Below are 278,674 nucleotides of genomic sequence, written 5' to 3'. Positions count from 1 at the left end.
AGCGCAGGGACACTGAGGGGGGAGTTACAGGGCAGGTGAGTGCAGGGGACACTTAGGGGAAGTTACAGGGAGGCTGAGCGCAGGGACACTGAGGGGGGAGTTACAGGGAGGCTGAGTGCAGAGACACTGAGGGGGGAGTTACAGGGGAAGGTGAGTGCAGGGACACTGAGGGGAAGTTACAGGGAGGCTGAGCGCAGGGACACTGAGGGGGGGAGTTACAGAGAAGGTGAGTGCAGGGGACACTGAGGGGAAGTTTACAGGGAGGCTGAGCGCAGGGACACTGAGGGGGGAGTTACAGGGCAGGTGAGTGCAGGGACACTGAGGGGAAGTTACAGGGAGGCTGAGCGCAGGGACACTGAGGGGGGAGTTACAGGGCAGGTGAGTGCAGGGACACTTAGGGGAAGTTACAGGGAGGCTGAGCGCAGGGACAACTGAGGGGGGAGGTTTCAGGGAGGCTGAGCGCAGGGACACTGAGGGGGGAGTTACAGGGAAGGTGAGTGCAGGGACACTGAGGGGAAGTTACAGGGAGGCTGAGCGCAGGGACACTGAGGGGGGAGTTAAAGGGCAGGTGAGTGCAGGGACACTGAGGGGAAGTTACAGGGAGGCTGAGCGCAGGGACACTGAGGGGGGAGTTACAGGGCAGGTGAGTGCAGGGACACTTAGGGGAAGTTACAGGGAGGCTGAGCGCAGGGACACTGAGGGGGGAGTTACAGGGAGGCTGAGTGCAGAGACACTGAGGGGGGAGTTACAGGGAAGGTGAGTGCAGGGACACTGAGGGGAAGTTACAGGGAGGCTGAGCGCAGGGACACTGAGGGGGGAGTTACAGAGAAGGTGAGTGCAGGGACACTGAGGGGAAGTTACAGGGAGGCTGAGCGCAGGGACACTGAGGGGGGGAGTTACAGGGCAGGTGAGTGCAGGGACACTGAGGGGAAGTTACAGGGAGGCTGAGCGCAGGGACACTGAGGGGGGAGTTACAGGGCAGGTGAGTGCAGGGACACTTAGGGGAAGTTACAGGGAGGCTGAGCGCAGGGACACTGAGGGGGGAGTTTCAGGGAGGCTGAGTGCAGAGACACTGAGGGGGGAGTTACAGGGAAGGTGAGTGCAGGGACACTGAGGGGAAGTTACAGGGAGGCTGAGCGCAGGGACACTGAGGAGGGAGTTACAGGGAAGGTGAGTGCAGGGACACTGAGGGGAAGTTACAGGGAGGCGTTACAGGGCAGGTGAGTGCAGGGACACTGAGGGGGGAGTTACAGGGAGGCTGAGCGCAGGGACACTGAGGGGGGAGTTACAGGGAAGGTGAGTGCAGGGACACTGAGGGGAGAGTTACAGGGAGGCTGAGCGCAGGGACACTGAGGGGGGAGTTACAGGGAAGGTGAGTGAAGGGACACTGAGGGGGGAGTTACAGGGAGGGTGAGTGCAGAGACACTGAGGGGAAGTTACAGGGAGAGTGAGGGCAGAGACACTGAGGGGGGAGTTACAGGGAGGGTGAGCGCAGGGACACTGAGGGGAAGTTACAGGGAGGGTGAGGGCAGGGACACTGAGGGGAAGTTACAGGGAGGGTGAGGGCAGGGACACTGAGGGGGGAGTTACAGGGAGGGTGAGGGCAGGGACACTGAGGGGGGAGTTACAGGGAGGGCAGGGACACTGAGGGGGGAGTTACAGGGAGGGTGAGGGCAGGGACACTGAGGGGGGAGTTACAGGGAGGGTGAGTGCAGGGACACTGAGGGGGGAGTTACAGGGAGGGTGAGGGCAGGGACACTGAGGGGGGAGTTACAGGGAGAGTGAGGGCAGGGACACTGAGGGGGGAGTTACAGGGAGGGTGAGTGCAGAGACACTGAGGGGGGAGTTACAGGGAGGGTGAGTGCAGAGACACTGAGGGGGGAGTTACAGGGAAGGTGAGTGCAGAGACACTGAGGGGGAGTTATAGGGAGGGTGAGTGCAGAGACACTGAGGGGGGAGTTACAGGGAGTGTGAGTGCAGAGACACTGAAGGGAAGTTATAGGGAGGGTGAGTGCAGAGACACTGAGGGGGGAGTTACAGGGAGGGTGAGTGCAGAGACACTGACGGGGAGTTACAGGGAGGGTAAGGGTAGGGACACTGAGGGTAGGGACACTGAGGGGGAGTTACAGGGAGGGTGAGGGTAGGGACACTGAGGGGGAGTTACAGGGAGGGTGAGGGTAGGGACACTGAGAGGGAGTTACAGGGAGTATACCCAATCCATATATCTATATATAGTATCCAAAATGGTGTGGCACACTCATTTATTCCCAGCAGGTACTGGTGCTATTTCCCACTGTAACATACTCCACTATAGCGCAAATGAAAGGCATGTCTTGATAAAGGAGGTCTACCCTCTGAAACGTTGCCTTTGCAACAGACAGTATCTGTGTTCTAATTTTATTATTGAAGTGTCCGTGAGTACCTTTCATTTGTGCTATAGTGGTGTATATCTATATATAATGAGAAAGCGTTGTCCCACTGGGACCTTACCTACTCTGCCAACCTTGACGAATACAGAAGGGTACCCTCTGCGCCAGCCCTTGCACGCAGGGGTCAGCTGTACTTCTCAGCGTGCCACTTGTCTCTTGGCGGTAGCTTAACTTCTCCGGCTACTTGACTTCCGATGATCTTGAACAGTAAAGAAGCCATTATAAAATCTCTCTCTACACACACACGCATTTACTCATCATACAAATGTAAAAAATATGAGATATGGTAAGAACTTACCTTTGTTATCTCTATTTCTACGAAGTCCATAGGGTTCCACAGGATACCTTGGGGGTATAGGTGATGACGTCAGGCATCGGGCACCACAGAGTTAAAGTTTTCAGCCTCCCAGGATGCACTAGGGTCCCCCTCCTATACCCCGCCCCCGAGCCAAGGCATCTCAGTTACGTACCAAGCCATAGGCCGGAGGAGGAGAAGAAAGAGAGAGAAAAAAGATCTGGACACACACAAGAATCACATTCTCACCAGAGGGAGACGGAAAAACCGGTGACCAGAGCAAAGCCCATCTGCAGCACAGGTGCGACAGGGCGGGAGTCCTGTGGAACCCTATGGACTTCGTAGAAATAGAGATAACAAAGGTAAGTTCTTACCATATCTCATATTTTTTACATCAGGGTTCATAGGGTATCCACAGGATACCTTGGGGATGTCCCAAAGCAGTATCCTTTAAGGGTGGGGACGCAACTGTGCTGAAAGGAGAATCCGCCGCCCGAAGGAAGCATCCTGAGAGGCAAAGGTGTCAAACACGTAATACCTCACAAAGGTATGGACCGAGGACCATGTGGCAGCCTTGCAGATATGGACTGCAGAGGCACCACGTCGAGCAGCCCACGAAGGACCCACAGACCTAGTGGAATGAGCCCTTACAGAGGAAGGAACCGGAAGGCCTTCATGAAGATAAGCTTCTGAAATGGCCATACGAATCCATGGCCGCCAAAGTTTGCTTTGAAGCAGGCCAACCCTTTTTACGGAAGCCATAGAGGACAAACAAGGCGTCCGACTTCCTAAACGAAGAAGTGCGGTCAACATAGATCCTTAAGGCCCGCACAACGTCCAAAGTGGCCTCACACACTGAAAGATCGGGTGAGTTAAAAGCCGGCACAACGATTTCTTCGTTGATGTGAAAGCTGGAAACAACTTTAGGAAGGAAATCAGGACGAGTGCACAGCACCGCCCTGTTCCTATGAAAAATCAGAAAAGGGGGTCTACAGGAGAGAGCCACTAAGTCAGAAACACGTCTGGCCGAAGCAATGGCCAGAAGGAAAATTGTCTTAGCTGTCAGCCACTTGAGGTCCACTGAGCCCAGTGGTTCAAACGGCGGTCCCTGGAGAGCCCTCAGGACCACAGCTAAATCCCAAGGCGCCACCAGTGGAACAAAAGGTGGCTGAATTCTGAGAACACCTTGCATAAAGGTGCGCACATCAGGGATTGCAGTAATCCTACAATGGAACCAGACGGACAGGGCAGACACCTGCACCTTCAGAGAAGCAAGGCGAAGCCCATGGTCCAGTCTCGCCTGCAGGAAGGCTAACACTCTAGACAGACGGAACTCCCGAGGGGCATAACCTCTCGGTCAACACCACTGGAAGAACGTATGCCACACTCGATGGTATATCCTTGCAGAGGATGGTTTCCGAGCCCTTAGCATTGTTTGCACTACAGAGCTGGAAAACCCCCTGGACCTTAACATGGCCGTCTCAACAGCCACGCCGTCAAAGACAGCCGAGTCAGGTCCGGGTGAAGACAAGGACCCTGTGACAGGAAGTCTGGTCGTAATGGCAACCGCAGAGGAATGTCCACGGACAGTCCCTGGAGGTCTGAGAACCAGTGCCTCCGGAGCCACGCGGGAGCTATCAACAGGAGCGTCCCTCCTTCCTGTTTGAATTTCCGGATTACCGTGGAAGAAGGGAAAACAGAGGAAACAGATAAGCAAACCGGAACGTCCACTGGATGGACAGAGCATCCACCAGGGACGCCTTTTTCTTGCGAGACCTGTACACCGGCAACTTGTTGTTGTGCCGTGACGCCATGAGGTCGATCTCTGGAGACCCCACCTGTCCACCAGAAGTTGAAAGATGTCCTGGTGCAGAGACCATTCCCCCGGATGAACGTCCTGGCGACTGAGAAAGTCCGCCTCCCAGTTTAGGACTCCCGGGATGAAGACTGCTGATATGGCTGGGAGATTGCGCTCCGCCCAAACCAGGATCCGGGACATCTCTACGAGAGCCGCCCAACTTCGGGTTCCTCCTTGCCGATTTATGTAGGCCACGGTTGTAGCGTTGTCCGACTGGACCTGCACTGGGTGACCTCGAAGAACCCCGATGTGCCTGCTGGAGAGCATTGAAAACCGCGCAGAGCTCCAAGATATTTATTGGAAGCTCCGCTTCAGCCCGAGTCCACCTGCCCTGGAACAAGTGTGGACCCGAGACTGCTCCCCAGCCCCGAAAACTGGCGTCCGTTGTCAAGAGGACCCAATTCGCCACCCAGAATGGACGACCCTTGTTGAGATGGGTCGTCTGCAACCACCAGGCTAGAGACAGGCGAACCTTTGGATTGAGCACCATCGTCTGGGATTTTAGACTCTGAGCCAGTCTATTCCATTTGGACAGGATCAATTGCTGCAGAGATCTGGAGTGAAACTGGGCATATTCCACCATGTCGAATACTGACACCATGGAGCCCAGTAACCTCATCGCCGAGTGCAGAGACACACGGCGATTCTGCAGACAACTGCGCACCCTCAACTGTAAGGCAGAGATCTTTTCCCCCGTCACAAAGATCCTTTGCTGTCCAGAGTCCAATAAGGCTCCGAGGTGCAGAATCCCCTGAGACGGGATCAGGGTGGACTTCTGCCAGTTTATTAACCAGCCGTGCCGTTGCAGTACCGCAATGGTCAGGTCCAAGTGGCGGAGAAGGAGCTCTGGAGATCCTGCCACCAACAGAAGGTCGTACAAGTACGGTAACATGCGGACTCCCTGCAGCCGCAGAGAGGCCGCCATGACCGCCATCACCTTGGTGAATACCCGTGGTGCTGTCGCCAGCCCAAAAGGTAACGCCTGGAACTGAAAGTGGTCGCTGCAGATTGCAAACCTGAGGAACTGTTGATGGCGTAAAAGAATAGGGACATGCAGGTAAGCGTCCCGTATGTCCAACGACACCATGTAATCCCCAGGTTCCAGCGCCAGAATGATGGACCGCAGGGTCTCCAACCGAAACCTCGGCACCCGCAAAGACTTGTTGAGTGCTTTGAGGTTGAGGATCGGACGAAACGACCCACTGGGTTTCTGCACCAAAAACAGATTGGAATAGAAACCCTGGCCCTTCTGGGAGAATGGAACAGGCACTATAACTCCAGCCTGGAGCATAGTGTGCAAAACCTTACGCAGTTCCAAGGCTTTGCTACGGTCTGATGGAAGACCCGTGGTGAAGAATCGAGACGGGGGCCTGTGCCGAAAGGAGAGAACCCAAGTGTCTGTCGTGGTAACCGACCAACACTGGGCGAACTGCAGCAGGCGGCCTCCCACTCTGGGATCCCCCAAAGGGAGGCCCGGACCGTCAGGCCGCAGGCTTGTCATCTGGCTTAGGGGCCGGACGTCTGGTACTCCAGGCCTGCTTCCGGGGATTGGACGATTTTTTGGGGCCAGCCTGTCAAGGAAAGGACTGTGCTTTAGGCCTAAACTGGGCCCTATAAGGCCGAAAGGATGACGTACCGGAACCGGAAGGAACTGCAGCAGACAGGAGACATGCAGATTTGGCTGCCGCCAGCGTGGCTACAATTTTGTCCAGGTCCGGACCAAACAGGACTTCTCCATTAAAAGGCAAAGCTTCCAAACCCTTTTTGGAATCAGCGTCCGCCTTCCAAGATCGTAACCATAAGGTGCGACGAGCAGCTACAGCTGCCGAAGAAATCCGAGACGCCAGGGTACTGATATCCAAGGCCGCCTCATTGATATAAGTGGCCGAGTCCCGGAGATTGCCTATCAACTCGGTCCGCTCAGCCGAACAGTCGGAATCGAAAGATGCCTCCAAAGTATCAGCCCAGCGCTCCATGGCTCTGGCTACCCAACAAATGGCCATAGCCGGCCTAGCTGCCCCCCCCACAAGGGAATAAACGGACTTTAGGCAGATCTCCACCTTACGGTCCGTAGCATCCTTCAGGGAAGACATGGAGGGCATGGGCAATGTGGCACTACGGACTAGGCGTGTCACATGAGAATCCACCTGTGGAGGGGATTCCCACTTAGAAAATTAATTATACGCAAACGGATAAGCCACCGCCAAGCGTCTCTGCGGCTGATATCGTTTGCCAGGCTGTTTCCACGCCTCCTCTAAATGGTCCACTAACTGACCCGAAAGAGGAAACACTGTGGCATCACCCTTAATATCCTTAAAAAAGGCATATTTAGATTTGGACACCGGAGGATCTTCGTCCTCAATCACTAAAGCTGTGCGGACTGCCCGAATGAGTCCAGGAATATATACCTTGGACCTAGCGTCCGACTCTTTAGTACGGAGAGGTTCCTGGTCCGAAAGATCCAGAATCTCCCCATCATCAGACATCATGTCGTCATCCTCATAAGGAGCGGACAGAGACGCCACCGGCCGCTTATGTGGCCGCAACACAGACTCCCCTTGTAAAACGTCTGACAAGTGCTGTACAGAACTTGTCAGCGAATTAACCCACGCAGGCTCCTGAGATACCTGGGGAGGAGAAATAGGGAGACTGTGGGGTACCATCAATTGTCTCGGGAAACCCTGCATGTGTGATGACACCACTGACTGCTGGGACAATCCCATCTGTGAGAACGCAGGCTGCGGAGCTAACTGGCCCACCAGGGTTGTAAGCGCTTTGGCTAAACAAGCCCAGGGCGGCTCCTTTACCGGTGCCGTGACAGTAATTGGCCGCGCCAATAAATAACACTGCTGACAAAGCCCCTCCGCGCTACCCTCCCCCTCCGCTATCGGTACCTTGCTCGTAGTACACAGAAGCTGGAGAGGAAAGTCACTCTCAGACATGATGGTAAGTATGTGACCCCTCTCACTGATACTTGTTAGTATAGTGTGAGACCACCCTGCAATCACCGCACCGCAAGAGCTTTAGCAGAAAAGATCAGGGACAGTTGAAATGGCTGACATAAGAAAATGAAAGTACAGGCAGCAGTGCTAGCAGAAGTCACATACAATGCAAAGAAAATCAGCGCTGATAATCAACTACGCAGACACAGAGCCTGGTAGGACACAGCACTGCATACACAGACCTGAACCACACGGAGGAGAGGTATGCCGGGGGACCCAGACCGCGATGCCACCGCTTCCAAGCTTCCAGCAGCGTTCACCATGCGCTTGTAAAGATGGCCACCGAGGAGCATAGAGGAGGCTGGCCTGGGGGAGGAGCGCTGAGACAGGGAAGGCGCGCTCCCCTGGCATGCATTTAACCCCTGGGACGCCGCAGCGCTACCGCTCTGCCGCGGTCCGCTGTCCCAGGGGGGTAGTGGAAGCGCAGGTTAGTACCTGGCTGCAGCCAGTCCCCAGGGAGCCCCCTGCCTGGGGACTCTGGACCATGTTCAGCAGGGTCCCAACCGCGGGACCCCGTTGCTTACCTTACTGTCCCCCTTAGATCTGGCCATGGTCCCAAACATATGGGGTCACCGCTAGCTGTGACCCCAGATGCTTACCAGCATCCCCGGATCGGTACCGGCGTTCTGGTACCGGCGGGAGTGTAGGGAAGACAGCATGGACGTCAGAAATGACTGTCCATGCTGTACTTCCAGATGTGCAGCCACAGCTGCATTGTAGAAAAACTTCAGGGGCTCTTCTTAGCCCCCCTCTAACAGGTGCATCCGACTCCGGCCGGGCACCAAACAAAACTGGGATGCCTTGGCTCGGGGGCGGGGTATAGGAGGGGAACCCTAGTGCATCCTGGGAGGCTGAAAACTTTCCTCATCTCACCCACACTGTACCCGTATGCCACCCACACTGTGCCCCCCTTCCCTCATCATACCCACACTGTGCCCCCCCTTCCCTCATTTCACCCACAATGTGCTCCCTCCAACACTTACCTGCAACAACACTGGCCACAAAGGGAAAGTCGTCCAGGGCTATCTTCATTTTTGTATTTCTTCTGCTCTTCTAAGCCTGCTGTACTGTCATGGCTGCCAGGGTCCCTGGAGAAGCTGAACACTGCACTGACTGGGGTGGGGGCGGAGCTTCCTGATGACTCATCGCTTCTTTCAGCCAGTAATCAGAGGAGACTGATGCAAATACCTCAGCTCACTTCAGACTCCTCAGGACACTGGCTTATACAGCTGAGGAGTCATCAGGCAGCTGGGAGGTGGAGCTGCTGGTGGAAAGGTCCTACCAGTCAGGCGCGGAGGTAACGCGTTCCTGACCGGGCGTCCACATACATAAAAATTTCAAATAGCCAGTGAAGGCTAATGGGTGGTCCGGTGCACCCCCGGACCACCCCTCAGTTTCGCCTATGCACAGAAGAGCTGGAAGATGTCAAGTTTTCAGGTGGAGCCTGACACGCCATGGAAGGTGAGCTCTCGGGGGCACGCAGGGATTGAGGGGGGCGGATGGTGCATACAGGGGAAGGGCACTGTGGTGTCAATATAATTGGAGGAGGCCCCCACAATGTAGTTTCCCCGAAGCCCCCACAAGCTCTTGTCTGGCCCTGTGCTTTAGTACCCTGAGGAAAATGCTAATAAAGTAGTGAGTTGTTGGTTAATATATTGGCAGTTTGGGCTTTATTCACAGGCAATCCACATGCAGTGCCGCTATTCACGTAGTTGAGCGATTATTTGCAACTGCACATGTATGAAAATTTCTGAAAACCTCTATGTCACGTGTTACACAGAGAGTACACACAAACCCCTACGTCACGTGTTACACAGAGAGTACACACAACCCCTACGTCACATGTTACACAGAGAGTACACACAAACCCCTACGTCACGTGTTACACAGAGAGTACACACAAACCCCTACATCACGTGTTACACAGAGAGTACACACAAACCCCTACGTCACGTGTTACAAAGAGAGTACACACAAACCCCTATGTCACATATTACACAGAGTACACACAAACCCCTATGTCACATATTACACAGAGAGTACATACAAACCCCTATGTCACGTGTTACACAGAGCGTACACACAAACCCCTACATCACGTGTTACACAGAGAGTACACACAAACCCCTATGTCACGTGTTACACAGAGCGTACACACAAACCCCTATGTCACATATTACACAGAGAGTACATACAAACCCCTATGTCACGTGTTACACAGAGAGTACACACAAAGCCCTACGTCAGGTGTTGCACAGGGAGCACACACAAACCCCTATGTCACATGTTACACAGAGAGTACACACAAACCCCTATGTCACGTGTTACACAGAGTACACACAAACCCCTATGTCATGTATTACACAGAGAGTACACACAAACCCCTATGTCACATGTTACACAGAGAGTACACACAAACCCCTATGTCACGTGTTACACAGAGAGTACACACAAACCCCTGCATCACGTGTTACACAAAGATTACACACAAACACCTATGTCATGTGTTACACAGAGAGCACACACAAACCCCTAAATCACGTGTTACACAGAGAGTACACACAAAGCTCTACGTCAGGTATTACACAGAGAGCACACACAAACCCCTATGTCATGTTACACAGAGAGTACACACAAACCCCTACATAACGTGTTACAGAGAGTACACACAAAGCCCTACGTCAGGTGTTACACAGAGAGCACACACAAACCCCTAAATCACGTTACACAGAGAGTACACACAAACCCCTATGTCATGTGTTACACAGAGAGTACACTCAAACCCCTACGTCACGTGTTACACAGAGTACACACAAACCCCTATGTCACATATTACACAGAGAGTACACACAAACCCCTACGTCAGGTGTTACACAGAAAGCACACACAAACCCCTACTTCACGTGTTACACAGAGAGTACACACAAACCCCTACGTCACGTGTTACATAGAGAGCACACACAAACCCCTTGTCACGACCAGGGTTTCTCGGAATGGTGTCGGCGGGTGATACCTGTGAGGATGCTGTGGCGGGGGGCGTCTGTCGGGGAGCATTGGCTGTGTGTTGTTCTGTTTGGGCATATTGTCACTCCATGCTGGGTAGGCTTGACGGTGCTTCCGTTCGGCTCTGGCATGGGCGCCGCCATCTTGCTTTCGGACATGTGACCTAGACGGCCAATCCTGACGTGTCACATGCTCACTCTCTGACCAGTCACGGCTTAGCACTGGGTATTCAGGGGAGTTCAGAGCTCCCTTGCATTGCCAGTGCAACGTGTTTCTCAGCGCAAGCTGAGAGAGAGTTCCTGAGCTTGTCCGCCTGCCTGTTGGATTTTTGCCTTAGCCTGCTTACCTGACCAGCTCCATACCCTGCTGGAATCCCCTGCCTCCTCCTATTGCCTCTCCCTTGCCTGAGTACCTGTGTCAGCTGTTACCCTGCACCCTGCCTCCACTTGCAAATCCTCTGGATATTATTATTCACTTCAACCTGCCATTCACTTCAGCCTGCCATTCACTTCAGCCTGTAATTCACTTCAGCCTGCAATTCACTTCAGCCTCACAAAGCCTGTAATTCTGGACTGCCTTCTGTTTCACTACCTGGACTTTTTCCCATTGCATCACTACAGTTCCCAAGTGCACTTTAGTGCTAAACCTGGACTTTCTGTTTTGCCATATGTCTGTTAAGCCACTCATTAAAAACTCCACGTTTATTTTTAAATCTGCTTCAGTATCTGCTTCTATTGCCACCCCGGGTCCACAACAAAACCAGAACCTCACAGTTTGCACTGGCCCAATGGACTCGGCCACTGGACAGGAGTCTGGAGCGGATTTATTCCGGTGCATCGCAGGCCGTTTGGAAAACCTGGAAGCTATGCATCACTAAATGGCCCAGTTCCTGCAAGATATTAATAAATGACAGGATAACTTACAAACCTCTCTGTCTACCCCTAGTGTAACAGTAGTTACTCCCGCTCCTGTGTCTGAAAATATGGGGTACAGGGTATCCCCCCGGTTACACCTTCCTATGCCAAGTAAATTTGATGGTAACCCCAAGTTGTGTCGGGAGTTCCTGAATCAGTGTGATATACATTTCACCTTACAGCCTGATAATTTTCCCACTGCAAGAACTAAAGTGGCCTACATTTTGTCACTGTTGTCTGGCTCAGCCTTGGATTGGGCTTCCCCACTCTGGGAGCATTCAAATTCTTTGCTGGATAACTATACCAACTTTGTGTCATCATTCAGGAGGATTTTTGATGAGCCTGGGCGTACCGTATCGGCCTCATCTTGTATTATGTCACTGAAACAAGGAACCCGTCCTGTCAGCCAGTATGCCGTACAGTTTCAGATTTTAGCATCAGAGCTCAAGTGGAATACGGAATCCCTCACCTCAGCTTTTTGGCATGGGCTTTCTGAAGGGTGATCTAGTCACCTGTGAGCTACCCACTAATCTGGACGATATGATCTCTCTCTGTAATAAGATCGATCTACGCTTCAGAAACTGTCAAGCTGAAAAGCATAGAACTGATCGGCAAAGGTCATTTACTCCTCTCTCTACTACCTGTCCATCTCCTCCTTCTACAGATGAAGAGCCTATGCAGGTGAATCACACCCATCTCTCCAAAGAGGAACGACAGAGAAGAATATTAAAAAACCTCTGCCTATATTGTGGAGACCTGGTGGCCTCCTGTTCCCGTAAATCGGGAAATGCCCGTTCCTAGCTGACCCTGGGGACATCAAGTTAGGAGTAATGAGTCTGTCCCCAACCTGTAAAGATTTCGTATTAAACCTAGCCTTAGAATTCAAGTCGAAGAATGTCTTTGTTGCTGCCTGTTAGATTCTGGAGCAGCTGGAAATTTCATGACTTCCAGTCTAGTTGACAAACTACGGATTCCTTGTTCTTCTCTCAAGCATTCGATTTCCTTGACCGCTGTAGATGGGCAGCCCCTGACTAAAGGAGTTGTCACCAAAGAAACTCTGCCAGTACTGGTCTGTATTGGAGCATTGCATTCTGAGTCTCTGAGATTCCTAGTAATTCCTGAAGCCTCTCAAGACATCATTTTAAGGCTACCTTGGTTACGCCAGCACAATCCCAGGATAGATTGGAGCTCAATGCAAATCCTTTCATGGGGGGCTGACTGTCGAAAATCCTGTCTTCCCAAGATACGACCTGTAAGGAAAACAGTCTCATTAACACCACCAGCAATTCCCAAAGAGTATCAAATGTATACTGATGTTTTTTTTGAACAGCAGGCAAATATCTTACCCCCTCACAGAGAATGGGATTGTCCAATCGATTTATTGCCAGACAAGATGTCTCCTCGTGGTCATACCTATCCTCTATCCTTACCAGAGACCAAAGCTATGTCCGAATACATCCAGGAGAATTTGGAGAAGGGGTTCATCCGTCCTTCCACCTCTCCTGCCGGAGCGGGGTTCTTTTTTGTTTCCAAAAAGGATGGAGGCCTAAGACCATGTATAGACTATCGGGGTCTTAATGATATAACGGTCAAGAATCGGTACCCACTTCCTTTACTCATAGAGTTATTCGACAGAGTCAAAGGATCTGTCATATTATCAAAACTAGATTTGCGAGGGGCCTATAATCTCATTCGTATCCGCTGCAGGCGATGAATGGAAAACCACCTTTAATACCAGGGATGGTCATTTAGAATACCTTGTGATGCCCTTCGGATTATGTAATGCCCCTGCTGTCTTTCAGGGATTTGTAAATGAAATTTTTTGGGATTTACTATATATCTCAGTAGTTGTCTATTTGGACGATATCTTGATTTTCTCGTCTTCTCCTGAAGAACATCATAAACATGTGAAGGAAGTGTTATCTCGATTAAGAAAGAATCATCTTTACTCCAAACTGGAGAAATGTGTCTTTAGCGTACCCAGTGTGCCATTCCTTGGCTATGTCATCTCTGGTTCCAGTCTAGAAATGGAGCCCAAGAAGGTTCAGGCAATCCTGGATTGGTCCCGACCTCAAACTCTGAAAGCCATTCAGAGATTGCTTGGATTTGCCAACTATTACAGATGTTTTATCAAGTCATTTTCCTCTTTGTTGGCTCCCATCATGGCCCTGACTCGTAAAGGCGCTAGCCCTGCTCTATGGTCACCTGAGGCAGAGACAGCCTTCCAGCTGTTGAAGCAAGTGTTTATTACAGCCCCAGTTCTAAGACAACCAGATCTGGATAGACCCTTCTTGTTGGAGGTCGATGCATCATCAGAGGCAGTGGGTGCTGTCCTATCCCAGCGCTACGAAGACAACCGAGTTCACCCTTGTGGATTCTTCTCCAAATAATTTTCTCCTGCAGAGAAAAACTATGCCATAGGAGAATAAGATCTCTTGGCAGTAAAGCTGGCACTAAAGGAATGGAGATACCTGTTAGAAGGAACTAAGTTTCCCTTTACTGTCTTCACCGACCATAGGAACCTCTTCTTCCTCAAAAATATCCAGTGTGTAAGTCCTCGCTTGGCCCGGTGGGCAATATTCTTTGCTCGCTTCCAGTTTACTCTGACCTTCCATTCTGGAGCTCTCAATCAAAAAGCAGATGCTTTATCAAGGTCTCTCTCCTGCAATAATAACTCAGAATTTCTGCGCAGTACTCCCGTGCTGGAGTCGAGGGTGTTTGCCACCATACAAGTGCAACCACCTAGTGGGAAAACCTTCGTGGCCCTGGAGTTAAGGAAGCAGCTTCTCACCTGGGCTCACTCCTCACGCTTTGCTGGCCATTCTGGTACTTGGAAGACTCTGGAGCTCTTGAAGAAAGCCTATTGGTGGCCATCGATGAAAGCTGATGTCTTGGAATTCATCTCGTCATGTACCTCATGTGCCCAGCACAAATCCTTGCATCAAGCCCCAGCTGGTGAGTTATTGCCCCTGCCTATCCCATTGCGTCCATGGACGCATCTCTCCATGGACTTTGTGACTGATTTGCCAAGTTCCCAGGGTTATACTACCATCTGGGTTGTGGTAGACCGATTTTAGAGGATGGTCCATTACGTTCCCCTAAAGAAACTTCCTACTGCTTCGGATTTGGCTCATCTGTTCATCCAACATATATTTAGTCTCCACGGACTTCCTACAGAAATAGTCTCTGATCATGGAGCTCAATTTGTGGCAAGATTTTGGAGGGCTCTGTGGACCTCATTCAGAGCTGTTCGTAAGCGGCTGCTCGTTCGCTCCGAGCGATGTTCGCACATCTGCGCATGCGTACAGGTTTTAGTATGCATGCGCAAACCAGTCAGTGCGGTCGAAAATCATGTGCTCGCAAAATAGCGAATGCCTGCTAATTTGAGTGACAGAGTGAGGCGTTTGTGGGTGGTAACAGGGGAAGGTGCTAGAAAACGGGGAGTGGAGATCAGAACGCAGGCATGCCAAACGGTCAAAACAGGCATTTAATGGGAGTGCATAATTAACAAAGCAGCGTCATCGACCACGTCAGTTGGGTGTCTTTTAGCCAGAACTGCTCGCATGATTGCGGTAGGAAAATGCAACCACAAGAATAGCGAGCAGTTCATTCGCCTTTCGATGTACTCGATTAATCTAATAAATAGCGGAGATGACGTATGACGCTCATTCAAACATAGAGGCGTCAACAGACCGCAAAGAGCGAACGGTCAATTTAAATAGCCAGCCCCTTTTTCTGAACGAGCGAGCGCAAATAGCGTCCGGCTCTGAATCAGGCCCTGTGTTCCGTTCTGCAAGTAAAATTAAACTTCTCTACAGCTTACCATCCACAAAGTAATGGATCCACAGAGGGTTAACCAAGACCTTGAAACCTTCCTAAGGATCTTCATGTCATCCTCTCAAGACAATTGGTCTGAGTTATTGCCCTGGGCTGAATTTGCACATAATGCTTCGTATCATTCCTCCACAAATCAAACCCTGTTCCAGACTGTATATGGTCTCCATCCCCAAGTTCCCGAGTTCCAAAGCCTTCCTGCCTTTGATGTTCCAGCTGTGGACGATACTGTACGGAGGTTTGTGTCAAATTGGGCTCAGGTACGTGCTGATTTGGAGAAGGCGTCCTCTCGCTACAAACTTCAGGCAGATAAGAAACGGAGAAAGGTGCCCTGCATGCAAGTTGGAGATCAGGTTTGGTTGTCTATTCGGAACCTACGGCTCAGAGTACCCTCAATGAAGTTTGTTCCACTTTTTATCGGACCCTTCTCCATCATCGAAATAATTAATACTGTGGCATATCGCCTTCAGCTACCTTCATATTTGAAAGTCCCAAACTCCTTCCACATTTCCTTACTCAAACCTCTGATCCTGAACAAATGCTGCAAGGTTCTTCCTGTTCCTCCTCGTGTTCAGACAGAAAGAGGCGTGGAATTTGAAGTCTCCCAGGTCCTGGATTCCCATGTCCGCAGGGGTCGTTTACAGTATCTCCTGGATTGGAGGGGTTACGGCCCGGAAGAACGCTGCTGGACCAATGCCCGAGACATCCATGCTCCCGCATTCATCAGGAAGTTTCATACTGCCCATCTTGAAAAGGCTGGTGAGGGTCCTGAGGCCACATCTGGCGGTGGTGCTGGTGCCTGGCAGGGAGCATTGGCTGTGCGTGGACCTGTTTGGGCATATTGTCACTCCATGCTGAGTATGCCTGGCGGTGCTTCCATTCCACTTCAGCATGGCGCCGCCATCTTGCTTTCGGCCATGTGACATAGTCGGCCAATCCTGACGTGTCACATGCTCACTCTCTGACCAGTCACGGCTTAGCACTGGGTATTCAGGGGAGTTCAGAGCTCCCTTGCATTGCCAATGCAACGTGTTTCTCAGCGCAAGCTGAGAGAGAGTTTCTGAGCTTGTCCACCTGCCTGTTGGATCTTTGCCTTAGCCTGCTTACCTGACCAGCTCCATACCCTGCTGGAATCCCCTGCCTCCTCCTATTGCCTCTCCCTTGCCTGAGTACCTGTGTCAGCTGTTACCCTGCACTACCTGGACTTTTTCCCATTGCATCACTACAGTTCCCAAGTGCACTTTAGTGCTAAACCCAGACTTTCTGTTTTGCCACATTCATGTCTGTTAGGCCACTCATTAAAAACTCTATGTTTATTTTTAAATCTGCTTCAGTGTCTGCTCCTGTTACCACCCCGGGTCCACAACAAGACCAGAACCTCACACCCCTACGTCACGTGTTAGACAGAGAACACACACAAACTTGCTGTTACCAGCAGGACAGACATTATCAGAATGGTGGTGGAAAAGTGATGAGCGGTGACTGGGAGGTGACTAGTAGTGCACACAGAAATGGTCCGTACAGTGGGAATATTATGAGAGTGTCGTAGGCGTGTCAACTGTGAATATAAGCGGCTGCATTCACAGATGCACAGCCACAAACATAGGAAACCATAGTCAGAGAGAGACAGTGCACCTGCCATTGAGCTGGTACAAATTTCAATGGTGCGACTGATCACAGTGTATAAGGACTCACCAATCGGTTATACAGCGTGTGTGGGTGCAAAAAGTGGGCGTCTCAGTCTTTGCACATTCTGCCACACGGATGCACATAAGGGCAGGGGTCTGTAGGTCATTTTCATAAACTCTCAGATGGACTATTGCCAATACACGCTGCTGCGTGCGCTTTTACATGTGACTCAGAAACATTATGTCTTGTCCTTTATCCGAGTGTCACCGCTGATACTTATTTATATGTGTGGGAATTAGTTAGAGTCATGTGTATGGGCAAGAGATGTCTGTTTCTGATGGTTCTCTGATGGCTGGTTCAAGTACTGATACTAATGATGACGGTTGCGGTCAGTGGGCGACACGGCTTCCCGCTTGCAGACCAATGGATTCTCGCATTGACTGAACAGAATCTCATATAGCATAAGGTAGTAAATCGGCTTTAGCTGCTCGCAAATGCAGCCAATGTATTAATCAATGTATCAGGACCAATGTATACATGCAGAAAAATAAATATTTAATAAAAGAAACATTTGAAACAAGTTGGTTGGATGTCTGGTTCATGTAAATATTTATGTTTTTATTAGGGGTGTGCACCGGCCACTTTTCGTGTTTTGTGTTTTGGTTTTGGATCTGGATCTTTCTTCGTGTTTTGGATCTGGATTGGTTTTGCCAAAACCACCCTTCCGTGTTTTGGGTTCTGGGTTTTGTGTTTTGGATCTGTATTTTTTTTAAAAAAAGCATAAAAACAGCTAAAATCACAGAATGTGTTGGTATTTCTGCTCCTATGCTATTATTAACCTCAATAACCTTAATTTCCACTCATTTCCAGTCTATTCTGAACACCTCACACCTCACAATAGTGTTTTTATGTCCAAAAGGTTGCACCGAGGTAGCTGGATGACTATGCTAAGTGACCCGAGTGGGCGGCACAAACACGTGACCCATCTAGGAGTGATACTGCAGTGGCAGACAGGATGGCAGTTTGAAAAACTAGGCCCCAAACTGTACATAATGCAAAGAAAAAAAAGAGGTGCAAGATGGAATTGTCCTTGGGCCCTCCCACCCACCCTTATGTTGTATAAACAGGACATGCACACTTTAACAAAGCAATCATTTCAGCGCCAGGGTCTGCCACACAACTGTGGCTGAAATGATTGGTTCGTTTGGGCCCCCACAAAACAAGCTGGCAATTAATCTGTCCCTGCACAAACTGGCTCTACGGAGTCAAGATGTCGTCCTCATCCTCCTCATCCACCGATTCCTCACCCTCTTCAGTGTTGTGTACATCCTCATCCTCACAGAGTATTAACTCGTCCCCACTGGAATCCACCACCACAGGTCCCTCTGTACATTCTGGAGGCTGGTCTCCCTGGAAGAGTTGATAATTCATTTTTATGAACATCATCTCCACATTTTGTGGAAGCAACCTCCTACGCCTTTCGCTTACAAGGTTCCCGGCTGCACTAAACACTCTTTCGGAGTACACACTGGAGGGGGGGCAACTCAGGTAAAATAGAGCCAGTTTGTACAGGGGCCTCCAAATTGCCTCTTTTTCCTGCCAGTACAGGTATGGACTGTCTGACATGCCTACTTGGATGCTGTCACCGATGTAATCCTCCACCATTCTGTCAATGGTGACAGTATCATATGTAGTGACAGTAGACATGTCAGAAATTGTTGCCAGGTCCTTCAGTCCGGACCAGATGTCCAAACTTGGTCCTGCCTGCCCTGCATCACTGCCAGCGGGTTGCTTAGGATAGCTAAGTTTTTTCCTGGCAGCCCCAGTTGCCGGAGAAAATGAAGAAGGAGCTGTTGACGTGTCACGTTCCGCATCAGCTGACAGTGTGTTCACCAGCAGGTCTTTGCACCTCTGCAGGCTTGTGTCGGCCGGAAAGAGAGACACCACATAGGCTTTAAACCTAGGATCGAGCACGGTGGCCAAAATGTAGTGGTCTGATTTCAACAGATTGACCACCCTGGAATCCTGGCAAAGCGAATGAAGGGCTTCATCCACAAGTCCCACATGCCGAGCGGAATCTCTCCATCTTAGCTCCTCCTTCACTTTCTCCAGCTGCTTCTGCAAAAGCCTGATGAGGGGAATGACCTGACTCAAGCTGGCAGTGTCTGAACTGACTTCACGTGTGGCAAGTTCGAAGGGCTGGAGAACCTTGCACAACACGGAAATCATTCTCCACTGCGCTTGAGTCAGGTGCATACCCCCTCCTTTGCCTATGTCATAGGTGGATGTATAGGCTTGAATGGCCTTTTGCTGCTCCTCCATCCTCTGAAGCATATAGAGGGTTGAGTTCCACCGCGTCACAACCTCTTGCTTCAGGTGATGGCGGGGCAGGTTCAAGAGTGTTTGCTGGCGCTCCAGTCTTCGGCACGCAGTCGCTGAATGGCGAAAGTGGCCAGAAATTTTTCGGGCCACCCAAAGCGTCTCCTGCACGCCACTGTCGCTTTTCAGAAAATTCTGCACCTCCAAGTTTATTGTGTGAGCAAAACATGGGACGTGCTGGAATTTGCCCAGATGTAATGCCCGCACAATATTGGTGGCGTTGTCAGATATCACAAATTCCCAGGAGAGTCTAAGTGGGGTAAGCCACTGGGTGATGATTTCCCTCAGTTTCTCTAAGAGGTTGTCGGCGGTGTGCCTCTTACTGAAACCGGTGATACACAGCGTAGCCTGCCTTGGAACGAGCTGGCATTTCTGAGATGCTGCTACTGGTGACGATGCTGCTGTTGCTGCGTAAGGTGATACATCTACCCAGTGGGCTGTCACAGTCATATAGTCCTTAGTCTGCCCTGTTCCACTTGTCCACATGTCCGTGGTTAAGTGGACATTGGGTACAACGGCATTTTTCAGGACACTGAGGACACTTTTTCTGACGTTTCTGTACAGTCTCGGTATCGCCTGCCTAGTGAAGTGGAATCTAGACGGGATTTGGAACCGGGGACACACTACCTCCATCAATTGTCTAAATCCCACTGCACTAATGGCGGATACCGGACGCACGTCTAACACCAACATAGCAGTCAAGGCCTCAGTTATACGTTTTGCTTCAGGATGACTGCTGTCGTACTTCATCCTCCTCGCTAAGGACTGTTGGAGGGTCAATTGTTTAGTAAAAGTAGTGGTGTTCCTACTTCCTCTCTGGGATGATGAACGACTCCCAGCAGCAGCAACAGCAGCAGCGGCAGCAGTAGGCGTAGCAATGCAGGATCCTCCGGAGGAATCCCGGATAGGAGAGTCAGTCATGCCAGTGACATGGCCTGCAGGACTACTTCCGATCCTGACTAAGGAGGAAATTGATGAGGAGGGAGTTGACGGTGTGGTTTGCAGGCGCTTGGATAAAACAGGACAACGGGATTTAGGTGTCCCTGGACTGCTTACGGTCTTAGCCAAAGTTTCTGAACTTGACAGTAACTTTTTATGAACGTGCTGCAGGTGCCGTATAAGGGAGGATGTTCCTAGGTGGTTAACGTCCCTACCCCTACTTATTCCACCTTTACATATGGTACATATGGCAAGACAGTTGTTGTCTGGATTTGGATAGAAATATTGCCAGACCAAAGTGGTGGAATGTTTGGTCTTCTGCCCAGGCATGACCGTGATGGGCTTTTTCATCCCATGGACAACAACTGTCTCCCCCGGAGCCTGATTTAAACAAACCACATCACCATCAGAATTCTCCTCGCCAACTTCCTCCTCAGCGCCAGCTACACCAGTATCCTCATCCTGTTGTACTTCAACAGTGACATCTTCAATTTGCATATCAGCAACTGGACTGTGGGTGCTCCTTTCAGCACTTGCAGGGGGCGTGCAAATGGTGGAAAGAGCCACCTCTTCCCATCCAGTGCTGGGAAGGTCAGGCATCGCAACCACCACCACACTTGTACTCTCCTTGGGGATTTGTGATATCTTCTTAGAACGCACAGTTCTTCGCTGTGCTTTTGCCAGCTTAACTCGTTTGATTTTTTTAGTGGGAGGAGGGCTTCCATTGTCATGTGAAGCTGAACCACTAGTCATGAACATAGGGAAAGACCTTAGCCATTCCTTGCCACTCCGTGTCGTAAATGGCATATTGGCAAGTTTATGTTTCTCTTCAGATGATTTAAATGTTTTTTTCAAGGTCATTTTCCTGAACTTTGTCATTTGGGATTGTATGTGCCCTCTACTATGACATTGGGCATCGGCCTTGGCAGACGATGTTGATGGCATGTTATCGTCTATGTCATGACTAGTGGCAGCAGCTTCAGCACTAGGAGGAAGTGGTTCTTGATCTTTCCCTATTTTATTTTTATCGGAGAAAGTTTGGTCCTCCATTTAAGTTATATTGATATATACGTGTGCCTAAGGCGCACACAAACACAGAAAATAATTGTTTATTTTTGTTGGAGACTAGTGCACTTTGTGGGTTACACCACCCTTTAAGAAATGAGCCAGCCGGCCCTTTACTTATGGGACACAGGCGCACGCTTGGCGCTGCTCCTTTGTTGATGCACGTGCAGCCACAGTGCACACAATTCACAAACACAGAAAATATTTTTTTATTTTGTTTAGAGTGTACTTTGGGGGTTACAGCACCCTTTAACGGACAAGCCAGCCGGCCCTTTACTTATGACACAGGCACACGCTTGGCACTACTTTGTTGATGCATGTGTGGCTACTGCGCACACAATTCACAAACAAAAAAATATATTTTTTTATTTTGTTTGGAGTGCCCTTTGGGGGTTACAGCACCCTTTAATGGACAAGCCTGCCGGCCATTTACTTATGGGACACAGGCACACGCTTGGCACTACTTTGTTGATGCACGTGCGGCTACTGTGCACACAATTCACAAACACAAAAAAATATATTTTTTTATTTTGTTTGGAGTGCCCTTTGGGGGTTACAGCACCCTTTAGCGGTCAATCCAGCCGGCCCTTTATTTATGGGACACAGGCGCACGCTTGGCACTACTTTGTTGATGCACGTGCGGCTACTGCGCACACAATTCACAAACACGAAAAAATATATTTTTTTATTTTGTTTGGAGTGCCCTTTGGGGGTTACAGCACCCTTTAATGGACAAGCCAACCGGCCTTTTACTTATGGGACACAGGCGCACGCTTGGCACTACTTTGTTGATGCACGTGCGGCTACTGCGCACACAATTCACAAACACAGAAAATATTTTTTTATTTTGTTTGGAGTGTACTTTGGGGGTTACAGCACCCTTTAACGGACAAGCCAGCCGGCCCTTTACTTATGACACAGGCGCACGCTTGGCACTACTTTGTTGATGCACGTGCGGCTACTGCAGTGCGCACACAATTCACAAACACAGAAAATATTTTTTTATTTTGTTTGGAGTGTACTTTGGGGGTTACAGCACCCTTTAGCGGTCAATCCAGCTGGCCCTTTATTTATGGGACACAGACGCACGCTAGGCTCTAATTTGTTGATGCACATGCGGCTACTGCGCACACAATTCACAAACACAAAAAAATATATTTTTTTATTTTGTTTGGAGTGCCCTTTGGGGGTTACAGCACCCTTTAGCGGTCAATCCAGCCGGCCCTTTATTTATGGGACACAGGCGCACGCTTGGCACTACTTTGTTGATGCACGTGCGGCTACTGCGCACACAATTCACAAACACGAAAAAATATATTTTTTTATTTTGTTTGGAGTGCCCTTTGGGGGTTACAGCACCCTTTAATGGACAAGCCAACCGGCCTTTTACTTATGGGACACAGGCGCACGCTTGGCACTACTTTGTTGATGCACGTGCGGCTACTGCGCACACAATTCACAAACACAGAAAATATTTTTTTATTTTGTTTGGAGTGTACTTTGGGGGTTACAGCACCCTTTAACGGACAAGCCAGCCGGCCCTTTACTTATGACACAGGCGCACGCTTGGCACTACTTTGTTGATGCACGTGCGGCTACTGTAGTGCGCACACAATTCACAAACACAGAAAATATTTTTTTATTTTGTTTGGAGTGTACTTTGGGGGTTACAGCACCCTTTAGCGGTCAATCCAGCCGGCCCTTTATTTATGGGACACAGACGCACGCTAGGCTCTAATTTGTTGATGCACATGCGGCTACTGCGCACACAATTCACAAACACAAAAAAATATATATTTTTATTTTGTTTGGAGTGCCCTTTGGGGGTTACAGCACCCTTTAATGGACAAGCCAGCCGGCCTTTTACTTATGGGACACAGGCGCACGCTTGGCGCTGCTCCTTTGTTGATGCACGTGCAGCCAAAGTGCACACAATTCACAAACACAGAAAAAGTATTTTTTTTTTAGCACTTGGGGGGAGCACCCCTGACGGACAGAGCACCCCCTGGACAACACTACAGCACCCCTTTAGGACTGGGACACTGCACAGGACTTTGGAGTGGACACAGCCCCTATGGACAACTGACTTCACAACACAGTCCAGCCAGTCCCTATGGACTTTGAAGTAGTGGACACAGCCCCTATGGACAACAGCAGCACAGCACAGCACAACACTACACTGCACTACACTACAACACTACACAGCCCAGCCAGCCCTAACTCCCACCCTCCCTCTTCACTGTCCACAGCCGAGTGAGAAAATGGCGCCGACGCGGATACCTTATATAGGATCCAAAACCCGCGAGACCCGGAAGGCGGGTTGATGATGTTTTGCCTCGATTTCAGATCCGAGTCAGGCGGGAAAAGTCGAGCCTGACTCGGATCGGCCTCGGATCGGGGGGTTCTGGGGGGTTCGGATTTCAGAAATCCGAACCCGCTCACCCCTAGTTTTTATAGATTCTTTCTTTTTTTCTTTTCCTAGTTATCTGTGTGTGTAGTTGTTGCAATTCCTGTTTATGTTTGTAATATAACAAGTGTGTATACTACTGCACCAAAATAGCGTAGAGATGTGGCTTTACAGTGTTAGCAATAAATGCCAACATTATCTATACACAACATAATAATGTAAAAATATATGTAATTGTATCAAACTCAAATTAACTTATATACATACTGTTGTTTTCCAGTTAAAATCATTTTTAAAATATCAAATGCAATTAAATGTGATTAAACAGTTTATTATAATATTGTTGCAATTCTAATTATTAAAGTAATATTAATTGGAGATTTTCAACCAGCCAATCAGAAGTGGCTGGACAGAACAGTTTACAGTCATCATTGTCAATGTGTATCATTGCAACAGTACTTTGCCACACCTCCTAAAAGTCACACTTACTGATGAATCTATGTGTAACTGTGTCTCAGTTATGTGATCACACCCTTTCTGTATTCAGCCTATGCTTGCCTGCCCCCTTTTCCACAGTGGTAAGGACAGTCAAGTCAATGTTACACATGTGCCATACGGAATTGCACATCTTACACAACAAATAGCAATGTTGTGGGGTTGAGACCAATTTGAAATAGTAAAATGTTGTCAGTACTACTATTAATACCAACTATTATAGTAAATGTCTTTTTTGAAATTCAAAAAAATTGTAACTTATGTTTGGCGGTTCAACAATGAGTAGGGTATTGACCTACATAAAAGGAATGGTCTACAGATGTAGACCAAAAACTGAACTCCTTGTTTAGTGCACTCTTATATGTAAGAACAATTCAAGTATAACTTTTAAGAGAATTTAAAACTAAAATCATAGCTAGGACACATGCGCACAAAAAAAACAACATGTAATTTATATCAATATATGTGAGTGTTTCTGATATTTATTAAATCATAATCCCTGGAGCAAATATAAATATCTTGTGTACAGTACATACACAAGTTAAATCCAATGGATTTTGCTGGAAGAAATTATAAAAACAAATACATCCAAATTAGGGATGAGCGAGTTCGATCCGAGCTGGGAACCGAGTCCGGCTCGGGTTTTTCCTCCTGACTTGGATCTGAAATCGAGGCAAAACGTCATCATCCCACTGTCGGATCTCGTGGGTTTTGGATTCTATAAAAGGTCTGTCAAAGCCGGATAATTGGCAGAATCGGTTTAAAATTAAATCTTCACAACGCCATTTTGCGAATGGCAATGAGACGCCATTTTGCGACTGGCCGCCCAGCGCCATTTTAGTGAATCTCACCCATTATAAGTACATACAACGAGGCTATTATTTAGTGTCGTGCAATTCCCACGCAATAGAAAGATGTTAAAAGTCCTCATTAAATAAATACAGACCGTCACTAAAACATATAAAATGATCAACAAGGCAAAAAACGTACCATGGTGTACTCCACAAACACGTAGTCGCACAACGGTTTATAGCGTCTTTTCTCAATACCCCAATACTTACACACTGCACACTTACATAAAAAGATTCCCTAGCATTAAAGTGTAATATTCAAGGTTTATTCAGTATTAGTAATGTGAAATAAATGTTATTTGATATCTAAGGTTTAGTACATGGTAATCAGACCATTTTTGGTGTCGTTCTGATCCACTGTGTCTTTGCAGATTTCCGGTACCATTGGTGAGAAGATTGCAACATGTGTTTGCAAACTATGGACCATAGAGAGTTAAACATTAAAATGTACTCTGTAATGTAGCCAGCTTAGATTTATTATGCAGCGGGAAAATGGACACAAAGGGCTGTTGGAGGCTGGATTGTGTCCATACGAACTGACCTATGAACTATACTGTAACAGAAGAACCAGGAATAAGAACCAATGGAATCATGCCAAACTGTTCTATTGTATTGCCTATCTCTGCTAGAGTATATATGCATGCTCTCTGAACCTGGATGCTAGTCTTCTTGCGTTGCTGTTGACGGAGGTTTCTTCTTTGATGCTGGGATCTGGGTCCAGAGCGCATGCGTATGTAATGACTGTACCTTGGGTCTGTATTTTTATTTGCTAATTGTATTTAGATCACCGCTTGTAACTATTTGTTTTTTGTATTGAATAATAACTTTTTGTGCTTTGGAACCACAATCAAAATCTGAAAGTAATTATTTCTTGTGCGACTCATAACGCTAAACAGCGACAATTATTTTAGAGTGTATAGGTAGGTAGGAATCGATAGGTCCCCGCGTCGGTGCCATTTTTCACTCCGGCTGTGGACAGTGAAGAGGGAGGGTGGGAGTTAGGGCTGGCTGGGCTGTGTTATGCTGCTGTTGTCCATAGGGGCTGTGTCCATTCCAAAATCCATAGGGACTAGCTGGGCTGTGTTGTGCTGCTGTTGTCCATAGGTGCTGGCTGGGCTGTGTTGTGCTGCTGTTGTCCATAGGGGCTGGCTGGGCTGTGTTGTGCAGTGTCCCATAAAGGCTGTAGTCCTAAAGGGGTGCTGTAGTGTTGTCCAGGGGGTGATCTTTTCATCAGGGGTGCTCCCCCCAAGTGCAAAAAAAACAATTATTTTTTTCTGTGTTTGTGAATTGTGTGCGCAGTAGCCCCACGTGCATCAACAAAGTAGCAGCTCCAAGCGTGCGCCTGTGTCATAAGTAAAGGGCCGGCTGGCTCATCTGTTGAAGTGTGGTGTGACCCCCAAAGTGCGCTCCAAAAAAAATAAAAAAATATTTTTTTATAAGTTTGTGAATGTTGTGCGCAGCAGGCGCACATGCATCAACAAAGTAGCAGCACCAAGCGTTCGCCTGTGTCATAAATCAAGGGCCAGCTGGCTCATCTGTTGAAGGGTGGTGTAACCCCCAAAGTGCACTCCATCACCCAAAAAATAAAAAAATATTTTTCTGTGTTTGTGTGCACCATAGCCGCACGTATATATCAATATCACATAATGGAGGAGAAAAATGTGTCCGATAAAAATAAAATAGGGAAAGATCAAGAACCACTTCCTCCTAGTGCTGAAGCTGCTCCCACTAGTCATGACATAGATGATAAAATGCCATCAATGTCGTCTGCCAAGGCCAATGCCCAATGTCATAGTAGAGGGCATATAAAATCCCAAATGACAAAGTTCATGAAAATTAACTTAAAAAATACTTTTAAATAATCTGAGGAGAAACATAAACTTGCAAAAAAAAAGGGGTTCACGTCTGAGGAGCAAGGCACCCCAAAATTTTTTTTACGACCAAGGGCCATCCCCAGGGCATCACATGAAAAAGGGGAAAAAGGTGATAGAGAAGTATAAAGAAAAGATGTGTAAAGATAAATCAATAAGTGTTAATGAGATGATAAAGAATTAAAATGACATAAATAATGTACAAACAAAATAGAGAAGTGATGAAAGTATTCTATGTGAATTAAGTGGTGATGCCATGAGAAAGGCCTAGTCAGAACCCCCCCGGGGGCCCCACTCCCAAACGCTCACCCCAAAATAATTATTGCTACATAATGGTAGCACCCACTCTGGGTCATATAATTACAATTGATGTACTGCATGATAACAGTACATATATAAGCTGAGAGCTAACTTACCTTGGAGGTACCCCAAAAAACCTCCACATGGCACTAGAAGCATCAGCACCTCCTCCTAATGCTGACTGCCTTCATGCCTCTCCAAACTTGCAAAAAAAAAAATGGTAGTTGCTCAGATCAGCTTAATTGCATAACACAGGTGCTTGTAAAGGGCGTGGTTTACACTGAACACAGAAAAAAAGAGAGATTTGCCCCCCAGCACACTGCAGCAAAAACAATACTTAAATCCTACATGATAATAGAGATTTAGAGGTATTAGTTACACACATTTGCAAATATATGAATAAGCGCCAGGCCAATCGTCAAGGCTCCTCTATACTGGCGTCCCTAGCATTAAGGGGTTCACGTCCGAGAAGCAAGGCACCCCAAAAAAATTCCAACCAAGGGCCATCCCCAGTGCATCACATGAAAAAGGGGAAAAAGGTGATAGTGAAGTATAAAGAAAAGATGTGTAAAGATAAATCAATAAGTGTTAATGAGATGATAAAGAATTAAAATGACATAAATAATGTACAAACAAAATAGAGAAGTGATGAAAGTATTCTATGTGAATTAAGTGGTGATGCCATGAGAAAGGCCCAGTCAGAACTCCCCCAGGGTCCCACTCCCAAATGCTCACCCCAAAATAATTATTGCTACATAATGGTAGCACCCACTCTGGGTCATATAATTACAATTGATGTACTGCATGATAACAGTATATATATAAGCTGAGAGCTAACTTACCTTGGAGGTACCCCCAAAAACCTCCACATGGCACTAGAAGCGTCAGCACCTCCTCCTAATGCTCACTGCCTTCATGCCTCTCCAAACTTGCAAAAAAAAAAATGGTTGTTGCTCAGATCAGCTTAATTGCATAACACAGGTGCTGTGCAGTGTCCCATAAAGGCTGTAATCTTAAAGGGGTGCTGTAGTGTTGTCCAGAGGGTGATCTTTTCATCAGGGGTGCTCCCCCCAAGTGCAAAAAAACAATTATTTTTTTCTGTGTTTGTGAATTGTGTGCGCAGTAGCCCCACGTGCATCAACAAAGTAGCAGCTCCAAGCATGCGCCTGTGTCATAAGTAAAGGGCCGGTTGGCTCGTCTGTTGAAGTGTGGTGTAACCCCCAAAGTGCGTTCCAAAAGAAATAAAAAATTATTTTTTTCTGTGTTTGTGAATTGTGTGCACATTAGCTGCACATGCATCAACAAAGTAGCAGCGCCAAGCATGTGACTGTGTCATAAGTAAAGGGCCGGCTGGCTCACCTGTTGACTGGTAGTGTAACCCCAAAGTACGCTCCAAAAAAAATAAAAAATAATTTTTTTCTGTTTGTGAATTGTGTGCGCAGTAGCCGCACGTGCATCAACAAAGTTGCAGCGCCAAGCGTGCACCTGTGTCATAAATCAAGGGCCGGCTGGCTCATCTGTTGAAGCGTGGTGTAACCCCCAAAGTGCACTCCATCACCCAAAAAAAAAAAAAATATTTTTCTGTGTTTGTGTGCGCCATAGCCGCACGTATATATCAATATCACATAATGGAGGAGAAAAATGTGTCTGATAAAAATAAAATAGGGAAAGATCAAGAACCACTTCCTCCTAGTGCTGAAGCTGCTGCCACTAGTCATGACATAGATGATAAAATGCCATCAACGTCGTCTGCCAAGGCCAATGCCCAATGTCATAGTAGAGGGCATATAAAATCCCAAATGACAAAGTTCATGAAAATTACCTTAAAAAATACTTTTAAATCATCTGAGGAGAAATGTAAACTTACCAATATTCCATTTACGACACGGAGTGGCAAGGAACGGCTAAGGTCTTTCCCTATGTTCATGACTAGTGGTTCAGCTTCACATGACGATGGAAGCCCTCCTCCCGCTACAAAAATCAAACGAGTTAAGCTGGCAAAAGCATAGCGAAGAACTGTGCGTTCTAAGAAGATATCACAAATCTCCAAGGAGAGTCCAAGTGTGCCGGCGGTTGCGATGCCTGACCTTCCCAACACTGGACGGGAAGAGGTGGCTCTTTCCACCATTTGCACACCCTCTGCACGTGCTGGAAGGAGCACCCACAGTCCAGTTGCTTATATGCAAATTGAAGATGTCACTGTTGAAGTACAACAGGATGAGGATACTGGTGTAGCTGGAGCTGAGGAGGAAGTTGACGAGGAGGATTCTGGTGGTGATGTGGTTTGTTTAAATCAGGTACCGGGGGAGACAGTTGTTGTCCATGGGATGAAAAAGCCCATCACGGTCATGCCTGGGCAGAAGACCAAACATTCCCCCTCTTTCTATCCAAATCCGGACAACAACTGTCTTGCCATATGTACCATATGTAAAGGTGGAATAAGTAGGGGTAGGGACGTTAACCACCTAGGAACATCCTCTCTTATACATCACCTGCAGTGCATTCATAAGTTACTATCAAGTTCAGAAACTTTGGCTAAGACCGTCAGCAGTCCAGGGACACCTAAATCCCTTTGTCCTGTTGTATCCAAGCGCCTGCAAACCACACCATCAACTCCCTCCTCATCAACTTCCTCCTCAGTCAGGATCGGAAGTAGTCCTGCAGGCCATGTCACTGGCATGACAGACTCCTCTCCTATCCGGGATTCCTCTGGAGGATCCTGCATTGCTACGCCTACTGCTGCCACTGCTGCTGTTGCTGCTGCTGGGAGTCGTTCATCATCCCAGAGAGGAAGTAGGAAAACCACTACTTCTTTTACTAAGCAATTGACCCTCCAACAGTCCTTAGCGAGGAGGATGAAGTACGACAGCAGTCATCCTGAAGCAAAGCAAATAACAGGCCTTGACTGCAATGTTGCTGTTAGACGTGCATTCGGTAACCGCCATTAGTGCAGTGGGATTTAGACAATTGATGGAGGTAGTGTGTCCCTGGTACCAAATCCCGTCTAGATTCCACTTCACTAGGCAGGCGATACCGAGAATGTACAGATTCATCAGAAAAAGTGTCCTCAGTGTCCTAAAAAATGCAGTTGTACCCAATGGCCACTTAACCACGGACATGTGGACAAGTGGAACAGGGCAGACTAAGGACTATATGACTGTGACAGCCCACTGGGTAGATATATCGCCTTACACAGCAACAACAGCAGCGTCACCAGTAGCAGCAGCTCAGAAACGCCAGCTCGTTCCAAGGCAGGCTACACTGTGTATCACTGGTTTCAGTAAGAGGCACACCGCCGACAATCTCTTAGAGAAACTGAGGGAAATCATCGCCCAGTGGCTTACCCCACTTAGATTCTCCCGGGGATTTGTGATATCTGACAGCGCCACCAATATTGTGCGAGCATTACATCTGGGTAAATTCCAGCACGTCCCATGTTTTGCTCACACAATAAATTTGGTGGTGCAGATTTTTCTGAAACCCAACAAGGACGTGCAGGAGACACTTTGGGTGAGCCGAAAAATTTCTGCCCACTTTTGCCATTCAGTGACTGCGTGCTGAAGACTGGAGCACGAGCAAACAGTCACGAACCTTCCCTGCCATCACCTGAAACAAGAGGTTGTGATGCAGTGGAACTCAACCCTCTATATGCTTCAGAGGATGGAGGAGCAGCAAAAGGCCATTCAAGCCTATACATCCACCTATGACATAGGCAAAGGAGGGGTATGCACCTGACTAAAGTGCAGTGGAGAATGATTTCCGTGTTGTGCAAGGTTCTCCAACCCTTCGAACTTGCCACACGTGAAGTCAGTTCAGACACTGCCAGCTTGAGTCAGGTCATTCCCCTCATCAGGCTTTTACAGAAGCAGCTGGAGAAAGTGAAGGAGGAGCTAAGACGGAGTGATTACACTTGGCATGTGGGACTTGTGGATGAAGCCCTTCATTTGCTTTGCCAGGATTCGAGGGTGGTCAATCTGTTGAAATCAGACCACTACACTTTGGCCACCGTGCTCGATCTTAGGTTTAAAGTCTATGTGGTGTCTCTCCAGCTGACACAAGCCTGCAGAGGTGCAAAGACCTGCTGGTGAACACACTGTCAGCTGAAGCGGAATGTTACACGTCAACAGCTCCTTCTCCATTTTCTCCCACAACTGGGGCTGCCAGGAAAAAACTTGGGTATCCTAAGCAATCCGCTGGCGGTGATGCAGGGCAGGCAGGACCAAGTTTGGACATCTGGTCCAGACTGAAGGACCTGGCAACAATTTCTGACATGTCTACTGTCACTGCATATGATACTGTCACCATTGACAGAATGGTGGAGGATTACATCGGTGACAGCATCCAAGTAGGCATGTCAGACAGTCCATACCTGTACTGGCAGGAAAAAGAGGCAATTTGGAGGCCCCTGTACAAACTGGCTCTATTTTACCTGAGTTGCCCCCCATCCAATGTGTACCCCGAAAGAGTGTTTAGTGCAGCCGGGAACCTTATCATCAAAAAGCGTAGGAGGTTGCTTCCACAAAATGTGGAGAAGATGATGTTCATCAAAATGAATTATCAATTCTTCCAGGGAGACCAGCCTCCAGAATGTACAGAGGGACCTGTGATGGTGGATTCCAGTGGGGACGAATTAATACTCTGTGAAGATGAGGATGTACACAATACTGAAGAGGGTGAGGAATCAGTGGATGAGGACAACATCTTGGCTCCATAGAGCCAGTTTGTGCAGGGATAGATTAATTGCCAGCTTGTTTTGTGGGGGCCCAAACGAACCAATCATTTCAGCCACAGTTGTGTGGCAGACCCTGGCACTGAAATGATTGGTTTGTTAAAGTGTGCAAACTTTTTCAAACTGCCATCCTGTCTGCCACTGCAGTGTCACTCCTAGATGGGCCACGTGTTTGTGCCGCCCGCTTAGCATAGTCATCCAGCTACTTCGGTGCAACCTTTTGGCCTAAAAACAATATTGTGAGATGTGAGGTGTTCAGAATAGACTGGAAATGAGTGGAAATTAATGATATTGAGGTTAATAATAGCATAGGAGCAGAAAAACCCACCAATTCTGTGATTTTAGCTGTTTTTATGCTTTTTTCCAAAAAAATACAGATCCAAAACACAAAATCCAGAACCCAAAACACGGAAGGGTGATTTTGGCAAAACCAATCCAGATCCAAAACACGAAGAAAGATCCACATCCAAAACCAAAACTCAAAATACGAAAAGTGGCCGGTGCACACGCCTAATCCAAATCCACCATAGACATTGATATTTTACAACATGAAAATGTTACTTGATTGTCCACCTTCCACCGTTCTTACGATTGTACACCAAAACAAGGGCCACCTCTCTGGGTGTGCATTATTACACTCATTTCAGAAAGCATTCTGTGTATCACGCTCCTCTTCATGTAATTATTCACCATTTTTTTGTTTGATCTACACTGCTGCATACATTCTTTTACCTTTGCCCTACCACCTATACTGCAAGGAAGGGCTTGCTGGTGTGAGTAGTTACACAACTTGCTGGGGTGTGTAGTAATACATATGAGAATGGACACAAGCATACATCCTTTACAGTACCTTAAAACCTTTACCCGCCATATACTGTATACTCCATATTGGCATGAACTGAACCAGGGCTTTATGGCATGTCGCAGCCCAACATCACCTTGATATAATTTGCCATCTATTTACCTGTAAAAAAAAAAAAGCACCAGTTTTGTCCTGTGACAAGAATCACATAGAACGGAGTAACATCCAGCAGAAGTTAATTTTTTCACCACATGCAGATATACAGGTCAGTGCAGTGTTCACAGGCAAAATGTTACAGGAGGTACACAGAATCTTCCGTAGAGTAACACATTTCTTTTAGTGGACCCTCAGGTCCAGGATCCGTAACACTAGTCACCCCTGGGCCTATAACCTGGGCGACTATTTCACCATCAGGATTATTGTGGATTTGAACTGACACAATTTTAAAGACAGATAACTGGATCTCATTACCATGCTGTTTATTGCTCCATCTCTGAACAAACCTGCTGCTCCACATTAACTTCATGTAAAAGCATGCTGTCCCTGTCACAGTCCAAACAAACTTTTTATTTCTATTAAGGAATAATACACAACATTTGCAAACATAGTACTCCAAGTATGATTCTGCAAACATGTAGTGGTGTGTGTTGGTCATGCGGGCCCGTGGTAGCAGGGTATCACATGTCAACATCCTGGCTTGTTTCCATTTGATGCGTCGATACCATGGTCCCATATGTCTGACATATAGTAGTATATGTTTGTAGGCCCAGAGATTTGCACTTTAAAGCAGCAGGTGCATAAACTTAATTTTACAGAGAAATTATATAAAACTCACACCCCAAGAACCCTGCCCAAATAACCATAAAGCAAACATATTACACTACTCTGAACACATATCAAAAAAGTCCTACACCATAAAAAAACATTTATTCAGACATAGCCCTTGTCACGAAACCCTTGCAATATTTTGTCGTAAAGATAATATGCATGTTTAAAGTATTTGTCTATTTTAATATTTTTTTGTAAAAGAAGTGTCATTTTTTTTCCTAAATGTTTAAGGTGCTCTTGAAACTGAGCCATTTTCTCCTCCATGTTGCTTTCGTCACTGGAACTGTCAGGTGAGTAAACGTCTGTCTTCTTGTTCCCTTCTACACTTTCATCAGAGATTACTATGGTATCTAATTGGAATTATAAAATTAATATTAGCAATATACAATACTAATGACACTTTCTAGCTTCCACTTGACTGACGGCCTCTTATGCTCACCTGGGACACTTCTGGTAATCACTTTGCGTTCATTGCCCCCTGAGGTGTTGTCTTCTGTGGTGTGGGTGATATCACCTATAATGGAAAGTAGAATTGATATATGCACCTTAATAATACAGTATATGTTATAATAAATGAGTATTGTGCTTTTCTGTATTTACCTTCTTGTGGTTCTTGTTTTAGCTCTTCGAAAGGTACTGGAATATGGGTTGATGCTTGTTCCAGAATATTCGTTGAGTTTTTCGTGAATTTTACGCTCTGAAATGATAGTGAAATCATCAACCAGTGAAGTCACCAAAAACAGAAAAACATACCAGCTTTTGTAAACTCAAAGGATCATATACTAACTTCTTTTCATGTTAGCATGAATTCTATGGGGTTTAGGCTGCTCCTTGTGCTTCAGGTCTGACCACCTTTTCTGTATCTGGTATTTACTTCTTTTACTTTTACTATGTACAGTACTTCTTTTTTCCCCCAAATTTTTCTTTAATCCTTTCAATGAGTAGACGCATTATTAATTTTCATGTAATTGGTGCGTGGGTAATTTCTTCTAATACAGTCATAATCCTGCTTGTCGAGTATTTTGACCATTAGCTCCATTTCACTGGAAGACATTACCTTTGCTCGTGTTATTTTTCTTCTCATTTGTTCACACCCCTCCTCCACCTCCATTGCACAGGTGACAGATTTATTAAATTCCTTTCCCCTCCTTCCATGTTCTCTTGCCCCTCACCAGACATCATGGCTCCTCAATGTCTTGTTGTTGCTTAACATCGATGACGAGCATAGACCTTGAGCGGAGCTTCTCTTGAAGCGGACCAATCACGGGGCACATGGAGATGTCAACAACGAACGAACATTCAGTCACTATTCCGATCCTAAGACTGGATAATTATTCCAGTTTTCAGCGAGAATTCAGATATTTTACATAGTCTCTTATACTCCATTTTCTACTATTGATTTCTGTGGTGAGTATATATATTAACTTTTGCTTCAATAACCCCCATCATTTATATTTTTCTGTCTATAGGTACATCCATGTATTTTGATATACATCGATTTATATATATATATATATATATTGTGACACAGTTGGGATAGGGGTCCCTCTCCTGGGGTAGATGGACTCCCTCTTTACACACCCAGCAGCCGGAGAAATAGGACACAAGTCTGGGGTTCTTGTACAAACTGGTTGGCGCCAGTATTTACTGTACCAAATGCATAAAAAAAATAAAACATAAACAAAATCCTAGCCCATCTGGGCTCTAACTAGACAGTAGGTTCCCTCACTACCAGAACACTAAAAAACAAGTTCACGTCCACAGCACTTACAGGTTTGTATTAGCAGTGTCTCAGAGCAAGCTATCCTGCAGGCCTGCTCTCCCAGGTGTGAGACACTCAGCCACAAACAAACCCAGCTTATATTAGCCATTTCCAGGTGCAAGCCCTTAGGAGCCTGCGGTCAGGCTGAAAGACCCAACACCTGGAGTGGCCTGTGGATGGAGCCCTCCCTCTCCTCACATCCACACCCCGAGGACCCATTCTGGCTTTTCTCTAAAGCCGACATTTCTAGTCAATGTTTCCCAAACAGACTTCTCCTGGGGGTTTCAGGACACATATGATAGGAACCTAGGACATATATAGCCTTTCCACACTTCTCCAGTGCTTCTATGACAATATATATATATATATAATTCCACAGATGGGCAGCACTCCCTCTCTCCTGTATCTCAGCGCCGGGTGCCTTCCTAAGTAGCCCGATAACACAGGTACAATGTATACAATGGAATAGATGGCACTCCGTTCAATAAAACGCTCCACACACGGCTGTAATATTCAACGTTTCGAGGGTACTTTATTCCCTCATCATCAGGATCTTGATGACGAGGGAATAAAGTACCCTCGAAACGTTGAATATTACAGCTGTGTGTGGAGCGTTTTATTGACCGGAGTGCCGCCTATTCCATTGTATATATATATATATATATATATCAAAACTGGTCCCAACATAAAATATGGAACCAGACCAGCACACTGTTTTAAATATGTTCAATCACCAAAATTTGTATTAAATGTCTAGAAGATACAGGGTTCAAAACAAGCTTCAACCATAAAAATGGGATGGTACTTAGGTGTTAGATGCATAGGTGTATGATGGTAATAACCAGGGAGCCATGCTCAGAACCTGGACAGCCCCGACAGCTATTTCGCATTCCTTCTTCAGGGGACTGACAAATATTATATGCAAGCCGTTTATATGCATACCCAAATACATAAGTGACAAGTATACTCACCTGGACCGGACTACAGACAGCGCCATCAAGCCGGAAGGGGATCCCGCATCCATGGCCACGAGCGGTGCACCCACGTCACCACCGTTGTGCCAGAAGTGATGTAATGGAGGTATCCAGGGCAATGCCGGACGCCTCTCCATGGCAACCATGGTCCTCAGCACACAATAGATGATGCTGCGTGAGCACAGGACAGGTCACTAACCTTAGACATATATACATAAATACATATAATAACAAACAAGTGGCATCCGTAACAACTGCCCATATAAAAATATTACTAATATCGCAAATACAAAAAACAAGATATAATCTGTGTCAAACATATACAAAACATCATCAATAATGCATATCATTATTAGCAGCATTAATATAAACACCAAGCAGTATTACTGAGCAAACATCAATATATCCAATAGAAACAATTATAAATGCATAAATGCTATTGAGCCAATTGAGACAAGTATCTTAATGCAGTCACAACTAGATTTATTAACCCCCAAATGGAGTAAACGTGAATTCTTCGTTCAGTCTATGGGGAACCATGGTCCCAAGCATGTAGATCAACTGACACTCTTGCCTAAGCAGCATCTTGTGTCTATCACCACCTCTGCTAAGGGGAGGCACATGATCAAAGGGCATATAACTGCAGTCATTGATTGAATGTCCAGCTAGAACAAAATGCTTAGCCATAGGAGGTGAATTGCTTTCTATCTGTTTAGAGGCCTTTTTGATGGAAGACCTATGCATTGACATACGTTCTTTTAACATGCAAATTGTCTTCCCAACATATATTTTGTTGAAGGACATCTGATAATGTAAGTCACAAATTTCGTGTCACAACACATCCTGTATTTAAGATTATATACAGTTCCTTGAGTGGGATGGATAAACGTATTCCCCGTCCTCATGTATCTGCAATTCACACAACCTGTGCACAAGGCCGGTTCTAGACATTGTGGAGCTCAGGGCGAAAGTCCACAGTTGCACCCCCCCAAAGAAAAACAAAAAAAACCACTTTTTTTAGATGAGTTCCTCTTCGCACTCGCTTCCGGAAAGGGGGTGTGTCCTTGCGGAACACCCCCAATTCATCATGCTGTGTGGCATGCCCAGTACTTATGAAGGTGCTGGGCTTCCCCCAAGCTTTCCTGTCGTGGCGAATAATTGCCATGTGCAGTAATGCGCCTTACACAGTAATGCCCTTTATAAACACATTATGCCACATGTAGTAATGCCCTGTATAACACATGCCACATGCAGTAATGCCCTGTATAACACATAATGCTACACACAGTTTGCCCTATATAACACATTATGCCAAACGCAGTAATGGCCTTTATAACACATTATGCCACATGCAGTAATGGCCTTTATAACACATTATGCCGCATGCAGTAATGCCCTGTATAACACATTATGCCACATGCAGTAACGGCCTGTATAACACATTATGCCACATGCAGTAATGCCCTGTATAACACACTATGCCATACGCAGTAAGAACCTGTATAACACATTATGCCACACGAAGTAATGCCCTGTATAATACATTATGCCACACGCAGTAATGCCCTGTATAATACATTGTGTCACACACAGTAATTCCCTTTATAATACAGTATCCCCAATTCAAATTATGCCACACATTAGTCCCTTATTCATGTTATGACACACGATGGTGCCCCTTTTACACAATGCCCAAATTAGTGCCCCTTATACACAAGGCCCACTGTAGTAGTGCCCCTAATACAATGCTCACAGTAGTAGTGCCCCTAATACAATGCCCACAGTAGTGGTGCCCCTTATAGAATGCTCACAGCAGTGATGCCCCTTACACAATGGCCCGGTACTGGTGCCCCCCATGCAGTGCCCTCATTAGTAGTGCCTGCAGTGGTAATGTCCCCATTGGTAATGCCCACAGTGTTAATGCCCCCATTGGTAAAGTCCCCTATAGTAGTGCCCCCATTGGTAATTCCCCCAATAGTAGTGCCCACAGTAGTAGTGCCCCCTATAGTAGTGTCCCCAGTAATAATGCCCCCTATAGTAGTGCCCACAGTAGGAATGCCCCCTATAGTAGTGCCCAAAGTAGTACTGCCCCCTATAGTAGTGCCCACAGTTGTAATGCCCCCATTAGTAGTGCCCCCTATAGCAGTGCCTCCAGTAGTAATGCCCACTATAGTAATGCCCCCAGTAGTAATTCCACCTTATAGTCATGCCTTATAGCCATGAACCCTATAGTAATCCACCCTATAGCCATGCCCCCAGTAGTAATGCCCCCCTACAGCCATGCCCCAGTAGTAACACCCCCCTATAGCCATGCCTCCTTACAGCCATGCCCCCAGTAGTAATACCCCCAATAGTAATGCCCCCCTATAGCCATGCCCCCACTAGTAATGCCCCCTATAGCCATGCCACCAGTAGTAATGTCCCCCTATAGCCATGTCCCCATGCCTCCCTTCTGAAAAAAAAGAAATACAAACACAATACATACCTTAGGCCCCGGTCCTGCATCTGCTGCCGTCCGGTCCGACCGCGGCTCCACCATGGGTCTATGGGAGAGACGTCAAGACGTATTGATGTCCCTCCCATAGTGCTCTCTGTGGGAGCCGGAGCTCTGGAGTAAGCTCCGGCTCCATGGATCTATGGGAGATATGTCATGACATCCCTCCCATAGTGCTCTCTGCTGGAGCCAGAGCTCAGGAGTGAGCTCTGGCTCCATGGATCTATGGGAGATATGTCATGACATCCCTCCCATAGTGCTCTCTGCTGGAGCCAGAGCTCAGGAGTGAGCTCTGGCTCCATGGATCTATGGGAGAGATGTCATGTTGTCCCTTCCATAGTGCTCTCTGCGGGAGCCAGACCTCAGGAGTGAGCTTTGGCTGCCGCTGCAGGGAGGGAGCTGGGTGCCCGTTGATAACAAATATCAGCAGGTGCCCGGCAATGCAGGGGGTACCGGCACTGTTTTTTTTTTTTCTTATGGGATTTTTTTTTCCTTCTGGGGACTCAGTGGCACCCTCTAGGGGCCGGCGCTCCAGACGATGGCCCTGTTAGCCCGCCCCTAGAACCGTCACTGTCTGTTCATTTGAAAGCCCCCCTCTGGGTTGTCAGCCAATTCATTACACCACTCGGTCGGGAACCAATATCTGCACATGATATTTTTTCTTTAAGATTTTTGCTTCTTTGATAACAAAAGAGAGGCCTTTGTCTGCAAACATCCTTAAGAATTGGATCGGTCTGTAGTATGTGCCAATGTTTAAGTATGGCTTGTTTGTTTAACCCTAAGGTAATTGAATATGTACTGGCAAATACCATCCTCATGTCCTGTTTTTATGCTGTTCATGATGTAAGAAGATCTTATCTGTTTAACTGTAAGCATCTTTGTACTGCATGTTCAACTTCCTTTCTAGAATAACCTCTTTGAGTGAATTTGAGCCCCATAGTGTCAAGCTCCCCTTGAAGATCTTGTCTATCCGAGGTGATACAAATCACTCTCATGAGCTGCGAAAATGGTAGTCCCTTTTTAAGGGGTAATGGGTGGAAACTTAAAGCTGCAAGTAAAGTGTTCTTGTCTGTGGGTTTGGTTTAGATCATTGGTGTCAAACTCAGGCTCTCCAGCTGCTGTGGGACTACATAGCCCAGCATGCCCTGCCACAGTTTTAGCATGCCCTAATACGTAAACTCTGCAGTGATGCTGGGATGTGTAGTTCCACTGCAGCTGAAAGGCCTGAGTTTGGCACCACTGGTGTAGATGGATGTTGAGAACATACATTTATTAATCTTCACACATACATCAAGATAATCAATCTTGTCTACACTATAGTTATACGTGAATCTAATCGAGCCAGGCAATTGGTTCATGTCCTCCACAAACTCTTTGAGGGCAGTCTCTCCTCCAGTCCACAAAAAAAAATCATCAATAAACCTCACATAAAATGAAACATACTGTGAAAAATGTGAATCTTGCATGATATATCTTTTAAAAAAAAAGTAATATATAAATTTATATAAGATGGGGCCATGTTTGACCCCATTGCAGTCCCTTTAAATGCAAATAAAAAGCATTGTTAAACAAAAAATAAATTTTATGTAAGATAACCTCCATCAAAAGTAAAATGAAATCAGTTGGAGGACCTGAATATTGTGGACTGGAGGAGAGAATTTCCCTCACTATGTTCATACCATTAACATGTTCAATGTTGGTATAAAGACTGGTGATGTCTAGCATCACCAGGAGACAATTGCTGGGTGGCTGACCAAAACCACTCAACTTATTCAAGAAATCTGAGGTGTCCTTTAAGGAAAAAGGAGTACTTTGTATGACAGTCTGAAGGAAATAATCCACATATTGTGACAAAATTTGGCATAGCAAACCTCTGGAGTTAATTATGTGCCTGCCTGGGGGCCGAGTAAGAGATTTGTGCACCTTAGGCAATATATGGAACAATGGTATGTGGGGAAAATCCTGGGTTAAAAACCATACTGTATGGTCATCTATCCATCCATTCACATAACCCATGATGGAGTCAATCTTATCTTTAAACCTATTGGTGGGATCAATGTTTAGCTGTTTGTAGTAAGTGGAATCTCTCAATTGGCTCATGATCTCACTGACATAGTCATCATGGTTCATAGCAACCACACTGCCACCCTTATCGGCAGGTCATATGACAATGGCAGCGTTGTCATTTAACTGTTTGATCACCAAATTATCTTCCTTGGAGAGAAAATGATTGAAAGATCTTGGCCTTGCATATGGAGGGGAGTGTGTCTGCCTTCACCAGCCTCATGAAGGTTTCAATCTAAGCATTCGATGAGGGTGGATCAAAAGTACTTGCTATTTTGAAGGGGCTGGCTACGGCATCAACACTCTCCTTCTTGGCAAAAAAAGCTTTGAGCCTCAAAGATCTATGGAAACTATATAATTCTCTCTCATAGTCAAGATCTCTTTGTTTAAAGGTTTGGACAAAGGATAAATCCCTTGACAAAACAGACATCTCATCCTCAGTTAAATTGTGTCTAGATACATTAAAGACAGTTCTTTTTGGACCTTTGTAGCCCCTGGCTCATCTTTTTGTGCCTGTGTCCCCCTCTCCTGCAAGGTCTCCTCCAACTAGGCCACCTCTCGATACACCCTGTGTTGAACTCCTCTCTCTTAAAAAAACTCTTATTTTGAATAGAGCTGTCTGAGTCACTATGCGAAGTAGGAGACTCAATGTCAGTTTACTGTATCTCAGTTCTTCCGTGTACTCCTGAACCAGTTCTCCAGTTCTCTGTTGGCCAGTAGGATGAGGTGTGCCCTTTGGGCCAGTAGTGGCCTTGAGGGGCTGGAGGTGACTGGTTGGCTGTGGTCTGTGGGCCAGTAGAATGTAGTGCGGCCTTTTGGCCGGTAGCAGCCTTGAGGGCTGGAGATGACTGGTAGGCTTTGGCCTGTAGGCCAGTAGGATGAGGTGCGGCCTGTGGGCCGGTAACAGCCCAGGCTGATTGTGGCCACCGGGATGACACCAGCGGTTGTACACAAGATTGCATACTCTGGATGCTGAGGTGTACTTATTGCCAACGGGATGACACCAGCGGTTGTACACAAGATTGCATACTCTGGACGCTGAGGTGCACTTAGTCCCGCCAGGATGACACCAGCGGTTGTACACAAGACTGCATACTCAGGACGCTGATGTGCGCTTAGTGGTGCTGGGAAGACACCAGAGATTGTACACAAGACTGCGTACTCAGGACGCTGAGGTGCGCAGTCTATGCCGCTTGGATGGCACAAATGGCTGGAGACAGGAATGCAGACCATGCCACCTAGATAACACAAGCGGCAGGAACAGTGAGACTGACTAGACACAGGTAACTCAACTGGAAACAGGAGACCACACTGGAACCGGAAACACGTGGAATGCTCTCACTGGCATCTGGGCAGCGTTCCCAGGAGAAGGTCATGAATGTAGGAGCCAATCCGGGCTGATCCCAGAATGATAGACAGGAGGTAGGTGGAGATTCAGCTGATGCTGGCTCTTCATTCACCCCACACAGAACCAGCAGTGTGGCAGCTTGCAACAGTACCCCCCTTGATAAGGGGTTATGGAACTGTAAACCCTGGTTTGCCAGGAAAGTTCTCTTCAGGGCAGGAGCATGCAAAGAGTTTTCCAAGACCCAGGAATGCTTCTCTGGTCCATACCCCTTCCAGTGGACCAGAAACCGAATAGATCACTGGGAAATTCTGGAGTCTAGAATCTTCTCCACAACAAATTCCTGGCGCCCCTGGATGAACACAGGTGGAGGTCTGACCAAACATCTAGGAGAAAACTTGGAGGAAAGAAACACCGGTTTCAGGAGAGAGCAATGAAAGGTATTATTGATCTTAAGAGTCCTTGGTAGTCTCAGTCGAAAGGCCACATGATTCACCTGAGCAATAATACGAAATGGGCCAATGAATTTGGGCTCCAACTTTTGTGACCTCTGGCGTAGATTAATATTCCTACTTGACAGCCAGACCAAGTCTCCTATCTTGAAGTTACAGGGCCTTCGACGCTTGTCAGCCCACACTTTGGACCGACCTGATGCCTGAAGAAGAGACTGATGCACCTTCCTCCAAACTTACGCAGTCTAGAAATGGATGAAGAAGAAGGCGTTCTGGTTACTGAAGGCTCAAAAGAATTGCTCCTAGGATGGGTCCCAGAGTTGCAGTAGATGGAGCAAGCAGAATGGCAGGAGTTGTTGTAGGCAAATTCCGCAAAGGGCAACTGTGAAACCCAATTGTCTTGGCACTCAGAGATGAAACAGTGGAGGTACTGTTCTAGGGACTGATTGGCCCGCTCCGAATGCCCATTAGACTGTGGGTGGTAACCTGATGACAGGCTGACATTGATGCAGAGATCCGTACAAAATCACCTCCAGAACAGGGCAACAAATTGCATCCCTCGATCTGAGACAATATCCACTGGGAGCCCATGGAGCCTAAAGACATGCTGTAAGAACAGTGTAGACAACTCATTGTCAGATGGTAACTTGATCAGAGGGATGCAATGCACCATTTTGTAAAAACAGTCTACGATGGTCCAAATGACAGTACAATGAGAAGACACCGGAAGATCCACAACAAAGTCCATCGCAATGTGGAGCCATGGTTTAGAGGGCATTGGAAGAGGACACAACAGACCTTGTGGAGCAGTCCTGAGGGTCTTATTTCTAGTAAAAAGAAAGTATGTGCAAACACTTCTGCGCTCCTATTTTCACATGTAAGTCACAGTAGATAAATGCACTGGTAGAGCCAAAAGATAAATGACATACACAATGCAACAAATAACAACAATTAAAAAGATAGTACAGTATTAGTCCTTCTTTATAAGATCAGTCCACCTTAGAAGATGTTCCAAAGATGTAGCAATCCTTAACCTGAAAAAACAGGTGTATCTCCCATATATGCAACATGTGCAATGGGTAGATACAAGAAAAGAAAGATAAAATAGTGCAAAACCTTAAGGTGAAAGATATGTTTTAATAATAAAACACGCTTACAAGATCAAGGTAAATAAACAGCATATAACACAGGTCTTAGTGGTAAAGTGGCACCAACTCCAATGTCCTCCTTGGATCCCTCGGATGGAATAAGGGCAGAAGATACTGGATACAGGTCCAGACTGTGTATCTCCAATTCCAAAGATGGAAAAGAACAATATCCACAGATACCACAATAAGCAAACAAAGCCAATGCTTAACGTGTTTCCGACCTCAACAGGTCCTTCATCAGAAGCATGGATGACACTGATATTTTCTATCCTTAAATACCCCCTAAGTAATTACAAATCAGACTCACGCAGCGTTTTGAAAACCCGCCTCATTCCTCTGCTGTCGCAGTAGGAACACCATCACGCGGGCGTCTCGGGATGACCCGACCATCCACGTTCCATATCATGCGTGCCACCTTCAGCTCATTATGACACTAACCACCGCTGCCATCGTGGCGGAAGTGACATCACATAGGTGCCGCGGGTCACGCAGTCTTTAGACATGCTCCAGATCCAAATAACACTAACCACTGCTGCCGTCGCAGTGGAAGTGACGTCACATAGGTGCCGAGGGTCACGCAGTCTTTATATGCGTTTCAGATCCTGAGTTCCCCGATCTTACTCAGGAACACAGAGCTGGTGCAAATAAACACTTCCGCATTCCAGCAATAGGGAGTTTAAGATTTAAATAATGTCACATACGTGCCGCAGGTCACACAATCTTTATGTGCGTTCCACGTCCTGAGTTCCCCGATCTTGCTCGGGAACACAGAGCTGGTACAAATAAACACTTCCGCATTCCAGCAATAGGAAATTGACATTTAAATAAGACATAAAATCATCACAAAAATATTAAATAATGATAAATTCAAACATTAAAAGGTCAGTACTGCGGGTAAAAAAGAGAGAAATCTTAAAAAATTCCACATCATAAAACATCATAAAATACATAAGAAAACAATAATATAAAGTACAAATTTCATCAAGTTAAAAAACATTTTAGTTCAAACTCACTATTCAAACCTTTTGGCATTAAGGTTTTAAATTCATAAATCCATCGCATTTCATTTCTAGAGAGCCTCCGTTCTCGGTCTCTGGTCCTATTTTTGGGTAAAATTATTTGGATACCCCAAAATTTTTTAATAAAACATTCTTTACATTTATGGACCTTTTTAAAATGGGCTGATACAGTATGTGTTTCTAGACCTTTTCTAATGTTATATATGTGTTATGCTAACCGAATTTTCATACACCTAGTTGTTTTACCTACATAAATGAGGCCACATGCACATTCCAATGTATATACCACATTTCTTGAATTGCAGGTAATAAATTGATTAATGGTGTAATTTTTCCCATTTACAGTGAATTCTTTCAGTTTATTAGTTTCACTTTTAACAGTCCTACATATTAAACACAGACCACATCTGTGGAAGCCTTTAGTTCGAATACTCTGTCTAATTTCCATATCAAGACTGCTTTGTACCAGATGGTTTTTTTAAAGATGGGGCTCTCTTATAAATAAAAACAGGATTAGAAGGTAATTCTTTAGACAAAATGGGGTCCTATAACAGGAGTTTCCAATTGGCTTTAAAAATCTTTTCCATATCTTTATGGTTATTACTGTATTGGCTAATAAAGGCCCACTGGAATTTCTCACAAGCATTTGAATTTTTTTCTTTTCCTTCAGAAGCTCCATTCTATCTATTTTGTCTATTTTCTGTCTTGCTTTCTCTAATAATGAAGGTTTGTAACCCTTCCTCAGAAATCGTTTAGAAACCTCCTCCAATTGTTCATTACAAGTAATTGCTTCAGTGCAGATCCTCTTAACCCTAGTGAACTGTCCATAGGGAATCCCATCTAACCAGTTAGCATGATGCAAGCTGGAATGTTCAATAAAACTGTTGGAATCTATTGACTTCCTGTAATTTTTGGTTTTAAAAGACCTATCTGACACATAAAAACATAAATCCAAAAAATTAATTTCAGTTTTACTATAATTGAAGGTCAACTTGATGGACATATTATTATTTAAAAAGTTAAAAAACTGGAGGAGGGAGTCCTCATCTCCTCTCCATACAAATAAAATATTGTCGATAAATCTCTGCCAGGATACAAGGTTCGCCCAATGACCAGCCTCTTGCCAAATCTGGTGGTCCTCCCAGTATGCCATAAATAAATTTGCGTATCTACCCATTGTTATTGCACATGTTGCATATATGGGAGATACACCTGTTGTTTCAGGTTAAGGATTGCTACATCTATGGAACATCTTCTAACTAAGGTGGACTGATCTTATAAAGAAGGACTAATACTGGACTATCTTTTTAATTGTTGTTATTTGTTGCATGGTGTATGTCATTTATCTTTTGGCTCTACCAGTGCACTTATCTACTGTGACTTACATGTGAAAATAGGAGCACAGAAGTGTTTGCACATACTTTCTTTTTACTGCTATTTCTTGGGTTTGTGGATGTACATCCCATTGTGCAAATTGTCAGCAGCATACCTATTTCTTTACAGCGCACTGTTTATTAGCATTTTTTATTCATCTTATTTCTAGATCAAACATCACAGACCAGGACAAACTCATGAGTGTCTCTTGACATTGACTGCCAACACACAGACCAAGACAAAAGTTCAAGAGTCTTAAAAATGCTAGGATGACCCCCTGCCTTGGCTGAATGAAGGTCCTTCAACACCACTTTACGAAGTCTCTCAGGGACAAACAATAGACCTGATGGCATACTAGAAGGAGCTTCAGCTTGACAGGCCCTGAGAAACTGCCAGGGTCCGGGTGACCACACAATGAATCCTGGAAACAAGAATGATGGACTTCTGAGGCTCTGGGAGGTTGGCATACTGAGAAACTCTGAGATGGGGCATCCGCTTTAATGTTCTTGGATCCAGGTCATAACGAGTTCACATAATTGAAGCGGGTGAAGAACAGGGCCCATCATGCCTGCCTCACATTCAACCTTTTCATCATCTCAATATAGGCCAGATTTTTGTGCCTACATCATAGTTCTTCTCCACTGAACCGAATTTCCTGGATAAGAAGGCACATGGATGCAGCTTACTGTCCTTGACATCTTTCTGAGAAAGGATAGTGCCCACTCCAATCTCAGATGCGTCAACCTCTACAATGAATGGAGGTTCTAGGTTCGGATGCCGGAGGACAGAAGCTGACACAAAAGCCGCCTTCAAGGTGTTGAAGGCTCGAATGGCCCTGGGTGACCAATTCGCAACCTCAGCTCCTTTTTTAGTTAACTCCACAATGGGGGCGACTATGGCAGAAAAGGACTTGATAAACCTGTGGTAGTAATTCGCAAAGCCAAGAAATCGTTGAATAGCCTTCAACGTAACAGGTTGCTCCCAGTCCAGGATGGCCTTCACCTTTCCAGGGTCCATCGAGAAAACCTGCGAAGAAATACTGTAGCCCAAGAATGACACCTCCTTCACCTCAAACTTGCATTTCTATAGTTTGGCATACAGATGATTACTGAATGGAGTAGCAGCCTTTGGGCTAAAGGACTTGGCAAAGAGACGATGAGGTGCGCTTAGTGCCACTGGGATGACACCAGCGATTGTACATAAGATTGCGTACTCTGGATGCTGAGGTGCACTTAGTGCCACTGGGATGACACCAGTGGTTGTACACAAGATTTCATACTCTGGACGCTGAGGTGCGCTTAGTGCCGCCGGGATGACACCAGCGGTTGTACATAAGATTGCGTACTCTGGACACTGAGGTACGCTTAGTGGTGCTGGGATGACACCAGAGATTGTACACAAGACTGCGTACTCAGGACGCTGAGGTGCACAGTCTATGCCACCTGGATGGCACAAATGGCTGGAGACAGGAATGCAGACCGTGCCACCTAGATAACACAAGCAGCAGGTAGTAAAAGTGCTGACCGTGCCGCCTAGATGATACAAATAGCAGGAACAATGAGGCTGACTAGACAGAGGTAACTCGATTGGAAACAGGAGACCACACTGGAACCGGAAACACGTGGAATGCTATCGCCGGCGTCTAGGCAGCATTCCCAGGAGAAGGTCATGGACGTATGAGCCAATCCGGGCTGATCCCAGTATGATAGACAGGAGGTAGGTGGAGCTTCAGCTGATGCTGACTCAGCGTTCACCCCACACAGAACTAGCAGTGCGGTGGCTTGTGACAAGAATTGAAAAAGATGGAGGCTTCCAAAAAATCAGAAGCAGGAGCTGGGGACATGTTCCAGCCCAAACTCTGGTATTTCAATATGGTGCAAATATTTGTGCATTATACAGCACGCCATTACCACCTTTTCTATTTTGTCTAGCTGAAGGTTAATGGTTGTATGGAAAAAGCGAAACCTGTTGTTCTGGATTCCAAAGGAATTTTCTACCACTCGCCTAGCTCGTGACAATCCGTAATTAAAAATCCTTGTCTCTCTAGTGAGTGCTCTTTGCAGGTAAGGTTATAATACATGAGGATGTAGAGAAAAGGCTTCATCTGTAACAAATACATAATTAAGGGCAAATGTTGTTTTCTCTCATGTGGGCAAGTTCAGGGTATTGTTCTTCAGCTTGTCATGAAACAGAGTGTGCTCCATGGTACCACCATCAGAAACTACCATTTTTGAAAAAATTCATAATTGACATTAACAATGGCCAATCGGACAATGCTAAATAATCCCTTATAGTTGTAGTAAAAGGATCCACTATTAGCAGGCGGCATGATGCGAAAATGTTTCCAGTTGATGGCTCTAGGGAAAGTCCATAGCTCTTCAAAGTCTTTCAAAACATCTAACCATTCTTCCACCATATTAGGAAACAAACAAAAAGAAAAATCAAATTTCAAATGACATATAAAGTTACTAACATCAACTATTTTTTTAAACAGCCATCTCTTTTTGGGGAAGAAGGAAGATCAACACCAATTGAGGACCATGCAAGTGCTCCATCACCAATCCTATGTTCAACCCCAATTCCCAGCAACCATCCCAGCTATCAATGCAGCCTCCAAGCTCAAGCACCTCCACCAGCTGCCAACAACCAACACAGCAGGTGGATGTCAGCATGAGACAGGGACGCAAGAGGCCGTGGCAAGGAGCAGATAACTCAGAGGTCATGATTCGCGAAATCCTGGAGTCCATATACAGGCTCATGGCATTGGATGAGTATGAGCATGACCATCTGGAAAACTAATATGCCAGAAGACTGAGAAACCTGGACCATGCGATCCATTATGATGACTGACTGACAGATGACCCCCCAATGCCCCATCCCACTGGGTTCAGATGAATCTACCCTGCCCCGCTGCCCCCTCCACATGCATCTGGTGAGGTACCCCGGGCCTGTCCCCAGCATGGAAACTATGACATGCAGCAGACATCACCATCTCTGCTACTGCAACCTCAACCCCCTACAGTACTGTGGCAACAAGAAGTGCACAATTCCACCAGTATGGTAAGACCCCCATCTCTGTCCCAGCCCTCATTCCATGGTTTATTTCACTATCAAAATATTCAGAGTTAATTATTTCTCTCTCTCTCTCTCTCTCTCTCTCTCTCTCTCTCTCTCTCTCTCTCTATAGGTTTGGCAGTTCTTTAATTTGCACTTTTATACTTTTCTTAATTTTACATAGTTTTTATATTTTAAAAGAAATAACTAATACAGTTTATATATAGATTTTTCTTATTTATGGTTTTTCATTATGTGTTCATTTTTTTTTACTCAGGGTCAGTGGTATTTGTGATATTGAGAAAGTAGTCACATGGAGAATTTGGTTTCAGCTGAGTTATTGTATAATGCTGAACATGATCAGCTGATTCTAACTGATTAGGATGCTGAACGTGTCCTATTTGGAGAATGACTTTAGTCCAGGGGTTCTCAAACTCAGTCATCAGGACCCCACACAGTTCATATTTTCCATGTCGCTTGGTAGGTGCACAGGTGTAATCATTACTCACTGACCCATTTTAAAAGATCCACAGGTGGAGCTAATTATTTCACTTGTGTTTCTGTGAGGAGACCTGGAAAATATGCACTGTTTGGGGTCCTGAGGACCGAGTTTAAGAACCTGTGCTTTAGTCAAATACCTGCTGAGAGTGCTCTTGATCTTTATCATAAAATTTAGCACCTAGAAAAGAGGGAGATGGCTCTATTACTCCATGGGCAGTTTGTCCGATTATTATCGGAAAAGGCAAATACCAAGGGGCTTTAGAATAAAAAATATTCCAACTATTGGGAGAAATAACACCACCTTTTGCAGTAGGTGGTGTTCAGTTCTTAACTAATGTTCATTTGATTTACTTTTATTAGTGATTGAGGAGGTTAGAACAGATCTTAAAAAAGTTAGAACTGAAATTTCAAATGTTAAACCTTAGGTGGTGACAGTACTACAAAGAGACAGTACTGAATAGTGGCTTGAAAAATTAAAAGCACAAGTTGATCGATATCAGAAAGATTTGGTAGCTTTTAAAAGGGCCAAGCTTGAAAAGGTAAACCGAGATTACCAAGGGCATCAGGTGTACCGATGACTAAGTAGGACTGATAATCCACTACTAGATTCAGAAATACCAGACAAAGGAATACACAATATCAGCTAGATAGCTGTACATCATCTGATAGGGATTCCTCATATACTCAGACTAGTAGTAAACCACCTTTACCACGAGTTAATACTCGCTCCCAATTTGACATCCCTTTAAATGCAGAAGGCCCCACCCGCGGCGGGGCAAATACAAGGGGAGGGAAAAAATTAAAGGGACAGAAGAATCGGTTATAAATTTATCATCTCATAATTTGAGTATGGCTGAGATGAGTCTCTTGTCAAATGGTTTGACTTTTGTTCCCACCACCTACCATAATGACTTTAGGTGGTGTGTAGATAACTGTAAACTCAACCGAAAATTAAGATTGAAAGAAAGATTCAGTGATGGATCTAATATACAAACTAACCTATTCAAGAAAAAGAGCTCTTTTGCTCCACCCTCTCAAAATCCTAGCATTAAAACATTCTCTAGATTGCTAGATCAAAGCATACATGATTCTCTTAAGACACAATAAAATAGTAGATGTAACTTAACTCCTTTAGAAAAAATAGCCTTAAGAGACCTTAGAATGGCCGATAAGGGCGGTGCTGTGGTGGTGCTGAACACCATAGACTATGACAGAGAAGCCATGAGACAACTATCAGATACTGGGACATATAGATTGTTATCTGGAGATCCTGTAATGGGTTTTAAAAACAGGCTGGATCTGGTTTTGGATGGGGCTTTGAAGAGTGGTTGGATGAGGTTTTTTGTTTTCTAACCACTGAACACCCAATTTGTCAGATTTTGTATCTGTTGCCCAAAATCCACAAAACCCTAGACCAACCACCTGGGTGGCCAATGATATCGGCACGTAATTCCCTTTTTGCCCCTGTGGCCCAGTATCTAGATAGTTTTCTGCAGAAAGGTGTTAGCAGGATTGACAGCTACCTCAGGGACACACAGGATCTGATAGACAAATTGAGGTCCTTGCCTTTGGTCTTAAATGGTATTCTAGTTACCTTAGATGTATCATCTTTATATACTGTGATCCCCCATTCAGAGGGTATGACAGCTGTTATGAGGGCTCTTCTAGATACACATGTGGAATCTCCACCCATTGAATTTTTAATGGAACTGTTGGAGATGACTCTAACTTGCAATTATTCTAGATACGGTGACCGATACTATCTCCAGACGGCTGGGACAGCGATGGGTAGTAACATCGCACCAGCGTACGCTAATATCTATATGGATGCCTATATAAGGACAGAAACAGACAAATTTCAGGTGCACAACTCCAGATTATTGATAATATATAAATGCAATAAAATTTTGCAATCAATAGAGGTTTTTAGCATAATCATGGCCAAGGTTATGGGCCTACCCACCATATCCAGGTAACCTCTTTAGGGTAGATCCCTAACATACTTGGGTTCAAATCCAGAGTGCAGGATCCCCCCTGATTGATTGCAAAATTTTATTGCATTTATATATTATCAATAATTTGGAGTTGTGCACCTGAGATATGTCTGTTTCTGTGCCTGCAATTAGTCTCATCAAGTAGCACCTCCCATTATATATATTCAGGTTGTGCAGTCCAGGAATCTTTCCCATATACTGCCTATATAAGGAACCACTTGGCCCCGCTGTTTGGAGATAGTATCGGTTTTTACTGTCGATACATTGATGACATCATCTTGATTTGGAAGAGTTCTGAGGATGCTTTGCTAAAGATGCTTGAATATTTAAATCAGGTGGACTCCCCAATTAGATTTACCATGACATATGATAGTGCCCAGATTGATTTTCTGGACAGTACCATATATGCCACTGACTCTGGGTATGGCTACAGACCTGACAGGAAACTGACCAACCGCAATACACTTTTAAACCTGAGGAGTTATCATCCAGGTTCTTTAAAGAACAATTTACCTATTTCTCAATTTTTGCGAGCCTTTCAAAATAATTCTGATCCTGAAATGGCCAATACGCAACTTTGTGAGATGCAACAGCATTTCCTTGAAAGAGGATATAGTTTGAAAATTACCAACAAATGTTTGGAAAAAGCAAGAAAGATTTTCATGGACGGTAACAGCAATAGACAGTGCCCTGATGTCACCAATCCTTTTGTTATTACTACAACCTTTGACACTGCTGGCACGATTGTTCGTAATGCAGTGCGTGAACACTGGCATATAGTTGCTACAGATCCTGCCTTGAAAGGACGTATACATGAAAGTCATTTGATGAGCTTCAAACGTGGTCAGAATTTGAAGGATATTTTTATGCGACCTGATATAAAAAGATCACAAAGCAGCCATGGGTGGCTCAATCAACCTAAACCTCATTGCTTTCGGTTGTGTGTTGACTGTACCACATGCTGGAGCATGATGGTTGGACAGTTTTTTCACCATCCACATACAGGACACAAGATTCAAATCCGACATTGTGTCACCTGTACATCTGACCATGTAGTATATATTGACATGGGCAAAACCATCCGTCCTTTTCGTGAGAGGATGGCTAACCACAGATCCTCCATCAGAGCTGCGTTATCCAATGGATCATCCGATAATCCCATGGCAAGACACTTCTATGAAGCACATCACGCCTTATCATCATTAAAATGCATGATCATTGATTTGGTGCCTTTACCAAGGAGAGGTGGAGATCGGGCAAAACTATTGCTGCAAAAAGAAGCTATGTGGACACACAAGTTGGACACGATCTACCCTCGTGGCCTTAATGAAGCCATGCATTTGGGTATGTTTCTGGACTAGTAGATTCTGGATATGTATTGGGGGTACACCACCAGTACTCAATATACTATTCAGCATAAATTTTTTTTAAGGATTTTTTTGCCTATTTTTGATATTATTTTTCTAGCGGCTGGCTTTTTCCTGTGGAGTTTGTAGTCTTGACATAATGTATATTTGAATGTTCATATGTGTTAATATTTTGTGTTGATTCATTTTTCATCTTTGATCGCTCTCCCGCATTATGTAGATCAGGTATGATTGTATATTGTAGTGTGAGGCATTTAAGCTTTTGATATTAGATCTTGATATGGCAATTGTATTTAGTTAATATTATGCCTATAAATATACTGGAGTTAATGAGATCTCAATAGAGTTAATTTTGCTGGCAGTGAATATGAACACAGTTGACACAGCTAATGCATAACAGGAATTTGTTCACTGGTTGCCATGACTACCTGACTCAGTGCAGCCGTGATCAAGGTATTTACTAGGTAACGTGGCCACTGTACATTAGTTCCTTGATTGTTTTATGACAGTGGTGACCGTGTAGATTCTTTTGCTACATGTGACTGAGATTAGTCACACTGTTGAAATTGTTTATCATGCATAATCCTTAGGCTCCTGATAAGGAGAGCATCTCTATCACTGACTCGTAGGGCTGGTATGGGGGAAGTTGTGCTTTGGCTACCTTGACAACCAGATACAGGGTATGGATTCCTACCTATCTATACACTCTAAAATTGTTGCTGTTTAGCGTTATGAGTCGCACAAGAAATAATTGCTTTCAGACTTTGATTGTGGTTCCAAAGCACAAAAGTTATTATTCACCATAAAAACAGATAGTTACACGCTGTGATCTAAATACAATTAGTGCAAACAAATTATACAGACACAAGGTACAGTCGTAACATACGCACGTGCTCTGAATCCAGATCCCGGCATCAAAGACGAAACCTCCGTCAACAGCAAAACAAGAAGACTAGCATCTAGTTTCAGAGAGCCTGCATATATACTCTTACAGGGATAGGTAATACAATAGAACAGTTTGGCATGATTCCATTGGTTCTTCTTCCTGGTTCTTCTGTTACAGTACAGTTCATAGGTCAATTCGTATGGTCACATTCCAGCCTCCAACAGCTCTTTGTGTCCATTTTCCCGCTGCATAACAAATTAGACTGGCTGCATTACAGGATACATTTTAATGCCTAACTCTCTATGATCCATAACTTGCAGACACATGTTGTGATTTATTCCCGGATGGAATTGGAAATCTGCAAAGACACAGTGGTTTAGAATGACACCAAGCACGGTCTGCTTATCATGCACTAAACCTTAGATATCAAATAACATGTATTTCACAACATTACTGATAATGAATAAAACCTTAAATATTAACCTTAATGCTAGGAAACCTTTATATGTAAGTGTGCAGTGTGGAGCCCAGACCACTACACAAGCCACCAGCCACCTTTCATCAATAGAGCCAGAGGCCAGAAAGATTGCCGGAGGCACAGCGGAGATCGCTGCATGCTGAGCTGCAACCCCCGCTAACAGACTGGGTACAGTCCGCTGACAGCAGAGTGGGAGCGAGTACAGCATCAAGCGGCACATGTTCACCAGCAACAAAGGACAAACGCCGCTTTTAGGGTAAGATAGGGACAGTTACCCGTTTGCACTGCACCAAAGCAGCGGGCACCTATCATTCCCACAAAAGGAGTGTAAACATTTATGCTTAAATATCACTGGTAATTTATCAATTTCATTTAATTTTGCACTAGCCACATTTCGTTTTTGTTGTTTGATTTTATTTTTATTTTATTTTATCTTCATTTCTATTCAAAGTAACTCATCCTCTTTTCTTCTTTTTAATTTTATTTAAGTATTTACATACCTCCTTTTTATTTGTTCGTTTGGTTTGCAGTTTGATTATTTATTTATTCATCTTTCTGTGGACCAGCAGGTATCAATAGTAATTAGTACATACGAATCCAAAAAAAAAAAAAAAAAAGCACTTCTTGCATTGACCACTTTTTACACTTTTTCGAGTAGTGACAACAGAAGCAGCTATAAATTTCACAGGTGCGCTACTAGATTATCAACCAGGACAAGAAAAGAAAAAATAGTAGATACGCTAAATCCATTTGTAATTCCGTACCTGATCTGTAGAGGGCGAATGCCATGCAAAAATTGTGTTTTTTCATTAATTAAAAATTTGCAGTAAACATTTTTTTTAGTTGCCTCCGCCATGTTTTAATACGCTTGTATGTAAAATTTCACGATCGTGGCTTATATACTGTGGATTTGTATGGAAAGACAGAAGGACACATTTTTGCTTTTATATAGTATATATATATATATATATATATATATTTACAGTATATATATATATTGTGACACAGTCGGAATAGGGGTCCCTCTCCTGGGGTAGATGGACTCGCTACACACACAGCAGCCATAGAAACAGGACACAAGTCTGGGGTTCTCGTACAAACTGGTTGGCGCCAGTCTTTATTGTACCAAACGCATAAACAAAATAAAACATAAACAAAATCCTAGCCCATCTGGGCTCTAACTAGACAGTAGGTTCCCTTACTACCAGAATACTAAAACAAATTCACGTCCATAGTACTTACGGGTTTGTAACAAACAGTGTCTCAGAGCAAGCAATCCTGCAGGCAGGCTCTCCCAGGTGTGAGACCCTCAGCCAAAACCAAACCCAGCTTATATCAGCTACACTCAGATGTAATCCCTAATGAGCCTGTCTGAAAAGCCCAATCCCTGGAGTGGCCTATGGATGAGCTCTCCCTCTCCTCACATCCACACCTCCAGGACCCATTCCGGCTTTTCTCCAAAGCCGACATTTCTAGTCTGTTTTTACAAACAGACTTCTCCTGGGGGTCTTAAAACACATAGGACAGGAATCTGGGACACACATAGAAGCCATTCAACACTTCCCCAGTGCTTCTATCACATATCCTGCCCCTTTGTTTTGACCTGTGGGGCGGAACAACTGCGTGAACAATGAACACGTGACAAAGCGTCTGCATTGGCCAGCTGGCTTCCTGGCATGTGTTCTACCAAAAACGTAAAGTTTTGCAATGCCAAGAACCACCTCGTTATTCTCCCATTGCTCTCTTTGTTTTCTGACATCCACTTCAAAGGGGCATGGTCAGTGATCAGCCTGAATTTCCTTCCCACTAAATAGTACCTGAGAGTTTCTAATGCCCATTTGATGGCCAACGCTTCCTTCTCAACTGTAGCATAGTTTCTCTCATGTACATTTAATTTCCTGCTTAGGTAAAAAATAGGGTGTTCCTCACCGTCCTTGCTCTGGGACAGGACCGCTCCTATACCTACTTCTGATGCATCAGTTTGCACAACAAACTCCCTGTCAAAATCAGGAGTCATCAGAACCGGTTGGGAACACAATGTTATTTTTAACTCCTGAAAAGCCTTCTCTGCTTCAGGACTCCATTCCACCGTGACTTTCTGTTTGCCTTTGGTAAGGTCAGTCAGTGGGACTGCAATGGTGGCAAAATTGGGGATAAACCTCCTATAATACCCAGCAATCCTTAAGAAGGCTCTCACCTGCTTCTTATTCAGTGGTTGTGGCCAGTTTTGTATTGCCTCAATTTTATTAATCTTTGGCTTTATCAAACCTCTGCCAATGGTGTATCCCAGATACTTTACTTCTTCAATCCCTAGACAACAGAAATTCCTTAACTTCCTGCTGTTGAACTGCTGACAGGGTTTTTGCTACTGTCACTTCGGGAACCAACGGCCCTTGGTTTACTGGAGGGGCTCGGACGGCTGACAGAGCTGCTCTATGCTTCCAGGGTTTTATAAGATTTACATGATATATCTGTTCTGGCTTTCTTTTCCCCGGCTGGTAAACTTTATAATTAACCTTCTCCACTTTTTCTAAAATTTCAAACGGTCCTTGCCACTTAGCGAAGAGTTTACTTTCTACTGTGGGAACCAACACCAACACTCTCTCCCCAGGAGTAAAGATGCTTAACCGAGCATTGCGGTTGTATACCCTCTGCTGTGCCTGTTCCAAGTGCTCTCTCACTATCGGCACCACAGCAGCAATTCTTTCTTGCATTTGAGAAATATGCTCAATAATAGTTTTATACGGACTGGACTGCCCCTCCCATGTCTCTTTGGCAACGTCTAGTAACCCCCTTGGGTGTCTCCCATATAACAAATCGAAAGGTGAAAACCCGGTGGAGGATTTGGGAACCTCTCTTATGGCCAACAACAAATAAGGAAACAAGTAATCCCAATTTCTACCATCTTTGTTGACTACTTTTCTTAGCATATGTTTTAACATCTTGTTAAATCTCTCCACTAACCCATCGTTTTGGATGTGATAGACCGAAGTTCCTAACTGTTCAATTTTAAACAGGCGGCATAATTCTTTCATGACTTTTGACATAAATGGGGTACATTGGTCAGTCAGTATTTCCTTAGGTATTCCCAACCTGCTAAAGACAAGGACTAACTCTATAGAAAAAGTCTTTGTAGATGTATTGCGCAACGGTATCGCTTCCGGGTACCTGGTAGCGTAATCCATTATCACCAGAATATATTGATGGCCCTGGGTAGACTTCATTAAGGGTCCAACCAAATCCATAGCTATTCTTTCAAATGGGACCTCAATAATGAGTAATGGGACTAGTGGACTTTTAAAATGTGGTCTTGGAGCATGATAGTGACATTTAGGACAGGATGCACAATATGTTATGTTCGGTTGAGGGACAAGGGAGAAGTCAGGGAAGATGGGGAAAAAAGGGAAAATAGGTAAGGGGTAAGACACCGCACAGAGAGATGGTATATTATTATTAGAAAAAAGCAATTAATGTATAGCCGATGTTCTGAAAGAGGGTGCTCCCTAGGAGCTGTTAATCATAGAAAAAAAGGGGGAAAGAAGAAAGTACTCCTCTTTTGTGGGGCACACCTCTTATATTAATATTTAACTTTTATTGTATTTCATTTAAAAGTATATGATATAATCACAGTATTGTGAAAGCATACAAGTTCAGTAAACAAAATATCATTTGGTGAGATAGTGTTGGTATTCAATGTATGTATTATTGATATCTCACATTGAATATAATCAAAACACCTCAAAAAAACATAAGACAAAAATGAATTAATTAAATAAAAATTATAATGCCTAGAAAAATAATTAACAACTCATATATATATATTAGAGATATTGAATATTGACAAATTGACTATATTTAGACGTTAGAACAAATATCCTCCAGTGATGTACCAGAGAAATGAGATATAGTAAATTGACAGTGAGATATAATTTCTGTCCAATGAAAGACGTTATAACAGTTAGTAAATCTAAACTTGATCTATTGAGTGAAATCTGTCAATTATTGATATACACGTCCTCAACTGTATAAGGGACATGAAAAGGCATATATCAAATAGGAAAAACAGTACTTAATTGAAAAAAGAAAAAACATGTTGGTAGGTGATTTATATATGCCAAAAAAAGGGGCATATATCGGCGAACATATAGGTGTAAATAGGAAAATATATAAGTGAAAAAAACACACAATTTAAAAATTAGCACCTTGAACCAGACCTGTTGTCCTAAATTCATTCATTGGGTGAGGCGTCCCTCGTTAGACTGGGAGCTTGGTTTTTCAGGTAAGTATTGCTGTAATAATGTGTCTAATACAGAGTGAAAAGCAGTGTCCGTGCATTTAGATACACTAGGATCTGCTTTCTCCAGTCTTATGAAAATATCAGACTGGAGATGAGAGTCCCTGTGCAATGGCACAGTTAAGAAACATAAGACTGCTTCTGCTGAATGAATTTAGGACAACAGGTCTGGTTCAAGGTGCTAATTTTTAAATTGTGTGTTTTTTTCACTTATATATTTTCCTATTTACACCTATATGTTCGCCGATATATGCCCCTTTTTTTGGCATATATAAATCACCTACCAACATGTTTTTTCTTTTTTCAATTAAGTACTGTTTTTCCTATTTGATATATGCCTTTTCATGTCCCTTATACAGTTGAGGACGTGTATATCAATAATTGACAGATTTCACTCAATAGATCAAGTTTAGATTTACTAACTGTTATAACATCTTTCTTTGGACAGAAATTATATCTCACTGTCAATTTACTATATCTCATTTCTCTGGTACATCACTGGAGGATATTTGTTCTAACGTCTAAATATAGTCAATTTGTCAATATTCAATATCTCTAATATATATATATGAGTTATTAATTATTTTTCTAGGCATTATAATTTTTATTTAATTAATTCATTTTTGTCTTATGTTTTTTTGAGGTGTTTTGATTATATTCAATGTGAGATATCAATAATACATACATTGAATACCAACACTATCTCACCAAATGATATTTTGTTTACTGAACTTGTATGCTTTCACAATACTGTGATTATATCATATACTTTTAAATGAAATACAATAAAAGTTAAATATTAATATAACAGGATGCACAATAGTCAGATACCTCTTTATAGACCCCGGGCCAGAAAAACCTCTGCAAAATTCACTTAGTGGTTTTCTCTACCCCTAGGTGACCTGCCGTTATATGCCTATGAGCCAGATCTAACACTGTTCTTCTGTATGCTTTGGGAACTATTAATTGTTCCACAATATCTTCCCCTTTCTTAGTCACCTGATACATCAGTGATCATATAGAGACATGTTTGTAACTTTAGTTATTAGTGCTCACTAAGGCTGCAAAGACGTAGGCTGCATTAGATTCAAAGTGTTAGATTATAAGTGTAATTACAATTTGATAACTGAGTCGGAGTTACGCCAAAGTTAAACTGGAGGAAAACTGAGGGAAAACAACCTCAAAACCAGAACACTTTCTGAATGACAACAAGCAACATATTTATGTGAAGTACCAAATTCACCATCTTCTGCTTTATGAATATCCAGGAAACTACTTACTGCACTCACTGCTTGGACATTTCAAATACTTCCCTATCTGCATGCTGCTCTTGTTGATTGATTTTTGTTGATCATAACACTTCGGACTGGATCGGCCCTGTACATTGTAATTTTGCCTTCATACTACATAAAATCTTGTTTGTATTGCCTTTTCCCATTGCGTCACATCTATCCACTTTAATCATTTGTTTAATAACTAATTCCTGCACCCACTACTCACACACATCTCTTTATATATCACTTTTGGAGCTACACTCATACATTAGCAGCACTGTTCTTTTATCTCTATTTTTGAACATTTAACAACTTTAATCCACACTGTCTCTATATCACACAGCCTCTACTCCAGTTTTCATCTCACTTATTACCTCGTCCACAGCATGAATACTCTTACTTCAAACACCCCCCTTATCCTCCCCCTCTTGTCTCCTCCGCTTGCTGTTCCTTCTTTTTTTTCTCATCAGTCTGCTTTCCAACCCTCTGCTTCTTTCCCCCGCCTTTCCTGTTCCTCCACTCTCAACCACCTCCCTCCCTCCATGGCCTTGCCACCCCACCACTATGCCCACCTACTTCTGCCTGTCTCCTCCAGGGCTGCCAAGAGAAATTCTGGGCCCGGGTACTGCAACATCCTGTGGGACCACAACATGTTGGGCACGGCTGTACCCATTTGTGGGTGGGTCTAGTATGTGAGATGCACCCTTTCACAGGAGCATGGCATAGCACCCAGCAGCTGGTATTAAAGTAGTCACTACTGTATTAGTATGGCGGTACAGTCCCATAATATATGCATTTTTTATCAGGATGCATTTAGATGCTAAAATGTAACACATAATGATTAAAGTGCTACAACTTTATTTTGTACATCTCTCATGTAAATAACACATAATCAAAATCTATTTTCTGTCATAGAGATAGGTGAATGAAGGACTTAATTTTGACATAACATCAGGTCATCTTAAACACACACACTCCGCAGCACATATCCTGACCCACTGCTCCATGCTCCTTCCTCACTATCTACCCCATCTGTGTTGCCCCTGTCTGTCTGCCCCTCCCCTTTAGAATGTAAGCTCTCACGGTCAGGGCCATCGTCCCTCACGTGCTTCTCTTCCCCCTACTTATAGTATAATGTACTCCTAACTTCCCACAACGGCACATAACACCTGGTTGCTCATGTCCTGCTGCTTGTGTTATGCAGCTATGTTTATAAACCATGTCCTTGTCCTACATTGTTTTGTATTACTATTAACTGTTTTTCTTGTGTGCTCATTTATGTACTGTGTAAGGCTCTGCGGAACCTTTGTGTCGCCATATTAATAAAGGATGATAATAATAATAATAATAATACAAGAAATCCTGACATACTGCCATGTGAGGATATGACAACGGACTATCGGGGTCTATGGGTTTACCATCGATCACTTTGACATTCTCCCTGGCTACCAGAGTAGAGTCATTTAAGTGCTCCACGGCAAAGACCTCTCTTCTGTTCTCTAAATCAGGCAGACGATCAACTGGCTCAATAACACTTCCCACCTCAGTATGAGTTACATCACTTGGTGAACCACCATCACGCTCCGCATTCTCTAGTTCGCCAATCATACTAGAAAAAGGGAACATCTCCGACCCTGAAAAAACGTCCTCTGCTACTACATCAGTAACCTTCTCACATGGGTCAGGGTGATTTATCTCTGTAAAAAATTGGCTTTCCCACAACATCCAAAAGTGATCAAAATCTCTCCCCAATATTGCATCATACATTAAACCATGTACCAAACCCACAGAGACTATCGCGGAACCACATGGTGTTTCTATGTTCACTTCTGCAGTAATATAATACCGGGTATCCCCATGTATGCAGGTCACACCAACAGTTTTCCCCTTACACTTCAAGGGGTTCACCAGTTCAGCTTTCATAAGTGTAACCAGGCTACCAGAATCTAACAGAGCCTCTACTTGGCTGCTTTCTACATTGAGTATACACATGTGCTTATCTGTCTCAGCCTGCTAGTCAGCAGTACAGGCTGGCTGTGCAAAGAAATACCTTCTGCGATTGAGGTAAGCAGTATCACATTGCATAGGTTCAGAGGTAAGTGAACAATTAGCTGTAATATGGCCGAAACCACCACATCGGAAACACTGAACCATATTATTATCTAGTCTTTTATGGAGTAGGAACCTTCCTGGCCTGAGTGACCTATCTACAGGTTCCAAACCCTCAGTCTTAAGTACATTCCACCGCCCAGCAGCCTTCTCCCCTGGAACAGTCTTACCAGTGTCGATGGGAGTTTGCCGATGCGAAATCGGGGCTCAGTGGGGCAGACTCATCAGCTCCTCAGCTGCCTCGTACGTCTCCACCAGTTCAACTAACTGGTCTGCAGACTTAGAGTCTGCATGGCTCACCCACTTGCGCAGAGTTGCAGGTAGTGATCGCAGATACCGGTCCATCACTACTCCTTCCACGATCTGTGGTCCTGTCAGTGTCTCGGGCTGTAGCCATTTTGTGGTTAGATGGATGTGGTCATGCATCTGTGAGCATGGAGGCTTTTCCATTTGAAACTCCTAGCAGTGGATTTGTTGGGCAGGAACAAATGTGGTGACTCCCAAGTGAGTTAGGATCTCCTCTTTTAGTTTATCATAGTCTTTCACATCCGTCAGGCACAAGTCATAGAATGCTTTTTGTGGTTCTCCAGACAGGAAGGGTGCCACAGGACTTGCCCACTGCTCTTTAGCCCACGTCTCTCTTTCGGCGGTTCTTTCAAAGGCCATAAGATACGCTTCCACATCATCACTCTGGGTCATCTTTTGCAGAAAGTGACTGGCCCATATGGTGTGAGTGTTAGTTAGAAGAGCAGAGGAAGCATCTCCAGACCAGACTACTAGCTGTTGAACCAGCTCTTTTAAGGTCAGGCCGGTTTCCTCTATGGCAACCTGCTGAATTTTGTTAGTTTCCTGCTGAGCTGCCGTAGCTTGGAGAAAGGCCTTAACAATGTCCTCCATGTTGTCTTTAGGGGTAGGCTGAAAGCAGAACCTGGCCTCTCTGAGCATCTGCTGATGCCACCTTCATGGATTCCACAACTTCATGTCTGTCCCTTTAAAACTTTTTCTTGCTGCAATTTCAGTGTGTGATTGCCCGCATTCTCCACCAAATGTGACACAGTCGGGATAGGGGTCCCTCTCCTAGGGTAGATGGACTCCCTCTTTACACACACAGCAGCCGTAGAAACAGGAAACAAGTCTGGGGTTCTCGTACAAATTGGTCGGTGCCAGTCTTTATTGTACCAAATGCATAAACAATATAAAACATGAACAAAATCCTAGCCCGTCTGAGCTCTAACTAGACAGTAGGTTTCCTTACTACCAGAACAATAAAACAAGTTCACGTCCATAGTACTTACAGGTTTGTCTCAGAGCAAGCTATCCTGCAGACCTGCTCTTCCAGGTGTGAGACCCTCAGCCAAAACCAAACCCAGCTTACATCAGCCACGCCCAGGTGTAAACACTAATAAGCCTGCTACCTGGCTGAAAGGTTCAATACCTGTAGTGGCCTGTGGATGGAGCCCTCCCTCTCCTCACATCCATACCCCCAGGACCCATTCCGACTTTTCTCCAAAGCCAACATTTCTAGTCTGTTTTTACAAACAGACTTCTCCTGGGGGTCTTAAAACACATAGGACAGGAATCTTGGACACACATAGAAGCCATTCAACACTTCCCCAGTGCTTCTATCACAATATTTATATAGGTTTGGCAGTTTTTCAATTTGCACTTTTATACTTTTCTTAATTTCACATAGTTTTTATATTTTAAACGAAATAACTAATACAGTTTATACATAGATTTTTCTTCTTTATGGTTTATAAAGGTTATTTAATATTTCAATACAGTAAAAAATGTTCAACTACTGTGTTGGTCATTTATATTTACTGTACCTTAATATATTCATCATGCAGGACTTCAAATATGGCCAGGTGTCTGGTATGATCTGCCCACGGGACGGTGCTGTACCACAGATCAGCCAGTGACCTCCCTGTAGCAAGATAGCGCAGTGTAGCCACCAATCTTTGCTCCGGAGAAATGGCCTTCCTCATATAGTTGTCCTCCTGCTCTATGAGCTGGGTTACCAGTCGGAGAAGCTCCATGAAGGATGCATCATCCATACATAAGAAAATCCTGAAGTCATTAGGGTTGTTCTCACGTATCTCATGAATCAGGCATGTGGGAGATGTTGTCTCGCCTCTGCAGCCAATCCCTGGTCCAGCAACTCAGATTTTGGCTCCTGTTTTTCCTCCTGATAGCTTGAATTGTGTTGCCATAGCAGCAAGAAAACAAGCTCGAGCCTTCATTTTTCTCAAAATCAAACTCATGCTGGAGAATGACAAAAACAAACAAACGTTCTGTACTAAAACTGTAGCTAGTTCAGAAATGAACATATGTAATAGCACTGAAAATAAGCATGCAGGCTTGTTTTGGTCTCGTAATCACACCCCCTCCCTACCGATTATGCTAATTTTAAGTACACCTGCTGCCAACCCAGCCTGAAATCTGGAAAGTATGTACACTGGTACAATCATTTACTTGTGATATTTCCGCAGCACGGGATCTAAGGTACTGTAGCATGTTGGATTGTACTGTATATGTGTGTAAATGCGTATCGGCACTGTGATCGGGACTTCCGAACTGGAGCATGGTCGATCGAGCCATTGCATCGAATGTGTGATTGCATAGGTGTGTACCTAGCTTTAGCCTGATTTATAGGAACATTCTGTAATATAAACACAGGAACTGCCTCTTGTAACAGTAAAGAATGAAACAAGTAGTCTTTTTTGTAACCACTTTGCAACAGTTTTGAAAAAGTATCCAAAAATAAAGCAAAGAGAAACTTATCCTATATTGCCTGAATTAGTCAAAGTGCCAGCATACACATGATGATCCCAATGGTTATATCAATTCAAACATAATATCTCCTCATACAAAGGAACTGTACATTTCAGCATGTATGCATATGCAATAGGTTGTAGAGAGGGGTTGTGTGTGAGATGTTTGAGCCTGAGTGGCACCCCACTTCTGCTTTCAGCCCGTATGCCAAGCAGTGAATGGGTTAATGAGAGAGTGTAATACCTTCATGTCATAAACAGAAGGAAGAGAAAATAGTGTGTGCCTCTGCTGTCTAGCCCATTAAGGCGATCCTTTCATTGATACTATAGCATTGCATTGACAGTAGCAGGTCATTGGTAGAAGAGAGAGCCCACTGAAAAGTAGCTGAAAAGGAGATCAAAGTTCTCCACTGGCAGACTCGTGTGTGTAGTGTATGATGTGCAGTAGGAAAGTAAGTCGTATAGGCTGCTGAGGCGGCTAGTATTCCTGGAGCTGCGTCCTCAATGAGGCTGGGTCTCGTGAGCGCTAACACAGACCTGGAAATGCTTGTCAGATGACATAAGTTTCACAGAGAGCTTGTTCACATTTAAGCTGGGTGTGACTACACAAGACATCTCCTTTATAGGGATGAAAACAGGTGAGGCTTGCTTGATACATGTCAAGCACAATTTTAGCCTTTGTGGGAGGCATGACAAAGATCATCCAAATTCACAAGTACACACAGACTGGTAGTACAGGGTTTAGCATTGTAGATTCAATCATTAATTAGGTGGGAAGTCCAGCAGCAGAGCATTTTGTACCGGGTGGAAGGGGTCATGTTGGAGGGTTGGTAGGTATATGTATATATATAAATATATAAATCACTACAGACCAGCAGCACTCGGAAAATAAATGCAGTACACTGGCAGGTAAAGTACCAACGTTTCGATGACTTTATTTCATCGTCATCAGGGCAGCAAAAAATACAAACACTCACCTTATACCCTTCCCAACACCACGTGTTAACCAGTGGCATCCGGGACAGAAGCCTGATGCATCAATATGTATAGTAAAAATAAAAAAGGAGAAACAAAGTATTCCTATTGAGGGGCACTCACTGACTAATATCGAATAATTAAGTCATCTAGTGAACCTCACTAATTACTAAAACATAGCCTAAGCTCTAATAGCGAAACACACGTCAGGGCGCCACGAGACACGTGCTACATGGCGTGTCCTGTCTGTTTAGATAGTATTTTCACTTCACTGTTTTTGTTGCAAGTTGAAAATGAAAAGCTGTGACTCTGTCTGTTAGTCGGGAGCGGGTTTTCTGCTGTACTTGATCCACATCACCCAACAGGAGAGAGGGAATATTAATATCCCCATGTGATGTATAGCAGTATTCATTACGTATATGTTAAGCTAACTAGCTCTGGACAATCAATGAGTCACAGTACGCAAAAACGTTACACTTATTACAATGTGTCTCAATAAAATGTATCGCTTCTGCAAATAACACAGTATTGCTGTAGTGACAGCCTAATGATATGAAGCTGAGGGCTGCTATGGGGTCCAGGCTGGCGAGGGACAGTGGACGGGAGATCCCCGGCGCCCACAGTCAGCTGTTCTCTCTCTCCCCGCGGCTGTTCTCTCCCTCTCGCCGCTGCCTGCATGCAGCCGGCAGAAGGTAAGCGTGCGACGATCTGCTGAACATTTAGAGACATGTGCAGGATTAGGGAATTGCTGATTGGGGCTGGGTTGAACCATGCCCTATATAAGGAAGTTTGCTTCCGGCTTCCATAGGGATGCGTGCGCCGATCTGCTGAACATTTAGAGACATGTGCAGGATTAGGGAATTGCTGATTGTGGGCTCGGTTGAACCATGCCCTATATAAGGAAGTTTGCTTCTGGCTTCCATAGGGATGCGTGCGCCGATCTGCTGAACATTTAGAGACAGGTGCAGGATTAGGGAATTGCTGATTGGGGCTGGGTTGAAAACTGACCTATATAAGAAAGTTTCTGGGAGCACTTTATTTGCCAGAGTCTAGGCTCCATTGCCATACTCCTGCGTTCTTGTGCATATTCTGATTATTGGTCCTGACCTTGGCTTTGTTCGTGACTCAAATTCTGTCTGACCCCTGGCTCTGTATTGATATCTGGTTCTGACCTCGGCTACCCCCTGTGACCCGTTTACGCCTGCTCCCTGGTACCATCTCGTCTGTTTGGTTTTGACCCGGCTCGTCGACTACGCTAAAGTCTCCTGCACTCCAACTAACGTTCACCAGCACCTGTATAGGGGAACCTAACCTGAGGGTCGTGACCTGTGTGTCGGATGCAACCAAGTCCATACCTTCTTGCGAGGGTCCCTGGTGAATACCGCCAGCACATTAGACTCCGCGACTCAGGTCAAGCCAATCCCTGAATACGGGTCGCATCCACGATTACCATGAGAGTTTGTGACAGAATACTCTTGCCCAAAATATGGATGCTGCTGGTAATCCCTCGCCACGTGACTTACTGGAGAATTTGCTTGGTCGAGAGGAAAAGCAAGAACGGGATCAGGCCCAAATCATGCAGTGTCTGTATATGTTAATGCAACAAGTGGGCAGTTTGCATCCCCCTCCTGTACAGTCAGCAGCACCATCTACAGTGTCCGTTTCTGTGGCTGGGGCATCCGCACCATTGTGAATTCCAAACCCCTCCAAATATGATGGTGAGCCCAAAACTTATCAAAAGTTTCTTAAATCAGTGCTCGATCCAATTCGAAATTCAAGCGGCAAATTTTTCCTTAGAGAGAACCAAGGTGACCTACGTTATTTCCTTGCTGTCCGGACAGACCCTTGCCTGGGCTTCTCCACTGTGGGAGTGGAATGATCCTGTGGTTGATGACGACAGCTCTAGATATCTAGAAGCCTTCAGAAAAGTATTCGATGAGCCCGGCAGGGTATTGTCTGATTCATCAGCTATTCTGCAACTAAAACAAGGAAACCAGACTGCAGGACAATACACAGTACAAAGTAAGGCTTTCCTGGATTCAAGTGCCGATGGTATTTTCATCACTGTTAAAAAGGTTCAGGAGTTAGGGATCTGTAGTTTGCCTCTACAAAGTCCAATCAGTGTCATTGGGGTAGACAGGAACAAACTTCCTATGGTCATGTCAGGATCTGCAATTCAGCAGATCATATTGTTTACAGCTTCCAGCCTGAGGCACTGCATTAATTACTGCCTATCTGTGTGCAGTGTCAGGTGCACGCTATTTGATTCTCCTATCTGTGCACACTGGTCTATCGTTAAGAGAGGCTTGCTCTGGTTGGGCCCTGTTTCTGTTAAATTCCAGCCAGCCCTTCACTCCATGACGGTGATAGAGTTTTTCATACTTCCGGTTTCCAGTCTCCTGCTTGACAGTCGAGTTCCTGAGCCAGTCTAGCTGTGTTCTGTTGGTGCCATTTATTCCATCCAGGTGGCTCCACCTGCATCTCATCCACATGTGCTTCCTACCTCAGAAGCATCTGTCGCCATCCGGCGGCTTGTGTCAACACGGCGGCACCAGTTGCAATTTAGTGTTCCAGGTGCGCAATCTAGCACACTGCTGCCAGTGTCATCCCGGTGGCACTGGAAGCTACTCTGCATTCCAGGTGCACATCTAGCACACCATCCCTAGTGTCATCTCGCCGGCACTGGTAGCTACTCTGCATTCCACTTGCGCAATTTAGCACACTGTCGCCAGTGTCATCCCGGCGACACTAGTAGCAACTCTGCATTCCAAATGTGCAATTTAGCACATCGTTGCCAGTGTCATCCCGGCGGCACTGGTAGCAACTCACTGTTCCAGGTGCGCTATTAAGCACACCGTCACCAGTGTCATCTCGGCGGCACCGGTAGCAGCCCCACATTCTTGTTGCATACCTCACCGGAGTCTCATCAGCCCAAAGGCTGCAACGGTCCTGGGGCCCCAGGTCACTATCAGCCCTCAAGGCTGCTGCAACAGCCCAAAGGCTGCTTCACATCATCAGTCCCTTGGCCATGACTATAAAGGCTACAGTCAGCCCCCAAGGCTGCCCCAACAGCCCAAAGGTTGCTCCTCATCATCAGTCCCTTGGCCATGACTATAAAGGCCACAATCAGCCCTCAAGGCTGCTCCTACAGCCCACAGGCTGCATCACACCTCCTTACTCGGCTACGACTAGTCAAAACAAATCAGCCCTCAAGGCGGCATTGACAGCCCAACGGCTGCAATCAAATCCTTAACCCTTGGCCACGACTAGTACTATACAGTCCAGCCCTCAAGGCTGTCATCAGTTGGCTCTACATTTATACAGTCAATTCCCTCCATGAATCATAACAGGTCACCATCAGCTCCAGAACTCCAGAAATTACCATGCAAGTTGGCGGTCTTCACAAAGAGTGAATTTCTTTTTACATAATTTCATCAGCCGACAGTCTGATTATCCTGGGTCTTCCATGGTTACGCAAGCACGCTCCTATGATAGACTGGAATGAACCTCAAATTTTGTCTTGGGGAACTCAGTGTTCTCAAAATTGTTTGCCATTAATCCGACCACCACATTGAGTTATCCGGAATATGAACATCATCTCAAATGATTCTCTACCTGCTCCATACCAGTCCTTCAAGGATGCTTTCAGTAAGAATGCTGCTGAGACTCTTCCTGCCTATCGGGAGTAGGACTGTGCCATAGAGTTATTGTCAGGAAAGATGACTCCCCATGGAAGAGTGTTTTCCCTGTCGCTTCCAGAGACCCAGGCAGTAACTGATTACATCAAAGAGAATCTTGAACACGGGTTTGTCCAAGAATCCAAGTTGCCTGCAGGTGCCGGTCTTTTCTTCATCAAGAAGAAAGATGGAGGCTTGAGACCATGTATTGACTACTGGGGTTTGAACGCTATTACTATCAAAGACCGGTATCCTCTGCCATTAATATCTGAACATATTGATCGAATAAAAGGTGCAAAGATCTTTACCAAATTAGATCTTCATGGGGCATACAATCTGATTAGAATCCAAGCAGGGGACGAGTGGAAGACTGCCTTTAACACTCGAGATGGGCACTACGAGTACATGGTCATGCCTTTTGGTTTAAGTAATGCACCTGCAGTTTTTCAGAAATACATGAACCATATTTTTTGAGATCTATTGTACCAGTATGCAGTTGTATATCTTGATGATATCTTGATATTTTCCATAGATTTGGCAAGTCATCGCAAGCATGTCTGTGCAGTTTTATTCCGACTTCGTACTAATCAGCTCTACTGCAAATTAGAAAAATGCTCTTTGAACCAAACAGAGTTAAAGTTCTTGGGGTATATAATATCAGGTTCAAGTCTCCAGATGGACCCAGAGAAAATTTCCGCCATCATTAGCTTGCCTCGTCCGACAAGACTAAAGGCAATACAACGTTTCCTTGGTTTCTGCAATTTCTACCATCAGTTTATCAGGAACTATTCATCCATTGCAGCCCCTATCACTGCATGCCAGGATACCAGGGTTTGGCCACAGGACGCAGAGAAAGCATTTGTCAACTTAAAGCACAACCCAATTGTGATCAACCATTCTTTCTAGAAGTGGACACTTCTACAGTTGGTGTTGGGGCAGTCTTGTCCCAAAAGGACAAAGTGGGCAAATGGTACGCTTGTGGTTTCTTTCCCCGTAAATTCTCAGCACCGGAGAAGAACTATGCAGTTGAGGATAAGGAATTGTTAGCCATCAAACTGGCTTTGCAAGAGTGGAGATATCTGCTGGAGGGAGCAAAATTTCTGGTTACGGTTTTTACTGATCACAAGAATCTCACCTATCTCAAAACTGCTCATTGTCTCCATTATCGCAAATCCAGGTGGTCGCTGTTTTTCAATCATTTTAATTTAATTATCACTTATCATCCAGATTGTAAAAACATGAAAGCTGACGCTCTGTCTCAAGCATTTACTTCTGCCGAGGAGAATGAAGTACAGGAAGACAAGTTTATTCTGAACCCTGTGTGTTTTGTTGCAGTTTCTAAGGTCAAGATTCCATCGGAGAAAACGTTTATAGCACCTGAACTGTGAACCAAATTACTTCAATGGGCTCATTCTTCACGCTTCTCTGGTCATGCAGGAGTGGGAAAATAATTGGAGTTGATCCTCAGGAAGTACCGGTGGCCGACGGTATGTCGTGATGTTAAAGACTTTGTGGCAGCCTGCATCACCTATGCTCAGCACAAGGTGCTTCCTCAATTTCCCTCGCGTTCCTTATGTCCTCTTTCGGTACCTAATCATCCTTGGTCTCATATTTCTATGGACTTCATAACGGACCTACCTTCCTGCCAGGATTTCAATACAATTTGGATAGTAGTGGACAGGTTCTCCAAAGTTACTCACTTTGTTCCATTAAAAGGGTTACCGTCTGCTCCATAATTGGCCGATATATTTATAAAATAAATCTTCAAGCTACATGGATTTCCCAAAGACATTGTCTCAGACCGTGGAGTGCAATTTACTTCTAGGTTCTGGAGATCCTTGTGCAAGAGTTTCGATATCAACCTGAGTTTCTCCTCTTCATACCATCCTCAGACCAATGGTCAAATGGAGTGTGTAAACCAAGATCTAGAGAAATTCATTTGGATGTATGTTTCAGCCAATCAAGATGATTGGGTTTCCTTGTTGCCATGGGCTGAAATTGCTCACAATAATTTGCACCATGAGACAACGGGGTACCCTCCGTTTTTCATTCAATATGGGTTACATCCTGTGATACCTGAATTGCAGACTCTTCAGTCAGTATCCCTTCCAGCTGTGGGTGGCACAGATTTGGAAAGAGGTGAAGAATAAACTGTGTAAAACCTCTGCCAAGTACAAACAGGTGATGGACAAGAAGAGATGGAAGGGTCCTGTATTGTACCATGGTGATAAAGTTTGGTTATCTACTAGACATTTGCTATTGAAAGTTCCCACCATGAAATTTGCTCCCAGGTTCATTGGTCCTTTTCAGATTCTTCAGATAATCAATCCAGTGGCTGTTCATTTAAAACTTTTCTCAAAATTCCCAACGTATTTCATATCTCTCTTTCTTTCAAACCTCTGGTGCTCAATCGATATTCGAGACATTTCAATCCTCCTTCTGTGATTCCAGTGAACCACCAAGAGGAGTATGAGGTTGAACAGATTTTGGATTCCAGAATGTCCCGGGGTTCAGTTCAATTTCTGGTGGATTGGAAAGGATATGGTCTGGAAGAACGTTGTTGGGTTAAAGCTTCATATATTCATGCACTCAGTCCCCACCCTTAGAAGGGGGGGTAATGTCACAGCATGGCCGAACCCGGGGTTCTCTTACTGGGTCTGGCGACACTGGGGTCCAGGCTGGCGAGGGACAGCGGATGGGAGATGCCCGGGGCCCGCTGTCAGCTGTACTCTCTCTCCCCCGACGGTTGTGTGCAGGCAGCCGCAGCTTCCATAGGGACGCGTGCGCCGATCTGCGGAACATTTAGAGACAGGTGCAGGATTAGGGAATTGATGACTGGGGCTGGGTTGAAAACTGACCTATATAAGAAAGTTCCTGGGAGCACTTCAGTGCCATAGTATAGGCTCCATTACCATACTCCAGCGTTCTTGTGCATATCCTGATTATTGGTTCTGACCTTGGCTTTGTTTGTGACTCCGATTCTGTCTGATCCCTGGCTCTGTGTTGATATCTGGTTCTGACCTCGGCTACCCCCTGTGACCCATTTACGCCTGCTCCCTGGTACCATCTCGTCTGTTTGGTTTTGATCCGGACTTGTCGACTACGCTAAAGTCTCCTGCACTCCAAAGAAAATTCACCAGCACCTGTATAGGGAAACCTAACCTGAGGGTCGTGACCTGTGTGTCGGATGCAGCCAAGTCCATACCTTCTTGCGAGGGTCCCTGGTGAATACCGCCGGCACATTAGATTCCGCGCCTCAGGTATACGTCAAGCCAATTCCCTGAATACGGGTCACATCCACAATCCGTCTGAGAGTTTGTGACTATTATTGTGACAATTTAACTGGAGGTAGTGGAGGATCATATATTATAAGAGAGGACTCTCTGGTCTAACTAAGCATGTTGAACATTACAACATGGGAATTTGATCTTTAAATCCCCTGTTGAATTAGCTAACAGTGAACCAGTAGTCCCGTTGTATGACAGAGACAATTGAGTGGTTAGTTGTATAGATGTAGATACTTTCAATCATCTTTATACAAAACCATGTGGTGTAATCAATATTTGATATAAATTGTCAGATATATGTAATTTTACTTGGAGCTTACATCACAAGAGATGCTAAACTGTGAATAATTAATAACGCATGAATAATTATGATTAGAGATCAATGTTAATTGGGACACGCAACCTATGTGTGGTGAACACTGATTATTAAATCACTTGCACACTTGTGTTATAAAAAATAATTAAAATTGATTAAAAATATTTTGCTGACCTTATTTTAGATCAGTGGTTCTGAAACTCGGTCCTCAGGACCCCACACAGGTCACGTTTTCCAGGTCACTCAGCAGGTGAACAGGTGTAATCATTACTCACTGACATTTTAAAAGATCCACAGGTGGTTATAATTATTTCTCTTTTGATTCTGTGAAGAGACCTGGAAAACATGCTCTGTGTGGGGTCCTGAGGACCGAGTTTGAGAACCTGTGTTTTAGATAATTATTAAAGGTTATGTTTTAGTAATTAGTGAGGTTAACTAGATGAGTTAATAATTCGATATTAGTTCGTGAGTGCCCCTCAATAGGAATACTTTGTTTCGTCTTTTTTTTTTGTTTTACTATACTTATTCTATTCCTGGGTGCACCTCCCCTTTGTATTTGAGACTAGTAATTCATCTGAACTGGATTATAGGGGAAGGTTGATAATCATTTAAGATCCGTGCTGACATTCTTTTGTTCTATTAAGCATCAATATGAAGTCAATGATCCGTGCCCGTTGCCATATTAAACCATATAACAATAACAAAATGCAATACAGAACATAAAGGAGGATGGTCCAGATGACCACAAGTATAAATAATACATGCACATAAGTATCAAATATATTATCACAATAATATTGAGTATAATAACAATAGTATGCAATATAAGGCAACAATAACAACAATAATATCCAATATAATAGAATAGAACCTCAGCAATTGTATAGCAAACAGTGTAAACCTAGATTCTCATTAAGCACCTTTGGGGCCAAGGTACCCAACCGGTAAATCCACCGGGTCTCACATCTCAAAAGATTTAAAGATCTATCTCAACCTCTAATGCATTCAGGGATATGATCGATAATCATATACCAAAGGTTAGACAGGTTATGACCAGCCTGGGCAAAATGGCGTGCCACAGGATGGTCACTCTTCCCCATTTCAATTGCAGGTCTAATTGATGAGCGGTGAACTGCCATGTGCTCCCGCTGAGTACTGTCAGTTTTTCCTACATAACCTAAGCCACAAGGACAAAGGATAAAATACACAATAAACTTAGTGGTACAACTTACTACATGTCTAATAAAGAATCTTTTCCCACTATAGGATGACAAAAAGTAGTGCCAACCATCAGGTAACGGCACGTTAAACAATTAAGACATTTGTAGCAACCACTTTTCTTAGTCAAAAAATTCCCACAAGTAGTCTTATTAAGACCTGTCACATCAGTTTGTTTTCATGACCCAATCCCTGACATTTCTGCCCTTGGTATAACATGGCAAAATGTCAGGTCATTATGAGATGTTACAATAGACCATCTCCGTTTGACTGCACCCCATACCAAATCATTCGCCCCACTGAAGTGATTGACCCAGGGCATGCGCTTCCTAGATGATTTTGCTCTTTTACTAGCCAGCAAATTCTCCCTGGAAAACGATAATGCTTTCTCTTTAGCTTTCAAAAGCATTTGTAAGCTATACCCTCGCTCCAAAAAATGTGTTATATTGTCGATGGGGGTCACTGCATCATCAGTATTATTACAAATCTGTGGTACGCTGATGAATTGCGAGAAGGGCAAGCCAAATTTCTGGGTTGGGGCTACCTACGAAAGGCTTTGGTAACCTTGTCTTATGTACAATGAGTGTGCCGCCCAGGGCCGAAACTAGGATATCTGTCACCCAGTGCAAGGCAGCAATTTTGCGCCCCCTCCCTTCCCGTACCTGGATTTTGTCCTTGCTCCGCGATAAGGCAGTGCACTACTCAGACATCCCTGGTATAGTGACTTACATTATTCCACACATCATAATGCCCTTTACACATTATGCCACACACTGCAATGCCTATTACCAAAGTGCCACTTACATATTTGCCCAACACCATTTTATGCCCCACAGTAATGCTTCTAATTATTTTAAAATTACCTGCTCGTTGCCAGGGGGTTTATGCTCGTTGCCAGGGGTTACATGCTCGTTGCCATGGGGTTTCATGCCTGTTGCCAGGGGTTACATGCTCGTTGCCATGGGGTTTCATGCTCGTTGCCAGGAGTTACATGCTCGTTGCCATGGGGTTTATGCTCGTTGCCAGGGGGTTTCATGCTTGTTGTCAGGGGATTTCATGCTTGTTACCAGGGGTTCCATGCTCGTTGCCAGGGGTTTCATGCTCGTTGCCAGGAGTTACATGCTCGTTGCCATGGGGTTTATGCTCGTTTCCAGGGGGGTTTGAAGGGAGAAGATGCAGCTCTCGGCATCCTCTCCCTGCAGCGCCAGCGTTCCCGGCACTTCCGGGAACGCTGTGGGCATTGCGCTCTGCTAACAGACACTAGAGGTCCAGTAGGACCTCTAGCATCTGTCTCTTCTTTGGCGGCGGCCATTTTTGGATGGCCGTTTTCAGCAGAGTCCATGCGGACGGCTAGTCCGCATGGAATCTGCTGAAAACGGCCATCCAAAAATGGCCGCCGCCAAGGAGGAGACAGACACTAGAGGTCCAGTAAGGACCTCTAGCATTTGTCTCCTCTTTGGCGGCGGCCATTTTCAGATGGCCGAGCCAGATTTTTCACCCCCTCGCAATACCCACCCGGTGCACGTGCACCTCTAGCCCCCCCCTAGTTGCGGCCCTGGTGCCGCCTATCAAGATAAATATATATAGCAGGGGCTCTGCACTCACCGTAATAAGTTGATAACTAACAATAATAAACAGTGGGGTTGAATGAATGAATGAATGAATGAATGAATTGATCAATGCATGTAAGCTTGCAGCCACCGTCGAGGGACCCAATTTTACTGCAAGTCCTACTCTATTGCTCAGAATTATAATATGAAAATAGCTATCACATTAGTGTTACACTCAAGGTATGCCATCTGGTTTAAAGCTCACAACAGCTTTGCTTTTAAAGGTGAGACAGTCACCAAGCACACCTGTTGTAAAGAACCTAGGAAAACAGCAGGGGTGTATCTAGGGGTCCGAACCCCCTTGGCAAACCAAGGGACTGGCGGCTCCCTCCAATGACTGTTTCTACTGGTACAAAATAAACTAAGACACACTGGGGGTAGTTTAATTCACACACCTGTAGAAATAGGGAGAATATATATATCTTTTATAGAACTTACTCTATTGCAACCCACTATTTATTAATTTATTTATGCAAAAATCACGCAGGAAAAGATTGAAAACATTGCGTCAAAAACAAACAAAATGCATTATGGGTAAAGTAATTTACATATATTCAAATACAGTTGTCTATACTGCATTATGCTATTTAACAACTCCACCTTATAACTCACTAGGATGACAGCCAACAATGGTCCTTTTCTAAAACCCACATAAGATTAAAAACTGTCCATAAGGATCTTATCCTATTCCCCAACATGAAACTATCCATTTACTATACTTACACTGGGGGTAGTTCAATTTACACGCCTGCAGAAATAGGGAGACAATATATATATATATATATATATATATATATATATATATTTATATTTTTTTCAGTTATAACACTACATGCAATGCACTGTTTATTAATTTCTATATGTCAATTACACAGGAAAAGAGGGCATCAATAACAAACTAGATGCATTGTGGGCAAGATAATTTGCATATATGCAAATTACCTTGCGAATAGAGCCTTGTGATTGATATGGCACTCTTCTCCTGCATGATTGACATATGGGAATCAGTGAGTGGTGATTGGTATATGGTGGGTATTGTGGGGGAAGAGATATATTAGGTAAAAAAAAAAAATGTAGTCTCTCTAATTTTAAATGTTTCTGATATGAAGGGACATATAAGAAGCCTGATACACATTAGTAGTCAATGGAGGACAGAGCTGAGCAGAGCAGAGCATAGGAGACAAAAGGAGACCAGGGATAGAGATCATTAATGTTGGCAACGGCGCCCCTGGCGGCCAATAGGAAGATACGCCCCTGGAAAACACAAGCCAGGTTAAATTCGTGCATGAGAAAATGTAATGATAAATGAAAAAATATTAATCAAATAAACAAAAAGCACGAATCCACAGCACTCACCATTCCTACTTTTTTTACTTAATCATTTTGCGGCAAGCTTAAATGCAATGATCAATTCATGAACCAAAACCCGTTTATTATTATTGCTAGTTATTATGGTGAGTACAGAGCTGTTGTGATTTCTATTTAAACAATTTGGTCACATACCATGTTGCACCCCAAATCTAGGAATGGTGAGTGCCGTGGAATAGTGCTTTAAAAAAAAAAATATATATATATATATATATATTGCATAAATCCTGCACTCACACCATTAATAGCTTGTCGCCAGTAGGGGTGCCACTAGGATTGTTCAGATCCAAATAATATAACATATGCCCATATATATTTTGATTGGTATATTTATTATATATTATTTTGAGTAGTTGTGTATTGTTTTTGAGCTGCCTACATATGTCCGTTTGTTTATGGTACGTGAAGCCTGAGAGACTTAGTTTGTTTATTTGTGTTGTTTCTTATACTCCACAGACACTGTTGTGCTTTATGATATTTGTCTATCATTTTGTGATTGAAAATCTAAGTCCTGAAGAAGGTCCACTGAGGACTGAAATGTTGACACATTTCTTGATGACATATTTCTCTTATGTATAATGAGGATGGCCATTTGAAGCCTAAATGAAACATTAATCTAATAAGACTTTGGAGAGTGCACTTGTCCATGAATCCATGAATATTGTGACAATTTGCTATATATATATATATATGTATATGGAGCTGAAAGTGCGGCACTCCCCTCAAAATAAACCGCACAGAGTCCATTTATTGGACTCCATGTGGTTTATTTTGAGAGGAGTGCCGCACTTTCAGCTCCTTATCTACCCCTTTGTGAGGGCACCCCTGCTGGATCTTTTTCATTATCTGGTGAGCCGGACCTGGATATACTATATATATATATATATATATATATAGTGGCCGCTGCAGGAGGCACACGCTGTAACACTGGCTTAAGAGCTGGTGCCCGGGGGTTGATTTGGGCACACACCAAACACTGTTGGGTAACATTTTCTGCTGTTTTCAACATTCCTGACCAGTATAATTTGCTCTTTAACAGAAGAGAAAAGTTTATCCCAGCCAGGATGTCCAAGTAACTGATGATTGAGCTTTGTCAGTTCTACTTGAAGTTGTGAGGGTACTGCAGGGAGAGGTTCTAATCCTTCTCCTGGTGAGTGGCACAGTATACCCTGTCTGATAGACCAGGTATCTTGTGGCGAAATTCTGTGAGTCATAAGAACAGAGTCTTTTGCCTGTTCCTTTTCAAATGACACCGGTCCTTCTTCAAGGACTTTTCTATGTACTGCCACCTGGACTGAGGGCAAAGTTTCAGCATCCAGATCATGAAAGATCCCAGATACTGCTGACATTTTTGCCACTTGATCCGCTGCATTGTTACCCAAGATTAGGGGATCGCTCCCTTTTTGGTGTGAAGGCACTTTGATGATTGCTGCATCATCAGGATGGGTCTTACCCCATTCCCAAAGTTCCTTTAAAACTGAAACATGCATCAGAGGTTTATACTGGCTGTCCACGAATCCACGTTTTGTGCCAAGTCTCGAGATGTAATGTGAGAGACCGCACTACATATGAGCTGTCACTATATATAGTGCATCTCCCTGGGGGGTGGATGAAGAGTGCTTCCTTCACTGCCTCCAATTCAGCACATTGGGCTGACAGGTGACCTGGGAGTCTTACCAGACTCTTGAGTTCCTGTGGTCTCAACCAAGACCTCATATCCTGTCACATATAACCCATCCAGTTGAAAGCATGACCCATCAACAAAGATGATTCTGTCATCAGGGTGCACTACCTGTCTAAAGTATGGTGTTGTGAAGGAATGTATTACCTGACCACAATCATGCTCTGTTCCAGTTGTTTAACAACTGGGAAAGGACATACTTAGCCTTGTGACAGATTTTGATATTCCGTCCACTGAGGTCCATTATCCCAATCGTCTGTTGAGAGACTCCAGAAAGTGTGTCTTGGAGTAGGAGGGTTAATGGAGAGTGTGGTGTTTGCACATTGAGCTGCCTGAACCCTACAATATGCTTAGTCACTTTGACAGCATAATGAAAGGCTGCAAGTTGCTTTGCACACTCATCAAAACCTCTTTCAACTGGTGAAAGGAGTCTTGAGAAATACCCTAGTGGTCTACTCACAGATTCTACTTGTTGTAGCAGGACCGCTGATATAGACTCTGGGCCAGCATGGGCCTGAATGGCCATGTCACCTTCCTGGTGTGGAGTGGCTAGCACTGGGGCAGAGGAAAGATCTCTTTTCAGTGTAGAAAATTCCACTTCCTGTGTTTTTGCCCAGTCTTTTAATGAAGGTTCCTCACCTCTTAGCAGTTCAGAAAGGGGCTTTGCTTTTGTTGCAAAATCCTCTATGAACTCCCTCATGAAGTTAGCAACCCCCTAGAACTTGCATAAGTCTTGTAGAGTGCCAGGCCTGGGATACTTGATCATTGCTTCAATACAGACAGCCATTCATTATGCTGTCAAAGTGACTGAATGAGTTCTCCTATAACACCTCCATATTTTGTATATTCCTGCCCAATACTTACATCTGTAAAATGAGGATTGCTTCAAAGTGCCAGAAATTCGCTTGTAAATCCTATTGAAAAAATATTGTGTGGGGCTACAGATATATTGAAAAAGACATTGTGGTGCAATTCTGTGAGTATTTAATTGTCTATTGTTCGATTTCCTATAAGAAATTTCTTTCCTGTCTAGTAATCAATTGCTTATTATCAGCTACTGCCTATTAGGGTTTATATGCATCGCCCTTATATGGCATTTCCTTCCTGGCTAGTTAGCTACTACTTAAAAGGGAGCCTGGGAGGCTAAGTCAGTGTACCTATTGACTGTATGCTGTGCTGATGCCTTTTTGGACTGTCTTGACAATGACCCTCAGGGGTCGAAACGACGACTTGTGATACTTACTCTCTTGAATTAATAAAGTCTTCATTTTACTTATACTGGTGAGTGCCCTCTTTTGACCCAAGTGACCATAACTATATATATATATATATATATATATATATATATATATATTATAATGTATATCTTAGTAATATGCTTATCCATTCTAGGAGGAAGCAATAGCTTAGTTCTAATTATTTGTATAGATCTCTTTCTCTCTCTCATCCTGTTTGTTGGTACAGAGATGTAATTTTATAGGATACAGTGGTGTTCCTGCACTAGTCAATCACTTGTCTATAATTATTTAAGTAGTGTTGCAGGGATATTTACCATTATAATGAATTGGTTATTATCTATTACACCTTCAAACGGATCCTGTTGTCATACAGGTGTGCTACTAATGCCCCTTTATATAGTTTCTTCAGACACTTATCCCCTAATAACATACAAGTATATATCTGTCCAATGTATTGATGTATTATAAATAAAACATAACTTTTATTAAATTGTCTCTTAAAATGATAGCTAAATATTAAATGATAGTTGCGCAAATAGATATAAACAGTGTTTAAAATCTTCCACTTAGTAGGAGTGCCCTCATGTTCCCAATAATTGATTTTCCTTATGAGAGTTATTCTACAATCAATTTACTTATGAGATATTTCATTATTTCTCTTCATCTAATTCATAAGGGGTTAAATATTATTCCTTGTATACTTCTTTCATATCCGTGTTTAATATTTATTTTACTGATGTTTAGTTACCACTGACTTTAGGTTCGAATCATTAACATAAAGTTTATTTCTGGCTCTCTGCTTTGAGCAAAGGGTTTGTGGTTATTTACTTAGTATCTTAGATACCATGTATCTCTGTTCTCCCTGACACAACAGAAGTTTCTATAGCGATCAATTTACAGCTATCACAGACACGCAGTCAGTTGTACACCTTCAAAAACTAAATAGCGAGTGCTATATACCTTTGAATGTCTATGGTGTAACTTGAGCAGAGATAGGTGTGTATAGTGATGATTGGCTTGTTTGATTATAGGCTATATATTATTATATATTATTGGCTGTGTATATATTACACAGTAATCAATTCTGCTGCATATAGTTCACTGTCCATGCCTTGCTATGATAGTGTTTTTCTTCATGCACTTTAAATATTGATCTGAAAATATTGCTATATTGCGTATTGATTAATAATCATTCCCATACTGTATGTATGGCAAGTGACACCAATATAGATTGATAATTTATTATTTAAAGCTGGGAATTTCTGCAGAGAAATAGGTGCCCCCAGTAGTAGACCCCAGTAGTAGACCCCCCTATGCAGTGCCCCAGTAGTGGTCCCCCCAATGCAGTCCCTTTTATATAGTGCACCCAGTAGCAGTCCCCCCTATCCAGTGCCCCCTGTAGTGGTCCTCTCTATTCAGTGCCCCCAGTAGTGGTTCCCCCAGTGCAGTGTCCCTTGTTCCCCAAGTTGTAAGCCCCTTATATAGTGCCCCCAGTAGTAGACCCCCTATGCAGTGCCCCAGTAGTGGTCCCCCCTATGCAGTGCTCTTTATATAGTGCCCCCAGTAGAAGCCTCCCTATGCAGTGCCATTTATATAGTGCCCCCAGTAGTAGTCCCTCCTATGCAATGCCCTTTATGTAGTGCCCCCAGTAGTAGTACCCCCTGTGCAGTGGTCCCAGTAGTTGTCCCCCAATGCAGTGCCCCCAATAGTGGTCCCCCCAGTAGAGGTCTCCCCCAGTGGTCCCCCCAGTAGAGGTCTCCCCCAGTGGTGCCCCCAGTATAGGTCCCCCCCAGTATAGGTCCCCCCCAGTAGAGGTCCCCCCAGTGGTGCCCCCAGTAGAGGTCCCCCACAGTAGAGGTCCCCCACAGTAGTGCCCCCTGTAGAGGTCCCACCCAGTGGTGCTCCCAGTAGAGGTCACCCCCAGTGGTGCCCCCAGTGGTAGTCCACCCCCCCAATGCAGTGCCCCCAGTATTAGCCCCCTAGTGGTGCCCCCAGTAGTAGTCCAACTCCCTCCCCCCCGTAAATAAACACCGTAAATAAAACACAGTAAATAAAAGAAGAAAAATACACTTACCTGACTCCATGCTTCGGCTCCGGCTCAGGCTACTGCTTCCGCCGCCGTCCGCACGTCAGTCCTCCCAGGCTGGCGCACTCTGCATTATGGGAGAGACGTCAAGACATCATGACATCTCTCCCATTACCCACTGCAGGAGCCGGAAGACGGAGCTCATGAGTGAGCTCCAGCCCGGCTCTTGCAGTGGGCGTAGCAGCAGCCCAATGAGAGTCTGTCTGACGCGCTAGCGGCAATGTGTGTGTAAATGCACAAGCTTGAGCCCGCCCCCCACCCTCCGCCTGGTGCTATTGGGTTAGCGCTCAGGGGGAGGGAAGGGGCTTGGCAGTGCAGCACAGGACCAGTGCTGGGCACAGGGAAGCCTAGCGCCAGTCCTGTGTAAATGTGTAGCGCTGACCGCACTCACTGTAGTTGGCACTACACTGGCTAACTAGGATGGGCCAGTACCGAAGCCAGCGGCGCTCCCCGTACCACTGGTTCCACGGCGCCCAGGGCACATGCCCCGGTGACCCTGCCCTAGTTACGCCACTGTTCATAACAGAATGTAAGCTTATTTTATAACAATCAACATTTCAAAGACTGAGTAACAACATATTATTCCAATTTAAGTAGACCAGGGACACAGCATCTTTCTGCTGCTGCACCGTCTAAGGGTTAACAGCATTCATTATACATAGGGGTACTTTTCAATGGATGTTTAACCACAGCTTCTTTAGATGAAAACAAATTTTATATAAAATTTATATAAAGTTGATATCGCATTAATATGAAATTCATATAAAATTTATATCAAAATGACATAAAGTTAATATTAATTTGATATCAAATGGATATCAAGCACTATCAAAAGGGGAGGAAAAGTGGGAGTGCCAGGGGGAGGGGTTATTGGCATGGTTGGGGGGTGGTATCTGTCAAATTAAGTTTGATAAAAAGAGGTTCTCTCTCTACTGCAGTTTAATAAACTATAATAATGTCAGTTGGCAATGCCTAAATTGTGCAAAAGGTAAAGAAAAGAGGTGCAATATGGAATTGTCCCTCTCACCCAGTCTTATGTGGGATATTAAAAAGGACATGCACAGTTTAACAAACCAAGCACTTTAGCAACTAGGACTGACACTTTTGTGGCTGAACTCCTTGGTTTGTATGGGCCCCCACAAAACATTTTTTGGAAGGATTACCTTCAATTATTAAGGAGGAGGTTGCTGATGAGGGTGTTGGTGGTGGAGATTGCATGTGCTGGTCTAAACTGCTGGTAGCTGATACTGGACTGCTTGTTATTAATTTAAAAATTATTAGAATTTTGTTAAACAAATTGCATGAACTCGTTGCAAATGACATAACAGGGAGGAGGTGCCTAGATGGTTAACGTCCCTTCCTCTGCTATCTTTGGCCTTACAAATGGAACAGATGACTTCACAACTGTTGTCAGAATTTAGATTAAAATAATTCCACACCCAAGATGTGGCTTTTATGGCTATCTTTTTATCATAAACAAGAACTGCTAGCCCTGGTGGCTGATTTACACAAACTACATCCTCATCGTCAACATCCTCATTAGCATTAGATAGGGCACAAATTTCCCCCTCATCCTGCTTTTGCATTTCCTCCACACTATCATCCTCATTTTCTATTATTTCACCATCTAATACTAGCACAGCCGTCATGGCATCAGTGATCCGCTGTGAAACTGGGTGACAGCTGTTATACTTACTTCCTCTATCAAAGGACTGTTTAATAGTCAATTGTTTATTCAAATTACTACTAGTTGTAGTCTTCTTGGTCCCTTTCTGGGATGAAGATCCACCCCCAGCAGCAACAACAGGTGTAGCCCTCAAGGATCCTTCTGAGGAATTATGGATAGGTGAGGAGTCAGTCATGCTTATGAAATTGGATGCAGGACTACTTCCGATCATGAATGAGGATGTTGATGATGATGTAAGTGTTGGTGGTGGAGATTGCAGGCACTTGGATCCAGATAGAAGGGGGCAGCTAGGTGACACTGGACTGATTTGTCAGTTTTTTGTCCCCAAAGTTTCAGAATTTGACATACCCTTTCCAATTTGAAGAATGCCCTGTAAGTGACGTAACAGAGAGGAGGTTCCTAGATGGTTAAGGTTGCTGTTACATGGCAATTGTTACAAATGGCTTGGCAAAGGTTGTCTGGATTTTGGTGGAAATAATTCCACGCATGAGAAGTGGAATTTTTGGTATTTTGCCCATGCATGGCAGCAATGGGATTTTCTCACCATGGGCAACAACTGTTGCCTGATTTACAGCTTTTACACAAATATCATCGGCATCAACATACTCATCATCAACATCCTCATCATCCTTGTTTTCGCCAACTACATAAATATCCTCCTCATCCTCCTGGTGCAATTCCACAGAAGCATCCTCAGTTTCTATGTCAGCATGTTGACTTGTGCTGCTCATCCCCACATTTGCAGAGGGCACACAAATGATGGAAGGAGGATCCTCTTCAAGTACAGTATTAGAAAGGTCAGGCTCACACATGGCAACCGCGTATACACTTGGACTCTCCTCGGGGATCTGTGACTTTTCAGAGACAATTAAAAATTTTTTTGTAACTCTCCTGCAAGCAGAAGGGTTTAAATCATCACAACTAGAACCACCAGTCATAAACAAAGGCCAAGGCCTTTCCTTGCCACTTCGTGTAGTGAATGGCATATTGCCAATTTTTTGTTTCTCTAAAGCTGACATTGCTTTAGATGTGACTGTCCTCCATACTCACTGCGGTCTTACAGCAGTGTTACCAAGCAAATTATAGCACAGCTAAGTTGCAGCTAATGCACACAACCATACAAAAAATATATATATATTTAAAACTGGGGAAGAGCACCCTTGAACAAGGCAGCAGCCCCTTGATAAACAACAAATGCAGCAATCCTGTGCAGCGACATTGCTGATAATTGTGACTTAATGCGCACTCACACACACAATTTTTTTTTTTTGCAATTCGGGGGGGTTAGAGCAGCCCTAAACGACGCAGCAGTCCCTTGATAAACGACAGATGCAGCAATCCTGCACAGCTACATTGCTGATAAGTGTGGGTAACATGTGCACACACACTGGGGGTGAAGAGCCCCCCTGATGGACAGAGCACCCTTTTGACAACACAGCAGCAACCCTTATGGACTGCAGTGACACAGGAGCCACTGGACTGAAGCCCCCCTCTTCTGTTTGCAGCACAGCTCCTAGTATACTAGAGTAACACAGCCCTTATGGACAACAGGCACAGCACAGCCCAGCACAGTAGCCAGCCTTAGTATGGAGTATGGACTAGTGGACAACAGCCAGCCAGCCCCTATGACAAGTGACAGCAGCCAGCCAACCCCTATGACAAGTGACAACAGCCAGCCAGCCCCTATGCAGTATGGACATTAAGCAGTCAGCGCCTGACAAGTGACAACAGTAGCCAGCCCCTATGCACACACAGCAACAGCACAGTGATCATAGCCCCCTCCTTCCTCTTCACTCTCCACAGCCAGAATGAAAATGGCGGCGATTGCGGGACCTTTTATACAATCTAATGCTCTTTCTGGTACAGGGCACCAAAAAGTCTAGTTACGGCTCTGCTGCTTCGTAAGTATACACCCATGTTTTGTTTTATGCCTGTTTGTCCCAAATAATTGTAAAGCAACAGAGCATGCTGGCACTATATAAATCTTGATAATAATCTATTTTTGTTTATTAAAGTTTCATGTAGGAAATGGCTTCTGTCAATCAGAGTGAAGATGGCGAGGATAATGTTGATTTAATTAATTTTAAAGAGCCTGATCCTGTAGAGACTATAAATAATCTTTTAACCTTTTTCTCTGGTTTTGGATTTCCCACTAATAATCACAAAAGTCATGTCGCTATACGTCAACAACTGGGGACGAGTTACAATTTTGAAATGAGATGTGAGGTCAGGAGATTGAGATCTTTCCATTCACATGACAAATTGTCAAGTTGGTGTCCAAAAGAGATGGCCAGTGCTGGGCTATATTTCACTGGTATCAGCGTCCAGTGCTTCTGCTGTGGGATTGTTTTCAACTGCAAATCTTTAAGAACCCCACCAAGCAAATATCATGGAAATCACAACCCAACCTGTAGTTTCTTAAAAGGAGAAGACATTGGCAATATTTCTAAATACGAGGTAAAGGTTCAGCATTCACAGACTGACCAGGAATCTCTGCAGGGATATATAACAGAGGAATCCAGATTAAACTCTTTCACAAATTGGCCTTTCTATGCCAGGATTCAACCTGCACAACTTGCCATTGCGGGGTTCTTCTTTACTGGTGAGCTCACATATGTGTTATTTATGTAAAGAGAAATGGCAGGTTCACATGTTCTTTGGTTATTTAACAATCTAAAACAAATGTTAAGTAAATAAAGTATTATGCGCTAATCATCAAGCAGTCATTTTATCCCATCTAGAGTAGTCAGCTTAATAACATACAAGGAAAAATGAACTGTTGGGTAGACAGCACCCCACAAAAAAGGCATACCCCACCCAAAAGTTTATGTAACTGGGATAGGGCAGCCATGTTAGAGCATGCAGGAGCCAGGATCTCAGTGTTATGGGCATGTAGGACATAATGAATCCATCTAGCTTCTTCACCATGGGACATAAGTGATTAACCTTGATGGTCAGGGAGGATTCATCTTAAACAACCAGCTAAGAGGTGCTGTATGATCAACACAGAAAGGTGAGTGGTTCCAAGGAGCCTGGTCTTGGCGGTATTTACCTTACTTACTGTAGTTGACATTCATGCACTAGTAGGGGTGCTGAAAACCAGTAAAAGTCTAAATAGTATGGTATATCAGGGTGGCATATTAAACCTAGGGGCACCGGGAGGGATGGGGAGCAGGTGCTAATTACACAGGCTTGGCCTTGTAGGGTCCTGGTGAGCCTTGTGGTAGGCTGCATTATATTTTCCATTCAGCTTTTTTTCAATGAGGGCATGGCCACACCTCCCAGATTTGGTCATGTCCCTTTATATCAACTGGGCTGACTGAATGTTTTGACGACCCATTCTGGAATTCAGTGCTATATTTCCAGAAAAATAGGTTCAGGAATGTATGGGGTAGAGGTGGGGGAGCCGTGGGTGATGTGGGAGGAGCTACAGCAGGGCAGGGGCATCAATTGATGTGTAAACTAAATTTTTACAAACAAATTGTCAAAATTTGGGCTTTTGGAGGTGGGTGATATTATAACATGTCAATCTATCAAATAATATATAAAACCAGGGGCGGATTTGGATGGAAAACCAGCTCGGGAAATTTCTGGAAGCAGCACCTGTGGGGGTGGATCTGTTGAAGGGGTGGGTCTGTTGAAGGGATGCGGTATGTGGCGGGGAGGCAGGATACTCCCTCCTCTTAGGGCCTGGAGGGGCTTTTCCAAGCCACTGAAGTGAGCAGGGTCAGCAACAGAAATCTTGGTGAATGATACTCTCTTTTTGGGATCCCCCATCCCTCTGCACTAGGTACAGGCCAGTCAGTTTGGAAGTCTTTTTGCTTACCTACAGTATATGGCAGTTTCTCTGCAATGGGGAACCTCTGAAGAATATGAGCCTCACTGGGCAGCGTCTTTGTGCAGGGAAATATGTGAATTTCCCTGATCAAACAATTTCTGTGTCTCTCCAGCCCCCCGTGTTACTCCAGACATTCTTACATCTCTCCATCCCTGGACCCCCCTGTAGTTCAACAGACTCCCTGTGTCTCTATCTCCAGGCCTCCATGTCCCTCTCCAAGACCCCATGTGTCTCTCCAGGACCCCCTCCATCTCTCCATACCTAGGCCCACCTGTAGATCTGAGCCTCATTCCCCCAGCCCCAGTATGTCTCTCAACCCCATTCCCTCAGACCCAGTGTGTCTCTCAGACCCATTTCTCCCAGCCCCAGTCTGTGTCCCAACCCCATTCCCCAACCCCAGTGTGTGTCTGCCTCATTTCCCCCAGCCCCAGTGTGTGTCTAAACCCCATTCCCCAGCCCCAGTGTGTGTCTCAATCTCATTCGTCAGCCTCATGACCCCCCAGCCTCAGTGTTTCTCAACCCCATTTCCCAGCCCCAGTGTGTGTATAAGCCTCATTCCTTCCAGCCCCAGTGTGTCTCAACCCCATTCCCCAGCCCCAGTGTGTGCCTAAGCCCCAGTGTGTGTCTCAATCTCATTCCCCAGCCCCAGTGTGTGTCTCAATCTCATTTGCCAGCCCCATTGTGTGTCTCAGCCCCAGTGTGTGTCGGCCTCATTATCCCTAACCCCAGTGTGTGTCTCATCCGCATTCCCCAACCCCAGGGTGTGTCTCAGCCCCAGTGTATGTCAGCCTCATTCCCCCCAGCCCCAGTGTGTGTCAGCCTCATTCCCCCAGCCCCAGTGTGTGTCTCAACCCCAGTGTGTGTCAGCCTCATTTCCCCCAGCCCCAGTGTGTGACTCAACCACATTCCCCAGTCCCTGTGTGCCTCAGCCCCAGTGTGTGTCTCAGCCACATCCCCCCCAGCCCCAGTGTGTTTCTCAGCCCATGTGTCTCAGCCCCAGTGTGTGTCAGCCTCATTGCCCCCAGCCCCAGTGTGTGTCTAAGCCCCAGTGTGTGTCTCAACCCCCAGTGTGTGTCTCAGCCCCAGTGTGTGTCAGCCTCATTTCCTCCAGCCCCAGTGTGTGTCTCAACCACATTCCCCAGCCCCTGTGTGCCTCAGCCCAGTGTGTGTCTCAGCCATATTCCCACCCAGCCCCAGTGTGTGTCTCAGCCCATGTGTCTCAGCCCCAGTGTGTGTCAGCCTCATTGCCCCCAGCCCCAGTGTGTGTCGCAGCCACTGTACCCTAGCCAGAATGTGTGCTTGCCTCATTCCCACCAGCCCATGTACCCCAGCCCCAATGTGTTTCAGCTTAATTTCCTTCAGCCCCAGTGTGTGTCTCAACCCCATTCCTCAGCCAGTTTGTGTCTCAGCCCCATTCCCACCAGACCCTGTGTGTGTCAGCAGCCCCTCTGTCCCCTTGTCCCAATATGTGTCAGCCTCATTCCCCCCAGTCCCTGTGTTTGTCTCAACCTTGCCCCCCCATCCCACCCCGTGCAGCCGCTGCCGCCACTTACTTGCAGATCCTCAGTTTTGTCTGGCCATTGCTTGTCTCTCTAGGCCGCAGCGTCACTGTGCAGGCTGGCTGCTGTCCTGGAGGTGGGGAGTTGGACCGAGCTGCAGAGGGGCTGGACAGAGGCGGAGTGAAGGTGGTGACGGACAGGCTCCGCAAAGGCTTGTGGGAGGAGCTGCTGCAGCTACGCAGCAGCTCCCCCCATCTGCCTTTTTTTTTTCATTAGCAGCATTTGCATCTGAAGATGTAGAGCTGCCTGATCGGAGCTGAGTAGCGGGGGTGGGAAAGTACTGGGCGGCCGCCGGCCACTGAGGGGACCAGCCCAGCAGGAACCGGCCCGGTGTCCCGGTGGCCCAATCCGCCCCTGTATAAAACTATGCAAATACAAAAATATAGGAGAGAAGATTTCTGTAAATTCACGCATGCACACACCCACCCGCACACCCACAGGAAACCAGAACCCATACACATTAATTCTACATACAGCATATAAGAAAAGCAGGATCTATATTTATATTGAAAAAGCCAGATCCACACAAAATATATTAAAAAAGCTAGAACCACATAACATTTTTTGAAAAAGCCAGAACCACATAAAATACATTGAAATAGCCAGATCCACATAAAATACATTGAAAAAAAGCCAGATCCACATAAAATACATTGAAAAAGCCTGAATCACGTAAAAAGAAAACATTGAAAAAACCAGATCCATATAAAATACATTGGAAAAGCTAGATCCACATAGAAATCCATTGAAAAAAGCCAGATCCACACAAAATACATTAAAAAAGCTAGAACCACATAAAAAACTTTGAAAAAGCCAGAACCACATAAAAAACTTTGAAAAAGCCAGAACCACATAAAATACATTGAAAACTTTCTCTTAACACTATCTAAAAATCCTTTTATTATATATTTCCAACTCATACAGGTAGAAGAGACACTGTGAAGTGCTTCTCTTGTGCCGGCTGCCTAGGACACTGGGAGGAAACGGATGACCCATGGAAAGAACATGCCAAATGGTTTCCTGAGTGAGTAACAGAACATCTACTGCTTACCTGCTTACCTTTCTCTTGTGGAATGTTCACTGTCCATTCCACAAGAGAAAGGTAAGCAGGAGATATCTGTGATATCGCCTGCTTTACCTCCTTGAAGAATGGCTGATAACTTAATTTCTACAATTGCATCCCGGCCCCCGCCATCCCGAAAATAAGGTTTAGAGTGCGGGAATGGGGGGTTATGCACCCCCCCAGGGAGGTTAGGGTTAGGCACCACCAAGGGAGGGCTGAGGTTAGGGGGGGGGTTAGGGTACTTAATGCCTCTGTTGGGATTTCACTCCATCAGGCTTCCGGCGTTGGGATTTGAACCGGTGGCTTTTCAGTCACCAGCATATCATTCCCAACCCATATGAAACATAAATTAATTTCATGTATGTACGCAAACTTTGTTTAAGCCACAGAATTATTGAAAATGTTGTAGAAAATTACCTGCAGGCCGCACCCGTGTGTCACCAGCCGAGGGGTGACACCAAAGTGCTGGCTCCTCCTCAGTGACAGGAGCTGGGTGCTGCATTACGTGCAGCACTCAGCTCCTAGCACAGCGAGGTAGCTGGCACTTCAAACAGGCTGGTCCCCGGGGGCAGCCTGCACCTCCAGAACCCCAGGTGTGACAAAAAATGGGGTCCGGGCCACGAGGTCTGAATTGCGGCACCACCGTGCTCAGTCAGCTCCCCGCCGCTGCCCGCACCAGGTGCAAAGAGAGGTAGGGACGCCATTGCCTGCAGGCTGGGTGTATAAGGTGTATATGAAACATAAATGCATTCTGTGTTTAGATTTGAGTCCTATTCCCAAGACATCTCATTATGATATGCAATTATTCCAAAATACCGAATATTCCGATATCCAAAATACCCCTGATCTCAAGCATTTTGGATATGAGACTCAAGCTGAGATGATTACGTTTAATTGATTGCTAAAATTGTACTTCAGTTTAATGTGCCGCTGATGAATACTTGTGGCAGGGGCGGAACTAGCGGCAGTGCAGCCGATGCTCTGCACCGGGGCCCGCTGTGATGCAGGGGCCATGGCCGCCTGCATCCGACAGCGCCGCTGCCCGCCGACCCGGTCCCCATTAAATAAATGATTGAAGCTGGAGCGGGCTCCAGAGAATGAATCTGACACACTGGGGGGGGAGAATGAGTGTGACACACTGGGGCTAGATGGGGGGGAGAATGAGTCTGACACACTGGGGCTGACTGGGAGAATGAGGCTGAAGCTGGGGCTGGGGGGGAGAATTAGGCTGACATGCTGGGGCTGGGGGGGAGAATGTGGCTAATGTTGGGGCTGGGTTGAGAATGAGTCTGACACACTGGGGCTGGGGGGGGGGGAAGAATGAGTCTGACTCACGGGGACTGGGGGGGAGAATGAGTTTGAAACACTGGGGCTGTGGGGGGGAATGAGTCTGATGAATCTGCATTAACCCCCATGCACCAGCAGCTGTATAGGCAATGTATGTGATATTCCTTGCTGAGTACTACAAGTGCCAGCATCTGCATTAACCCCCATGCACCAGCAGCTGTATAGGCAATGTATGTGATATTCCTTGCTGAGTACTACAAGTGCCAGAATCTGCATTAACCCCCATGCACCAGCAGCTGTATAGGCAATGTATGTGATATTCCTTGCTGAGTAGTACAAGTGCCAGAATCTGCATTAACCCCCAAGCACCAGCAGCTGTATAGGCAATGTATGTGATATTCCTTGCTGAGTACTACAAGTGCCAGAATCTGCATTAACCCCCATGCACCAGCAGCTGTATAGGCAATGTATGTGATATTCCTTGCCATCCTGCAAACCACAACTCCTGATCTATATTTGCACTAATGCAAAATTAGCTGGGCATTTAAAGTATGTGTATAATCTTGTACATGTCTGTAATTGGTTTTGTTTAAATATATGGGAATCTTTTATGACTTGCTAGCAATAGTAATTACCTGTGTTTGGATGGGGATCACTGAAGCACAGTTTATAGTGTCATACTGCCTGTTTTCTTAAACTTAGAGCAATGTATGTCCACTGATCAATTTGCATTTCAATCAACTGACCAATTGGCTCAGATGAGGCTAGTGTCTTAATCAGCCATACTATTTCTGAACATTCAGTTCTAGGGCAGCTTGGTGCGGTTATGCATTAAGTGTGGTTAAAATCAAGTGTGCTTTCTGAACAGTTAAAAAAACAGTTGAACAACATCTAATACCAGGTAATTACAAACCCATTACTTAACAATTTTGATTGGAATAATATAAAAAACATAATGTATCAAAAACTTCTATTTCTTATCTCACTACATGGAATCATCTCTAAGGCTACTACATACTTTACTCTCCCTGCACCTCATCCTTCTGTACATATTGCTGCCTCATTAATCCATTCTCCTCTTACAAACACACATGAGCTTTTATCTTATCTATACACATTGACAATGACATCCACAACCTGTCACCATAAACATCTATCATACAAATCCCACCAATATATTTATATCTCTCTCCTATTGCTTCTATTAGCTGGTGACATATCACCAAATCCAGGCCCAACACACATGCCACACCCACAACGAGCTATAAATCCAGCTAACCGCATAAACATTGCGTGCCTCCCCTCACTCTCTAAGTCACTAAAATGTGCCTTTTGGAATGCACGCTCTGTCTGCAATAAGCTAACATCCATCCACGACCTCTTTATTTCAACTAACCTCAACTTTCTTGCGATAACAGAAACATGGCTCACACAATCAGACACTGCCTCCCTTGCTGCACTTTCATATGGTAACCTACACTTCTCACACACCTCCAGGCCTGGTAATTGTAATGGAGGTGGGGTAGGAATATTCCTGTCCCAATCTTTTACATACGCAGTTCTCCCACAGGTACCTTCACTCACATTTACATAATTTGAAGTACATTCTATCAGGACTTTCACCCCTTTCTCTCTGTGAGTTGCTGTTATCTATTGCCCACCTGGGCCACCTCAACAATTTCTGGAACATTTTTCTGCCTGGCTCCCTCACTTCCTATCTTCTGAGATCTCCACCATCATTATAGGTGATTTCAAGATTCCCATTGACAGTCCACAATCTCCTCATGCCTCCAAACTACTCTCTTTAACCTCCTCTCTTGGCCTCTCCCAATGGACTGACTCCGCTACTCATAAGGAGGGCCACTGCCTTGATCTTGTATTCACCCGACTATGCTCAGTCTCTGATTTCACTAATGCTCCTTTCCCTCTCTCAGATCACAACCTGATCACCTGCACACTCTCCTCTATTACATCAACCTCAACGTCGGTGAAATCAACCAAACCTCCTAAAACCCGCAGAAATATTAATGCTATTAACTTTCATCAACTATCCACATCTCTACAACAAACAACTCTCACCAATTTCTACATTCACTTCTCCTGAGACTGCTGCATCACACTTAAACCAGATTCTAGAAAAAGCCCTTGATGAAGTAGCTCCAGCCACCCATCACACACCACGTAGACTTAGACGTCAACCATGGCATTCTAACTTTACAAGGCATCTACAAAAACTCTCACGTAAAGTAAAACGTCAGTGGCGAAAGTCTCATACTCCAAGTGACTTCCTCACATATAAGACTATCTACAACTCTTATCGTACTGCTCTGGACACTGCCAAACAAACATATTTCCAATCTCTTATCTCTGCTCAAGCCTCTAACCCCAAGCGACTTTTTAATACATTTAAACTGCTTCTTACCCCTCCCTCACCCAAACCACCTGCTACTATCAATGCGCAAGATTTTGCTTCCTATTTTATGGACAAGATTAATGAGATCCGAAATGAAATGGTATGCTCTTCCTCAGCTAGTGACCTGCTCAATTCGCTACCTGTATCCTCTGGCACATTCTCTTCATTTGATCTCACAAACAAAGATGAAGTATCTTCCCTCTTCTCATCCTCCTACTCTATTACCTGTCCTCTAGATCCTATACCCTCACAAATCAGTAAAGCTCTGTCTCCTGTGCTTATCCCAACCCTAACTAAAATCTGTAATCTCTCTCTCTCTACTGGCAACTTTCCATCACTGTTCAAGCATGCAGTGATTACTCCTATTCTGAAAAAACAAAACTCTGACCCCAACACTCTCTCAAATTACCGTCCTATCTCCCAGCTCCCATGCCCCTCCAAGCTACTTGAGAGACTTGTCTACACCCGCCTCACACACTTTCTTAACTCACACAACTTATTGGACCCACTTCAGTCCGGCTTCCATTCCCAACACTCCACAGAGACAGCACTGACTAAGGTAGTAAATGATCTGGTCACTGCCAAGGCTAAAGGCCATTACTCACTCCTAATTCTTCTAGATCTCTCTGCTGCTTTTGACACTGTTGACCACTCTCTTCTCATACAAACACTACAATCCCTGGGTTTTAAGGACATGGCTCTTTCTTGGTTCTCTTCCTACCTATCTGATCGCTCTTTCACTGTTCGTTTTTCTGATTCTGCCTCCTCTTCGCTACCTCTATCAGTTGGAGTACCGCAAGGCTCTGTGTTAGGGCCTCTGTTATTCTCAATCTATACCTCCTCTCTTGGCAAACTAATCAGCTCTTTTGGATTTCAGTACCATCTGTATGCGGATGATACTCAAATGTACCTATCTTCCCCAGATTTATCACCAACTGTACTGGTCCGTGTCACTGAATGTCTTTCTGCAATTTCATCTTGGATGTCATCTCGCCACCTGAAACTTAATATTTCTAAAACAGAATTAATTATATTTCCACCAGCCAACAACAGTTACCAACCTGATCTCTCTATCACTGTTGATACCTCGACCATCCACCCTGCCCCACAAGCTCGCTGCCTTGGTGTCATCCTTGACTCTGAACTGTCCTTTGTTCCCCACATTCAATCTGTCTCAAAGTCATGTTACATACATCTAAAAAACATATCCAAAATTCGACCATATCTCACACAAGACACTGCAAAAACTCTAATCCATGCACTTATTGTTTCCCGCATTGACTATTGCAACAGTCTCCTTACTGGTCTTCCCAAAAACAGGCTATCTCCATTACAATCAATTATGAATGCAGCTGCAAGGCTTATTTTCCTTGCCAAACGTTCATCGTCTGCTGCCCCGCTCTGTCAGTCCCTCCATTGGTTGCCGGTTTTCTACCGTATTCAATACAAAATACTCTTACTTACACATAAGGCCATTAACCAAACCACACCAACATACATCTCTTCACTCATCTCAAAATATCTCCCTACCCGACCTCTCCGCTCAGCACAAGATCTGCTTCTCTCATCCCTATGCATTACTTGCTCCCACTCACGGTTACAGGACTTTCTTCGGGCTGCACCCACTCTATGGAATGCCTTACCACGCACAATACGACTTTCCTCTAGTCTCCAATCCTTCAAGTGATCCCTGAAAACTCACCTCTTCAGGCAAGCTTATCAGATCCCAGAACCGCCCACATAACCTTCATAGTTTCCATATCTAATTACATCCCCTTCACAGTCCACACACAGCATCACACATCGTTTTTCTCTCACATCCTCATGACATTTGGCTGACTTTCCGGTGTGAATGGATCATGCAGCCAACCAAGAAACTGTACATTGTGGCTGGACCAAAATGCAATATATAGCACCTATCCTTGTGTATCAATGCCTATTTCCCTATAGATTGTAAGCTTGCGAACAGGGCCTTCCTACCTATATATCTGTCTGTTATTACCCAGTTTTGTTCTATTAATGTTTACAATTGTAAAGCGCAACGGAATATGCTGCGCTATATAAGAAACTGTTAATAAATAAAATAAATAAATGATGAATTTTGGGGGTGACTGAGGCTGACATGCTGGGAAACACGCTGGGGCTGGGGGAGAGAATGAGGCTGACACACTGGGGCTGGACAGACTGCATTTAATGACTGGGAGGGCAGTGAGGGGTGGTGAAAAAACAAGGCTGGGCAGCAGGACAGACACTGTATTCAATTACTGAGGGGCAGTGAGGGGTGGTGAAAAAACAAGGCTGGGCAGCAGGACAGACACTGTATTCAATTACTGAGGGGCAGTGAGGGGTGGTGAAAAAATGTTGGGGTGCGGGGTGCCAGGAATGGGCAGGGGGGGGTGCAAAGCATATTCTTGTACCTGGGCCCACCACTCTCTAGTTCGCCACTGACTTGTGATGCTATTTTGTAGGACACGGTGATGTTTAATTTAATTTTGTTCTGCAGGGTAGATTTTTTTATTTTTACAAGAGGGCTACAGGACTGATGTGGTGCCTGTGGGCCTGATTCAGACCCGCTCGCAAGCGCTATGTGCTCACGAGCGGGTCGATGTTTGGCCACTGCGCATGCGCACGCAGAAGCCGGCTCCGACGTGCGCATGCGCAAGACCCGGCTAGCGACGGGCGCTCCGTCGCTCCGGGTCTCGCACCAAAATGGGGCGGCTGCCGATGTTGATTGACAGCTCGTCCCGTTTTGGAGGCGGGCGGGGGGGTGGCTGGCCAAACGGAGGCGTTCCCGAAGGAACACCTGCCGTTTGGGGGCGGTCCCACTGACATCACGAGTGATGTCAGTGGTGATCTTCCTGCTATATTTAGAGCCGGCAGCTCACTGGGGCTTGCGGGAACGAGACCCTACCGCAAGGGTCTCGTCGCAAGCCCCGATGGCCGAGACCATCGCAACCATCACCTGGCCGCTCGCAATAGCTGTGGGTGCTCACCCACAACTATGCGAGCGGCCAGGAGGCCGCACAAAAAAATAAATAAAAATGCCCTGATTCAGAGCGAGCGCTCTTTCAGAGCGCCCGGCTCTGAATCAGGCCCTGTGTTCAGAATAAAGAGGCAAGATACAGCAATAGATTGATTTTGTTAGAATTTGAAGAGGGACAGGAAAATTGACAGACAGAAATACATGGAAATACTGTGTAGGCTAGTGACAGAGACAGTTACTGTAAGATTAGATAGAATTACATCATTTTATCCACTTCTGCTCTTAAACTCTTGTGTAATTGGTTTATAACTAATTTTGTTGGTATTTGTTAGCCTGTGCTCACGGTGGACAGGTAGATTTCCAGAACAGACAATTACTTGCCGTTATCCAGTAATTTGTGGATTGGCTATATGTATTGTACACATATGTGAACATAAATCAATGTGATTAAAAATGTTAAAATATTGTGCAAATGTGACATGGCATAAAGATATTTCATGACAGTTTATCCCTAACAAATATATTTTCTGTCTTAGGTGTAATTTTCTCACACATAAGAAAACTCCTGATGAAATCAAAGCATATATTTCATCCTACAGTGGGTTTGACGGATTCACGGTGAGTTCTCATTATGTTGGTGTCTGAGGCCTTAGATAAAAACATTCTTTGATGTTGGACATCAGTGTTCTCCCCAGGCTGTTTTCTGCAGGCGCATCGCCTGGCAGAAACAGCCTGCCGCCCGGCACGTTCCCCCCCCGACCCCTGCTGTGGAACGCTGGCCTCTGAAGTGACCGGAGGCTAAAGAAGCCTCCAATCGCTTCAGAGGCAAGCGTTCCCAGTAATGCACTGCGCGGGTGATGTCATGAAGTCACCCGCGACATGAGGAGCCTGCCCCGCGCGCCTGCTTGTTCTAGTTAGATCCAGTCAGCGTGAGGCAACGGGAGTGGGAGCGCGAGCGGCCAGCAAGTAAAGGTAAGTTCTGGGCTGGGGCTGGGACCAGGACCAGTCTGGGGGCGCTGCATAAGGGGCCAGCCTGGGGGCAATGCATAAGGGACACTAGTTAAACCTGGGGGCACTGCATAAGAGGCCAGCCTGGGAGCACTGCATAAGGGACACTATTTAAGCCTGGGGGCACAACATAAGGGACCAGTCTGGGGGCACTACATAGGGGCACTACTTCAGCCTGGGGGCACTGCATAAGGCAAAGCTAAAGTACAGGGGACAATGCATAAAGGGAAAAACTACAGGGGGACACTGTATAAAGGGCACAAATACAGGGGGCACTGCATAATGGGCACTTTTGACTGAGAGCCAGTTAGGAAGCAGCCTGAGACCTGTCGGGTTGGATTGTTAAGGGAGTTACCCCTTTTCCCGGCGCGCGCATAATTGCGAAGGCCCCCACCCAGCTACTTTTTGATGCCACCCGTCTGGAAAAAATTTCTGGGGAGAACACTGGACATGTCAAAGGTTAAATGGGATGTTAGTGACAGAGATCAAAACACAAGTTACTGAGCGACACAAATAGTAAAACATCCATGGAACCAAAGACAGCATATGCATTTAATACTGTACATACACATGCAAGGTCTCTAATGCAGAAATGTGGAGTCTCTCAGGCCTAAGAGTTTAAAAGCCCATGTACACTAAATCCAGGGTCAAACGCAGAAAGTACAATCAGGAGCAGGGGCACAAACCAGAGCATTCAGGTCCAATGGCCGGATTCAGAGACGGACGCTATTTGCATCACTGCTGTGTCTTTGGACGCAGCAGCAATGCAAAAATATATTAATGCTACAGGAGGCACCTCAGGACAAAAGACGCCCACTGCCAGCATCGTATATCTGAATGCTGCATCTGAAGAAGAAGCATCTTCTCCCTGTCTCCCGTCCACCTGTCACATACCTGCTGTGATGCAGCCGGCCCGACGGGCGTTGAAGCAGAGCTGCTGCACGGGGGTGCACAGCCACCGGGACAAGGGCCGGATTTTGGGGCGTTCGACCAGTGCGGTCGAACAGGGGTGCCACCCCATAGAGGGCGCACCCCTCCCAACATCCCGATTTCAGTGGGACAGCACTGTCCCGCTGTTCCACCCGTGGGCCGAAGTTTCCTGCTGGTGGTCTGGTCGGGAGGTTGGGCAACTCCCCTGCCGCAGTTGTGCGGTGGTGCCGGACCCCGGATTAGCTGAATGGATGCTGTGAGAATGCGCATGGCATCCATTCACTGCCGGGAGAGGGCTGGGGGAAGCCCAGCTAGTGACGGAGTGCTCGGTTCGCCCCCTGCCTGATGTTAAACGGGAGGCGTGTGATACAGGCACACCCCCAAATAAGATCACTTAGGGGAGTGGCCTATGGTAATTAGGTCACGCCCCATTTTCGGTAGCACGCATTATACCCATACGGCACAGGGTGCGGCTACTCCTGGTACCGGCCCTTACTGGGATCCATGACCAGTGTAGCATGTGCTAGGCACAGGGGAGTAGCGCTAACAGTGGTTTCCTGTCCAGGCCGTCCAGTACAGCCAACCTGACCACTCATCTTCTCACTGAGAACACTGATCCTATGCTGGCAGGTGCAGCCACCCTGCGAGAGTCATTGGGTAACAGCAGCATATGATATGATGACCCATCACATAATTTACATGCTGATGATGCAAACTAATAGGCGAGAACTTAATCCCCATCAGAGGAGGAGCGTGGGCAGCTCGGGTTGGAGAGGGGTTAGGAAGAGCAGCACCTTATATGGCAGTAGTTGCATGCCGAAGATATTCCTTTCCTCTGAGTTCTGAATCCTGGCTGTGATAATTAATTTAGAAGGTAACAAATATATTTTTGTACTAGGAAGGGAGAAGTAAACAGTAAGGTCAATATATTTATGTACTAGGAGGGGAGAAGTATACAGTCTGGTCAATATACAGTATTTATGTAATAGGAGGGGAGAAGTATACAGTAAGGTCAATATATTTATGTAATAGGAGGGGTGAAATATACAGTAAGGTCAATATATTTATGTAATAGGAGGGGAGAAGTATACAGTTAGGTCAATATTAATAGGAGGGGAGAAGTATACATTCAGGTCAATTTATTTATGTAATAGGAGAGGAGAAGCATACATTCAGGTCAATATATTTTTGTAATACGAAGGGAGAAGTATACAGTCAGGTCAATATATTGATGTAATGGGAGGGGAGAAGTATACAATCAGGTCACTATATTTATGTAATAGGAGGGGAGAAGTATACCGTCAGGTCAATATACAGTATTTATGTAATAGGAGGGGAGAAGTATACAGTAAGGTCAATATATTTATGTAATAGGAGGGGAGAAGTATACATTCAGGTCAATTTATTTATGTAATAGGAGGGGAGAAGTATACAGTAAGGTCAATATTAATAGGAGGGGAGAAGTATACATTCAGGTCACTATATTTATGTAATAGGAGGGGAGAAGTATACAGTCAGGTCAATATATTATGTAATAGGAGAGGAGAAGTATACAGTTAGGTTAATATATTTATGTAATAGGAGGGGAGAAGTATACAGTCAGGTCACTATATTTATGTAATAGGAGGGGAGAAGTATACATTCAGGTCAATATATTTTTGTAATAGGAGGGGAGAAGTATACAGTAAGGTCAATATATTTATGTAATAGGAGGGGAGAAGTATACAGTCAGGTCACTATATTTATGTAATAGGAGAGGAGAAGTATACAGTAAGGTCAATATATTTATGTAATAGGAGGGGAGAAGTATACAGTCAGGTCACTATATTTATGTAATAGGAGGGGAGAAGTATACAGTCAGGTCAATATATTTTTGTAATAGGAGAGGAGAAGTATACAGTAAGGTCAATATATTTATGTAATAGGAGGGGAGAAGTATACAGTCAAGTCAATATATATATATATATATATATATATATATATATATATATAAATATATATATATATATATATATATATATATGTGTGTGTAATAGGAGGGGAGAAGTATACAGTAAGGTCAATATTAACAGGAGGGGAGAAGTATACATTCAGGTCACTATATTTATGTAATAGGAGGGGAGAAGTATACAGTCAGGTCAATATATTATGTAATAGGAGAGGAGAAGTATACAGTCAGGTTAATATATTTATGTAATAGGAGGGGAGAAGTATACAGTCAGGTCACTATATTTATGTAATAGGAGGGGAGAAGTATTCATTCAGGTCACTATATTTATGTAATAGGAGGGGAGAAGTATACAGTCAGGTCAATATATTATGTAATAGGAGAGGAGAAGTATACATTAAGGTCAATATATTTATGTAATAGGAGGGGAGAAGTATACAGTCAAGTCAATATATATATATAAATATATATATATATATATATATATATATGTGTGTGTGTAATAGGAGGGGAGAAGTATACAGTAAGGTCAATATTAATAGGAGGGGAGAAGTATACATTCAGGTCACTATATTTATGTAATAGGAGGGGAGAAGTATACAGTCAGGTCAATATATTATGTAATAGGAGAGGAGAAGTATACAGTCAGGTTAATATATTTATGTAATAGGAGGGGAGAAGTATACAGTCAGGTCACTATATTTATGTAATAGCAGGGGAGAAGTATACATTCAGGTCAATATATTTTTGTAATAGGAGAGGAGAAGTATACAGTAAGGTCAATATATTTATGTAATAGGAGGGGAGAAGTATACAGTCAGGTCAATATATTATGTAATAGGAGAGGAGAAGTATACAGTCAGGTTAATATATTTATGTAATAGGAGGGGAGAAGTATACAGTCAGGTCACTATATTTATGTAATAGCAGGGGAGAAGTATACATTCAGGTCAATATATTTTTGTAATAGGAGGGGAGAAGTATACAGTCAGGTCACTATATTTATGTAATAGGAGGGGAGAAGTATACAGTAAGGTCAATATATTTATGTAATAGGAGGGGAGAAGTATACAGTCAGGTCAATATATTTATGTAATAGCAGGGGAGAAGAATACAGTCAGGTCAATATATTTATGTAATAGGAGAGGAGAAGTATACAGTAAGGTCAATATATTTATGTAATAGGAGGGGAGAAGTATACAGTCAGGTCAATATATTTATGTAATAGGAGGGGAGAAGTTTACAATCAGGTCAATATATTTATGTACTAGGAGGGGAGAAGTATACAGTAAGGTCAATATATTTATGTAATAGGAAGAGAGAAGTATACAGTAAGGTCAATATATTTATGTAAATGGAGGAGAGAAGTATACAGTAAGGTCAATATATTTATGTAAATGGAGGAGAGAAGTATACAGTAAGGTCAATATATTTATGTAATAGGAGAGAATAAGTATACAGTCAGGTCAATATATTTATGTAATTGGAGAGAAGTATACAGTAAGGTCAATATATTTATGTAATAGGAGAGGATAAGTATACAGTCAGGTCAATATATTTATGTAATAGGAGGGGAGAAGTATACAGTCAGGTCAATATATTTATGTAATAGGAGAGGAGAAGTTTACAATCAGGTCAATATATTTATGTAATAGGAGGGGAGAAGTATACAGTAAGGTCAATATATTTATGTAATAGGAAGAGAGAAGTATACAGTAAGGTCAATATATTTATGTAAATGGAGGAGAGAAGTATACAGTAAGGTCAATATATTTATATAATAGGAGAGGATAAGTATACAGTCAGGTCAATATATTTATGTAATAGGAGGGGAGAAGTATACAGTAAGGTCAATATATTTATGTAATAGGAGGGGAGAAGTATACAGTCAGGTCAATATATTTATGTAATAGAAGGGGAGAAGTATACAGTAAGGTCAATATATTTATGTAATAGGAGGGGAGAAGTATACAGTCAGGTCAATATATTTATGTAATAGGAGAGGAGAAGTGTACAGTCAGATCAATATATTTATGTAATAGAAGGGGAGAAGTATACAGTAAGGTCAATATATTTATGTAATAGGAGGGGAGAAGTATACAGTCAGGTCAATATATTTATGTAATAGGAGAGGAGAAGTATACAGTCAGATCAATATATTTATGTAATAGGAGGGGAGAAGTATAAAATCAGGTCAATATATTATGTAATAGGAGGGGAGAAGTATACAGTCAGGTCACTATATTTATGTAATAGCAGGGGAGAAGTATACAGTCAGGTCAATATATTATGTAATAGGAGGGGAGAAGTATACAGTCAGGTCACTATATTTATGTAATAGCAGGGGAGAAGTATACAGTAAGGTCAATATATTTATTTAATGGAATGGGTGTAAACTATAGTGTATGTGTGTGTTATAAAAACATTCCTAAGGGGTACCTAGTAATGGTATCCTCCCCAGTGTCCTTATCTCCCATGGAAGAAAAACCCCTTTACTCCCCCAGTGACAATAGATCTTTATTGACCACACAGGCAATTGATGGCACACACCATTTATCATCGAGACTCTGCACACACCTATGCCTTCACTCCCGTTCCAGCCTCTTCTGCTGAGCTCTTCACAGCTGCTGCAGGTGGTGTCACTACCGAAAATTATGTTATCATCTCGCGAGTTTTCTGCAGCAGCATTGCATGATGTCCTACGTGCCTGCAGCACTGGAGTCAAGACCTGCGCAGAGACTAGAGATGTGCGCCGACCCCCGTGTTTTGGTTATGGTTTTGGATCTGGATCTCCCCTGGTTTTGGATCTGAATCTGGTTTTGGATTTTTTTCCTCCGTGTTTTGTTTTCGTGTTTTGGTTTTGGTTTTGGATCTGGATTTTTCTTTAAAAATCATAAAAACAGCTACAACCACATAATTTGGGCCTGTTTTTGTTCCTACAGTATTATTAACCTTAATAACAATGAATTTCAGGCATTTCTAGGCATTTTTAACCACCTCACAGCTCACAATATTGATTTCACTATTTTTCACCAATTAAGGCCAAAGGCTGCAGCGAGCTGGCTGGCTAAAGTAAACAACAGAGCAGCGGCACAAACGCACGGCAGTTTAAAAAAATATCAGACATTTATGAAACATTGCCACACAGCAGTGCAGACAGGATGGCAGTTTAATAAACTATAATAATGTCAGTCGGCAATGCCCCAAATTGTGCCAAATGTAAAGGAAAGAGGTGCAAGATGGAATTGTCCCTCCCACCCACTCTTATGTGGGATATTAAAAAGGACATGTACAGTTTAACAAACCAAGCACTTTAGCGACTAGGACTTACACTTTCGTGGCTGAACTCCTTGGTTTGTTTGGGCCCCACAAAACAGTTTTTGGAAGGACTACCTTTAATTATTAAGGAGGAGGTTGATGATGAGGGTGTTGGTGGTGGAGATTGCATGTTATGGTCCAAACTGCTGGTAGCTGATACTGGACTGCTTGTTATTAATTTACAAATTATAATTTTGTCAAACAAATTGCATGAACTTGCTGCAAATGACGTAACAGGGAGGAGGTGTCTAGATGGTTAACGTCCCTTCCTCTGCTAACTTTGGCTTTACAATTGGAACAGATGCCTTCACAACTGTTGTCAGAATTTAGATTAAAATAATTCCACACCAAAGACGTTGCTTTTCTGGCTTTCTTTTTATCATTAACAAGAACTGCTGCCACTGGTGGCTGATTTATGCAAACCACTTCCTCATCATCAACAGCCTTATTAGCGTCAGATAGGACAAAAATTTCCCCCTCATCCTCCTTTTGCACTTCCTCCACACTATCATCCTCATTTTTTAATATTTCACCATCTAATGCTAGCACAGCTGTCATGGCGTCAGTGATCCGCTGTGAAACTGGGTGACAGCTGTTATACTTACTTCCTCTATCAAAGGACTGTTTAATAGTCTATTTTTTTTTTTTAATTACTTCCATTCACGAATGAGGATGTAGATGATGATGCAGGTGTTGGTGTTGGAGATTGAAGGTGCTTGGATCTCACAGAGAGGGAGCAGGTAGGTGACACTGGACTTGTTTATGTTTTGAGTTTTGGAACTTGGCGACGTACACTTTGATATTTGATGAATGCGCTCCAAGTGATGTAACAAGGAGGAGGTTCCTAGGTGGTTTAGGTCCCTCCCTCTACTCACTCTTGCATGGCAACGGGCACATATGGCTTGACAACTGTTGTCTGGATTGAGATGGAAATAATTCCACACGTGAGAAGTAGATTTGTTTGTCTTTTGTCCCGGCTTGACAACAATGGGCTTTGGCTTTTTCAAACCATGGGCAACAGCAGTTGCCTTACTTACACAAAGGACATCCTCGGCATCAACATCCTCATCACCAACATCTTCATCATCAACATCCTCATCATCCTTAGCACCTTCAACTACCAAAATATCCTCCTCCACCATGTGCAATTCCACAGAAACATCCTCACTGACTACATCTGCAAGATGTTGACTGCCCTTCCCCACATTTACAGAGGGCACACAAATGTTGGAACTTGGAGGATCCTCCAATACACTAGTATTTAGGTCTGGCTCACACATGGCAACCGCGGACACACTTGCACTCTCCTCGGGGATTTGTGATTTCGATTTCTCAGGGCACACAGTTGGTTTTCCCGGAGCTGTCTTAACAACTTTCACATTTTTAATTGGACTACCACCACTACTACTACAAGCAGAAGGGCTATCAGCAGTCTTCATAAATAAAGGCCAAGACCTTATCCTTTCCTTTCCACTTTGTGTAGTGAATGGCATATTGCCAAGTTTTTGTTTATCTAAAGGCAAATATCCTTTCAATTTTTTTTTCTTAACTTCAGTAAAACTTGCTTTACCAAATAGATGGCGTGACTTAAGCCCTGGGTCATGGGCCTTCATAGAGGATGAGGAAGTTGACGGTCTTGCACTGCTGGCGGAAGCTACAACATGTGGTTCTTGGCCTTGCTCTCCTGTCATGTTTCAACCCTCCATATTTTCTGCAGTTTTGAAGCAGTGTCACAATCGCCAATAGTGTAGCCAAGGTGCGGTTAAAAAATTCATACATGTACAGTCGTGCGCACACTAAAAAATATTAGAAAAAAAGACAAATGATGATGAGCACCAATTGATCACAACTGGAGTTGGACAGCACAAAGTTCCAACGTGCATTGCTGGCTGGCTCTTGTGCGCTACTGCGGTTAAGCCTAACACGCACACACACACAGAAGAAAAAAATATAAGACACTTTTATTGTTTTTTTTTTGGAGCAAGACAGTAGTCGGGCAGCGCAAGGTTGTTACAACGTGCGTTGCTGGCTGGCTCTTGTGCGCTACTGCGGTTAAGCCTAACACCCACGAGCACACACAGAAGAAAAAAATATAAGACACTTTTATTGTTTATTTTTTGGAGCAAAACAGTAGTCAGGCAGCAAAAGGTTGATGCAGTGTGTGTTGCTGGCTGGCTCTTGTGTATTACTGCGGTTAAGACTAACACCCATGAGCACACACAGAAAAATATAAAATACACTTTGATTTTTTTTGTTTTTACTTTTTTTTTTTTGGAGTCCAGAACTTAGGCCCAGAGATGGACACAGCACAAGCCCAGGACACAGCAGACAGCCCAGATGGATCAGCAAACAGCACAGTGACAGTGACAGCACCGTGACCAGGGACCAGAATGGATCAGCAGACAGCACAGTGATAGTGACAGCACCGTGACCAGAGAACGGAATGGATCAGCAGACAGCACAGTGATAGTGACAGCACCGTGACCAGAGAACGGAATGGATCAGCAGACAGCACAGTGATAGTGACAGCACCGTGACCAGAGAACGGAATGGATCAGCAGACAGCACAGTGATAGTGACAGCACCGTGACCAGAGAACGGAATGGATCAGCAGACAGCGTTGTTGGCTGGATATTGTGCGCTACTGCGGTTAAGCCTAACATGCACACACAGAAGAAAAAGATATAAGATACTTTTATTGTTTTTTTTTGGAGCAAGACAGTAGTCTGACAGCACAAAGTTGTTGCAATGTGCGTTGCTGGCTGGATTTTGTGCACTACTGCGGTTAAGCCTAACACGCACGCACACACAGAAGAAATAAATATAAGACACTTTTATTGTTTTTTTTTGGAGCATGACTGTAGTCAGGCAGCACAAGGTTGTTACAACGTGCGTTGCTGGCTGGATATTGTGTGCTACTGCGGTTAAACCTAACACCCACGAGCACACACAGAAGAAAAAAATATAAGACACTTTTATTGTTTTTTTTTTGAGAATGACTGTAGTCGGGCAGCACAAGGTTGTTGCAATGTGCGTTGCTGGCTGGATATTGTGTGATACTGCCGTTAAGCCTAACATGCACGCACACACAGAAGAAAAAAATATAAGACACTTTTATTGTTTTTTTTTTTGGAGCACGACTGTAGTCGGGCAGCACAAGGTTGCGTGTGTTGCTGGCTGGCTCTTGTGCATTACTGCGGTTAAGCCTAACACCCATGAGCACACACAGAAATATATAAAATACACTTTGATTTTTTTTGTTTTTACCCGCTCATCTCTAGCAGAGACTTGTGACAACCATTAAGGGAGCAGAGTAACTAAAAACACCTTTAGGTTATATGCTCTGCTCCCTTTTTACATTTAATGAAAGTATTAATTATGGACATAGTTGAATTGGTGGGGGGAGGGAGTAGGGGGGGGGCTCTCCACAAATTCTCGCACAGGGTGCTAGAAGACCTTGGGCTCCGGCTGTGTTTGGCTTGGCAGAATGCTGATTGTTGGATGGTTCTAGTCTCATCCACCAATTACAGTTGTGGGTTGTCTCCCCACACTGATTGGTGGGTGGCTGGAGCTATCAACCAATCAGAATTCAGAAGACTGCAGAAATAGACGAGACCGAGGGACTGATTGCAGCAGGGTAAGTATGTTCTATGGTTGGGTCGCCTCATAGATCTGAGGTCTCTGGGCACTATTCGCAATGAGGGATGGAGGAGAATAGATTTGGTCCATAAAGCTTGTATCTGTGGCATTATTTTTAATTCTGGAGGTGTGTGTGGTTTAATATTTCATGAGGAAGAAAGGGGAGTTATCATATTTGAGGTACAGCTTTTAATCAGGAGTGTGGGGGGGGTCATATCTGGAGTAGGAATTCTAATAATGGAGATTTGGGTCAGTGAAATTGGGGGTCTAATTAAAAAGGGGAGGCAGATTTTAAATATGCAAGGAGAGGCGGCCAGATTGTGGATCTTGATTTACAGTATGTCTAATTATTCTATAGAGGTCACTGTTATGGTCTCTGCAGGGCCATAGCTAGGGTGGTGCTCCACACAGAGCGTAACATTGCTGAGGGTGGAACACCGACCGCCCACCATCTCATGTATAATAGTATTTCTGTTCTTTAATCTATCGCTGGGCAGTTGCTGCTGCACATCCACAGCGCTCAGCACAGAGGAGGCAGACAGCCGCAGCCTCCCCGCCTCCTTCTGACGTCTCGACTCTTGGCAACATATTGGGACAGAAGAGATGTCATGACGTCTCCCGACCAAGGGTCCCAGAGTTCAGTGAGGAGCTGCTGGCTGCTGTGTGGTGAGGCTGGCTGGCAAGGAGTTGAGCAGTGTGGCACTGTATGTACCGGCTGTGGACACACGACTGGATGACAGGACCATAGACCTGCCAGGTGAGGTCTGACTGGTCCAGACAGAGCCTGGGGTGGCAAGAAAAATATAAGACACTTTTATTGTTAAACCCATCCATTCCCATTACAACACCTGTGCTGCTGAAATTATTCAGGAGAAATAAAAAAATAAATCACTAAATGTATATACAGTATATATATATATGTATATAATTATATATATATATATAAATATATATATATATACACACATAATGTATGTATATATGTCTGTGTAGTATATATATTGTGATAGGATCACTGGTAAAGTGGTCTGTGGCAGGTACATTTGTCCCAGATTCCTGTCTTATGTGTTTTAAACCCCCAGGAGAAAGTCTGCAGTGTAGCAGGCTTGAGTCTCGGCTTTTTGAAAAGCCGGTTTGGGACCCGGGGGTTGTGGGTGAGAGGAGAGGGAGGGCTCCACCCACGGCCTCTCCAGGTTTTGGTTCTCGCAGCCTGGTAACAGGCTTGTTAGGGTTTCCACCTGAGAGTGGCCAATATAAGCCTAGTATGTTTTGGGCTGAGTGTCTCACCTGGGAGAGCAGGCAGGGAGTTTGCTCAGAGACACTTGAAAACCTATTTGTAAGTGCTGTGCTGTGCCTTTGTTGCTGGCGAGGGCATTAGGCCCTGCCAGGTTCTTGTAGTAAGGGAAGTCACTTGTGAAGTTAGTGCCCCGACAGGGCTAGGATTTATGATTGTTTTCTTTCTGTTATTTCTGACATTGTACAATAAAGACTGGCGCCGACCAGCTTGTACTCGAATCCAGTCTGGCGTACTGTTTCCCAGCTGCTGTGTGTGTAAGGAAGGAGTCCTCTACCCAGGAGAGGGACCCCCTAACCTGACTGTGTCACAATATATATATATATATATATATTAGGGGTGTGCACCGGCCACTTTTCGTGTTTTGTGTTTTGGTTTTGGATCTGGATCTTTCTTCGTGTTTTGGATCTGGATTAGTTTTGCCAAAACCACCCTTCCGTGTTTTCGGTTCTGGGTTTTGTGTTTTGGATCTGTATTTTTTTTTAAAAAAGCATAAAAACAGCTAAATTCACAGAATTTGTGGGTTTTTCTGCTCCTATGCTATTATTAACCTCAATAGCCTTAATTTCCACTCATTTCCAGTCTATTCTGAACACCTCACACCTCACAATAGTGTTTTTATATCCAAAAGGTTGCACCGAGGTAGCTGGATGACTATGCTAAGAGATACGAGTGGGCGGCACAAACACGTGGTCCATCTAGGAGTGACACTGCAGTGGCAGACAGGATGGCAGTTTGAAAAACTAGGCCCCAAACAGTACATAATGCAAAGAAAAAAAAGAGGTGCAAGATGGAATTGTCCTTGGGCCCTCCCACCCACCCTTATGTTGTATAAACAAGACATGCACACTTTAACAAACCAACCAAACATTTCAGCGCCAGGGTCTGCCACACGACTGTGGCTGAAATGATTGGTTCGTTTGGGCCCCCACAAAACAAGCTGGCAATTAATCTGTCCCTGCACAAACTGGCTCTACGGAGGCAAGATGTCGTCCTCATCCTCCTCATCCACCGATTCCTCACCCTCTTCAGTGTTGTGTACATCCTCATCCTCACAGAGTATTAATTTGTCCCCGCTGGAATCCACAACCACAGGTCCCTCTGTACGTTCTGGAGGCTGGTCTCCCTGGAAGAGTTGATAATTAATTTTATGAACATCATCTTCTCCACATTTTGTGGAAGCAACCTCCTACGCCTTTCGCTGACAAGGTTCCCGGCTGCACTAAACACTCTTTCGGAGTACACACTGGAGGGGGGGCAACTCAGGTAAAATAGAGCCAGTTTGTACAGGGACCTCCAAATTGCTTCTTTTTCCTGCCAGTACAGGTACGGACTGTCTGACATGCCTACTTGGATGCTGTCACCGATGTAATCCTTTAACAGACAGACGCACGCTTGTCGCTGCTGCTTTAAGGATGCAGGTGCAGCTACAGCCCACACATTTCACAAAGACAGAAAAAAAAAGAAGAATTTTTTTATTGTTTGTGGAGCGCACTTTGAGGGTTACACCACCCTTTAACAGACAGACGCACGCTTGTTGCTGCTGCTTTAAGGATGCAGGTGCGGCTACAGCCCACACATTTCACAAAGACAGAAAAAAAAAGAAGAATATTTTTATTGTTTGTGGAGCGCACTTTGAGGGTTACACCACCCTTTAACAGACAGACGCACGCTTGTGGCTGCTGCTTTGAGGACAGTATCATATGCAGTGACAGTAGACTTGTCAGAAATTGTTGGCATGTCCTTCAGTCCAGACCAGATGTCCAAACCGGCCCTTGACTTATGACACAGGCGCACGCTTGGCGCTGCTACTGTGTTGATGCACGTGCGGCTACATCGCACACAAGTCACAAACACATAAAAAAAATAGTTTTTTATTTTTTGGAGCACTTTGAGGGTTACACCACCCTTTAACAGACAGACGCACGCTTGTCGCTGCTGCTTTGAGGATGCAAGTGCGGCTACAGCCCACACAATTCACAAAGACAGAAAAAAAAGAAGAATTTTTTTATTGTTTGTGGAGCGCACTTTGAGGGTGTCACCACCCTTTAACAGACAGACGCACGCTTGTAGCTGCTGCTTTAAGGATGCAGGTGCGGCTACAGCCCACAGATTTCACAAAGACAGAAAAAAACAGAAGCATTTTTTTATTGTTTGTGGAGCGCACTTTGAGGGTGTCACCACCCTTTAACAGACAGACGCACGCTTGTCGCTGCTGCTTTAAGGATGCAGGTGCGGCTACAGCCCACAGATTTCACAAAGACAGAAAAAAACAGAAGCATTTTTTTATTGTTTGTGGAGCGCACTTTGAGGGTTACACCACCCTTTAACAGACAGATGCAAGCTTGTCGCTGCTGCTTTGAGGATGCAGGTGGAATCTAGACGGGATTTGGAACTGGGGACACGCTACCTCCATCAATTGTCTAAATCCCACTGCACTAATGGTGGATACCGGACGCATGTCTAACACCAACATAGCAGTCAAGGCCTCAGTTATACGTTGTGCTTCAGGATGACTGCTGTCGTACTTCATCCTCATCGCTAGGGACTGTTGGAGGGTCAATTGTTTAGTAAAAGTAGTGGTGTTCCTACTTCCTCTCTGGGATGATGAACAACTCCCAGCAGCAGCAACAGCACTAGGAGGAAGTGGTTCTTGATCTTTCCCTATTTTATTTTTATCGGAGAAAGTTTGGTCCTCCATTTATATTATATTGATATATACGTGTGGCTAAGGCGCACACAAACACAGAAAATATTTTTTTTATTTTTGCTGGAGAGTAGTGCACTTTGTGGGTTACACCACCCTTTAAGAAATGAGCCAGCCGGCTCTTTACTTATGGGATACAGGCGCACGCTTGGCGCTGCTCCTTTGTTGATGCACGTGCAGCCACAGTGCACACAATTCACAAACACAGAAAATATTTTTTAATTTGATTTGGAGTGTACTTTGGGGGTTACAGCACCCTTTAACGGTCAAGCCAGCCGGCCCTTTGCTTATGACACAGGCGCACGTTTGGCACTACTTTGTTGATGCACGTGCGGCTACTGCGCACACAATTCACAAACACAGAAAATATTTTTTTATTTGGTTTGGACTGGAGTGTACTTTGGGGGTTACAGTACCTTTTAACGGTCAAGCCAGCCGGCCCTTTACTTATGACACAGGCGCACGCTTGGCACTACTTTGTTGATGCACGTGCGGCTACTGCGCACACAATTCACAAACACAGAAAATATTTTTTTATTTGGTTTGGAGTGTACTTTGGGGGTTACAGCACCCTTTAACGGTAAAGCCAGCCGGCCCTTTACTTATGACACAGGCGCACGCTTGGCACTACTTTGTTGATGCACGTGTGGCTACTGCGCACACAATTCACAAACACAGAAAATATTTTTTTATTTGGTTTGGACTGGAGTGTACTTTGGGGGTTACAGCACCCTTTAATGGTCAAGCCAGCCGGCCCTTTACTTATGACACAGGCGCACGTTTGGCACTACTTTGTTGATGCACGTGCGGCTACTCCGCACACAATTCACAAACATAGAAAAAATATTATTTTTTTAGCACTTGGGGGGAGCACCCCTGATGGACAGAGCACCCCCTGGACAACACTACAGCACCCCTTTAGGACTGGGACACTGCACAGGACTTTGGAGTGGACACAGCCCCTATGGAGAACTGACTGCACAACACAGTCCAGCCAGCCCCTATGGACTTTGAAGTAGTGGACACAGCCCCTATTAACAACAGCAGCACAGCACAACACAGCCAGCCCCTATGGACTTTGAAGTAGTGGACACAGCCCCTATGGACAACAGCAGCACAGCGCAGCACAGCACAGCACAACACTACTCTGCACTACACTACACTACACAGCCCAGCCAGCCCTAACTCCCACCCTCCCTCTTCACTGTCCACAGCCGAGTGAGAAAATGACACGGAAGGCGGGATGATGACGTTTTGCCTCGATTTCAGATCCGAGTCAGGCGGGAAAAGTCGAGCCTGACTCGGATCGGCCTCGGATCGGTGGGCTCGGGGGGGTTCGGATTTCAGAAATCCGAACCCGCTCACCCCTAATATATATATATATATATATATATATATATATATATAAGCAGTGGAATGGGCAGCACTCCGTCAATAAATTCCTCCACACACGGCAGTAATATTTTGAAATATTACTGCCTTGTGTGGAGGAATTTATTGACCTGAGTGCCGCCCATTCCACTGCTTATGTTGTACCTGTGTTACCGGGTTACTTGGGAAGGCACCTGGCATTGAGATACATCAGTTAGGGAGTGCTGTCTATTCCTGGAATTATATATATATATACAGTCAGGTGCATAAATATTGGGACATTGACAGAATTTTCATATTTTGGCCTCTATTCACCACCACAATGGCTTTGAAATGAAACAAACAAGATGTGCTTTAACTGCAGACTTTCAGATTTAATTTGAGGGTAATTATATCCAAATCAGGTGAACGGTGTAGGAATTACAACGGTTTCTATATGTGCCTCCCACTTTTTAAGGGGCCAAAAGTAATGGGACTAACTAAACAATCCTAAATCAAGCTTTCACTTTTTGATACTTTGTTGCAAATACTTTGCAGGCAATTACAGCCTGAAGTCTGGAACGCATAGACATCACCAGACGCTGGGTTTCATCCCTGGTGATGCTCTGCCAGGCCTCTACTGCAAATGTCTTCAGTTCCTGCTTGTTCTTGGGGCATTTTCCCTTCAGTTTTGTCTTCATCAAGTGAAATGCATGCTCAATCAGATTCAGGTCAGGGGATTGACTTGGCCATTGCATAACATTCCACTTTTTAGCCTTAAAAAACTCTTTGGTTGCTTTTGCAGTATGCTTAGGGTCATTGTCCATCTGCACTGTGAAGCGCCGTCCAATGAGTTCTGAAGCATCTGACTGAATATGAGCATATAATATTGGCCGAAACACTTCAGAATTCATTCTGTTGCTTTTGTCAGTAGTCACATCATCAATAAATACAAGGGAACCAGTTCCATTGGCAGCCATACATGCCCACGCCAGGGCCGGATTTACCGCTAGGCAACCTAGGCGTTCGCCTAGGGCCCCTCCCGAAATCCGGCCCTGTGTATAAAGCTGCTGCTGGGACTAACTGTTGCCCGGACGAGGAGAGGACACACACACGTCCGGTGCCCGGCTCCTACCAATAGGGGGAGGAGGCGGAGTCACAGACCAGGGCCAGCCGGCGGCCCTACCACCAAGCAGTGTTTGTGCCTCATTCAGGAGGCTTGGATGGATCTGTGAGGGCGATGTGACGTCATCACGTCACGTTGCAATTATACTCACAATTATTGGCGTAGCCATGATGGACAGGCCAAAAACGTATGTCCCCGGCAGCTATGTTTAATGGCACTAGCGAGTAATAATGATACTGTGTACTGCTGCCTGTGACATCCACGTAAGCTGCCACGCCGGGGGAGTGGCTGGGTGTGTGGCGTTCTCCGCTCTCCCCTCATGTGTGACGGGTGGCCCAGGGGGCAGCAGCCGGGGACAGCCCGACCTGGCTGCGCCTCACGTGCCGTGGCAGCAGCACCACTAAGTGGGCGCGGCTAGGGGACATCACCACCAGCCCCGAGCCCGGCGCCGCTGTTGGTCTGCCGTCTCTCCCAGGCCCCGCCTTGCCACGCCCCCTCCCTCACCGCTTGGCCCAATGAGAGGCACCCCGCCGGCTCTCTCACGCGATTGGCCACGGCTTGGCAGCTTTTCTCACGCGCCGGCCAGTCGCGACATTTGTTTAGGGGTTTTTAGGGAAGAGCAGTCTAGATGGTTTGGGGAGATGGGTCTGGGCTGAGAGGGTTCTGTGGTGTGAGTGGTCTGTTCTAAATGAGCAGAGGGAGGGGGGTCTATGCCAAGAGGGAAATGGGGTCTATGGTGAGATAGGATGTAGTGCCTGTGCTAAGAGGGCAGGGCTGTTACCAAGAGGGCAGAGCGATCTGTGCTGTGCAGGGGAAGGTTTGTGCTGTGAGGGGGGGGGAGTCTATGCTATGAGGGTAGTGTGTGTCTATGGGGAGAAGAGTCTGTGCTGTGAGGGGTGGGGGAGTCTGTGCTGTGAGGGGTGGGGGTGCTGTGCTGTGAGGGGTGGGAGGTCTGTGCTGTGAGTGGTGGGGGTCTGTGCTGTGAGTGGAGAGGGGTGATGTGAGGGGAGGGGGTCTGTGCTGTGGGGGGGGGACTATGCTGAGAGAGTTATGTGCTGTGAGGAAGAGGTGATGTGCTGAAAGGGGAGATGGTTACTTTGAGGGAAGAGGGGAGGGGAGAGGGGAGGGGAGAGGGGTGGGGAGAGGGGTGTTGTGCTGTGAGACAGGCAGCCAAGGGGGCAGTATGTGGTGCTGTGAGGTGGGCAGTAACTGGCTTAGGGCCGTATTAATGAGGCTGCGAAAACGGGTTATCGGTAATAATTTATCGCCGATTACGTAATTTTCGCCTGTTTCACTTATCCCCATATTCAATTACAAAGACTTTTTGCAGGTGCGAAAAGTCTTTGTTAGAAAACAGGGATAAGTTTTCACCATGTAATACATGGCGAAAAAAAGTGCAGAATTGGGGTTTAGGGGTGCAGGCTTTAAAAGAATAGTCTGCAGCCCTGGGAGTGTCTTCTAAAAGTAATCTGTGTTAAAAAAAATTTTTTTAAAAATCCTCAGGACACCCCAAAAAATGTACTTTCATTTCAAAGAATGCGGGTGGTAGCGGCAGGTGCATTTTTTAAGAATTTTCAAAAATCACTTTAGGGACTTAAAAATATGCTTACCCCCATTTTCATGTACCCCAAATTTGATAGCTTTTTTTTTGACAAAAAAAACTACTTCCAAGTGCTATTCTTCATCACTTCTTCACAGGCGCATTTATGCACCTGCCGCGGCTATTAAAAAACCCTGACTATCTTCAGCAGGCCAAATCGGGGGTACCCATAGTGATCCCCCATGTCAGACCATCTTTAGGGGGGTGCCAGGATGATTTCCCGAAAATTTCCGGGACTTTTTGATACTTAAAGCGGGTACGCGCCCGATACTTTATCGCAGAAAAAACGGCGATGATGGCGAAAAGTCCGACCTCGGACTTTTCACCTCAAATGGAATATGGCCCTTAGTGTGTGTGCTATGGGGGACATGAGTGAGTTGGGATGGAGTGATTGCTGAGTGCTGAGTGATTGCTGTCAGAGGGCAGTGTGATATTTAATGGACAGGCAATAAAAGCTATAGAGGGGCAATCAGCAGGGCCTATCTCGGATAAGCTTTGCAAAAGCTAAGAAAAAGCAAGTGTATTATACATACATAGCCAACGTTCCAAGGCCGCAGTGGACCTTCACGGTGATGTAAAAGAGGCATGAATCAGGAATAAAATTGTAGTGCTATGGATTGAGGGAGGGGGCACCAAAACTGGTATCTTGCCTAGGCCCCCATGAGCTCTAAATCCGGCTCTGGCCCACGCCATGACACTACCACCACCATGCTTCACTGATGAGGTGGTATGTTTTGGATCCTTCTCCATACTCTTCTCTTCCCATCACTCTGGTACAAGTTGATATTTGTCTCATCTGTCCATAGGATGTTGTTCCAGAACTGTAATGACTTTTTTAGATGTTGTTTGGCAAACTCTAATCTGGTCTTCCTGTTTTTGAGGCTCACCAATGGTTTACATCTTGTGGTGAACACCCTATATTCACTCTTGTGAAGTCTTCTCTTGATTGTTGACTTTGACACATATACACCTACCTCCTGGAGAGTGTTCTTGATTTGGCCAACTGTTGTGAAGGGGTTTTTTTTCACCAGGGAAATAATTCTTCTGTCATCCACCACAGTTGTCTTCCGGGTCTTTTGGTTTTGCTGAGCTCTCCGGTGCGTTCTTTCTTTTTAAGAATGTTCCAAACAGTTGATTTGGCCACACCTAATGTTTTTGCTATCTCTCTGATGGGTTTGTTTTGATTTTTCAGCCTAATGATGGCTTGCTTCACTGATAGTGACAGCTCTTTGGATCTCATATTGAGAGTCGACAGCAACTGATTCCAAATGCAAATGTCACACCTAGAATCAACTCCAGACCTTTTACCTGCTTAATTGATAATGAAATAACGAGGGAATAGCCCACACCTGTCCATGAAATAGCTTTTGAGTTGATAGTCCCATTACTTTTGGCCTCTTAAAAAGTGGGAGGCACAAATAGAAACCGTTGTATTTCCTACACCGTTCACCTGATTTGGATGTAATTACCTTCAAATTAAATCTGAAAGTCTGCAGTTAAAGCACATCTTGTTTGTTTCATTTCAACGCCATTGTGGTGGTGAATAGAGGCCAAAATCTGAAAATTCTGTCAATGTCCCAATATTTATGCACCTGACTGTATATATATATGTGTGTATATATATATATATATATATATATATATAATCTCCAAAACGAGCGGCACTCCTGGTAATAAACAGCGGCTGACAGGCGGCGTGTATAAGTCAACGTTTCAAAGCCTTTATTGCACCTTTTTCATCGTTTTGGAGATTGTATGCATTATTTTTGCGGGTACCCGGGCAAGTTAACTTACTATTGGGAGTGCCGGACCACCTCTGTTTGCTATATATATATATATATATATATATATATATATATACATACATTATATATGTATTTATATATATATGCATATATATATATGTGTGTGTGTGTATATATATATATATATTATAAGGGCACAGTTGTGCCCTTATATTAAGGCTGCATCTAAAAAACTGCAATTCTCCCACAGAGAGAATTCCGGAGAGGGGGGCATGGTCTTTAAGGGGCTATATGGGATTTTACTTTTCTATTGTGTGTGTTATGTGTGTTTTTTTAATTTTGCTTTTGCAGGGGTACTATAGGTACCAGCAGGACCTGAATGCCCCGTCTGCTGGTACTTGTGGTTCTCCCAAAGACCAGTTTGTGGGGATGCCTGCTGGGACCTGTAGTACTACTGCAAAATACAATATTTATATTTTCATATGCACCACACTTTACATAATCAACCCAGCACCCACTGCCCAGGGGTGCTGGGGATATCCCCAGGCTATCAGCCTGGGGTGCCCTGGAGAGGGGGGGACCCTGTATTGGGGGTCCCCAACTCCCCAGGGAACCTGGCCTGGGCTGACTAGCAGTCAGGGGTAATGCTTCGGCTGGGGGGCCCGGTGAAAGGGCTCCCCTGGCTGTGGCATCAACCACCTGCTAGAAAGGGTCCGGTGCTGGTTCTAGTAAATACTGGGAAACTCTACGCATTTTTTCCCCAAGTATTTCCAGAACCATGACCGACCCAGTGCTGGTTGCGCTGAATATGGGGGACCCCTATGTCATTTGTCCCCCATAGTTTGGCAACCAGGACTGGTTCTAAAAAGCCTGGTGCTGGTTGTGCTCAATATGGGGGACCAATACGTAGTTTGTCCCCTTATTTAGCACAACCAGTACTGGGTCTCCATAGCCCGGTGCTGGTTGTTTTTTTGGGGGGTAGGACCACACCATTTTTTTTTTGTTTTTACACAGGGTTTTTTTAAAAACTGAAGCATCCCTAATCCCATCCCTGCTTCTGTGTTTATTTATACATAGATACAGGTATTATGGATCTTTCAGATCCAAGCCTGCATCTGTCTGCTGCTACCTCCACCCGGGCCTTCCGCCTGCACCACCACCACCACCACTAATGCCCCGGGTCCTGGCCACTGCTAATGCCTGCTGCTCCCCTGGGTTCCGGCCATCTTGGTGCACCCAAGTGAAGCCACATTAAGTACACCTGATAGACGTTCCTACTGAGGCTGTGCATCAACTTCCTATCTCTATAATGGCGGATTCGTGAGGTAATAGTTTAAAAACTGTAACTTTCTCAATTACCTAAACCCCAAAAGCACCTACTGTTGCACAATAGATACCTAATAAGACAAACCCCAAGTCTAAATTTGCCCCCTACCCTGAGTTATGCCTTCCCAAAAATCCCCCATAGAGAACAGCAGAAAAGTGGTCATAATTGAGAATGTCAGAAAAAACTGGCAGTTGGAAATTTAGATTACTCCCAAGTCCAAATTTTTTATGTTTTTGCCCTGAAATTTGGCATGCAGCATCGAACGACAGTTCTACCAGCTCATGCCAAATTTAAGCTCGGTACCTCCAATAGCTTTTGAGGTGTAGCCCCTTAAACACCATGCCCCCTCCCTCTGGAATTCTCTATGGGAGAATTCCATTTTTTTAGTGGACCCCTACGTCATTTGTCCCTTGTATTTTGGTTACCAAGACTGGCTCTGATTAGCCTGGTGCTGGTTGTGCTTTATACAGGGAACCCCTACGTCATTTGTCCCCTGTGTTTAGCACAAGCAGCACTGGGGCTCCAAAGCTCGGTGCTGTTTGTGCTGTGGGGGCATGTCATTTTCATTTATATTACACAATCATTTTTTAAAACAATGCATGGATGGATCTCACTGATACGTCCATGCATCTGTGTCTTATTGATTTGATTTTCTCAGGTGAATGCCCAGCACCAGTGAGTCCCTCTGTCACCCGCTGATGCTTCTGTGCATGGCCCTGTTGCTGCCACTGCTCCACACACCTACTGCTGCCACTGCCCCACACACCTAAAGCCTGCCCCCACAGCCGTATCTCCCTCTGCACCCTTTAAACACCTCCTGGGTGCTGTCTGCTCCTCCACCCATATTAGTGTACCTATTTGTTGTCCTTCTGCCCTGCAGGTGGCCCGGTTTGCTCGTCAAAACCATGATGGTTAATAAATTATAAAAAAAGCAATGAAATTCCATAGACAAAAGACCTTACGGTTTCACATGTCCCATTAAGGTTTCTTAGACATGATCTGAAATTTCACTAAACATACTGAATTTGTGCCACACAAACTTCAAAAAGCAATGAAATTATGATCATAAACACTGATGCCTTAATGGACGTGTTCCTTGCATAATACAGATATAGAATGCCATCACACCATGTGGTTAACTGCAGATTCAGCACTCTCACAGATTGCTGTCACTCACAAAATGGTGTAGCTGCTAATTCACAGAATTGTGTGCTCATTGGAATACACACATGCAGTCTATGCAACTGAGGTCTGAGCAGAACTGTGCAGATGGGATAAGAGTATGGTGGATGGGGTAGAAGACAGAGACAGAGTGGTGCGGATGGGGCAGACAGAAAGGCGTGGAGAGGGGAAGATTAAGCAGTACAGATGGGGGTGAGCCAAAGTGATGCAGATGGGTTGAGAACAGTGGTGCACATGGGGAGAGACAGAGTGGCACGGTTTGGGAAAACAGCAACATGAATGGGGAATACAGAGAGGCATGGATGCGGAAAGATAGAACAGCGCAGATGGGTAAAGACAGATTGGTGTGGATGAGGGAATACAGACTAGCACAGTGGCAGAACCCATAACTGTAGGGATTGGGGAAAACAGATTTGTGCAGCTGGGTTGGAAGACAGAGTGGTGCGGGTGGGAGGGGAAAGACAGAATGGCACAGTTGGGGGGGACAGTGGTACAGATGAAGGAAGAAAGAGTGGCAGAGATGAGGGGAAGACAGAGTGACGTGGCTGGGGGCAAGGCAGTGGTGCAGATGGAAGGAAACACAGTGGCACAAATGTAGGAAGACTCCTATAAATGTGCATATTACTCCTATAAATGTGCATATTACTCCTATAAATGTACATATTACTCTTATAAATGTGCATATTACTCCTATAAATGGGCATCTTACTCCTACAGTATACATGTACATATTACTCCTATAACTGTGCATATTGCCCCCATAAATGTGTATATTACTCATATACATGTACATATTACTCCTATAAATTTGCATATTGCCCCTATAAATGTGTATATTACGCCTATAAATGTACATATTGGCCCTCATTCAGAGCCGCACGTTAACAACAGTACGCTCGTTGCGTTCCGATGTTGACTAACCGCGCATGCGTCGGCGTTACACCGCGCATGTGCGTACGGCAGATTGCGAGCTTTTTTTCTCTCGTTCCTAAAATAGCGTACAGGAAGTGACATGTCAAATGTGATTGACAGAACAGGGCGTTTTTGGGTGTTGACGGGGGTGGAGATGAAAAAACGCAGGCGTGGCGAGGCGTTTTTGGGGCGTACATACATTAGCAGATGCGAACGTCAAATGTGTTCGGACCGTCTCATACGTCACTGAAACATCCGCTTTCCCTTCAAAATGCTCGCACAGCTTAGGGTCAGGATTACTCGACCACATTGGCGATGGCCTTCTCCTCCGTCCCGGGACTCCACGATGGTGCAGCGATTAATCGTGGCTGGTCAGTAAAGTAATTAGTGTTGGATTGAAATCCGGCTTGGTATGTGTTTGGAAAGCAGTTTATTGGGATAGCACAAAAGCGTACGCAGGTGGAAATCAGAGCTGCTAATGTCATGATTACATAATCAATTAGCGTACATTTTTGGGCTTTTATTTTGGCCACAATTTGGTGGTTATGGCCTATTTTAACAATAATGTCATCATCTTTTAATTAGCTCCCCTTTTTTTTTGTTTACTGTGGAATTTGCATCGCTATGTGTTTTTTTAAACGTTCCTTAAAGAGGCCTTTTTTTTTAAAAAAGAGGGTCAGTTTTTGCGTTTAAGGCCAGGATTAAATGTAACCCATTTGTACAATAATGTCACAATACAATGTCAGTGTTTTGTTTTTAATTTATTGTTTACACACAAACAAATTGGCATAATATTGTATTGCCTTTTTTTGTGGCCAAGATATTTGCTCAAAAAAAAAAAAAAACATAACTACTAACATAAGCGTAAATACAAAATTTAAAAACATTTCACAAGAAAGGAGAGGGAAGTTTTGACCAGAAAGGAATATGAGCCAAGCACAGAAGGAAAGTGGGAAAAGTCGCCATTGCTGTCACCGTTTTCTCGCCCGTTTGGCTGGGTGAGGGTGGGCGCCAGACCGGGTCCGGGATGCCATCGGGCTGGCCTGTCCAGAGGCAGATGTTGTGGCCTCTGGACTAGGCACAGGGCTAGGCACATTTGGAGGATTGCCTGATGTTGTGCCAGAGGTAGAGGATCTGGATGTTCCGGCAGGAAGGGAGGTCGGCTCCACCATGTGCTGGCGAACGAGCTGCTCCAGGGCATCGGCGATGCGGATGTTGGCCCTGGTATTTTCCGCCAGGGCCTGAGCAATGGTCACGTTGGCCGCAGCATTTTGCTCCAGGGCCTCAGCCACCCGTATCAGACTGGCGTCCATCCTCTGCAGAATCTCCGTATGGCAATCCGATTTAAAATTGAGTTCTGTGAGGAGGCCCACTGCCTGCGAGGGGGCACGCCCTGGTCTGGCTTCTGCAGGGTCCTCAGCCGGATGTACTGGTTCCTCCCCTGCAGAGTCAGCAGAAATTCTGCGGCCAAGGCTCCCCTCTGGAGCAGACTCATCCGCCTCTGTCTCTGTTAGGAAATTGGAGAAAAGACTCACATTAGAATCTACATATTGGCACAATAGCATTTCTGAGTTGGTGACATCACAAGACTTACCTTGGCCAACATGAGGAGCCGCAAAGTCTGGCATGTCCGTATCCATGTTGGACACGCCAAACACCTCCACAGCCTGCACACACCCCTGTGCCATCTCTTCTAAGTCTGTCAACTCCAATGACACAGGGGTGGGACCCCCACCTGTCCCCCTTGCATGCCTAGCCCTGTCGGCAAGTTTTTGTTTTAGACGATATTTGAAGTCTGCCCATCTGTGGAATGAATTTGGAACCATTATCCTTTTTTTTACAATGGGGTTTGTTTATAGGATGGGAAAGTGTTTACTTACCGCCGTTTGACATCCCGGGCTAGACGGACATAATCACCCACCCTATTGACAGCAACGGCGACCTCCTCCCACATTCTCCACTTCTGGCTTTGGCTCATATTCCTGGCTGCCTGGGGCAGGATGTCAACGCACTTCTGGATCAAAACCTCCATCTCCTTGCTTGTGAAATGTGGCTGCCTTTTTTTTTTTGCAGCTTTGGCGGGTTGACTGGGGCCAGCAGTCTCTTCCATGTCATCCTCCTCAACTATTTGGGTAAATATGCAGATTTAGCCACTTCACAACTTGCACAATATTATGTTTTAAAATACTCATTGACACAAAATGCATGAAGGCCTTACCGCCGCAATTTTGACCATTGTTTCCCTGGTTTGAAGCCATGTCTCTGCTTCCAGCATGAAATCATCCAGAAATTCTATGTGATTTCGTGACGTATTTATACATGCGTCGTTAGTTTGCGGCCGCATCATTGATTGTGCGTCCCTATGATTCATCCTTAATTTGTGCGGGAAAATAAACACTATTTATGGCTTGGTGTGTGTGGATTCGAGGTGGGGTTGTTGGAGTGTTGTCGGTTAAGTGGTTTGGATTTGGTTGGTTGGTTGCGTTTGGAGGATTTTGGAGAGTTGTTTTTTTGTTTGTTTTTGCTACATTTCTTTGGTTTTTCCGTTCGCATTTTTTTCATTTTTTCAACATCCTTTCCTGATTTGGTAAGTTTTGTGCATTCAAATTTGTGGCCAATTGGTGTATTCTTCTGTTTTGTGGTTAGTTAATTTGTTTAACACTCATTTCATCTTTTTTAGTTTTTTTTTGTTTTCGGACCCAAAGAAGTTTTTTGAGGACATCTTATATATTCGAGTTGGGTAAGTCCATTTTTTGTCTTGCATTTGCGAATGAATTACGGCATTTTTGACTGTTGGTGTAGCGCCTTGCATTTGCGAATGAATTACCGCATTTTTGACTGTTGGTGTAGTGACTTGCATTTGCGAATAATTTACCGCATTTTTGACTGTTGGTGTAGTGACTTGCATTTGCGAATAATTTACCGCATTTTTGACTGTTGGTGTAGTGACTTGCATTTGCGAATAATTTACCGCATTTTTGACTGTTGGTGTAGTGACTTGCATTTGCGAATAATTTACCGCATTTTTGACTGTTGGTGTAGTGACTTGCATTTGCGAATAATTTACCGCATTTTTGACGGCTTATTCATCATATAATCCAGTTTTGCTTTTCCCTTTTCCATTTTTTGGGTCCATTTGAACCCTATTTGACGTACGGTGTGCAATGTAGTTTTCATCGATGGCCAAATGTGTTTTTCCACTATTTTCTGTGTTGGCTTGCAACAATTTTTAAACAAAAAAAACACCCTCTAAATTTTTGAAGTCTCATTGTTGCCTTTTTTACAGTTTATACGTATCATGACAATACCCCGGCATGTAAGCAGCTATGGATGGTATCAGAAAGCTAAGTTGTTTTTTCTTACTTTTGGGGTGGGTCAAAAGCCTTACATTGTAAACTTTGAATTTCAGGTAGATCTGGGGCGAATTGTTCTGGCCCTGCTCCCGGAAGACGACCAACCTCAAACTCGTCCCAGGCGTAGGCATCGTAGGCATGCAAGGCCCCAGATATTTCGAACACGTGTCACCCTTTTTGGAATGCCCGATGATGAGGTTTTAAGACGCTACCGTCTACCTCCCAAAATCATCATAGACACTCTCTCATTAATAGAAAGTGATCTTGAGCGGCAAATTGACAGTCCAACAGCAATACCACCACTGACGCAATTTATGGCGGTGTTACATTTCTGTGCCTCAGGATCGTTTCAAACAACGGTGGGAATAGTGGCGGGCATCTCCCAATCCTCCTTTTCCCGGATCCTGAGGGCAGTGATGGAGGCACTTTTCAAGCAACTCCATCATTTTATTAAAATGCCTTTGGATATGGGTGCCCTTAGTGTGGCCAAGGCCAATTTTTACCAAATAGCTGGCTTCCCACACATCATAGGGGTTGTGGATGGTACTCACATACCACTTCAGCCTCCAGCACGGCTGGAGGCAATATTTAGAAACAGGAAACACTATCACTCCCTGAATGTAATGGTGGTATGTGATGCCTCCCTCCAGATCCTGTCCCTGAATGCTAAATTACCAGGAAGTGCACATGACTCCTTCGTCATCCGGCAATCAGGGATATGGCAGAAATTAACCAACCTACAAGCTGGTGATGCGTGGCTTCTGGGTAAGTGGAGACCTTTAGTACATAACAATGTTAAGCTTGATACACAGTGTTCCTGATGTGGTCTATTTTTGTTCACAGGAGACAGTGGATACCCTTGCATGTCCTGGCTGCTCACTCCTTATTTGGCTCCCACACCAGGGCCACAAAGTGCGTATAATTCCGCACTTACAGCCACCAGGCAAGTGGTGGAGCGCTGTATCGGCCTTTTAAAAGGCCGATTCAGATGCCTCCACCGCTCTGGTGGCGAGCTCATGTATGTGCCGGATATGGTGTCTAAAATTGTGGTCCTGTGTGGGATATTTCACAACATTGCCATAAGGAGTGGTGTCCCAATGCAGCCAGAGGATGCCTTACCTGAGGATGGCCCCCCCGAGGTTGGTCGAAGGTCAGTATGTGGGGGGGCCATACGCGATGATGTGGTGGCCAGATTTTTTAGGTAAGTTTGTTCAAAACTCCAGTGTTTATACCTAATGTGTTTGTTTTTTTTTGCAAACATCTAATTTTTTTTTAATTTTCTCACCATCTTCTGTTTGTTCACATAATCTTTGGCACTCCAACGCTCACTACTTCCTGCTACCCTTACCAAACCTGGATCTGGTCCTTTTGGGCATATATTCTGGAACCCATATCGCAACGCCATGTTTGTGGAATCATGTTGGCATGGTCCTTCGTCAACCAGTTCTTGATTTTGTGTTTTTATTTATTTTTTTCTTGGTATGTGTTGTATTTGAATTTATCACTGTGTATTTTTTTTGGGAGTGACCACTTTGTTTTCTCTGTTATGTGGTGAATAAATGTTTGAAGAGTGAAATGGTCTTCCTTTTTTGGGACGTTACCAGCAAGTGTAACCAGGTTAACACAAGTTACATTTGACTAAGGGGTAAACCAGTACTGACGCCAGTTGAGCAAAACTGAAATATGTTTTCAGCTTTCCAATCCACACCAAAAGGAAGCCTGGCCCAACCTTGGGATTTGTAAGATTGGCCTAAGCAGCTTGCGCACCAAGTAGGAACCTGGAAAATGTAGAAATCTGAAATTGACACTACACCCAAAAAGGGAAATTACATTGTTACTGTTATGTGTTTCTGGTGTCTGTTTGACATACAAAGACAAAACACAATCTAACTTTTAAAAAAGGGAAATCCTTGCAGGAACTTATGTCAGGCTAAACTATCTTGGTTTTGGTTTTTAAAAATGAGCCACAACGTATATTTGTCTTTAAAAATGTATTTGGCAAATACAACAAAAAAAAAAAAACTAATGCCGAAGGAGGCCAGACAGCCGGTCGAGGGCCACCAGAAGGCCGATTACATGGTGGCGCATCTGCCCCACAACATCCGCCACCTCTTGCCGACGCCTCTGTTCCTCTGTGGGTGAGAAAAGTGTGTGGGTTAATACAACAATAGGGACTCCACAGAAAAACATTAAAAAAAAAAGAAATCACTCCTAAACCCAAAAACATAAATAAAAAGGGTGGGCTGGCAAAAATACAAGGCCTAGGTACAAATTCCCACAGGTATGATATGTGTATGCTTAAATCACCAGGAAGAGGTAAAGGCAAACCTTCACAATCAACAAAAGTCAAGCCACAAAAACACGAAGAAAGGCACGACACATGATTACATACAAACAGTTTGTGCTTTAAAAAAAAATAATAAAAAACATACCGGGAAACAAATCGGGAGCTCCGGCAAAACCTCCATGATCCTCCTCGGAGGATCCGTCATTCCCCAAAGAATGGGGCGGAGTTATGCTGGACTCCGGGGAGGGGGTAATTGGAAGAGGGGTGGGTGGAGGAGAGGGGGAAGTGGGACGGAGGGGAAGGAGGCCCGACATTTCCGGGAGAGGGTCTGTGAAGGATGGGGAGGAGTGGGGAATAGGCGAAAGATTTGGGGTGGAGTGTTGGCTGGGGGTTGGGGAGAGTGGGCGGGAACGCCGACGTTGAAGGCGGAGTCTTGGCTGTCCCCCTAAAATATGTCAAATAAATTGCGTTTAGTTTATGGACAAATCCGGGCAAACAAACAAAATAAAAAAAAGAAAAAAGAAATAAAACCAAAAAAAATAGCAGTAGAATTAAAAATTCATAAAAAGAGGGAAAACATGCAGACGCAGATATGAGTACAAATAATAAATAGAACAGACAGGAAAACATGCAGACGCAGATATGAGTACAAATAATAAATAGAACAGACAGGAAAACATGCAGACGCAGATATGAGTACAAATAATAAATAGAACAGACAGGAAAACATGCAGACGCAGATATGAGTACAAATAATAAATAGAACAGACAGGAAAACATGCACACGCAGTTTGCCCCACAAACACAAACATTAAAACCACAATACATAACACTTACTTGCCAGGATCTGCATGCGAAAGCATGCCAGCAAGCGGGGCGTTCGCCGTTGCAGGTCGGACCACCTGCGCTCCAGCTGCCCGATGTTGCGGCGTGATCCGAAGGACCGCAGGCGGGACCGTACCTCCGCATACGCGGAGCGCTTCTGCCGGTTGGTCATGGGTTCTGGCTGGCTGGTGATCCGGCGATCCATGACCTCCGTAAGCACCAGCAGCTCACGCCTGGTGAATGCGGAGGCTCTCATGATGGCAATGGTGTTTTTCTTAAAAATCATTTTTGATAAAGTGTGTAAAAATTTTCTGATTGGCTAATGTATTTTGGAAATTAACAGGAGCAATTTTATTGGTTAGTGTATGAGTCATGTGTTCGACAGGGCCAGAAATCTCTGGAGAGTTAGGATAGGCTTGATGCAGTGACATGCGTAAGCAAATTTAAATAAAGAAATGAACCCAGGGAAATATGCGGGGATACACAGCAATAGTACAATTGTTTAATTGTGGTTCACATGTTTTTTAAACAATAAAAGCGAATGTTTCATCCGTACGTATTCTGCGGGTAAACACAAACACAGACAAGAGTAAAGTTTCTTGCATTGTGTTGAAAAAAAACAAACAATTAAGCTAATTGATACATTGATTGGCATGATACGATTGATGGAGGTAGGCAGAATAAAGGAGCAGGTAATCGACATCTGACAAGGCCACTTCCTGTTTATACTTGTGCGTGCGTTCCTTTCAAGCCATTTCGGGGATGTACGCTCGCTATTTCGTACGCTCGTTAGTTAGAGGAGGGGTCGTCAGAGTTTAGGGAGGAATTTTAGATGCGAACGAAAATACGAGCGAGCCATTGAATTTAAATATTTTTGTACGTACGCCTAACGTACGTGCGCCCGCTTGCGTGCGGCTCTGAATGAGGGCCATTATTCCTATAAATGTGCATTTTACTCCTATACATGTACATATTACTCTTATACATGTACATATTACTCCTATACATGTACATATTACTCCTATAAATGTGCATATTACTCCTATAAATGTACATATTACTCCTATAAATGTGCATATTATTCCTATAAATGTGCATTTTACTCCTATACATGTACATATTACTCCTATAAATGTGCATATTACTCCTATAAATGTACATATTACTCCTATAAATGTGCATATTACTCGTATAAATGTACATATTACTCCTATACATGTACATATTACTCCTATACATGTGCATATTACTACAATAAATGTGCATATTACTCCTATAAATGTACATATTACTCCTATAACAGGGCGCTATATGGCGTATTGAAACTCGGTGTATGAGGACACATCTGTATTTTTTCAACTTTTTTATGATTCTACTGTATTACATTTCAATGCGTCCAAAAATATTGTGATTAATATATACCTTTTATTCTAGGGAAAACATTTCTTTTCTGCTGCTGGTGATCAGAATCTCCCCACTGAACCAAGTAAGTGCTTATAGTAATTTATACCAAATGTATAAATAGTAGATGCAGGCCTGGGACCACATTTTTTGGCCACTGTTACTGTTCTGCCCTCTCTGTACCCTGCTGACCAATACCCCCCCAACCACCACTAGCAAGCCTCAACATTTACAATGTCTCATCTTTATAATAGAAATTAATTTACTCCCCCGACACAAATACATACCCATAATTATACAATATATATGTCGAAATGTAATCATCCCATGGGAATATGAGGCAAAATATTTCTAAAGGTGCGTATACACTGTACAATCAGTCAGCGATAACGATATCGCTCACTGATCGACCTGCACCTTCCCGGGGTGCTGGATGATTGTTATTATTCATCCAGCACACCACCATGCCACCAAACGATGATATCGACCAGGTTGGCCTGCATGCACGGCCGATGGACGATATCGATATCGTCCATACGTGCCCATTCATCGCAGGTTGTTGGTGGGTTGGAAGGGACCAAAAAATGCACGATATGAACGATAATGAAATTATGGATATCGTTAATATCGTACATTTTAATCGTACCGTGTGTATGCAGCATAAGTTGATTTATGAAGTAACAGATACATATTATTGTACTGTAATTTGAGTTCAATGAAATATTGCTTATTTCAGCATTGCAGAATTTATTTATTAACACGTATGTATACATGGATTTTTTTTCACTACTGCTTTAGTATTTTTCTCTGTTATAAAAATTATTATTTTAATGACTAAGTCGAAATCACTTCCTCATTAATATGTTTTCTACATGTCAAATGTGTCTAAAAAAAATAGGATTAAAATAAAATAAAGTATATTCTGCAAAATGATATGTAGGCAAAATACCCTTAATAACTTCCAACACAAACAATAGTGCACAATAACAGCAGGCATTTTAGGACCAATATATAATACAGGGAGCATCCCAGAGACTGATATACAATACACAGAACATTCCAGAGGCTGCAATGCAGTACATAGAACATTCCAGAGGCTGCTATGCAGTGCATAGAATATTCCAGAGATTGATTTACAATACAGAGATAATTTCAGATAGCTATATACAATACAGAGAGCATTCCACAGACTGCCATACATTTCAGAAATTATTCTACAGACCGTCATACAATAGAGAGAGCATCAAACCTAACCTCCCCCCTCCTGGTGTCTAAACCTAACCTGCCCCCCACACCCTAAACCTAATCCTCCCATCTTAGTGCCTAACCTTAACCCTCCCCCTAGTGCATAACCCTCCCCCTATCTCTGCAACTTAACTTTCCAGATGCCAGCACCAGGATTCTGACAGGTGTCAGGATTCTGGTACAGGTATTCTATGCGCCGGCATCCTGACTGTTGGGATACTGAGTGTATCCCTCCTATACAAAGAGTATTCAATTGAAGTCTCTACACACGGTACACATCTATAGTGATAAACACGGGAAGTAGTTATATTGCAAGCGGACAGAATGCCGGAGGTCGATATACCGATGCCCGAATCTCGCCGCCCGGCAAATTACTGACGCCACAACCCACTTAGGGATCAGGATACTGGCATCAGATCCCGACAGCTGGCATCCCGATCCTAAAATGGCAGAGCCAGGTAAGTCTTAGACTCGGAGTGGATGGTTAGGTTTATCCACCCCCGGGGGGACTTAGGGTTTGGGTCAGGTTGCAGGAAGGGGTGGTTAGGGTTAGACACCATTGGGGGGAGGTCAGGGTTAGCCACCCCCCGGGAGGGTTAGGTTAAGGGTGTGGGAAGTAGGGGTTAGGGATAGGCACCACTGGGGTTAGACCGCCATCAGGATTCTGACTGTTCAGACTGCCACTGCCAGGATTTGAACCCGGCAGCTACAGAGCCACCGGTATTTCATACCCATCCCGATAGACACACCTAAACACAACTTAAACAGGTACCAAAATTAAATATATATATGTGTATATGTAAACTGTACCAAAATACGATACCACAGAAAACCAGCACTCCAAAAACATGATGCCAAAAAACATATTTATAAACAATGCATGTTTCACAATGTCGACTCCAGTAAAGTTATTCAGTCACAAATCAAAAAAGTGCATTGTGCCAAGCATAGCAGCAAGAAAAGGGATACTTGCGAACTGCCAAAGTCTGGAGTCAATGCGACAGTACATAGGGCCTGATTCAGAGCTGCTCGCTGTTTGCGAGCGCTCGCTCTGAATCAGGGCGGGGTTTTTAATTTTATTATTTTTCTCCTGGCTTCTCGCTAAGCTGTGGCAGCCCACCCACAGCTTGTGCGAGCAGGCTGGAGATGGTCGCGATTATCGCGACCATCGGGCTTGCGAGGAGACCCTGAGGTAGGGTCTCAGCTCTCGCAAGCCCAAGTGTACTGCCTGCTTTAATAGAGCAGGAAGTCCACTACTGACATCACAAGTGATGTCAGTAGGGCCGCCCACAAATGCCAGGCGTTCCTAAGGGAACGACTGAATTTGTGCAGCCACCCCCCCTCCCCATCTACAAAATGGGGTGAGCTGTCAATCAACATCGACAGCCGCCCAATCTTGTAGTGCGATCCGTAGCGACAAAGCTGCCATTGCTAGATGGGTCTCGTGCATGCGCATGCTGGAGGCGGCGCATGCACAGAGGGGGACCATCGACCCACTTGCGAGCGCTCTGCACTTGCGAGCGGGTCTGGATCAGCCCCATAGTGTCAGAACAGCCCGAAGGCCGTTTCGGTGCTAACCAGCACCTTCATCACGGGGAATTTGTAGGGAATGGTGCATGATTTTAAATCAGTGCTCATTTGACTTAATGGTTTTAGCTATTCAACAGGTCAATGCTGATATAGCTATATTAGAGAAAGAAATGAAGTCAAGTGAAGTTGCAGGTTTACAGGTCGATTTATATAAGTTTGAAAGACAGCTAAAATTGAAGCATTATTCTGGATCTAAAAGAGAGGTGAAAAAACAGGTTAATACCTTTAGACCTAAAAGTACATTTACACCTATATTTTAATAACAACTTAATTGACACCTTTATACAGTTGGTTAAGAGAGACACCATTCCCTGTTTAAAAAATAAAAAAAACTCCTATTCCAATCTTACACATGAACAAGTCGAAGCTGTTAAGAGTTTAAAAAATGATCAACACGTAATCCGCCCCACCGATAAAGACAGGGGTGTTGTGATTTTGGACAAAATTGCTTACATTAATGAAATCAATAGACAACTATCTGATGTTCAATTTTATCAAAAATTGTCATACGATCCCACTACAGAATATAAAAAAGAAATTGATAAAATAATACAATTGGGATTGAATAATTCATGGATTGATGAGTCAACAGCACAATTCTTAACCCAAACACATCCGATTGATCCATGTATTTATATACCAACAAAAATATACAAAACTCTGACATAAGGAGCCCCTAGAGGAGAGGATTATGCAAACACTTTCCCAGTATGTGGACTTTTTATTACAACCAGTGGTCCAGAATACTAAATATTATTTAAAGGATACTACCATTTTTTAAATAAATTAAAGGCACTTGCACCACCTACAAGTGACCACATTCTGGTTACTTTGGATATAGTTAATCTATACACAAGTATTCCACATTCAATGGGTATGGATGCTGGTTACCATTAGCAGACATTATGTTGGACCACCAGTTTTTTGCAATGCCGTGGTACTGCAATGGGGGTCTAATATGGCCCCTTCATATGCTAACCTATTCATGCATGTTTTTGAGGAGTTAAATATCATGCTTCATCCATTGGCTATTGCTTTATATGTGCGATACATAGATGACGTGTTTTTGATATGGACAGGTGGACAAGAACAATTATTAAGTTTCTTTGGTGAGCTAAACAACATCAGTGCAGAAATTAAATTTACATAGAATTTTAGTGATAAAATGATTAGCTATTTGGACATTTTGGTCGATATTTCTACAGGTACCTATGTTTCTACTGTTTATACCAAAATGACTGACGGGAACACCCTGCTGGCAGCTGACAGTTTTCACCCTGCTCCACTCAAGAGAGGGTTGCCGTATTCACAAATGGTACTTGTTACCAGAATCACTTCAGACCATACCACTTTACCAAAAGCATTGCTTGACATGGGCAAAAAATTTCTGCAATGGGGATATGAAAGAAAAGACATTGACGAGGCCATGAACAAGTGTTTAATGATGGACAGAGATGAGTTACTAGTGGAGCGTGAAAAGGACACAGTGGCTGAACTTTTCATTTTTTCATCCACTTTTTCAATTGGGTCACAAATCATTAAACGTTCATTCAAAAAGCATTGCCATATAATCCAAATGGACCCAGTTTTGGGTAAATTGAGCCATGAACCTCCTTTATTCTGTTTTAAGCAAAGTAATAACATCAAGGATAAGATCATGTCTTCCAATATTGGATCACGTACACAAAAGAACTGGTTATCCTCATCCGCTAGGTCATTTCGTAGCACAGGGTGCATAAATTGTCGTTTTATGATGACAGGAGACGAGTTTCATGATCCATCATCTAACCGGTCTTTTAAAATCAGACATCGGCTGAACTGCGAGAGCAGATATGTGATATATGCTATTATTTGTCCTTGTAAATGGCTCTACATTGGCAAAACCATCCATAGGCTAAAAGAAAGAGTAGCCTTGAACAGATCATCAATCAAAAAGGCCTTAACTATTGTGGATTCGAACACGCCTCCGACTGCAAAACACTTCATGGAAATGAAACATAATATTCTGGATTTTAAAGTGATGCCCATTGATCACATTGCTCCGCTAAAAAGAGGTGGCAATCATGAAAAAATACTTCTCCAAAGAGAAGCGAGATGGCTTTATGATTTAAAAAGTATGGCACCAGCAGGATTAAATGAAGAGTGAGATACCATGTGGTATTCCTCAAACTATAATGTATTTGTTTTCTTGTGGTGAGTGGAAGTGTGTCTATGTACCTTTCCCACAGTGAAAAGAAGCGTTCCACCCTTGTTTCTTTTTGTATCATGGTTTCTACCCAATTCATTTTGAAAATAAAATATAATTTTGTCATGAACAGAGACCATTGAGGAGGTGAGCTATTAATAAAAACCCCTAGTATTGCCCACTCAGGAGTAAAAGGGACATAGTTTACAAATTTTGTCTCTGCATATCTACGAATCTGATACCAAAAATGTTTAACTATTGGGCATGCCCATACACAGTAAAAGTTATCTGCTTCTTCCTGTTGACATCGTGGACATAAATGGTTATTAGATAAACCCATTTTGAAACGTCTCATTGGAGATAAATAAACATTGTGATAGATATTTATAAAGAGTTCAGTATACATACTGGCTGACGAGGTTTTTCTAGAGAACTCCAAGGCCTTCTCTAACCTAGGAATCGTCAGATTTGGAAAATGAACAAGCCATTTAGCCATACCTCCAGTAATTGTGGAATGGTCTACTATATACCTTAGAAAAGTAGAATGGATTGAGATAGCTCTGCGTTGTGGTACCTGATATGACAGAAAAGAATCCAACGTGTTATCCCAGTCCTTATCAGAGGAATGCTTTAAAACATGTGTAAGATAAGAGCGAATTTGTAGAAATACCAATGGATAAGGATTTATCATTGGGAAATTATTTGAGACCTCTGTATATGTAAGAACACGCTTTTCCTCCATTGAAACCAAGGATTTAATATTGGTTATACCTGCTAAACGCTATAATGTAAAAGGGTGAGCAGCCGGGATGCAATCGGGAAACCGGCTGACGTGATCCCGACAGCCGGCTTCCCGATTGCTTTATCCCGGCGTGGGTTAAATGACAGGCGTCTATATTTAGACGCCTGTCATTTTCCCGACGCAGGGAGACAGGCGCCCGCGTCCTGATCGAAGGGATGCCGGGCACCGCGAGCGGACAGCCGCGGGGCGAGGGTTAGGTTTAGCGCACACGGGGGGGACTTAGGGTTAAGCACCCCCCTGGGTGGGTTAGGCTAGGGGGAGGGAGGGTTAGGGTTAGGCACCCCCGGGGGGGACTTAGGGTTAGGCACCCCCCCTGGGGAACTTAGGCTTAGGCAGCGGGGAAGGGGGGGGTTAGGGTTAGGCAGTTACAGGGGGGATTAGGGTTAGGCACTTGGGGGGGAGGTTAGGGTTAGGCACCCCTAAGGAGGGTTAGGGTTAGGGGGGTTAGGTTAGTTAGTATATACTTACCTGAGGACGATCGGGATTTCCAGCGCTGCCGGCCTGCCACTGCCGGGATCTGTCCATCTGTCGGGCTGCCGCTGCCGGGAATTTCATACCGATTCCGAGCAGCCATGCCATCAAGGAAACTGGGGGTTACAGATCAGTGGGAGATGAAGAGTGTGATAGGCATTTAATCCAGCTTTATGTTGTAAGATATGCCATATTTTTCGAGTTGTCCATAATAACGGATTCGAATTATATATCTCAGATATTTCTTGATCATGTTGACTAATTAGATCACATTCTGCTATAAAAATTTGTTCTACTTGAACATTAGTATATATGGAGGATTGAAGCAACCAGTCGCGCAAATGTCTCAACAGAGTCGCTTGGTTATATGTAGTTATATCTGGAAAATGTATGCCTCCATTATTTCGGGGTTGACAAGTTTTCGTAGGGCTATTCTAGCTCTGCCTCCCCTCCAAATAAATTGACGTATCAACATATTAATTTTAGTTTGATCAGCTTTTGTTAAATGAACAGGGAGAGATTGTAAGGGATACATTAAACGGGGGATAGCCACCATCTTTAATAAATTAGCTGTTCCCAAAAATGACAAAGGAAGACGCTCCCATCCCCTATTATCCGCATTCAATATGCTAATCGCTTCTTTAATATTCAGTCTATAGAGATTGAAAATAATTTGTGGTAAAAAAATTCCTAAGTATGGTATGTACTGTTTAGCCCATTGTAAGGGGTATTAAGAGGCCCATCCAGGAGATCTAGTAGAGCCTTTAAGTGACATAGCCACTGATTTATTCATATTAATATGTAGACCAGACACTAGGCCAAAATGTTCCAATTTACGTAACAGAAGGGATAGAGATTTTTCAGGATTACCAACATAGAGAAGAATATCATCCGCAAATGCGGAAATTTGTAACTCCTGTCTACCTACGGAGATACCCTTAAATTCCTGCCAATTCTGAAAGGTTCTAAGGAGAGGATCCAATGCCAGATTAAATAATAGTGGCGAAAGAGGACAACCCTGACGGGTGCCTCTCTCTAGATAAAAACGGGGACCTATTACTCCATTAACCATTAATGATGAAGAAGGATTTAAATAAAAATAACATATAAGCTTAAAAAAGCTGGTTCAAAGGCTCTTCTCTCCAGAACTTCAAACAAGTATGGCCATAAGACCATATCAAAAGCTCTCTGAATATCCAAGCTCCAAAGTATATTTTCACTACCCGACGGACCACCCGATGCCACCACTGCTGCTATTGCCGTTCTTATAGCCTTTACTGCGTGTCGCCCTTGTACAAACCCCGTTTGGTGTTCTGTTACTATGTGTGGTAGAATTGTTTGGAGTCGTAACGCCATAATCTTAGCCAGGAGCTTAAAGTCAACATTTAGGAGACTAATAGGTCTATAAGATGACATCAAATTTGGGTCCCTGTCAGGTTTTGGCAGCAGAATTGTATGTGCCTCATTGAAGGTCTCATATGGTGTTTTATTGTCGTGTATTGTCTTATATAATTCTAGTAATGTTGGGATTATGTAAGTTTGTAATATTCGATAATATTTGCCAGAAAATCCATCTGGCCCAGGGGATTTACCTGTAGGGAGCAATGTTATGGCTCTATTAATTTCATCCATGGTAATACACTGCCTGCTAACGTCTCCCTTTGATACACTGTTAACTTAGGTAATATAAGTAAATAAAAATATATTTTGTAAATCTACAAAATATAGTATTCGGGCGCTCACAATGGGTAATGATAGCCGACAATTAGATATCAATACAAAATATTATATGTGGATTGAATAGCTGCTCCTAATATGGAATAAATCTGTAATTCCCACCTAGTACAAATTAAAAAAGAAATCTGAACATACCGTCATTAGTTATATTTGATGACACTAATATCAAGTGTTAATGTCAATTTATACAGACTCGTCAGACAAAGAGCGCTAATGTATCCAAAATTTAGCCATTTATTAACATCATATGTATAAAAATACACATGTGTATACATATAACATGATTGAAAAATTTAAAAAGACATAAAATATACACACCAAAAAATATAAAACAATTATGGTAAAAAATATATATATATGAGTTGGCTTAAATGTATATGAAAACCAAAAGAAATTCACCCCTGCAGTGGGTGTTTCTTACAAAAAGATTGGTTAGTTGTTTATTTGAATAGCCAAACTTGCTCCAGCTCCACACAGCACTGATCAAATGATGAGAGCAAAAAATCCGTCCTTAATCCCATACAGATGGAAGTGTTGATATATATTTGGCTCGTATCTTTACATATGTAATTTTGTCCTCATATGGCATTTATTCATCATATATGGTATGAAATTAATTCATGCAGTAATATAGACTATAGTTGTAAGCGTATTGTAGTAGCAAACAGTCTATTTTCAATACAAGTGGCAGACTTCATTTATCTGTATCGTCATCACAGTCAGTTCTCTCCCACTCATGCAGAGCACTAATGCTTACCGCCGGCCGGCTGATATATAGAGTATTCGCTCTGTCAATAATGGGTAGTCCACGATTGTTCAGTAGGTCTTACCCTCTGACGAAACCGCCAGTTACTATAGCGGAGAAACGTGTAAGGGCTTTCCTTCCAACATACCAACTTGGTTTTCTATGCTCCAGCTGCCAGCAGCGACGCAATCATTGCAGTACAAGTGACAGGCACTAACCCCGTCCAGGACGCACAACCTGAGGAACCACTATCTATACCTTGGTACTGAACAAGCGTGGACTACCACCCACATATGCCTCCTCCTGTCACTCAAAATAGCAGGCATTCGCTATTTAGCGAACAAATGATTTTCGGCCGCACTGACTGGTTCGCGCATGCGTATTACAATCCGTGCGCAAGCGCAGATGAGCGAACATCGCTCATAACGAACGAGCGGCCGCTTACGAGCGGCTCTGAATGAGTGCCTTTGTCTGACGAGTCTGTATCAATTGACATTAACACTTGATATTAGTGTCATCAAATATAACTAAAGACGGTATGTTCAGATTTCTTTTTTAACTTAGGTAATACTTCATCCGTGAGCAAAGCGGTATGAAGTGTGTTATCAATAGGCGAGGATCTAAATAATTCTTCAAAATGAGTTTGGAACTGGTTAATAATTTCTTTAGAATCAGTTATTATTCTCCCTGTAATAGGGTTTCTTAGTGTAGTAATTGTGCGGTGTTGTCTATGAGGTTTGGATAAGGTTGCTAAAAGCTTGCCTGCCTTGTTGCCCCAACGATAATATTTGTTTTTATTGCATTCCATAGAATGTTTTGCCTGTGTTAGCAGATATGTTTCTAATAACTGCCTAGCTTGTTCATATTTTCTGGTGAGGGATCAACAGTATATTGTTGAAAGGTATCCTGCACTACATCTTTTAAGGCCTTGTATTCTGCCTTAGCCTCTCGACGTTTGCGGTACATATAGCTAATAACATGGCCCCTCATCACAGCCTTAGAGGCTTTCCAAAAGAGAACAGGATCATCCCAAGAAGACAGGTTATCGTCTACGTAGTTTGTCCAGTGGTGAATAAGGTATGATTTAAAATCATCAGATTGAGCAAGATAATGTGGAAAGCGCCAAACATAATCTATTTGTTTCATGTGCGGATGAGTAAAAGCCAGAGAGACAGGAGCATGGTCTGAAATAATTATGTCATGGATATCCACCCCCTGAACCTCAGACATCAAACCATCAGAGATCAACATTTTGCCAATTCTTCAAAGAGATCCATGTACCATGGATAGATATGTATGTGTTCTATCAGTGGGGTTCAATAATCACCACGGATCTGACACATTTAAATTGTGTCTAAATGTAGTGAGCATACAATTATTTTACTTCTGAGGTCTCAGTATCACCGGTGATTTGTCAAGCGAGGGGTTTTCCACCATGATGAAGTCCCCCCCCACTATCAGCGGATATGTAAGTCTACTTTGAAGGATATGACCTAAATCCTGAATGTAAAGGTGGGTATTGATATTTGGGGCATATACGTTTACCAGAGTATATGTGGCTTGATATAATTTGACGTCTAGAATTATACACCGTCCATCCGGGTCAATCGTTTGGGAGAGTATAGAGACTGACAGATCCCTTCGAAAAAGTATGGCCACCCCTCTTCTCTCGTTTTTATAAGAAGCTGAATAACAGGAGCCAAGCCAATTAGCTCTCAAAGTATGTTCTTCTGATGCAGGCCAATGGGTCTCTTGTAAAAATATTATATCCGGTTTAAAACATTTAAGGTGGGTGAGGACCCTTTTCCACTTAGTAGGGGTATTCAAACCACCCACATTCCAAGAAACAAATTGTAAAGGTTTAGGGGGAAGTGTGGTTACCGGTTCATTTAATAGTGATGGCATGGCTACTCACCCAGCAGATGCAGGCAGAAGTGTGGCATGGTTCCCCCCTCGTGTAGGGTGGCTGTCTCTCTCTTTCCATGCCCCAGGTCATCACAATCAATATACATTTATAAAACAAAAACATTGGAAGATATGATTAAATGTCTTTCTTATTCTTTGTACCCAGTGTTGAAGACAAAACTTTTTTAATACACAACATCTCAAATCACCATTTTCAACTTTTTCCACTGAACTCAAACTGACGGTGGACACCATCTATCAATAGAGGTGTACACACAAATATAACCTTATAAAAACAAAATATGAGTTAATTTATTGGGCCTTTAACCCCTAGGAGTATAAACAGTAACACAACCCATACAGGTGTAGTAATCCCCATTATTATAACTAGTATTGATTAACAATAAAATTCTCAGCATGGGGATCTGGGTGGTGACCGTGGAGTCATAAAATGTGACTTTGCCCTTTCTGGATCAGTAAAGAAGAGCGTGGTTCCATCCTCCACTACTCTTAGTTTGGCCGGATAAAGCAAGGCAAATCTTACTTTTTTATTGTACAGAAAGGTTCAAATCTCCGAAAATTCTTTGTGCTTTTGGGTGACAGTAGTTGAGAAATCCTGAAATATTAAAATTTTATTGCCGTTTATTAGCAGTTCCTTTTTTTTACGATAGGTAGCCAGAATCTTTTCTTTTGTTCTATCTAGATATCGAGCTAGAACTGGTCGAGATCTCCTCCTTGCTGCCTCCTGCTCAATTCCTATTCTATGGGCTCTTTCAATGTATGGGACTTCTATATTGACATCTAGTTCCAGAGCGTTGGGGAGATCAGTTGTTAGAAAAGACATTAAATCTGCTCCAGATACTGATTCTGGAATGGGTATGAAATGCAAGTTATTGCGTTTGGACCGATTCTCAAGGTCATCAATTTTATCTTGCATTTGTTGAATTAATCTATCATGAGAATCTACTCCAGACTGACAAGCCTGCATATGGTCCTCTGCATCACTCACTCGCGTCTCTAGTGCTACAATACGTGATGCATGAGAGTCGATTCTAGCTAGGCCAGATTCTAAACACATTTGGAGGACCTCAAACCTCTTATCCATTAAAGGCATCATGAAATCTGAAATTTCCTTTGCCGTCAGAAGGGTAGTTTTGTCTGGCGGGATTTCTGGGGACCCCGACTCAGAGAGAGATGGTGAGGGTTGCCCTGATTTCTGAGAAGAACCTTTTGCCTTACCATTCTTATTTGATGAGTTGGGATGTTTGGGAGGCATAGTTCTATCGACATATCTGTCCATGCCCCACGAACTGCAATAGAACAACAACTAGTAATGGTCACCTATGCGATATATAGTGTTAACTGATCACCTGGGTAGGGTCTGCATCATTAATTAATTTAACATTTTAATAGCTCCCAGAGGTAGCACCCCACAATTATTACAATAGTCTACATTTAAACAGCAAAAGATAAATAAGTAGTTTGATAAGTAGTAGTAAAGATACATTTACATTGGTTGTTATTAGTATGCTCACTAATCAAATAATATCAATAAGCAGCCACTAGACGGCAACCGAGATACTTCTCTTTGTTTTGAAAAGTAAAATCAGACTGAGTTGAATAATTATCCTAACAAATTCACAAGTACAACAATTATAGGAAACGGCCAGTAGGTGGCAACCTTAGTACAGCAAATGCGTTGTGGTACAGTCGCACAAAAATCTAATGCTTCATAAACATCCAGAAATATTGATATTTATACTGATTGTCACCATATCAGCCAGCCAGTTATTTTGTGTTCTGTTATTTCATATAAAACAACCAATTACTATTTGTGTAATCCTACCTTTATATGATCACACAATTTCGCAGTGGTGGTGACTTATTTAAGGGTTGATTGGTGAAAGGGGTGTGAAGGGGAAGGGGGGAAAATTAGATTAGGCAGGGTGGGACAAAGATTGGGGGAATAGATGAAACACAAGGTTTAGACAAGGACTATAGGGGAGCAGGACATACAAAAAATAAATAGCAGCAGGGAGAGATAAACCTCTCAGTCCCCCTCACATTAGCCTCAAAAACACTGTCACAAAATCTTCAATGTGACAGCCAGTATATGGGAGACGGTCATATGTGTAGCTGAGCCAGACAACATCAGAGAGGCATCAGCCATCAGAGGAAGTCCGCCAGAGTCCGTCACTGGATGCCCCTGTGGAATCACCACCGATAATGGGTAGAGCTGGATCAGGTGCTCCACAGGACAAGGAGCTGGGTATCACCCCACATGAGCCTGTAGGATAGGGAGATTGGGCACAAGCACTCCACGGGGGGAAGGCAGGTCAGGTACCTCCACGGGGGGAAGGCAGGTCAGGTACCTCCATGGGGGGAAGGCAGGTCAGGTACCTCCACGCTGCAGTCGGGCCCACAGAGCTCGACACTGGATGCGGAGTAGAGCTGCCTGGATGAGAGGAAGGCTGGACACAGGCGCACCACGGGGGAAGACACCAAGGGTCTCCACACAGCAGTCGGTTAAACAGGTCTTGACACCAGACACGGAGCAGACCTTTCGAGGGGAAGCCTCCCCACAGCAGCGAAAGGCACAGAAGACTCGGGAGCCCGGAGTGACAACAGCACCGCTGATGCGTTCAGGCATCAATCTGGATGGCAGCCAGGAAAAGGTTTATGGCATCCGTAGCCCTTCAGAGGGGAAGCAGTCGGGAAGGCAGAGCCGGCTTTTGCTGAAGGTAAGTCAGGCAGCTTTGCTGGCAGGGACCCCTCAGGACGGATTGTCTATCTCAGCAGCGGGCTGCACATAGGGTTAGATGTGCTGTCTCCATGGTGAAAGTCTCCAGGGGTACACAAGGATGGGCAGCAGGTTTTCAGAGTCCACCCTGGGGATCAAACTCACCAACCAGGTGATATCTGGCAAATTTGGGTTAATGAAATCATGTAGGAAGATACCACGCCGCTTTTCGCACCAATATAGAGGCGTTCACGGAGGCCACTGCTATTAATGGCCAGACTCCGGTGTTTTAAAGGTCTCCCCACAGAAGGAAAGCACCGAATTGTTCCTCCACACTTCCTCCAAACTATATAGTGTAGATGAGTTTGTAAAATCACTGTAGTTAGTGGATGGAGGAGGATTACAGATGTCTCTGTAGGGAGATTGGTAAAAGTGCGGCCATGCTGGATGCCCCGCTCACCGGAAGTCTCAATGATCATCATTTTCATATGTAGGTTGAAACACAGTAATTAACTGAAATATAAACAGCTGTGTAGTAGGCTTAAAACTGGGTGAGAAACAGCCAAACTCGCTATAAAGGTGAGGTTGTGAAAGACCATTTCATGTCACAGCTCATACACCAAGTCAACACTGAGCACATCAACAAGACACAAGGTAGTTATACTGCATCAGCAAGGTCTCTCCCAGGCAAAGATTTCAAAGCAGGCTGGGGTTTCAAAATGTGCTGTTCAAGGTCATTTGAAGAAGCACAAAGAAACGGGCAACACTGAGGACCGTAGATGCAGTGGTCAGCCCAGGAAACAGTGCATCAGATGAAAGACACACAATGCTTACTTCCCTTCAAAATTGGAAGATGTCCAGCAGTGCCATCAGCTCAGAACTGCCAGAAACAAGTGGGATTCAAGTATACCCATCTACTGTTCGGAGAAGTTTGGTCAGAAGTGGTCTTCATGGAAGAATTGTGGCCAAAAAGCCATACCTTCGACGTGGAAACAGGCCAAGTGAGTCAACTATGCACTAAAACATAGGAACTGGGGTGCAGAAAAATGGCAGCAGGTGCTCTGGACTGATGAGTCAAAATGTTATATATTTGGCTGTAAAAGAAGACAGTTTATTGCCAAAGGGCTTGAGAGCGGTACAATAATGGGTGTCTGCAGGCAACAGTGAAGCATGGTGGAGGTTCCTTGTAAATTTGGGGCTGCATTTCAGCAAATGGAGTTCGGGATTTGGTCAGGATTAATGGTGTCCTCAATGCTGAGAAATACAGGCAGGTACTTATCCATCATGCAATACCATCAGGGAGGCGTCTGATAGGCTCCAAATTTATTCTGCAGCAGGACAACGACCCCAAACATACAGCCAATATCATTAAGAATGGTCTTCAGCGTAAAGAAGTACAAGGAGTCCTGGAAGTGATGATATGGCCCCCACACAGACCTGATCTCAACATCATCCAGTCTGTCCGGGATTACATGAAGAGACAAGCAACTATACATCCACAGAAGATCTGTGGTTAGTTCTCCAAGATGTTTGGAACAACCTCTCTGCCAAGTTACTTGAAAAACTGTGAGCATGTGTACCTAGAAGAAATTATGCTGTTTTGAAGGCGAAGGGTGGTCACTCCAAATATTAATTTGATTTAGATTTCTCTTCTGTTCATTCACTTTGTTGATAAAAAAATAAACTATTAACACTTCTGTTTTTGAAAGCATTCTTACTTTGCAGCATTTTTTCCACAACCGCCTAAAACTTTTGCACATTAGTGTATATAAATATACTATTATATACACAGTATATACTGAACAACGTGTATATAATGTATATAATGAAATGCCCTGAAAAATCAACATGCTTTTATGGGATGGGTTCTCCTGGCTTATGTCAAAGTACGCCACTGACCATAACATATTGTAGAAGCTAGTTATTGGCCAAAGAGGCTCTTACACTAATTGATGTGATTGGTTCTGATTCAGAGAAGTAGGCTAATGCCGCATACTGCACCTGTGTGTGCAGTGGATGTGCGAAAATATGCAAATGTCACAAATGGCTGGAATTGTAGTGAGACACCCACTGGTAGCTTCGCAAATCTAAGAATCTGCATGCGAGGACGCAGACGGGGTGGCGGGTTTATCAATAATTAGCTTCCTGAGTAGCCTTATGGTCACTTAGAATAGCCTTGAGGACTGAGACGCCAGAGCCATGTTTCCTGCTTACAGGATCACAGATGCAGACAGCAGCACACCTCGAAAACGCTTGCACACACTTGTGTTTTTGCCGACACTCCCCGTTACCTCCCCCAAACGCTGCTGGCCTGTCAATCACACTACGATTAAAAAGTTGCAGCGAGAGACTACGATAAAGTACCTTGTAGCAGACCAGTCAATAGCTACAGATGTGATCATCCAGTAGATAGTTGCATTCTGCCCACATTCATTAATGCAGTTTTTCCCAGAATCCCATCACAATCTTTGTTCCGCATTAGTTCTGCATTAGAAATGGTAAAACGTTTTATGCAGTGCATTAGTTTACGAAAGCTATTAACAGACTCGTGCCTATTTATGATGAAACAGTAATATGATGTAGCAGCAGAGCATAACATATTAATTTATAATGTTTATATGTGTTTCTAAGGCATGATCAGCTTTAACATCTTTGAGGATGAAAACGTCCGTTTAGAGTCATTTAAGAGATGGCCTCCGGATGCCAACATACAGCCTGCTGCACTTGCCAGAGCGGGATTTTTCTACACAGGTTACTGCTTTTTTTGATCATTAACCATAACTAATTAACCAGTATTCATTTTGACAAGGATTTTAAATTTAGTTTTAGTCTTGTATTTAAAATTGTAGTTGGTTTAATTTAGTCACATTTTAGTCTCTCTTTTTTTCTTTTGTTTTCGTCAAGATTTAGCCATAGGATCTCAGCTTTCATTATAGTCTAATTTTAGTCAATGTTTTAGTCATAATTTTTGCAGACAGTTTAATGTTACTGTAATGGATTTTACTTTTCTCTAAAAGTCCCTTGAGAACTTGAAGTCCGCAAACCTTTACCTATGTGTTTAGTAATCTAGGCTCAGAAGAATGTGTTACATATTGACTTACCGTAGTACTCCTCCCATATATCATATACATTCTGACTTACCGTAGTGCTCCTCCCATATATCATATACATACTGACTTACCATAGTGCTCCTCCCATATATCATATACATACTGACTTACCATAGTGCTCGTCCCATATATCATATACATACTGACTTACCGTAGTGCTCCTCGCATATATCATATACATACTGACTTACCGTAGTGCTCCTCCCATATATCATATACATACTGACTTACCGTAGTGCTCCTTCCATATATCATATACATACTGACTTACTGTAGTGCTCCTCCCATATATCATGTACATACTGACTTACCGTAGTGCTCCTCCCATATATCATATACATACTGACTTACCGTAGTGCTCCTCCCATATATCATATACATACTGACTTACTGTAGTGCTCCTCCCATATATCATGTACATACTGACTTACCATAGTACTCCTTCCATATATCATATACATACTGACTTACCGTAGTGCTCCTCCCATATGTCATGTACATACTGACTTATCGTAGTGCTCCTCCCATATATCATATACATACTGACTTACCATAGTGCTCCTCCCATATATCATGTACATAATGACTTACCATAGTGCTCCTCCCATATATCATATACATACTGACTTACTGTAGTGCTCCTCCCATATATCATATACATACTGACTTACCGTAGTACTCCTCCCATATATGATATACATACTGACTTACCGTAGAACTCCTCCCAAATATCATATACAAATTAGTGCCTTAAGTTACTTACAACAAGTGCATTACACAATTTCCTTCAAACAGGTCATATTTATTTTCTACAGATATCTAGAACACATCATACCTGTTCTTTAAGATTTTAAATAACCCTACTTCAAATGTAGAAAATAGAGTATGTGGCAACTAGGGATGTGTGCCGACCACCATGTTTTGGATCTGTATCTCCTTGTGTTTTGGATCTGGATTTGGTTTTGACAAAACCACCCCTTGCATGTTTTGGTTTTGGATCTGTATTTTTTTTCAAAAATTTTATTAAAACAGCTAAAATCACATTTATTTGGTTCCTACAGTATTATTAACCTCAATAACATTAATTTCCACTCGTTTCCAGTCAATTTTGACCACATCACAATATTGTTTTCATCTGGTTTAGGCCCAAAATTTGCTCTAAGCTAGTTGGCTCACTAATCTAAGTGGCAGGAGTGGGCGGCACAAACATGTGGCAGTTCAACTTCCAATATGACACATAAGGAAACATATGTTTTCATTAATCAAGAGGCATGAGGGAGTTGGAGTATGTATGTAGTTGAAGGCAGGGACAGGAAGGGTTGTTTGGTAGTAAATTTTATAAAAATTTTTGATTCCGAAGAAAATTTATGAGGAAGGAGGGGAGAACGCTGGTGAACAATATGTCCCCTGTTTTGCCCACAAAATCAACTTGGTGGTTCAGAATATTTTTTTTAAATTAAAGGGGCATGCAGGAGATGCTGTCTGTGGACATAAACATTTCTGGACACTTTTGGCATTCAGCAACCGCATGTCAAAGATTGCAGTGGCAGTTCAACTTCCAACATGGTACATCAGGGAAAAATTTTTTTTATTATTCAAGAGGCCTAAAGGAGTTGGAGTATGTATGTAGTTGAAGGCAGGGAAAGGAAGATTTGATTAGTAGTAAATGTAATTAAATTTTTTGATTCCAAATCAAATTTATGAGGGAGGAGGGGAGGGGAGGCATTTGCAAAAAAATATTTTACTCATTCACATCAGTTCTTGCCCCAGAAGAATCCTTGAGTACTATGCCTGCTGCTGGGAGTAGATTTTCATCCCAGAAGGGGGCCAGGAAGACTATAAGTAGTACTTTAAAAACAACTTACTGTTAAACAATCCTTTGCAAGGGGGAGCAAGTATGACAACAGTCACCCAGTTGCATAGTGGATCACTGACGCCATAACATCTGTGCTGGTATTAGATGTGCATCCAATATCTGCCAATAATTCAGTGGGTTTTAGACAGTTTATTGAGGTCCTGTGTGCCCGTTACCAAATCCCATCAAGATTCCACTTCACTAGGAAAGCAATTCCCAACCTGTACAGGGACATTAAAAAAAACTTAATTAGTGGCCTCCAAAATGCCGTTGTACCCACTGTCCACTTAACCACAGATATGTGGACAAGCTAAACAGAGCAAATGCAAGATTTAAGATATAAGGTTTAAGTCATACGTTGTGTTCTTCTTCCCAACGGACACAGATCTGAAGAGATGCAAAGAGCTGTTGGTAAGCAAATTGTCAGCTCAAGTGGCATTTGATGCAGCTATGGCTTCTCCTTCAGTTTCTCCAGCAAGTGTATCTGCCGAGAAATAACTAAACTTTCCCAAAAGACCCACTGTTGATGCAGATGAGTCAACACAAAATCTTTTTGGATGGATGCGCTGCAAATGATGTAACAGGGAGGAGATTCCTAGATGGTTAAGGTTCCTACCTTGTTGTCCGGATTTGGGTAGAAATTATTCCACACATAAGAAGTGGATTTTTTGTCTTGTACCCAGGCATGACAATGGGTTTTTCCTTATCATGGGCAATACCTGTTTCTTTCACTGGTGCCTGATTTACACAAACAACATTCTCATCAACAACATCCTTATTAGCGTCAGCTACACAAATATTCCCCTGATCCTGGTGCACTTACACAGAAGCATCCTCAATTTCTATGGTAGCATGTTCACTTGTGCTTACATCATCATAAAAGGCAGAACCACCAGTCATAAATAAAGGCCAAGGCCTTAGCCTTTCCTTGCCACTTCATGAGGTGAAAGGCATATTGACAAATTTATGTCTTTCTGCAGCTAACTTTCCCTTTGATGTTTTTTTCTTGACCACTGTAAAAGATTGGTTTTTGATTTTAGATGTCCTGACTTAAGACCTGTATATCCTTGGGCATCGGCTTAAGTAGATGATGTAGATGGATTAGTATCGTCATGACTAGTGGCACTAGCAGCAGCTCCAGCACTAGTATGTGGTTCCTGCTCTCCTCTCAACTGATTGTTCTCCATATCAACATACACGAATGAAGTGGGGTACAACACACACATCAATTCATACCAATTTTAAATATTACACTGTGGTATAAATGACCTACAGTGTAACAAGATTTTTTATGACTAAGAAAAGAATAACACACTGCGCTGCCACGTAGTGTCACAAGATTATTTGTGAATAAGAAAAGAACACACTGCGCTGCTACTTAGAGTCACAAGATTTTTTATGAATAAGAAAAGAATAACACACTCCGCTACCACTCAGTGTCACAAGATTATTTATGAATAAGAAAAGAATAACACACTGCACTGCCACTTACAGTGATGTCATTATGTTTTATATATCACGCATGTTATTTAGCACTTTGTTGTGGTCTTGTAGTCGGTGTGTAGACTAATCATTTATTCACGATTGAGGAAAGAAGTGAAAAGTTGAATATTAGACTGCTCTGCCACTTACAGTTTCACAAGATTTTTTATGAGTAAAACACTGCGCTACCACTTACAGTGTCACAAGATTTTTTATGAATAAGAATAACACACTGCGTAATGACTTATAGTGTCACAATACCTGGACAACAAACTGCAGTCTGGCCAGCAGTGTCACCAAACAATAGTAGCGCAGCTAAGTTGCTAACGCGCACACACAAACAAAAAAAGCACTTTTATTTTTTTGGACACTGCGGAACAGCACTCCTGAATGAGGCTGCAGCCCCTTGATGAACAACACAGGCAGCACCCCTTTTTTATGGACAACAGAGCACCCGTGCCAAGTGCAGACAGACCACCTGCAGAGTCACAAATACGTGGACGATAAACTGCGGCACTGTCACTGTAGAATAATAGCACAGCCTTGTTGCTGACGCACAGACACAAAAAACCCCACTTTTTTTTGGACACTCTGGAAGAGCACCCCTGAATAAGGCAGCAGCCCCTTGATTATCAACACAGACAGCACCCCTTTTTTATGGACAACTAAGCACCCCTGCCGAGTGCGGACAGACCACATGCAGAGTCACAAATACGTGAATGATAAAGTGCGGCAGTGTCACTAATAACGAAGCTAAGTTACTAATGCACACATACTGACAAAAAAAATAACTTTTATTTTTTACTACACTGGGGAAGAGCACCCCTAATTGACACAGCACCCCTTTATGGACTGCAGCCCTAGCCTGATAGACAGGACTAAAGCACAGCAGCAGCCACAGTTAATTGACAGGACAAGTGACACAGCAGCTGCAGCACCCTCTGAAGGAAGCCCCCCTTTATATACTGCAGCCTAAGCCTCTTCATGGACAACACAGCAGCAGCCTTCTGGCCAAGACCCCGACTGAACACACACACTGAGTGACTGACCGTGACTGACTATGTCTGTTAGCTTCTCTCTCCACAGCCGTAGTGAAAATGGCGCCGATCGCGGGGACCTTTATATAATCCAAAACCTGCGAGAATCCGACAGCGGGAAGATGACACATTTTGCCACATTTTCAGATATGAGTCAGACGTGAAAACCCAAGCCTAGCTCGGTTCCCGGCTCACATCTGAAAGTTTGGGTGGGTCCGGTTCTCAGAGAATTTCCTAGGAGGGACTTGAAAGGAAGCCTTAGGGTGTGCACACCGGGTCCCTGTCTTTCAGCAGCAAACTTACATATCTTTGGCAGGTCTCATGAAAGAAGCAAGGTAACTGACACTCTATCACTTCCACTATAATTCTCTGCAGATAGTGAGGGCTATCCTCACCAAGGGAATCATTCCCCCATATCTGCTAAAAGAGCATTATATTTCTATGCCTCTTAGTAGGGCATCCAGCTTTGACTACTGAGTATTCACTGCAATGTATTGCCCATGCCCAGGTAGCTTGGCTGGATTTGAATAGAATGGAGGCTGTCTATTTCCATTTCTAAATCTCTGCATTTATTTAGAACCTTGTGCATATGCTACTGCTATAATAGTGTATATTTGAAAAACTATCAAGTTACCTGCTAAATACATATATTGATGAATAGGGAGAATCTATCAATATAAATCAAACTGCTGCTAATAATGAATATATACAGTACATGTAGCAGATATTTTGAATACCATATAGAATAATATTTTCACCCAATCAAAACTCTCGAATTATATATGTATGTTGATCTTGAAATGGTGATACTGAATAAACTAATCGATTTGTTGACCGATTATATCCATTAAAAATGTAACTTATGAATTCATCTGTCCTCTCTCCCTCTTTTCTTTCTGTAATCTCATCAGCTCCACCTCTGGGAGCTGACAGTAGATGGAGGGAAATCTTACTGATCGTATGTACTGAAGTAGGTGACTCTCATTAATAATTTCTGCCAACGGGCAATTGGTTAAAAGCAGATCATTATTCAGTTAGATACAGATGCTTTTCAGAACTGTTCCTTTATCAAAGACAGACACTTATGCACTATATGACATAACTTTTTCATGGGAACCTTAATAATTTATGACACAGAGGATGGACATTGTCTAAACGGTGTACTACATAGCTGATAAATCCCATTGGCTATTACTAGAACATTGCCGCCATGCAATTGCAGCTTCTGGGTCCAAAGGATCTTTGTTACATGTCATATAACACAGCCACTGCGCAAGAGTGTTATCTATATCTTAAAGGAATTTTTCTGTATGTCATAATTTTTCAGCGTGGGAGAGATTTACAACATAGGCCCGTATTCAATTAGAAGCAAAAAGCCGAGATCTGTGAAAAAGTATCACCGATTGGGACTTTTACGCCAGTCGGAAACGTATCTACGTATTCAATTCCAATCCGCTTTTCGCATACGTGGAAAGTCAATGCAGTGTAATAGGTGAAAAAGATTCGCCTCTGAATAGCAGGAGAAAAGAAGTGCAACATTTAAATTTGGGGGTACAAAACACTCAGAACCCTTGGGACAGCCCCCAAAGGACAACTGCGTCAAAAAAGCCAGGAAAAAAGCTAAGAACATCCTAAAAAAGTACTTTGAATTTGGGGGCTAAAAAGCTGAAAGTGGGGGGAAAAGTTTGCAAACTAGTGAAATAAAGTTCTGGGAGTGCTCTAAGAACGGGTCAAGTGTTTTTGGGATTGCAGGTGCTTTTATGAGGGCGGAATTTAATTTTCACTTTAGAGACATTAAAAGATGCTTGCACCTATTTTCAGGTACCCCAAATTTGCTAGGACTACTTATTTTCTCCAAAAAAAACTGCTTAATGCCATTCTTCACCACTTGTGCAAAGACGCTAATTAGAGGCTATTGTACCAACTTAAGTACCCCAAACAGTTTTATTAGGACTAATCGGGCACTACTACATTGATCCCCAATGTTTCTGCATCTATTTGGGGGTTGCAGGCTGATTTCCCCGATTCTGACACCACCAGTGTCCCCAGTCAATCGCCGCCGGCAGCCTGCCCTGAGCGGCTCCCAATTGGCCAAGATAATCCTCTAGCCACTCTCCCTGTGTTGTCTGTCTGATGGCATTCTCCATCTACAGTGTTACCAGCGGCATCACGTGGATCTTTGCTCTGAACTGGAGTTTTACTGTTCCTGTTCCCGGTTCTCAAAGCCTCATCACCAGCTGCATTACTTTCCAGCTAAGAGGCACCAGGCTGTCAGCGTGCACACATCCAGCATGGCTAGTCAGCACACAGCCTCTCCGGTGATATTGTGGGATTCACCCACCCATGACCTCCCCAGCGGCTCCGTTTAGTATGATAACGCCAGGGCCGGATTTCCCACTAGGCATCCTAGGCACTCGCCTAGGGAACGGCGGGACCCAAGGGGCCTGTGGATGAGCCCCTTTGCCTGCAGTAATCACCCATTCACAGCGCTCCCAGAGGAGCACTGCATGAGTTACCGCGTGACGGCCCCAGCAGGTACATCAGCCTCTCTGTCACCACAGTGACAGTGTCAGCGCGAATGACAGCACACAGGTACTGGTCATATTTGTTAGTAATGTATACACATTTGGCTTGGCTCCATATACTGTACATATTCATTACAGGAGGATTATATATATATATATATATATATATACAGATGTGTCCACATACACCTTTCTGAAAACTGCCATGGCTCTCAATTTGGCATGACATCAATTCTCATACAGTCAGGTGCATAAATATTGGGACATTGACAGAATTTTCATATTTTGGACTCTATTCACTAACACAATGGCTTTGAAATGAAACAAACAAGATGTGCATTAACTGCAGACTTTCAGATTTAATTTGAGGATAATTACATCCAAGTCAGGTGAACGGTGTAGGAATTACAACGGTTTCTATATGTGCCTCCCACTTTTTAAAGGGCCAAAAGTAATGGGACAAACTAAACAATCCTAAATCTAACTTTCACTGTTTTATACTTTGTTGCAAATCCTTTTCAGGCAATTACAGCCTGAAGTCTAGAACGCATAGACATCACAAGACGCTGGGTTTCATCCCTGGTGATGCTCTGCCAGGCCTCTACTGCAAATGTCTTCAGTTCCTGCTTGTTCTTGGGGCATTTTCCCTTCAGTTTTGTCTTCATCAAGTGAAATGCATGCTCAATCGGATTCAGGTCAGGGGATTGACTTGGCCATTGCATAACATTCAATTTTTTAGCCTTAAAAAACTCTTTGGTTGCTTTTGCAGTATGCCTCGGGTCATTGTCCATCTGCAGTGTGAAGCGCCGTCCAATGAGTTCTGAAGCATTTGACTGAATATGAGCATATAATATTGCCCGAAACACTTCAGAATTCATTCTGCTGCTTTTGTCAGCAGTCACATCATAAATAAATACAAGGGAACCAGTTGCATTGGCAGCCATACATGCCCATGCCATGACACTACCACCACCATGCTTCACTGATGAGGTGGTATGTTTTGGATCATGAGCAATTCCTTTCCTTCTCCATATTCTTCTCTTCCCATCACTCTGGTACAAGTTGATCTTTGTCTCATCTGTCCATAGGATGTTGTTCCAGAACTGTAATGGCTTTTTTAGATGTTGTTTGGCAAACTTTTATCTGGTCTTCCTGTTTTTGTGGCTCACTAATGGTTTACATCTTGCGGTGAACCCTCTATATTCACTCTTGTGAAGTGACTTTGACACATATACACCTACCTCCTGGAGAGTGTTTTTGATTTGGCCAACTGATGTGAAGGGGTGTTTCTTCACCAGGGAAATAATTCTTCTGTCATCCACCAAAGTTGTTTTCCGTGGTCTTCCTGGTCTTTTGGTGTTGCTGAGCTCTCCGGTGCGTTCTTTCTTTTTAAGAATGTTCCAAACAGTTGATTTGGCCACACCTAATGTTTTTGCTATCTCTCTGATGGGTTTGTTTTGATTTTTCAGCCTAATGATGGCTTGCTTCACTGATAGTAACAGCTCTTTGGATCTCATATTGAGAGTCGACAGCAACTGATTCCAAATGCAAATGTCACACCTAGAATCAACTCCAGACCTTTTACCTGCTTAATTGATAATGAAATAACGAGGGAATAGCCCACACCTGTCCATGAAATAACTTTTGAGTTGATAGTCTCATTACTTTTGGCCCCTTAAAAAGTGGGAGGCACATATAGAAACCGTTGTAATTCCTACACCGTTCACCTGATTTGGATGTAATTACCCTCAAATTTAATCTGAAAGTGTGCAGTTAAAGCACATCTTGTTTGTTTCATTTCAAAGCCATTGTGGTGGTGAATAGAGGCCAAAATATGAAAATTCTGTCAATGTCCCAATATTTATGCACCTGAGTGTACAGTATATTGTTGTGCCGTGCTATCTGCAGTGCAGCAAAAGTGCAATTCATACTTTCACCACTGGGTGGCCAGTGTATCATGTAATGTAGCACTTAATAGTGTTCAACCTATGTAGCAAAGATAAAGTAGTGGTCTCCTTTGGATTTTAATAGAGGGCAAACAAGGAGTTTTGAGGAGTGTTTATGTTAAGGTGCAATATGCATTTGCATCTAAATCACTGTACTAGCCGCTGAAACACTGTACTAGCACCAAAAAAACTCACTAGGAAACTGTCATCAGTTCCTCAAAAGACTGATTCTGTACTTCCCATCCACCAGTATTGTGGCATAGTGGTAAAGTCACTGCACATCACACTTGGCAGTTAAGGTTTGAATCCCAGTGTAAACATTTTTTTAAATTTATATAATTCAATAATATAATAATATCAATATTATTATTGTAATAACAATAAAACTTTTTAGAATAATATCATATTTCATCTAGAGGCTGTGGGGATCTGAGTCAGTGAGGACGGCATGTTTGTGTAGTGATTTCTTACTGTAGAAATTTCCCCCTGAAAATATGGCTTGATATTTCATATACAGTACTGGTTCTAGATATACATTATAATTCAAAAACTGGCCATCAGTAATTTACAGTATGTTAATGTCCTTTTTCAGATTAACCCATTGCTTGTCTCAACACAGAGGGGGGAGGAGGAATTCATTTGTAAAGGCTGCACATTTTCCACAGACAACAAATCAAGTTTTCAGTAGCCCTCCCCCTGTGTGTTGTTAGTACTCATTAATGTTGCCCTTTGTGTATTGAGACACTTTTGTACTTTTGGCCCATCGCTTCCTCCCAAAATAGTACTCATTTTCCATGGTTATATTGTACATTATTTGACCAGTAATGTAGCTAGAACAGCAGTTCTCAAACTGTGGGTCGTGACCTCAAAGTGGGTCGCGGCCATCTCAGCTTGGGGTCGCGACTCACATGGGGTGAGGTTGATGACCCCTCTGAGGAGAATGAAACCAGTTGAACTGTCTGTTATTTCAGACTCCTCGGATCACTGGCTGAGAGATCCGAGGAGTCAGCAGGCAGCCCCGTCCCACCCCAGTGCTCAGCATCTCTTGTCCTCCTGCCCAGCAGCAGAAACTGACACACAGGCAGCAAGCCTCAGCAGCAGACAGATTCAGAGGAGCCAGCTGCTAGACTCTCTCTGCAGTCTGTGCAGATGTTAAGTAGGTGCAGCCTGGGGGACCGCTGCTGCCAGGGTGGGAGGACACAGAATGTGTTGATTGCTGTGTAGGGAGAAGAAACTTCACCAGGAGGAGGAATGAGGGGAGTGCCGAGCACAGACCCTATGAGGGAACAGGGGAGCACACAGTGTGGGAACTGGAGGGGGGGGGAACAGAAATTTTTTTTTTAATTAAAAACCCATTGCCTCCCCCCTGTCATCCACTGCCTCCCCCTTGAAACGCACTGCACCCTCTGTCTTTCTCATCTACTACATCCCCCTGTCACCCACTGGTTCTCCCTGTTACCCACTGTGTCCTATGTCACCCTTAGCCTCCCACTACCTCCCCAGTCACTCACTGTCTTCCCTGCCACCCTTTGCTGCTCCTTGCCACCCACTGCCATCCTCTGCTTCTCCCTGCCTCTCTGTCACCCACCGACACCCTCTGCCTTCCCCTGTCAACCAATGCCTTATTACTCACTGCCTCCTATGTCACCTATTGCCTCCCCAGTCACTCTCTGCCTTTCCATGCCATGATCTGTCTCCCCCCACCACCCTCTGTCTCTCTCTGTCATCCTCTGCCTCCCCATGTGAGCCACTCGTTCTCCATTACCCACTGCCTCCTATGTCACCCTTTGCCTCCCCAGTCACCCACTGTCTTCCCTGACACCCTTTGCTACTCCTTGCCACCCACTACCTCTCTATTTCACCCACTTCCTCCCCCTGTCACCGACTGCTTCTCACTGCCACCCACTGCCTCCCCCTCACCCACTGCCATCCTTTGCTTCTACCTGCCACCCACTGCCTCTCCGTCACTCAACACCCTCTGCCTCCCCGTCACTCAGTGCTTCTTAAGTGGGGTGACTATATTGTGGGCAAAAGAGGAGGCACCTCCATTGTCTCCCATAGTTCTGCCCCTGCATTAGCAGATACCTCACTTCAGTTTTGCATCTCCATAGTGCTACTGTGCATGAGCGGTCTGCTGACCACGCATGTGTGGCAGTCATTCTGCAGTAACTTGCTGGGGTCGTGTAATCATTTTTATTGTTTGACGGGGGTCCCAGAGCAAAAAAGTTTGAGAACCCCTGAGCTACAAGAAGTAAACACAGTATGTCAGTTGCACTCTCTCTCTCTCTCTCTCTCTCTCTCTCTCTCTCTCATGTGTGCCGACCCTCGTGTTTTGGTTTTGGATTTTTTCTTAAAATATCATAAAAACAGTTAAAATCACATAAAATGGGCCTGTTTTTGTTCCTACAGTATTATTAACCTCAATAACATTTATTTCCAGTAATTTCCAATCAATTTTGACCACCTCACAATATTATTTTATTCATCTAGTTAAGGCCAAAAGGTTGCATCCAGCTAGCTGGCTGACTACGCTAAGTGATACAGTGGCAACATGTGGCAGTTCAGCTTCCAATATCCAACATGGATACAGTGTGTTATACAGTGTGGGTTGGATACACCAATAGTGCTCTTACTATGACAGCAGTGTCAGCAGAGCAGGGTTGCTGACGGTGTCCTCGGTATATGGAATGGCAGTGCTGTGGTGCTGGCAGTATCCTCAGTGCAGGGTACTTGCGTTGTAAGCAGAGCGGGGATGCCAGCGGTGTCTTTAGTGCAGGTTTGCTGGCTGTGTTGGCAGTGCAGGGTTGCTGACTGTGTCCTCAGTACATAGAATGGCAGTGCTGCGGTGCTGACAGTGTCCTCAGTGTAGGGTACTGGCGATGTCGGCAGTGCCAGTGGTGTCTTTAGTGCAGGTTTGCTGGTTGTGTCGGCAGTGCAGGGGATGCTGATGGTGTCCTCAGTACATGGAATGGCAGTGCTGTGGTGCTGGCAGTGTCCTCAGTGAAGGGTACTGGCAATGTCGGCAGTGCTGGGGTGCCAGTGGTATCTTCCGTGCAGGTTTGCTGGCTATGTCGGCAGTGCAGGGGTTGCTGACAGTGTCCTCAGTACATGGAATGGCAGTGCTGCGGTGCTGACAGTGTCCTCAGTGTAGGGTACTGGCGATGTCGGCAGTGCCAGTGGTGTCTTTAGTGCAGGTTTGCTGGTTGTGTCGGCAGTGCAGGGGATGCTGATGGTGTCCTCAGTACATGGAATGGCAGTGCTGTGGTGCTGGCAGTGTCCTCAGTGTAGGGTACTGGCGATGTAGGCAGTGCCAGTGGTGTCTTCAGTGCAGGTTTGCTGGCTGTGTCGGCAGTGCAGGGGTTGCCGGTGGTGTCCTCAGTACATGGAATGGCAGTGCTGCGTTGCTGGCAGTGTCCTCAGTGAAGGGTACTTGTGATGTCAGCAGTGCTGGGGTGCCAGTGGTATCTTTGGTGCAGGTTTGCTGGCTGTGTTGGCAGTGCAGGGGTTGCTGACGGTGTCCTCAGTACATGGAATGGCAGTCCTGCGGTGCTGGCAGTGTCCTCAGTGAAGGGTACTGGCGATGTAGGCAGTGCCAGTGGTGTCTTTTGTGCTGGTTTGCTGGCTGTGTTGGCAGTGCAGGGGTTGCTGGCAGTGTCCTAAGTACATGGAATGGCAGTGCTGTGGTGTTGGCAGTGTCCTCAGTGTAGGGTACTGGCGATGTAGGCAGTGCCAGTGGTGTCTTCAGTGCAGGTTTGCTGGCTGTGTCGGCAGTGCAGGGGTTGCCGGTGGTGTCCTCAGTACATGGAATGGCAGTGCTGCGATGCTGGCAGTGTCCTCAGTGAAGGGTACTGGCGATGTCAGCAGTGATGGGGTGCCAGTGGTATCTTTGGTGCAGGTTTGCTGGCTATGTCGGCAGTGCAGGGGTTGCTGACGGTGTCCTCAGTACATGGAATGGCAGTGCTGCGGTGCTGGCAGTGTCCTCAGTGTAGGGTACTGGCGATGTAGGCAGTGCCAGTGGTGTCCTTCAGTGCAGGTTTGCTGGCTGTGTCGGCAGTGCAGGGGTTGCCAGTGGTGTCCTCAGTACATGGAATGGCAGTGCTGTGATGCTGGCAGTGTTCTCAGTGAAGGGTACTGGCGATGTCAGCAGTGCTGGGGTGCCAGTGGTATCTTTGGTGCAGGTTTGCTGGCTATGTCGGCAGTGCAGGGGTTGCCGACGGTGTCCTCGGTACATGGAATGGCAGTGCTGCGGTGCTGGCAGTGTCCTCAGTGAAGGGTACTGGCGATGTAGGCAGTGCCAGTGGTGTCTTTTGTGCAGGTTTGCTGGCTGTGTCAGCAGTGCAGGGGTTGCTGGCAGTGTCCTAAGTACATGGAATGGCAGTGCTGTGGTGCTGGCAGTGTCCTCAGTGAAGGGTACCGGCGATGTTGGCAGTGCGGGGGTGCCAGCGGTGTCCTCAGTGCAGGTTTGCTGACTGTGTTGGCAGTGCAGGGGTGTTCTCAATGCAGGGTGCTGGCAATGTCGGCAGAGCAGGGGTGCCAGTAGTGTCCTCAGTGCAGGTTTGCTGACTGTGTTGGCAGTGCAGGGGTGTTCTCAATGCAGGGTTCCGGTGGTGTCGGCAGAGCAGGGGAGCCAGCAGTGTCCTCAGTGCCTGTGTGCTGACAGTGTCAGCAGTGCAGGGGTGTTGGTGGTGTCCTCAGTGTAGGAGTACCAGCAGTGTCGGCAGTGTGGGGGTCACTATCGGTGTCCTCAGTACATGGGGCAGCAGTGCAGGGGTGCTGGCAGTGTCGGCAGTGGTGGTGTCAGCAGCAGGGGATGCTGCCAGTGGGGACCCGGCTGTGTCAGCAGCGAGTGTGCAGGCGGTGTCATGCAGCGGGTGATGACGGACGCCATCTTCTTTTGCCTCCTGTGTGAATATTAAATGGGCTTATATGCACTTGCGGCTATATCACTGTACTAGCCGCTGAAACACTGTACTAGTACCAAAAAAACTGTAACTAGGAAACTGTCATCTGTTCCTGAAAAGACAGATTCTGTACTTCCCCTCCACCAGTATTGTGGCATAGTGGTAAAGTCACTGCACATCACACCTGGCAGTTAGGGTTTGAATCCCAGAGTAAAAATTTTTTTTTTTTGCTCCAAAAATAAATTTGTATAATTCAATAATATAATAATATCAATAATATTATTGTAATAATAATAAAACTTTTTAGAATAATATCATATTTCAAGTAGAGGCTGTGAACACCGTGTACACTATGTGGGGATCTGAGTCAGTGAGGACGGCATGTGTGTGTAGTGATTTCTTAGTGTAGAAATTTCCCCCTGAAAATATGGCTCGATATTTTATATACAGTACTGGTTCTAGATATACATTATAATTCAAAAACTGCCCATCAGTAATTTACAGTGTGTTCATGTCCTTTTTCAGAATAACCCTGCTCATTGTTTGCCTCAATACAGAGGGGGAGGGAGGAGGAATTCATTTGTAAAGGCTGCACTTTTTACACAGACAACAAATCACGTTTTCATTAGCCCTCCCCCTGTGTGTTGTTACTACTCATTAATGTTGCCCTTTGTGTCTAGAGACACTTTTGTACTTTCAGTCCCTACCATCCTCCCAAAACTGTACTCATTTTCCATGGTTATATTGTACATTCATAGACCAGTAATGTAGCTGGAAGCACAATGTTTTGTTTTCCACTTTGTTATTACAGTAAAGTATACACAGTATGTCAGTTGCTATATATATATATATATATATAGAGAGAGAGAGATGTGCGCCCACCGTCGTGTTTTGGATCTGGATCTACCCTGGTTTTATGGGCTTGTTTTTGTTCCTACAGTATTATTAACCTCAATAACATCTATTTACAGTCATTTCCAATCAATTTTGACCACCTCACAATATTATATTTTTCATCTTGTTAAGGCCAAAAGGTTGCATCCAGCTAGCTTGCTGACTAAGGGGGTCATTCAGACCCGCTCGCGAGCGGCAGTACGCTCGCAAGCGGGTCGATGTTCCCTACTGCGCATGCACACGACAGAGGGAGCTCCGTCGTGCGCATTCGCGAGACCCGGAGAGCGACGGGCTTTCCATCACTCCGGGTCTCGCACCAAAGGGGGCGTGCTGTCGATGTTGATTGACAGCACGCCCCCTTTGGTGGGCGTGCCGGGGGTGTGCCTACCAGACGGAGGGAATGCCTACCATCTGAAGCCGGCCCCACTGACATCACTAGTTATGTCAGTGGGAGTGATTTTGGCTCTGATAGAACCAAAATCACTCCAGGGCTTGTGGCAGGGAGACCCTACCGCAGGGTCTCCGTCGCAAGTCCGATGGTCGCGATGGTCAAGACCATTGCGACCATCTTTTTGGCCGCTCACATATGCTGTGGGTGGTCACCCACAGCTATGCGAGCGGCCAGGAGGCCGCTCCATTTTCATGGAGGAGGGCCCTGATTCAGAGCGAGCACTCTGGTCAGAGCGTTCAGCTCTGAATCAGGCCCTAAGCTAAGTGACACAGTGGGCGACACTAACATGTGGCAGTTCATCTTCCAATTTCCAATATGGAATGGATACAGTGTGTTATACAGTGTGGGTTGGATACACCAATAGTGAACATACTGTGACAGCAGTGTTGGCATAGCAGGGTTGCTGACAGTGTCCTCAGTACATGGAATTGGTGCATTGGTGTTGGCAGTGTCCTCAATGAAGGGTACTAATGATGTCGGCAGTGCCAGTGGTGTCTTTAGTGCAGGTTTGCTGGCTGCATCGGCATTGTAGGGGTTGCTGACAGTGTCCTCAGCATGTGGTTTGGCCATGCTGCAGTGCTGACAGTGTCCTCAGTGTAGGGTACCAGCGATGTTGGCAGTGCGGGGGTGCCAGCAGTGTCCTCAGTGCAGGTTTGCTGACTGTGTTGGCAGTACAGGGGTGTTCTTAATGCAGGGTGCTGGCGATGTCGGCAGAGTGGGGGTGCCAGTAGTGTCCTCAGTGTAGATTTGCTGGCTGTGTCGGCAGTGTGGGGGTTGCTGACGATGTCCTCAGTACATGGAATGGCAGTGCTGTGGTGCTGGCAGTGTCCTCACTGAAGGGTACTGGCGATGTCGGCAGTGCAAGGGTGCCAGCAGTGTCCTCAGTGCAGGTTTGCTGACTGTGTTGGCAGTGTAGTGGTGTTCTCAATGCAGGGTGATGGCAATTTTGGCAGAGAGGGGGTGCCAGCGGTGTCCTCAGTGCATGAGTGCTGACAGTGTCGGCAGTGCAGGGGTGCTGGCGGTGTCCACAGTGTGGGAGTGCTGGCAGTGTTGGCAGTGTGAGGGTCGCTGACTGTGATCTCAGTACCTGGGGCAGCAGTGCAGGAATGTCGGCAGTGGTGGTGTCAGCAGCGGGGGATGCTGCCAGTGGGGTGCCGGCAGTGTCGGCAATCGGGGGTACAAGCGGTGTAGGGCAGCGGGGGATGGTGGGCGCCATCTTATTTTGCTTCCTGTGTGCATATTAATTGGGCTTAACGCTGATTGGCTGAGAGCTGTGACGTAAGGCTCTCTCAGCCAATCAGCATTAAGCCCGCTCAATACAAAACCTCGTGACCCCACAACCTCGCGACCCAAGAGTGGGATCGCGAGGTTTTGCCTCGGGTTAGGGATCTGGGGCAGGCAGAGAGATCCAAGCACCCTCTATGGGTCGGCGCCCTTGTTCGACCGCACTGGTCGAACATCCCAAGAGTTGGCTCTGATTGGGGGGTCCTTAGCTCCCCTGGGATCCCCGGCCTGGGCTAATTAGCGGTCAGGTTAATGCTTTGACAGGGGGTCCAGTGAAAGGGCTCCCCTGGCTGTGGCATTAGTCCCCTCACTAGAAAAAGTCTGGTGCTGGTTCTGAATTTTACAGGGGGACCCTACTAATTTTTTCCCCCTATATTTCCAAAATCAGATCAGTGCCCAGTGCTAGTGGCACACTGTCCCTATGTCGTTTGTCCCCATATTTTTGCAACCAGAGCTGGTTCTGACTAGCCTAGTGCTTGTTGTGCTTAAGTACAGGGGACCTCTATGTCATTTGTCCCCTGTATTTAATCAAAACCAGCACTGGGTCACTAAAAGCTCAGGGCTCTTTTGTGGAGGGGGGGCATGCCATTTTTTTATTTATTTGTTTTCACAGGTTTTTTTTTTTTACCACAGCAACACAGACGGGTCTCTCTGATCCCGTCTATGCTCTGTGTCAATGACCCAGATGCATGTAGCATGGAATTGAAATACATAGCCGCACAGAGGGGTCTCACTGATTCCATCCGTGCTTCTGTGTCAATATACAAAAGTGTCTCATGAAAATGTGGTTTGTTGTCTGTCTGTGGAAAATGTGCAGCCCTTACAAAATGAATTCCTCCCCCCTCCCCTCTGTGTTGAGAAAAGCAAAGGGTTTACCTGGAGAAGGACATAAACATATAGTATATTACAGATGGTCAGTTTTTGAATTATGCTATATATATATTGAATCATAAAAATTTATTTTTTGAGAAAAAAATAGGTTTACACTGAGATTCAAACCCTAATTTTCTGGTGTTATGTGCAGTCACCTTACCACTACGCTATAACACGTACAGGCAAATAGTGAAGTCTTTTACCTCTTACAAAGTGAAAATGACCTGAAACTGACACATACTTGCCAACTCTCCCTCATTGTCAGGGAGACTCCCTGAAATAGTAGCAATGTCCCTGTCTCCCTGAAGAGTCTAGCAATCTCCCTCATTTCATCCTTACCCCCATTGTGAAGCTGTTATATTAAAAAACAGAGATATATACATTCAAATGGGATCATTAGTGTCTTTTCCTTGCATTGGTTATTATAAGGCACAATGATCCCTATGAATTTCTGAAAAGTATTAGTGTGTTTTCATCAACAAACAGATCTTACTAACTGCTTTTGAGCTGGTTTACATTTGAATGTAAGTCAGGTTTAGGACACGCCTCTCAGATCTATCAGTACACGCCCACTGTAACACGCGCTCATAGGTGCTGCTTTCACAATCTCCCTGAAATGCTTTTCCAAAAGTAGGCAAGTATGAACTGACAGCTTCTGTTCTAGATCCAGCTAGAAATATAGCAATAGTTTTTTTTTTAGTATATGAAAAATGGTGCTATATTTCCAAGTGCTATTTTCTATTCTGTAGGACTTTTTACTGTATACGTAGCCAAAGTATGCAGGAAATTTTGTAAGCCTGTCTGGCACTGCAATGGGAGGCAGCTTACTGTATTGGATCTTCCTCTTCAGCTTTCTACTTAGGCAGCCACAGTATACTTTTCTAAAAATGCCACCTGCTGTCTGAAAAGTGGTACTACACTAAATTTCAGCCTCCTTACACATGTCCCGACATGTATATCTTGGCACGGCTGGTTATCTGATGCCATGAATGGCAGGCCATGGCTCAATTTTCACAAAGGTGTATGTGGACACATCTGTATATATATAAAATCTAGTGACATTGTAAAAACTGTGCATATATCATAGCAGGTGTCACTAGGGCAAGACGCATATTCATATCATATCATACATGCCTACCCTCCCGGTTTTCGCGGGAGGCTCCCGATTTTTCGGGTAACCCCCCGCACCCCCGGAAGGGTAGGCATTTCTCCCGCATTCTGCCCACTTCCTAGTGAAGTGGGCAGAATTAGGAGAATACCCGCGGCAATCGCGGATCTCCGTGAAGGGGGCGGGGCTTAAGCTGTGATTCTGCATGAATCACAGCATTTGGCCCTGCCCCCTATGTAAATTGTGCCCAATCGCGACAATTTTACCGCGAGGGGGCGGGGCTTAATGACGCGAATCGTCAAGCCCCGCCCCCGTCGGCCCGCTGCTGCTTCTTTTACCCAGGCTTCTCCCGGGAAGAGAATATTAAAGGTAGGCAACCCTGTATCATATACACACTATAAATATATATTTATAGTGTGCATATAATATGAATGTGTGTATCTAGCTCTAGTGACACCTGCTGTGATATATGCACAGTTTTTACAATGTCACTAGATGATATATATCTATCTATATATGTACACACACACACACACCAGAATAATGAGGAAAATGTATTACTCCCATTAAAACAGTGGTCAGGGAACAGGGGTAAATTACCCCACATGGGGTAAAAATGAAATCCCTGGGGGTAATGGATGGACAGCCGGGCATGCATATGAATCATTCTATAATATAGAATGATTCATATACATGCCCGGCTGTGCCACAAGAAGGCTCTAAGCCGTACGCCCGCTGAGATGTTCTTACCAGTGGGTGCCCGGCTCCTTCCCAGCAGCGCCGCGTTATCCGAAGGCTGGAGTTCTCTTCTGAACTCCAGCTTCCGGCTCTCTCCATGCGCACTATGGGAGAGATGTCATGACGTCTCTCCCATAGTTCCGAGGAGCAGCCGGGCGGACAGGACGGCGGCGGATGCAGGAACGGGGATTAAGGTAAGTGTTTTTTTGTACAAGCGGCACTACAGGGGCATTATATGGGGGCACTACTACAGGGGCATTATATGGGGGCACTACTACAGGGGCATTATATGGGGGCACTACTATATGATTTCCTTCCTTTCAAATCAAGGGGGTAACGTCGGCATATCTAAATATATTTTGGAGTAAAAGGTAAAAAAGTTCAGCAAGCAACGCAAGTGAGAGAACGCACGCACTCAGCCGATGTTTTCATTCTGTGCATGCGTATGCATCGCATTGCATGCACAGGTTGCTGCGTATGGTTAGTGCTCCATTAGAGTACGCAGGGAGCCTGCAGAGACCTCCGATGTTGATTGACAGGGAGTGCCATTTGTGAGTGGGGACAGGGGGTTGGTCGGCCGAACGCAGGCCGTTCGCACGCCATTATGGGGATGTGCATAAATTACTCTCAGCGGTACCGCACGCTGCCCAGGCGCCTCCCTGCGCCTGCGGCATGTCAGGTCTACCCTTAGCTTTTACGCAGCTTCGATGGCACTCAATGTTCCCTACGTTTATGCTGTCAATCACGGCAGAGGTGGGCGGCTTTATGTTTTGCTGGGTATCTGCTTCTTGCGGTCTGCGCACTTATGCATTGATTAGCAGATACTCGCAGTGGCTGGGTGTGTGCATCTGCTAGCGTGCGTACCTTGCTGTATCAGGCCCACTGTCTCCTGTCGTTTTTCACGCTGAGTGCCGCTGAATTCTGTTGTATGTATATCCAGATTCACAAGCTGGCCTACGGAGGAGAGTGCCATTGGTCATTGAACTGCATATATATATATATTTATATATATATATATATATAAAACCTTTATTTATATGGTGCCACAAGGGTTCTGCAGCACCTAACAGAGTATATAAACAAATTAGCAATACAAGAAAGCCGTGACTTACAGTTCAAGACATAGCAGGACAAGGACAAACTTTATAAATGTTCCTGCATCAGGGCAGCAGAGACCAAGGGGGTATGGCATATATGATCATATAGGTATTTGAAGGAAATCATATAGGTATATGAAGGAAAAGCACATGAGGGAAGAGGGCCCTGCTTGTGAGAGCTTACATATCTATAATCTTGTCCTGTCCCAAATGCATCTTAACATGCCCTAGTCCTGCGAACTCATATTTGGCAGCCCTGACTCATATTGCAAAATGTGTAGACACATTATAATATATTTTCTATAGGCACAGGAGGAAAAATAAAAAATTATGTAATGGGCATGAAATCGGAACTCACATATAGTGCTATGAATTGTTTGAGTGAGGGGGGCCCCAAATTGGTATCTTGCCTAAGGCCCCATGAAGTCTAAATCCGGCTCTGGATAACGCTGTCAGGGCCTGATTCAGAGCCGCTCGTAAGCGGCCGCTCGCTCCGAGCGATGTTCGCACATTTGCGCATGCATATGGGTCGTAATACGCATGCGCCAACCAGTCAGTGCGGTCAGAAATCGTGTCCTCGCAAAATATCGAGTGCCTGCTAATTTGAGTGACAGGATGAGGCGTTTGTGGGTGGAAACAGGGGAAGGTGCTTGAAAACGGGGAGTGGAGATCCGAACGCAGGCGTGCCAAAAGGTCAAAACGGGCGTTTTAAGGGTGTGCATAATTAACAAAGCAGCGTTATCGACCACGTCACTTGGTTGTCTCTTAGCCTGAACTGCTCGCATGATTGCGGTAGGAAAATGCTACCACAAGAATAGCGAGCAGTTCATATGCCTTTCGATGTACTCGATTAATCAAATAAATAGCGGAGATGACGTATGATGCGAGCGGCCAGGGGGCGTTTTTTTTAAAATAGCGAGCGCATGTTTCACTCGCTCGTTCAGACATAGAGGCGTCAACAGACCGCAAAGAGCGAGTGCTTAATTTAAATATCCGGACCCTTTTTCAGAACGACCGTCCGCAAATAGCGTCCGGCTCTGAATCAGGCCCTCAGTGTGTACACAGGCTGGACAGCAAAACAATTCTAATCTACTGTGGCCGGGTCACACTTAATCACAGCACACACACTGCTGTCTCAGCATTGACTACTGAGGCTGGAAGCCTGGAACACAGTCTGCCCTGCATTGATTCTGGCCTCTGAAGGGTTAAGCAGCTGGGAGTACTACTAGGACAGCTAACCTGTGAGTCTAGTGAGGGTGAGAGCAAACAGCTCACAGTTCAAATTCTATGTTATTTTATGAACACATTTTTCTTTCTTACTACATGCAGCTTTCACTGACCAACAGTGGGTATTCATTAGCATTACAATACATTTTCACCACTAGTGGACATTGGTGCATTTAATTTTTAAGCCTAACCTATACTAATATCAGTGGACTTAACAATTGTGTGAACCCAGTTTAGTCAATGTGAATGTGCTCATATTGAAATGGTGTTAGAGCCTGATTCAGAAATAATACACTTATGCGATTGCCAGTTGAGATTTCGCAACCACAGCTGCGAAAACATGCTGACAGTTCCAAAGGTTACCCGAGCTTAGGGACGCCCACTGCTGCCTTCTTATATGCGTCCGACGTCACTTACCAGCGTAAATATTGGTAACATTGACCAGCTATGCAGCCCTTGTGGAAGGTCTGACATGTCTCTAATACAGCGTCTCTCCAGACACACAGAGGGCTCGCATGCTGCGTAGGAGATAGCAACTGCTAATTTATGGCCGTCCATGTAACGGTGTTTAAACGGTCAGACACGCCTGCAATTTTCTAAACACCCCGTTATCTCCCCCAAAAGCTGACTACCTGTCACTAACTTTGCAAATGGGTTCTCTGTATGTGAGGAATAGCAAGACAATCGCTGCACATGCCCAGTGTAGCTTAGAAGCATGTGCAATAGCAAAAAATCGTTTGATCAGCATAAAAATCGGCATTGCGAACATCTCTGAAATTATCAAGCGCTTAAGTGCTGAGTGATTATTTAGCAGTTACAGCTTGCTTAAGCTTACTAACCCACTTAGCCAACAGCACAGCATCACACAGCTGCTATTATTGTGTTTTATATTTATTGAGATAGTTTCTACACCATTATCATTCACCCACATGATTTTATATTGCCGGTTGATATTTGTGGATTTATCTAATTTAGACAATTTTATGTGATTCTTGTTCAATTATTGTAGTCTGATATATATTATATTTATATGTATGTCTATTTTAGTTTATTGGATTATATATATATATATATATATATATATATAAAATATATATATATTAAATTGAGATATTACGCTGCAAGTGAACAATGCTCCATATAATTCTTTGTTCTGTTTTAAATTGTTGCCCGACACCTCCCTCCCTACCCAGCACTGCCTACACTTACCCCCTCTACCCTCTCACTGCCTGAATCCCCAGCTCTACCCTAGCTGCTGACTGCTTCAACCTCCAGTTCTACCCTAACTGCTACCTGCCCCCAGCACTGTCCAAGCTTTTTAACTGGTCCCACCACAGCCTACCCTTAGCCCCCTCTCTGCCCACAGCACTACACCTGTCGGCTATTTGAGATCAAGGAAATGTATTTATAATCATTATCTGTACTTCACTGAAAATCTGAGTATGACTTTCCATAGTGGGGCATGTGGGATGGTCTCATGGCATAGGGTGAGCTCAAAAGCATAAATTGTGTTAGGACCCAGAAACTGTGGAGTAGGACCCCAAATTCTTAAAGTGAGGGGTCCCTGGGACCCACACTTTTTCTTGCTCAGCGCAATCACTGACCACTTTCCATCTGTTCTGATTTCGCGTCTAGCCTTTTTCGCGTCTTTTGGAATTGAATAGGGCGAATAGCGAGTAAGTGCACGATTCGTTTCCGCTGCTAAAATACGTGATGTAGGTGAAAAGTCCGGCATGCAAAACTTTATTACGGGTGCAAAACTAATTGAATACTGCCGATAATTGAATATGGATATTCTAGATCTGAAATATTTTTAAATTGTGTACAGTATCTCCATAATTCAAGATTCATAATATACTGTAATACCTTTTTAATATTTGATGTTTTTGGTATTTGAGAGAAATTATATTTCATTCTTACTAAGATACTGTACCAGTGCCTTTGTGTGAGTAGTTGTGTCTGATCTTTGATGAGATCAAATAAAAGTTACGTTTTAAACAAATAATCAGTGCCCCCAAACAAGAGTCTTCTTTCTCTACTTTCCCTTGCGTTGTTGGACTCACTGCCTCTAGGGGAGCACCACCGGCAACACAGATAACAAAAACAGTTTTCTGAAATTTATCACTGTAAATGAATAATTACCGGTTAATATATCTAGCAGATACATTGTGTTAATACTTGTGCCTAGACCACCCCAAAAAAAACTGTTTAAGTCTCTCTAGAACCTAGACAGGCTGATAAACTGATAACCACTAAAGTTCAGGGCCGGAAGAGGTCATCATGTAATTCCGCTAAGCCTTTAGACTCAGATGCATCATCAGGTGCATCGGATGTTGCACATGGTTCCTCCTTGGAGTCTGTATCTGAGGAGGAGAATCATCATGCCTCTGTGGATGTTCCCTCTCTGGTGAGAGCGGTTAGACCCATATTAAATTTAGAGGATGATAAGGCACCTCCTAGGTTTAAAGCTCCACTCTTTAGATGACAGAAGGTGGTTAAGGATGAGTTTCCTCAGTCTGAACAGCTTTCGTAGTTTATGGCTGAGGCATGGAATAATTTGGATAGATGATTCCATGCTACAAAGAAGTTGTCCTCTTTATTTTAATTTTCTGCAAGTGAATGTGATAAGTGGGAAGTTCCTTCTACAGTGGATGCTCACGTGACTCATTTAATTAAGAGTTCCACGTTGCCCATTCCATCTTCAGCCTTTCTTAAGGATGCTACTGATAAGAGATTAGAAAACTGTTTGAAATCAGTGTTTTATTTTATCTGGGGCGATTTCACAGCCAGCTATGGCGGTAGTCTAGGTAGCCAAGGCCATGGAAGTGGATGGCGGCATTAGAAGAGACTATGCCAAATGCTACAAAAGAACAATTATCTTATCTCTCTCTCTTATGCGAGAGGCAGCATCTTACGTAGGGGATGTGGCAGTAGACGCAGGTATTATGGTGTCTAGGGCATCGGCAACTTCGATTGTTGCATGCAAAGCCTTCTGGTTAAGATCCTGGAAGGCGGATGTGGGTTCCAAGAAAGCTCTGGAATCCTGCCTTTTCCAGGTAAAAAATTGTTTGGTCCAGAATTGGATAACATTGTGGCCCAAGTGGCAGCTGCAAAATCTGCTGGCCTGCCATCAACAGCCACTTATAAGAGATAGTCTTCCTTTCAGTCCTTTCGCCCTCAGGGGAAAGTTAAGGGACAGTCTTTTTCCAGGCAGTGGAATTCCCGCAGAACTACCAAGCCACAACAAGGGCGGAAGTCTTGGTCTATCTGATATCCAGCTGTCAAGCCGGATGGCAAACCCTCAGCCTGATGAGGGGCCTCCATCTGGGGGACCACGGGTGGGAGGCCTATTTCTTCAGTTTTGCGACACCTGGCATCAAACAACAGATGCCTGGGTCAGAGAAGTGGTCTCTCAGGGCCATGCAATCACCTTCCGGCAACATCCTCCTTGGAAGTTTTTTGCACAAATCCCCCAACAAACTCTGTCAGGGCCCTGGCCCTCCAGGGAGCCATTCAGACTCTGCTGAGTTCAGGGGTGATTATTCAGGTTCCCTTGGCTCAACATGAAATTGCTCAAATCTGGTCTTGATTCAGAAAGCAAATGGGTCTCATCACCCTATCCTGAATCTAAAGCATCTAAATAGATTTATTTATTTGCCAAAATTCCATATGGAAACCCTATGGTCAATTGGGGATTATATGGTTTCCCTGGACATACAAGATGCATACCTGCATGTGCCTATAGCACTATCCCATCAAAGGTTTCTATGATTTGCTGTTCGTCAGCAACATTACAAGATTCAGCCTCTACCCTTTGGTCTGCCCACAGCTCCTCAGGTTTTTACCAAGATAATGGCAGCCATGGCTGCTCATCTCAGATGACAAGGGATCTTCTTCATCTTTGACGTCTTGGCTCTTGAGTCTTCCATCTTAAGAGCCAAAGGGTTTACCAACACGGTGATTCATACGATGCTTGTAGAAAGAGAGCCTTCCTCTTACCGCATCTATTACAGAATTTGGCATTCCTTTTTCTATGGTGTTCCCACAGTAAATTTGATCCTAAGGTTTTTAGGGTCTCTAGAGATCTGGCTTTTATCCAGGCTGGATTAGACCTTGGTCTCCACCTGGCCACATTGAGAGTACAGGTTTCTGCACTGTCAGTTTGGTTTCTGTGTAGAATCGCTTCCTTACCGGATGTTAGAACATTTTTGCAGGGTGTTCTCCATCTACAACCACCTTTTGTTCCTACGGTGGCCCAGTGAGATTTGTCTTTGGTTCTAATTACACTACAGGCTCCCCCCTTTGAATACGGTGGACTGGACTTCAAATGGTTGACAGCGAAGACAGTTTTTCTTTTAGCTATCTCCACAGCTCACAGAGTCTCTGATTTGGCAGCACTTTTGTGTCGCCCCCCATATTTGATTTTCCACCAGGATAGAGCTGTCCTTCGTACGCAGTCAGGCTACCTACCAAAAATGGTATCCCGTTTTCATATAAATTAAGAAATAGTTGTATGCGGCTTTCAAATCTTCAGGCCTTTCTGCTGGTAAAACTTCATTGGACGTAGTTTGAGCTCTTCGTATCTACATGGTTCACACCAACTCCATCAGGAAATCAGAAACACTTTTTGTTTTGTATGGCTTTCACAAGCGGGGTTGGCCAGCTAACAAGCAGACTCTGGCTCAGTGGCTGCGTATGACTATATCTGAAGTTTATATGCAGGCTGATCACAGTTTTTGAAGAAACTCAGCAGGGAGGTCATTCCAAACATCTTGGAGAACTAACCACAGATCTTCTGTGGATGTAGGCTTGCTCAAATCCTTCTATCTCTTCATGAAATTCCAGACAGACTGGATGATGTTGAGATAATGACTCTGTTAGGGCCATATCATCACTCCCAGGACTCCTTGTTCTTCTTTACGCAAAAGATAGTTCTTAATTACATTGGCTGTATGTTTGGGGTTGTTGTCCTGCTGCAGAATAAATTTGCAGCCTATCAGTTGCCTCCCTGATGGTAATGCATGATGGATAAGTACCTGCCTGTATTTCTCAGCATTGAGGACACCATTAATCCTGACCAATTCCCCAACTCAGTTTGCTGAAATGCAGCCCCAAACTTGCAAGGAACCTCCACCATGCTTCACTGTTCCTGCAGACACTCATTATTGTACCGCTCTCCAGCCCTTCGGCAAACAACTGCCTTCTGTTACAGCCAAATATTTGAAATTTTGACTCATCAGTCCAGAGCACCTGCTGCCATTTTTCTGCACCCCAGTTCCTATATTTTCATGCATAATTAAGTCACTTGGCCTTGTTTCCACGGCGAAGGTATGGCTATTTGGCTGCAATTCTTCCATGAAGACCACTTCTGGCCAGACCTCTCTGAACAGTAGATGGGTTTACCTGTGTCCCACTGGCTTCTGTCAGTTATGAGCTGATGACACTGCTGGACATCTTCCAATTTTAATGGGAAGTAAGCTGACCACTGCATCTACGGTCCTCAAAGTTGCCCGTTTCTTTGTGATTCTTCAAAAGAGCTTGAACTGCACATCTTGAAACCCCAGTCTGCTTTGAAATCTTTTCCTAGGAGAGACCTTGCTGATGCAGTACAACTACCTTGTGTCTTGTTGCTGTGCTCAGTCTTGCCATGGTGTATGAGCTGTGACATGAAACTGTATGCCTCCTACACAGCTGTTTCTGTTTCAGTTAATGACTGTGCTTCAACCTAAATATGAAAATGATGATCATTATCACCTGTTTGGTGTGATTGGTTAATCATACACCTGACTATTATCCTAAAAAATCCCTGACTTTGTGCAAGTGTACCTAGAAGAATTGATGCTGTTTTTAAGGCAAAGGGTGATCACACCAAATGTTGATTTGATTTAGTTTTCTCTTCTGTTCATGCATTTTGTTAATTGATAAAAATAAACTAATAAAACTTCTATTTGTGAAAGTATTCTTACTTTGCAGCATTTGTTCCACACCTGCCTAAAACTTTTGCACATTATTGTATATACACACACCAAACAGCCATAACATTAAAAACAACTGACATGTAAGTGAATAACATTTATTATCTCTTTACAATAGCACCTGTCAAAGGGTGGGATAAATAAGGCAGCAAGTGAACACTCAGTTCTTGAAGCTGATGTGTTGGAAGCAGGAAAAATGGGCAAGTGTAAGGATCTGAGCGCCTTTGACAAGGGACAAATTGTGATGGCTAGACAACTGGGTCAGACCGTCTCCAATATGGCAGGTATTGTGGGGTGTTCCCCGTATGCAGTAGTTAGTATCTACCAGAAGTGGTCCAAGGAAAGACAACTGGTGAACTTGCAACAAGGCTCTTCAATGCAGAGCAAAGGCTATACCGTCTGGTCTTATCCTACAGAATAGCTAATGTAGCACAAATTGCTGAATAAGTTAATGCTGGCTATGAATATCAGAACACACAGTGCATTGAAGTTTGCTGTGTATAGGGCTGGATAGCTGCAGACTGGTTAGACTGCCCATGCTGACCCCAGTCCACTGCCAAACGCTCCTACAATGGACACATGAGCATCACAACTGGACCATCTAGCAATAGAAGAAGGTGGCCTGGTCTGATGAATCTCATTTTCTTTTACATCAAGTGGATGGCCAGTTGTGTGTGCATCATTTACCTGGGGAAGAGATGGCTCCAGGATGCACTATGGGAAGAAGGCAAGCCGACAGATAAAATGCGATGCTCTGGGCAATGTTCTGCTGGAAATCCTTGGATCCTGGCATTCATGTAGATGTTACTTTGAAATGTACCACCTATCTATACATTGTTGCAGATCAAGTACACCCCTTCATGGCAACGGTATTCCCTGATGCCAGTGGCCTCTTTCAGCAGGACAATGCATCCTACCACACTGCAAAAATTGTTCAGAAATGGTTTGAGGAACATGACAAAGAGTTCAAGGTTTTGACTTGGCCTCTAAATTCCAAAGATCTCAATCCGATCAAGCATTTGTGGGATGTGCTGGAAACACAAGTCTGAGCCATGGAGGCCGCACCTCACAACTTACAGGACTTCAAGGACCTGCTGCTTGGTGCCAGAGACCAAATTACACCTTCCACTGACTTGTAGAGTCCATGCTTCTAAAGAGGAAGCTCGAGAAGAAACACCAATCAATGATTTATTGGTGAGCATGTTAATATCTATTATAATTGTTAAACCCCAGCAAAAAGTTAAGAAATCTTTACCCTGTTGCCCTCCGATAAGTGACCCTGCTGTCCACCATGGTAAACCAGTAGGAAACAATAGCATGTTCTGTAAGGACAACACTCAGAGACTTGTTTCATGAGAGATAATATATTTAGTAAAAGTGCAGCAGAATGACAAGACAATGTTTCCGTGAGGACATCAGCACCTTGAGAAAAGTGGGTCTGTCCCCGTGGAAACGTGATCTTGTTATTTTGCTGCACTTTTACTAAATATATCATCATCTCTTATGAAACAATTCCTTTAGCGTTGTCCTTATTATTTGGATCTACATTTGTGAGTAATAAGCACATTTTCTAAACTCTCACCTTATTACATTTGGCCCAAGATGTTTATGGAGCTTCCGGTCTTACAGCAATATTGTAGCTGAAAGAGATTAAATGGTGTACTTGTATCCAGCTTAATCAGGACAATGCGCTTATAATTAAGCCTCCAAACTATTTGTACTTGGAGGACAGATATTTAAATCAGTTTAGTCAGTCTGAAAACAATGTGGTGCACTCACATTAGTTGTTCAATCTTTCAGACGCGTGTTATCTGATCTGTCTCGAGAGTCCTCCACAGTGGTAACACTATTTAGCTGGCATCCAGCAGGGCTGACTGATGTGTGCAGTGTGATCACACTGACGGCAGACTGCCGTCACAACCTCAGTGCGTTTCTCCGCCTTCAAACTATTCAGCGGCTTCCTCAGGAGATGAGCAGTATTCCGCCCCAGTGCCACTCACTTTTAAATAGTGGCTTAATTTTGTTAGAATCAGCTGTGCCTTGTCACAGTGATTCAATTAACATCTCTCGGCAGAAAGCTGTAAGCTCTGTTTCGTATACTCATTAAATATGTTGCCAGAGTAAGGGAATACATTTAATTAATAATTAAGTTATAGTGCTGCAGACAGTTATATGTTCGTATCCAACACAAACTGAATAGTCATATAGCTATACAACATATCCCCATCTGGAAGAATATCCTCCCTATTAGGGGTTTCCACTTTTACATTTATATATATTTTTTTATATTTATTTCACTTAATTTAAATTGTAATTACCTTGCTAGAAATCAGGTGGGAACACCAGCTCAACACCCATTACAAAAACTAGCTGATCTGATAGTAGAAGATGTTTACTACATATTCTGCAAGACCGCTATATTACTACACCCTATAATCAATGGATAAATGTACATCGTTGAATAGCAGGATATATATATCTCATACTACCCCCTTTCTACCTTTAAAATACATATTGTATAGAAAATAAATATATATATTTAATTTATTAATAGACATATATAGATAAAAATAGAAATAAAAATAGAAAATAATCAAAAATATAAATACTTAAATAAATTTTAAACATGAAATTTAAAAGAATTAAGACTGCAGTAATATAAAAGTATACTCTTCTCAATATATATATCTAGAGAGTAACGCTGCGCATCTAAAGGGCACCAGAAATTTGCAAAAAATAAACTGTCCACTAATACATTTAAACCTTTCATATAGAGTTTTACATTAAAATGATGTGCCCACTGTACAAAACCACCATCAATATATACTATATATAGGTTAGCAAGCCTATATTACTAGGGCCTAGACTCTTTAATAAGACTTGTAGACACTCTGGCCGGCATCTGGTGGACAGTGGAAGGACATATATCACAGAACCCGAGATATATTTACACTCATGGGTCCGCGACACGCGGCCCACCCACTCCCGCATCACATACCAACCAAAATTATGAATCATGCTTTAATTAAGAATCATGACGTAAACTCCCCAATAGAAACCTAAAATGAGGGGAGAAAACGGATCTGCAACTCTGGGCCTAAGATGTATTTAGACTCAGAGCCTCCAGTCGTATAACACACCCCACCACCATTACAAGTTATTAAGTTCAACCGTATCGTTTAGACCTTGCAGAATTTAAGCGAAAGATCCAGTATGCTTCTCTTTTACATAGAATCCTGAATCTATCACCCCCCTCAATGTGGGTTTAACCACTTCAATGGCCAATAGATTGATGACTTTTATATAACTTCCCTGGCAACCACTATATGTTTCTATAAGAGGTGGGTTTTCAGCCATATCTGCCTATGTTCCATAAACCTCTGATGTAACGGTCGTGTAGTGCGGCCAACATACTGAAGGCCGCATTTACATTGTATCAGATATATCACATATGCTGACCTACAGTTAGAAATAATTTTCATTTTAAAGTGTTCTTTGGAGACAAATGATTCAAATTTCAATGTTTTCTTTTAGTGTGCTCACATGTGACACAGTAACATATAAGAAAAAGACCCTGGTGCTAATTGAATGATAAAAATGTTTAAATTAATAAAAGTAAATTTATAGCACTTCAGCAGCAAAGAATCAGTGTGCTTGTGGTTGCACACAAACAAATACCTGTAGACCAGGTGTTCCACAATACCAACAGAAAAAAACCCTTGCCCTAAATAATAAATAAACTAGTACAGAAAGTGTCAAAAAAATAAATATTTCAAAATAAATATAAACATGTATTATCACAAATCCATTCAAATAAATTTCATTGGCCAGTCAGTAATCTAAAATAACACATATACATCAATCTCCAAATAATATGGATAACAATTAGTTTGTTTAAAAAACAATATAACCTCAGGATCCAAATATTCTTAATATAGTTGTAGGAGGTGGATATGCATAAAAAAATGTTTATTAAAAAATATATATATATATTGGCAAATGTTCACTGTGCCCACACTGAAAAACTTTTAGTGATATTGAAAAATGTCCTTTACTTTGGATAGTAGAAAGAGTTTTTAGAGTTATGTGGATGGTGGCTGCAATTGATTAAGGACGAATGTCCGACATGTATCTCCAAATAGTCTCCTCTTAGCGTGATCCGCCCGTTCCCTCTAACACAGTTGAGGGGAAGACAAATGTCAGAGGATATCTGTGGACCCTAAAGATCTAGTCTGTGACACTTGTACATGTGCTGCTGCTACTGGGAGCTCCGGAGATACGGATGCTTATTTGCATTTGCCAGACGTGATCCGCACACGGAGGGTTTGAGGCAGAGATTACATTGCTGCTCCCTAAGGATACTCTTACTGGACAGTTACAAGCATGGAAGGTCCCCTGTTTAGAGTTCAGACATTTTTCTACTCCTCAACTGTGTTAGAGGGAACGGGTGGATCACACTAAGAGGAGACCTACTAATTACATCAATGCAGGGCCCCTAATACGGATTATTCGGAGATACATTTCGGACATTTGTCCTTAATCAATTGCAGCCAGCATCCACGTAAACTCTAAAAACTCTTTCTACTATCCGAAGGAAAGGACATTTTTCAATATCGCTAAGAGTTTTTCAGTGTGGGCACAGTGAACATTTTCCAATATATATATATATATTTTTAATAAAATATTTTTTATGCATATGCACCTCCTACAACTATATTAAGAATATTTGGATCCTGAGGATCTATTGTTTTTTAAACAAACTAATTGTTATCCATATTATTGGGAGATTGATGTATATGTGTTATTTTAGATTATTGACCGGTCAATTAAATTTATTTGAATGTATTTATGATAATAAATGTGTTAATTTATTTAAATTTTTTAAACTTTCTGTACTAGTTTATTTATCAATTAGCGCAAGGGTTTTTTTTCTGTTGGTCACATGTGACAGCCATTTTTCCCACATCTAAAGTGTCCCACTAGTTGTTGTGGGAACCATGACAACGAATGACTTTTCATATTGACTTTGTTGGTTTCTTCATGTAATCTGTTTTTAAAGAGACTTGGCGGGCGCCAGTTTTGCTTTCAAATTCTCTGCTCACCTAAATATCACATTATCTTTTAATTACATAGAAGAACTCAGCACCTCATCTAGTTGTAGGATGGGAACATTTTTCTTAATAATCTTCTTGATATCACGATGGTACATATTAAATTGGGTTAAGAACATGGTCGACCTCTCATTACCTAGGCCATTGACTCTCTCTGAATGAGAAAGCGACCTTTCTTCAAATAGAGTAGTCCTGTCTATTTGTCTGACCCCATTATATGCCTGATCCAATATATTATCTGGGTAGCCCTGATCAGAAAAGGACTTATATAGTCCTTTGACTAGTCTTTCAAATGTATCTACCTCAGAACAGTTTCGTTTGATTCTTAGGAATTGGCTTTTCGGAATGTTATTACGCCAATTCCTAAGATGGCTACTTTGATAGTTCAAATAGCGATTTTGATCAACACTCTTAATATATGTTTCAGTGACTATACTATTATCAACATTTGCTGACAGCGCTAGATCTAGAAAATTAATATATGTGTGATACGTGCTGCTGAAATGTAAACCAAAATCATTATTATTTAGACTTTCAGTGAATGTAACAACAGATTGTTGATCCCCTTCCCAAATAAAAAATAAATCATCAATACATCTCCCATAAAGAACAAGGTTTTCCCCATGCTGCAGGCCCCATATGTGCCGATCCTCAAACTTAACCATATAGAGGTTGGCAAAGCTTGGGGAAAACCTGGTTCCCATCGCCATTCCTAGAATTTGTAAAAAGAGTTGGGAATCAAAAATAAAATAGCTATGTTTAAGAATAAGTGAGTCGTTCAGACCCGGTCACAAGCGCTGAGCGCTCGCAACTGGGTCGATGTTGCCCCACTGGGCATGCGCATGTCGGAGCCGGCTCTGAAGTGCGCATGCGCGAGACCCGGCAAGTGGCGGGCGCACTGTCGCTATGGGTCTCGCACCAAAGGGGGTGAGCTGTCAATGGTGAGTGACAGCTCACCCCGTTTGGTGGGCAGGCAGGGGGCATGCCCGGCCAAATGGAGGTGTTCCAGTTGGAATGCTTGCCGTTTGGGGCAGCCCCACTGACATCATTGCTGATGTCAGTGGGGAGCTTCCTGCTCGATCAGAGCAGGAAGCTCCATGGGGCTTGCGATTGCCGAGATCCAACCTTAGGGTCTCGTCGCAAGCCCCGATGGTTGCGATGGTCTTGACCATTGTGACCATCACTCTGGTTGGTCGCTAGAGCTGTGGGTGGAAACCCACAGCCTAGCGATCGACCAGAAGGTGGCACTTAAAAATGTAAGTGGCCGCCCTCATTCAGAGTGATCGCTTGCAGCAAGCGATCGACTCTGAATGAGGTCCTAAATGTAATGGAATTCAGAATAAATTCCAGTAATCTGTTAGAAATATTTACATCCGACTTCAAAAAATATTATACAGCATCCAACCCAAGATCGTGAGGGATATTAGAATATAGTGACTCAACCTCACATGTGATAAAAATAATATGTGGATTTCCATTTAATATCCTTAATTAAACTCAAAAAATGTGACGTGTCCTTAATATATGATTTATATGTTTTAACGTGTTCTTGTAAAAAACTATCTACAAAACAGGATAAATTATTAGTGAGGGAATCCACACCCAAAATAATAGGTCTTCCAGGTGGTGCAGTGAGATTTTTGTGAGTTTTTGGGTTAATAATAAAACGTGGGGGTTACAGGGTGAAGTGCACATAAAAAATGAATAGTGTCCTTATTTATAACTCCATCAGCAAAACCTTTCTTTAATAAGTTATTCAACCTCATTTGGAATAGGGTGGTGGGATTCATAGATCATTTTTTATAAAATCTGTCATTCAAAAGTTGTCTATAGGATTCTTTTAAATAATCCAGAGTATTCAATATAACGATCCCACCACCCTTATCTGCTGGTTTGATAATAACTTTTAAGGTCCTATGTTCATCCCAACTAAGATTATCCCTGATGTTTTCATTATCTATTTTATCACACATCTTTTTAAAATTCTCTAGGGTAGATTTGTAGAAACTTTCAATAAATGGTCCTCTATATTGCATAGGATAAAAATCTGATTTCAATCTAAACGTGTGCTTTCCATTAGATGTTACTGGAACTGGACTAGTGTTTAAATCGAACAGTTTAATAGGGCTACTACCTTCACCTTCTTCCAATAAAGATTCCAAGATTTTAATGGTCGCATCATCATTGGAGTCCAGTAGTATAGGTGTTCCCTCTCCTTCTTTTGTTTTCAGTGTTTTTAGTGCAAAATACCTTTGTCTACTCAATGTGTGAACATATTTATTTAAATCCACAAATAGATTAAAGATATCAGGTTTAGAGGCCGGTGCAAAGTTCAACCCTTTTTGAAGGAGGGTTAGATCATTTTTATTAAATGTTTTTGAAGATAGGTTATAGATCCCCTTATCACCTATTGTATGTGTATATTTTTTGTATGATTTTCCTCTACCTCCTCTACAGCCTCTCTTTCTCTTTCCCTTCTTTTTCTCATATTCCAATTTGTGTTCAATTTGTGTTCCTTTGTGTTCCTTTTGCTACTCTAAAAAATCTCCCTGCAGTGGGAACAGCTCCTTCAGTGGTCTCTTTCTAACACCTAAGGGTGTGGGATATTTACATCTTATTACTGGTGTTAACTCAGGGACCTTGTCCCTATCAAGAATATCAAATCTGTTCTGATGTGAAAGTCCACTAAGGGAATGTTGTCTCTGGGGGTATTGATATTGATCTCTGTATCTATCCCTAGGTTTATTACCACCATATTTATTATACCTGTTTCCACTATTAAAATTATCCTGTTGTTTAAATCTAACCATATATGGTCTCTCAGTGGATCTACTCTTAGTCCTATAGTGGGAATTTATGCTGGTTATTTTTAACCTGTTAAAGGACTGTACTTTCCCTTTCTCATAATCTTTCCTGTCCCTTAATAGTTTGTCATCCTTTAGTTGCATTAGTGAATTTTCATATTCCTCTACATTATTACTAACCTTACTATCTCTTGATTTATATTCCGTATTGTCTGCAAACGATTTCAATAGCTCTGTTGTAGTTTCAATTTCTTTTTGGATTTTCACTACCTTTGACTCTCTACTGTATGTCTGATAAGGAGATGCATAAAATTCTTGGAACAATTATCCAAGATGGTATGCCAATCTTCCGTGAAAATGTTATCATCCTTAAACGCAGCCGTTTTTAGGATTCTTAGCCCTCTAGGAATCAGATCCTTGTCTAGATATTTTTGAAGAGTTACCTGGTCCTACCAATGTCTGGTCTCATCTATACACAAGTTTTCTAATTTATTAAACAGCCTGTGCATCTCTGCATTATCATTTTCAATTTTCAATTTTCAATCTCATTATAATTATGACTTGATGGTAATTTAGTACTTTTAAGGTAATTATATCTCCTATCTAACTTTTCTGACACACATTTGAGAGGAGACATGTTGTCTAATCCTGCTGCCAAACAATAGTATAGTACGACAATAAAGACAAAAAACACACAGAATCTGGCGCTGGATCTCCACACAGCTGGTAGTAATTAAGTACAAATCTGAGTGCTACTTCAAATTCAAGATTGGTTATACCTGCCTATCAGAAAATACCAAGGAAAAAAGTAAAATTGATAATTGAAGCGCTGTCTGTGTAATTAAAAAATCAGTTACAATAAAAATATATTACTGCACTAGATGTACAGTTGATATATAATAATTATTCAATATTGCTCAAGTTTGTTTGGTTTCTAATTAAAAAATCCACATATTTATTCACATGTACATATATAAAAAAAAAGTTAAACCAGACAAAACTGATGATACCAGAATTCAAGCCCAAATGACTCGCATCAAAATACGATTTGAACTGTTGGAAAGGTGCTCTAGCTACATGGAGCCAGAAACATCCTCTACATGGATAGCGTTGCAATAACAGGTAAATGTTTTAATTTGTTTTAAAATAACATCTAAGTATATTGCCCTAATAGTGATGTGGATTTAGCCATTTCTTTTTATGCATGTGTTGTGCCAGCTATTTACTGGAAGGGAATAAGCATTCCATTTAGCTAGAGCACCTTTCCAGCAGTTCAAATCATATTTTGATGAGTCATTTGGACTTTTATTCTGGTATCATCAGTTTTGTCTGGTTTAACGTTTGTTATATATGTACATGTGAATAAATATGTGGACTTTTTAATTACATAGACAGCACTTCAATTATCTATTTTACTTTTTTCCTTGATATTTTCTGATAGGTAGGTATAACCGATCTTGAATTTGAAGCAGCAGTCAGATTTGTACTTAATTACTACCAGCTGTGTGGAGATCCAGCGCCAGCTTGTGTGTGTTTTTTGGGATTATAACTACCTCCCCTCCCAAACATTTATGGTAAATGGCCATAATGGAAACTAAGAAAGTGCTTCATTTTAGGAATATCAGACAATGTGAGATGCTACGTATGCAATGTCGGCCTTCATGCATTTGAACCTGGGGAAGACGCATGGACAGGACATCTGAAGCACAGCCCTAAGTGAGTATACATTGGAATGTGCCATACCGATCCAAATCAATGTACTAAATGCTTGTCAAATTTTAACTCCCCCCCCACTGGCATTGGTGCCAGTATCTGTTTGAATTTCTATAGGCTTCTCACAAAGTAGAATCAGCCTTTGTAAAAAGTTAAAAGCAGTCTCTTTCATGAGTAACTGGTTGAGCATAACTCGTGTCCCTAGCAGTTGCACAATATAGTATGAATACCTAATAACCTTTATACCCAAATATCGCTATTTAGCATTGCAAGTTGCTTTCCAGACTTTGAGTGTGGTTCCAAAGCACATTAAGTTATTATTACAATAAAAGAGTATTACGCGCTTTGATCTAAACAATGAGCACAAAGGATTATTAAATACATAAGGTACAGCCAATACACGCATGCGCCCCAGATCCAGGTCCCAGTCATCAATCCTGATGTCTGTGGTCATCAAATGGATATGACTGAGATCTAGACCCAATAGCACAAGTCTATATACCTTCCAGAGTGTTACAACAACAATAGAGACAAGCAAACGTGATTTCATTGGTTCTTGATTCTTGACATTCTGGTATGATGCAGTTCATAGGTCAGTTGTACAGTGGTAGTTCAGCCCTCCAATGGCTCTTTGTGTGTGTTTTAACTAATCAATAGACACTACATACAAAGTACTTTCTAACACCTAATTCTCTATAATCCATAACTTGCAGATGCATGTTGCGATCTCCCTGCCGATGGAACTGGAGATCTGCAAATAAACAGTGGTTTAGAATGGTACCAAACATGGTCTGCTTATCATGTACTAAACCTTAGATATCAAATACATACACTTTACATCATAATTAATAACTTAAATATAAACCATAATGTGCAGGAACCTTTTATGAGTGCGTGTATATTTATGATTATATGTAAGTATGCGTTGTGCGTCTACATGCAGCGTAAAAAGTTGCGCTGTATGCAGGTGTTGTGTACAGCGCAAAACATGTGCTGTGTGTGTTTCTGTTTACAATAGCAACTGTATATTAGTGTGCACACATTGTGGATACACATGCGATCGTTTAAGTGTATATATACATATATATATATTAAAATATATATATATATATATATATATACTCCAGCTATACATACAAGCTGCGGCACTCAGAGACTGGGTTGAAAAAGCTTCAAAAACGTGTATTTAAACACACATGTTCATAACGTGACACCAACATTTCAGGACTTGACAAAGGGACGACACGGTCCCGAAACGTTGGTGTCACATTATGAACATGTTAAATACACATTTTTTAAGCTTTTTCAACCCAGTCTCTGAGTGCCGCCGCTTGTATGTATAGCTGGAGTAGATGAATTTTTCCGGAGGGCACCTGAGCATTTGACACCCGACAGGGAGAGTGCCATTCCAATTTGGACTTGAATATATATATATATATATATATATATATATATATAGCTTTAAACAGTAACTGGTTATTATTAATATTACTTCTGTCTGAACTAAAAAATGACAAACAATGGCAAGCCTTGGGAAGAAGTCTGATAACTTTAACAAAAGGCTTTCCTATGCTTATTTAGAATACAATTGTTAGTTCGTCTTAACCACATCAGCATTGGACATAAGGCCTACAATTGCTAATGATAGCTAAACATCTGAAAATTGTTTCTAAATCTACATTCAGAACACTCCCTCTGAGCATATCAGTGTCTGTGTTATACTTCAATTGCCACAGACATACTGTATCTGTATGCGGAGCAAACACTCACAGTATTTTTGTGTATTCTTAATTATTTGTCACAGACATGTCCTCAAGACTTGTCTGTCATCACTGAATATATGAAGTCTTTAAATATATATATATGTGTATTTGTGTGCATTTATTATGTAAATACTTTAACAGTGTGCAGTAACACGGCAGATGTATACAACGCTAAAATAGCGCCGTGCACAGTGATATTATACTGATTATGCCAGATGGCGTCGTGCAGACAACGCAAACATGGCGTCTTCAGATATTAATTTTACAATTTAGGTCAAACCGGCTTCGACAATAGGGTCACTAACTTTTCATAGGGGCTAATGAACCAACATTGCCACACTGCAGATGTAGTTGGAAATGATATTCCCCAGTAACAGGCCAAGTTTTCAATTCCAAAATGATTCAGGATTTGTGTGGAGGAGACATCCCTAATTTGCTCAGCTAGCATGCAAGTTGATAGAGTTCTTTATTATGGAGCGATGATCCCCCTACAGATTTAGGATGCATTATATATTTTCTGGCTAATCCTATGCTCTTCTGTGACATGATTCTCATATTCCAAATGTATCTGTTAAAAACAGCATAGAATTTAATGAGACAGGGAACTGGGAGCATCCTAGGTGTAGATCTACATATATATAGCAGTTTGGGAAAGAACATAATTTTGAGCGCTGCCAGACTACCCATCAACCAAACCCTGTGGTTCATCCAATTAACGCAATACAGAATGATATTTACTATGCATCAAGGCTTCCTCTTTCCCCAAAATAAAGATGCCCAAATAACTCAAAAATTATATTGCCAGGCAAATTTATAATGAGTCTGAAGCACTAACAACAGATCCAGAGGGACATTAATGGTAAGGACTTCTATGGTCTTATTTACCTTGTTTATATGAAGTATTGGAGTAAGCATCCTACACAGAATGAATGGCCAGCAATGAGGTCTCAGGAAAGATCAGCATGTCATCTGCAAATAGACAAAATTTATGACGGACACCATAATTAATTATGCTGCTGATTGATTCAGAATTATGTATCTTTTCAATGGCTAAAACAAAGATGAGTGAGGGAAGTGAACAGTCCTGTCTGATTCCATTGCTAATTGGGTAGCTGGATAACAAGAACCATTGCCAAACACTCCAGCCATAGGGGATGAGTATAGAGCAAGACTGGAATTGAAGATTTGTAAAGGAGGATGGCCCTCGTATAACCCAATGAAATCTTTTCAAAAGCTTTTTCAGCATCTAGTAAGAGCAGAAAAGCAGGGAACCAACCTAGGTTTATTATTCCAGGATATTGAACACCTGTCGTGTGCAGCTTGAGTCTTGTCTCCCCAAAACAAACCCAACTAGATCTGGATTAATTTACTGAGGGGTTCTAATCTATGAGCTAGCAATGGTATTGGTCAATATAGCACTATCAAATTAAATCAGACTTAATTCTGCTCTAGCAGTTATGCCCCTAAATTTCCTGGCGAATAAATGGGATGTCATAAAGTGGATAGGAAGGGTGGGAAAAAGTGGGAAAAAATCACTGCACCGACTAGGGAAAAATCTGTATAGAAATAATATTAAATCTCAATTATATTGTAACCACCTGGTCATATTATAGTCACTTTAGAAATAGTATAAAGTTAGTACATAGAGGTGGTGGTGTGACCCAGGGTTAAATATGTTGATAAGAAGGGAGGGTGTTTGGCTATAAGAGAGACCAAACACAAGAACTCTATGATGAGTGCACTCTTTGGATTCAGTCCAGAAAAATGTAATTAAAATTGACTGACACAAAAAAACTGGTATTTGTCATACTACAAAGAATACCCCAGTTTATTAAATAGCAAAATATAAAGACATATACATATCACATAATACAACATATAACATGTAGAATAAAGAACACCAGAGTCTATTATAATACAAAATAGAGTCAAATGTACACCTTAAGGGGATCATTTTGAATTCAAAGCACTATGTTCAAATACGAAGTAAGAGAGACAGAGAAAAAAGTAGGGAATAATGAATCCTGCATCCAGACTCTGCTGCTCATTCTCTTAACAAATGTAGAGGAGAAGGAATGAGAGATCTGTCATTGCAATCATCCCTTGAAACAACAATCAACTATAGTTCCCTTCTTAAGCCCTAATTTCTGCTATTATTTGTCATGCCCTAGGGTATTGGACAAATTAATGAGAGAATCAATAGGCTGGTATGAGAACCACAGGGAGGGTATAGATAAAGAGTACTGAGATTAATACAGTCCTGATATGTGTACGTATTCAGTGCGGGAAGGTACTCCCACACAAAGGTGCAGCACTCCGAAACCACAACACACCACCCCCTGGTCAACGAGAGCGCAGTTCTACCGCCCATCTTCACACAGCCCTGATAAGGTTCAGGCTGCGTCGAGAATGAAATCACTTAACAAAATAAAAGATTATACACGTATATAATTCATACAGGTGCATAGACTTATAATTTCAAGTGAAGAGTATATATCATATCCCATGCATTTGTGTTATCATAACATTTTGTTACAATCAGCAATGTAGGTATATTGGAGCATCAATCAGATAGGATAATATAACTGTCATTGATGCAAGTAAAGTGCAAGTGCCTTAACATCTAAACAGATAAAAGTAAATATGAAAACCAAAGAAATATGAACTGTTGCACAGGTATAGCAATGGTGCAATCATGCGTCTAAGGTTATACCAGTAGTCCCAATCAAAATAACGTATGATCTCTTTATTTCATTGAAATATATGTGATGGAATGGCTAGGAATTGTGGTCAAAGTGCTACTCTAATTAGGTGTCTATAGTGCATGTCAGAAGTTTAGGTTAATGTTACACAAATGATTTCACAGAGGAAAGGTTCTGTGTGCTTCCTAGTAACAGTGGCTGTAAGTGAGCAGCGTGGTAGTTGCTCTGTTATAATAACGGCAGAGGCACAGCGTGTAACAAGTTAGAACCTGGTGTTGGGGTGTCCCATACTGCGCAGTCATGGGGCACCAAGGTAATCCAGATGCACGTTTCGTCTCGCTTGGTTTGTTCACGGGGATTAGCTCAGAGTCCTTCCTGCATCTATCATTCTATATTCATTGGTACAATGAATCAGGAAGTCCCTCTATTTGACAGGCACAACATTGGCCTATCGAATTGCAGAGAACTAACAGTCGGATAATGATTGGTCAGTGTTAGACTGACACTTCCAGTAATGCAGATTCTCCTAGTCTCATCTTTGGGGCATTAGCATACAGTGTGACATTTTAATACACAGGGAGATCTGGAAATCTGTATGGGCATAGAAAATGCCATATTGTTACCTTAGTTATAATATATATTGTGACACAGTTAGGTTAGGGGGTCCCTCTCCTGGGTAGAGGACTCCTTCCTTTCACACACAGCAGCTGGGAAACAGTACGCCAGACTGGATGCAAGTACAAGCTGGTCGGCGCTAGGGATGTGCAGGCTCGGTTCTACTCAGTTCCGTTCGTTTTTTTTTCCCGAATCTTATTGGGTTTCAGCTGTCACGAGTTTTGGATAGCCAATAAGATTCGGTAAAAAAAACCGAACGGAACCGAGTAGAACCGAGCCTGCACATCCCTAGTCGGCGCCAGTCTTTATTGTACAATGACAGAAACAACATAAAGAAAACATAAACATAAATCCTAGCCCTGTCAGGGCACTAACTTCACAGGTAGTTCCCTCACTACCAGAACCTGGCAGGGCCTAATGCCCTCACCAGCAACAAAAGCACAGCACAACACTTACAGTTAGGTTTTCAAGTGTCTCTGAGCAAACTCCCTGTCTGCTCTCCCAGGTGAGACAATCAGCCCTAAACACACTAGGCTTATATTGGCCACTCTCAGGTGGAAACCCTAACAAGCCTGTTACCAGGCTGCAAGGCCCAAAACCTGGAGTGGCCGTGGGTGGAGCCCTCCCTCTCCTCTCACCCACAACCCCCAGGTCCCAAACCGGCTTTTCAAAAAACCGAAACTCAAGCCTGCTACACTGCAGACTTTCTCCTGGGGGTTTAAAACACATAAGACAGGAATCTGGGACAAATGTACCTGCCACAGACCACTTTACCAATGATCCTATCACAATATATATATATATATATATATATATAAATGAAGAAACATTTGTGGATAATAATAGATGAGGTATAACATAAATAGGTATCATCCATATGTGTAATAGACAATGATTAGACATACTGTACTATTCAATTAAAGTGAATTAAATACCATAAACAAAAAGTATGGTGGTCGCTTACATCAGCTTAATGACATAGCACAGGTGCTTGTAAAGGGCGGGGTTTACACTGAACCATAGAAAAAAAAGATTCTCTCCTGCACACTGCAAAACTGTCAACAAAAAATACTTAAATCCTACATGATAATAGAGATTCAGAGGTATTAGTATTAGAAACTGCCATATTGTTACCTTAGTTATAATATATATATATATATATATATATATATATATATATAATGAAGAAACATTTGTGGATAATAATAGATGAGATATAACATAAATAGGTATCATCCATATGTGTAATAGACATAATGACTATTCAATTAAAATAAATTAAATACCATGTTAGATAGGAATTGGACATGGAACAATAGGTATCTATTATTATTTCAATTAATGTGGACATCTCCAATGTCAAATGTATACAAAACAATAACTTAAGTCATGTTATATACTATACGTGGGCATGTTTAAAAGTGTAACTTGTAATGACAACCAATGAATGTTAAGAGATATCGTATATGACCTCTAGTATGTCATATAATCACTACTCTCTATCCCCTATCCCCACCCTTAATTTTTTTCCAATGAAAGGAAAATAATAGCAACATTAATATTGTCTGTGGACTGTTACAATATTGAGGCAACTAACAACCTACAATGTTGCAAATGCTCTTTTATTAAATAATACATAAACGACTTGTGTTCCAATAAAACAGTACTGCACTACAATACTGTAAAATCATACTAACAACATACTAACGAATCCAAGTTGAACATTTGAATATCAATTACTATTTGATTTTGTAGACTGTACCAACCAAGGAACATAATCAAATAAATTATAAAGATAGAGCAATCAATACAACTGTGATTCAGCAGATCAACTAATTGATTTTAAATGTAACATACTTTTTCTTACCTTTCTGCACACATTCTTATTATCTATAATTTTATTATACAGTATGTGATCTTAATTAATCACCAATAAAGGTTATGTTTTAGAATTAAAATATTAATAACAATTAATACATAAGAAGGCCCTGGAGTGCACCTTTTAAGTCTCACACTGATCTTCTTTGTTATGGTTTAAACTGTATTTAGTGCGCTAGGTAGCACCACTCCCTATTTATAGTGGTCATAAATACATAATGGAATGTTTACCATATGTGAAATTTATTGAAGTATCATGGGAGAAAAGGGACAAAACAATTGGAAATTGAAGAAAATCAGTGCAGGATTTCCCCCAAAACCCTTACAAATGACAATATAGTGAAAGGAATGTTATGAGTCCTAATTTCCGACAGAGTAACAAGGAATAGATACAGACATGAAAAGATACAGACATATCAATTATGAGCATAAAAATAATATAAGAAAGGTGAAAGAGAAGGGTATAGTTCCAACAAGGACAGTGTGTGAAATCCAGATGTTCAAGATAGGTAAGGTAGTGTAATGCCGAATATGATACAATGGTGAGGCAGCCATTGATAAATAAATAAAAAGCCTGCTGAGGTGACATCCACTTTAAAGTCATCAGAGAGCCGTTGTGACAATACCAGGAATGCATGAGCATTGTGATTACCACAGGATACTCCACACATAGCTGTACTGGGAGCCCCAAAGCTGAACAGCTGAGAGCCGCAGAGTAGAGGACTCATTGATATATACAGCGGACAGCATTATGTGCAGTAATATTGTCCAACAGCCTGTCAGGTATGAAAAGTGTGCGGCTGCACCAGTCACATTCTACGCGACCTTGGTACATTTATATATACTTTATACATGGATAATTAAAGACTGATATTATATAGCCAAAATTGGCTGGAGGAATGTGTACCACATTTGCTGATTAAGGATTAGGATTCTATGTTTCAAATAATCCATAAAAGGAGGCATTTTTCTATATACAGGATTGTGGATTATATAAATATATTTTTATATGAGCTCTGAATAGAAGTGGACATCCAATAGAAAACCTTTTCCTGGACATTTTTGGAGCCATAGCATTTTAAGTATTTAAACACTCTCTTTAGATGTGTTTTTTGTACCTTTTTTTATTGCTTCTATTATTATAATAGATAACATCAGTGTGCTGTATATGACAACCGGTTGTACATTGTTTGATTATATATTATTGAATAATATTATCTATATATATATATATATATATATAAAATAAACATATATATGAAATTAGTTGAGTTCACATATCAGACTTTATTCAGATAAGCGCAACTCAGTTTAAATTGTTTATATTATTTTTATGCTCAGAATTGATATGTCTGTATCTATTAATGTCTGTATCTACTCCTTGATACTCTGTTGGAAATTAGGACACATAACATCTCTTTCAATATATTGTCATTACAAGTTACACTTTTTAACATGCCTACGTATAGTATATCACATGACTTCATTTATTGCTATTATGTGTACATTTGTCATTGGAGATGCCCACATTAATTGAAATAATAATAGATACCTACTTGTTCCATGTCCAATTCCCATCTAACATGGTAATTCATTTATTTTAATTGAATAGTATGCATATGGATGATACCTATTTATGTTAAACCTTAGCTATTATTATCCACAATTGTTTCTACATTTATATATATTATAACTAAGTAACAATATGGCATTTTCTATGCCCATACAGATTTCCAGATCTCCCTATTTATTAAAATGTCACTACTGACGTTTACCCTTTATGCTAATACCCCACAGCTGAGACTAGGATAATCTGCATTACTGGAAGTAAGTCTAACACTGACCAATCATTATCCACCTTTTAGTTCTCTGCAATTCGATAGGCCAATGTCTGTGCCTGTCAAATAGAGGGACTTCCTGATTCATTGTGCCAATGAATATAGAATGATAGATGCAGGAAGGACCCTGAGCTAATCCCTGTGAACAAGCCAAGCAAGGTGAAACGCACGTCGGATCCCTCTGGATTACCTTGGTGCCCCATGACTGCGCAGTACGGGACAGCCAAACACCAGGTTTCTAACTTGTTACACGCTGTGCCTCTGCCATTATTATTATAAGAGAGTGACTACCATGCTGCTCACTTACAGCCGCTTTTACTAGGAAGCAAAAAGAACCTTTCCTCTGTGAAAGCATTTGTGTAACATTAACCTAAACTTCTGACATGCACTATAGACACCTTATTAGATTAGCACTTTGACCAAATTCCTAGCCATTCCAGCACATGTATTTCAATGAGATAAGGAGATTTTACGTTATTTTGATTGGGACTACTGGTATAACTTTAGACGTATGATTGCACCATTGATATACCTGTGCAACAGTTCATGGGGCATATGTATCAAAGCTTGATGTGAGATAAAATTGTGAAATATATATTACCAACCAATCAGCTCCAAACTATCATTTCTTAAACACAGCCTGCAAAAAGTTAGAAGCTGATTGGTTGGTGATATATATCTTGCAATTTTATCTCACATCAATATGGTAGAAATAGTGGGCGCTAATCAAGGTAGAATTATAAAGGCATTTAATAATAAAGGGCAATAGGAGTAAACTCCAAGAGGTAAAAACACATATGAAATTACATCAATGATATTATTATGATAAAAACTTATAAAATAAATTGAGATCCAAAAATAATTAGAAAATAAATAATAATAAATAATGAAAAATAAAAAAATATCAAATAAAAATAAATGAAATATACCATAAATGATGAAAATAAAAAATAAATTTAAAATGTATAGTAATACAATAAACACACAGTGTATGCATACACAATAGTGATGAATCAGCATGCACCACTACTCGTATGGTGCTGCACATAAAACCACATAAATGTATTAAACCACAGAGCAAATGCTGTTTGATAGACACAAATGTAGCAATGTTAGATAGATTAGGATACTAAGACCATTTGGCAAAAAAGATACATGTCCTTCAAAAAAATGTATATATTTGTATATAGAATTGTTCCTGCTAAAAAATGTTCCCAAAGCAGAAGATTCCCTGGAACAAGGTGTGAATAAATCGTAGCTCGTAGGTATATAACAATCCCAATTAGAGTTATAAATGGATCCAAAGGGAATATTGGTAGTTGGAGGCTGTGGAGTTGCAGCGTGGGTTGTCAGATGGGAGAAAGTTAATCACATGCGTGTGTATTTAGTAAATGTCCCGCTCAGTTGTCCTACCCTGAAGGTGTCCCTTCTATTTAGACAGAATGCTGCATGGCCAGCGGGCCGGCAGTAGTAATTACCAGTATGATGGTCAGATGAACAGGCACCCACGATCAGGGGAAACAGCAGCCCATACACTATAAGCCTCTCCACAGCGGGCACTCGTAACGCATTTCTCCACCTAGAAGCCCATCAACACTATCTGAGGAAACCACTGGGCGGAGAAACGCATTACGAGTGCCCGATGTGGAGAGGCTTATAGTGTATGGGCTGCTGTTTCCCCTGATCGTGGGTCCCTGTTCATCTGACCATCATACTGGTAATTACTACTGCCGGCCCGCTGGCCATGCAGCATTCTGTCTAAATAGAAGGGACACCTTCAGGGCAGGACAACTGAACGGGACATTTACTAAATACACATGCATGTGATTAACTTTCTCCCGTCTGACAACCCACGCTGCAACTCCACAGCCTCCAACTACCAATATTCCCTTTGGATCCATTTATAACTCTAATTGGGATTGTTATATACCTACGAGCTACGATTTATTCACACCTTGTTCCAGGGAATTTTCTGCTTTGGGAACATTTTTTAGCAGGAACAATTCTATATACAAATATATACATTTTTTTGAAGGACATGTATCTTTTTTGCCAAATGGTCTTAGTATCCTAATCTATCTAACATTGCTACATTTGTGTCTGTCAAACAGCATTTGCTCTGTGGTTTAATACATTTATGTGGTTTTATGTGCAGCACCATACGAGTAGTGGTGCATGCTGATTCATCACTATTGTGTATGCATACACTGTGTGTTTATTGTATTACTATACATTTTATATTTATTTTTTATTTTCATCATTTATGGTATATTTCATTTATTTTTATTTGATATTTTTTTATTTTTCATTATTTATTATTAATTATTTTCTAATTATTTTTGGATCTCAATTTATTTTATAAGTTTTTATCATAATAATATCATTGATGTAATTTCATATGTGTTTTTACCTCTTGGAGTTTACTCCTATTGCCCTTTATTATTAAATGCCTTTATAATTCTACCTTGATTAGCGCCCACTATTTCTTCCATATTGCTATTTCTTGTTTGGGGATTTTTCAGTTTCCCCTCTGTAGAGGGCTGGTTTTTCATTGGGTTTAACTTATATGTAGAGATCATTACGACATTCAATAGGTATTAGCGCTTTGGTTTTTTCATATATTATCTCACATCAAGCTTTGATCAATTTGCCCCTATATGTCTTTGTTTTTCATATTTATTTTATGATAACACAAATGCATATATACTCTTCCCTTGCAATTATAAGTTTATGCACCCATATGAATTATAAACCAGTATAATCAATTATTTTGTTAAGTGATTTCATTCTCGACGCAGCCTGAACCATATCAGGACTGTATTAATCTCAGTACTGTTTATCTATACCCTCCCTGTGGTTCTCATACCAGCCAATTGATTCTCTAATTAATTTGTCCAATACCCTAGGGCATGATGAATAATAGCAGAAATTAGGGTTTATGAAGGGAACCATAGTTGACTGTTGTTTGAAGGGATGATTGCAATGACAGATCTCTCATTCCTTCTCCTCTACATTTGTTAAGAGAATGAGGAGCAGAGTCTGAATGCAGGATTCATTATTCCCTACTTTTTTCTCTGTCTCTCTTACTTCGTATTTGAACATAGTACTTTGAATTGAAAATGATCCCCTTAAGGTGTACATTTGACTCTATTTCGCATTATAATAGTCTCTGGTGTTTTTTATTCTACATGTTATATGTTGTATTATGTAATATGTATATGTTTTTATACTTTGACATTTAATAAACTCGGGTATTCTATGTAGTATGACAAATACCTTTTGTCATCTGTCTGAAGTTTTTTGTGTCAGTCAATTTTAACGACTATTATTTTGAATTCAGTTATGTTTCAATTACATTTTTCTGTACTGAATCCAAAGAGTCCACCCATCATAGAGTTATTGTGTTTGGTCTCTCTTATAACCAAACACCCTACCTTTTCTGATCAATAAATGGGATGCCCAATCACCCTAGCAACAAAATTTCTGATTGGGACGAGCCACATTATAGTGAATAGATTCACTGAGTAAACACTAAGGTCTCCTTGCGACCTAATAAGCTTTTTAAAAAATGTGTTATCTTTGCAATTTGTTTATTTAAGATTTCTAGTGAATGTATTTGGGACTCCTTTTAGAATTTAGTCTAATTTATCTTAATCTTGGAGGCTATCTGTATCCCCAATGCTCATCAGCACAGCCTTAAGGAAACTCCAAAAGTTAGTAATAGAGGTATCTCTGGGGAGAGAAAGTAGTTAACTAATCTCCAGGGACTGACAGAAGGCACCAAGCAGCTCATAACATCAAGAAAGCAATAGTGGGGGATGGTCCAACCAAAACATAAAGTAATTTATTACCTGATGGATTTACTGTGATGTCCACTTATCAGATAAGGCTACATCAGTTTGAGAGTATGGATGGAAAGAGGAATAATATGTGTAATCCTAAACTGTAGAATTAATCACTAGCTATGCGTACAACAGGCCACATTCTGAAAGGATCTGGTGAAAGGTCTTCGAGGGATCATACAAGTGGGGAGTATAGGTGGACCTGTAGGAGGAATGGTCCACAATGCCTTTATTTTAAGCTTGTTAGAATGAACCTTAAGCTCCTCAGTGACATGATTCAATTTACCAACCTCCTCCTAGCACACAGTGCAGTAATAAGGTAAGAATGGCCGTCAACTATCAATGGTTACAACCATCGAAGATTAACCACTGATGGTTGATGATTTTACCATACAGATGTGCCCAGCTAGTTTGATGCTCCATACAGCCATGTAGCGTGCCATGCATCTCGCGCCACACAGTAGCCTTGAGTTGTGGCTTACAGAATGTTTCTTAACTGGAAAAAAGTCATATCGTGTAATACAACTTTTTGTCTACCAGGTGTCACTTTTTCTAAACTACACAGCACATGCGTCAGAGTTCCAATGCATTTTCTGTATCACCGCCCGCTTTAATTTGCACACTTCACATAACATACACGACAAGTGCAGCTCTCAACATGGCTAGGTGTGTGGGATAGTGAGTAAGGTCTGCACTTTTCACCTTGGGGTCTGGGGTTCGAATCGTGGAAGGGGAGATTTTTTTTTTCTTCTTCTTTTGAATCTTCATTAGTAGATTAAAAATAAATCACTTGGTGGTGTGTGTGAATTCTGTTATGGCATGGCGTGACTTGGTAGCGCGAGCGTCTTTTATGCAACTTTTTACCTTCAAATGCATCTGAATCATACAGCAAATCGAATTGATAGCACAAGCAGCTTCTGCTGATTAAAATGATATGGAGCATGCCTATATTCTGTGAGCCAGTTTGGGTGTATCTGCACGCAAAACGTTACGTTACACTAATAGTGACTGTAACACTTTAACATAGGGATTTGCTTGCAGATACGCCTGTACTGGCTCACAGAACATAGGCATGCTGCATATCACTTTAATCAGCAGAAGCTGCTTGTGCTAATAAGACACTTTTTAGGGTAAAAGACGCATAAAAGATGCATAAAAGACGCTCTGCGCTACCGAGTCATGCAGCACTCCTGTGTCCTTAGAATCAAAACATTTCTCTCGACATCCCACCACTTGGCATTTCTGCTATACAGTAGACATTGTATTGTACACATAACAGGGGGCAAGTTTTTCATAAAGAGAGATCATGTCAGGTTCAATACTTTTAAAATACACTACTTTGCACTTCCCTTCTCTGTGTATGGCCACCCAAGTTCCTTCACCACCTCCCCCCACCATCACACAATTACTATTCAACTCCATTGAGCTCATTGTATGACTCACCACCACCCCCACCATCATTCACTTCTATTCAATGCTGCCGCATGCTGGGCCCACTGTTGACATAGTACACATTGCATGCTTTAATTTGCATACTTCACATCACATAAACGACAGGTGCAGCAGAGTGTGTGGGCTAGTGGGTATGGTCTGCATCTTGCACCTTGGGGTCCAGGGTTTGAATCATGGAAGGGGAGGTTTTTTTTCCTTCTTCTTTTGAATCTTCATTGCTAGATTAAACATAAATCACTTGCTGTGTGTGAATTCTGTTATGGCATGGCGTGACTCGGTAGCGAAAGCGTCTTTTATGCGATGTTTTACCTTCAAATGCAGCTGAAGCATGCAGCGAATTGAATTGATAGCACAAGCAGCTTCTGCAGATTAAAATGATATGGAGCATGCCTATATTCTGTGAGCCAGTTTGGGTGTATCTGCACGCAAAACGTTACGTTACACTAATAGTGACTGTAACACTTTAACATAGGGATTTGCTTGCAGATACGCCTGTACTGGCTCACAGAACATAGGCATGCTGCATATCACTTTAATCAGCAGAAGCTGCTTGTGCTAATAAGACACTTTTTAGGGTAAAAGACGCATAAAAGATGCATAAAAGACGCTCTGCGCTACCGAGTCATGCAGCACTCCTGTGTCCTTAGAATCAAAACATTTCTCTCGACATCCCACCACTTGGCATTTCTGCTATACAGTAGACATTGTATTGTACACATAACAGGGGGCAAGTTTTTCATAAAGAGAGATCATGTCAAGTTCAATACTTTTAAAATACACTACTTTGCACTTCCCTTCTCTGTGTATGGCCACCCAAGTTCCTTCACCACCTCCCCCCACCATCACACAATTACTATTCAACTCCATTGAGCTCATTGTATGACTCACCACCACCCCCACCATCATTCACTTCTATTCAATGCTGCCGCATGCTGGGCCCACTGTTGACATAGTACACATTGCATGCTTTAATTTGCATACTTCACATCACATAAACGACAGGTGCAGCAGAGTGTGTGGGCTAGTGGGTATGGTCTGCATCTTGCACCTTGGGGTCCAGGGTTTGAATCATGGAAGGGGAGTTTTTTTTTCCTTCTTCTTTTGAATCTTCATTGCTAGATTAAACATAAATCACTTGCTGTGTGTGAATTCTGTTATGGCATGGCGTGACTCGGTAGCGAAAGCGTCTTTTATGCGATGTTTTACCTTCAAATGCAGCTGAAGCATGCAGCGAATTGAATTGATAGCACAAGCAGCTTCTGCAGATTAAAATGATATGCAGCATGCCTATATTCTGTGAGCCAGTTCAGGTGTATCTGCATGTGAAACATTACGTTACACTATTAGCATCTGTAACACTTTAACGTAGTGATTTGCTTGCATATACACCCATACTGGCTCACAGAACATAGGCATGCTGCATGTCATTTTAATCAGCAGAAGCTGCTTGTGCTAATAAGATGCATTTTGTAGCGCACGGAGGATATATGTATGTGGACTCATCTCTATTACTGTGCTGCAAAGTACCTGTCCCCAAAAGTGACCCTAAAGTAGATGCATATTACTGTACCGAGTCCCAATAAAGCAGCCGTACAGTAGCTAACATTGACCAGAATACGGACAGTAAGCATTACATAATGACAGAGCATCTGAAGTTCAGTTATTTTAAAGAACTCTACTGAACTAAAAGCATTTCTCTCAACATCCCACCGCAGTACAAATTTTGTCAGTGGAGCACTCACCACCTAGAGGTTAAGCAGTGTATTACATGCCATTGCTTATCTTTCGATGTAGAATACCACGGTGCGCCACAGTACAGCCATAATGTAACTTTCCATGGCGTGACACAGGAGGCCTGAATGGCGCGCTATGAGCAACAAACTAGCAGGGCACATCTTTATATAGTGGAGATACAATGGTCCTTCACAACTCCCAATGTTTTTTGTTCTTTCTACACCGGGACTCCACCACCTGATACAACCCAGAAAGCCCAGTCTCCACCTCTGATTGGCCCACTGTTCAGTAAGTTATAGAGCAGGGATGACCATTGGTTGATTGGTGGATGAAACCATCGATGCTTCCCCTGTCAATGGTTTCATACCATTGAGGTTAACCACTAATGGTACCATCTATGGTGACTAACGATGGTTAACCCACCTATGGTCATCCCTAAAACAAGTCTCCAGAGCACCCTGTGCTGGCCGCGCCACCTACAGTAAGTGTATGACATCATGACGTTGCACAAAGGCCGCCAGTACCTGGAAGTGCAACACTGCTGGAGCGGCTGTACAGATGGCAGGGTGCATGCCCAGACCGTCGAAAGGACACTCCAGACAGCAATGCTGCAGCAATAATGACTGCAGGGTGCCATTCCAGGCACCCTGCTAGCCAGAAGCTAGGACTGTGGGGTAGCGATGATGCCATCCACAGAGCTCTATTTATGGCCCTGCTTGTGCCAACAGTGCTTACTCATCTGAACTAACTTGCACATTGCATGTAGCCATGTTTCCCAGAGGTCCTTCGATAGTCCACAGCCCTGTTTAAAAACTGTAGCTGTGTGATCCTTTGAAAGGCGTCATGAGCAGGAAGACCAATGAGAACCTGCAAACATAGACACTGGTTTCTCATTGGTTCTCCTGTCCCATATCCTTTCTGGGGAACAAAACTGTTGGTGGTTGTGCTGCATTAACATGCAATTAACAACTATAATTGCTGTATTCCTTGACCAATGTTTGTTTCAATGAATAGTAGGTCTGATTCAGAGATTTACACAGTGAAGATATTTACAGAGTTAGAGAACTTATTTGTCATTGTGTATGTGCGAAAGTCACACTGTGCACACAGCAATTGGTTTGCGATTACGCTCACACAGAGGCTTCACTCGCAAAGTGAGTGACAGGTAGTCAGCATTTGGGGGAGGTAACGCAGGTGATTAAAATAACTTAGGTGTGTCTTACCGTTCAAATGTTGTTCCATGATCGTGCATGAATTAGCCATTGCAATCTTCTTTGCTGCATGTCAGGAGAGACGCAGTGTTTGAGGCAGGTCAGACTTTCCTCAGAGCTCTGTGGCTGCCCGATCTGCTTGATGTTACCAATGTATACGCTGTGGCACGTCGTCAGATAGATATGAGAAGGCAGTAGCATTCGTCCCTAAGATGAAGATAGTCCCCCCAAAAAGGGGCCAGGGCCTAATGGGATATGCCAGGAAAGAGTTAGGTGAGACCAGGAGATGCTGGGTATAAAAGAAGAGGAATCTACAAGTGAGAATAATAATAAACAGGACAACTGCAGGCCCAAACAGCTTCCCTGCGGTGCCCTGTGCCATGGCACAGGTGGCACTACCCTAGTTACGGCCCTGCAGGGCACTGTCTTTTTGTTTGATTTGTTCATTAAGAACATTTATGCCTATTTTTCAGCTGTGAATTTTTGCAAAAAAGATGTGAAATAAAACCAAAAGATATGGAAACTGCACGAGATGCAGATTACCAGCATTTACAGGTAAATGTCTTAATTAGATTTATTTATACTTATTTATTTTAATTTCATTTAAAAACCCACTTAAATCAGTAATGTTAAGACAAATGTTTACCAACATTATGGTATTATGTGTCTGCTATGCCAAATGCTCATCTCCTGTAATAAAGCCCAAACTGACTGTTCTTCACAGTATATATTTATTTACTAGACCTTTATCCCATCCAGGCTGTCTTATTTCTTGTCTTGTCTTATTTCTTCTTTCTCAGATTTTTCATCCAATTTGTTTTCTCTGCAGCTTGCTAAAGAAAGAAAAGAAGTTATTCCTGATGAAGACAGTGGTGAGTCTGTGTTTGGTACCAACTTGTACAAAGATGTAGGGGTTTATTTAGCTGAAGAAAGTGAGGGACTTATTCAGACCCGGATGCTAAGCCGCAATCGCACGCCATGGCGTGTGCACAAGCCAGTCACTGCGACCGGGAATCGTGTGCTCGTAGTACACAGACTGAGCGCTACTTTGAGTGACAGATAGTGGTGTTTGTGGGTGGTAACAAGGGAAGGTCCTGGAAAACGGGAGTGGCTGTGCGAACGCAGGCGCGTCTGAGTGTCAAAACGCCTTTGGGTGTGCATAATTAGCATTGCAGCGTCATTGTACACGTCACCTGGTTGTATTTCAGCCTGCCGTGATCGCAGTGCTTGCGGTGGGGCAGGGTCAACCTCAAGCACTGCGTGCAGCTCCGATGGCTCTCGATGTTACTGATTAAACATACACTTCCTGGAGATGACGTGTGTTAAGAAAGAAAAGTGGGCGTCTTTACAACGGCGTGCGATCACTTTGCCATCGCTTTCTAAGACATAGAGGGTGTCCTTACGCCAGACAGTGCGATCGCGGAATTTGCACACCTGGCCCCTGACGGCTGCGAGAGATCGCAGCTTAGCGTCCGGGTCTGAATGAGCTCCTGAGTGCTTTCCTTACTCCATATTTATGTAATTGAAAAGTGTGGAGAACTCAGTTATTTCTATGACTTCTCACTCATCTGTCTAGTTCTTGCAGCCCCAATAGGGCTTAATGGGGCCTGTCCTGGCATGGTATTTAAACAAATAGAAGCAAAACTTCTCTCATTTTTTCTGACAAAAATTATGCCATCTCTTGATGGTGTTACAGTATGTGTGTTTTTGTGCCTGCTGAAGTGAAGATATGCAGGGAAGAGATGTTCTATTCCAGCTTTCACACACAGGTCAGCGCTGCCTCTGCTCCACTCCACAGTCGGACGTCCCTATAGGTGAGTCCGGGACACTCTATCTGCGTGTGCGCTAATTAGTGCAAGTGCAGAACAGAAAGAAAGGCATTATGCCATCTGTTATATGCAAAAAATTTAAACAAATTCCTCGCTGGGACAGTACTTTAGCGATGGTCCCGACATATGTTTTTATATACATATAAACAGAATTAATTTGGCCAAAAATGCTAAAATCTTTCTGTTCTTCACTTTTTTTTTTACTAAATAGAGCCCTAAATAATTAGAATCAAATATAAATAATAAATTACAATCAACTCCTATATCACAAACAGTGCATTTGCTTTTGGAGCATAAACGTAACAAGTGCATTGGTTCCTGCGTGGAAACCAAGATCATCTACCACTTGTCTTGTTATAATACCAAAATATTTAGATTTAGCAATTGGCCTGCATTTCTGCTGAGTGCTGGTCTTCCATGTCTGCAGCTGGTCAACTACGTGGGGGCGGCGGCTGTGTGTTTGTTATAGCAGCCAATGAGAATCAGACAGACTCTCATTGGCTGCTGCTTTGTCCACGGAGGGAGCCGCCTGGAGATCATTCATGAACTCCGCCTTCCGGCTCCCCCCTCCAGCGGGTGATGGGAGAGACATCATGACGTCTCTCCCATCCCATAGTGCAGAGCGAGAGCGGGCCTGGAGAAGTGGACAGCGGCGGTCGTCGGCAGGAGCGGGAATCAGGAAAGTTTCTTTTTTTTGTGTGTGTGTAAGGGGGCACAGGGACTCGCAGAGCATAGGGGGCACTACTGGGGGCACTATATAGGGGGGCCGCTACTGGGGGCACTGTATAGGGATGGTGGCCGCTACTGGGGGCATTGTATAGGGGGATGCGCTACTAGGGGCACTGTATGGGGGGGGTGCTACTGGGGGCACTGTATTGGGAGCGTTACCGCTACTGGGGGCACTGTATGGGGGGACTACTACTGGGGGCAATGCATACGGGGGATTACTACTGGGGGCACTGAATAGGGTGGATTACTACTGGCACTGTAAAGGGTGGATTACTACTGGGGGCACTGTAAAGAGTGGACTACTACTATGGTCACTGTAAAGGGGGGATTACTACTGGGGGCAATGCATAGGGGGTATTACTACTGGGGGCACTGCATAGGGGGGATTACTACTGGGGCAATGCATAGGGGGTATTACTACTGGGGGCACTGCATAGGGGGGATTACTACTGGGGGCAATGCATAGGGGGGATTACTACTGGGGACACTGTAAAGGGGGGACTACTTCGGTGGGCATTGTAAAGTGGGGAATACTACTGGGGGCAATGCATAGGGGGGATTATACTACCACTGCATAGGGGCACTACTATTGGGGCCACTGCATAGGGGGCACTACTACTGGAGACACTGTATTGGGAGCGTTGCCACTACAGGGGGCACTGTATGGGGGGGACTACTACTGGGGGCAATGCATACGGAGGATTACTACTGGGGGCACTGAATAGGGTGATATACTACTGGGGCACTGTAAATAGTGGGCTACTACTAGCCTGCACTGCTGTTAAGACAGCCCTGAATGGTATAGGTATTATTAACCTCCTATGCCACTTCTCAATACCACATCTCAACCCATGACTGCACCCATCTGTACAATTAGAAAATCATGACCCAGGTATGCAAAATAATGCAGACATTTCAACATCCCCCCACCTCTGTTATTCATCCCATGTCATCTCTCTCCCAGTCTCCCTCCCTGTACCTGGACCTATTTCCTTCTCTTAAGTATACAGTGAAAGGGTTGTTAATAGACGTGTGCTGTCTGGTCCTATTCCCAATAATACCTCCACACACATACAGTAGTAGTAGAGTCCTTTCCCTAAATCACCTGATGTGATTGGGACGCTGAGAGCCAGCTCTTCTACAGAATCAGGGAGGCACTGGACTCTAAGCCCCACGTTATGGGTGCAGTAGGTTGAATCCCTCCTACAAGTCAAGAAGGCTGGACCACCTAGACTCACCTATACTATATACTTCCTATTTTCTTCTTCCTGATATTACCTTCTATCTGTCTCACCTTACCCTCTCTCTCCCTCTAGTTATAGAGTCTCACCTCAATTTATCTCAGTGTAACCTTAATTTCTCTGCCAGGGGCGGATTGGCCGTTAGTCACCGGGATGTTTCCCGGTGGGCCGACCAGACTATGGGGCCGCCTGTCACCCCTCCCAAGTACCGTATCACTTACTAGCCTTGATTGACAGCCCCAGCCTGTGTGCGGCCCCGCCTCCTGTAGCGCGTCTTGGGCACTGGTCCTTCTTGCATAGTTGACACAGCCCACACGCGTCACTAATCGGGGGGCATTCTTGCATGGTTGACTGCCCGCCGGAGCCTGTCAGCAGTCCCGCCCAGTAGTGCATCACTCTGCCTGTACCTTCACAGGCACTAGCAGCCCGCCGGCTGTTAAGTCCCCAAAGCAAATAAAAAGAATGTCTCATTGACGGCGTCAGCAGCTCTTATTAGCCGCCGCCCGCTATTCCCAATCCCACTGTGCCTCACATATTTACACACTGCTCAGTATAGGTTGCTTGCCACTAAGGCTCAGTGACAGGCAGCCTATACCGAGCAGCATGTGAGCGCTCCGCTGTGCCTGTCTCTCTGAGCGCAGGTGCCTGTTCCCAGCATTCCTCTAGGAGCCAGATCAGATACCAGGCTTCCAGTCTGTATTGTGAGGCTGTAACTGTGGTATGTAACCCAATGCAAATTTGTAACTAAATATATGTGTACCTGTAGATATGAGTTCATGTATGTACCTGGGTATATATATATATATATATACATATATATAAATATGTGTGTGTATCTGTATATGGATGAGTGTCTGTATGTATGTTACCTATGTGTATGTGTATATGTATATGAGTGTCTGTATGTAATGTATATGTGTATCTGTATATTGGTGAGTGTATGTATGTTACCTATGTGTATTTGTATATGAGTGTCTGTATGTAATGTATATGTGTATCTGTATATTGGTGAGTGTCTGTATGTATGTTACCTATGTGTATTTGTATATGAGTGTCTGTATGTAACGTATATGTGCATCTGGTAACTGTATATGGGGGATGTAATTATGATAGACTGTGAAATCCCGGCATGGGACTAATGATAGTTGTCTAAATACCAACGCCTGTCATCAGCCCCATGCCAAAACCCACCGCCCGACATACCGATCGTAGGTAAGCCTAGCGTCAGGAGCGTTTAGCCATGGGGGGGGAGGGTTAGAATTAGGAACTTCCGGGGGGACTTATGGTTAGGCACCCCCCCGTTAGGTTTAGGCTAGGGAAAGGGGGGGATAGGGTCAGGCACCCCTGGGGGGAGGTTAGGGTCAGGCACTAGGGGGTGAGGTTAGGGTTAGGCACCCCTAATGGAGGGTAAGGTGGGGGGGGCGAGGGGTAGCAATAGCCTACTAACCTCCACGTCGGGATCTTCAGCTGCCGGCCTTCGGCGTCGGTATTTCATGTGCCGGGCTTAGGTCCGGAGGTGATTTATACCAATTCCGTATATGGATGAGTGTCTATATGTGCATGTTTGTACCAATGTATATGGGTATAGAGTGTCTACTGTATGTGCGCATGTATGTACCCATAGTGCTATAACTCCACTTCTTAAAAGTTTTTATTAAAGCTACCCAGCACACACATATTTCTCCAGAGGGGCTATAAACATTAGCTGCTCTCGGTAAAATCTTCCCCTCTTCCTTACATTCTCTTTAGTCTCTCCCACCTTCTCCATTTATCCTCCCTCTCCTCCTGTCTGTCTTTTTCATTCCTCTAGCACAGTCCTACCACTCCTTCCCTTCCCTCTCACCTTCACCTGCTGTATCCCCCTACTATGGTTCTAACTAAATTGACTTTGATATATGCGTTTTAAAAATGAAAAGGTAATCTGTACTGGGACAGGAACGCCTGTGTCTGATTGTATAGTTCTGCCAAGTTGTGGCCCCACATCAGAGCGGAGTATTCCAGGCTTATTTGTTTGTTTCTGTGTGTCTGATATCTCTATCTATTTACAGTCAGAAGCATAAATATTGGGACATTGACAGAATTTTCATATTTTGGCCTCTATTCACCACCACAATGGCTTTGAAATGAAACAAACAAGATGTGTTTTAACGGCAGAGTTTCAGATTTAATTTAAGGGTAATTACATCCAAATCAGGTGGACGGTGTAGGAATTACAACGGTTTCTATATGTGCCTCCCACTTTTTAAGAGGCCAAAAGTAATGGGACTATCAACTCAAAAGCTATTTCATGGACAGGTGTGGGCTATTCCCTCATTATTTCATTATCAATTAAGCAGGTAAAAGGTCTGGAGTTGATTCTAGGTGTGACATTTGCATTTGGAATCAGTTGCTGTCGACTCTCAATATGAGAGCCAAAGAGCTGTCACTATTGGTGAAGCAAGCCATCATTAGGCTGAAAAATCAAAACAAACCCATCAGAGAGATAGCAATAACATTAGGTGTGGCCAAATCAACTGTTTGGAACACTCTTAAAAAGAAAGAACACACCGGAGAGCTCAGCAACACCAAAAGACCCGGAAGACCACGGAAAACAACTGTGGTGGATGACAGAAGAATTATTTCACTGGTGAAGAAAAACCCCTTCACAACATTTGGCCAAATCAAGAACACTCTCCAGGAGGTAGGTGTATATGTGTCAAAGTCAACAATCAAGAGAAGACTTCACAAGAGTGAATATAGAGGGTTCACCACAAGATGTAAACCATTCGTGAGCCTCAAAAATGGGAAGACCAGATTAGAGTTTGCCAAACAACATCTAAAAAAGTCATTACAGTTCTAAAACAACATCCTATGGACAGATGAGTCAAAGATCAACTTGTACCAGAGTGATGGGAAGAGAAGAGTATGGAGAAGGAAAGGAACTGCTCATGATCCAAAACATACCACCTCATCAGTGAAGCATGGTGGTGGTAGTGTCATGGCGTGGGCATGTATGGCTGCCAATGGAACTGGTTCCCTTGTATTTATTGATGATGTTACTGCTGACAAAAGCAGCAGAATGAATTCTGAAGTGTTTCGGGCAATATTATATGCTCATATTCAGTCAAATGCTTCAGGACTCATTGGACGGCGCTTCACAGTGCAGATGGACAATGACCCGAAGCATACTGCAAAAGCAACCAAAGAGTTTTTTAAGGCTAAAAAGTGGAATGTTATGCAATGGCTAAGTCAATCCCCTGACCTGAATCCGATTGAGCATGCATTTCACTTGATGAAGACAAAACTGAAGGGAAAATGCCCCAAGAACAAGCAGGAACTGAAGACATTTGCAGTAGAGGCCTGGCAGAGCATCACCAGGGATGAAACCCAGCGTCTGGTGATGTCTATGCGTTCCAGACTTCAGGCTGTAATTGCCTGCAAATGATTTGCAACAAAGTATTAAAAAGTGAAAGTTAGATTTAGGATTGTTTAGTTTGTCCCATTACTTTTGGCCCCTTAAAAAGTGGGATTCACATATAGAAACCATTGTAATTCCTACACCGTTCACCTGATTTGGATGTAATTACCCTCAAATTAAATCTGAAAGTCTGCAGTTAAAGCACATCTTGTTTGTTTCATTTCAAAGCCATTGTGGTGGTGAATAGAGGCCAAAATATGAAAATTCTGTCAATGTCCCAATATTTATGCACCTGACTGTATATTACATAGTGGGTGAGCATGAAAGGCTGACGCTGCAGTCTGTTGGGTCTAACATTATTCTGGCATGGGATGGATTTTACTCTGCATTAAGGGGCTGATTCAGAGATATAGCACAGCCGCTGCGTCTTTGTGAAATTATACTAAGCCGCAGGAGGCATCTTAAGCAAAGAGACACCCACTGGAGGCTTCTCTTATCCACTGCTGCATCAGAACAAATGCGTGATCATCGGACATCTGAGTAATCCTCGGGTTACACACAATGTCCAGAAAAATTACGATGCCTTGGCTAGTGAAGCTGCGTCCAAGGACGCAACCATTTTGCTTTGGCACGCCCAGAAACCGGTGCTGACACACCCCCAGCAGCATTTCAATCATGATATGGCTTTTGGGGCACAGTGAGTAATCTTGCAGAAGGAGGATCTGCACATGCCCAGATCTCTAATCCCGTCTACTTTGCTATTGGCTCCGCCTACAGTTGATTTGGTGCCGCCTACATGAGGCCACTTCCAGAGATTTTTCCAGGGCCACTTTTAATCCCCAATCCGCCCCTGGTCTCTGCCTTCTACGGCTGACTATCTTATTATTTTGTATTAGTTTTATTTGTCTGTTCTTAACTCTTTTGTTCCCCCCAGTTGCTGAATTTGACAGTACAGATCTTCTCTTTATACAACTTTTCTTTGCTAGACATACTGTAGTCGTTATGCTCCCCATCCAGTGGTGCCTATAATAGTTTTCTTTCCCCTTTCTGCTCTGTTCTATACTGTTTATCTGATCATAGGCAAACATAGGGGGAGGGGGGTTCCAGTTGCCCCCCTCCTCAGCCCACACCATAATGACCACAATATAAATAGCATATAACAATGAAATTGCATGTTTTTAAGATCCCCTCAGTGTCACAAATTAAATCATTAGCACCACCTGTTGTTCTTTTTAAATGTGTGAGCCTGTAATGAATACACTTGTACACCAACTCGGAGACCTGGAAAACATGCACTGTAAGGAATGCACTGATATAGATCATCTATAGGGTCAATTATTAATATTGTATAATAATACACTATCCAGTGCATAAGGAAACCAATCTGTACATATATGTCCAGGGTAGTGCAAGGTTCTTTTGCTGCTCCCCCAGATTCCCGTACTTGCTGAAATGATCTGGAATGGAGCCCACATCTGAAATAAAAACATTCAGCTCAGACAGGATGGCCCTACTTCCGCATGTAATTGTGGTTGTTTGGTCCTGTATATGTCAGAATTATTACATACACTATACTTCGTATGACGTATATTATAGCTGGTTGTACCCTCTTCATGGACTGGCCACACTTGTTTTATCTTCCCAGTCCACCCAGTTATCTGATTCTGATATATCATCTGGGGAATCAGAAGATACAGATCTCTCTCACTCTGACTCCGCCTCAGGAGAAGAGGAGCCACCCTCTAAACTAAATATACCTGCTCTTGTGAGAGCTGTAAAATGGATGAACCCGCTCCTAAGAAAAAACATGCACTTTTTAAACTATCTGATCACATGAGTGAAGCTTGGAATATGCCCGGTAAAAGGTTTCAAATTCCAAAGCGGTTCAGTTCCTTTTACCCTCTTCCAACTACTGATTGTACTAAATGGGAAGTTTCCCCAGCAGTGGATTCTCATGTAAGACGTCTGGTTAAAAATGCCACCTTACCCATTCATACTGCAACCTCCTTGAAGGAGACTGTTACAACCCAGGTTTCGCGGCGTGGAGGTTTGCGGTCCTTACTGGTGAGGGCGCAGTGGCGAGGTCCTTCTGGCAGGGGCGTGTGGAGATTGGCATTACGTGTACGCAGAGGTCTGCCAGTATTGTGCCATACTGACAGGGGTAAGATTAGTGGCGTCTCCGCGTCACGGCTGTCTGAGCACCACTATGTTGTCTTTGGCCATGTGACATAGCAGGCTAATCGTCTGTGGGTCACCTGCTCTCGCTGGCCTATCACATTCTGTTGCTGTGTACCTAAGGGTGTTTAGAGCGCCCTGTAGTTGCCAGTGCAATGTGTTTCACAGCGTCAGCTGTGAGGGAGAGTTCCTGCGCTCCTGAACCTGAGACCTGTTCTCCGGTGCTTGCCCTAGCTCCTTGTCTGCCTTTGACTCCCTGCAGCTTGCACCACTCTGCCTTGCCTTGCACTCTGCTGGAGATTGCCCTGCACCTTCCACCAGACCCACTCCTGCCTGAACCTGTCTCCGCAGTTAACCCATTCCTGTACAGCCATCATCACAGCATTACCTGTTTCTCCTCTCAGCTATCATCACAGCATTACAGGATTTTCCCTTCAGCCATCATCACAGGGTTTCCAGATTCTCCCTTCAGCTATCATTACAGCATTTCCTGATGTCCCTCTCAGCCATTACTCTGCATACCCGGATATCCATTTCACCTTTACAGTCTATCTGGATTCACCTTATTAATCTCTGTCACCGTGCTGGGCATTTGTTTATTCCCACTCACTACAGTTTCCTCCTGCTACAGTTATTAGTTTGTTATTACTGGACTTTAGTTATCTTATTGTTCATGTCTACCAACATTCACATTAAACAACCTACTTTTCAGTTTAAACCTGTTCAGGTGTTTACTCCTGTTATAACCCCGGGTCCACAACAAGCACAGACTCTTAACAGTTTGCACTGGCCAAATGGATTTGGCCATGGACAGGAGTCCAGAACAGATTTAATTCATGGCACGGATTCTCGTCTGGAAGGATTGGGAACCATGCAACAGCAATTAGCGCAGTATGTGCAAGAAATGGCACTCCGTTAGCAGGACCGCAACTAGGGGGGCTAGAGGTGCACGTGCACCGGGTGCCGGATTGCAGGGGGTGAAAAAAGCTGACTCGCAGTGGCTTGGGGGCTGCATATTCAGAAAATGGCCATCCACATATGGCCGCAGCCAAAGAGGAGACAAATGCTAGAGGTCCTTACTGGACATCTAGGGGTAAATTTACTAAGATTCGAGATGGTCCCGATTTTCATAGTGATTTATCTCGCTGGAATTCGCCCAAATTTGGGTGATTTAATCCCTTTTCTTTTACCAAATTTACGAGCAGGCAATTTGAGGATAAACGAGTTTGCCGATGGTGAAGCAGAACGAGATATCTTTCCCGAGTAACTCGTTTTGCAGGAGATTAGTCCCCCGAGATTGCAGTGTTTTCTCTCTGCAAATCTCTCCCGAGCTTGCAGCCAGCACATATCAGTGAGATATGTGCTTGCTGCTTGTGTTTTAACCTTGTAAATATTAGAAAAATGTTCTAAAAAAAAATTACGTGAGGTCCCCCCCAAAAACACTAACCAGCGCTGGGCTGCCAGCCTGTCTTGGTTCTTAACATTACAGAGAAAAAAATGTGTAGGGATTCCCTGTAATGTAAGAACCAGCACAAGGCTGCAGGGACACAGCTGGTTTTAAATATACAGAGAAAAAAAATGACGTGAGGTTCCCCGTATATTTAAAACCAGCCCTGGACCCTTTCTAATGGGGGACTGGTGCCACAGCCAGGGGTGCCCTTTCGCCGGGCCCCCCAGCTGCAGCATCAGCTCTGACCATTAGTCAGCCCAGGCCAGGGATCACTGGGGAGTTGGTGACCCCCCAATAAAGGGGTCACCCTCTCCTGGGCACCCCTGGCCTAGGCTGATAGCCCGGAGCTATCCCCACCACCCCTGGGTGGTGGGTGGCGGGTTGATTGTGTTTGGTGTAGTGTAAAAAATAGATTTATCATCATTGTCTTTACAGTGGAATTACAGGTCCCAGCAAGCATTCCCTGCATGCTGGTACTTGGAAAACCACAAGTACCTGCATGCGGGGCATTAAGGGCCCACTGGTACCTGTATTTCACCTGTAAAGAAATGGTTAATAAAACACACAACACACCATGATAATAAAGCTTTATTACATACATGCATACACATACATACTCACCTGTTTCCAGATGTTCACGTCCACTTGTCAATGTAAAGTATCCTATTGGAATTACCTGTAAAAAAAAGATCCAATACTCACCTTTCTGTCCCACGATGTTCTCCGCAGAAATACAAGATGGGCCCCTGATACAGTTACACTGCGCTACTGTCTGCTCGTGGGAACAAGTTCACTTCAGTCCCGGGCCGCCGGCCAATCAGTGGCGGCTAACATTAGCAGAGTTTTCCTCGCCCTAGTCTCTCAGAAACTGAAAGCCAGCATTGTAGGAACAATAAACTTTGCTTGTCTTGTGGGGGTCCGGGACGGACGGAAGGAAGGAAGGGAGGGAGGAAGGAAGGAAGGACAGCTGAAGTTTCATGCAATACCATCGTCTCAAACCTGGTCTGCACCCTGCGGGTCCTGAGCCTGTCACCCCAAGTGGGGGTCCCGAGCCTGTCACCCCAAGTGGGGTTCCAAAGTCTACCTGTCCCAAAGAGGGACTTCTGCCTGCCACTCCTGTACGGAGTTTGAAGCCAGATTCACCTCACAAAAAGTTCTAAAGCTGCAGAAAGGATATCGAGTGCCAAAGCCCCAGGAGGAGTCTCAAAAGCCAAAGTCCAAAGAGGGGTCTCTAGTGCCTCAGCCCTAGAGGAGGTTTACAGTGCTTCAGGTCTTGAGAGGTCTTTGAGTGTCCAAACCCAGGAGGGGGCTTGAGCATCCAGCCCCAGGAGAAGGCTTTGAACGTCCAGCCCCAGGAGGGAGCTTTGAGTGTCCAGCCCCAGGAAGGGGCTTTGAGTGTCCAGCCCCAGGAGGAGGCTCTGAGCACAATGTCAATCCCAGGAGGGGAATCCAGCAACTTAGTTTCTCACAGCACAGCCTCTGCATCTTATCATGAGGACACTACTGTGGTCTTGGTCACCAATCTTAAGACTGACTTGTTGGCTCAGGGTTTGGGTGCTGTCCAGTCTTCCAGGACTTCCAGTAAAAAACAAATCCAAAAAGAACCATCTGAATCTCTAGTCAGGGAACAGCAAGAATAAAATGTCCCGGAACCCCACAAGGCAAGCAAAGTTTATTGTTCCTACAATGCTGGCTTTCAGTTTCTGAGAGACTAGGGCAAGGAAAACTCTGCTAACATTAGCCGCCACTGATTGGCCGGCGGCCTGGGACTGAAGTGAACTCGTTCCCACGAGCAGACAGTAGCGCAGTGTAACAGCATGCAGAAGCATGCTGTTACACTGTATCAGGGGCCCGTCTTGTATTTCTGCGGAGAACATCGTGGGACAGAAAGGTGAGTATTGGATCTTTTTTTACAGGTAATTCTAATAGGATACTTTATGTTGACAAGTGGACGTGAACATCTGGAAACAGGTGAGTATGTATGTGTATGAGAAAGGACTGATGAACCGGGGTGCAAATTTCATGGATGGAACCCTGCGGCATAAGTTGTTGGTGGAATGCCAGACCTGATACCCTGCATGCATCTTGGGAACATTTCTACATTTCCTGTCTGCCCCTTTTTTATAGTGCTGAGAGGTCTTGAGGAGAGTAACATGAATTTATGCCCTAATCTGGGCAAATGTCCATAGAGTAGAATCAACTGCAGGAACATCATAGACTGGCAGGTCTTTAAATACAGGAACTCTAGGATGGAGACCATGAACCACATAGAATGGTGACTGACCGGATGAAGAATGGTAAGAGGAATTGTGCCCAAATTCTGCCCAAGGAAGATAGTCAGACCAATTATCTTGGGTGGATGACATGTAAATTCTTAAAAAGATCTCCCGGTCCTGGTTCACCCTTTCTGTAGATCCGTTACTTTGAGGGTGATAGGCTGTAGAGAAATGTAATTTGACTTGTAGAGTAGAACAGAGAGCTCTCCAAAATCTGGCCACGAACTGTACTCCACAGTCCGATACAATTTCAGTTGGGAGTCCGCATAGGCGAAATATGTGGTATATGAACAACTGAGCCAGTTTAGACGTGAAGGGTAGTTTTTCTGAGTGGAACATAATGGACCATCTTAGAGATACGGTTGACCACCACCCAGATGGTGGTGTAGCCATTGGAAACTGACAAGTCCGTCATGAAATTTATGGACAGATGGGTCCATGGACAGGTTGGAATAGGAAGATGCACCAGATCTCCAGCAGGAGCTTGTCTAGATGTTTTGTATTGGGCACATTGGGTGCAAGAGGCAATGAATTCAGCCACCTCTAATATCATGGCAGTCCACCAATAGGAGCGTTACAGGGACTCTAACATTTTACGGATACCTGTGTGGCCAGCGAAGTGACATGAGTGAGCCCAAGACAGAAGTTGTTTCTGTAACTCTGGAGTGATGAAGGTTTTCCCAGGAGGAGGTTGTATTTGAATGGTAGTGAAGATCTTAGGGTCAAGGACCAGGGTCTCTCTGTAGACATCCACATTGCTATCTGAAGAGAAGGAGCATGACAGAGCATCAGCTTTTTGATTGAGGGATCCAGGACGATAAGTCAGAGTAAAACTAAAACATGAAAAGAATATGGCCCAGCGGGCCAACCTTGGACTGATGCACTGGATATTTTTTAGGAACAACAAGTTTGGATGGTCGGTGTATACAGTAAAAGGAAACTTGGCACCTTCCAGTAGGTAACGCCACTTCTCCGAGGCTAACTTAACCGCCAGCAGTTCCTGCTCTCCAATTGCATAATTTCTCTCTGCCGGGGAATTTTTTTTTAGAAAAGAACCCACTTGGGTGGATCTTATTGTCCTTGAATCTCTGCGAGAGAGCAGCTCCTACAGCCTCAGAGGAAGCATCCACCTCTAATAAGAAGAAAGACCTTTTGGTGTCTGGTTGTCTTAGGACTGGAGCCGATATAAAGGCCTGCTTCAACATTTAAAATGCCGTCTCTGCCTCAGGAGGCCACTGGGAGGGGATGGCCCCTTTACGGGTTAAAGCGGGTTAAAATCCTTTAATAAAATTCCTGTAATGGTTAGAAAACCCCAGAAATCTTTGTACTGTCTTTAGAGTAGGTGGACGAGACCAGTCTAGAATCGCTTGAACCTTTTTAGAATCCATCTCTCAACCCAGAGCCTGAGATAATGTACCTTAGGAATGGAATTTAAGGCACTTCAAAGACACATTTTTCAAGCTTGCAGTACAGATTATTTTTCCTTAGGCGAGTCAGGACTTCTTTAACATGACATCGATTTTCTTTGAGGTCAGAAGACAAAATCAAGATATCGTCCAGATAGACAACTATGTACACATAAAGTAAGTCTCTGAAAATTTCATTTACAAAACTTCTGGAAAACTGCAAGGGCATTACAGAGTCCGAATGGCTTCACAAAATATTCTAAGTGCCTATCTCGAGTATTGAAGGTGGTTTTCCATTCGTCACCAGAGCAAATTCTGATGAGATTATAAACCCCTCGTAACTCCAGTTTTGAGAAGACTGTGGCTCCTTTGACACTATCAAATAATTCTGTAATAAGAGGCAATGGATATCGTTTTTTTTATAGTGATATCGTTTAGGCCCCGATAGTCAATACAGGGTCAGAGGCCCCCATCCATCTTGGACCAAAAAAAAGAACCCGGCTCCGGCAGGAGAGGTGGATGACCTGATGGAACCCTTCTCCAGGTTCTCCCAGATGTATTCTGACATGGCTTTGGTTTCGGGCAAGGACAAAGGGTATGTACGACCTCAGGGAGGAGTCTTATCCAGCATCAAATGAATTGGACAGTCCCAGTCTCGATGGGGTGTTAAGATATTAGCCTTACTTTCAGAAAACACATCGGAGAAAGACCTGTAAGAATTTGGAAGTTGTAGATCTCCTGATGTCTGAATTTCTCTTACAGGTTTGATGTGTGGTAGACAAGACTTTCGACAAGCATCACCCCAGGACAGGACTTGCATGGAATTCCAATAAATTTTGGGATTGTGTTTGCATAGCCAGGGGTATCCTATAATAATCGTGAGATGCCTTGGGTATTATCAAAAAACTGATGAGCTCTGAATGAAGGGCTCCTGTATGAACCAACATATGATGAGTCTGTTTGAAGATTACGCTATTGACAATTGGGCTACCATCGACTGCAGATAGGGTGATAGTATGATTGAGGGTAATACAGGATACTTGGAGTTTTTTGACAAATCCGAGGGTAACAACATTTTCTGCTGCACAGGAATCTATAAGGGAGGAAACAAACACAATACCTTGTTCCAAGTCCAGGGTTATGTGCAGAACTGACTCAGCATATTCTGGGGACTCTGCATATTCGATTGTCCACGGGGATGTTATGTGTGGAGGTTTCCAATGCGGCAGCAGGAAGCTATAAGATGGCCGGACTCCCCACAATACATGCAGAGGTTTTCTCAGCGTCGTTTCTGCCGTTCTTCATTAGTGAGGTGAGCCCGGTTAACCTGCATAGGTTCGTCATCGGTGGATCCAAGGGTTGAATTGATGGGAGGGATAACAGAACAAACTCCTGTCCAGTGGCTGAATCCAATTGGCCAGTGCAAACTGTCAGGTTTGGATTATTTTTTGAACCTGGGGTGGATGCAGGAGAAAAAACTGGAACGTGTTTGCAGTATTGAAATGCAGCAGGTTTAATAGGAGTATCATAATTCATGAAATGGTGATGGACTTGTTTATTTCTGCCAATTTATATATCCAAGTGATGTGTGGCTGAAAACAAATGTCTTGGCAGGAAAACGAAGTCCAATAGTGAGGCTGGAAGCAGGTGTCAGGCAGAGAAAACAAAGTCCAATGGAGGTGGAACTGAGGAACAGAGGTCACGACATGGCTTGTACCCCTCAGACATCCATGCGCACCTCGCGCCAACCTCTAGGCACCAGCACCCCCACCAGTAGGACCACGCCAAAGCACCCGCACAGGCAGAGACTGCGACTCACCAGGTACAACAACTCTGGTTGTGACAGATATTTGTTGAGCGTCTGGAATCCGCTCTTTGGGGATGGGGTACTGTCATGACTCATGCAGTTTCTCTTCCCTGCCTGGGGTGTCGCTCTCTTCCCTGGTGCTTCAGCACTCTGGTCTGAGTATCAACTGGGTAATTAGTTGATACAGCAGCTGTGAGCTGCACCTGAACTTCCTATTTGGACCAGCCACACAGGTTCCCTGGTGCCAGTTCATCAAGTCAAGTCTGCCTCAGAGTCTGCACTCCAGATCATACTTCCTGCTAGTATTCCTTGTGTTTCCTGCTGTCTCCAGATTCTGGTCCCTACAACCTGATATTGCCTTGCTTCTCATGTAAGTTGTGTAGAAGGGAAGGGAATATGGGAAAGCTTCTGCACTAGTAGGTATATATGTGTTCTATATCGATTAAACCCCAAATTAGGAATTCTCCAATTGTATTATTGATAGAGCAACTGGGGGTGCTGCCAAGGACAATATGAATTCACTGTTATAGAAGAAGAGATAAAGAAATGTCCTCTTTGTTGGTGCACTTTAGAAAAATATATAAAATATAACTTTTATTTATTACTTAAAATATTGGTAATTTTTTTAGTGAAATCTAAGAATAAATTGATAATAAAAACAAATACAATAAGTAGTATGTGAAATGCAATAAATGGTATCTGTGTTTTGTGTCTCAATTTCTATTGATTAATTAACATATGAATTGGTTCATCATCCTGAGTCCACGTTGGTACTGTACATCTATTATATATTATAATCCTGACAGAAAATTGGGCTAATAAATGAACCAGTATAGTATTCTGTGCCTGGAAGATTAATTGCAATTGCCGTGATACAGTAGGGTTTTTTTTACAGTTTTTACAATGTGCAACTGTAAAATCTGAAACATGAAACATTAGTGACATCTAGTGGTGGTTCCAGGCTCGCACCGATGCATTTACTGTGATTAGACTTGTTACACTGTTTCAATTTAGGGAAGTGTTACTTAAATAGATACTACTGTATCACGGCACCCCAGGAGGTTAGGTTTAGGCTAGGGGAATGGGGGGTTTAGGGTTAGGCACCCCCAGGGAGAGGTTAGGGTTACCCACCCCCCATGGCACTTAGGTTTAGGCAGCGGGGAAGGGGGGGTTAGGTTTAGGCACTTAGAGAGAGGATTAGGGTTAGGTACTGTGAGGGAGGTTAGGGTTAGGTACCCCTATGGGAGGGTTAGGGGGTAGAATAGGTTAGCTAATACTTACCTGAGGACGATCAGAATTTCCACTGCTGCCGGGATGCTGGTGTCGGGATTCCAAATCATACCGAGTCCGTCTCAGGGACCATGTCTACATTCGGACCTAGCCTGTCTGTCTTTAATGGCTTGGCTCTTGAGACATCCTACCTAATGGCTAAGGGTTTCTCAAGCTCTGTGGTCCAGACCATGTTCAGAGCACATCAACCGGCCTCAGCCAGGATTTACCACAGAATATGGCATACATATATCCAATGGTGTGTTCCAAGAAACTATGACCCTTTCTTGAATTATTGCTTTTCTTCAAGCTGGACTGGATCTAGGCCTCTGCCTAGCATCTCTGAAAGTGCAGATCTCTGCTTTGTCTGTCTGGTTTCAGCACAGAATTGCTCCTATACATGATGTTTGCACCTTCATGGAAGGTGTTCTACTTATACAACCTTCCTTTGTCTCTCCTGTGGCTCCTTAGGATTTTTCAGTGGTGCTCCAAGCAGTTTGTGTTCTGCTGTCTTCTTTTTCTCTCTCTTCCAACCCATATGTTTTTCTCTCTTTCCTAATCCTTCCCTACCTTGCTTGCCATTATTAGTTTTCCTCAATCGTGCTCCCCCGCTACTGTGCTCTTCTGTCTCTTCTGTTCAGTTTATATTTATTTGCTTGTTCTCCTCTGAATCCTGGGGCTGGCCTAAGGCACCCCTAACTTACAGGCTTGTGTACATTGCACACCCTGCAACCATTATAGATGTGCCACTGTGTAAATTGTATAAAGGAGAGTTTTGAACAAAACTTCACATAGGGGTCTACTCTATTCATGAAGTTGAGAAAAGCCCTGCCTCAATCTGTTCATAAAGGGGGTTACCGTGGAGAAGAGCATAACTTCTCCAGCGGCAGCCTCGCTCCATGGCTGGATCACTTCCCCATACACTAGTATGGGGAGAGCAATTCACAGAAGCACAGAAAGCTCTGCTTTCAGTTTTGCAAAATCCATTTGCCATCTTGGGATGGTGAATGGATGCTTGTTAGGGGAGAAGAGCAGTGAAGGCAGCTGTCTCCCTGCCTTCTCCCATGTCTCTCCTCCCCCTTTTTGGACAGCAGCCAATCAGAGGAGGCCAGGGCATTTTCATATACCGGGTTTCCTCTGAATTATGACTGCCTGCTGCCCAATCTGTCCCCGTCTTTTCCCTGCTGTCGCCACCGCAATGTTATTAGTAAAGTAACCTGGTGCACCTCCTCCTAACTGCCCGACGCTCGTTACCCCAGTGCCCCGCGCACCCCTATAGTTAGGTGACACGGCATATGCTGAGTCACCTCTGTCCTCACTTGCCGCTTCCCCTACCCTTCTACGGCCAGCTCCCACTCCATGTTGCGCACCCCGCCAATCTGCCTAATCCCCTCGCTGCTACCCTGGTGGACGCTACTGGCGGCGCACGCGCAGACAGGTCGAGCATGCTGAGTTTACGGAGGACCACAGCTGATACAGGATTGCAGAGTGCTTGGTTTTTGTATCGCTTCACAGAACAGGAAAGTGTACATGAATGGCTAGATAACACTACTAAATATCACATCGATATGATACGATATATACTGTAGTGATAATTATCAGTAGCCACTTTATTTTGTGAATATGTAAGAAAGCAAAAAGGACACCCCGGATTTACCATCGTTCGGGCTGGCGTCCTCGGTGTTCCGGCGTTGGGATTAACATAGGCGTCGGTATTTCAGCGCCTATGTTAAAACACTTGCCGGGATTCCGCTGTTGGGATTGAGACTGGTGGCCATGCGGCCGCCGGTCTCATAACTACATCCCATATATTTCCATATCAAGTAAACTGCAAAGTGTGTAAAAATCACAGAAAAGCAGGGGAGAGACAGTTCACTTCCTGCATCTCCCACAACGCAAGGCTTTTTCAGCTTCCATGTAGCCATTATGCACATGCACAGATATGCTCGTACACTCTGGGCTACAAACGTGTTGCCATCTTTTGCATTTGTAAACGGTGACAACGACAGCACACCATCTATGAGCCTCTGAATACATGTCCAACAAAGCCGATGGAAGCCGCAGCAAATTTAATCGGCCCCTTAATATTTAAAATACAACAAAGGTAAGGAAACCACAGAAGCATAATAAAAATACTAGGGTCATGCCAAAAGCAAAAGTGTTCTAATAATTCTGAACGGTATGCCATTTTCAATCTCCCAAAATGTATTGCAAATTCCTCCAGTCAACACAAGTCAAAAGTAGAAATTGGTGAATTTGCAGTGCCAAATCATACTTTCAACATTTTATCACACCTACCCGAGAGATGCCCGGAGAGGGACACAGGATGGCCACTTGGAAGGGCGGGGCTGGGCTCCTATGTAATTAGGCCCCGCCCCCACCACGGCAAATTACTGTGAATTGCAGAACCATGAGGAGGGGCGGGGCTAAATGATGCAGGTTTCTATAATTTAGCCCCACCCTATACATACGGGCCGCGATTCCTGCCAATTGTGCCATGATTCACCGCTACTATCTTCCCATCCTGCCCACTTCACTAGGACGTGGGCGGGATGCGGGAGATCCGGAAACTTTTATGGGGGTGCGGGGGGCTCCCGAAAATTCGTGAGTCTCTAGCAAAAACTGAAAGAGTAATTAAGTATGAATCAAATGCATTTTAGCTACTACTCAAAAACTGTGTATAGGCCTGAAGCAGGACTGGAGGTAAATCAGACATGCATTGGGCCTGATTCAGATCTGCGCGCAATGCCGATATTTACGCAGAATGATCGGTTGTTAGACATTGCACATGCTTGAAAGCCATACTGTGCACGTGCAGTGACTGTTTTGCGATCACAGGTAGTCAACTTTTGGGGGAGGTAATAAGAGATGGTTAGAAAACCGCAGGCGTATCGGATCATTTAAACACTATTTTTATGCATAATTTAGCCACTGTGTCCTTGCTCATAGCAGGAGAGCCCTCTGCTTGTCTGGAGACACACTGTGTCTGCGGCACCCTAGACTTATTAAGAAAGCTGATGGGTGTGAGCGGCGGATGTGAGATGCTTTCATGGGCTTCTCTGAGCACTGGACGCCAGATGTGTCGTTAACAACTTAACATGTTTTTGCATAAACTGTCGCCGCTGTGACGGCATTTGCGTCAGACCCATTGTTCAAAGGTAGTGTGCACAGAAAGAATACGTATGTTCACCATATTCAGAGTTGTACGCATTATAAGATCCAAGTGCACCAACGTGTGCGCCTGGCTTGTTACAAGTCATCATTAGGTTGCAATTCCACCTGCCCTACAGAAGGTAGAAAAGGTACTGCTTTTCACTCTATACTATATATCATTGCAGCAAAATTTACCTGACAAACTAATCTCCCAGTAAAATGAGGGACGTCTCACCCAATAAATTATTTTGTGACAACAGGTCTGGTTCAAGGTGCTAATTTTTAAATTGTGTGTTTTTTTCACCTATATTTTTTCATTTATAGGTTCGCCGATATATGCCTATAAGCATATATAATCACTTATTAGCACATTTTTTTCAAGTATCATTGTTTTTCTTATTAAATGTTAGTGTTTATTTTTATCTGTATATTTATAGTGAGATACCAAGTTTGTGTCCCTCATATAGTAGAGGACATATATATCAAATACCGACAGATTCCATCTATAATATACAGTCCAGACTTATGTGATTATTGTATGTACTTTACATTAGTTAACATTTTCTCTGGACAGAAACTAAATCATGCTGTTAATTTAATTTATTTTTCATTTTTCTTGTATCTCACTAGAGGATATTTGTCCAATGGTTTAAACGCAGGTATATTTGTCTATTCAATATCTTTAACATATGTGCCTTTAAAAACATGAAGCAATTTTTCTAAGTATCATTATTTTGTCTTGTTCTTTGGTACTTTGTGGTGTATTGTTATATTTATTGTGAGATATCAAACACATAGAAATTGTATTGGGATGCTTATTAATGTTAATACATTCCCTTATATCTCACAACAGGATATTTGTCCATGGAATTCTTTGAACTTAAATGCTCTTACCATACTGTGACCATATCACATATTTTTAAATTAAATATAATAAAAGTTAAATTTTATTTATTATACACATGAGGTGTGCCCCATTAAAGAGGAGTACTTTCTCTTTTTTTCTTCAAATATTGTCAATACAGCTCCTAGGAAGCACCCTCATTTAGAACATCAATTATACACACATTGTTTCATTTGAATATCAATATACCATCTCTCTGTGCGGTGTCTTACCCTTATACATTTCCTTTTCTTCCCCACCCCTTTTTTCTCCTGTCCCCTTACCCACCATAATGAAAGATAGGCCCAGGCTATCAGTCCTGGTCTGGAGTGGCCTGGAAAGAGGGATCCCTTTATTGGGGGGGTCACCACCTCCCTAGGGATCCCCAGTGAAAGGGTTCCCCTGGCTGTGGCATTACACACCCGCTAGAAAGAGTTTGATGCTGGTTACGGTAAATACAGGGGACCCCATCTCATTTTGTCCCCTGTATTTTCACAGCCAGGACCCGCTCAGCTGTAGTTCTTAAAATACAGTGGACCCCCTACAAATATTTTCACCTTTATTTTAAGAACCAGGACAGGCTTTATAGAGCCTAGTGCTTGTTCTTGAAATACAGGAGACCCCTTTGCATTTTGTCCCCTGTATTTTTTTTTTCACAATCATTGTTATTGAATTTTAGTACAAACAATTGGGGTACAGAAGAAAAAAAGGGGAAATGAAGGAAAGCCAGGTAAATTGCATAACCAGAAAATCAATACATATATTTAAGTAAAATAATGGACAGAAGCAAGCTCTATCATTGGACCAACATGTCACACTTCAGATTGGGGGTAACTAAGAACAGTTAGACCAACAGCGGCAGAGGAGTAGTGTGGAAACATGGTGCCTGGAGAAAGTGCTTGTCATAGCGCCCCCCAATACTGAACTGTGTCAGTGGGGTATGGCTTGCCTGTAGGGGAATACTGAAGTGAAGAGAAAACAGCAAACAGTGGTAGTATCACGCTGGACACTGAGGTCCCATTGGGGGAATGGAATGCTTCGGTGATGCAGTATCTAACATTAAGAGGAAGCTTCTTTGGCACTGCTTTATTTATGTATAGCACCTAGGATCTGACTTTTGCTCCTTTGAATCATTGTTATTAGTCAATAGAGGAGATTGTATTTTATATTCTGAGCATTTTTTCTGAATTTGACAGAATACATGTGCTAGAGTGAGATTCCACAGGCTGCATAGCTTATTACTGCGATTACTGCCCCAAACAGCTTTCACTAGAGTGGGAACATCTATGGGAAGTTCCTTTCTTAACTATGCTCCTACTGTACTTTGTAAATTTACATTGCACCTTTATTAATGTGAGTACTACTGATCATGTTCTGTCTACCACCATTATTATTTCAGGTCTCATAATATTTTCCTTTCAAATAAACATTCAAATAACTGTATGGTCATGCCTGGAAACACCTCATTACTCACCTCACCTCAGTCCTTTGAAGAACAATGAACGAATGAATGAATGAAGGAATGAATGAAGAGAGAAGGAGGGACGGGATCAAAGAGGAGAGGGGAGAGGAAAGTGCTGATCAGAGAAGGGAGGTGACAGAGGCCAATAAGAAAGGAGAAAGGAAGGGCAAAGCCAAGCAGTGAAGTCCAGTGACATAAGCCAATAAGAAAAGGAGGGGGGAGGGGAAAAGAGTTAATCAGAGAGGGGTGGTGACAGAAGCCAATAAGAAAGGAGTGGACCGGGACAAAGAGCTGATCACAGGATAGTGAGGGGAGGGAATTAAATAGGTGAGAAGTGAATGTAATCAATCTGACAGGAAAGGGGAGGTGACAGAAGATGATCACAGAGGAGGGACGGCCGAGGCAAACTGGGCAGCTTGAGGATCATGACATGTAGTAATGGATCTCAGATCCATAACTTATTTAGGATATAGAGAAAACTAACTGAGATAAATCTAACAGGTGGCTGTCATACTGTACAGCACCCCATGAATTCTGGAACCCTGGATGGCACCCTCTGTCCATTTTGGCGCCCAGAGCTCATGCTCCACTGGAACCATCCTCGCTACACCCCTGAACAGGAGGGTTATATATAATAGAGTGTCCCTGTTTCTCTCTATATTTTTCCCAACCATAACATTTCATATGAATGGAAGAAGCGGAGGAGGAATACTTACAATCCATTGTCTCAAATAAAAAATGTTTTTTAACTTTATTTTCACTAACACCAATATTGGGTAGAGAGGCGGTCTTCCATAACTGGGCGATAGAGGCTTTGGTGGCTACTAAAACATGACCCTTAAGATATATATCTCCACGAGATAACCTCCCCGAGTAAAAGTGACACGGCATGTGCCCAAGGTACAGTTATTACATACGCACACGCGCTCTGGGACCAGATACCGGCATCAGTAAGAAACCTCCATCAACAGCATCAGCAAGAAGACTCCCGATTGGGGTCAGAGAGCACATATATACCCTTGCAGGGATAGGCAATACAATAGGCAAGTTTGGCATGATTCCATTGGTTCTCCGTCACGGAGCTTCTGTTACAGGACATTTAACAGGTCGATTCTAATGGACACATGTCAGCCTCCAACAGCCTTTTGTCTCCTTTTTCCCGCTGCATGCAAATCTAAGCTGCTAATATTACATAGTACATTCTAGTGTTTTAACTCTCTACAGTCCATAAGTTGCGAATGCAAGTTGCGATCTTCTCACCGATGACACCGGGAAGCTGTTGAGACAGAGTAGATCAGTACGACACCAGACACGGTCTGCTTATCATGTACTAAACGTTAGATATCAAATAATCTTTATTTCACAACATTAGTAATAAATGAATAAACCTAGATATTACACTTTGGAGCTATGGAGCCTTTTATGTAAGTGTGCAGTGTGTGAGTATTAGGGGTTTGGGAAAGGACGCTAGTTAAAGTTCATCATGGTACATGTTTTGTAGGGTTGATCCCTTTGTATGTTTTAGTGACTGTATTTATGTAGTGAGGACTTTTAACTTGGGGCAGATGCGTACGCATGAAGCTAATAAACAGCGTTCGTACGCGGGGTATTATGCAGTCGCTAATGTGCGTATGGTGTTAACAGTGCAACTGTGCATATTTAATGTGTGTATGGGGTATGGTGAGATATGTGATCGCATGATGCTAATAATATGCGATCGCATGATGCTAATAATAGCATCGCCGTATGTACTTAAGTGTGAGTTTCGCTAAAATGGCGCTGGGCAGCCATTCGCAAAATGGCGTCGTGCAGATCTCATTTTTAAGATGGTGTCTTGTCGCCATTCGCAAGAAGGTATCGTTCCAATCTCATTTTTAAACTGATCCTATCTCAACCAATTATCCGGCTTCGACAATGGGAAAACATCTGGATGTGAGATTCTTTTCCGAGTAATAGTAAAGCAAGAAATATGCGAGTTTATCTATAGTCGCAAACTCGCGCCCTATTACATTTGTGAGTGTACATTATATCTGGCACTTACTGTTTTAAATATTGTTTGAAGAATGGAATGTTATATTGGGCCTGATGCAGATTTGTCCAAATCACAGGTGGAAATTAGGTCCACTAAAAAGGCCACGATTGCAGCCATTTGCAAATAGGCCACTATGTTAATATGCATGCCTCTTGGCAACAGTGGCATATGTGTGCCAGGTATATGTTTTAAACCATTTTAATCACAACAAACATTTTTGCCTTTATGCATCAATTAAACTTAAAACCCCCTCTGTAATACAGCAGAAACCACTGCCAGTCTCATATATGGGGAAAAAAAGGTTTGGCTTAAACAAAGACATAATATATCTGGCTCTCTATTGCAGGTCACAGTCATCATTATCATCCACTACTTGTACCTGCCCCCAATAAAATACAGCTTTCTTTCCAGTCTGCCTGTGCTCAGCAAATATGTCCTTACTGTATTCTGCCCACATTAGAACACTCCCAACCCAGCTATACTGCTGCAAGCAGGTGACAGAATCACACAAATATGCATGAATACAATTGTTCTGCGTAGAGCAATGTGTCTTAAAATATGTTATGCCAACTGGCAGGGTTGGATTACGGCTTATGGAAGCCCCTGAGCATCTAAGTTGTGTAGGCCCTCTCCAATACAATTAACACCATGTCAGTATGCCCCTAACCTTGCCCCACAGTGTCCCCCATATGCCTAACACTGCCCCCTGTGTGATATACAGTCCATCCCCCCAATGCCCCTGAATACTCATCTCCCAAGGCTGGCAACTCAAGAATGGTTCTGGCTCTGTGTTCTCCACGGACGTGATGTGTTACTTGATGCTGATGAGTGGACTCGGGAGCCGCTCTGCACTGTATGCAGCACTGATTGTGTGTGCAGAACACAGAGCCATGGCACCCCCATCTGAGAACAGGTGCCGTTTGACACCTGTTCTCTGCAATTGCAGGGTCACACCGACCTTGTGTAGCAGCCTCTCTGTGTGGGTGGGCCCCGGGGTGACCTCCTCTGTCACCACCCCCTTAACCCAGCTCTGCCAACTGGTGTAGTACTTGATTGTCATGAGGTCCAATGTGTTTACAGTATGTGATGTGATTGGTAACTAATTATATATTCTGTATTGTCAGGTTTAAAAGTCCATATGGAAGATTGGTCTGTTAAAGCAACTGAATTAAGAAGATATCTGATGGATCTGTACAGTGATTCTAACTTCAGGAAATTAGCACCATTTCCGGGTTCCTCCCATGTTTCTGTCGATCTCAGCTCATTGTTTGCAGATATCTCTGTTGGGTTGAAGGACACCAGAAATCATATAATGCGGCAGCTCACATTACCGGATATCCTGTCAGAGCTGAGGGACATCACTATGATAGAAGGAGAAGCTGGCAGTGGGAAAACAGCTCTGCTCAGGAAGATTGCCATTCTCTGGGCCTCAGGGAGGTGTCCTGTTCTCAGCAGGTTCAGCCTTGTGTTTTATATCTCTCTATCCTCCACTGACAGCCAACATTCTCTGAGTGACATCATCTGCCAGCAACTGATGGGATCCACAACATCTCTTACTGAAGAGACTCTGGGGGACATCATACAGCAATTAAAGAATCAGGTCCTATTTCTCCTGGATGACTATGGTACGATGGACTCCACTCCAGGATCCATAGAAGAACTTATACTGAAGAATCCCTGGAACAGAGTGAGTCTGGCTGTCACAGTGAGAACTGACAAGGGGTGGAAGCTGCGTCAATATGCGAGGAACATAATGAGCATCCAGGCATTCCCCCTCTCTAGCTCAATATATATTTTTAGGCAGCTCTTGTCACACAATATATCATTCATTGAGAGCTTTTATGTGAAAATTAGTTTTTCCAAAACAATTCAGGCTGCTTTAAAAACACCCCTTTTTAGCTTCTCTCTCTGTATATTTTGGGTGCAAGACCCAAATGAAACAAATGCATTATACATAACTATATGCAAGTCTTATCTGACGCACATCATGCTCAATCATCCCAATGAGACAGAGAGGCTCCAAGCTGTGCTCACGTCATGTGGAGAACTTGCCCTGAGGGGCCTCTTCCAATCACACTTTGAATTCACTCATAAGGACCTTGATGAATCTGGTGTGAATACCAATGATGCTCTCCAATTTGGAATATTGAGTATGTTCACATCACAGAGACTCCACGCCATTTTCAAGTTCTTCCACCCCTCGCTCCAGGAGTTTTTGGCTGGGCTTAGGATGCATGAACTTCTGCAATCTGGAGACGGAGCACAAAATGAAAGAGGTTTGTCATACCTGCAGGAAATTGATACCTTCTTAAAAGTTTTTGGGCGCTACAACTATTTCTTAAAGCATTCATGCATGCATTCTCCTGAAACGACGAAGATGATAATGTCACACCTGTTCAGCTTGCTGAATTCTAGTGAGGCATTTGATTGTCAGAGAGAGACAAAGCTTTACCTGGAACACCACCCTGATCTAGAGGATATAGAACAACTATTGACTTCTACAACTACTTTCGAATCAGACTTCCGCAAAGAATGTGTGATCAAATTTTTACTGTGTTTTGCTGTTGACGTAGCCAAAGAGAGTAAATACATGACTTCTTGTGCTCCCACCATTTTGCAATTTTTCAAAGGAAAATCCATTGTGGTTGATTTGCAAATTCCACAATTTTATCTGCTTGAATTTCTGCACAGGTATCCAGAAGGACTGCAGCTAATACAAAGCCTGGAGATAGTTGTACATCGTGGTCCACATGAATCAAGCCATGAGTTTTGGAACACAGAGAGCTTTGCATCAATGTGGAATGTACCCACGGTGGACACAGACTATTCCAAAGCCTTTAAACTTTTTTCAGATACTCTGGGAAAGAAACTAAAGTTTAAGGAAGCAAGTGTAAAAATTGCTGATCTGTCCACGTTTTGCTTCAGCCAGGATATTCATAAAATTTCTGTGCTAAGAATTAAATCATATGGTCGTCCGGTAGAGAATGAAAACATCTTAGTTAATATCATGGCTTTCTGCAATGTCTCTATTCACATTGAACTGGACTTGGAGAATTGCCCAGGATTTCTAAACAGTATCTCGCCATGTTTCGATCAATACAAAGAGTCCATTATGAAGTGCAGCATAAAATCTACAGAGCTGACGAGAGAGGAACAAGAACTGATCACACATCTGTCTTCCCTGCAATCTCTGCATCTAACTTTCAAACCACTACCAGGTAAATCCTGTTATTAAAAGATTAGGTTAGACAAAAATATCTTTAGTTTCATCAAAAGTACAGTATACCATATAATACATTCCTAATCCAAAATACAAATATAGATAAGTAAAAACTTAGAAATTTGAAAAATTAATATAGATTAAATATTTTATGAGGATTTAAGTCTTCTGAGGTATTTCAACAGAGTATAACAGGCAATTTAATCAGCCTGAATCAGGACTGCCATGGAGTCCCAGGCAGAGTGAAGTGCCAACCCACCCCCTTCATGGCAGCCTCAGTAGAAGATAGGTTATGGCTAGATTCCCTTCAGCAACAGGACCCTGACGTCATCAGTTTCTATCCACGTGGACATCAAGAGGGAACAGCCACATGTGGCAAGCGAAGCAAGCCAAATGCCCAAAGTGTGGCAAGCAAAGAGAGCCCGAGGGTACAAAATTCTACTATTGGTGGCCATATACTACAGTTGAGACAAAATAACAGCGTTGTCAGGGCATGGAACTGCACTTCTGCCCTCACTCATCGTCAAGTCTGGGTTCTTTAGCTTAAGGCAGAGCTAGGATCAACTGCAGAGGATAGGTGTGGGGTTATCTCAGCGAGTGCAGTTCGGAGCACCGCCTGGAGACACGCTGCACTCTGTGACAGGCACCACCAGTAGGAAGCAGAGAGTGAGCCTCCCAGTGACTGGAGAGGGCGGGGGTGCTGTTTGCATGTAACCCATCTGGTGGAAAAGTTATTCTAGTATTATATATTCTACAAAAAAAATAAATATATATATATATATATATATATATATATATACAAGAGTGAGCCCGGCACTCAGGACAATAAGAAAAACAGTATGGGTGCCCTCCTAAAAAAATATAGCACAAGATCCTTCTGGCATGGGTGTATACCCAGCACGCAATAAAGGATGGCGGCACTCCAATAGAACATGTAATTCAATGTGTATTAATAATCAAAACGGCATATTAACACATGGATGTTAATATGCCGTTTTGATTATTAATACACATTGAATTACATGTTCTATTGGGGTGCCGCCTTCCTTTATTGTGTGCTGGGTATACACCCATGCCAGAAGGATCTTGTGCTATATATATATATATATATATATATATATATAATAGCTTCCACAATCTGCTGGCACTCTCAACAACCAGACATCTTTCTCTGGTGCACAATCAAAGATAAAGATAGATCCAGAAAGAACTGCACCCAGAGATATCCAATAATGTCAACAAATACTGTGTATTGGGTCTACGAACGTTTCTGGGCCGAAGCCCCGTCTTCAGGACCACATCAAGTACAAAAAGCAGACAAGTGATAGTAAAACACTTAGCCCCATAAATACCTCACCACCAGCATGTTCGCCCGTCTCCAGCCGTCCATCGGGTGCCGCCCCGCCAGAAGCATGTAACTGCCGTACTTCCGGAAGCTGCAGATTTGGTTGTCATAGGAACCACAGCGTGCGTTCCACTGACTAGGAGGCCTGCGCTCCACAGGTGTCAGCAAGCTGCGCTTTCAGGCGACTGGACCTAAGGACAGGGAGAGGGCCACATATAAGTGTGGGTACAGAATCACCTTAAAATACATTAAAAACATCGGAAAATAGAGGCACACATAAGGCTATTCCAATTGATCTTCTCGTTCAATCCATTGGGAACAATGGTATTAAGTTTCATAATCCATTTGGATTCCTTAATGAGTAGCTGCTTAGCCCTATCACCACGTCTTAAAGTTACAGGTACATGGTCGATCATAAAGTATCGTAATGCAGCCAATTTATCGCAATTTTCCAATGTTTTTAATTGTTTTTTAAGGGGATTCTGTATATATACATAGAGAGAGATTTAGAGAGAGAGAGAAATTCCATGATGGCGGCACTCAGAATAAATATACAGGCAGGCTTCATTACCAACGTTTCAATGCCTTATGTATTGCATTTTCGCCAGGATGCTGATGAAAATGCAATACATAAGGCATTGAAACATTTGTAATCTAGCCTGACTGTATATTTATTTCGAGTGCCACCATCATGGAATCTCTCTCTCTCTCTCTCTCTCTTTATATATATATATATATATATATATATATATATAAATATATATATATATCTATGCAGATATATGTTATATATGTTTCCCCTCACCATGTCTAGCCATCCTTGTACCCCGGATAGATCCAGCCCTCCCTATCCTGCACTCCCCCTTGGTCCAGTCTTTCCTGCCCTGTACCCCCTTATTAAAGTCCAGCCTTCCCTGCCCTGTGCTACCTATTACTATTTATATCCATCCCTGTGCCCCCAACAGGTCCAGCCCTCCCTGTCGTTCACTCCCCCTTAGTCTAACCCTCCTTGCCCTGTGCCCCCTAGGTCCAGCCCTCTCTGTTCAGCATCCTCTGTTGGTCCAGCCCTCCCTGCCCTGCATCCCCAGGTCCAGTCTCCCCTGTCCTGTGACCCTCCATTTGCTGCCTGCTCTCCCATATCCAGACATCACCGGTCTCCAATATATCGCCCCCACCATGCACCTTTCCCTTGTGCCCTTCACAAATCACTTTTCCTCTTGCCCTGCCCCTCATCCCACCACCCCCTTTCATCTTCCACTGCTCCCATTTTTATCTTTTAAAATTTGTCAGATAGTAATGACTACACCTGTGCACCAACTAGGAGATCTGTAAAACATACACTGTTAGGAATCCCTGGGGACTGGAGAAATATATGTAAAAATAAATGTGACGCAGAGTTACATGTAAGCAGATGGATCCCTCAGCGTTTAGCGCTCTACAGCTGAGCGCATGCATCCATTCCGAGTTGTACACATCTCAGTTGCAGTCATATAAGTGGCAACTGCACTTGCAGCTGAATGGGTGTAACTGGCAGGCAATAGTGTGTTCGCATATAAATTAAGCTTAGTGGTAAAGTGTTGAGGGCATGGATTGTAATCTATGGAAGGTCAATGAAAAAGGTTGAATCCCAGTAGATTTGTTTTTCTTTTTCTCATACAAATGTTACATAAAATTATATATTATCTTTTACAGAGTACTTGCTTTCAAACATACACCAACTTAAAGAGTTGAAGGAAATTGTGCTGGAATGCTCAGATGGTGAATGGGACATAAAGATTTTACCAGATGAATTTAAAAGCCTGAGTGGGATTGAAAAACTAGTGTTTAAAAAGGTTAACTTGATAGGACAGACTTCCCGATTAGGTAAGTAATATACTTTAATAAAGTAAATTTTTATCTATATTCTTAGTTTTATGGTGTTCTAATTTTACAGCAGATACAGTAAATAATTATACAGATACAACATGAATTTACTACCAAGTAAAACAACAACTAAAACAAACAACAATAAACAAAATAATATTTGAAACACAGGTTATGGTGGACTGGTGTATACATTACCCCACTGCCTGATACCTGGTAAAACCAAACACTCATGCCTAGTTCTGGAGAATAATAATAATAATCCATAATAGAGATTGCCTTGATAGATTTTGAGATTAGAGACCATGAAAGTTTCTTTCAATTATTGTCAGTAAGTTAAACTCCTAAACAAAGATTCTGGATAATGCAGTTAGATGGCTTACCTACAGTAGCACCTTCCTGGTATACTTAAAATAAACAATGATGGTGTCAGCTACATTTTTCCAAAGACATTTATCTATATTTGAAAGACAGAACAGTTCTATCTATGCATATGGCACATGCCAGTCCCAAAATCCGGCAAGCACTAACCAGGATTAGCATCTGCCAATCATCTTCTGTGGTCCCACTCTATGTAGTGTGGCTGGACGACTTACTGTACAAGTGTTTTGGTGACATAGTTCAGCTTAAAGTTGATGTCTGGCTTTGATTTTGGCTTTACTTGGCTTCCCTATAAGCGCTGTTCTGCATTCCTGCCATGTGTCCTGCCATCTCCTGATACCAGCTTTTAAATTCAACATCCAGGACGCACAGCAACCACTTGCTGGATTTCCTTGCATGGGTGAGTCCCTGGGGTCATCTCCTCTTACTAGCTAGCACTAAGAGTCCACAAAATTCACATATCGGGACAGTATACTCTGACTTTCTCAGCACCTCGTAGGTAGAATTGAAAGAGAGAAAGTGAATCAAGATCAGTTGATGCAATGTCTCTAGGTCTTTTCTCTTTGCCTAGATACACAAACACCAGAGGTGGTCAGACTCCTCCTGCGTCCCTACTAATTACTGCGCTTGGTAATAAGTTATATTTAAATCAAATGTATAATAAATGTATAATTCCTCCTGCGTCCTGCCATTACTCATATGCACCCATGACTGGGTCTGGACTCTGGAGAAGTGGAGACATCTATTTGAGGGGGCTATATTTTCAGTGACTATTCCTAACTTCAAAATGCCCAATACTTGAATCCTCACCAAGCAAGGAAGTGATTATTTTTTATTGTTGTTAAATTCTTCACCACCTATTGTCTGGGTCTCCCAAACAGCAGAGCAGATATTCTGCCTCCATCTTTCAACTTGTGATGTGGAATCTCTATCAGAATGCAGCCCTATTTTAGATACCTTTCTGGAATTTGCTTATTACTCCTTTTGCTTCTCCTCCTCCTGGGAAACTTATTTCTCCAGTTCTTCATCCAATATTACTACACTGGTCTGATGCTTCTTGTTTTGCTCGGTGTGAAACTATAAGGAAGACTTTGACAGAGTCACAGATGATCCCTCACTTCATCAAAAAATTACAACTAATTTCTGCTTGCTCCATTTGTTCATGCTAAGGTGTCTCAACAAAGCCCTTTTGGTCAGGGGAATAACCTGAGGTATGGGTGCCCCAAAGCAAAATTTCCTCGGGGCCACCATATGTTTACCTATACAGTGCCCCTGTAGTTGTGCCCCTTATGCAGTGCCCATTATACAATGCCCCCTGTAGTTGTGCCCATTGTGCAGTACCCCCTTTAGTTGTGCATATTATGCAATGCCCCCTGTAGTTGTGCCAATTATGCAATGCTCCCTGTATTAGAGCCCCTTATGCAGTGCCCTCTATATTAAAGCCCCTTATGCAGTGCTCCCAGTAGTGCCCATTATGCAGTACCCCAGTAGTGCCCCTTATGTTGTGACCCCAATAATGCCCCTAATGCAGTGCCCTAGTAATGCCCCTAGTAGTGCCCCTTAGGCTATGCCCTCAGTAATGCCCCAGTACTGCCCCTTATGTTGTGGCCTCCCTCCCCTATGCAGTACTTACATCTCTTCACACTCCAGTCCACGCCGTCACGTCAGCTCCCCGCGTAGATGCTGCCGCTGACTGGATCTGACTAGATCCAGCAGCAGACTCAGGCTCCTCTTATTGTGGGTGACCAGGATGACGTCATGATGTCATTCCCGCACTGCATCACTGGGAACGCTGGCCTTTAAAGCGATCAGATGTCTTTAGTCTCTGATCACTTCAGAGACCAGCATTCCCAGTTGCATCAGCAACTTGGCCAGCCGTGCTACAGAGGGTGCAGGGGGATGCTTGCTGGGCTGGCGGGCACCCTAATCCGCTGGGTCCCATAGCAAGCACATCCCCTGCACCCTCTATAGTTACGCTCTTGGTCCTATGCTTCCACTAACTGTTCTGCATAAACTCTGTATGCAATAATCCATGGACTTTTTGGCTGACCCATTCTATAGTGCAGTCCATTTCATCCCTTTGGACGCTCTCTATGTAAAAGGAATCTCCTATTTGCATGGTTGTTTTGGGTTTGTGGAACCATTTCTATCCAAATTCATGAGAACTTTCTTCAAGATTATTATTTTCAAACTCAAACTCAAGTTCTCTGCAGTTTACTATCTGCAATCTAATGAATAAAGATAAAAAGGGGGTCTGGGCTGCACATAAATTGGAGGTGCTACCATACTGAGACTTTCATTTCTAATGCAGAGAGAAATGAAAATGCAGATGCACACTATAAGCATTAAGTATTCTGATGATCGAAATATTTGTAATAAACTCCAACAGTTAACATGGTTTTTAAGTAAGGTTAAGTAAGTACATATTTGGCCAAAGATGTTTGCCCACCTACCACGTCACGGCTAACCTCATAAGGTGGGTAACTTACATACCTAATACTGACACATTAAATAAATATATCTAGGACTTACCTTTAATATACTGTAGGCCATTTAAATGTGTTTACTGCAATGTAAAGGACCCATACCAATTAAATTACCTGGGGCAGGTGGGAGGAGTGCTAGCCCAAGAGAAGGGGGGTCTCACCTTCAAATGTACCTTAAATACACACATACACAGAGAAAAAAACGTGTGGCTGGACTGCATATCCTAATCTTAAACATAAATAAAAGGTGCTATCATACTGAGACCTGTAGTTATAATGCAGAAAAAAGGAAAATGCAAGTGCACACTCAACTGCATGTCCTTATAGTAGATCTCACAGCTTCTTTACCCTAAATAAGCCGTGATGTCCACTATAAGGACATGCAATTAAAAACATTTGTATCCCTGAAATAAGGGTAAAAAACCTTGGCCCCAAGAGTGGAAATCTTATGCCGGATACACACTAGACGATGTCCTTTACAGACAATATCTAGTGTGTACAACATAGACAGCAGTGGGACCAGGGCGTGGTGCCAGCTTCAGCAAGTGCATATACACTTGCCATTGTTGGGATTGATGGCGTGACGGTGTCACAATGTCAATGACGATGCGCGGGAGTGCACATTGTTCGCGACATAGCCGGTACACGCTGCCCGAAGTGGATGATATGGCGTCCGATCTGCCGGATCGGTTGAGATATCATCTAGTGTGTAGTGTACCCAGATTAACAGCTAACTGAATAACTGCAATCTGTGAAATTGCATTTTTGAATATATTTCAAGATTTAGACTCAGCAGTGAAACCACGGCAAACAACCCGGCACTTGATTGAGCTATGATAGAGAATCAGGGCTTGGTGCAAGTAATAAGGGTTTGGTTAGAACCCTGGAGACCACAGTCTCTATGAATATATCAAATGGAACAAAGTTGTACTGCGCTAAGCACTGTAATTGACAAAATTTAACTATGATCTATATAAGCAGATTGCTGTCTGTTATTAAACAGGAGGCTTGAAAAATTTTAAATATATATATGATATTTAATAGATAAGACACATCAGTTTAATACTGAACATATAAACATACAAAAACAAAAATATAAACATATATCAGAAGCAAATTAAATGGATATGAATAAAATCACAAGATGGCTTGTATCAGGTGTGAGTCGCTAGCTAAAAAGACCTTAGGTAGGTAATAATGTTACTCATGTATCAATAACAGACAGAGGTCCTGATTCAGAGCCGGATGCTCTGACAGAGCGCTCGCTCTGAATCAGGGACGTCCCTCTGTTTTTTTGAGCGGCCTCCTGGCCGTTCGCATAGCTGTGGGTGACCACCCACAGCTATAGCGAGCGGCCAAAAAGCTGGTCGCGATGGTCAAGACCATCGCGACCATCGGGCTTGTGATGAGAACCTTGTGGTAGGGTCTCTTTTCCGCAAGCCCTGGAGTGCTTTAGGCTCTATCAGAGCCGAGAGCACACCCACTGACATCACTTGTGATGTCAGTGGGGCCGGCCCAAGATGGTAGGCGTTCCCATGGGAACGCCTCCGTCTGGGCAGCCATGCCCCCGGCACGCCCACCGAAGGGGGCGTGCTGTCACTCACCATCGACAGCACACCCCCTTTGTAGCGAGACCTGGAGCGACGGCTTGGCCATCGCTATCCGTGTCTCGCGCATGCACACGACGGAGCCGGCTCCCTCGTGCACATGCGCACTGGGCCAACATCGACTCGATTGCGAGCGCTCAGCGCTCGCGAGCGGGTCTGAATCAGGCCCAGAGGTTCCACAACACTATGTATCTAGTGAATTAGCACTGATTTGTAACACTATCGCTGTGTATACAGTAAATAACAAAGTCCCACAGATAGATGATCTAAGCAGCAAGACTCTGCTGCTGAATGTGTTTTTTCACTACTGGTGTCCCAGTGTGAAAATGATGTCCGCACTTGATGCTAAGTGATTAGGATATCATAGTTACTGATAAATTGAAAAGACCTTTATAGAGCGTGTCCATGCTGTTTGTCCGTCCCAGTACTGCTTGTCCCTGGCTGTGAATAACCTTGACTGGAGAGGCACGGGCTCGACTGGAGTGTCCGAACTTAGTGGCTACACCATTCATTGGGACTCTCCAGAATGCTCCTTGAACCAATTTTGGACAACTTAGGACTGATGACACAGTGCATTATCCTTCTGGAATATTCTGACGTTGTGGTGGTACATGAAGTCCACGAAGGGCTGCAAATGGTCATAACGCTTACCAGTCAATTACATGTTCAGGTGGACCAGCAGACCCAACCCATGCTACGTGAACACATCCCACACCAGTATGGAACCACCACCAGCCTGCACAGTACCTTGTTGACAACTAGAGTCCATAGCCTCATGGGGTCTATGCCACTCCCGAACCTTACCATCAGTCCGAAGCAACTGGAACTGTGACTCATCGGACCACATGTAGAGTTAACAGGGCACTCTGGTGGGTTTTCTGCTTCCTTATCCTATGGAAGCTAAAGAATGCTGACCTGCTGGATACGTGTCTGGTACCTCCTGCATTGAATGTGGATGTAATTTGAGCCAGTGACACTTGTCTGTTACCAGGGACAATTCTGGTCAGACACCGCTGGTCACGATCATTAAGCATGTGTGGTCGGCCACTGCGCCCTCCGTGGTGGTTGGTAAAGCCTTCCCTGAGGTATTCCTGGTACACGTGACTCCGTAGATCAGGGAATGTTGAATGTCCACACAACTTCAGAAATGGAATGTCCCATTAGTCGGGCACCCACTATGATGCCCTGTTCAAACTTCGATAATTCAAGTTGTCTTGCCATGAGCAGCCGAGCCGGTGTTTAAACTGACTCAAGAGATGTCAGATTGCAACTGATGCAGTTCTGGGCAGTTTCAAGACATCACAGTATGGTGGCACAACCTATTATTATCTTTACATACTGCTATACCATGAATTTTTGCACTTCAGTGTATCTATATGATACAGTATATACAGTATATCCCTGGTTTAGGGGTCTGCCTGTACATTTGGGCTAATCTCTTGAGCCACTGGACAGATATTGATGGGGTTTTCACTATTGATAGCAATGTGCCCTGTTGCTTAGCAGCAGCCTAGAGACTGAGCAGGGTAACGTCAGCAGGAACTGAGCATGGTAACGTCTGAGGCAGACAGAGTAAGAGACAGCCTCCAATGAACCCATGAAGATGCCCAGTAGCCACGGGAGGCACAGTTTTTAGGAAATATAACAAAACCTAACCATTGGAACACCACTGAATGATTTCCATTCAATGGTGGCAAATATCGCATCGCCACCATCAAATGGTAAAAACACAATCATTGGAACACAAACATTGATGGTTAGTAACCATCAAATTCCGATGTCCATCCCTACGATGAACCTGCAGGCGGACTCTGGCCACCACTTCTCCACCGTGAAGTGCCTCCTCTCCAGCGTGACATTCCTGCTCAGCCACAGCTCTCGGTGAACAGGAGGCACCTCCAATGGAAGTCAGCACATTTCTCGGACAGGTGCACCACTGCAAAGAAGCTCAACAGAAAGCCCCAGGTATTTACAGGGTATATTGTGCAAAGAAGACATTGCTTATCACATGTTTGGCAGCTGGGGAGATATACAAAGGTATCCCAGGCCTGGGGACATGCTGTTGATAATGCTTATGATAGCTATAATACAAATCTCTCATCCATAATCCTCCTGCCATTCCCAGCACATTCCAGAGGCCAGGTCCCATCCAGCTGCAGAGCAGCAGGAGGTGGTAGTGGTGGGAGTGGGTTTGTGGTGACACTGGTAAGATGCAGGGGCAGAAGTGAGAAGCACGGGGTTTGTTTAAGTTTCAGGGGACTGTGGTGACATGGCGTAGGTTGTTATGAGATGCAGGGGGCTTTGGCGATATATAGATATATAAGAAGGCACTGAAATGGGACTTGTTGTGACAAATGTAATGAAGGATAAGCAGCAACATTTTGGAGAATCCAAGCTCCTTTCTCAAGCTAAGGAGTTTTGGATTCTCCGAAATGCCGCTGCTGGGTTTTAAGATAAATTCACAAGTCCCATTTGAGTGCTTACTTCTTTTTTTTGTCTATGTAAACATATCCTTAGGTGTGCTTTTATTGTGCATTTAGGCCATTGATGTTTAGAGACAATACATAAAAGTCCTGGGTTACTCAGGTGATAGTTCAGCTAATAAGTAATAGTGCTAAATATTGTAGAGATTTTTCTGTAAATTGACTAAACACCATTGTACCTGTCACAAATTAGTGTTGCCCGTACTTACCATATATGCATCTTACTTTGCAGCAGAGTTTATTGAACAGTTCTCCAATCTGATCTCCTTCACACTGAGCTCCAGGTGGTGCCCTGAGGTTGAGAAGCTTATTACTTCATTATGTCAGAATGGAAAAATGCAGGAAGTCTGTATATCCAACTTTACATTATGTAACAAGGAGGTAATCCATCTGGGTAAGATACTCTGAGTTCTAGTCCTTACTATTCGGCTCACATGGAAGGTTATTTACCAACCTGGCTCCAAGATGCAAGCACATGCTGAAACCACTACAAGCAATTAGCACTTTGCTTTTGTCTGTCTACTGCAGGTTGAACATTAGATCATACTTACAGAGTTTATACCTCTTCTGTTTGGGAGAAGCTCAGGGAGGAGATGCTCCTGACGGTTGATGGGGCTGGTCTGTTCCCATTATTAGGCTCTGCCTCCTTACAGCATAATACCATGATTTGCATTGTCAGCGTCCAGTAACCACCCAGAAATGTCAATTTCACGGAAAGTGTGATCAGTCAATGGACGGATCAATCTGTATGCAGGAGCGATCTCCATACATGTGCGTATGCTGGATGTGGCACATGTGCAGTCGTCGGTTTCTTACTTTGGCACATACATGTGTATCTGTGAGATCCATTCACATTTCCACGTCCGGCTCAGAATCAGGCCGATTATTTTACCAGCTAATACAGAGAAATGTATGATTAAAAACTTTATTATGACACTAGTTTGTTCATGTATGTTTCTGTGCTGTTGTAACCAACAATATGCAGTTAAGACCATTAGATCTTTAAAAATCTGTTACAGGAAACAATAATAGTAATAATAATAATAATAATAATAATAATAATAATCTGAGATCACATAGGGGCTAATGCAGAGTTCTATGCAAGTCTGCAGTACATACTTGACTACATATTCAAACTTTCCTCCGTGAGCAGCCCAGTGTAGAGACATAAATGTCTTGATGCGTGGGCGGAGCCATGCACTACTCATCACTAAGTCCCACCCCCTCACGGGAAATGCCGTGGATCGCTGGTCAATCGATAGGGGGCGTGGTCAATATGACATAATTTTCTTAGAAACACATCACATTGGCTCCGCCCCTTCACTGTTTACCCACGATTCGTGGGATTGTCCTTCCCATAGTGGGCAAGATGCAGGAGGGCTGCCTCCAGGTGTCCAGGGGAATGCTCACAATTCAGGAGACTTCCGCAACTTCTGGGAGAGTAGGTAGGTATGCTGCAGTAACTGCTCCTGCACAGGGTGCACAGAACTAAATGCACATGTTCACCTATAGCTATAAGTTGTGCACATCATTGAGGTTGCACAGCCCCATACTACATTTAGGCCCTCATTCAGAGCGCACGCTCTGAATGAGGGCCGGCCTCCATGAAAATGGAGCGTCCTCCTGGACGCTCGTATAGCTGTGGGTCACCACCCACAGGCTATTCGAGCGTGCATTTTGATGGCCGCGATGGTCGTGACCATCGCGACCATCGAAATTGCGAGCCGGAGCCTGCGGTTGAGGTTTTCAACCGCAAGCTCCGGAGTGATTTTGGCTCTATCAGAGCCAAAATCACTCCCACTGACATCACTAGTGATGTCAGTGGGCCGGCTTCTGACGGGAGGCGTTCCCGTGGGAACACCCCCGTCAGGGAGGCACGCCTACCAAAGGGGGCGTGCTGTCAATCAACATCGACAGCACGCCCCCTTTGATCAGACACAATGAGCGAAGGACTTTCCTTCGCTCATCGCGTCTGGCGCATGCGCACGACGGAGCTCCCTCCGTCGTGCGCATGCTCAGTCCATAACATCGACCCACTTGCGAGCGGACAGCCGCTCACGAGTGGGTCTGAATCAGGCCCTTAATGTCTTAGCCATTATCAGTGTGCAGTCGCAATAGCCCTATACTCCAGTCAAAAGATTCTCTCCTGAAAACAAGCTTATATACAGTATATACATAGACAAAAAACCTTATGGTTTCACATGTGCCATTAAGGCTGCTTAGACATGATCTGAAAATTCACAAAACCTATTGAATTGCAGCCACTCAAACTCCAAAAAGCAATGAAATCACGATCATTAAGGCTGATGCCTTAATGGATGTGTTCCTTGCATAATACAGATATGGTATGCCATGACACCATGTGGTTAACTGCAGATTAAGCACTCTCACAGAGCAAGATTGCTGTCACTCACAAATGATGGAGCCGCTAATTCACAGAATTGTGTGCTCATTGGAATACACACATGCAGTCTATGCAACTGAGGTCTGAGCATAACTGTGCAGTTGAGATAAGAGTATGGTGGATGGGGTAGAAGACAGAGACAGAGTGGTGTGGATGGGGCAGACAGAAAGGCGTGGAGAGGGGAAGATTAAGCAGTACAGATGGGGGTGAGCCAAAGTGATGCAGATGGGTTGAAAACAGTGGTGCACATGGGGAGAGACAGAGTGGCACGGTTTGGGCAAACAGAGCAACATGAATGGGGAATACAGAGAGGCATGGATGCGGAAAGATAGAGCAGCGCAGATGGGTAAAGACAGATTGGTGTGGATGAGGGAATACAGACTAGCACAATGGGAGAACACACAACAGTAGGGATTGGGGAAAACAGATTTGTGCAGCTGGGTGGGAAGACAGAGTGGTGCGGGTGGGAGGGGAAAGACAGAGTGGCACAGTTGGGGGGGACAGAGTGGTGCAGATGAAGGAAGAAAGAGTGGCAGAGATGAGGGGAAGACAGAGTGACATGGCTGGGGGCAAGGCAGTGGTGCAGATGGAAGGAAACACAGTGGCATGAATGCAGGAAGACAGGGCGATGCACATGGGGAAAGACATATTGGTGTGGATGAGGGCATGCACAGTTAGGAGAACACACAGCTGTAGGGATTGGGGAAGTTATAGCAGCATGGAGACGAAGTTAGTGTGCATGCATAGACATAGTATGATAGTTTTAGCAATTAGGAAGCTGAGTGTGTATAATAAATGAGATAGATGTATTGAGTTAGAAGGATGTTGGAACCCAGTGGGATTATTGTGGTGACTGAATGAGATGTGAGAGTCACATAACTGCTCAGACCTCAGTTGCATAGACTGCATGTGTGTATTCCAATGAGCACACAATTCTGTGAATTAGCAGCTCCAACCTTATGTGAGTGACCGCAATCTCACTCTGTGAGAGTACTGAATCTGCAGTTAACCACATGGTGTCATGGCATACTATATCTGTATTATGCAAGGAACATATCCATTAAGGCATCAACCTTAATGATGGTAATTTCATTGCTTTTTGTAGTTTGAGTGGCAGAAATTCAATAGGTTTTGTGAAATTTCAGATCATGTCTAAGAAGCCTTAATGGGATATGTGAAACCGTAAGGTTTTTTGTCTATGGAATATATATATATATATCTATATATATATATATTAGAGATGACGAGCAGGTTCGTATTAGTTTGGATTTTCTCGCCAAATTCGGATTTTTTCCTGCCAAAAATCGGGTCTTAGAAAGAGGCAAAACGTCATCTTTCATGGACAAACATCATCATTACTGGACTTTTGTCCAGGAATGATGATGTTTGTCCATGAAAGATGACCTTTTACCTTTTTCTGAGACCCGATTTTTGGTGGGAAATATTCTAACTTGGAGGGAAAATCCGAACTAATCCGAACACAGTCATCTCTAATATATCTATCTATATATCTATCCATCTATCTATCTATCTATCTATCTATCTATCTATCTATCTATCTATCTATATATATATTTATTTATATATATATGTGTATATATACACAGACAACTCTGTTTAGCCCTCAATTGTGTTGATGCACTCTCACTAGACTGTACACTGCCTATGTAAGAATGCCCCATTACTGCCCAGTTATACCCATTCAGTTGCAAGTTTAGATGTGCCTGAGATGTGTACAATTCTGCATCACACATAGTTGCGTGTACATGGTTCTGCGTAATGCATAGTGCAAAAACACAAAATGTGCAGCACAAACAGACTTGTGGTCAACTGCACATCAACCCTGCAGTACCTCTAGACAAGTGTTTCCCAAACTCGGTCCTCAAGGCATCCTAACAGACTATTTTTTAGTGATATCCATGACTGAGCACAGATGGTTAAATCAAAATAACTGAGGTACTAATTAAGACACTTCTGCTCAAGTATGGCTATTCTTAATACCTGGAATGTCATACCTCTTTTAGACATAATTTCCCCAAATACCTGGCTTTTACCTAGCATTTCAGAATTCAGTGCAGGGTCACTTTGCCAGTCTCAGCCTGAACCCCCTTTCAGGCAGAAAAGCAAATTTCTGGATCAAGCATTTGTACCCGGTAATTTGCTGATTAACACAGGTATTTTTTCTGTCTGAAAGGGTCAACCCGGGAATTTCGACCCTGGTTGATCCATTTAAACAGAAAAAGGTCCCGTGTTGATCAGCAAATTACTGTTTAAAAGTGCTTTTTTAGGTACAGTAATTTGCTTTTCTATCTGAAAGGTGGTATTAGTGTGCCTTGAGGACCATGGTTGGGAACCCCTGCTCTTCAAGCAATTCAAACAAATCCACAATAGCTGTCCCATTAGGGTGTTTGTAGTTCAGTGAAACATTTTATTGAAATGAGGTATTAAATATTACATATATTAGTAGTTCAAGTATCAATGACATATGTAATAAATAATAGCAATTTAGAATATTACATTTTTAAAAATGTATACACTTTTTGTTGGATAAAACGTATATTTTTTGTGCAATTTGGGTTTGAAATCAAAGCACAAATTTGTCTATTTTGCATGTTTTAAATGTATGACATAATAAGTATGTTGCTCTCACTGTTTATCTTTGTTTGTCCTTTTTTTTAAAAAAAAAATTCTTTTAGCGTTGGCATTACTGTCTCTTAAAAATCTCAAAGTTTTGGAGATCGAATTTGACTATTTGGTGGAAGTTGAAGCAACGAAAAAATTTGGTATGAATATGTTTATTATTTTTTCAATGCATTTACTACTAGAAGTTACAGTTTCTGTGGTCATGCTAGGAAAGTCGCTATGGTGGGACTAATATTGTACAGAATAGACGTCTAATTTTTTTTAATGTGTTTATAAACTTTATATGTAAACTTTCTGTTTGTTAAAAGAATACTGCAAAAATGGTTCAATTCAAATACAAAAACCAACTAAAAAGTGTGCCAAAAATTGGATAAACTCTCAAGATGTGTAAGATTAATAAGATTATGACATTTCTTTCTAACCAAGCTAGCAATTAAAATTGAGTAGGCTGAATAAAAGAAAAACAATTTATATGTTTTTTATTTCTAATCACATTATTTATGGGCCTGATTCAGAGATTTACGTAACTTCGATGTTCTCGCAACTCTCTGATTTTGTTATTATATGCGCAGGAGACGTTTTTTCATGTGTGAAATCTGGTTCTGCTACATCGGTCGCAATGGCCCATAAGCTGCAGTATGATTGACATGCTGATGGTGCTTTTGGCGTGTGGCATGTGTTCCATTTAACGGGGACCTGTCCGCCACATTTTCTTGGCATGCTGAAGTCAGTGGCTGCACCCATGGAAGCCGTTTCCCAGGCCTTGGCAGTGTGGTTTTGCTGGGCATTATGAGTAACCTGAGGGTTACTGAAATGTCCGATGGCCGCCTGATAGTCAAGCAGAGGATCCAATGCTGCATCTACAGATGCAGCCAACAGATCACAGAAACCGACAGTGGGAGTCTTTTAATACAAGATGCCTCCTGTGGCTTTTGCCTATTTTAGCACAGCCGCTGCATTAGGACAAATGTAGAAATCTGGCATATTTATTGGCAGATCCTATGATGGTAATAGGTGTCAGCGGTGTGCGATGGAGACACAGCAGATTACTTAACCAGGGATTGATTTATTAACCGGTTGAAAGAAGGTGCAAAACACAGGGTTAATTCAAATTTGCAGCAGGTACAGGATGCAATATCTCCAGTTGCAGCCAGGAGTGTATAGGGTTAATGCTGGTTGTTGTTGAGTATGTAGAGCGCTTCGGTGCATACTCCTTAGTGGATCCTCCAGGGATGCTTTAATCGCTAACCGAGATTGCTGTCGTCAGTAGTTCTGCACATGTGCAGCACCATCTTGTCACTAAGTTAGAGTGCTACAGTGGAAGACAGGTGTTTTCTACTTAGCTCTGGAGAGACCTGCTATTACTGCATTCCACAAACGCCACTATTAAGTCACTGGTTTGGCTACAGCACTGCTCCGCTACCTACATGCAGTCACCGGCTGGTGAGCTGTACGCTTCCACTCCGCTCCATGACAAGTCTGAGTGTACATATCTGTGAGTACGGCTGTACTACCACATTGCTATCAAGTAAACCACCCCACTGGTTAAGTACTGGGCTGTTCATTGTCTCAGGGCATATGCTGGTGTGTACTTACACTCTGCCAGGGATGGGTATGGGATGTCTACGCTTGGAATCCCAAGGGTCAAAATCCCAACAGCAGCATACCGATAGTGTTAGGATACCGACACCCTCCCCCTCTCCCTACCCCTAACCCTTCATCCCTGGTGCCTAAACCTAACCTCCCCCCTATTGACTAAACCTAACCCTCCCTGTACCTTAAACCTAACCCTCCCCCCCTTAGTGCCTAAGAATAACTCTCCCCCTAGTGCCTAACACTAACCTCTAACCCTCTCCCTAACTCTGCTACTTATCTTTGGGATACCGGCGATCAATATGTTGGCATTCTGACCGTCTGTATCCCCTTTGTCAGGATACTGAACGCATCCCCTCTTCCATACCACTGCTACCTGTACATACATATTCCAACAGTTGTGATGCACACAGTGTAAGCATAAATGCAGTGGTGCTAGTGGGATATATGTATTAAAAGAGGTGGTGACACAGTGGTACTAGGGATCTCTGTAGTGCTGAACAGTCTCCATTATTGGAGACACTCAGGGGCACGTTCTTCGCTCTGGGACGCTGGAAAGAGAAGATGCGCAGAGAACTGCACATGCACAATAGCACACTTGTCAGGTCAAAGGTTGTGCCTCCCCCGGTCTAGGTCCTAGTGTCTGGACTGAACAGCCCTCTCTCCAACAATATTTACTAATGTAATTTTGTTAATTAGGCCCTCAAAACAGCAGAGATCTCAACAAAAGAAAAATATTCCCTAGATGTAAGTACCGCAGCAGATATCAGAGAGATCTACAACTATCCTTCCATTTCTGACAACAAAAGCAGCCCCCATAGATTTCTATGAAGGCTACTTAATTGCATATAAAGACTTATTTTGTATAAAATGCCTCTTAGTATATATAAAGAAACAATCTGGTGTTATGAGATTTAGACAGATTTTATTTTTTTGTACTTTAGTATTTTTTTTTGTTTATATTATTTTTTAAATTTATTATTTCTATCAGGACCCTCTATTGTTTTTATAGTTTGTATTTCGGATGTTATATGAAGCTAAAATGTGTTTTAAATTAATTCATACTGACTTTGCAAAACCAATGTCACACCTAAAGCACCACATATTTGATAGTTAAAGGAAATTAATAGGAGTGCTTATTTAGGGACTCGGACCAGAATTAGAGATGTTTGCTGACCCCATATTTTGGTTTTGATTTTGGATCTGGATTCATCTTCTTGTTTTGGTTTTGCCAACCCACCCTAAAGTGTTATGGTTTTGGAACTGGGTTTTTCTTTTTAAATGCTAAAAACAATTAAAATCAGATTTTTTGGGGGGGGGTGTTTTTGTACCTACAGTATTATTTACCTCAATAACATTCAATTTCAGTCATTTCCAGTCTATTTTGACCACCTCAGAGCCTAGAAAATTGTTTTCATCAAGTTTAGGCCAAAAGATTGCACCGAGACACATGGATATGCTAAGCGACAGCAGTGGGTGGCACAAACACATGGCAGTTCAACTTCAAACATGGCATATCTAGGAAATAGAGTGGCACTGAAGTGGCATCACAGGATGCCAGTTTAATAAACTATACAACCCTATAGAAAGAATGTTTTCATTAATCAAGAACTAGATCAGAGACCTAAGAGCAGCACAGGGAAATGGAGATGGACTATGTATATAGTGGTAAAGGAAGGAAGGATTGAATAGTTAGTTAATTTAATTGTTTTACTGACTAAGAAAATTTACGAGGAAGGAGGGGGGTAGTATGGCCAGCAGGTCAGCCCCCTAATATTTGTGTTCTCTTTAACCCTTGTCAGGAATCCTTGGTTATTAACATTGTTTTATTATTAGAGATGTGCGGGTTCGGATTTCTGGAATCTGGAAACACCCGAACTTAGGGGCTATGAGGCGAACCAAGCAAGGGCTCGGGTTTTCCTGCCAAGCTCGGATCTGAAAATGAGGCAAAACATCATCCTCCTGGTTTAGATACATTGACAATGTATTTATATTATGGGCCAGTAGTGCACAGGAATTTCTTGACTTCATGATGATACTGAACAACAATCAAATTAACCTGAAATTCACATGGGAGTTAAGTAAAGAGAGTATCTAATTTTTGGACTTAAAGATAAGCAAAAAAAACAATGGGGAGATTACCACTAATCTATTCAGGAAATCTACAGCAACTAATAGTCTCTTACATGAAAAGAGCTGCCACTTTCCACCTACAATATCTAACTTACCTAAAGGTGAGTTTCTTCAACTAAGGTGCAACTGCTCCAATGAGGAAGAGTTTAAGATTCAATGTGAAGATCTTTCTCTCAGGTTAAGAAAGAGAGGATACAGTAATCGCTCAGTTAAGAAGTCCAGACACATAGGGGCATATTCAATTGGGTGTGAGAATAGCTAAAAATCCGCACCTGCGAGGTTTTTCCTGTTTTCCTGTTTTTTGCTATTCAATTAGGTGCGTGGTTTTTTTTTTCATGCCGGGAAGGTTTTTTTTACGCACCTCCAGAGTAAGCGTGATTTTTCCCAAAATCATTATTTTTAGGAAAAATCAGTGGGACTTGCTTTGGCACCACAGCGGCACCCCCCCTTAAGACTAATTAAGCAATTGGAAGTTTCCAATTAGCTTTGTTATTCCTTAATTACTCACCTTCCAAAGTGTTATATTCTTCATCCAGCATCGGGAGCCGACTCTTCCGCAGCAGCAGTGAGTAATGTCAGTGTGTGTGGTGTTTGTAAGTGTGTATCAGTGTGTGTGTGTTTGTGTGGCCCCCCCAGAATGGGCGCTGGGAGAACTACATCTCCCAGCAGCTTTTGCCCCTCCCACCAGCCCCTGGAGCCTCCCAGGGGCCACCGGGACTCTCAGCAGCCCCCTCTCTGAAGATTTTTTTTTTTTATTTATGTGCCGCAGGGTTTTCAGAGCTGAAAACCCTGCGACCACTATTTTTTTTATTTGAATACCATGGGTAGTGGGAGCGTGCATTCCCATAGTATTCCTAAATTGGGCGCGAGGGGCATGAGGTTTTTGCCTCACTAAACCTGGAACCCAATTGTATATGCCCCATAGTATCAAGAATTGATAGTGACACCTTGGTGTTTCCCAAACCTAAAACTGATGACAAAATGACAGAGATCAGATTCTTAAGAGACTACTGTAGAGAGTGGCAACAATTACAGAGTATCATACAAAGTCACTGGAAAGTTTTACGCTTAGATTCAGACCTACGGACCCAACTAGGTCTCAATGAGCTGGAGGAGAGCTAAAAACTTAGGAGACCTCCTCATTAAAAGCCATTATGAACATATTCCCAAGAGTCTACCCAATATACAGGGGAATTACCCCTGTGGAAAATGCAAGGCCTGCAATCACATTAGTAAAACCACAGAAGTGCAGGATAGGCTTGGAAAGAAGCTAAAGATACGAGACTGCTTTAATTGTAATACAGTAGGAGTTGTCTATTGTTTGTACTGTGTGTGTGAACTTAAGTATGTTGGAATGACAACAAAAGCTTTCAAATCTCGCATTTTGGAACATGTGGGTAACATACTGAATGCCAGAACAGACACTGATAAGATGAAGACGCTAACCTAAGTAGCGAGGCACTTTTTTAATACACATCAAAGCAACCCAGCATTACTCAAAGCATTTTGCCTAGAAAGGGTGAGATTGGGCATCAGAGGAGGTGATTTGAACACAACCCTCCTCAAAAGAGAAACTGAATTGATATTCAAATTGGGTACCCTTACACCAGAAGGATTGAATGAGTACAATAGCTTCAGTCCCTTCCTGTAGCTTCATCTCATTGTCATCTTACAAACCTCTTACGTGGTAATTCATCACCAGTATGTTGACCCACCAATTCATCACCAATATGTTGACCCACACTTCATTATTATTATTTTTTAGATATGTCCTATAGTTTTACAATAGTATTTATATATAATTCTACACGTTTTCTCATATATATATATATATATATATATATTCCAAAATGTCCCGCACTCACAACCATCCAATGTACAGCGTTGGGGTGCTTCCAAGGATCACACGAGGATGATCCAAAATAGTCCTGTATATCCACCAAAGGAAGGAGGCACTCGCCAAAATATTTCTTTAAATGGTTTTATTTCTTTAGATGGTTTAATTAATTCATGGGCTTTACACTTGCTTGGATGTAACAAATTCTGGTCGACATTTCGGTTCCAAACTGAACCTTTCTCAAGACCTCATCCAATAATTACAAAAAAGAATATATACAGAGACATAATCTGTGAAAAAGAGGAAAACACATTGATATGTCTACCAGGCTCCTTACAGACAAATTCACTGCTTATATTAGAACAATCACATATATCTGGCACATATAGTGCAATATAGAGTGCTACTTCATGCACATAATACTAACATAGCACCATCACCAGGGAAACCATGTAACCATTAATACCATATACACACCTCAGTGTTAACCACCAAGAGAGTGGGAGTCACTAAATATAAATACCTCAATGATTATCATTGAGGTATTTATATTTAGTGATTCCCACTCTCTTGTAATTATTGGATGAGGTCTTGAGAAAGGTTCAGTTTGGAACCGAAACGTCGACCAGAATTTGTTACATCCAAGCAAGTGTAAAGCCCATGAATGAATTAAACCATTTATAGGGTTATGTTGTTTTTTCACAAATTTTTACACAAATAGTTTTTCACAATTTTATTATATAATTCACTTACAGTAACACATACACAGAATAGTATAACACATTTAAACTTTACTATAAAATATAATCTAATTGCTAGCACAAGTTGTGCACATATCCTACTGCACTTTCCATCCTATCAGTTTATTTTATCACTTCACCTTAAGAATTGCACATAACTGAATAATTGTATTCCTTCTCTTTTTTCACATTTAATTTATTTTACACAGTTCAATTTTGTTGCACAAACAATGTACATAATTCACAGCTAACACAAAAACTTTCACTCACTACAGTCAATTCTTACCTTTTATAACTTTTTTTTATAGGTAAACATTCTTTATGCTTATATATCAATGGCAAAACACAAACACACATATTATGATAGGACTCATCACTTAAGTGTAAGATACATATATGGAGTATGCCATGTAATGGATTTACATATATGACAGCACAAGAACTTATGACATTTAAAAAAAAAATTATTTTTATTTTATATATTTTTTTGTTTATCAGATATTCTCAATAATATTTACCCTCTTTATTTATTTTTTTTCTCTATTATTAATTTATTATTATTCTTTTTTAATGAGTTACTTATTGTTACTTTTTGTATATAAACTTTCCCTTTTTTACATATTTAAAAATAAACAGGTTTTCCGTAAATATAAACTAATATGTTTATTACTCTGTATGAATAAGCTCTATTTTCTATAAGAATATGAGTGTTACATAGTCTGAGAGATAATGAGAGGGTGTAGATAAGACGTACACACCCTCCATACTTCAAATACACTAAAAAGCCTCCTTTTGGTTAGTCGAATGGAAGGAGGGACCTCCTATACAGATTGGTTATCACTTAGACCATAGATCACAGGTTCTCAAACTCGGTCCTCAGGACCCCACACAGTGCATGTTTTCCAGGTCTCCTCACAGAATCACAAGTGAAATAATTAGCTCCACCTGTGAATCTTTTAAAATGTGTCAGCCAGTAATGAATGCACCTGTGCACCTGCTGGGTGACCTGGAAAACGTGACCTGTGTGGTGTCCCCAGGACCGAGTTTGAGAACCTGTGCCATAGATGATAGGCTGCAGGATATGGCAGTTTTGACGAGCAGGCAGGTGATTGGCTGTTCCCCAGCCTTTAATCTAGGCTCTCCGGGAACTCCGTACACGCATCATTCTTTCTGTGAACAAACCAGATCGGTAAAACTCGTGTCAGCAAGGGTGTCTGTGGTTGTGCAGCACGGGACACCCCAGCATCAAGTTTGTATACCTCATTTGTTCACAGTTTTATGCACCGGTACATAGACCTGGTATTTTACGAGTCAGCTCCAACAGCTGGCATTTCTCTGGTATATATGTTTGTGATTCTGTTTGTATATCTGTATCTGATTGTTTGTGATTCCTAATTAGGTACGACAGAAGGGTGTACTGTAAGTTGATTAACGTACCCTGATACCAAACCAATAACTAATAAATCACTATTAAATGTCTATATCTCTTATGGGGATGTGTTATAATTCCTAAATGTAATGTTAGAGCGATGGGCTCTGTTAGTCAGCAATTAGCTCCTGACAATATAGTAATGTGAGGATATATCACTCATTGGAGCACCATACAAGTGAATGAATAGGTTGACAATTAAGCATTTAAATTACTGGATAATTGAATACATTTGAATAATACCAAGAGAGTTCTACTCTCTCATATCATTGAAATGCACACACACATTGGTACGGGGACTACTATTTGAATTTGGTAACACGTGTTTGAAAATGGGATACAGTATGCATCTTAAGCCATAAGGTGGTGAAAGATCAACACGGAGGTCCAATAGTCACACGACACCCTTGGAAGACTGTAAAACCCAGTTATTGGGATACATTGTACACGACAGTCAGAGTAATAAATTGACGGTAGAAGACATTGTAGGTGGATATATATATTTTTTATGCACTTTTTCACATAATTTTACAATATAATTTAAAAATAACAAAAATAAATAGAACACAGATAAGAATAAAATAAATAAAATTGTTCAATATTTTGCAGACATTTACATTAAGTTAGGAATAAAAGCTAAGTTTTAAGCAATAACAATAGGGGTCATTAACAATCATAATAGTACAATATAGTACTTGATCTGTGGATATCTCTCATTTTCTCTCCTATGGTCTTGGAAGGACATATACATTTTGAGATTGGTTCCAAAGGTTCCCCATTATTGCCTAAGAGTGGTCAGAAAACAATTATTTAAAAAATAATCTTTTTCTCTTGATGAGACTATAGATAGTAATTGGTTCGTGAGTGCACTGTGTTGGGAATACTTTTTTTATTTTTTATTTTTGAAGTTGCTAATTATATTCCTGGGAGCTCCTCTCCATATTATATAAACTAATATAATGGATTGATATATAGGGGAAGAACCAGATGTGATTTAAGGTTTGTGCAGATATTGGCCCTCATTCAGAGCCGTACGCTCTGAGCAGAGCGCACGCTCTGAATGAGGGCCGGGCTCAGAGCCAAAATCACTCCCACTGACATCACTAGTGATGTCAGTGGGCCGGCTTCTGACGGGAGGCGTTCCCGTGGGAACGCCCCCGTCAGGGAGGCACGCCCCCGGCACGCCCACCAAAGGGGGCGTGCTGTTAATCAACATTGACAGCACGCCCCCTTTGATCGGACACAACGAGCGAAGGACTTTCCTTTGCTCGTCGCGTCTGGCGCATGCGCACGACGGAGCTCCCTCCGTCGTGCGCATGCTCAGTCCATAACATCGACCCACTTGCAAGCGGACAGCCGCTCGCGAGTGGGTCTGAATCAGGCCCTTTGTCTCTCTTTTGTGAGATTGAGTTATATGTCTAGAACAAGTGTGATACTGTTGTGCAATACTGAAGACATTTAATATTCACATGTAATCTGATACTGAACTATAGAAATTAGTTAGAATGTGTTTAGGTGGAATATTTCAAACAAGAATCATTGTATCAACTTAGTGTTTACATACACAAATAATTATATGTTGATGTTGAAACTGACCTGACTCATATCGAGATTTACATCTGTTTGTCACAGAAATAGTGATTACTACATTGAGACACAGTGTTTAAATATCTATTTTTCCTTCTTTCACCATGATCGGTGGTATTCACTCATTGACATTATGCTCCTATTAGAGGTTTGTTTCTAAATTGGGGAATACCTGACATTGTGCAAATGGGGAATTAAAAAGCATTATGACCACGTGTGTATAACGACTGACATCCTACTCCACACACACCACATAGCCGATCAGAGGCTTTGCAACCAATAGCATAAAAGGAACATCCCGACTATGGGTGGTAAATAGGGGCAATCAAATTTGGATAAACCCCTCGTTACCTTTTAGTTAACTAGCGGCTGTATGAGGAATAGTAGAATCATAAACTATGTGATTTACCCTGACCCTCTTGATATAATCATATATAAAGGTATTGTACAGAGGGCACAAACTGATGTGTATATGATAGCTATTTTTGCTTTATGGTATTTTAGATTATCTTGAATATTTAGCCAGGAATTGTGTTTTTAAAGGGTGAGGTGATTACCTTACCCCATATTTGTTGCACATTGACAGTGCATATTCCAATTGATACTGATATAAGAACATGCACCCTTGACCACTGTCTCATTAAGAAACTGCCTCCTACCCTTCTGGTACTTCAATGGTTTCTCCTGTTCTTTCATCAGCTGTGATTAGGTCTGTTTTCCTGCAATGCTTAGCAACAGGATTCAGCTCATAGTCTAATGCTGGCAGCAGAAACAGGTCTGTCTTTCTTCACTGTGCCGTTGCACGGGACTCCAGTGGCGTAACTAGGGTATTTGGAGCCCAGGGCAAATTTTAAAATGAAGCCCCCCCCACTATGTGACACACAACATGACACACCCCTTTCTTGTCACTGGGAACATTTCTTTCCATTTACACCTTACTGCAGTGCCCCTTATACAGTCCCCCACTATGCGGTGCCCCTAGTAGTGGTCTCCTTATGCAGGCCCCCAGTAGTGCCCGTTATATAGTACCCCCAGTATACAATGCTCCCAGTAGTGGTCCCTCTTATGCAGGCCCCCAGTAGTGCCCGTTATATAGTACCCCCAGTATACAATGCCCCCAGTAGTGGTCCCTCTTATGCAGGCCCCCAGTAGTACCCCTTATAAAGTACCCCCAGTATACAATGCCCCCAGTAGTGCCCCTTATACAGTGCCCCCTGTAGTGGTCCTGCTTATGCAGCCCCCCATTAGTTCCCCTATACAGTGCCCCCAGTAGTGATCCCCCATATGCAGGCCCCCAGTAGTGATCCCCATATGCAGTGCCCTTTATAAAGTGCCCCCAGTAGTGATCCCCCTTATGCAGGCCCCCAGTAGTTGTGCCCCTTATGCAGTGCCCCCTGTAGTGGTCCCCCTTATATAGTGCCCCCAGTAGTAAGCCCCTTATATAGTGCCCCCAGTAGTAAGCCCCTTATATAGTGCCCCCTGTAGTAGTCCCAGTAGTGGTCCCCCACGATGCAGTGCCCCCAGTAGTATCCCCCACAGTAGTAGTCTCCAGTAGTGCCCCCCCTGAAGCAGTGCCCCCAGTAGTAGTCCCCTCCTTAGTAATAGCCCCCCCAGTGCCCCCTATAGTAGTCCCCAGTAGTGGTCCCCCATGATGCAGTGCCCCCAGTAGTATCCCCCCCAGTAGTGATCCCCCCCAAAGCAGTGACCCCAGTAGTAGTCACCTCCTTAGTAATAGAGCCCCCCCTGACAAATACACACTGAAATGAAACAATAAATAAAAGAAAAATACTTACCTGAATCCACGCTCCTGCTCCCGCCGCCGTCCGCACGTCCGTCCTCCCAGGCTGGCGCGCTCTGCATTATGGGAGAGACGTCATGATGGCTCTCTCCCATTACCCACTGCAGGAGCCGGAAGGGAGCCGGCGCTTGCAGTGGGCGCGCAGCAGTCAATGAGAGTCTATCTGACTCTCATTGGCTGCTGTTTAACACACACATTGCCGCCAGCGCTGGTGGTGATGTGTGTGTTATGCACAGCATGAATCCACCTCCCACCCTCCTCTTGACACTGTTGGGCAAGTGCTCAGGGGGAGGGAAGGGGCTCAGCTGTACAGCACAGGACCGGCGCTGGAAGCCTAGCGCCGGTCCTGTGTAAATGTGTAGCGCTGACCGCACTCACTGCGGTCGGCGCTACACTGGCTAACTAGGGTGGGCCGGACCGTGGCTGGCGGTGTCCCCCCCTTCCCCCGTGCCGTCACCCCCGGGGCACATGCCCCGCTCACCCTGCCCTAGTTATGCCACTGCGGGACTCTCATTCCCAGTTAGATGCTTTGCAAGACTGGGAAAAGCAGATCCCAGTGCATGTAAATACACAGTCAAAATTTTCTTCACAGTTCAAGTTTATCCCTTACATTTGGTATTGTGCACATTCTTTTATTTTTTGGCATCCAATGGACGCCTGACTAAGGGCTCTATTTATTAACATTATTTGAAAAAGGGTGTTTTCACAACCTTTTCACATTATTTTAGTATCACCTACAGTTACTAAAGGGCAATTAGAGTAGAATTCGGAAAATTCTACTCCAACCCCTATGGATAACTTATTTTTAGTAATCAGATTGCATTTCCCATAATTGTAATGGGAAATGTGATCTGGCCAAATTTACTAAAAATAAAATGTGAAAAAAATACCTGGGGAGGCCCTGTGATAATAACGCCACCTGGAGGTGGAGTTATCCAGGGTCTCCCCCGGTTACCGGCTCCTCCTCTGCTCTGACGGGGAGAGCAGAGCCCGGAGCCAGCCCCGGTGAACAGCTGTGTGGTCTAAACAGACCGCAAGCTGATTCACCATAAAAAAAAAAAATAACTTACCAGCAAATGTTTTTCATTTTATTATTATACAATGTTAAGAGTGCTCACAAAGCAGTTTATTTTTCTTATTTCTAAAAATTCATCCTCCTGGCGTCAGATCGTGTGTGTTTTGGATATGATAAAAGTCCTTCCCTAATGGTTCGCGGGCCATTTCACACAGGATGCCGGAGGGTTAGGGTGTGTGGGGCAGGCTATAGTGTGACTGTGGCTGTGGGCTACTGTGTGTCACACTCAGAGTGTCATCATCTTCAGTGAAGGGCTGTGGACTGCAGCACTGTGCCACACTGAACAAGCCACTGAGGGGAGTACGGGTCCAGGCACAACTGTTCAGTGCTCCTGGTGGCCCAATACGACCCTAATCAAGTATACGCACAGCAGATGCCATTTTCAGTTGTATCTCCTGCACCTTGTATGGGATAGATATAAGTGATATGGAAAGTGTTGAGGCTGCTATCATGGTCAGAGGTCTGGTGTATACATTCATAAATAGATGCGTATGACTCTCAATAGAGATGTACAGTCACATTAGTATTACATTCGCTAAAGGCATCTGGAATTTCGATCACATTATGTGTGAATTAAAATCAGGCCCATTATTGTTTATCTGTTGATCCATCTGTCTGTGAATGTTACTGTGATTGAAGTGGCGGTATGGTAAGTGAATGGAATTTGATAGTATTACAATTGAAGCAATGTGATAAGCATCCGTGCAGGTTGCCTAGGAGACACAGCAGCTTTTCTTCATCTCTCCTAGGTTCTCTCATTTACTGCAGATCATTCATTAGAACTAGACTGGAATTCAGACTCCACTCCATTACCCAGCCTTTAAGTTACTGCCTTGCAATTTCCCCTGTGACAGTTTCTATCTGTGCTCCTGATCATTTTAGTGTTTTAATTCCTGGTTCTGACTTCAGCTTCTCCTCAGGCTGTGATCCTGTTCTGCCTGTTTTGATCCTCAAAGTGTTCTTGACCATTCTTTTGCCTCTTTAGCCCTCGATATTAAGTTTTCTGTTTATTTTACATGTATTGTCTCCACTTGGTATTATGTATATTACTGTATTTTCCCCCTGTTGCCAGAGGTTGATTACCTTACCCTGTATCAGTAGCAATGTTGTTGTTTGTTGTTGTTATGTTGTGATACTGCAGAACCTCTTGCCAGAAGTTCTTGTATCCTTTTTCATTTACTCCATTTGCAACAATAATAGCGAACTTTGCCTGTGGTTGTATTTGTATTGTTTATTTGTTAAACAGGATTTGCATCCCTTTTATCAGGCAGAATTACACTAACCATTAATAAGCCATTATCACCCAAACTGAAGTCCTGGCATCATCTAAGTACCAATAGGAATTAGGGGTGTGCACCGGACACTTTTCGTGTTTTGTGTTTTGGTTTTGGATCTGGATCTTTCTTCGTGTTTTGGATCTGGATTGGTTTTGCCAAAACCACCCTTCCGTGTTTTGGGTTCTGGGTTTTGTGTTTTGGATCTGGATTTTTTCTTAAAAAATAAAAAAAAAACGCTAAAATCACATAAATGGGCCTTTTTTTGTTCCTACGCTATTAATAACCCCAATAACATTAATTTCCACTCATTTCCACTCTATTCTGAACACCTCACACCTCACAATATTGTTTTTAGGCCAAAAGGTTGTACCGAGGAAGCTGGATGACTATGCTAAGCGACACAAGGGGGCGGCACAAACACGTGGCCCATCTAGGAGTGGCACTGCAGTGGCAGACAGGAAGCCAATCAGCGTTATGGTGCCCATTTGCATGTAGCACGAACCCGGGAGATCCGTGCTACATGCATCTGTGTGATTGGCACAGAGCAATGACAGGTCCGTGAGACCCGTCTGTGCTGCTGTGGTAAAAAAAAAAAAAAAAACCTGTGTAAAAAAAGAAAAAAATGGCGTGCACCCCCCCAAAAAAGAGCAACCAGCCCCGGGCATTAGTAACCCAGTGCTGGGTGTGCTTAAATACAGGGGACAAACGACGTAGGGGTCCCCTGTACTTAAGCACAACCAGCACCGGGCTAGTCAGAACCAGCGCTGGTTGCCAAAATACGGGGGACAAACGACGTAGGGGTCCCCTGTATTCTGCGCAACCAGCTCTGGGCTCTGATCCGGTCCTGGTTCTGGAAATATAGGGGACAAAAAATGAGTAGGGTTCCCCTGTATGTTCCAGAACCAGCACTGGACTTTTTCTAGCGGGGGGCTGATGCCACAGCCAGGGGAGCCCTTTCACTGGGCCCCCCAGCCGCAGCATCAACCCTGACCGCTAGTCAGCCCAGGCCGGGGATCCCTGGAGAGCTGGGGACCCCCCCAATAAAGGGGTCACCCTCTCCAGGGCACCCCAGGCCCAGGCTGATAGCCCGGGGCTATCCCCGCCACCCCTGGTGGCGGTGGGTGGCGGGTTGATTGTGTGGTGTGGTGTAAATAAAGAATATCAAACATTGTCTTTACAAGTAGAACTGCAAGTCCCAGCTGGCCTGCCCCGCATGCTGGTACTTGGAGAACCACAAGTACCAGCATGCAGGGCATTAAGGGCCCACTAGTACCTGTAGTTCACCTGTAAAAAAAATGTTTAAAAAAACACAGGACACACACACCGTGACAGTATAAGTTTATTAAACATACATACACACACACACATGTACACATACTCACCTATGTAACCTGTAGCATCGGTCCACTTGTCCGGTAAAGTATCCCTAGGGGACCTGTGAAAAAAAACATACTCACCATCTCCTATGCGAGGTTCTGTCCTCTTCGTTCCAAAGTAGGCATCCCCGGACTTGGCAAAAAAAAAAAACGAAAACGCGATCCACGAACTTAGTACCGTTCTATAGAACGGTACTTCCCGAATGAGAGCTTAGCGGCGGGGTATCACCATGGAAACCCCGCTGCTAAGCGTTCATTGGCTGAGAGAGGTCATCTCCCGTCTCTCAGCCAATGAACGGCTCCCTCCATTGTAGTCAATGGTGGGAACCGCAGGGTAAACTTTAATAACCTTGCGGCTCCCAGCATTGACTACAATGGAGGGAGCCGTTCATTGGCTGAGAGAGACGGGAGATGGCCTCTCTCAGCCAATGAACGCTTAGCAGCGGGGTTTCCATGGTGATACCCCGCCGCTAAGCTCTCATTCGGGAAGTACCGTTCTATAGAACGGTACTAAGTTCGTGGATCGCGTTTTCGTTTTTTTTTTTTTGCCAAGTCCGGGGATGCCTACTTTGGAACGAAGAGGACAGAACCTCGCATAGGAGATGGTGAGTATGTTTTTTTTCACAGGTCCCCTATGGATACTTTACCGGACAAGTGGACCGATGCTACAGGGTTACATAGGTGAGTATGTGTACATGTGTGTGTGTGTGTGTGTGTGTATGTATGTTTAATAAACTTATACTGTCACGGTGTGTGTGTCCTGTGTTTTTTTTAAACTTTTTTTACAGGTGAACTACAGGTACTAGTGGGCCCTTAATGCCCTGCATGCTGGTACTTGTGGTTCTCCAAGTACCAGCATGCGGGGCAGGCTAGCTGGGACTTGCAGTTCTACTTGTAAAGACAATGTTTGATATTCTTTATTTACACCACACCACACAATCAACCCGCCACCCACCGCCACCAGGGGTGGCGGGGATAGCCCCGGGCTATCAGCCTGGGCCAGGGGTGCCCTGGAGAGGGTGACCCCTTTATTGGGGGGGTCCCCAGCTCTCCAGGGATCCCCGGCCTGGGCTGACTAGCGGTCAGGGCTGATGCTGCGGCTGGGGGGCCCGGTGAAAGGGCTCCCCTGGCTGTGGCATCAGCCCCCCGCTAGAAAAAGTCCAGTGCTGGTTCTGGAACATACAGGGGAACCCTACTCATTTTTTTCCCCTGTATTTCCAGAACCAGGACCGGATCAGAGCCCAGAGCTGGTTGCGCAGAATACGGGGGACCCCTACGTCGTTTGTCCCCCGTATTTTGGCAACCAGCTCTGGTTCTGACTAGCCCGGTGCTGGTTGTGTTTAAGTACAGGGGACCCCTATGTCGTTTGTCCCCTGTATTTAAGCACACCCAGCACTGGGTCACTAATGCCCGGGGCTGGTTGCTCTTTTTTTGGGGGGGGGGCACGCCATTTTTTTCTCTTTTTACACAGGTTTTTTTTTTTTTATTTACCACAGCAGCACAGACGGGTCTCACGGACCCGTTAGTGCTCTGTGTCAATGACACAGATGCAAGTAGCACGGATCTCCTGGTCCGTGCGTGCATCTGTGTCATTGAAATACACAGCAGCACAGACGGGTCTCACTGACCCATCTGTGCTCTGTGTCACTGTCAATCACACAGATGCATGTAGCAAATGAGCACCATAATGCTGATTGGCTGAGAGCCGTGACAGACGGCTCTGTCAGCCAATCAGCACTTTGCCCATTAAAGGCAAAGGCATTTTTTTTTAAATGGCCGCTCGAGGCAAAACCTCGAGATCCGACAGCAGATCTCGAGGTTTTGCCTCGGGAGAGGGATCCGGGGCAGACAGGGAGATCCGAGCTTGGGCTCGGATCGCCCCGGATCCCCGAAGTTCGGGTGGGTTCGGTTCTCAGGGAACCGAACCCGCTCATCCCTAATAGGAATACATGGCTTTAATGGAAAGGTAGCTTTGAAGAGTTTAAGAGAAGGGGGAATTTATCAATAGATACAATAATGAGAGATACAGTACTATCCAAACAGCTCTACACAAGCCATCTTTCCTGCAATCTGATTACTTCCTCCCACTCCCGCCTCCAATATTTTGTTGTGCTGCCTCTATCTCTATAACTCTTTCCCTCTCCCTATCAGACTCTCCACCTCTCTACATATTTTAAAAAGGGTTCTCAAGACCCACTACTTCATTAAAGCTTTCCAGCTCTGATCCTAACCCGCTGCTCCATGCTCTTTCCTCACTGTGTCACCCCTGTCTGTCTGCCCCTCCCTTTTAGAATTTAAGCTTTCATGAGCAGGGCCCTCTTCCCTCATGTGCTTCTCCTACCCGTACTCATACGATCATCTACTCCTCACTCCCCACAACACAAGGGCACCTAACACTTGGTTGCTTACACCCTGCTGCTTGTTGAGTGTTATAATTGCTAACGCAGTAATGTTTATAAACTATGTCCTTGTCCTGCATTATTGCATACTGTAAGTCACTGTTTTCTTGTTGGCTCTCTTGTTCATGTACTTTGTAAGGCCACCGAACCCTTGAAGTTCCATATAAATAAAGGATGATAATAATAATAACACTTATTGCAAAGTCTTCCACCTACTTGATGTGAAGCCATGGGATGATGAACTGGATATGGCAAACTAGAAGAATGTGTTAGGAGTGAAACTTATGGATCTGGTTCTAAAGCCTTATGACGTTATTAGTGGGATTTATAACAAGCAGTAGGAGAAGTGGGTAATAGTCCCACTACGACGTGTGTGTGTGTGTGTGTGTGTGTGTTTTAATTTGACTAATCTACATTTTTATTTTTTTTGAAACTCAGCCGAAGCTCTACCATCTCTCAAGCTCCTGGAAGAATTTTGTTTCCCGGGTGGACCTGCAGTAATGGAAACAGTGACATGTTTTATACAGCAGTTGCAGTATATGCCCAGCCTCAGGAAGATCATGATCAACCATAAATTGAGTGACAGCAGCGTGCTGGAGTTAGGTAAGTGATGTGAGATGTCTCTGTGTAGTGACTGGAAGGTAATCTAAGGGAAAGAAGCAGTTACAAAACTTCAGTTTCATATTTGCTTGACCACTTAACTGACATTTTTTTCCAAAAAACGCTCAGAAATTAATTGTGTTTTTTTTTTTTTATGACTGAATTAGGTCAAGAACATTTTTTTAAGACTTATCCAACACAATTGTATTCAATTTTTTTTTTAAAACACCGTATACCATAAAAACTGCAATTTTGGCCGATGTGTTCAACTATCTATAGAAACCATTTATTGTTTGAGGCCACAGCCATCAATGTTTCCTTAACATCGGCTCGCAAACCATTGATGGTCCTACACCCCTGCTGGACCCCATCGCACCCCGCCACAGATGCCGCTGGACCCCCGCACCCTGCCATGGATGCCCACGTGTTATAAATACTGATAAATATCCCATATCCGAAATGCTCCTGGTCCCAAGTATTTCGGATATGGAAGACTCAACTTGTGTGTGTATATATATATATATATATCTCATGTAGCAAGCATGGGCGGCACTCAGAGGCTTTTAGAATTCAAACAAAGTACCCCATGGCAGGGGGAATTTATTGTGCAATCATCGTTTTGGGGATCAGGTCCCCTTCCTCAGGACAAGTGATGTGAACAGAAAGCAAATACAAACAGTGTTAAATAACAAAAACATAACTATTACCTCCCACCATCAGTGACAGCAGCTGCCGCAGGTTCCGTCGCGCCGGAAGTGACGTCATCGGGCCCAGCCAGGAAACCCTGGCAACTGTAAACAACGTATGTGCAGTTCAAAAGCAGTGCATAATACTGAATAATCAAACATGCCGACAGTGATTCTTAGATAGACACCAGCAGCATAAAGGCTTCATCTTAAACATGTATTAAAACATCTTGAGAAATATAGTGATAAATACATATTGTTAATGATAAAACTAAAAACTAAATAAGATAATAATATATCTAAAAAAATTTCAAATAAGTTAATAACTGTGTTACCTATAAAAAGTTTAAAAAATAGTTAACAAATCGATTGTGTGTATATATATATATATATATATATATATATATATATTAGTGCAACAGCACCATCTAAAATGGCTACAACAGGACTATTAAAGTGTAAAGTGATGGTGAAAAAATAGGCTAAACCATAGAGATCACTTCTACCTGATAGGCAACATGGCATAATAGCACATGCAAGACAAATTTCTTGTAAAAAGTATTGTCATAAGTGACACATGTAGAAAATATCTTATCACAGAGCAACGTGCATTATCATAAACGCTTCAAAAATAATTATGAAAAAATCAAATGAGCTAATAAGGCAGAAAAAGAGAAGACAAATGTAATAATCATGAATATAGGGACACAAGTTTTTATAGAAAACTGCTCAGACCCAATGATTCGTTTAATCCACGGGGAGACAAAGTGTCCAGGCTGGATTCCAACTGCAATTGAGTTTTAGCCCTATCGCCTCCCCTTGTGGAAATGGGTACATGATCAATGATCTTGTGCTTTGAAGTGGCTAGTGCATGCCTATATAGCAAAAAATGTCGGGCCACAGGCTGTTCACTCAGCCCTGTTTGCAAGACAGACCGAATAGCAGACCTGTGTTGTGCCATGCGTATTTTAAATTGGCACTCGGTCTTGCCTGTATAGTATAAGCCGCAAGGGCAAGAAATGACATATACCACAAATGTTGAAGTACATGTTAGTGACCATTTCAAGGTGAACTTTTTCAAAAAGTAAGGATGTGTTATGTGATCACCAGTACTCATATGTGAGCATGTTGTGCAGCCTAAGCATTTAAAACAACCCTTCTTACGACTCAGAAAGGTGTTTGTGGCTGGTATAGGTTTATCAAAACCTGTGATATCTGTATGTAGTAGCCCGTTCAAGTTGTTTGGAGAAATGTTCTTTTAAATGCAACTTTCTATGGAATTTGTACGTGTCAATCTTCCATTTGAAGCCATCAGCTTTATTAGTTGGAACAAAGGATAATCCTCTATTTAGTACATTAATTTCTGGTATAGAGAGTTGAGTAGAGGAGAATTTGAAAATCAAATTTTCCTGGCTCTTGGGGGTCTCCTTGTTTGTTTGCCTCCTCATTTGTACACCTCTCCTTGTAAGTCTCTTCCCTGGGTTGCTGCCCCAGCCCGGGTGCTTACCCTTAAAGGGGTCACCGCAGTAGTTGATATGTCAGGTGTTTAAGGATACTGAATTTCAAGCTCTATACGCTCCTACCTCTAAGGACCTGCCTATAAACCTCTAAAATTGACGCTATTTACGTAAGCAATCATACAGTAAATAAATGCCTTCAGACCTTGAACATGTGTTTCCAAAGCACAAAGTATTATTCAAGTAAAGTACAGATAGTTACACGCTGTGATCTAAGTACAATTTAGCGTAAATAAATTATACAGACCCAAGATACAGTTATACATACGCACGCGCTTCTGGGCCCAGATACTGGCATCAGCAAGAAACCTCCGTCAATCAGCTATCAGCAAGAAGACTCCAGATTGGGGTCAGAACCCACATATATATACCCTTACAGAAATAGACTATACAATAGAAAAGTTTGGCATGGTTTCATTGGTTCCCAGTGCGGGTGCATCTGTTACAGGATATTTAACAGGTTGATTCAAATGGACACAGGTCAGCCTCCGACAGCCTATTGTCTCCTCTATTCCCCCTGCATGCAAATCTAGGCTGTTGGTTTCACAAAATACATTTTGGTGCTTTATATCTCTACGGTCCATAAGTTGAGAATGCATGTTGCGATCTTCACACCGATGATACCGAAAAGCTGTTGAGAAAGTGCAGATCAGTATAACGCCAAACACGACTTACTTATCATGTATTAAACCTTAGATACCAAATATCCTTTATTTCACAGCATTTGTAATAAATGAATAAAACTTGAATCTTATACTTTATAGCTATGGAACCTTTTTATGTGGGTGTACATTGTGTAAGTATTAGGGGTTTGGGAAAAGACGCTAGTTAGGTTTATCTGATTTGGGGCAGATGTGCATGCATGCAGCTAATAAACAGCGGTCGCATGCAGGATATTGTGCATTCACTAATGTGCGTCATGTTAACTGCGCAACTGTGCGTAATGTGCGGTGTTTATGCATGTGATTATGTTTATGATGGATTTAATATATATATATCTATATATCTATATATATACACATATATATTAAATTCCTTACTAACATTCTTAAACTGCAATGCAATGCGTTATTAGTAATGAGATTCACTCTCAAACAGGGTGGAGACCCCCAGCCGATTGCTGGTGACGGCCTGTCTGATAGTGAGTTTAAATACCATTGTTCATTCAGTGAAATTCAAGTGTCTGGGCCATATTACAATTGCCACAGCTACACCTGTCCACATGTGGGGTCTCTCCCTTTACATCCAAAAACACCCACGGTTCCTGGTGTATTGTCTTTTCTATTTACTTTTCTCAGAAGGCTGTTTTTCTAGTTTCTAACTGATACTGTGTTTGTTTTGGTATATTTCTTATGCAAGATTGTTCCCAGAATGGGCCTGTTATGGCTTCTAAAAGGATTATCAAAAACATTGCCATCTGTACTTAGCTCGTGAGTTTCTCTAAAATGGCGCTGGACGGCCATTCGCAAAATGGCGTCGTGCAGATACTTATTTTTAAGATGGAGTCTGGTTGCCATTTGCAAGATGGCGTCGCTCCAAGCTAATTTTACACTTATTCTGTCTCAGCCACTAAACCAGCTTCGACATGTAGATGAAGGTTCTTCGGATTCACTGGCCGATGTACTTGAGAAATGGACTTTGGGGAGACGTCTTTTGTGTTGAAACCCCCGGCCTCTGTTACCGGTTTTGGGTACGTTATTCAGCCATGGATATACCTGATGCTGTGTGTAATCCAGTTGCACTTTCCTCAGTTTTTCTTTTTTATAGTTCATCAACTCTATTCTGTACGTCTCCAAATGTTCTTTGAGTTTAGCTAGCCAGTCTGTAGAAGCATCAGTAGTGAGACTGGTAGCTTGCTCATTTTAAAAAAGTAGAATCTTCTCCTTGGTGGCATTAAGTTCCCGGGTAGATTCTTCGATTACCAATTAAATTAAGTCCATAGAGCACTTGTTGAGAATGGAAATCCATTTCCTACAGAAATTGGTATTGTACCTTGCAATAGTCGGGGTATTGTGTACCCGGAACCCACAAGGGATCTGTTTAGCCCGATAATAATCTGAAAGAGTCCTACTATATAGTAGGAAATCCAATTCTTTTTTTTTTTATTTTAAAAGTGCTCTATATTTGTCTTCATTGGTATCAGATGAGATGTCCAAAAATGCAGAATCCTTATAAAGAATACTCTCTGCGTTTATGTCTATAAACTCAGTGTTTCATAATTGTCACATTGCAATAAAAAATAAGGAAAATCAGTGTCTCCTTCTGAGGTAACCATATTTATAGTGCAAAAAGGTGCAAAAAAGTGCTAATGACATAAAGTGCAAATGCTAAACAAATATCTATATTGCACAATACTATCCTTTATGTAAAGTGCTAAGTGCCACGTGAAAAGAGTAAAACTCTTCCAATGAGTTATCTGTGCAAAAAAATATAGTGAAGGTGCCACTGTCCTGGCACCACAGTGTTAAAATACACACATAAATGTCCACAGTTGTTGTTGAGGGAAAATAATAAGATAGAGGGGTGCCTTGAGCGACCTCAGCAAGTATGCACACTCGGACTGCTGAGTAAATATTGATCCAGCTTATGCCCAGGCACTCCAGTACTCCTCTGCAGTTACCTGCTCCGGTGCCCTCCCCAAGGGTCAGCACCCCCACAATACAATCATGTAGCAAGCATGGGCGGCACTCAGAGGCTTTTAGAATTCAAACAAAGTGCCACATGGCAGGGGAATTTATTGTGCAGTCAACGTTTCAGGGATCAGGTCCCCTTCCTCAGGACAAGTGATGTGAACTGAAAGCAAATACAAACAGTATTAAATAACAAAAACATAACTCTTTCCTCCCACCATCAGTGACAGCAGCTGCCGCAGGTTCCTTCGGCTGGGCATCATCCTCCGTGTCCTCCGGAGGAGCAGATAAGGGGGGATCCATTGTTGTTCAGGATACAACAGACTACATTAAAGAATGTGACAGACTTTTGAGTGACTTTAACACTTATGAAAGGCTAGAGAAAGACCCTTCGATAGGTTTCAAACAGGATTTGGACAATATGATCAGTGAGGCTGTACATGGTGGACTGATTACAGCGGACATTGGTCACAAATTATGTGTTCAATTTCCTGTAGTTCCTATTTTTTACATTTTGCCTAAAATTCACAAGGACTCACAGAGACCTACTGGCAGGCCCATCATTTCAGCCAGGGTTCTCTGTGCGAGCCTGTGGCAATATATCTTGACACCTACTCACAACTCTGCGTACAGAATATGTTTAGTTATTTGAAGGACTCAAGTACACTGCTTTAAAATCCTTATGATTAAGAACAAGGTGACCAGGGATACTACTCTTGCCACACTAGACGTGACAAGTTTATATACTTGTATTCCACACAGGGCAGGTTTAATGGCAGTACAGCGTCTGATTACAGGCAATGTACATTATACAGAACCTGATATTTCGTGTTTTTTTTTAATTATTGGAGTTTACGCATTTCACATAACTTCTTTCTGTTCAATGGCAAATTTATTAGACAGAAAACAGGATGTGCCATGGGTTCATCACTGAGGTAAAATATCCTGGGTGAATGAATACACCACTAGCAGCAAGATTATTTAACAAAAAGCTTGGGAATACTGGCACATTATTGAGTCAGATTCTGATCTCAAGTGTTTCAAAAATTTGAGCATCATGCCCAGTTACAGCAGGGGCCGAAACATTAAAGATGATGTGGTCCATACAGATATCACAGGTTTTGATAAACCTGTACCAGCCACAAACACCTTTCGTAAGAAGGGTTGTTTTAAATGCTTACAACATGCTCACATATGAGTACTGGTGATCACATAACACATCCTTACTCTGGGAAAAAGTTCCCCTTGAAATGGTCGCTTACATGTACTTCAACATTTGTGGTATATGTAATTTTTTGCCCTTGCGGCTTATACTATACAGGCAAGACCGAGTGCCATTTTAAAATACGCATGGCACAACACAGGTCTGCTATTCGGTCTGTCTTGCAAAGAGGGGTGAGTGAACAGCCTGTGGCCCGACATTTTTTGCTATATTGGCATGCACTAGCCACTTTAAAGCACAAGATCATTGATCATGTACCCATTTCCACAAGGGGAGGCGATAGGGCTAAAACTCTATTGCAGCTGGAATCCAGATGGATATAACGCCTGGACACTTTGTCTCCCCGTGGATTAAACGAATCATTGAGTCTGAGCAGTTTTCTATAAAAACTTGTGTCCCTATATTCATGATTATTACATTTGTCTTCTCTTTTTCTGCCTTATTAGCTCATTTGATTTTCTTATGATTATTTTTGAAGCGGTTATGATAATGCACGTTGCTCTATGATAAGATATTTTCTACAAGTGTCACTTAGGACAATAATTTTTACAAAAAATTTGTCTTGCATGTGTTATTATGCCATGTTGCCTATCAGGTAGAATTGATCTCTCTGGCTTAGCCTATTTTTTCTATGGGTGAGCGGGTTCGGATTTCTTGAATCCGAACCCCCCCGAGAATGCCCGATCCGACTCGGGTCCGAGTCAGGCTTGAGGTTTCCCGCCTGACTCTGTTCTGAAATCGAGGCAAAACGTCATCATCCCGCTTCTGGATCTCGCAGGTTTTGGATTCTATAAAAGGTCCCCGCATTGGCGCCATTTCTCTCTCCAGCTGTGGACAGTGAAGAGGGAGGGTGGGAGTTAGGGCTGGCTGGGCTGTGTTATGTTGTGCTGCTGTTGTCCATAGGGGCTGGCTGGCTCCACACCTCCAAAGTCCATAGGGGCTGGCTGGACTGTGTTGTGCTGCTGTTGTCCATACGGGCTGGCTGGGCTGTGTTGTGCAGTCAGTTGTCCATAGGGGCTGTGTCTACTCCAAAGTCTATAGGGGCTGGCTGGGCTGTGTTGTGCAGTGTCCCATAAAGGCTGTAGTCCTAAGGGGGTGCTGTAGTGTTGTCCAGGGGGTGATCTGTCCATCAGGGGTGCTCACCCCAAGTGCAAAAAAAACAATTATTGTTATTGTTTGTGAATTGTGTGCGCTGTAGCCGCACGTGCATCAACAAGGTAGCAGCGCCAAGCGTGTGTCTGTGTCATAAATCTGTTAAAGGGTGGTGTAACCCCCATAGTGCACTCCAAAACAAATAAAAAATAATTATTTTCTGTGTTTGTGTGCGCCTTAGTCGCACGTATAATTAATATAACATAAATGGAGGACAAAAATTTGTCCGATAGAAATAAAATAGGGAAAGATCAAGAACCACTTCCTCCTAGTGCTGAAGCTGCTGCCACCATTCCTGACATAGACGATACCATGCCATCAACGTCGTCTGCCTAGGCCGATGCCCAATGTCATAGTAGAGGGCATATAAAATCCCAAATGACAAAGTTCAGGAAAAAAACCATTTAAATCATCTGAGGAGAAACGTAAACTTGCCAATATGCCATTTACGACACGGAGTGTCAAGGAACGGCTAAGGTCTTTCCCTATGTTCATGACTAGTGGTTCAGCTTCACATGACGATGGAAGCCCTCTTCCCGCTACAAAAATGAAACGAGTTAAGCTGGCAAAAGCACAGCAAAGAACTGTGCTTTCTAAGAAGATATCACCAATCCCCAAGGAGAGTCCAAGGGGGTCATTCAGACCCGGTCGTTAGCGCCGATGCGCTCGGACCGGGTCGATGGCCCCCCACAGAGCATGCGCACGCCGGCGCCATCGTGCGCATGCGTGAGACCCGCTACGACAGACAACGCCGGTCGTAGCAGGTCTCGATCCAAAGGGGGCGAGCTGTCGATGTTGATTGACAGCTCGCCCCGTTTGGAAGGCGGGCCGGGGGGGTGGCAGCCCAAACGGAGGCGTTCCTATGAGAACACCTGCCATTTGGGGGAGGCCCCACTGACATCACTAGTGATGTCAGTGGAGAGCTTCCGGCTCAGACAGAGCCAGAAGCTCTCCGGGGCTTACGACAAGTGAGACCCTACCCTAGGGTCTCGTCGTAAGCCCCGATGGTCGTGATGGTCTCTGACCATCGCGACCATCACCAGAGCGGTCGTTAGAGCTGTGGGTGTAATCCCACAGCCTAACGACCGCAACAGAGGCGGGCGGTCAGGATGCAAGTGGCCGCCCAGTTTCTGAGCGACCGCTTGCATCCTCCGTCCGCCTCTGAATGAGGTCCTAAGTGTGGTGGCGGTTGCGATGCCTGACCTTTCCAACACTGGACAGGAAGAGGTGGCTCTTTCCACCATTTGCACGCCCTTTGCAAGTGCTGGAAGGAGCACCCACAGTCCAGTTGCTGATATTCAAATTGAAGATGTTGAAGTACAATTGGATGAGGATATTGGTGTAGCTGGCGCTGAGGAGGAAGTTGATGAGGAGGTTTCTGATGGTGATGTGGTTTGTTTAAATCAGGCACCGTGGGAGACTGTTGTCCGTGGGATGAGAAAGCCCATCACGGTCATGCCTGGGCAGAAGACCAAACATTCCACCTCTTTGGTCTGGCAATATTTCTATACAAATACGGACAACTGTCTTGCCATATGTACCATATGTAAAGGTGAAATAAGTAGGGGTAGGGACGTTAACCACCTAGGAACATCCTGCCTTATACGTCACCTGCAGTGCATTCATAAAAAGTTACTATCAAATTCAGAAACTTTGGCTAAGACCGTAAGCAGTCCAGGGACACCTAAATCCCTTTGTCCTGTTGTATCCAAGCACCTGCAAACCACACCGTCAACTCCCTCCTCGTCAATTTCCTCCTTAGTCAGGATAGGAAGTAGTCCTGCAAGCCATGTCACTGGCATGACTGACTCTCCTATCCGGGATTCCTCCGGAGGATCCTGCATTGCTACGCCTACTGCTGCTGCTGCTGGGAGTCGTTCATCATCCCAGAGAGGAAGTAGGAACACCACTACTTCTTCTACTAAGCAATTGACCCTCAAACAGTCCTTAGCAAGGAGGATGAAGTACGACAGCAGTCACCCTGAAGCAAAGCGGATAACTGAGGCCTTGACTGCTATGTTGGTGTTAGACGTGCGTCCGGTATCCGCCATTAGTGCAGTGGGATTTAGACAATTGATGGAGGTAGTGTGTCCCCGGTACCAAATCCCATCTAGATTCCACTTCACTAGGCAGGCGATACCGAGAATGTACAGAGACGTCAGAAAAAGTGTTCTCAGTGTCCTAAAAAATGTGGTTGTACCCAATGTCCACTTAACTACGGACATGTGGACAAGTGGACCAGGGGAGACTAAAAACTATATGACTGTAACAGCCCACTGGGTAGATGTATCACCTTACGCAGCAACAACAGCAGCGTCACCAGTAGCAGCAACTCAGAAACGCCAGCTCGTTCTAAGGCAGGCTACGCTGTGTATCACCGGTTTCAGTAAGAGGCATACCGCCAACAACCTCTTAGAGAAACTGAGGGAAATCATCGCCCAGTGGCTTACCCCACTTATACTCTCCTGGGGATTTGTGATATCTGACAACGCCACCAATATTGTGCGGGCATTACATCTGGGCAAATTCCAGCATGTCCCATGCTTTGCTCACACAATAAATTTGGTGGTGCAGAATTTTCTGAAACACAAGGACGTGCAGGAGACGCTTTGGGTGGGCCAAAAAATTTCTGTCCATTTTCGCCATTCAGCGACTGCGTGCCGAAGACTGGAGCATGAGCAAACACACTTGAACCTGCCCTGCCATCACCTGAAGCAAGAGGTTGTGACGCAGTGGAACTCAACCCTCTATATGCTTCAGAGGATGGAGGAGCATCAAAAGGCCATTCAAGCCTATACATCCACCTATGACTCAAGCGTAGTGGAGAATGATTTCCGTGTTGTGCAAGGTTCTCCAGCCCTTCGAACTTGCCACATGTGAAGTCAGTTCAGACACTGCCAGCTTGAGTCAGGTCATTCCCCTCATCAGGCTTTTGCAGAAGCAGCTGGAGAAAGTGAAGGAGGAGATAAGATGGAGCGATTCCGCTCGGCATGTGGGACTTGTGGATGAAGCCCTTCATTCGCTTTGCGAGGATTCCGAGGTGGTCAATCTGTTGAAATCAGACCACTACATTTTGGCCACCGTGCTCAATCCTAGGTTTAAAGCCTATGTGGTGTCTCTCTTTCCGGCCGACACAAGCCTGCAGAGGTGCAAAGACCTGCTAGTGAAAACACTGTCAGCTGAAGCGGAACGTGACACGTCAACAGCTCCTTCTTTATTTTCTCCCGCAACTGGGGCTGCCAGCAAACAACTTAGGTATCCTAAGCAGCCCGCTGGTGGTGATGCAGGGCAGGCAGGACCAAGTTTGGACATCTGGTCCGGACTGAAGGACCTGGCAACAATTTTTGACATGTCTACTGTCACTGCATATGATACTGTCACCATTGACGGAATGGTGGAGGATTATATCGGTGACCGCATCCAAGTAGGCATGTCAGACAGTCCATACCTGTACTGGCAGGAAAAAGAGGCAATTTGGAGGCCCCTGTACAAACTGGCTCTATTTTACCTAAGTTGCCCCCCCTCCAGTGTGCACTCCGAAAGAGTGTTTAGCGCAGCCAGGAACCTTTTCGGCGAAAGGCGCAGGAGGTTGCTTCCACAAAATGTGGAGATGATGTTCATCAAAATGAATTATCAATTCTTCCGGGAAGACCACTCTCCAGAACGTACAGAGGGACCTGTGGTGGTGGATTCCAACGGGGACGAATTAATAATCTGTGAAGATGAGGATGTACACAACACTGAAGAGGGTGAGGAATCGGTGGATGAGGAGGATGAGGACGACATCTTGCCTCCGTAGAGCCAGTTTGTGCAGGGACAGATTAATTGCCAACTTGTTTTGTGGGGGCCCAAACGAACCAATCATTTCAGACACAGTCGTGTTGCAGACCCTGGCGCTGAAATGATTGGTTTGTTAAAGTGTGCATGTCCTTTTTATACAACATAAGGGTGGGTCGGAGGGCCCAAGGACAATTCCATCTTGCACCTCTTTTTTTTCTTTGCATTATGTACTGTTTGGGCCTAGTTTTACAAACTGCCATCCTGTCTGCCACTGCAGTGTCACTCCTAGATGGGCCACGTGTTTGGGCTGCCCACTTGTGTCGCTTAGCATAGTCATCCAGCTACCTCGGTGCAACCTTTTTGACTAAAAACAATATTGTGAGGTGTTCAGAATAGGCTGTAAATGAGTGGAAATTAATGTTATTGAGGTTAATAATAGCATAGAAGCAGAAAACCCCACAAATTCTGTGATTTTAGCTGTTTTTATGCTGTTTTCTAAAAAATACAGATCCAAAACACAAACCCAGAACCCAAAACATGGAAGGGTGGTTTTGGCAAAACCAATCCAGATTCAAAACACGAAGAAAGATCCAGATCCAAAACCAAAACACAAAACACGAAAAGTGGTCGGTGCACACCCCTAATTTTTTTTACCATCACTTTAATAGTCCTGTGGTAGCCATTTTTGGCCACTAGATGGTGCTGTTGCACTAGTTTTATTTATATATATATTATATATATATATATATATATATATATATATATATATATGCACAATCGATTTTGTTTACTATTTTTACAATTTTTTTATAGGTAAGACAGTTATTAACTTATTTGAACATTTTTTAGTTATATTATTATCTTATTTAGTTTTTAGTTTTATCATTAACAATATGTATTTATCACTATATTTCTCAAGATGTTTTAATACATGTTTAAGATGAAGCCTTTATGCTGCTGGTGTCTATCTAAGAAGCACTGTCTGCATGTTTGATTATTCAGTATTATGCACTGCTTTTGAACTGCACATACTTTGGGCCGATGAGGTCACGGAGGATGATGCCCAGCCGAAGGAACCTGTGGCAGCTGATGTCACTGACGGTGGGAGGTAATAATTATGTTTTTGTTATTTAACACTGCATGTATTTGCTTTCTGTTCACGTCACTTGTCCTGAGGAAGGGGACCTGATCCCCGAAATGTTGACTGCACAATAAATTCCCCTACCATGGGGTACTTTGTTTGAATTCTAAAAGCCTCTGAGTGCCGCTCATGCTTGCTACATGATTGTATTGTGGGGGTGCGCTGACCCTCGGTGAGGGCACCGGAGCAGGTAACTGCAGAGGAGTACTGGAGTGCCGGTATAAAGGAGTGTGCGGGGGCGCCGCTAGGGTGGTAGGGTAGTTAGCAGCGGCTATAAGAGCCGCTGCTGCTGCTTCTTCTGCACAGTGATCACACTGATCACTGTTGTTCTGGAGCCGGAGCGGGAGGGTGACCCCCTGATGGCTTGGTTACAATGCAGCAGCTACCAGAGCCGCTGCTGCTGCTACACAGTGATCAACTAGTGATCACTGTTGTTCCAGAGCCGCAGCGGGAGGGTGTCCGGCTAGTGGCCCGGAAACATAGCAGTGGCTGCTGCTACCAGAGCCATCGCTAATGCTTCTTACTGAAGGGGGTGGCGCCGGCTACTCGATCACTGCTGACCTCAGTGATTGGGTCACAGCAGCAGCCGCGGCTACATGAGCTGTGGCTGATGCTTCTATGGAAGTCCACTGGGTGGGGGGGTGCCGCTGGTGACTGATCACTGTGGCCAGCAGTGATCGGGACACAAAGGAGGGGGAGCCGCGGGTGTAGAGGGACCAGCAGGTCCCTCTGCGATGGGCGGCTGCTGGAAGTTAACTTCCAGCAAGCCGCCCACTGGGCGTTTCTGACTAGTCGTATCAAACAACCATGTCAGGGAAAGCCCTGTCTGGTATGGTCGTATCTGATACGACCGTGCCAGGCAAGTGGTTAAACTGTTTAAATATAGCATTGATTTAAATCATATATATACAGTATTTAATAACAGCTTTTTATATAGAGCTACCATTTTGCATTGCGTTTTACTATTGGGAAAGGTAGGCACTTTTGCCGCACTTTCTAGTGAAGTGGGCAGAATGGGGAGTAGTTCTGCGCCGATCACGGGACTCCATGTAAGGGGCGGGGCTTAATGATGCGATTCTCCATGAATTGCATCATTTAGCCCCACCCCTATATAAATTTAAGCCAACCATGGCAATTTACTGTGAAGGGGGAGGGGCTTAATGATGCAACCCTTCTGGCCCCGCCCCCATCACAACCCACCTGCCTTTCCTTCTCAGGCTTCTCCCGGAGAGGAGAAGCAAAAGGTAGGCAATTATGTTTTGCATGGAGCCCACAAATGCCAGACAGCAGGGCCGAAACTAGGATATCTGTCACCCGGTGCAAGGCAGAAATTTTGCGCCCCCTCCCTTCCTGTACCTAGAGTTTGTCCTTGCTCCTCCATAAGGCAGTGCACTACTCAGACATCCCTGGTATAGTGACTTACATTATTCCACATACCATAATGCCCATTACACATTATGCCACACACTGTAATGCCTAATACCAAAGTACCACTTACATATTTGCCCGATACCATTTTAAACCCCACAGTAAGGCTTCTAATTACTTTAAAATTACCTGCTAGTTGCCATGGGGTTACATGCTCGTTGCCATGGTGTGTCATGCTTGTTGCCAGGGGGATTCATGCTCGTTGCCAGGGGTTACATGCTCGTTGCCAGGGGGTTTATGCTCATTGCCAGGGGGTTTATGCTCGTTACCAGGGGTTACATGCTCGTTGCCAGGGGGTTTATGCTCGTTGCCATGGGGTTTATGCTCATTGCCATGGGGTTTCATGCTTGTTGCCATGGGAGTTATGCTCGTTGCCAGGGAATTTCACAAGAGAAGATGCAGCTTTCAGCATTTTCTCCCGGCAGCGCCAGCGTTTCCGGTGCCAGGAACGCTGTGTGCATTGTGCTGGCCTAACAGACACTAGAGGTCCAATGGGACCTCTAACATCTGTCTCCTCCTAGGCGGCAGCCATTTTTGTTTGGCCGTTTTCAGCAGAGTCCATGTGGACGGCTATTCCACATGGAATCTGCTGAAAACAGCCAACCAAAAATGGCCGCCGCCAAGGAGGAGACAGACACTAGAGGGCCAGTAAGGACATCTAGCATTTGTCTCCTCTTTAGCAGCGGCCATTTTTGGATGGCCATTTTCTGAATCTGCAGCCCCCAAGCCACCTCGAGTCAGCTTTTTTACCCCCTGCAATCCGGCACCCGGTGCCTGTGCACCTCTAGCCCCCCCCCTAGTTGCGGCCCTGCAGACAGCTTTATTTTTACACTGTTTTTAAGATTTCAGTTTGGACACACCCCTCCCAAATATAAATGTCTCTGAACTTGTGACATCTGCCCCACCTGCTGTGCAGCATGGTTTTACCAAGACACAGTTACTTGCTCTTTCTTACTCTATTCCCAACTCTGAATCAGGCCCATTGTTTTCAGGATATTCCCCAAAATAACCCATTTTGCAAAAACTTTTTTCGGATAAATAGACCCCTTAAACCTATGCCTTGACATTGGGTAACATTGTGCAGCAGGAGACATACTATGGTACGAGGAAGTCCATGACAATTATATATCAAATTTGCAGAAAAAAGTATTTTATTTAGATTATATTCCTGCTTTATTTTTTTTATAACTTCTTATTCTTTAAAACATGTGATTTCTTTTTCAGCAAAAGTGTGTGCAGATGGCCATTTAAGAAATCTAAAGAATTTAAATCTTGACATCAATCACGTCGTCACACAGACTGGATGGAGAGATTTCTTCCAAGTTTTAGATAATCTGCCAAAATTGGAAGAACTCAATATTACTAGAATGTATTCTCATCAATTTAAAACAGACCCTGTAACTCTGATTGCCTTAGTTCAGTGCGTGTCCAGGCTGCATAGCTTGACTGATCTAGTTATGTTAGGATGGCTGCTGGACGACAAAGATATTGAGATGTTTAATGCAATGAAATCTAAACATCCACAGGCAAGGAGCTTAAGGCTTATGTGGCAATGGTCACTACCATTCCCTCCAATTGTCACAGAATAAAACATAATTTTTCTCTGCGTTTCATAGTTCTTGAACGTATAAACTTTGTCTTATACAAAAACATAGAGGTCTTATAATATTATTATTTTAAAGAGTCCATGTTGTCAACATACAGCAGAAGAAATAATTTTGTGTTTGTAATGTGACCATGCCCTTTCTGTATTTAGCCTATGCTTGCCACCACTTCTTCCAATTGCCCAGAATACGTAATGAGTTGCAAGTCAACGTTACTCAAAAACACTTTATACAGTAGATGCTTACACGTACAATACGGAAATGTAAATCTTCCGCAAAATAAATTGTGTGTCTCCAACTCTAAATTAGCCCCTTTTTTTAATATATTAAACTGTCTGGGCTGCATCTTTTCAGAACCATTGAAGATCTGCAAGTGTATTTTTTGTATGTGCCAAAAATAAACTGTCTTCTTTATTGGGACATACGTTTTTGTACTGAATTTTTTCTATGACAGTATTGGATGTCCCGTTGAGATAGTTTCACCATGGAAATATGAATAAGGAAGGGCTCGAGTTGACTAGGCATGGTGAAATCCCGTTTAAATCTCCCTACGGCTGTTGACGCCATGTGGACGCACCTTGCATATGGCGATACGCAAATGTGAATGCACAGTGTACACAACGTGTGATGCATACGCAATACCTTCCCTTATTGTAACACCAATAGTATGCATAATAGTTGCTATCATCATATCAAAATACAATGTGAATTACTGTGAAATATATATATATATCTTAGTATAATAACCTTATTGTGAAAGGAAGTGAACACACACGCCAGTTTCTGTGGTCCAACGCACAAAAGTATATATTGTATTTAAAGTATATATAACATTAATTATTACAAGTTATACAGAGGTACTAAACAAATCAGGAAACAGATCAGAGTTACAAACCAGTATAGATACGTTCGCATGCGCGTCCCTGTATCCAGAGTGCAGTCATCACCAGATGGTAGAATACAGCTACTGCTCTCTGGATCAGGGAAGCCTAATTTATACAGTTAAATTATGGGTGTGTATAATAGTAAGCTGTGTATTCTTTCCATTGGTCCAGGGGCGGGACATTTCCAGTTCACTGGGGGTCATTGGTTGGTTCAAACAGTGGGCGATGCTTAGGCTCATGATGCATTTACAGGAGTTCACCTCTGGCTTCCCTCCGAAAAACTAGCTCAAATCAACCATTTTTATATGCTATTATTAAACATAAATCTGGCATTGCTAATATCTGCTTGCCGCAATGTGCGACAATCTATTGGCAGTCACCAGATTACTGCTAACACAATTCTGTACATTTTGACCCCAAACATGATGTTAATATGTGATCCCGTTCCTGGACTATGTATAGCTGATTTTATTCTCTTCAATATATATTTGTATTTTGGTGTAAACCGCTGGTTGTATACTATGTGTGAGCTATGAAAACCAGGATATATATATATATACATATATATATAATACCTTGGACATGTCACTATAACTTCTAATATAAATGTCTGATCTGTACTATATATTTTAAAGTGAGAAACAGACCAAATAGGTTTGAATATACTGTGTGTGTTAACTGTTTAGATCATTGTATAAGAAAGAGGTTTTTACTGCTTAGATCATTTAAAATGCACACAGACAGTGGTATGTATGCCTAATCAGGAATGTACCCTTGGCAATCATAAAGTGACATGTCCATTGTCCAGTATGAGCCATGATATCAGCAGAAAAGTCATATATTTTGGTGGATTCCAGGCATGACAAGCTTATTTACACATCAAACACAACCAAGTGAAGGAGGATTTTACTTGAATAGAAATACCACCTTTTATGACACCCTGTCTGCTGTGGGGGAAAAACAATCTTTATTGTTTACGAAACCTTGGAACTTGTTATTTAATAAGGTGGTGTCAATAGAATGGAAGAAGGTTCCTTTGAAGAGAGTGATGTATGTGCACAGATCAAAGAGTATATACACAGGCCATGGCTCCTTGAATTGTGCCTTGAGAATATGCCAGTCAATGCATAAGATTTAGGATATAAGACATTATATTTGTATTTAATATTTCTGACTTCGACAGGCCATCACTTGATAGTTTAGAACTCATCTAACCTGTTAAGAATGCTTGGGGAAATTAGGACTACATTTCCTATGATGTCTGATGTAACATTTACTATACATGTAATTATGTATGACTAAACCTATTTAATCTATGTCTAATCCCAAAATACATATAAATATATACAGTATATCCAAAATAACAACTAACAATGCCTTCAATTCAGGCAATGTCTCTAATCCTAATAGTCTTAACATATTTAATTT

At 43.6% G+C, this 278,674-nt stretch overlaps 1 protein-coding gene across 1 annotated transcript; it reads left to right on the top strand.

Annotated features, from left to right (window-relative positions):
- Positions 1–80,336: 80,336 nt before the first annotated feature.
- Positions 80,337–276,749, top strand: LOC148509028 (baculoviral IAP repeat-containing protein 1-like). The gene is made up of 16 exons (XM_088443700.1): positions 80,337–80,406; positions 85,940–86,037; positions 86,152–86,738; positions 90,458–90,557; positions 97,816–97,897; positions 129,265–129,316; positions 145,283–145,402; positions 182,686–182,785; positions 200,291–200,372; positions 200,647–200,689; positions 226,051–228,144; positions 231,184–231,354; positions 238,544–238,705; positions 243,412–243,498; positions 261,041–261,205; positions 275,983–276,749. The coding sequence occupies exons 3-16, from the start codon at positions 86,165–86,167 to the stop codon at positions 276,345–276,347; spliced, it is 4,197 nt and encodes a 1,398-aa protein (XP_088299826.1). The 5' UTR covers positions 80,337–80,406; positions 85,940–86,037; positions 86,152–86,164; the 3' UTR covers positions 276,348–276,749.
- Positions 276,750–278,674: the final 1,925 nt, after the last annotated feature.

The sequence above is a fragment of the Taudactylus pleione genome, unplaced genomic scaffold (genome assembly GCF_031769625.1).
Source record: "Taudactylus pleione unplaced genomic scaffold, aTauple2 ptg000333l, whole genome shotgun sequence".
In the NCBI taxonomy this organism is placed as follows: domain Eukaryota; kingdom Metazoa; phylum Chordata; class Amphibia; order Anura; family Myobatrachidae; genus Taudactylus; species Taudactylus pleione.
This window is presented reverse-complemented; position numbering and strand designations above follow the sequence as displayed.

Bases quoted from the DNA above. Each gene is read 5' to 3' on its own strand.
- LOC148509028 (XM_088443700.1), top strand. From the start codon at position 86,165: ATGGCTTCTGTCAATCAGAGTGAAGATGGCGAGGATAATGTTGATTTA. The intron at 200,690-226,050 runs GTGAGTCTGTGT...CTGTATTGTCAG, and splicing joins TATTCCTGATGAAGACAGTG to GTTTAAAAGTCCATATGGAA. The intron at 261,206-275,982 runs GTAAGTGATGTG...TTTCTTTTTCAG, and splicing joins CAGCAGCGTGCTGGAGTTAG to CAAAAGTGTGTGCAGATGGC.